The sequence below is a fragment of the Pongo pygmaeus genome, chromosome 1 (genome assembly GCF_028885625.2).
Source record: "Pongo pygmaeus isolate AG05252 chromosome 1, NHGRI_mPonPyg2-v2.0_pri, whole genome shotgun sequence".
NCBI lineage: Eukaryota > Metazoa > Chordata > Mammalia > Primates > Hominidae > Pongo > Pongo pygmaeus.
Window position 1 is genome coordinate 93,295,053 of NC_072373.2, and position 249,817 is coordinate 93,544,869.

The 249,817-nt window shown below is 48.4% G+C and overlaps 6 protein-coding genes and 1 pseudogene across 41 annotated transcripts; 3 read left to right on the forward strand and 4 right to left on the reverse strand.

Annotated features, from left to right (window-relative positions):
• Positions 1-2,638: 2,638 nt before the first annotated feature.
• Positions 2,639-4,234, reverse strand: LOC129040086 (keratin, type II cytoskeletal 8-like). The gene is given in 2 exon segments (XM_054494011.2): positions 2,639-3,324; positions 3,326-4,234. Coding segments are annotated over 2 exon segments (1,554 nt in total). The 5' UTR covers positions 4,196-4,234; the 3' UTR covers positions 2,639-2,640.
• A 12,428-nt stretch (positions 4,235-16,662) lies between these two features.
• LOC129042024 (WD40 repeat-containing protein SMU1-like) lies at positions 16,663-18,204 on the forward strand (annotated as a pseudogene).
• Positions 18,205-31,700: 13,496 nt separating this feature from the next.
• ARHGEF11 (Rho guanine nucleotide exchange factor 11) lies at positions 31,701-141,780 on the forward strand. 11 transcript variants are annotated; one of them, XM_054484037.2, is made up of 42 exons: positions 31,702-33,218; positions 88,856-88,888; positions 90,424-90,515; positions 92,182-92,280; positions 96,124-96,173; positions 97,323-97,380; positions 98,224-98,402; positions 99,557-99,628; positions 104,793-104,912; positions 106,578-106,623; positions 107,262-107,338; positions 108,497-108,634; positions 113,030-113,104; positions 113,319-113,420; positions 114,845-114,943; positions 116,161-116,203; positions 117,475-117,571; positions 117,753-117,875; positions 118,800-118,823; positions 120,056-120,200; positions 120,818-120,917; positions 121,698-121,727; positions 124,894-125,020; positions 128,098-128,277; positions 128,368-128,415; positions 128,639-128,826; positions 129,143-129,289; positions 129,578-129,657; positions 129,816-129,941; positions 130,440-130,557; positions 131,403-131,581; positions 132,175-132,250; positions 132,506-132,673; positions 133,836-133,926; positions 134,640-134,765; positions 135,196-135,257; positions 136,202-136,420; positions 136,717-137,079; positions 138,114-138,209; positions 139,131-139,378; positions 139,633-139,822; positions 140,566-141,780. In XM_054484037.2, the coding sequence occupies exons 1-42, from the start codon at positions 33,187-33,189 to the stop codon at positions 140,622-140,624; spliced, it is 4,725 nt and encodes a 1,574-aa protein (XP_054340012.1). In that variant the 5' UTR covers positions 31,702-33,186; the 3' UTR covers positions 140,625-141,780. The 11 variants fall into 11 exon arrangements, with proteins under 11 accessions (XP_063506260.1, XP_054340012.1, XP_063506259.1 ...); XM_063650189.1 differs by having other exon boundaries at positions 120,821-120,917; XM_063650190.1 differs by lacking the exon at positions 121,698-121,727 and having other exon boundaries at positions 31,701-33,218.
• Positions 141,781-143,486: 1,706 nt separating this feature from the next.
• Positions 143,487-155,909, reverse strand: LRRC71 (leucine rich repeat containing 71). Of its 9 annotated transcripts, XM_054484048.1 has the most exons (16): positions 155,569-155,909; positions 152,434-152,583; positions 151,978-152,106; positions 151,812-151,887; positions 151,515-151,592; positions 149,240-149,308; positions 148,855-149,014; positions 148,695-148,778; positions 148,507-148,596; positions 147,173-147,322; positions 146,874-146,967; positions 145,984-146,072; positions 144,770-144,811; positions 144,580-144,691; positions 144,069-144,190; positions 143,540-143,775 (listed from the first exon to the last, which is right to left on the reverse strand). In XM_054484048.1, exons 1-16 carry the CDS (start codon positions 155,726-155,728, stop codon positions 143,659-143,661), a joined length of 1,722 nt encoding a protein of 573 aa, XP_054340023.1. In that variant the 5' UTR covers positions 155,729-155,909; the 3' UTR covers positions 143,540-143,658. The 9 variants fall into 9 exon arrangements, with proteins under 9 accessions (XP_054340031.1, XP_054340033.1, XP_054340038.1 ...); XM_054484056.2 differs by lacking the exon at positions 144,770-144,811 and having other exon boundaries at positions 143,487-143,775; XM_054484054.1 differs by lacking the exon at positions 144,770-144,811 and having other exon boundaries at positions 144,580-144,694; positions 155,569-155,890.
• A 4,202-nt stretch (positions 155,910-160,111) lies between these two features.
• Positions 160,112-182,707, reverse strand: PEAR1 (platelet endothelial aggregation receptor 1). Of its 7 annotated transcripts, XM_054450366.2 has the most exons (24): positions 182,572-182,707; positions 174,133-174,237; positions 172,397-172,506; positions 171,572-171,676; positions 171,001-171,101; positions 170,056-170,148; positions 169,559-169,802; positions 168,686-168,806; positions 168,359-168,495; positions 168,070-168,282; positions 167,580-167,754; positions 167,373-167,493; positions 166,477-166,640; positions 166,283-166,385; positions 166,011-166,157; positions 165,661-165,786; positions 164,164-164,292; positions 163,919-164,047; positions 163,559-163,771; positions 163,259-163,347; positions 163,018-163,150; positions 162,781-162,849; positions 162,441-162,689; positions 160,112-161,894 (listed from the first exon to the last, which is right to left on the reverse strand). In XM_054450366.2, the coding sequence occupies exons 3-24, from the start codon at positions 172,495-172,497 to the stop codon at positions 161,743-161,745; spliced, it is 3,114 nt and encodes a 1,037-aa protein (XP_054306341.1). In that variant the 5' UTR covers positions 172,498-172,506; positions 174,133-174,237; positions 182,572-182,707; the 3' UTR covers positions 160,112-161,742. The 7 variants fall into 7 exon arrangements, with proteins under 7 accessions (XP_054306341.1, XP_054306331.1, XP_063506322.1 ...); XM_054450356.2 differs by lacking the exon at positions 174,133-174,237; XM_063650252.1 differs by lacking the exons at positions 171,572-171,676; positions 174,133-174,237.
• An 11,710-nt stretch (positions 182,708-194,417) lies between these two features.
• On the reverse strand, positions 194,418-215,651 carry NTRK1 (neurotrophic receptor tyrosine kinase 1). 9 transcript variants are annotated; one of them, XM_054435682.1, is made up of 18 exons: positions 215,038-215,651; positions 211,720-211,794; positions 211,349-211,420; positions 209,176-209,244; positions 207,929-208,074; positions 207,531-207,673; positions 204,483-204,615; positions 202,290-202,616; positions 201,871-201,888; positions 201,646-201,701; positions 201,264-201,366; positions 200,595-200,741; positions 200,039-200,169; positions 199,679-199,851; positions 196,913-197,153; positions 196,107-196,265; positions 195,725-195,815; positions 194,418-194,811 (listed from the first exon to the last, which is right to left on the reverse strand). In XM_054435682.1, exons 1-18 carry the CDS (start codon positions 215,325-215,327, stop codon positions 194,783-194,785), a joined length of 2,403 nt encoding a protein of 800 aa, XP_054291657.1. In that variant the 5' UTR covers positions 215,328-215,651; the 3' UTR covers positions 194,418-194,782. The 9 variants fall into 9 exon arrangements, 7 of the variants coding, with proteins under 7 accessions (XP_054291657.1, XP_054291618.1, XP_054291638.1 ...); XM_054435643.1 differs by lacking the exon at positions 201,871-201,888 and having other exon boundaries at positions 196,915-197,153; XM_054435663.1 differs by lacking the exon at positions 195,725-195,815.
• A 1,416-nt stretch (positions 215,652-217,067) lies between these two features.
• INSRR (insulin receptor related receptor) lies at positions 217,068-238,369 on the forward strand. 4 transcript variants are annotated; one of them, XM_054435631.1, is made up of 22 exons: positions 217,068-217,639; positions 221,869-222,420; positions 223,980-224,283; positions 224,382-224,524; positions 224,736-224,880; positions 226,680-226,894; positions 227,093-227,219; positions 229,365-229,603; positions 230,004-230,171; positions 230,308-230,503; positions 230,727-230,768; positions 230,844-231,064; positions 231,297-231,433; positions 231,516-231,678; positions 231,860-231,965; positions 232,650-232,702; positions 232,896-233,125; positions 233,621-233,731; positions 233,858-234,017; positions 234,335-234,464; positions 234,600-234,734; positions 235,023-238,369. In XM_054435631.1, the coding sequence occupies exons 1-22, from the start codon at positions 217,555-217,557 to the stop codon at positions 235,252-235,254; spliced, it is 3,894 nt and encodes a 1,297-aa protein (XP_054291606.1). In that variant the 5' UTR covers positions 217,068-217,554; the 3' UTR covers positions 235,255-238,369. The 4 variants fall into 4 exon arrangements, 3 of the variants coding, with proteins under 3 accessions (XP_054291606.1, XP_054291584.1, XP_054291595.1); XM_054435609.1 differs by having other exon boundaries at positions 217,087-217,639; positions 234,914-238,369; XM_054435620.1 differs by having other exon boundaries at positions 217,160-217,639; positions 233,648-233,731; positions 234,914-238,369.
• The last annotated feature ends 11,448 nt before the right edge of the window (positions 238,370-249,817 follow it).

A 249,817-nucleotide genomic window follows, 5' to 3' on the forward strand; every position in this document is an offset into this window, starting at 1 on the left:
TCCACCGCTTACTATGTATGTGATTATGGGAAAGTCCTTTAACTTCTTCAAGACTCAGTTTTCCTCATGGGTGAAATAGGCTTAATACCTGAAATCTATTCTCACTGTGTTATCATAACTAATACATGAGATGTGTATATAATGCCTGCCCAATACTGGAGCTATTATTATTACTAACCCACAATACATAATGCCCATTCATGTGAGAAAGAGAGAACTAGGGGTAAATGTCTGAAAGCCCTGGAAAATTTGCTCCATATGAGGTTGCTCTAGGGTCTCAAACTCAAAGGCCTACAGGGTCAGGCATATCATACCCAATGGAACATGAAAGAGACTAAGGCAAACAGAGAACATGCTATGTTCCAAAGGGAGCAGTTATTACAAAATCTAACAGGTTGTAGTCATCTGTAACATGAACCCCATGTTGACCAGTCTTCCAATTATTGGGATTTTTATATGAAATCTCCCCATTTGCAAATGTTGACTCTAATTCCAATTTAAAACACTGTGTAGACCAAACCAAACAAGCCTACAGACCACTCATTTGTGACCCCTGCTTTATACCTTTCAATGGGCTCTTTCTCTAACCCAAGAGGAATTGGACTAGCCAAGGAATGCCTTTGGCTGGCTCTGACTGGGGACACACAAGTGAAGTTAGGCTGTAAGAGTGACCTTCAGGATGAAAGTGCAACTCAACTTCCAAGGCGTGGCCAAGCAAAAGAAATGATTCCGTATATCCTACAACTCCTAGATGCTCATAAGCTCGGAAATCACTTTCTGATAATATATTAGTTTCAATCCACCATCTTGTTTTTTTATGTTTCTTTTTTCTTCTTTTGAATTTTTAACAAATTGTTTCATTTCTTTTTTTGTCCTCTACTAATTTAGAAATTATATACACAGTTTCTGTCTTATAATGGGTTGACCTCAAATTTACAACTTGCGTTCTTAACTTGTCCAATGTTGTTGTCTAATGTTAAGTACCTTTACTGCTCCCTCCCAGACAGTATAAGAATCCTAAATATTTTCAGGTTTTAATTTTATTTTTATTTTTATTTTTTATAGAGATGGGGGTCTCGCTTTGTTGCCCAGGCTGGTCTTGAACTCCTGGGCTCAAGTGATCTTCCCACCTCAGCCTCCCAAAGTGCTGGGATTACAGGTGTGAGCCAACCTGCCTGGTTGGGAACCCTAAATATTTTAATTACACATCCCCTGCTCTCCACTGCCAAACCTCACTTTTGTGGCTTTTCCATTTTTGTCTGGCTGGAAAGATGACTCTTAGGGCCACCTTGGAAGCAATGTGCTGAAAATGGAGAGTCTTTGCCTGCCCTGGTACCTGAATAAATAAGCAGGGAAGGGCTGCATGCCTGCTATGTGTTTACCCACTCTGTACTGTTAGGTGATTAAGGAATACGTTTATGATGGTTAAGGCACTGATATTTGGGGATTTGCTTGTTACAACACATAACATTATCCTATTTAATACAGATATTTTCAGACGGGCACGGTGGCTCACGCCTGTAATCCCAGCACTTTGGGAGGCAGAGGTGGGTGGATCACAAGGTCAGGAGATCAAGACCAGCCTGGCCAATATGGTGAAACTCCGTCTCTACTAAAAATACAAAAATTAGCTGGGCGTGGTGGTGAGCACCTGTAGTCCCAGCTACTCAGGAAGCTGAGGCAGGAGAATCACTTGAACTCGGGAGGCGGAGGTTGCAGTGAGCCAAGATCAAGCCACTGCACTCCAGCCTGGGCAACAGGGCAAGACTCCGTCTCGAGAAAGAAAAAAAAAAGAAAGTAATTTGTCCTTTTTCTCTAATCGTTTTTTTAAAAAATTTCTGTGGTTCTTTCAATATGTGTCTTTACAGATAAGGAAGAATTCTTTATTTGTAACATAACCACAATATTGTTATCATACAAAATATTAACTGTAATTCCTTAAATCACCAAATATCCCATGTACAAAATTCTGATTGTCTCACAAATGTCATTTGTTTTTTAAAAACAATGTGTTTGTTTAAACCAGTATTTACAAGGTGCACACATTATGATCAGATTATATCTTTTTAATCCTTTTATCTATAGGTTCACCCTCCATATTGCTCACTCTCCCTCTCTCTTTCTCTGTGTGTGTGATTTTTACTTACATATGTATATGTATATACACACACACAAGTATATAAAAATATAAATATAATTTTTTTCTGGCAGTTCATTTGTTAAAGAAACCTGATTGTCTTCCAGAGGCCCCATAGTCTGCATTTTGATGATTACAGTTTAATGATATCCTTTTAGTAAGATAACTTCATAGTGTTGTGTAGAGTGTACACTAGTCTCTCTATGCTAATATGGTCAATGTCTATATCCATTAGTTCACTAAAAGTTATATAATATTGATATCCCAATTACATCATATATTGATTTATTAGATGGAATACACCTATAAGGATAAATTCCCCTTCATCTGTTTTTTGTTTTTTGTTTGTTTGTTTGTTTTTTGGCAGAGCTAGCTGAGGTTTTATTTTGGACCAAAACAAAAACAAAAAAACAATTGAATTGTTTTGTAGCTGGAGGCATGGGCAAGGGGGGTCCCCAGGTAGTAAACTCCCCGGCAGGTGGGCTGAGGGCTAGAGCTGAGCCTCAGGTGGGTCTCCTGTTCCCAGTGCTACCCTGCATAGCGGCCTCCCTCCCAGGCTCTGGGGCAGCGCAGGAGGGGCAGGCTGGGAGGGGCTGCCGCAGCTGTTCACTTGGGCAGGAGTCGGAGGACTCGGACACCAGCTTCCTATCACGTGTCTCGATCTTCTTCACAACCACGGCCCTCGAGGAGCTGGTGCGGCTGAAGGAGCTGGAGCCCGCGCCACAGCCAAAGCTGTAGCCCAGGCCATAGCTGAGGCCGGGGCTTGTGAGGCCCCCATAGGCCGAGCTCAGACCACCTGCATAGCCGCTGGTGGTCTTCGTGTGAATACTCATGTTCTGCATCCCAGACTCCAGCCGGCTCTCCTCGCCCTCCAGCAGCTTCCTGTAGGTGGCGATCTCGATGTCCAGGGCCGGCTTGACGTTCATCAGCTCCTGGTACTCACGCAGCTGCCCCAACACGTCCTGCTTGGCCCGCTGCAGGGCGGCCTCCAGCTCGGACAACTTGGCGTTGGCATACTTAATAGCCAGCTCTCCGCACTGCTGGGCATCTGCAATGGTGGCCTCCAGGGAAGCCCTCTGGCCTTTGGGGCCCTCAATCTCAGCCTGGAGCCAGCTGATGTTCCGGTTTATCTTGGAGATCTCAGCCTTTGTGCGCCACAGGTCATCCCCGTGCTTCCCAGCCAGGCTCTTGCAGCTCCTCATTCTTGATCTGGTACATGCTCTCAGCCTCAGCCTGGCTGCGGTTGGCGATCTCCTCGTACTGTGCCTTGACCTCAGCAATGATTCTGTCCATGTCCAGGGAGCGGCTGTTGTCCATGGACAGCACCACAGATGTGTCCGAGATCTGGGACTGCAGCTCCCGGATCTCTTCTTCATACAGCTGCCTGAAGAAGTTGATCTCTTCAGTCAGCCCTTCCAGGCGAGACTCCAGCTCTACCTTGTTCATGTAAGCTTCATCCACATCCTTCTTGGTAAGGACAAATTCATTCTCCATCTCTGTACGCTTATTGATCTCATCCTCATACTTGTCCTTGAAGTCCTCCACCAGCCCCTGCATGTTGCCAAGCTCCACCTCCAGCTTCAGCTTCTCCTGGCCCAGAGTCTCCAGCTGCCACCTAAGATTGTTGATGTAGCTCTCGAACTTGTTGTCCGTGTTGCTCCGAGCTGTCTTCTGCTGCTGCAGGAGGCTCCACTTGGTCTCCAGCATCTTGTTCTGCTGCTCCAGGAACCATACCTTGTCTATGAAGGAGGCAAACTTGCTGTTGAGGGTCTTGATCTGCTCCTTCTCCTGGATGCGCACGGCCTGGATGTTGGGGTCCACCTCCAGGACAAGGGGACTCAGCAGGCTCTGGTTGACCATGACTGCGGTGATGCCTCCCATGCCGCTGGCCGCACCATAGCCGCCGCCCAGGCCACCCCGAAAGCTGCTGCTGCCCACTCGGGAGAAGCTCAAGGAGCTGATGCGGGCACCGGGCCCACTCAAGTAGGAGTGGTTGCTGAAGGCCCGGGGACCAGAGGCGGACACCTTGTAGGACTTCTGGGTCACCCTGATGGACATAGTGGAGGCAGCAGTGGAAGCAGGAAGGCCAAACCAGGCGAAAATCCTAGAAGGAGCAGAGAAGCTGCTTCTTGGTCCCCTTCATCTTTTATCAGTTACCCAGTAGTGCAGTTTATATAGGAAAGACAGAATACATATATGATTATTTCCTTTATTTACCAGTTTTCAAAAAAAAAATTAATAAACTGGTTCCCTAGCATCCTCCAAGTAACCAATTTACTTTGCTTTATTGCCGTTGTTTCTGTCATTAGGAATTCATAGATTTGAACACATTTGTTGTTTTGATCTACACCTAAGGGGGTAGCCCTTTGAGATTCTGGTTTAAAATGGACGTGTCTTATCAGAGCCTCACCTTTGGCAGGTCTTGGGTTTTTATTTTTGTCACCTTAGCCCCACGTCATCACCAAAAATACAGCTTAGTTTGGAAGATTGGAAATGGCTCTCAGGGCAAATACAACTTTGAGTTAAGGGCATGTTTCACTAGATTTTCATCTTCTCCTAGATGTTGGCCTATTAATTCCTATCTTAATTGCTTTTTTATATTTCCTAAATATTTAATTCAGTTTTATGACTATTCTCAGTAGGAAGATTGTTCTGAATTCTTTAGTCTCCATTACTATAAGAATTTACTTCCTTATGTGGTATATATACACCATGGAGTACTACTCAGCCATAAAAAGAACAAAATAATGCCTTTTACAGTAACTTGGATGGAACTGAATGCCACTGTTCAAAATGAAGTTACTCAGAAATGGGAAATCAAATACTGCATGTTCTCACTTACAAATGGGAGCTAAGCTATGGGTACACAAGGGCATTCAGAGTGGTATCATAGACATTGGAGACTCAGAAGTGGGGGACAAGCAAAGGGTACAATGGGTACAATGTACAATACTCAGCTGACTGGTGCACTGAAATCTCAAACTTCATCACTATACAATTCACTCATGTAACCAAAACCTCTTATACCCCAAAAGCTATTGAAATAAAAAAAAAAACTTCAAAGAATTCACTGTCTTGAAGATGCCTTTCCTGACCCAATCCTAACTCCTCAAAATCATTTGTGAGACTCTCAATAATCTAACCTCAGTAGACCTCCTCTTCCACTGCCTTCCCATTAAACTATATGTTTGAATTCTACAAATATTTTTCTTCCCTAACACTCTTTTTATCCCAGACTTCCTAGCCTTTGCTAAATTCCTCTGCCAAGAATGCCTTAAATTCCCCAAAATAATGATTAAACCCTAACTATTTTTTAAAGACTCAACCTAATTATCACTTTTCCCATGCTCCCCAAATATTATATTCATTCCTCCATTTTATCAATATAAAAGGTTATGTCACAAAAGCCATGGCAGGGTTTAAGGGCTGTGATCAATGGTGTCAAGTGTCTCAAAAGAGTCCAATTGTCACCAAAATGTATCCACTGGACCTGACAGAATGGCGGCCCCTGGAGACTGCTGCCCGGGCAGTTCAGAAATACAGTGGGGAAGAAATCCAGACTGAAACATGCTGAAGAAAAACGAGCAGTGGAGGTAAAAATGTAGATTATTCTTTCAAGGAGCTTGGTTGTGAAGAGGCGCCAGAGGTTAGGTAGGTTTCATGTTTTGTAAATGGAAAAGATGCATAAATATGTCAGAGGAAAGAGACAGTAGAAAGGGAGAAGATAAAGATACAGGAGACAAAATGACAATTTATAGCACAAGTTCTCACTGAGACTTGAGGACAAAAGTAAGGTGGAGAGGTTTACAGGAGAACCTTAGGGGTGGGGGTGAGCTTTAAATACAAGTTATAACTTCATGTTTTTTATTTTCATAAAACAAATAAGAAGAGTTGTGGAGGGGAACACTTGAAGCAAGGGGTGAAAGTTTATAGTAGCTGCTATGGGGGAAAGGGAAGGAGTTGATACCTCTCAGAAACACACAGGATCACAGAAAATCAAGCAGAGGGAAGAGATCATGAATTTGTACTGGTATAAAATTCCATGGCTGGGTAACTGACTGTCCAGCAGTCTTCACCAACACAGATGCAGGGTCGGAAAAGGAGGACAGATGTACTGCTCTGGGGTTGAAGTTTATAAAGGAACAATGGGTTTGGGGGTATTAATAAGAGAAGTGATGGATCAAAGATATAGACCGATAGACTGGAGAAACTGGAGGAGTGAAGGGAATGTTGATTTTAGTGAGAGAGAACAGATGCAGAGAGGGGTAAGTGTTGATAGGGAAGGAAGTCATAGCCAGGGATATTGGGCTTGAAGAATCAGTTGATAACAAACTCCATGATACGGCATAAGAGTAAGTGAATGACATAGAGTAAAAGTAAGAGAAATTGAACACTAGACAAAGGACAAAAAAGCTTGAACATTGAACAGCCATTAACACTGATCCTGAAAGCCATCCAAGATGATGGCAGGATCCACAAGATATAGGAGAACTGAGTGAGGTGCCAGAATTTTAGATGTGACCAAATCCCTGTATGTCAATTTTCTATATAACAAATAGGAGCAGAGGGTCATGTTGCTAGACTAAAAGAGTCTCAAAGAGGATGGAAGAATTATGGTCATGGCTTTGGGCTTCCATTTTCTTGTCTGGAAAAAAAGGCGAGATTAAATTAGGTCATCTCTGAGCAATCTTAGAGCTCTAAAATCTACGAGCTCCTATCTAGACCATGACAGACTTGAGGGTGCTCCCCACTTTCTAGCAGGGCACTCCCTGCATCTGCTGCTCACACTCTGCTGGGGTTCCCACGTGTCAATGCTCAGCTTTTCAGTCACTCCTCAGCCATGCCCCTGTGTTTCCTGGGCTCATGGGCTGGCCTTCACCCTCTAAACTCCATGGACTCTGATTTATGTGCTTCTTGTCGTCTGTGCTAGCCTGACCTACCTAGCTTGGTGTATCTACTTAGCAATAAGAAGCTCTCTTTATTCACTGTCCGTCTTTTACCCAAGCCTCAATATCCACCATTTACTCAGCTCAGCTCAGATACCTAGTTCTTGGCAGACCTCTTTCTGTTTCCTACCACTAACACCATGATGTAGGCCTGTAGTTAACATGAATTAGGAAAGCCTTGGGCTGCCAAGGACCTCTTCCTCTCCTATCCATAAAAGCCAAGACTGACTCAGATTGATTAGAGCTTCCCCTTCATCCCATGTCGTTTTTACATGAGTCCACTCCATTTAATCTTTCTTCCTCAATCTTCATTATTCCACCACACGTACTCATTTTAGGACTTCCAATTTCAACCTCACCCTTCACCCTATCCAGCAGCACAGCTTCTCGCCTCCCACTTCTATCCCTAATGCTAATCCACTTCTCAAAAAGGCAGTCTCTCCCACTTTTGGAACCATTGTGATCTTGGTTGAGAATCTCTAATCTCTCCAGTCTGACTGCTGTGTGTTCTCCAGCTGTGAGGATTAGTGAGGCATCAGAATAGGTTGGCACACATACTGGGCTATCCCTGCAGCTGTTGTGCTTTTTCAGAAACCACCAAGCAGGGAGCCCAGCCTGCCAGCAAAGAGCTACAGGCTACAGTGGCTCCTTGCAAATTTCCTCTGAAAACACAGTGGGAAAGGTCAGTATGTGTGCAAGTCCTTGGACAGGACTCTGTAAAAGCCTCCTGTGAAACTCATCCAAGTGCATGAAGAAGTGGTAATCAAACTATCTGGGACCTTATCCATCCCACTTTATGTATTGCTGCTGGAATGAAGTAGTCTTTACCTTTTCCCATCTCCACCAGATAATCCTACTGGCTCCCCGCTGTCCTCTCTTAAAATTAAAATAATTTAGGGCCAGGCGCGGTGGCTCACGCCTGTAATCCCAGCACTTTGGGAGGCCAAGGCAGGCGGATCATGAGGTCAGGAGCTCGAGACCAGCCTGGCCAACATAGTGAAACCCCATCTCTACTAAAACTACAAAAATTAGCCGGGCATGGTGGTGCCCTCCTGTAGTCCCAGCTACTCGGGAGGCTGATGCAGGAAAATCGCTTGAACCTGGGAGGCAGAAGTTGCAGTGAGCCAAGATTGCGCCACTATGCTCCAGCCTAGGCGACAGAGCGAGACTCCGTCACAAAAAATAAAAATAAAAAATAAAAAATAAAATAAAATAATTTAAAAACTGGATGTTTTTATTATTGGGCTAATACAGGTTATTGCAGAAAACCTGGAGGAAAACAAATGGAGAAGTGTAAAGAAGACTATATAAATCTCTCGTCATTCCATCCCCCAGAAATAATATTGTTATTATGTTGGCATGTTGCCTAACAATCTTTTTTTTTTTTTTTTTGAGACAGTCTTGCTTGGTTGCCCAGGCTGGCATGCAGTGGTGCGATCTCGGTTCACTGCAAGCTCTGCCTCCGAGGTTCACCCCATTCTCCTTCCTCAGCCTCCCAAGTAGCTGGGACTACAGGCGTGAGCCACTGTGCCCGGCCACAGTCTTATGTGTATGTGTGTGGGGTGTGTGCGGGGGTGTAAGAATACGTTTGTGTTCCTTGTTTTGTTTTACAAAATTGGCATACCTGATAATATTCCAGAATACAGTTAGGCTGTAATTCAATTATTTTATATTATCAAAAATTTTTCCAATTTTGTATTAGTATAAGTAATGATGCTGCAATAAACATCCTTGAGGAATTATTGAAGCAAAAGATATATCCACTGTAAGCCTCTTTATTCATGCTGCCAAATTGTCCCCCAAACAGTAAAAATCAGTTTCTACTTTATTCAATGAGAGTTTCTATTTCACGGAACACTTCTTGCCCACATTAGATAGTTTTACTTTTCTAATGTTTTGCAAATTTGATACTGATTGGTAAACAACATCTTATTTGAATATGTACCCCTTTTGAAAGAAGTTGCTCATTTTTTGTTTGTTTGTTTAGTGGGTTGGTTTGTTTTTTTAGAGACAGAATTTCTGTGCCAGTCTGGAGTGCAATGGTATGAACATGGCTATGGAGTAGCTGGACTACAGGTGTGTGCCATCACACCTGGGTAATTTTTTCATTTCTTTTGTAGAGATGGGGTCTCATTATGTTCTCAGGCTGGTCTTGAACCCCTGGGCTCAAGCGATCCTCCAGCCTTGGCCTCCCAAAGTGCTGGGATTACAAGTGTGAGCCACCACCCCCGGCCCTTTGTACATTTTTTCCCATGCTGATTGGTCCATTCGATCTCAACAAAAACTAGCCCAGTCTCCAAACTTTATTCCACTGTGCTCATCCTCCTTTACCAACCTCATTTCTCATGACCTCCCACCAATCTGTATCCCACAATAGCCAAGCTTGTCTCATTACACAATGCTTGCACTCTTCATTTATATAAATAGCCAACTTTAATTATCACCTGCTATGTGTCAGGCATTGTACAAGCACTTTGCAAGTATTAACTCATTTAGTCTTCACACCAGCTCTATAGGCAAGGTATTATTGTTATTATTAACTACTTTTAAAATGTGGATACAGGCATAGATAAATTAAGTTAACGTTTCCAAGATCACACAGCTTGAATCTTGAACCCTGGAGGATCTAAGAATCAAATCCAGACAGAGGGCTCAAGAGCTGATCATTAGACTAAAAAGCCTCCCTCCTAAAAGGGTAACATGAACAACCTTCCTTTAAAAATTTTACCAACGTGAAAATTTTTCAGATTTTAAGTATAGGAGTGGGGTTAAAGTTTGAAAATAAAGGGCAAGCAGAATTTTTCTTTTTAGCCGAGATAGAGTAGTAGGAACTGGATTCGGTTGTTTCAGTTGAAAACAACTGAAACAACTAAAAAAATAGACAAAATACATGAAACAATAGTTCTCAAGACATTGGATACCAGGAAATGAAGGACAGTGACTCCTGAGAAGTGGAAAACAAATACAGGGAGCCCTACATTGCTCCAGCTTACTTCCTGGACAAAGTTTCCAGGCCAAGGCACAGGAAGGGGGAACTCAGGTGGAGTCTTGTGGTATTCCCCGAGTTGAGGAGTCAAAATTAGGAGTCCAGGAGGGCAAGGTGGCTGGAGTTCACAGGCCAGAGTATCAAAAAGGAAACTGCTGCATAGAGAGGACTCCAGAGATCTGCACAGGGCCGGTCTCTTTTGAGTACTCAGCTGAATTTAGATCAATGAATGTATGTGAGGAAATTTCCTCAGAGTGAGGAAAAAACTTCCTGAAAGGATTAGAAAGAATAACTCTTGGCCAGGCACAGTGGCTCACACCTGCAATCCCTGTACTTTGGGAGGCCAAGGCAGGTGGATCACTTGAGGTTAGGAGTTCAAGACCAGTCTGGCCAACATGGTGAAAACTCGTCTCTACTAAAAATACAAAAATTAGCCCAGCTTGGTGGTGCATGTCTGTAATCCCAGCTACTCAGGAGGCTGAGGCATGAGAATTCCTTGAACCTGGGAGGTGGAGGTTGTAGTGAGCTGAGATCATGCCATTGCACTTCAGCCTGGGCCATAAAGCAAGACTCCAACTCAAAAAAAAAGAAAAAAAAGAAAAAGAAAGAATAACCCTTGACACTCACACAGGGCCAGCAATAATGTCTGTTCCCACCAGCCAGAGTGAAAGATCTGTTAATTCACAAGGTAAGGCAGAGTACACAGAAAGGTCTAGCCTCAATAATGAGGGGGAAAAAAATCAACCTTAGAATAAATATAGTCCTGGTTTTACCACACAAAGTTTAAAAGAACAATCTGAAGGGTTCAGACTGTTTCTAAGAAACTTTACTGCATTCTACAGCAAAATTCAAGAATATATATAAGAAATCAAAAATATCTAGCACCCAACAAAGTAAAACTCACAATGGCTAGTATCCAACAAAAAATTGCCAGGCATGGACAAGACAGGGATGCCCTCTCTCACCACTCCTATTCAACATAGTGTTGGAAGTTCTGGCCAGGGCAATCAGGCAAGAGAAAGAAATAAAGGGTATTCAATTAGGAAAGGAAGAAGTAAAATTCTCCCGTTTGCAGATGATATGATTGTGTATTTAGAAAACCCCATCATCTGAGCCCAAAATCTCCTTAAGCTGATAAGCAACTTCAGCAAAGTCTCAGGATACAAAATCAGTATGCAAAAATCACAAGCATTCCTATACACCATTAACAGACAAACAGAGAGCCAAATCATGAGTGAACTCCCATTCACAATTGCTTCAAAGAGAATAAAATACATAGGAATCCAACTTACAAGGGATATAAAGGACCTCTTCAAGGAGAATTACAAACCACTGCTCAAGGAAATAAAAGAGGACACAAACAAATGGAATAACATTCCATGCTCACAGATAGGAAGAATCAGTATCATAAAAATGGCCACACTGCCCAAAGTAATTTATAGATTCAATGCCATCCCCATCAAGCTACAAATAACTTTCTTCACAGAATTGGAAAAAAAAACTACTTTAACGTTCATATGGAACAAAAAAAGAGCCTGCATTGCCAAGACAATCCTAAGCAAAAAGAACAAAGCTGGAGGCATCACACTACCTGACTTCAAACTATACTACAAAGCTACAGTAACCAAAACAGCATGGTACTGGTAGCAAAACAGATATATAGACCAATGGAAAAGCAAGAGGTCTCAGAAATAACACCACACATCTACAACCATCTGATCTTTGACAAACCTGACAAAAACAAGAAATAGGGAAAGGATTCCCTATTTAATAAATGGTGCTGGGAAAACTGGCTAGCCATATGTAGAAAGCTGAAACTGGATCCCTTCCTTACACTTTATACAAAAATTAATTCAAGATGGATTAAAGACTTAAATGTTAGATCTAAAACCATAAAAACCCTAGAAGAAAACCTAGGCAATACCATTCAGGACATAGGCACAGGCAAGGACTTCATGACTAAAACACCAAAAGCAATGGCAACAAAAGCCAAAATAGACAAATGGGATCTAATTAAACTAAAGAGCTTCTGTACAGCAAAAGAAACTACTATCAGAGTGAACAGGCAACCTACAGAATGGGAGAAAATTTTTGCAATCTACTCATCTGACAAAGGGCTAATATCCAGAATCTACAAAGAACTCAAACAAATTTACAAGAAAAAAAACAACCACATCAAAAAGTGAGCAAAGGATATGAACAGACACTTCTCAAAAGAAGACATCTATGCAGCCAACAGACACATGAAAAAATGCTTATCATCACTGGTCATCAGAGAAATGCAAATCAAAACCACAATGAGATACCATCTCACGCCAGCTAGAATGGCAATCATTAAAAAGTCAGGAAATAACTTTGTTGGAGAGGATGTGGAGAAATAGGAATGCTTTTACACTGTTGGTGGGAGTGTAAATTAATTCAACCATTGTGGAAGACAGTGTGGCAATTCCTCAAGGATCTAGAACTAGAATTACCATTTGACCCCATAATCCCATTACTGGGTATATACCCAAAGGATTATAAATCATACTACTATAAAGACACATGCACACGTATGTTTATTGTGGCACTATTCACAATAGCAAAGACTTGGAACCAACCCAATGCCCATCAGTGATAGACTGGATAAATAAAATGTGGCACATATACACCATGGAATACTATGCAGCCATAAAAAAGGATGAGTTCATGTCCTTTGCAGGGACATGGATGAAGCTGGAAACCATCATTCTCAGCACACTATCATAAGGACAGAAAACCAAACACCACATGTTCTCACTCATAGGTGGGAATTGAACGATGAGATCACTTGGACACAGGGCAGGGAACATCACACACCAGGGCCTGTCGGGGGGTGGGGGGCTGGGGGAGGGATAGCATTAAGAGAAATGCCTAATGTAAATGATGAATTATGGGTGCAGCAAACTAACATGGCACATGTATGCCTATGGATCAAACCTGCACATTGTGCACATGCACCCTAGAACTTAAAGTATAAAAAAAAATTCCAAAATTAAATAACATAATCTATCACATCAGCTGGCTAACAAAGAAAAATTACATGATCATATTAATAGATGCAGGAAAAGCATTTGACAAAATCCAACATCTATTAAGGATAAAAACTCTCAGCTAGGAATAGAGAGAAATTCCCTCAATTTGAGAAAGAATATCCATGAAAAAAAATGCCAGGCATGCAAAGGAAATTATTGCCCACAATAGGGAAAAATATCAATCAATTGAAACTGATCCAGAAATGATACATGAGATAGAATTAGTACCCACAAAGAATTATTATAACTGTATTACACACATTCAAGAAACTAAAGGAAAGACTGAGCATATTAAGCATAGACATACAAAAAAATGTAAAAAGAACCTAATTGAAGTTCTTGGTATGAAAACTCTAATGTTTTAAATGAAAAATACACTGGATATGATTAATAACAAATTAGACATAGCAGAAGAAAAGATTAATGGATTTATAGAATAGCAATAGTAACTATCCAAAATGAAGCATAAAGAGAAATAAAGACTGAAAAAAACAGATTCAGTGAGCTGTGAGACACTTCAAGTGTCCTATTATACAGAAATTAGTTTCCAAAGGAGAGGAATGAGATGAGGGAAACAGACAAAAATATCTGAAGAAATAACAAAAATTTACCAAATTTCATGAAAACTATAACCCACAGATCCAAGAAGCTCAATGAACCTGCAAGCAAAGAAACTACATTAAGAACATCATAATCCAATTGTTTAAAACAAGAGATAAAAAGAAGATTTTGAAGGAAGCCAGAGGAAGAAATACACATTACATACAGAAGAATAAAGATAGGGTATAAAGATGATTTCTCATTATTTTTAAAAAAATGCATGTTAGAAGATGGTGGAGCAACATCTTTAAACTATTAGAAGAAAATAAACTGTCAACTTAGAAACCTTTAACTCTACAAACATGTCCTTCAAAAATAAAGACAGGACCAGCCTGACCAACGTGGTGAAACCCTGTCTCTACTAAAAAAACACAAAAAAAATTAGCTGGGCATGTCGGTGTGCACCTGTAGTCCCAGCTACACAGCAGGCTGAGGCAGGAGAATCCTGAACCCAGGAGGCAGAGGCTGCAGTGAGCCGCGATTGCACCACTGCACTCCAGCCTGGGTGACAGGCCAAGACTCCGTCTCAATAATACATAAATAAATAAATACATAAACAAAAAAGACAGCCCAGGCACGATGGCTCATGCCTGTAATCCCAGCATCTTGGGAGGCTGAAGCGGGAGGATCAGTTGAGCCCAGGAGTTCAAGATCAGCCTGGGCAATATGGCAAGGCTCCATCTCTACAAGAAATAAAGACAATTAGCCAGGTGTGGTGCATGCCTCTAGTCTCAGCTGCTCAGGAAGCTGAGGTGGGAGGATTGTTTGAGCTTAGGAGGTTGAGGCTACAGTGAGCCATGATTGTACCACTGCAGTCAGCCTGGGTAATAGAGTAAGACCCTGTCTAGAAAATAAATAAATAAAATAAAACATTTTCAGGCATACAAAAGTTGAAAGAATTTATCACCAGCAGACACTACATAATAAGAGATGTTAAAGGAAGTATTTCAGACAGAAAGAATGATACCAGATGAAAATCTGGATTTATACAAAAAAATGAAGAGCATCAGAAATAGTCAGTATGTGGGTAAATACAAAGATTTCTATATTAATTATTTAAATCTTTTAAAAGGCAATTGACTGTTTAAAACAAAAATAATAACAATGTAATGTAGAATTTGCAACAAATGTAGAAGTAAAATATATGTTAACAATAGCACAAAAGCTGGGAGGAGAGAAATAGAAGGGTACTGTTACTGGGTTATTATATTATATGCAAAGTAGAATAATACCACTTGATAGTAGTAGAGAAAAATTAATGCATACTATAATAGCACAACAAAAAGTTACAGCTAATAAGTCAATAAGAGAGATTAAAATAAATCATTAAAAATATAACCATATATCTAAAGGAACTAGAAAAAAAAAGAGCAAACTAAGCCCAATGTTCGCAGAAGGTAAGAAATAATAAGAGTAGAGTGAACATAAATAAAAAAGAAAATAACAGAAAATGGAGAGAGTCAATGAAACCAAAACTTGGTTCTTTGAAAAGATCAACAAATTGACAAACCTTTAGCTAGGTTGACAGAAAAAAAGAAGACTCAAAATACTAAAATCAGAAATAAAAGTGAGGACATTACTACCAATTTTACAGAAGTAAAAAGGATTATAAAAGAATACTATGAACAATTGTATGTCAACCAATTGGAGAGCCATGCTGAAATGAACAGACTTCTAGAAACACAAAAATTACCCTAACTCAAAAAGAAATAGAAAATCTAAATAGACCTGTATGTCATATGGATATCAAACCAGCCATAAAAAACCTCCTGCTATGGACTAAATTATGTCCCACCAAATTCATATGTTGAAGCTCTAACCTCAGTGTGATGATATTTGGACATGGGGACCTTTGGGAGGTTCAGATGAGGTCATGAGGATGGGGCCCTCATGATGGGATTAGTGTCCCTATTGGAAGAGATTTCAGAGAGCTTTCTCTAGTTTTTTTCTCCACCAGGTAAGAATACAGTGAGAAAGCGGCTATCTGCAATCCAGGAAGAAAGTCCTCACCAGAACCCAGCAATGCTGGTACCCTGATCTTGGACTTCCCAACCTCCAGAACTGTGAGAAATAAATGTCTGTTGTTTCTGTCACCCTGTCTGTAGTATTTTGTTATGGCAGCCCAAGCAGACTAATACACTTTCCAACAAAGAAAAGCCCCAGGACCAGATAACTTCACTAATAAATTCTACCAAATATTTAAGGAGGAATTAGTATAAATTTTTCTCTAACTCTTCCCCAAAATTGAAGAGGCAGGAATACTTCCTAATTCATTCAATGAGGCCAGCATTACCCTGACACCAAAGCCAGATAGAGAAACCACAAGAAAATTACAGACCAATATCCCTTATACAGACTCAAAAATTCTCAACAAAATACTAGCAAAATGAATTCAGCAGCATATTAAAAGGATTATACACCATGACCAAGTGGGATTTATCCTCAGAATGCCAGGATGGTTCAACATACAAAGATCAATCAATGTAATACACCTCATTAATAAAATTAATTTAAAAAACCATGATCATCTCAATTGATGCAGAAAAAGAATTTGACAAAATCTCACATCTTTTCATGATAAAAACACTCAATAAACCAAAAATAGAAGGAAATTTTCTCAACATGATCAAGACCATACATGAAAGATCCATACTCACTGGTGAAAGACTGGAAGCTTTCCCCTAAGGTCAGGAATGAGACAGGTTCTTCCACTTTCATCACTTCTATTCAAAATAGTCCTGTAAGTTCTAACCTGAGCAATTACGCAAAAAAAAAAAAAAAAAGCCATCCAAATTGGAAAGGAAGGAGTAAAATTATCTCTATTAGCAGATGATATGACATTATATGTAGAAAACCTTAAAGAATACATACACAGAAATAGTTAGAATGAATAAACAAATTCAGGGGGGAACTGGGGCCTGCTCCTGGAGAGATACAGCTATGTTGATCAAAATCGAATCTTTGGATGTGATCCGCCTTATTATGCAGTACTTGAAGGAGAACAGTTTACATCGGGCATTAGCCACCTTGCAGGAGGAGACTACTGTGTCTCTCAATACTATGGACAGCATTAAGAGTTTTGTGGCTGACATTAACAGTGGCCATTGGGATACTGTGTTGCAGGCTATGCAGTCTCTGAAATTGCCAGACAAAACCCTCATTGACCTCTATGAACAGGTTGTTCTGGAATTGATAGAGCTCCGTGAATTGGGTGCTGCCAGGTCACCATTGAGACAGACTAATCCCATGATCATGTCAAAACAAACACAGCCAGGGTGATATATTCATCTGCAGAACCTTTTGGCCAGGTCTTACTTTGATCCTCGTGAGGCATACCCAGATGGAAGTAGCAAAGAAAAGAGAAGAGCAGCAATTGCCCAGGCCTTAGCTGGTGAAGTCAGTGTGGTGCCTCCATCTTGTCTCATGGCATTGCTGGGACAGGCACTGAAGTGGCAGCAGCATCAGGGATTGCTTCCTCCTGGTATGACCATAGATTTGTTTCGAGGCAAAGCAGCTGTCAAAGATGTGGAAGAAGAAAAGTTTCCTACACAACTGAGCAGGCATATTAAGTTTGGTCAGAAATCACATGTGGAGTGTGCTCAATTTTCTCCAGATGGTCAGTATTTGGTCACTGGGTCTGTTGATGGATTCATTGAAGTATGGAACTTTACTACTGGAAAAATAAGAAAGGATCTTTAGTATCAGGCCCAGGATAACTTTATGATGATGGATGATGCTGTCCTCTGCATGTGTTTCAGCAGAGATACAGAAATGTTAGCAACTGGTGCCCAAGATGGAAAAATCAAGGTATGGAAGATTCAGGGTAGACAATGTTTAAGAAGATATGAGAGGGCACACAGTAAGGGTATCACCTGTCTAAGCTTTTCTAAGGATAGCAGTCAGATCCTTAGTGCTTCTTTTGACCAGACAATTAGAATTCACGGTTTAAAATCTGGGAAAACCCTGAAGGAATTTGGTGGCCATTCCTCCTTTGTTAACAAAGCAACATTTACACAAGATGGACATTATATTATTAGTGCATCCACTGATGGCACTGTAAAGATCTGGAATATGAAGACCACAGAATGTTCAAATACCTTTAAATCCCTGGGCAGCACTGCGGGGACAGATATTACCGTCAACAGTGTGATTCCACTTCCTAAAAATCCTGAACACTTTGTGGTGTGCAACAGATCAAACACGGTGGTCATCATGAACATGCAGGGGCAGATTGTCAGAAACTTCAGTTCTGGTAAAAGAGAAGGTAGGGACTTTGTTTGCTGTGCCCTCTCTCCCCGTGGTGAATGGATCTACTGTGTAGGGGAGGACTTTGTGCTCTACTGTTTCAGTATAGTCACTGGCAAACTGGAGAGAACTTTGACAGTGCAAGAGAAGGATGTGATTGGTATTGCACGTCACGCTCATCAGAACCTGATTGCTACCTACAGTGAAGATGGATTCCTCAAGCTCTAGAAACCATAATTCAACTTTTCTTTTTAAATCAGCTTGAAAGCACGTACTTAAGGCATATTCATGTAATGTGCTTTTTTTTTTTGCCAGCTTTTCTAAGCAAATAGACTGTCTGAATTAGTCACAAGGATAATTTTGTGAAAATTCATGTTTAAGTAGCAAGTACCCTTCCTTTTCTTATATTTTTTTAAGGTATTACTTTATCTTCTTCTAACTGGTGCAGTCACTTAATGTTTTCATTAATCTTCTACCTGGAGAGTGAAATACTGATATTTCTAGAAAAAAATTTTACTCCTTTGATTATTTGAAATGCTGATTAAAATGTCCCTCCCATAGTAAAACTTGTAAATAAGGAACTATATCATATTCAGTAGCTGTGTTCTGTTCCATCTTTTTTTTTTTTTTTTTTTGAGATGGAGTTTTGCTTGTTGCCCAGGCTGGAGTGCAGTGGCACGCAATCTTGGTTCACTGCAACCTCTGGCCTCCCGGGTTCAAGTGATTCTCCTGCCTCAGCCTCCCGAGTAGCTGGGACTACAGGTGTGCAACACCACACCTGGCTAATTTTTTTGTATTTTTAGTAGAGATGGGGTTTCACCATGTTGGCCAGGCTGGTCTCAAACTCCTGACCTCAAATGATCCACCCGCCTTGGCCTCCCAAAGTGCTGGGATCACAGGTGCAAGCCACCGTACCCGGCCCATCTTTTTTTTTTTTTTTTTTTTTTTTTTTTTTTAAGATGTTAATAAACTTCATACCTTTCTGGAAAAAAAAATTCAGCAAAGTTACAGGACATAAACACACAAAAATCAGTTGTGTTTATACACACTAGTAGTGAAGAATTTCAAAATAAAATTAAGAAAACTATTCTATTTTTCAGAGAATCAGAAAGAATAAAATACTTAGGAGTGAATTTAATCTAGGAGGTAAAAGACTTATACACTAAAAACTACAAAACATTGCTTAGGGAAATTAAGGATGACCTAGACAAATGGAACGACATCCCATGTCTATGGGTTAGAAGACAATATTGTTAAGGTGCCAATACTATCCAAAGCAATCTACAGAATCAATGCAGTCCCTACCAAAATCTCAAGGGAGTTTGTTTGTTTCAGGGTTTTTGGTGGACATAGAAAAACTTATCATAAAATTATTTGGAATTTCAAGGGATCCCAAATAGCCAAAACAATCTCAAAAAAGAACAAGATGACTCAAACTTCTCAATTTCAAAACTTACTACAAAGCAACAGTAGTACTGGCATATAGACATATAGACCAATAGAATAGAATAGAGACCCAAGAAATAAACCCTCATATATATGCTCAATTGATGTTTGACAAGCATGTCAAGACCATTCACTGAGGAAAGGCAATCTTTTAAACAAATGGGGCTGGGAAAAATAGATATTCACATGCAAAAGAAAGAAGTTAGACAAAATCTCACAACTTTTCATGATAAAACCCTTACCTTACACCATATATAAAAATTAGATAAAATGAATCAAAAAACTAAGTTTAAGAGGCAAAACTATAAAACTTATAGAAGAAAACAGACAGGAATATCTTCATGACTTTGGATTTGGCAATGGTTTCTTACATATGATAATAAAAGCACAGGCAATGAAAGAAAAAATAGATAAATTGAGCTTAATCAAAATTAAACACCTCAATGCATCAAATGACACTCACAAGTGAAAAGCCAACACACAGAATGGGAGGCAACATTTGAAAATCATATATCTGATGGAATTATATCCGGAATAAATAAAGAACAACTCGTCGACAACAAAACAATCCAATTCGAAAATGGGCAAAGTTTCTCCAGAGAAGATATACAAATGGCCAGTGAGCACATGAAAAGATATTCAACATCATTTGTCATAAGGGAAATGCAAATCAAAACCACAATGAGATACCACTTCACACTCAAAACAAGGGAAAACAAGTGTCCTTGGCAAGGATGTGGAAAAATTTGCACCTTTGTGTGTGGATAATGGGACTGTACAATGGTGCAGCCACTGTGGAAAGCAGTTTGGTAGCGTCTCAAAAAGTTAAACATAACTGGGCACGGTGGCTCCCACTTGTAATCCCAGCACATTGGGAAGCTGAGGTGAGAAGGTCACTTGAGCCTAGGAATTCGAGACCAGCCTGGGCAACATAGTGAGACCCCATCTCTACAAAAAATTTAAAAATTAGCCGAACATGGTGGCACACACCTGTAGTCCCAGCTACTTGGGAGGCTGATGTGGGAGGATTGCTTCAGCCCAGGTCAAGGCTGCAGTAGCCTAGGTAATGTCACTGCACTCCAGCCTGGGTGACAAAGTGAGACCCTGTCTCAAAAAAAAAAAAAAGTTAAACATAGAACTACCATATAATCCACCACATAATCCAGCAATTCTCTTCCTAGGTATGCATCCAAGAAAATTGAAAAAAGAGACAACCATGTACTTGCACAATAGCCAAAATGTGGAAACAACCCAAGTGCCCATCAACAGATGAATGGATAAACAAAATGTGGAATAATTAATATACACACGGTGAAATACTATTCAGTTATACAAAGTAATGAAATTCTGATGTATGCTACAACATGGATAAAACTTATTTTATCCACCTGAGGTCAGGAAAATATTATGCTAAGTGAAATAAGCCAGATACAAAAGGACAAATATTATATGATTCCACTTATATGAGATGTTTAGAATTGGCAATTCATAGCAACAGAAAGTAGATTAGAGGTACCGGGGGCTACAAGAAAGGGGAAATGGGGAATTATTGCTTAATGAGTACAGACTTTCTGTTTGGGAAAATGAAAAAAGTTCTGGAAAAAGATAGCATAATGATTACACAATATTGTGAATATGCTTAATGCCACTGAATTGCACATTTAAAAATGGTTAAAATTATAAATCTGTTTTATATATAGATACACATATATGTTATATATATAAATATATGTTTTATATATATATAACACATATAACATATATTTTACTACAGTAAAATACACTCAATCCAAAAGAAGGAAGAAAAAACGGAAGAAAGAACAGATGGACAAAGAGAAATATAATAGCAAAATGGTAGATTGAAACCGAAACCAAAACAATAATCACATTGATTGTAAATATACTAAACAACTCAATTAGAAGGCAGAGATTGTCAGACTGGGGGCATGGGGAAAGCAAGACATAACTATGTGCTGCCTACTAAAAACCCACTATATTAGTCCATTTTCACACTGCTATAAAGAACCACCTGAGACTAGGTCATTTATAAAGAAAAGTTTAATTGAGTCGCAGTTCCTCAGGCTTAACAAAAAGCATGACTAGGAGGCCTTAGGAAACTTACAGTCATGGCAGAAGGCAAAGGGGAAGCAAGCATGTCTAACCATGGTGGAGCAGAAGAGAGAGAGACAGCGAGGCAGGAACTGCCACACACTTTTAAACCATCAGATCTCATGAGAACTCACTCACTATCATGAGAACAGCAAGGGGGAAATCATCCCCCAAGATTCAGTCACCTGTCACCAGGCCCCTCACCCGACATGTGGGGATTACAATTCAAGATGAGATTTGGGTTTGGGTGGCGACACAGAGCCAAACCATATCGTCCACTTTATCAATAGTTCCCTTGCATCAGAAGAGAAAAAAGAAATAAATAAACCCACTTTAAATGTAAAGACACAAATTAGTTACAAGTAAGAGTGGAAAAAGATATACTATGCTAACTCTAATTTTAAGAAAGTTGGAGTGGGGCCGGATGTGGTGGCTCACGCCTGTAATCCCAGCACTTTGGGAGGCTGAGGTAGGCAGATCACTTGAGGTCAGGAGTTTGAGACCAGCCTGGGCAACATGGTGAAACCCCATCTCTACTAAAAAATACAAATATTAGCCAGGTGTGGTGGTGCATGCCTGTAATCCCAGTTAGTTGAGAGGCTGAGGCAGGAGAATTGCTTGAACCTAGGAGGCAGCAGTTGCAGGGAGCCAAGATCATGCCACTGCATTCCAGCCTGGGCAACAGAGGGAGACTCCGTCTCAAAAAAATAAATGGCCAGGAGTGGTTGCTCGTATCTGTAACCCCAGCACTTTGGGAGGCGAGGCAGGCGGATCACCTGAAGTCAGGAGTTTGACACCAGCCTGGCCAACATGGTGGAACCCGGTCTCTACTAAAAATACAAAAATTAGCCAGGTGTGGTGACACATGCCTGTAATCCCAGCTACTCAGGAGGCTGAGGCAGGAGAATTGCTTGAACCCGGGAGGCAGAGGTTGCAGTGAGCCGGTATCACACCACTGTACTCCAGCCTGGGCGACAGAGCGAGACTCCATCCCAAAAATAAATAAATAAATAAATAAATAGATAAATAAAGTTGGAGTGGCTTTATTAATATCAGAGAGTACATTTCAGAGCAAAGAATATTATCAGGGCTAAGGAGAGTCATTTCATAATGATATAGGAGTCAATTCATGAAGAAGATGTAATAATCCTAACCATGTAGGCACCTATTAACATAGCTTCAAAATACATGCAACAAAAATGGATAGAACTGAAAGAAGAATAGACAAATCCATAATTATAGTTAAATAGCTCATTCTCTCTCTTTCTCTCTCTGTCTCTCTCTCTCTGTCTCTGTCTCTCTCTCTCTCTCTCACCCTCTAATTCATCAAACAGAGAGAAAAATCAGTAAGGCCATAAAGGCTTGAACACCACTACTAACCAAACTGTCCTGACATTTATTAGAGCACTCCACCCAACAGTAGAAGAATGCATGGAATATTTACCAAGATAGACCAGATTCGGTGCCATAAAACAAGTCTCAATAAATTTAAAAGGATTCAAGTCATACAAAGTATGTTCTCTAACCACAATATAATTAACTTAGCAATTAATAACAGAAAAATACCTGGAAAAGTCCCCAAATGTTTAAAAACTAAGTAATTCACTTCTAAATAATCCATGAGGTCTTTTTTATCTTTCTTTCTTTTTTCTTTTCTTAAAATAGAGACAGTCTTGTTATGTTGGCCAGGTTGTTCTTCTCCTAGCCTCAAGCAATCCTCCTGCCTTGGCCTCCCAAAGTGCTAGGATTACAGATGTAAGCCACTGCACCTGGCCCATGAGTTTAAACTGAATGAAAATGAACACAGAACATAGCAAAACTTGTGGGATGTAGGTAAGACAGTACTTAGAGAGACAGTTTTAATGTAAAAGTGTCTATATTAGAAAAAAACTCAAATCAATAACCTCAGCTTTAACCTTAAGAAACTAGGGGAAAAAAAGCAAAATGAAACCCAAAGTAAGCAGAAGAAGGGAAAAAATAAAGACCAGTGCAGAAATTAATGAAACAGAGAAAATTAGGAAAAAAATCAATGAAACCAAAAGTTACTTGAGAAGATCAATACAATTTATAAACCTGTAGTCAGACTAGGGAAAAAATTACAAATATCAGGAATAAAGGAAGAGATCAGATTTTATACATATTAACAACATAGTAAAGGAATATTATAAACAGCTGTATACTGAGATATTCAACAACTTAGATGAAATGGACAAATTCTTTGCAAGACTGAATCTATCAAAGCTCTCTCAAGACAAAATAGATAACACAAACAGACTTATTTCTTATATCTATTATATTCTTATATCTATTAAGAAGATCGAAATTTTAGTTAAAACTTTCCTATGCAAAGGAAACTCCAGATCCAAATGGTTTCACTGGGGTATTCTACGAAACATTTAAAGAAGTAATAATGCCAATTCCACACAAAGTCTTCTAGAACATTGAAGAAGAGATAATTCTTCCCAACTCATTCTATGAGGCCAGCATTATTCTGAAACTAGACAAAAACATTATAAGAAAAGAAAAGCGGCTGGGTGTGGTGGCTCACGCCTGTAATTCCAACACTTTGGGAGGTCGAGGTTGGTGGATCACCTGAGGTCAGGAGTTCGAGACCAGACTAGCCAATATGGTGAAACCCCATCTTTACTAAAAACACAAAAATTAGCCAGGCATGGTTGCACGCGCCTGTAATCCCAGCTACTTGAGAGGCTGGGGCAGGAGAATTGCTTGAACCCAGGAGGTGGAGGTTGTGGTGAACTGAGATCACACCCCTGCACTCCAGCCTGGGCTACAGACTAGTATCTATCATGAGTATCATGAGCACATATGCAAAATCCTTACCAAATTTTTAGCAAATCAAATCCAACAATGTATAATAAGATTAATACATTATGACCAGGTAGAATTTATCCCAGAAATTCAGCCTGGTTCAACACTGAAAATTCACCATATCAACCGGCTAAAGAAGAAAAACCATATAATCGTGTCAACTAATGCAGAACAAAGAATTTGATAAAATACACCTATTCTTTTTTTAGAAAAAACAAATGTTGTTGTGTATATTTGAGTTTTATAACATGATGTTATGGGATACATATTGAGAGTAAAATGATTACTATAGTGAAAGAAGTTACCATATTAATCATCTCACATACTTTTTTTGTATGACAAGAGTAGCTAAAATCTACTTATTTAACAAAATTTCCTATGTAGTCCTCATGTTGTACATTAAAACACAACTATTCTTTGAAAGCTCCCAGCACACTAGGAACAAGAGAAAACTTCCACAACCTGATATAAAGAATCTAAGAAAAACCTACAGATAATATCATATTTAATTGTGAAAAAACAATTGCTTTCCCCCTAAGATGAGAAACAAGGCAGGGATGTCTTATCTTAGTAGTTCTATTAACATTGCATTAGATGTTCTAGCTAGTGCAATAAGACAAAAAAAAGAAATAAAGTGAGTGCAGATTAGAAAGAAAGGAATAAAACTGTTATTATTCTCAGATAACATAACCATCTACTCAGAAAATTTGATGGAATTTACAAAATATCCACTAGAACTAATAAATAGGTTTACAAGATTGCAAGATACAAGATCAATATACAAAAATAACTGTGTTTCTATGTACCAGTAGTAAGTAATCAGAAATTGAAATGTGAAAAATGCCATTCAGCAATAAATAAAAGCAACAACACAGATGAATCTGAAAATAATTATGCTGAGTACAAGTCATTAAAAAAGATACACACTATACGATTTAATTTATATAAAATTCTAGAAGATGGAAGCTAATCTATAGAAACAACAACTATATCTGTGATTGCCTGGGGACCAGAATAGGGAAGGGTGTCCAGTGGGAAGGGTTGGGAAGAAATAATCAGAAAGAAGCAACAGTAAAACTCTTCAGCATAATGTTCATTATCTTGATTGTGCTGACAGTTTCATGTGTGTGTGTCAAAACTTATCAAACTATACATTCTAAATATGTATAATTTATTGCATGTCAATAAATTTCTTTTAATTTTTAAAAGGATATTTTTCAGTTTTGTTTGTTCGTTTTGTTTTTGAGACAGGGTCTCACTGTGTCGCTCAGGTAGGAGTGCAGTGCCATGATCACAGCCCACTGCAGTCTTGATCCCCTGAGCTCAAGCGATCCTCCTGGCCTCAGCCTCTAGAGTAGCTGGAACTACAGGTATGCACCACCACGCCCAGCTAATCTTTTTGATTTTTAGTTGAGATGAGGTCTTGCTATATAGCCCAGGCTGGTCTCAAACTCCGGAACTCAAGCAATCCTCCTGTCTTGACCTCACAATAGTTTTCAGTTTTAAAAGCAGGATTTGGGCAGTTTTTTATTATCTTCCCCTTGGCATCTCACCTTTTTTGTTTCTCACATTTGATCCTAGGAACTTTGTCTTATCTGGAAGAAAACACACACACACACACACACACACACACACACACAACACATCCAACTTCCCAAAATATTAGCCTTCGGTCTAAAATTGGTTCTCATTCACACATTTTTTTCTTTACAATTTATCTTGGCACCTTCTCTGTTATTCAATTTGTCTCAGCTACTTGGAGTGTGATGGGAGAGCCTGGTTTCTAAGGTAACCACAGACAGGAAGGTAGTAAGCTGGGGAGGCTGAAGGGCACACCTGGAAGGTGACCCTGCAAACAATGCAGACCTCTCACTTCGAGTAAAGGTGAGAAGCTCCTTCTCCAATAAATTCCCTGAGATCCTCAAGAGAGATGAGGGCCAAATCTCTGGGGGAAAAAACTCAAGGGACATTGAGAGGGAAGACAAAGAACTAAGAGAAAAATTGCTGGTCCACTGCCCCATGGGAAAAAGAACTCTCTGGGGGGTTGAGGAGTTAAACCAATGGACTCTGCTTCTAGCTCCACCCTCCCCAGTTTCTCCTCAAAAAGCTCTGCACCTCTCCCATCTTTCTGAGAAGGTTCTGCCAAATTCATCATTCTTTGGCTTTATCACTTTCCCCCCAGGGCCTGGCATGGTGCCTGTGACAAGGAGGCAGCACAGGTAATAAAAGGAAAGCCAGCCACAGACCCTGGAGCCAGACTGCCTGGGTTCCAGCTATGTGACTCTGGGCAAGTTATTCTCCCTCTCCGGGCCTCTGCTTCCCCATCTGAAAACAAGGTTGATATTATAAAAGTACCTACTTCAAGAGGTTGCTGAGAAAATCGAGTAGTTAATTCTTGTAGTTTGCTTGGAACAGTATTTACATAGCAAGCACTATATATGTTTTGGGTATGATTATAACTTGCCCAGAGTCACATAGCTGGAACCCAGGCAGTCTGGCTCCAGGGTCTGTGGTTGGCTTTCCTTTTATTACCTGTGCTGCCTCCTTGTCACAGGCACCATGCCAGGCCCTGGGGGGAAAGTGATAAAGCCAAAGAATGATGAATTTGGCAGAACCTTCTCAGAAAGATGGGAGAGGTGCAGAGCTTTTTGAGGATACCTGATATTAAAATTTTATTGGGAATTCAACAGGTTAAATGAACATAATATTCTGAGTGACAATGAAATGACATCTGTAACAGAGATTTTAGGACTGGTTGTTCTGGCTACCCAGAAGTATTCTAGAGAAATCAAAATCAGCTAATGAAAAAACCACAGAATTTTCTCACCCTTAGGAGTAAGCAATATCTTAATTAAGCCTCTCACATCATCTTCCCAATTGATAAAGGTTTAAGAGGAATGAAAGATCGTCAATGAAACAATGGCACTACGTCTCCAGTGGTGATTTTATTTTGCCAGGTCTGTCCCTTAACAGCACCTCAGAAGGAGAATGACAGCAACCCGGAGTTCATCTCTTTAAAAAAAAAAACCAGTCTGGGATGGTGATGACTGCTCATGGATGAGAAGTTGCTTCTCTAGAATTCACATCGTGAACCATTCAAGGTTTTTCACCACTGCTCTCTGTCAGCTATTCAATCAAGCATTGAGTTTCTAGAATCTCTCCCACAAATAAAAGCTGACCATACCCACCTACTCACCTTTTTCTTTGCTTCTCACTACTTAAAGATAATCAGGTATGAATTCTAGCCTCAATCTATCAATTAATGGGATTTCATGCAAATCACCTAAAACTTCTCTGTGCCATAGTTTCCTTAACTTTAATGTAAATAGACATAACAACTAGTGCCCTACCTATTCCCCAGGATGTTGGGCAGAGAAAAGGATTCATCTATTGATAGAGTTCTGTGGAAAAAAAGTTCAAAGGACTACATTCATTTAAGGCAGAGGTGTCTAATCTTTTGGCTTCCCTGGGCCACACTGGAAGAAGAATTGTCTTGGGTCACGTGTAAAATACACTAACACTAACAATAGCTAATGAGCTTTAAAAAAATCTCGTAATGTTTTAAAAAAGTTTATGAATTTGTGTTGGGCTGCATTCAAAGTTGTCCTCGGCCACATGTGGCCTGCGGGCCCCAGGCTGGACAAGGTTGTTTTAAGGTATTGCTCCCTAAGATTTATCCTGATTTTCCTGCCCAGCACTCTATAGCTTACAGAGCCCAGGCTTGTTCATATTAAATCCTTACAAACTGCAGATGGCAGTTCACAAAGTTATCTAGTTCTCTGGACTCCTAGTCTAGTGCTCTTTCCATTGATCACCAGCTGCCTCCAGATGCCTACAACCCAGTCTGTCTAGGACACAATCTAATCTATTTTGTTTTTTAACCTGAGACTTGCAGTTTACTTAAATGGCCAACTAACTTCAGGGAACTCTGTCTTATTAAGCCACCCTCATAATCTTCAAAGTGGAGTGTTCAAGGAGATGCATGAGGAAAATGTTTAAGAATGCACTCATGGCTGAGGCGGGTGGATCACGAGGTCAGGAGATCGAGACCATCATGGCTAAAACAGTGAAACTCCATCTCTACTAAAAATACAAAAAATTAGCCGGGCGTGGTGGCGGGCGCCTGTAGTCCCAGCTACTTGGGAGGCTGAGGCAGGAGAACGGTGTGAACCCGGGAGGTGGAGCTTGCAGTGAGCTGAGATTGTGCCACTGCACTACAGTCTCGGCAACAGAGCGAGACTCCGTCTCAAAAAAAAAAAAAGCATTCCTAATAGTATTTAATTATAGCAAAAATAATTAGGTTTTACTAATACTAATGACCTGGCATTCTCACTCAGTCACTATGTCAGAAGTCATCTGTCACACACAGTATATGAGGAGGTTCCAAGAACCAGAGGTAACATCACCATTGACATTCATTTTCTTCATAATGTATGCCATCCACCAGGCAAAAACAAGCCTGTTAACTGCTACAAACTTTACAATTCTTTGTAATGACAGAGAATGACCATGAAAATCTTTGCTGTGCAGATTGACAATCTCCTGGGGAAAGCCTAAAATGAAATACTGAACATGGAGGAGATGCACATTTTTATTTCAGTGTTCTATGATGAGAAATGGCTGTCAAGAGTATGCTACCTAGCACTTACTTGCAAAAACAAAAACAAACAACAACAAAAACGCCGCTTAATCTGTCCCTTCAAGCTGTCCCTTCAAGGTTAAGATGACAGTCTATCTATGAGCAAGGAAGTCACTGCTTTTCTAAAGAAACATATACTTTAGGAAAAAGTATTTTGAAGATGGATGACTGGAAATGGTTCCAACATTGTGATTTTTTTAATTACCAAAAACAATGGTTTCACCTGTCAAAACCTTTGCACTCTTTGAAAAATTAGGAAACAGAATTTGAAAACCTATTTTTTAAAGTTAAATGAAATTTCTTAATGGCTGGAACCCATTTGTTAAGAATATAAAAATGTAACACCTTCCAATAATTCAAGAAGTATTGACTTAAGATATAAATTTACTCGTTGAATTTCAATTAGAAGCCTTTGCATTGTTGATGAACGGGATTGGAAAATAAGTATCATGATTTAATAAATGCAATCAAGGGCATACTTATTCTGTTTGAATCTACCTATCTTTGGCAAGCATCTTTTCCAGTTATGACAGCAATTAACTTTCACCAAAAAGCATGACTTAAAAAATGTTCATTTTTAAATTTCAACCTTTTAATATTTCTACACTAGGCAATGTTGTATAAGATATGTAATAAAATATACGTAAATACTTGCTTTAAAAATATTACATATATTAAGAAAACATTATCATTATTATTATTATTTTGAGACGGAGTTTTGCTCGTCACCCAGGCTGGCGTGCTGTGGCGCAATCTCGGCTCATTGCAACCTCTGCCTCCCTTCAAGCGATTCTCCTGCCTCAACCTCCAGAGTAGCTGGGATTACAGGCGCTCCCCACCATACCCAGCTAATCTTTTGTATATTTAGTAGAGACGGGGTTTCACCATGTTGGCCAGGCTGGTCTCGAACTTCTGACTTGAGGTGATCCACTCGCCTCGGTCTCCCAAAGTGCTGGGATTACAGGCGTGAGCCACCGCGCCTGGCCAAGAAAACATTATTTTAAAATGTTTGGCAACCAGTGGTCTGTCACCACAGAGCAGTGTCCACATTTGAGAGCAACATTTTTGCGGATAGTATGGGAAAGAAAGACATAATTAAGTCAGCAACAATCTAGACTGTGCTTCAAACGCTGGGCAGATCACCTGTTTTCGGGAGTTCTGGCCTAGGGGTTGGTGAAGACAGGGTGAAGGAAGCAGGTTCTTTTATTTGCCAATCTAGACCTGATATACATTAGAGGGAAAGTTCCTGGTTCATAGTAGGTCTTCAATTGATGCTTATTCGTTTCTTTTTCCTCTTGCAATTTGCATATCTACCACTTCTAACACTGGTGAGGTTACTCCAGAGCTCACGAATGTGTACAGATAATTTACATATACATATCCACCCCCTCCCAGAACAATCCAGGTAGTGTGAAAGGAAGAGAACTTATGCAAACACCCCACTGCCTGCAGAGTATTTTACAATGGCATTTACCTAGGCAAGAAGGCAAAGTCCACTCCCCAATCCTAGTGAGAGTTTCCTTTTTATTTTAATAATTTTTTTTAAATTTTTTATTATTATTAGTTTTTTGAGACGGAGTCTCGCTCTGTTGCCCAGACTGGAGTGCAGTGGCGCAATCTCGGCTTACTGCAAGCTCCGCCTCCCGGGTTCAAGCGATTCTCGTGCCCCAGCCTACCGAGTAGCTGGGATTACAGGCACGCGCCACCACATACGGCTAGTTTTGTATTTTTAGTAGAGACGGGGTTTCACCATGTTGGCCCAGGATGGTCTCGAACTCCTGACCTCAGGCCCCGCCTCGGCCTTAATGATTTTTAATCATAACGCTCGGGACATTCTGACTAATGTCATGTTACTTGTAAAGATTTAGAAACTGTGATTCTATGAGAGGGGGTTATGAAAATAGAATTGCTCTGGAAAGGCTCTTCCATAGAGTTCAAAGACACTTTACACAGCCTGGTATTAAGATGCCCAAGCCAAGCCGAGGGGAAACAGCGAAGGGTCTTCCCCCTAAGTCGGTGGTATTAGAAGTGGGAAGGACCACAGAAACGGGAGGAAACAGTTAACAGAACTGACACCACGAAGGAGGCCGCAACAAATGTTTGAAAAATAAGATCAGAAGAGAGGTGGAGAGACGGTGAGCCGTAGCTGCGGGCGCCGGGGTAATGCCGGTGGACGCAAAGAGGTAAACCTGCACCCGTGGGCAGGGGCACGGGGCGCGGGCACGGTGGCTGGGCGGGCAGGGGGTAGGAAACAAAGGTCGGCTCCCGAGCAGAAGTCAATAAGAGGGGGAAAAGCAGCCGAAGAAAAGCGGCGAAAACGCGGCAGGGGTGGCGGCGGCGGCTGGGACGGCGCGCGGTGCCTGGCGGGGTCAGGGCCGGGGTCGCCCGCGGGCCGGGCCGCGGCTGAGACGGGGACCCGCTAGGCCGCGCCGAGGGGCAGGGCCGGCGACTGAGGGGCCGCAGAGGGGACCGGCCAAGGAGCGACGGCAAAGGGTTGTGGGGGGCCGGGCGCGCAGGGAGGCCGGGACAGGAGCGGACCGGTCGGCAGGCGTCGCGGCCGCGGGAACCGAGGCAGGGAAAGGCGGTCAGCTTCCCGCCCCCGCCCCCGGCCGCCGCGGCGTGAGGGGAAAGGCCGGCGGGCGGCGGGCAGCGCAGCGAGAAGGAGGAGCCTGCGGCCCCGCCCCGCGGGAGCGAGGGAAGGAGAAAGGCTCGCAGGGAAGAAGGAGGGAGGGAAGGGGGGCGGCCGGCCGGGCCTGCGCCCGAGCGAGCGGCGAGCCGAGGGGGAAGGGGCCCGGAAGGAGGCGAGCGCGGCCGCGACGCCGGCAGTCGGACGCCCGCTCGTGCCGGCCTGCCGCAGCCGCCGCCGCCTTCCCTGTGCGCCGAGCCTGGCGTCCCGAGCGGCCGCGAAGGCCGGAACACTGCGGTCGGGCGCGGGGCGAGCGGCGCCGGGAGCCGGAGGCCCGGCCGGGCGTCCTGCGCGAGGCACTGCGGGCTCCTGCCTTAGAGATTAGGTGAGGGGCGGAAAGGGAGGCAAGGAGAGGCCGAGAGGAGAAAGGCGATCGGATTTTCCAGGAGGCTGGTGTGGAAGAAAAACCCACCTCGAACTCAAATCCACAATAATAATCCTAACGAATAATAAGGGAGCCGTCTTTCTGGCCGGGCGAGAGAGAGGGAGAGAGAAGGGGGAAAGGGAGGAAGCGAAATCTCCGTTTCATGGAGGCTGAGGCAAGAGAAAATTTCGGAGCCTGGATGTGGAGGAGCCCAACAGCAGAACTAACTCAGGAAATTGTCTTTCAGAAAAAGGCCGAACGTAGGCTGGGTCTGAGAATCAGGCTGGGGTAGGTGGAGGAGCCTGCAAGTTTAAAGGAAAAAGAAAAGGAGAGAATATTTTCAGAGATTATCTCTGGTTTGTTATCATTACTACCATCTTTTTTTTTTTTTTTTTTTTTTTGGTGCAATTGGCTCATTTAAGAATTTCAAAACATTTAATGTAAAAGCTTTTTTTTTTTAAGGAAGTCCATAAATTTTGGTTCCCAGGGTTGCACTGGACTTGGAAGGAGTGCTGTTGTGTACATACTATTGTATGGTTTTATTTATTTTTTTACTGTGCAAATCAGCTGGAAGATTTTTTCCAAGTGCCATTTCGGATTTATTAATCCTTTTTTTTTCCTTTCCTCAAAGATATTTGCTGTTGTCATATTAAGCATTGGAGACCTGAAAATTATTTTCCCCCTTTGAGCTAGAGGGTCTCTTGCCAACAGAAGGACAGCTGAGAAAACTGGATTTAAAGGATGGTTTTATCTGTACTTTGCAGTTAACAGTGATATTTTGAAGGCACATTTTTCTGTGATTCATTTTTTTAGCCCATAGTGCTAACCTTGAAGAGATTCGTGGCTGGGTTTTTGGTTTCTGAGAAGGTCGTAGTTTTTCCTCTTTTCCTTTTTTTTTTCTTTTTTCTTTTCTTTTTTTTTTTTTAAAGCAGGGGAGGGGAAGAGGGGCTGAGAAAGGAAATCATGTTCACTGGTAGAAGTAGAGTGGAGCATCAGTTACCAGGGTCCTGAGAGCTGGAGGAGAAAGGATTCTATCTTTAAGTTGGGAGGCCCTCCTCTCACCTTGCTCAAAAATTGCAAGCGATTCAATCCTGATCAAGACATCAAAGCTACAGGATTCTGGAACCGTGGAGACACCGAGAAACCATGAGTGTAAGGTTACCCCAGAGCATAGACAGGTAGGTTTGCTAATAATTTGATTTTTCAACATTGACTAAAGGAAAGACTGGGAGGGGTGGTGTTGCATTTTAATAAATGGTTGAGAATAGGGGTCTGGGTGGGCTATGGGAATTGGTGGGCGAGGAGCATTAGTCTCTGGGGACTGTCAGCCTCTGTGGTTATGTGCTCTCTGTGTGTCTATGTTAAAAACATAGCTCTTGATTCAGCGTCTTTTGAATATAAGCAATAAACAGTGAAGCCAGGAGAGGGGAAGGAGGAGGATGTGTTTCCAGTGGCTTTTGACTTTTGCCAGGGTAGAGGCTGAATTTGAGTCCCCCCAACTTGCCAGCCTCAGGTGGGGGCAAGCCAGTCTTGTGAGCTCCTAGGGGTGCACTAGGGGGACTGGCTTTAGGTGTTGGAGCTGCTGGGAGAAGGGCCCTGGCAGGGGCGTGGGCCTCCACCAGGCTGGTTGGTATGGAATGGTGGGGCTTGGTGACGGGGTGGATCCCATTTCTAGAAATGAAGAGGATGTTCTTGGCCTGAATGATGGGACAGAAACATCCTTTGCACCCATGCAGGTCTGGATTTTTACCAGTAGCTGACATGGTCCCAAAATGCATAGATCACATTAGAGTTTCCTCTCCTCCAAGCTTAGAGTTTAAATTGAGACCTGCCAACCGGCTGATGCTCTAGGTTTAATCTTCCAAGCTGTTCTTAATAAGCTTGACTCTGCAAAATGGGCCTTCCCTCTGCCTGGAGCCAGAAGAAATTGTTTTGGGCTCGTAGGCCTGCGGGGCTGCAGCACTGGCCCTCAGAGTCTGAACACATGACACCCCTTCCCCCAAAAGTCTGCCCAGCCACCTCTATCACTGGTAATGTTACTGTGTGGTTGCAATTCTTACCTCCAAATGATTGGTACAACTTCGTAAGGTGTCTGCCTTTTCCTTCCCTCCCCTACCCCTCCTCAACCCTTCTCTCCATGAGAACCTTGCTTGGGGGGTGTGTTTTGTGGGCACTGTACACATCCTAACTGGATAGATGGGTGGTTGAAGGACTGAACAAGCAAATGAAAGGACTGGGCTTGGAAAAAAATATTACTGGAGAGATAGGGAAGAATATTTGCAAGGGAGCAATTGCTCCCTCCATGCCCAGTCCACCTTCGGTTATCCATGCTAATAATAATTTCCTTTTGGCTGTGGAATGTGGCCTAAAATGCATATAATCTCTCTCTCCCAAGCACTAATCTCTGTGTTGCCTCAGAGTCCCATTTAGATTAGTTCAGCAATCCCTAGATGGGAACTGACTTGGCAGTGGAGAAGAGAAGGCAGACAGCCACGAAAGATATATGGCCAGTTCAGACTTCCCTCCTCCTTTCTGTTGGCCTCTCTGCAGTTTGACCCTTGGAAAGGGAGAACTGAGGTGTGTCAAGGTGAGGAATTGGAATGGTTTACATGGCTGCCCTTCTTCCCTTTTCATCCTCTTGGAGTTTGCGAATTAGTGCACTTGCCTTTTTAAGATTTGGATGGTGAACTCTTTCTGGTAAATGCAGGGATTTGAGAAGATGGGAACCCAAGTTTTGGGGGCATGCAAGAAGGAGGAGGCGGTGAGGGTTCCTGGATTGATGTGAGACACTTTTGGGGGTTTGGATATCCTCATAGATAAAAATCTCAGGATTTGCCCAGCACATTACAGTTTCCTAAGTGCTTTCGTAGAACATATCTCATTTGAATCTCACAGTGGTTCTGTGTGAGGTAGACAAAAGCATCAGAGGTTATTATTCATGTTTCACAGAAGGGGAAACTGAGGCTCAGAGAGGCTACCTGGCTTGCCCAGTGCCATCTTGCCTGGCTAGTGGCAGAATCTGGACTCAAAGACTCAAACACAGGTCTTCTGAGTCTGAATCTGTGGCTCTTTCATTGCCCCATCACGTCTAACTAGGCTTCTATACTGGTCCTGTAGAATGTGTGGGGCACCGTTTTCTTCTTTCTCTTTGGTAGTAGGGTAAAGTGCCCATCAGCAGTCAAGGTCTTCCCTTCTACTTTTCTGTCTTGGGGCTCCTACCTTGGGGGTTCAATCTTGGGGCTCATACCTGTAAGTCCTATAGTTAAAGCACTATTTTCTCTTATAAGATAGTGCAGCTTTGCAGGGTAAGGGTATTCCTCACCTCCACCCTGCCTGATTCTCTTCCCCATTAAGAGTGATAGGACTCAGATCCCCTTCAGACATCCCCAGCTAGCTGCATTGAATCTTACTCCCTTAACTGTAGGCTTATTCAGTTGGAACTTTGGGCAACATCAGCCTCAAGACTCTATGGATTTTAAATAATTTACAGTCTTAAATCACACTGAAAGGAATAAAATGCTGCAGATTATGGAGTCTAGTATTGTTTCAGTTTATCAGTTTGCTGTGTAGAGAGCCTAGTGTAAGGTGCTGTAAGAGAGTTTTAGAAAATTAAGGTGTACAGTTCTTGCTCACAGAGAGAGCATGCAACTAGGGGACTGGGAAACATGTAAGACTCTTGAAGACCACATAAAGCAACACCAGACTGTAAGCCCCTCACAAGCAGGGACAGTTTGGTTTGCCTGTATGAAATCCTGTGTGCCTAGCTTAGTGTCTTGCATGAGGTGAGTACTCAAGAAATGTTTGACAAATGAATGTTAGAGTGAATGAACAGATCAGCAAGTATAAATTCTTTCATTGCAGGTTGTTTCAACATTCACGTGTTAATTTCAAATGTAGTCAAATGAGGTCAATTAGAGAAGATTTCCTAGGTAATGTGTATTTTCTAGAAAATACATGACATAATAAAGGACCGTGTATTTGGAAAGAGATTGTAGCTGAGAGTAAGAAAACTTTGGAATATTTACTTGGCAGTTTTTAATCTCCTGTAGCACCCTGTTCAAGAGTGACTCCTGGGTCCATAGAAAGCATAAAGTATTTGCAACTATTCTTTATCTTTCAGTGTTAATCAGTTATTACTGAAAGATGGGCTGAAGTGTAAGCTGTTCATGTCCCTTTCAGTTTTTGTCCATGAGCAACTTACTGCCCATTAATATATATTCCTTCCAAGAGTTTCTAAAAATGTGTTTGCTATTGCAAACAGAGATAATGATACTGAATTATTTTTACAGGAGTGGTCATGAGTTTTGCTAAGCCATCTATATCCGTTAGCCTGGTTCCCCCATGGCAAATGTTTTTGAGATGGACAGGTGGGTTAGAGGTTTGCATCCATGAAACATCTTTCCTCTTCCCAAAGTTAGTTCATGTGAGGATCAAACCAAAGTACTTTAAGCCGAGAGTTTGTGATGTGAGTCCTGGCTTTCCCTTTAACTATGTGACCTTGGGAAAGTCACATTCCTCCTCTGGCTTCCACATGTAAAGCAGTAGTAGTTCATTTCTATAAAGTACAATCCAGTTCTCAAACATTTTTATATGGTGTGTCATTTGAGGATTGTAATGTTTGTTTCATCTCTCTCACAGGCCTATTGAAAGGAGCAAATCAAATGAGATAATGTTTTCAAATTGTTTTCTAAACTGTAAACTCTATATAAATTATAGATGGTAAATTAACAGATTTGATTTAGCTTCGTGCACAACTTTCTGAGCTAAGTAGCCCAAAACAAAATAAGGTGACTGAAATCTTTATATCATTTTGAAGAATTTAAGCAGAGTGAACTGGCTTTATTGTTGTAGAAGTGCATGGGGTCAGGAGGAAGGAGTATTTTTCCAATAGATAGGGTACTAGAAGAATGTGAGAAGAGAAGTGTTGCTGAATCTCCTTCCCAGAAACTCTGATGAATGAGAGAGACTTCATCTACCTTGGCTCACCTTAAATGTCTGTTAGTGATGGGGATAGAAAGGATTTGTTCTGTGATCTCCAGCCATTCCTTGTCTTAAAAGCATATGACTTTCCTAATTCAAAATAAATCCAGACCCAGCAACTGTTCTCTGTCAGGGGTCTCTTCGCACCTTGGCTTCTGGTCTTTACTGACCCCTGGGACCAAGAAGTCCCCAGACATTTAGCTGAGTTTCTACCTAGATTAGAAGGTTGGCCTCCCAGAATGGAGACAGGGATCCAGAGCTACGTATGGTAAGTCCCTGAAATGCTGAGTCTTTTCCAAAATGTACCCTTGTTCCCATCTAGGGGTGTGAGATGAGAGACACAATGGATTTGCAGCTGAAACATTTGGCAATTAATCACCATTATGAGAAGGAGCAGACTAAGCTTAACTTCAGATACTCAAAAACATTTCTGAAAGAGCGCCCTTTTATTAATGTATTTGTTTAGATTTTTTAATAGACAAGAAATAAGAAAAATTAAATGACAATACGAGTTCATCAAAAATAAAAAGATTTTGTGAACGGCACATAGCTAATCCCCTAGTTAGTATAAAGGTAAAGGAGTTCTGGAAGCTCACAGCCTCTGTGGAATGGAGTTTAGAAACTCTAGTTTGTATAGTGTTTCTTGCTGCTTTAAAGTTCTGATAATCTGTTGTTTGTGAAAAGGCTTTGTTAACTGTTGAGTTCTATAAACATAAGAGGAGTTATTTTAATCTATATTGACTGAATCAATTTCACCTCTTCATAGTGGCATTGCCTTTAAAAATTCATTTTATTGGTTTATTATTTTTTAAGCTTAACTCAAAGATATATCACGTGGCTTGGAAACTCTTTTTGCTGTGGGTTGTGGTGTTCCTTCTTTTGTCAATCACTATATTGATAAAAGACCCAAGCATACACCTGCTAGTGGCATGAAAGATCACTCCTTTGCCCCATGGGGTAAACCATACTGAAGAAGTTGCTGATCCTGGTCTCGAAAAAAGTATAACTTCATAAAAAGTCATGTTAGATCTTTTGTGAAAGGAGGTTTGGAGTTCTGAGGAAAGAACACAGCATCTGAGTTAGTAGACATGGATGATGGAGCCAGCTTTGTTAGCAGCTGGGTGAATGACCTTGCAAAGGTGCCTACCTGCCCTCGACCTCAATTTGCTTATCGGGAAAAATGAGGGAATTAGGCTAGCCAGCCTCTAAGATTTGATTCCTTTTAGCTATTACGTTCTTTGAGCCTCTGAAACCAGAATGCTTTGTGTCCTTTCAGTGGGCCAAATGGTTTTTCAGAAATCATTATCTGGCTTTCCTGAAAATCAGTGAAAATGAAAGCTTGAAAAGAACAGAGAACAAAGCTGCCTGATCAAATGGGAGAGAAGATGGAAGTACAGGGACATGGAAACATGAGGAGGAACTGAGAAATCCATGGCCCCTAATAGAATTGGAATAGGATTTGGAAGGTGGTTTTGTTTTTTGTTTTTTGGGACAGGGTCTCACTCTGTCGCCCAGGCTGGAGTGCAGTGGCATGATCACGGCTCACTGCAGCCTTGACCTCCCCAGGCTCAGGTGGTCCTCCCACTTCAGCCTCCTGAGTAGCTGGCATTACAGGCATGTGCCACCACACCTGGCTAATTTTTGTAGATAGGAGGTTCACCATGTTGCCCAGACTGGTCTCAAACTCCTGAACTCAAGCAATCTGCCCACCTCGGCCTCCCAAAGTCCCAGGATTATGGGTGCAAGCCACCATGCCAGGCCTGGAAGGTGTTCTTAAGGTCTGGAAGAATACCCCAATTTATTGTACTAAAACAATTGGACAGATTTCAGGGAAAAATCACAAAAATCTGGCAGGACTTCAAGGGATCCTCTTGCCCTTTACTCTTGACTCCAAATAGGTTATCTCTTAAGCTAATAAAGACAGGTTGAAGGCCTCTCCCATTTTCAGTGATCTCTGGAGGATGGTTCCATGAGTTCAACAATTAGAAATCCTTTTGGATACGAAACTTCCTCTGCCACAATTTAAAACCATTTTATTGTCTTTCTATTGTGATTTCAGCATAGGCCTTAAAGTCACTAGTATCCCTCTATTACCTTTGTTGACTTCCTTAAGATTTTCCTCCTCATTTTAAAGAATAGCAAACTAAGACATGAATATGTGAGAAAGGGGCTTTGAAAAGTTAGAGTGAAGTAATCTCAGAGTCTTGCTTTCCAGACCCTGCTCCTTTGTCTCCAGTATTTGGGAGCAGCCACTACAAAATGGTGTGATGGGATCTGTAGTCATCAGTCACAGCCTGGCCTCAAATCATGTAGGGAACCAATCTAGCAGCCCTCCTGGTGATGACCTGTGATCTGTGGCGCTTGACAGTCGGTTGGTTGGACTTGAAATATTTATCAGATGGCTCAGTGCAGTTCTCAGTGTTCTGAGAGGTAGTACAGGAGAACATAGAGCTTACATTCTTTTTTTTTTTTTTTTTTTTTTTTTTTTTGAGACAGAGTCTTGCTCTGTCACCCAGGCTGGAGTGCAGTGACGTGATCTCGGCTCACTGCAACCTCCACCTCCTGGGTTCAAGCGATTCTCTGCCTCAGCCTCCCAAATAGTTGGGATTACAGACACCTGCCACCACACCCGGTATACTTTTTGTATTTTTAGTAGAGACGGGGTTTCACCATGTTGGCCAGGTTGGTCTCAAACTCCTGACCTCAAGTAAACCGCCCACTTCAGCCTCCCAAAGTGCTGGGATTACAGGCATGAGCCACCGTGCCTGGCCTCAAGCCTGAATTCTTGTTGGGAAATGTTATTAACAAAACAACACAAAATAAAAAGATGGTACATAATTGCTGAATCGTTATGTACACCAAAAGGTACATTTAGAGAAGGGCGGAAGGTTGGTGCTAATAAGAATAGTCAAAGGCAGAGTAGTTAGGAATTATTCAGGTCGAAGAAAGAGAAGAGGCCATTTCAGACTAGAGGAGCGACATGAGCAAGGTTCTGTCTGGGGTGGCACCAACATGGTGTGGTCTCCAAGTGTTAAGATTATTGTAGAGCAGAGAGAAGTTAGACTGATAAGGTGGGTAGGGTAGGGGGAATGAAGGGATTCAGACTTTATGTGGTAGTAGAAAGGGAGCCGGGGAAGGTTTATGTATTATACGGTGATAAAAATAGTGTTTAAAGAGAGAATTCTGATATTAATATATAGAACAGAAGAGATCTTGGGGTTAGGAAACCTAGGAGTTTTTGTAGCAATCTTAGGAAAAGATAATGAGCTTCTGAATCAGAATGGTTATGGTAGGGACAAAGAGGAGTGGCAGGATTCCCAAGACGTTTTGGTGGCAGAATTAACCAGTATTTTAAGACTGAATCAAATTTATTTATTTATTTATTTATTTATTTATTTTGAGACAGAGTTTCGCTCTTGTTGCCCAGGCTAGAGTGCAATGGCACGATCTTGGCTCACTGCAACCCCTGCCTCCCAGGTTCAAGCAATTCTCATGCCTCAGCCTCCTGAGTAGCTGAGATTACAGGTGGCCGACCCCATGCCTGGCTAATTTTTAGTATTTTTCAGTAGAGACGGGGTTTCACCATGGTGGCCTGGCTAGTCTCAAACTCCTGATCTCAGGTGATCCGCCCACCTCCACCTCCCACAGTGCTGGGATTACAGGTGTGAGCCCCCGTGCCCTGCCTTGAGTCAAATTTTATTCCCAAATTTATGAGACTGGTGGACTAGGAGAAGGGTAGTGCTATTGATAGACTAGGATCTTCAATAGAAGTCATTTTGTCTGCCATTGATACCTAGCAATTTACTGAATACAGTGGATACTTAACCTTCCTTAGACCCTTAGGTTAGGCCATTTCTACCAAATAGTTTTAGAGTTCTTCCATACAGCTTTTTAAGAGAAGCAGGAGGCTGGGCGTGGTGGCTCACGCCTGTAATCCCAGCACTTTGGGAGGCCGAGGTGGGTGGATTACCTGAGGTGAGGCATTTGAGACCAGCCTGGCCAACATGGTGAAACCCCATCTCTACTAAAGATACAAAAATTAGCCTGATGTGTTGGTGCACGCCTGTAGTCCCAGCTACTTGGGAGGCTGAAGCAGGAGAATCACTTGAACCCGGGAGACAGAGATTGCAGGGAGCTGAGATCACACTGCTGCACTCCAGCCTGGGCGACAGAGCAAGTCTCCGCCTCAAAAAAACAAACAAAAAAAAGTGAGTAGTCAGTTCTGGGAGATCCCTTAGGAAGTTGGATCATGGTTTGAGGAGATTAGCCTGTATTTGATGAATCCTGATTAATCAGCCATATATATATATATATACACATATTCCTATATATATATATACATATTCCTATATATATATATATATATATATATATATATACATATTCCTATATATATATATTCCCACATAGCCACCCAAACTCTGGGGCTGGAGGGCCATCTATGTGGAAATCATTCTAGTTGACTAATGTAGAGAATATAGGACTTTAAGTGAGCCCCAGCTGAGTGACTAACTAGCTGTGTGATCAGGATAATTTGTACCAGCCTGACCAACATGGAGAAACCCCGTCTCTACTAAAAATACAAAATTAGCCGGGCGTGGTGGTGCATGCCTGTAATCCCAGCTACTCAGGAGGCTGAGGCAGGAGAATGGCTTGAACCCGGGAGGCAGAGGTTGCAGTGAGCTGAGATTGCGCCATTGCTCTCCAGCCTGGGCAACAGGAGCAAAACTCCATCTCAAAAAAGAAAAAAAAAAAAAAAGCATTTTGTGAATTCCATGGTGCCAAACATATGGTGAGTGTTGTTAGGGCATTTGGTTTGGCAGGGACCCCAGATTGTCCTAAACTCTCCTCAGCTGCCACTAGAATACCCATGCTTGAATTACCCTCAGTCCTGTGCTGATTCTCAACTAAGGACGGACAGGCATGGCTGTGGGACCATAGTGAACAAATACAGGACAGTAGTTAAAAATCAGGGGCCTAAGCGCTCATCCCAAAGCAGATCCTTTGCTGGAAACCCACAATGTCTTTCCTTTCTAGCCCAAGCTCTCCAGCTTGGGATTCATGACTTCTTTCTTCAGTTTAGCCCACATCTCAATAATCGTAAGTCTCATTACTATACCCTGTCACCCTGCTTCGGGTAGACCAGCCTCATTCCTGGGCCCACATCCCTCTTTGCACACCTTTATATCAGTGTTCTCTGTCTTCTCCCAACTCCATTACTCTTATTTCCTTCAAGGAAGCCTTTGCTGGTTAATATCACCAACCCGACACCTTTATATTATTCAGCATTCCTTTTGCACATACATACAGCAATTCAACTCTATCTTATTTGCTTGTATAAAATAATTTGTGTAAAAGTTCTGGCAGAATATCTAGCACGTGGTAGACTGTTATGTTGGTTCTTTTATATGGTTCTTGTGTTTTATCCTGTTCCTAAGGGTTCAAGAGCAGTGTCTCCTCATTGTTTTGGGTTGTCTTCTTCGGCCCAGCTTAGTTCTCTTTAGACAAGGTATACTCCCTATGTGCTCTTTCCTGACTCGAACATAGCTCATTCTTGACATTGCTGATTCCTTCCATGCCTAGCCAAGGGATTTTAAGAAAGCAAGCTCTAAACACTCCTGCCAGGAACTAAGACCAAAATTCCTCTCGTTCTCATCGGGTGCTAGGTCTTTGGTACTTGGTATTTCTTGCAGGGACAGAGCAGCCTTGTTGGGGTTGCCTGCCTTCAGCCTCTCAGAGTTCTGGGGATTTCCCCATTGGCGGCTTGATTTCCGGACTGCCTTTCCCTGCAGGGGTCTGATGGGCACAAGGCCTACCCTGCCATTGTCCCGCCTGCCCCAGGCTGGCCCCATTCATTTCCCAGAGCAGGGCCTTCAGAAGCTTCCCCCCAAGAGACTGCTGCTGCAGAGAAAGGCCACTGTTGTTCTGGGGGGAGGTGGCTGGAGAGAGTGTAGTAAATAGCTATGTGAATGGGACCTTGTGTGCAGCTAGAACCACAGACCCTCTTCCCTTCAGAGCCCCAGGGAGAGGGGAAAAATACCACTAGGATTTCAGTGTCTTCACAGGAACAGGGTTTCAGGTTTGGAAACATTCATGCCATCCCTCAAATAAGAAGCTTGGTCTGTTTAACAAATCTTCACTTATCGTAGTGCTAGGCATCAAGGATTCAACCAGAATACGCTGCATACCTTGCCCTTAAGGAGCCTATGGTTTTGTGGAGGGAGACAGAAGTAAGTATGATAGCACCCAAACTTACTCCTGTGATAACAGTTGAAGCACTGGGAGAGACACCTAAAGAAGGTTTCCTGGAGGAAAGGACCTTTACATTGAGGCCAAAAAATAAAAGCTAGGCTGGAGAAAGGGAAAGTCTAGGCAGAGGGAACAGCAGGTACAGAAGCCTCAAGCAAGAAAGAGCATGGTGTTGTGAGAATTGCAAGTGGCTGTGATCTGTAGTGAGACTATAGAACCATTAATTAAATGAAACTGGAGAAAAGGAAAATGAGTAGGAGCCAAGGCCTGAGGACCATGTAATGCTCTTAGAGGTTTTGGACTTGATCCTGAGGGCAGTGGAAGACCATTGTGAGATTTTAAATAGAGGGTGACATGATCAGATATGCTTTTACAAAAGCAAGATCACCATGGCTACAGTGCAGACATGGGATTAAACGAGTGAAAGAGTGGAGAGAGGGAAGATGGGTTAGGAGACCTTTGTAGTAACCTGGACAAGAGGTGAATGTGGTCTCTGCTACGGAAGTGACTTCAGAGAGGGAGAAAAATGAGAGATCAGAGGTTACGAAGTTGATTATATGGGGGTATGCGGAGGCATGAAGGAGAGTGTGGGGCAAGGATGACACCCTTACCCTTGTCTTGGGCTACTGCGTAGTACTATTCAATAAAAAAAGGAACTCTGGAGGAAGAACATCAGATGGTTGAGGGAGAGAGGAGGAGAGGGGTCAGCATCCCTTTGGACATGTTGTGTTTGAAGTGCCTGTGGGAGATCCAAGGAAAGATGTTCAGCAGACAACTGGAGCTCGGGCTGGAGGTCAGGAGGGGATAGAGAATCACATTAGCAGGTCATCAACACCTAGACGGAGCAGCAGAAGCATAAGACTGTCCAGGGGCAGGGTGTGGAGAGAGCAAAGGGCTGTGCACAGAACCCTGAGAGGCATACATTTAAAAGGGAGGTGAAGGAAGATGAGAGGCATACATTTAAAAGGGAGGTGCAGAAGAGACTGGCAGGGAGTGACAGAAGCAACCAGGGCAGTGAGGAACCTCCAAAGTGAAGGGAGGGAGTGATTAACAATGTCAAGTTCTCCTAAGAGGTCATGGACGAAAAGGACAGAGAAATGCCTGGACTTAGTAACTGGGAGGATGTTCATGGCCTCCGTGAGTGGTTTCTGGGCAGTAGCAAGGGAAGGAGCCAGTTCCTTGCGGGTCCAAGTGAGAATAGGAGGTAGGAAATGGTGATGGACATAGTCTAGTCGATTCTTTCATGAAGTTTCGTCAGAAAGGAAAAAAAAAATGTCGCTCCTGGTCCTGTCAGGTAGGACTTTAATTTTTTCAAGGTAGGGATGTGTTGCCCTAGGTCAAAGGTTCTCAATCTTTAGAATCCTTTAGAATCAGCTGGAGAGCTTGTTAAAATACAGGTCTGTGGGCCCCACCCCAAACGTTCTGACTTAGTGTGTTTGAGCTGAGTTTGGGGCCTGAGGATCTGCATTGTTACAACTTCCCAGATGATGCCAGTGCTGGCATTCTGTGCTTCCAGAGCCACTGCCTTATGACATCTGTGCTCTTAACGAACTCTTTTTATGTTCTCAGAACAGAACTTTTGTTCACTGTCTATTTCAAAACTTGTCAGTGGCTCTACTCTGCTGGGAATTGCTTCAGTGGCTGGTGAATACCTTGGAGCAGACTGGTCACTTTGTAAGCTTAACGTAAGCTCCCCATCTGGGAAACCTTGCTTAGCCCATTTCTGTCTACCTCTGACATAGGTGCAAATAAATCCTATCTACTAGAGATCTTTAAGGATGGTGGGCTTACAGGATTTTTTGTAATTTCGAAATTAAAGCCCAGAAGAGTCATACATAAGAGAAATGTCAAAGCTTATAGTAAATGTCAAAATCAAATATATGTAATTTCAATAATTCAGTTTTGGATTAAGTGAGAGAATAAATTTCCTAAAATGGTTTCTCAAACTGATCCCAGGTTCTGAATTTTCCAGTGGTAAGGATCCTTGGAATGTCATTGTTGCCTCTTAGAATGTTATTAGAGCTCTTAACACCTGGTTGCTGCACTCAAAGAGCTTAGGGCTCCCCAACAAGCTTCCACAGAGTGATCGGTTGTTCTGCCCTTGCAGGAGTCCACACCACCACTATGGCTTCTCTGCTCAAGGGGTGGGAGTAGGGATCCCATGCAGTTCTGGGGTTCTGTTCTAGGGCCTTTGCCACTCCCCTTGAAATTGGGTTCAGGGAGCACACTACTGTGGTTTCTGAGAGCCCCCTGACCTTCAAGCCTCTTCCTCCTCTCCTGCTTTTCTTTTTTCCCTGTGCATTAGTGGGCCGTTTCTCATCATCTCCAGGTTCTCCAGACCAATGGCTCTGAGTCTGAGATGCAGGTGTGGGTCAGAGGATAGTGGTAGGCACATGACATGGCCTGGCAATTCTTGTGCCAAGGGGTTTCCTGAATAACACTTCAGGCCTTAGGATCATTTAATTAAGCAATGGGAAACCCAGAAGAAATCCTAGTTCTCTTAGCTCAGCCTAGTTCAGGGCTAATAGCTACACTTCTGCTGGAACTCATGCCTGGAGACACATCCTTTTACTAATCCTGAACTTGAGGCCTGGCAGGTTGAGAAAGAACTGGGCAAGATATGGGGGGAGAGACCACTCCCTTGTTAAGATCCTCCTTCCCATTTGTTGGTCTGGCCTATGGGAATTTTAAAATTCATTCAGCACATTTACTGAATACATATTAAATGTTAGGCAGCATTCCAGGCACTGGGGATACACTGGAACTTTCACTCTGTTGGAGCAAGACAGACAACAAGCAAGTGTTTAAAATTTTTATTATTGTGATCCATCATATAAATGAATTTTATAAGACCTGGGTTCATAACTGCTGTGGGAGAGGCAGGAGGAAAGATGTGACAGGATTAAAGGAGGGATTAGAGTCGAGAAGAGAAGTCAGTTTTTAAAGTGGGCCAGGGCGGGGGCGGGGGGCATAATTCATGGGAAGAGAAGGATGGAAGCTTGAGGACCAAGATAAGAGTGCAGTGATGATGAGGCTTCTTGGTATTTCTGCACTACAAGATGTATTTGGCAAAGTATCTTGTCCATTATCTGATTGAGGTAGTCCAGGGCAAGGATTTTTATTCCCGTTTTATAGATAGGGAAGCATGCTCAGGGAGGCTTTAGTAACTTGCTTAAGGTCCAGAAACTAGGAAGTAATGGAATTGGGATTTTTTTTTTAAAAAATTCTGTGCCTACTGAGCCCTAACCTAGTGCTGTTCCTCTTTTCCTGTACCGCTGTCAAGGCTTGGTGGTAAAAATATGTAATTCTTCAGGGAGCCAGACATCAGATTTGCCTGACAGTAGTGAAAGACAGTGAAATTTGCCTGACTAGGAAAGAGATAGGTAAATCAGGAGTCAAGTCCCCCAAGTTTTTCTGTCTCTTCCCAATACAATTTCCTTGTCCATGGCCCCTTTAGGACCTGAGGTTTGCATTCACTGTCTAAGAAGAGGATAAGTCCCTCTTCTTTGCCTCCTCATTGGTTAATGGTGGGGAGAGTGGCACGCTGGGGCTGGTAATGTTTCAGTGAGGCTGAGAAAGATGCAATCTCCTCAAAAGTGGCTCAGCACTCTGCCACTTAGCAGCGCAGCATCTTTTAAGCTACTCAGGGGCCCTCTCTTTGTGTACACTATGGTGCCTGGGACTGTGTAGTAAATGGATGCTCGGTAAAGTTTTATTGAAAAATAGGTACAATTTTTTTGGTTAACAGCTTTATTGAGATATACAATACCATAAAATCTACTGCTTTAGAGTGTACAGTTCAGTGATTTTTAGTGTATTCACAGAGTTGTACAACCATCATCACTGTCTAATTTTAGGACATTTTAATCACCCCCAAAGAAACCTTGGCCCATTAGCAGTCACTCCCCATTGCCACCTTCCCCTAACCCCTGAAAACCACTAATCTACTTTTTTCTCTATGGTTTTGCCTATTCTGGACATTTCATGTAGATGTAATAATATAATATGTGGTTTGTTGTGTCTGGCTTCCTTCACTTAGCATGATATTTTAAAGATTTAACCTTGTTTTAGTGTGTATAAGTACTTCATGCTTTTTATGGTTGAATAATATTCCACTGTATGGATAGACTACTTTTTGTTTATCCATTTATCAGTTCATGGACATTTGTGTTGTTTCCACTTTTTGGCTATTGTGGATAATACTGCTATGAACATTTGTGTGCAGGTTTTTGTGTGGACATACGTGTTCATTTCTCTTGGGTGTATACCTAGAAGGGGAATTGCTGATCATAGGGAACTCTGGGGAACTGCCAAACTGCCTTCCAAAGTGGTTGCACAGCTGGGCGCGGTGGCTCATGCCTGTAATCCCAGTGCTTTGGGAGGCCAAGGCAGGTAAATCGCCTGAGGTCAGGAGTTCAAGACCAGCCTGACCAACATGGTGAAACCCCATCTCTACTAAAAATACAAAAATTAGCTGGGCATGGTGGCAGGTGCCTGTAGTGCCAGCTACTCAGGAGGCTGAGAGGCAGGAGAATTGCTTGAACTCGGGAGCTGGAGGTTGTAGTGAGCTGAGATTGCACCATTGCACTCTAGCCTGGGCAACAGAGCAAGACTCTGTCTCAAAAACAACAACAACAACAACAAAAACCACCAAAGTGGTTGCACCATTTTACATTCCCACCAGCAATCTGTGAGGGCCCAATTTTTTCATGACTTTCTGTTTTTTTTTTTTTGAGACAGGGTTTCACTTCAGTTGCCTAGGCTGGAGTGCAGTGGCACAATCTTGACTTACTGCTGCCTTGACCTCCCCAGCTCAGGTGACCATCCCACCTTAGCCACCTGAGTAGCCGGGACTACAGGTGCATGCCACCATGCCTGGCTAGTTTTTTGTATTTTTAGTAGAGATGGGGTTTCACCATGTTAACCAGCTGGTCTTGAACTCCTGGACTCAAGCGCTCCACCTACTGCAGCCTGCCAAAGTGCTGGGATTACAGGCATGAGCCACTGCACCCAGCCAGTTTCTCTGTATCTTTACCAACACTTTTTTTTTTATTATAGCTAGGATTGTGGGTATGAAGTGGTATCTCACGGTGGTTTGATTTGCATTTCCTTAATGCTTAAAGATGCCAAGCGTCTTTTTATGTTGATTATTTGCATATTTTCTTTGGAGAAATGTTTACTCAAATCCTTTGCCCATTTAAAAATTGGGGTTATTTGTGCCTTTATTGTTGAGGAATGATTAGAGTTTTAAGCTAAGTCATTTAACCTCTCTTGGCCTCAGTTTTATCAGTTGTAAAGTGAGAAAGTTGGATTTGATCTCTGAGATCCATTCAAATATAATATTATTTGATCTTTGGTAATTTGGTCACTCTTTTAGGGTTCTACTCGCCACCATGTTGCAGTCCAGTCTGGTTATTAGGGGTATGACTTTTATGTTTAATCAACCTAGGTTTCCTGTTTCTTAACCTTTCTACGCCTGTTTTTCCCTTTGGAACATGAGAAAAAAAGTATTTCTTTCATGAGGTTCCTCTGAAGATTAAATAAAAATAATGCATGTGAAGTGCTTAGCAAAATACCTGATGTAGTTAAGAATTCAATAAACGTCAGCTATTATTATTATATCATTACTTCATGTCTTATAGTCTCCAATTAACAAGCCAGCTCCCCATCCCCTGGATGTGACTTGCTTGTCCTGATCTTGGAGCCTTTGCACAGATCAGTATTGTTTAGTTTATCCGTTGCTCCCAAACAGGGGCTTAACATAATTCTAATCATTTATTTTGCTCAGAATTCTGGCGGTTGATTGGGCTGAGCCAAGCAGTTGTTTTCATGTGAGGTCTCTCATGCAGCTGTAGTCATATAGGGACAGGGCTGGGCTTCCAGAGACTTCTTCACTCTGGCACCTTTGTTGGAGGGGCTCAAACAGCTGGGGCTTGAAACAGCTAGAGCTCTTCAGGGATCTCTCTTTCTCTTTCCCACCACTCTTTCTCTGGAATCTCTAGATTATCTTTCTACATGGTGACCTCAGAGTAGCTGACTTCTTAAAAGGAAGATGAAGGCTCTCAGAGCAAGCATCGCAAGACATTTGCAGAGGTGATGTCTTGATGAGCTAGCCTTGGGGGTCTGTTAGTTGAGGCAGTCACAAAGGCCAACCCAGGATCAGGGGAGAAGACATAGACTCTACCTCCTGATGGGCGGTGGCAAGGCTGTGGAAGAACATCAGGGATGGAAACTACTGTTGCAGTTACTTTTTGAAAATTCATTTGCCACAATTATTTAACTCCTTTATTGTTAATTTTTGTCCCTCCTCTCCTTCAAATACCAGTTCAAAACTAACTTACTAGTGAGGTCTTACCTTATTAACTCTCCTTGATGTGGGTTTCTTCTTTCTCCTATAGCTCTCACCATCTAGGTCCCTTTTGATTTTTATATGACATCCAATTATCTTTTCTTGTGCCTCTGTATCTGTAAATACTCCCACAGTACCCACAACCAGACAGCACCCTTTTTTTTTTTTTTTTTTGTGAGACAGGGTCTCACTCTGTCACCCAGACTGGAGTGCAGTGGCGTGATCTTGATCTTGGCTCACTGCAGCCTGGATTTCCTGGGCTCAAGTTATCCTCCCACATCCCGAGTAGCTGGGACTACAGGCACGTGCCACCGCACTTGGCTAATTTTTGTATGTTTTGTAGAGACAGGGTTTTGCCAAGTTGCCCAGGCTGGTCTCAAGTGATCCTAGGCTCAAGTGATCCTCCTACCTCTGCCTCCTAAAGTGCTGGGATTACAAGTGTGAGCCGCTGCACCCAGCCTAGACAGTACTCTTTAAGTAATGTTGACCAGCTACATGAAAGAGTTTACTAAAAATCTCCAATTAGGGTTTTTCCAGTAACTTTAATCAGCTAGTGATCAAATGTTGACTGGTTCTCTCGGCGTTAAAAATTCTCACACTTTTTCAGACTGACCCCCAACCCTGGTCCATCCTGCACTTTAGGGAAGCCCAAGTTCTCCACCCCTTTGTTTTCTCACATGTTATCACATCTAGGCATAAAGACTGATAGACACTGATAGACAGTGGGTCAGGAGAGATCCATAATAACAATTAGCATTTGTTCAGCACTTTACTGATTTTGGAAAGTGCTTTAACAACAGGCATTCTGAAACATAGCTGTTACAGTTATTATTCTCCTTAATAGTGAGAAAGCTGAGGCTCACGGGAGTTGGTACTTGAAATCACATAGCATTGAACCTATGCTCTGACCCTAAATCCTGGACTTCCTCTCCTTGCTTGAGGAAGGCCTCTGGCTTGGCCCCACTGGATCTCGGAAATTGCCTTCTACCTTCTAGTCTTTGTTGAGGGTACTGAACTTTGATGAAATCTCTTCTACAGTTCTAGCCCTACCTTCTCTATTATAATCATCTGGGTGATCTGGGACTCAGAGCTTTGTTTTCCTCACATGGTCTTGCCTCTGCTGCTTTGATTATTTACCCTGGAGATTGTGTTGCTTGGGTGCCCTATGAGCTTGGTTACTTTGAAAAAATGCACTCCCATTAGGGGAAATTGTGTGTGTGTGTGTGTGCGCACGCGTGCGTGTGTGTGTGTGAGTGTGTTCTAGGAGGATGGTCTGAGAAATAGTGCTTAATAAAATAGGAAGCACAGAATGGGCAAAAGGACAGGAAGGTAGCTAGAGAAGGTAGAGAAAAGAATCTCCCAAAGTGGTAACTTTGAAGTTCTCTTTTCTTCAGTTGAGGAGAGAACAGGCAGATGCAAAACTGATGCTGTCTCTGCCTCTGACTCTGCTGGTATCTGCCCCTGACTGCAGAATGATACTTATGTCATCAGGGACTCTTCACTGAGAATTGGCTTCATTTTATTTCCTGTCTTGATGATCAAATATTTGGTGAATGTAGTTAGGGTGCTGTTGCAAGAACCAGGATATAAACCAGGCAAAGGATAAGAATCCACTTAATACAATAATCGTTGCAGTACCAAGCATTATACAGCATTTTTATTCTTCAAAGCACTTTCCATCTATTGTTATACCTGCCCTCATCACAGACTTGTAAGGAAGAGCCTGGGCATGAAGAAGGAGCCATCTCCCTCCAAGTGACTTAGTTTCCCTTTACTCCTCTCCTTCCTTCTGCCTGGGTTCCCCTAGGACACACTTTTTTGACAGATCTTTCCAGCTTTTGAAATTGCCCCCTTCTGATATAACTTAGCTCCTTGATCTGTCCTCCCATGAATAGAGTGCCTTCCCTCCCTGGTAGTAATTAACAGGGGAGCCCGCTCATCTGTGTGGCTGCCCAGACTGTCATCATCAATCTCACGGGGAGCCCTTTATATGAAAGCTACAAGATTAGAAAATAAATTGGCTAGGGCAGAAAGATTACCCACTCAGGCTAGGAACCCGCATGTTCGGGAAGATGTGGGGGAGGGGTGCTGAGGAGGGAGGAATGAGATAAGTAGCTGGCAGCACAGATCCTCCTGGAATCCAAGGTCCTTTTTCCCTCTCTAGCAGATTTATGCCCTGTCTCATTTCAGCTACCATTGTCTCAGTCGGCATCTACACCTGCTTTGTATTGTGTGCTTATTTATCTTCGACATGCATCGGGGAAGATAATGGAGACAAGTAGTACTTGCCTTTAGGGAACCTCAGGCTTGTTGGAAAGGCACCTGCAAAAGACCTAAGAACCTGGAAGCAGCAGAGTACGTCACTTGAAAGGCAGAGTAAAGGCACCACAGCCCACAGCAGGAGTGCTTACTGTCTGTATCATCAGTTTGGTAGAGATAGCAAATCTCCCCTCCTCTGATTTTACTTGCAAGTCTTATTTGGCAATTAATTGACTTCAGCAAGAGATGTTCATTGATCCTAAGTTGATGTGCCTGCACTGTGCTAGACAGAGGTTGTGGGGATTTAATTTATAAGAATATACTTAACGTGAGGTATGTGTTCAAAAAATAGGAAAGGAATAGTCATTCCAGATGCCAGAGGAGTGACATATCTAACACACATTTTAAAAGGTTTTCCCTGGTATTGTGAATAGACAAGGGGTTCAAGAGAAAACATGAGAGAACTATTAAGCTATTACAGTAATCTAGTCAAGAGATGATGGGCATAATTATGGAGTTAAAAATCTGTTGTTTTGACTATGGCATAGATACAAACTTCTTTAACTGGAAAAAGATAGGTTTCCATTTTTTTTTTCCTTTCCCCCGTTCATTTTATCTTTAATACGGCTTTTGGTCAGAGATGAAAAGGAGATTATTATAATTGGACCCTCAAGTCAAGAGATAAATACATTAAAAGATATTTACATAGTATAGCAGGCTGGGCACCACCTATACCTGCAGACAAGTTTTTTGAGGTTAGCGAGTTGGCTGATTTAATTGCTACTTCATCTAACCTTCATGACTTCACAATCCATAGCCATTTATTTTGTATCATAATAATCCCTTGTGTATGTGCAGCACTTGCAGTTTTATAGTTTGAGAATTTTCATATATATTCTTCTTTTATAACAGCTTTTTGAAATATAATTTTTATGCCATGAGATTCACCTAAGGTCGTGCAGCCGCTATCTCTGTCTGTAATTCCAGAAATTTTCATCACCCCAAAAATAAACCTCAAGCCCATTAGCAGTCACTTCTCATTCCCCCTCCCTACAGTCCCACCAGGCAACCACTAGTCTACCTTATCTCTACGGATTTGCCTATTTGGGACATTTCATATAAACGGAATTATACAAAATGTGGTCATTTGTATCTGGCTTCTTTCACTTAGCATGATACTTTAAAGGTTCATTGTGGTGTAGCATGTATCAATACTTCATTTTTTTTAATGCCAATTAATAAATATCCTGTTATGTGGTTATACCACCTTCTATTTATCTGTTCATCAGTTGATGGACACTTGTTTCTACTTTTTGGCTATTATGAATAATGCTGCTATGAACATTTTTGTATGTTTTATGTGGGCATATGTTTTTATTTCTCTTGGTTGTATATGTAGGAGGGGAGTTGCTGGATCATATGGTAGCTCTGTGTTTAGCATGTTAAGGAACTACCAAACTTTTCCAAAGTGGTTGTACCATTTTACATTCCCACCAGCAATCTGTAAGGGTTCTAGTTTCTCCACATCCTCTCCAGCAGTTGTTATTATCTTTTTTTTTTGAGACGGAGTCTCGCTCTGTCGCCCAGGCTGGAGTGCAATGGTACGATCTTGGCTCACTTCAACCTCCCCCTCCCTGTTTCAAACGATTCTCCAGCCTCAGCCTCCCGAGTAGCTGGTACTACAGGCACATGCCACTGCATCTGGCTAATTTTTGTATTTTTAGTAGAGATGGGGTTTCACCATGTTGGCCAGGCTGATCTCAAACTCCTGACCTCAGGTGATCTGCCTGCCTTGGCCTCCCAAAATGTTGAGATTACAGGCGTGAGCCACCGTGCCTGGCCTATTATCTGTCATTTTATTATAGCTGGACAGTAGGCATAATGTAGTATCTCATGGTTTTGATTTGCATTTCCTTAATGACTAATGATGTTGAGCATCTTTTTATGTGCTTATTGGTCGTTTGTATATCTTGGTTAGAGAAATATCTGTTCACGTCCTTTGCCCATTTTTTATTTAAGTTATTCGTCCCTTTATTGTTGAGTTTTAAGAGTTCTTTATAGATTCTGTATACTAGACCCTTGTCAGAGACATATGATTGGCAAATAATTTCTCCCATCTCATGGGTTGTCTTTCCACTTTTATTGATGGTGTCTTTTGACACACAAGACTTTTTAATTTTAATTATGTCTAATTTCTTTTGTTGCTATGCTTTTGGTGTCATGTCTGATAAACCATTGCCTACCTCAAAAGTCACGAAGATTTACTCTCATGTTTCTTCTAAGAGTTTCATAGTTTAACTCGTATAGTCTATGGTCCATTTTGAGTTAATTTTTATGTATGGTATGAGGTAGGGGTCCAACTTCATACTTTTGCTTATGGATTTCTGATTGTCCCAGCCCCATTTGTTGAAAAAACTATTCTTTCTCCATTTAATTGTCTTGGCACCTTTGTTGAAAATCAGTGGACCCGTAAATGTGATGGCTTATTTCTGGTTTCTCAGTTCCATTCCATTGATCTCTGTCATTATGCCAGTACTACACTGAAGCTTGGTAATAGGTTTTGAAATCAGAAAGTGTGAGTTCTCCAACTTTGAGTTTTTTTCAAGACTATTATGGCCATTCTGGGTCACTTATATTTCCATATGAATTTTAGGATCAGCTTGTCAATTTCTATTAAAAAATCAACAGAGATTTTGATAGGGATTGCATCAAATCTGTAGATAACTTTGTGGAGTAGTATCATCTTAACAATTTTAAACCTTCCAACCCATAAACATGGATGTCTTTCTATTTATTTAGGTCTTTACTTTTTTCAATGATGGTTTTTAGTTTTCAGTGTACAAGTCTTGCACTTCTTTTCCCAAATTTATTCCTAGGTATTGTATTCTCTTTAATGCTATTGTGAATGGAATTGTTTTTTTTAATTTCGTTCAGTTTTTTATTGCTAATGTATAGAAATACAATTGAATTCTGTTTCTTGATCTTGCATCCTGCAACCTTGCTGACTTTGTTTTTATTGTAATAGGTTTTGTTGTGGATTCCCTAGATTTTCTCTGTGCAAGATCATTCCATGTATAGAGATAAGTTTTTCTTCTTCCTTTCCCACATGGATGGCTATTTCTTTTTCTTGTCTAATTTCCCTGGCTAGACTCAGCACATTGTTGAACAGAAGCAGTGAAAGTGGCCATCCTCAGTTTATTCCTGATCTTAGGGAGAAAGCATTCAGTTTTTCACCATTAAGTATGATAGCTTTGGCTTTTTTATAGATGATGTTCATCAGGTAGAGGATTTCTATTTCTAGTTTGCTGAATTTTTTTATTGTAAAAGGGTGTTGGATTTTGTCAGATGCTCTTTTTACATCTATTGAGATGATCATGGTTTTGTTCTTTAATCTCTTAATATAGTGTGTTACACAAATTGAGATTCATATGTTAAACCAACCTTGCATTCCTGGGATAAATCTCACTTGGTCATGGTAAAGAATCCTTTATCCATATTGCTGGATTCAATTTGCTGATATTTTGATGAGAATTTTTGCAAATAGAGTCTTATTTGATCTGAAACAACCCTATGTGATTAGGGTCCATGTGAAGAAACTGAGGCATAAGTTGTTTGCCTGTGACCACATAGTGTCAAACTGGAACAGGAATGCAAGATTTTTGAATTTAGTCTAACTTTTTTTCCACTGCTTTACTTGGCCTCTTGTTTAGCATCTATAACCCACAGTTGATTCCATTTATTTAAACTGTTTCCTTTTATGAAACACCATCATTACTGTCTTGGATTGAAAACTTCCAGAGGGTGGTCTTGTTAATGCTCTCATCACATGACCACCTAATCAGGACTTAATATTGGATCCATTTGAGGTGATAATGAAATTTACATCCTTGATGGGTATTATTTTGATTTTAAATATATCCTTGTCATTGTCTCTTTTTTGATTCAGGAGCATTACAGGGCAAGGACATGCCCGTGATTCTGCTTTCTTTTTTGGTGTTCAGCATTTGCCATCCTCAAATACTTGATACATACTTGATAAAGGCTTTAGGATTGGAAGGATGCATATCTATAGTGCCCACCTGAAAGCATCTAAGGACAGGTTCTGTTGGCCAAGGATCCACCTTGCCTGAAATCTCTGTGTTCTTCTCTTCAGCCTGTACTGTGTACCCCTTCACATCACTCTCTTTCCCATCTTCCTACAGAGCAACTGGCATGTCAGAGACTGTAATTGCTGAGAATTTACTGACAGAATATCAACATTAAATCTTTTGCTTTCTCCACCTTTTCTGATGTGCACACAGGCTATTACACATTTCACATTTAGATATCCAGAAAAGCTCTTTGGGGCAGCTTGGAAGAGTGGGTGGGGAGCACATGGACAGACATTTACCTGGAAGTATATAACATTTTGCTGGCTTTTGAATCCAAATGAATGCTTTTAAATTCTCAATGCCTACATTTAATGCAATTGCTTTATCGATATCAGCATTGTAATTTATCCTTGCTGTGAACTCCTTAGCTCTTGCTCTAGTATAAAATAGGAAAAAAATGACCGTTCATTTTAATGTTAGTCAAAGCCCAACATCCCTAAGAATATATCTGCTGCAAAACAAAACCCCGTATTATATTACAAAGGCAAATGAAAGTGTGCTTTGTAAAAATTATCTGTCTTTGCTGATTATTTATGTTGCTTCTCCATTAATATGTGTGTTTGGAACTTGCGTATGCATTAATTGATTAAATAATCATATGTATGTACAAACAGATAAAATGCAAGACTGTATGTATATATTGTGATTTTCTTCCATTTTAAATTCAAAGACCATAGCCTCATTTTAGGATCTAGCAGCACTATGACCTGGACAATAAACAGAATGTCTTGGGACAGCCTTATATTACCACTAAAAAGAGCGAGTACCTGCATCTCTATAATTGAGTAAGGGAATGTTTAGTTTCTAATGTGGACCCAGAATAATTTTTTTTCTTAATGCTGTTTTTTTCTTTTAATCACTTTTTTAAGGTATATTTGATGTACAATAAATGTGCATACTTACAGTATATAATTTGATGTGTTTTGACATACATGTACATCTGTGACACTATCCCCACAATCAAGATAAAGAACATACTCATCACCTCCAAAAGTTTCCTCCTCATGTTCCTTTGTAATCCATCTCTCTCTTTTTTTTTTTGAGACAGAGTCTCGCACTGTCGCCCAGGCTGGAGTGCAGTGGCATGATCTTGGCTCACTGCAAGCTCCATCTCCCTGGTTCACGCTATTCTGCCTCAGCCTCCCGAGTAGCTGGGACTACAGGCGTCCGCCACCACACCTGGCTAACTTTTTTGTATTTTTAGTAGAGACAGGGTTTCACTGTGTTAGCCAGGATGGTCTCGATCTCCTGACCTTGTGATCTGCCCACCTCGGCCTCCCAAAGTGCATCTCTCTTCTTTTCTCCCGTCTCCCTTCCCTAGGCAACTACTTGCCTCCTTTCTCTCACAGTAGATCAGTTCACATTTTCTATAATTCTATGTAAATGTAATCATACACTATATGCTCATTTCTTGTCTTTTTTCAACCAACACAATTATTTTGCAGTGGATCTATATTGTTGTGTCTATCAATAGTGTGTTCCTTTTCATTGCTGAGTAGTATTCCATTTTATGAGTAATTTGTATATCTGTTCACCTGTTCATGGACATCTGGGCTGCTACAAATAAAGCTGCTGTGAACATTCATGTACAGGTCTTTGTGCAGACATGTTTACATTTTTCTTCTCTAAATCCTAGAAGAATGGCTGGGTCATATGATAGATGTGTGTTTAATGTCATAAGAAATTTCCAAATTGTTTCTCAAAGTGGTTTTATAATTTCACATTCTCACTGGCAGTGTATCCTATTCCCAGTTGTTCTATATCCTGGTCAACACTTGGTAAGTTCAGTCTTTTTAATTTTAACCATGTTAGTACATGCATAGTAACATCTTATTGTGGTTCTAATTGGCATTTCCCTGATGACTAATAATAATTTTATGTGTCAGTTTGTCGTGTATATGCTTTCTTTTGTTGAAGTATTTGTTTGGGTCTTTTATCCATTTTCAGTGTCTTTTAAAACTTGTTTAAATTTGCATACAGTAAAATGCTTTGTCTTTTGAGGAACAAAAGTTCTTAATTTTGATGAAATCCAATATATAAGGTTTTTCTTTTATAGTTTGTACTCTTTGTATTTAATGAATAAATCTTTGCCAATTTCATAGCCACTAAGATTTTCCTCCTCTGTTTTCTTCTAGACATTTTATGGTTTTAGCTCTTACATTTAGATCTATGATTTATTCATCATTACTTTTTGTGTAGTGTGTGAGAGAAGAGTTGAGGTTAATTTATTACTATTTTTTGCATATAAGGTCCAGTTGTTCTGGCACCATTACTTGAAAATCATATTCTTTCCTCATTGAATTGTGTTGGCATCTTTGCTGAAAATCCATTGATCATATATGTGTGGTCCAGACTCTACTGTGTTCCACTGATCTATAGCAGAAACACACTGATTTGATTATTGTAGCTTTACAATATGTTTTAAAATCAGCTAATCAAGTCTTCCAATGTTATTCTTCTGTTTCCAGAATTGTTTTAGTATTCTAGGTCTTTTTCATTTCTTTTTTTTTTTTTTTTTTTTTTGAGACAGAGTCTCACTCTGTTGGCAGGCTGGAGTGCGGTGGCACGATCTCGGCTCACTGCAACCTCCGCCTCCCAGGTTCACGCCATTCTCCTGCCTCAGCCTCCCAAGTAACTGGGACTACATACAGGTGCCCAACACCACGCCTGGCTAATTTTTTGTGTGTTTTTAGTAGAGATGGGGTTTCACCATGTTAGCCAGGATGGTCTCGATCTCCTGACCTCATGATCCGCCTGCCTTGACCTCCCAAAGTGCTGGGATTACAGGCATGAGCCACTGCGCCCAGCTGGTCTTTTTCATTTCTATATAGATTTTGGAATCAATTTGTCAGTTTCTGTAAAAGTGCCTTCTGAGATTATGATTGGGATTGTGCAGAAACCATAGATCAGTTCAGAGAGAATTGGCATTTTAACAACATTCAGTTTGTTAGTCTATAAATACCATGTATTTCTTCTTTTATTTAGGTCATTAAGTTCTCTCAGCAATGTTTTGTAGTTTTTAGTGTCAAGTCTTATACATTTCTTATCAAATTTATCCCTATTTCATATTTTTGAGGCTATTTTAACTGGTAGTATTTAAATATCAATTTTCATTTATTTTTGTTGGTATGTATAAACATAGTTGATTTTTATATATAGATTTTATATCCTGAAACCTTGCTAAATTTACCTATTATAGCTTTTTTGTTAATTCTCTAGGATTTTAGAATCAGCTTGCTTGATTCTAAGTCATGTTGTCTGGAAATATGACAGTTTTACCTCTTCATTCCAATCTGTATGTTTTATGAATTTTGGAGAAAATCAGGATTTTAGAACTTCTTGGTAGACCTTTGGAGCAGATGTTAGATTCTCTCTTACCAGAAATTCTTTAAAAATCAAAACAAAAGAGATTATTAAATCCTCTTCTCCATTTCTTTTTTTTTGAGACGGAGTCTCGCTCTGTTGCCCAGGCTGGAGTGCAGTGGCGCGGTCTTGGCTCACTGCAACCGCTGCCTCCTGGATTCAAGCGATTCTCCTGCCCGAGCCTCCCAAGTAGCTGGGATTATAGGCGCATGCCACCACGTCCAGCTAATTTTTTGTATTTTTAGTAGAGACAGGGTTTCACCATGTTAGCCAGGATGATCTCAATCTCCTGACCTCGTAATCCACCCGCCTCGGCCTCCCAAAGGGCTGGGATTACAGGCATGAGCCACTGCGCCCAGCCTTCTCCATTTCTTTATTAATTCAGTGAACATTTAGTACCCACTGTATCAGACACTAGTGATTCATGGAAGAGACAGACATACAAACAAATAATTATAATTTAACAAGTAAGTGTAATAAGTGCCATGGTAGTTATGATACAGAGTGTGCTGGGAATTTAGAGGCAGGACCGTTCAGAATCTGGGCAGTGAGATGATTTCTGCAGACCCTGCTGCCCTGGAAGGGTATGACTGCCTGAGGAATACTTGGAGGTCATTGATAAGAAATTATTTAAACTGAGCTATCTGGGGAAGTTCCACCTCTTCGCCATCCTGATTGTCCATATTTGCTTTATTATTATGGGGAGTCTGAAAGGAATACATCTTTATCAATAGTTCTTCTTCTCCTTCCTATTTTCTTTTTTAAATATTAATGGTATGGCAGCAGCCTTAGCTTCTAGCCTTAAATCTCACTAGTCTGGATGTGGTGGGGTGTGCCTGTAGTCCCAGCTACTTGGGGGCTGAGGTGGGAGGATCGCTTGAGCCCAGGAGGTGGAGACTCCAGTGAGCTGAGATTGTGCTACTGCACTCCAGCCTGGATGACAAAGCAAGATTCTCTCTCAAAAAAAAAATAAAAAATAAAAAATAAATAAATAAATAACAACAACTCTATTATGGAAAATTTCAAACAAGAGTAGGATGAGATAAGGAACAACAGTTATCAACTCATGCCAATTTCATTTTGTCTACACTCCTACATACCCTTCATCAGATTATGAAGCAAATCACAGACGTTTTATCTGTAAATTTTTCAATGTGTATCTCTAAAAGATGAAAACGCTTAAAAATACAGTCACAGTACTGTTACCACACACACAGAATGAACAGACGCCAAACAACCTAACAACAGAGAAAAATAATTTTAAAAACAGGAATATTAGGCTGGGCACCGTGGCTCACGCCTGTAATCCCAGCACTTCAGGAGGCCCAGGCAGGTGGATCACTTGAGGCCAGGAGTTCGACACCAGCCTAGCCAACATGGTGAAACCCTGTCTCTACTAAAAATACAAAAATTAGCTGGGTGTGGTGGCAGGTGCCTATAATCCCAGCTACTCGGGAGGCTGAGGCAGGAGAATTGCTTAAATCTGGGAGGCGGAGGTTGCAGTAAGCCAAGATCATGCCACTGCAGACAGAGCAATACTCTGTCTCAAAATAAATAAATAAATAAATAAATAAATAAATACAGTAATATTAGAAGTAGCTCCCTTTTGTTGCTTGCTGACCATGTGCCAGGCCTGTAATGGGTGCTATGGATGCATGGCCTCATTCAGTCCTCACAATAGACACCTGGGGGTTTAGGTCTTATTTGTGATTGGCTGGGTAGTCTGACTCCTGGCAAACGTTTTTCCTACTGTTCTTCTTTCGTTGTTTCATTACGGATTAAAATCTTAGAGATATCCACACTCCTGATTTATTTTTAAGACTGCAGTAGTCATCACATCACTCTTCCAATCCCCTTATTGTGAAAAGGTGTCTCTCCCCTTCCTCAGTTGAGAATTCCCAGAGGGCAGGGACCATAATAGCAAAGTGACTGGCACCTGGTGGAAATTCAGTAAATGTTTTTGATTGGGTGAATGAGTGTATCTGGCTTCCCCTGGGAGACACGCTCTTTGGGCCAGGTCACCCAGAGTCCCATGGCTGACCTTCCATCCCAGTGCTTCCTCCTCCTTCAGTGGAAAGAGGCACCGATCCACACGTGCCTGTGCTGCATGTGGTAAGGCCCTTCAGGATACTGTGACCATTAGCAGACACACACTGCGCATTACTGAGGACCTAGAGTGTAATTATGGCAGTAGACCTTCAGGCTGCAAAGATGGATAAGACAATCCCTGCCTCAAATAGCTCAAAGACCATTAAATAGATGACCACAGTGCAAGATGAATGCAGTGATGGGGATGTGCCCTGTGAGTTAGGAGCAGAGTAAAGATAACCCAGCCAGGGGAGGAGAGTGGGGTTGCTTGTTTGTTTGATAAATACTCATATAGTACTTATGTACCAGGCACTGTTCTAAGAACTTTGCACATAATAATTCCTTTAATCCTCATAACAGTCTGTGAGAGTCCCCATTTCATAGCTGCGTATAATGAGACAGAGAGCATTAAGTACCTTACCCAAGTCACACAGCTGGTAAGTAGTAGAACTAGGATTCAGATCTAGGCAATGTGGCCCTAGGTTCTGTCCTCTTAACCACTATATCAAGCAGTCTCTGAAATTCCTGAAGTAGAGGGGAAAATGAGAAGCATAGACATTTGTATCAAATTGTCCAGGATGTATTGTTTAACTGGCTATGTGGTCAGAGAAAAGGAAGAGTCAAGATTGATTGCCAGAGTTCCTACCTGGGGGTTGAGAGAATACTAGAGGAGGACAGAGGTGTGGTGCATGGAGATGAGTTTGTCAGTGTGTTGAGTTTGAGCATCTATTGGCTGTGTTGTCCCCTAGAGAGTTCCATATGAAGCCTGAAATCTAAGAGAGACTGAAGACTGAAAACAAGAATGAGAGTCCGCATTGTTATAAAAGTTGGTTAAAAGAAGAGTAGGCACTGTCTCCTAAGAAGGAAGGGTAGGATAAAGTAGCAAGTCTGAAAGCAAGAGGAATCAACATTGTTGCATGCAGAGAGAGGTCCAGTGAGATGAGATCTGGAAAAGAAAATGCTCTGAACTTCTCAGTTGAGGGGCTGTTGGTAATCTTACTGAAAACAATCTCATCAGAGTTCTGGAGGCAGAAGCCAGATTGCAGTGGATTGAGGGGTAAGTGGGAGGTGAGAAACTGGAGACAGTCGATGTAGATGACTCTTTCCAGGAGTCTGGATGAGAAGTGGAGAAAAGAGATTGGTTGATTGGTAATAGCTAGAGGGGATTGTTGGGTCAAGGAAATATTTTTTCCTTTAAGAGAGAATTGGATCACTTTAGCCCAGGAGTTTGAGGCTGCGGTAAGCTACGATGGCACCACTACACTCCAGCCTGGACAACAGAGCAAGACCCTGTCTCAAAAAGAGGAGAAAAAAAAAGAGAGAGAGAGAGAGAGAGAGAATTGGATAAATTTATGGGCTGAGGAGGAAGAGCCAATACAATTAGATCTTGAAGATTTAGGAGGGGCATGAGTGAGATTTGAGCTTGAACTAGAGGGACAAGGCTAAGACGAGTGTGAGGAGCTTGTAGGTAGAGGTAGGAAATTGAAGAAGAACAGTGCTTAAAGGCTCCAGTTATTTTTATGTGGTAAGAGGCAATACAATCTAATGATAGGGAGAGGGCGGGCTTTAAATATGGAGGCTGAGGAGAGCTGTAAAGTTTTAGTGTTGTGATGAAAAAGGTCATGGAAACACTAATAAAACCGTGATTGGAGGCACCAAAGGCCTGAGCAAGGCTGGAGACCTTGAATATGCATGTTAGATCACACAGCAATGTGATTTTTCCCTAGCTGAGTGCAGCTAACAGAGTCGAAGTAAAGCCTGAAAATGGGAGCTTTGCTCCAGTGCTAGTTTGTTGGACAAATTTGATGGGAGGACTGGGATACAAAGGAATCAGGACTGCTGCCTTAGGTGATCAGCTGTGGAATTCAGGCGAAAAGGAAGAGAAGCTGAGAGGACGTTGATACCTGGGAGGAAAATACAGGGGTCTGGTGATGTCACCAGGAAGAGCAAATGTGGTGAGACTGAATGTATGAGGGGAAACTGGAGCCTGTGTTTTTGAAGGTGGAAGTATTGTGAGCAATGTCAAGATGCAAAATGTAGTTCTGGGTGTGAGTAGTGGAGGTGGGGATGGGAGTGAAAGTCATGAAAATTAAGGGAAGAAAAGGAACTCAAAGTGGGTTGAAGGAGAGACACCCATAAATGGAGATTTGCTATACAGAATGAAAGGTGTTGTAATAGAGGGACAGAGAATACCAAGTAAAGTAGGGGCCAAAAGGAAGGTGTGAGCAGCCATGCTGGGGGAGAAGCAGGGAAATGCTTCACCAAGAAGCATTAACGTTTGAGGAATTCATAGGGGCTTGAGGAATAAGCAGGAGTTTTTGCCAGGCATCCAAGGAGTAGGCATGGTGAGACATGGCTGTGGTACATACAGTGGCACAGGGAAAACCAAAACTGCCTTTGAAAGAAACCCACCCACCAGAGAAGGTTCTTGGTGTGTGTGTGTGTGTGTGAGATAGTGGGGAGTTATGAGGAGTTGGGGACAGACCCAAGTACATGATGGAAGGGAAATGGAATTCAGCCCTGCAAGTAAACCAGATTTCTATACAATAGTGCAATCGTGGCTAGAGGTCTGGCAGAGGTAGTCAGTTGTAGGCATCCAGGACTAGATAGCAGAGTAAAAGATGAGGAGTCCGCCTGAATATTAGCCTGTCAACTTCATATACCTCCCCTTCCACATCACTGCCCTGTCAACGTCCCCCAAAAAGTACCCTTATCTAAAGGCCTGCAGCGACTTTGCACCAGACAAGGAAGGGAAATCTGGCTTGTGCCCTATTTTATTTTTCTCCCTGAGACCTAGCTATAATGTTTCTTCATGTACATTAGACAGTAAATTTTGTGGAATGAATGGCCAAGAAATGATGAGGATAGTGGTGATGATGATTGCAACTAAAACTTATCTAGCATCTACTACACACCAAGCATTGTTCTAAATGTTTTTCAGTACTCAACAGCAATGCTGTGAAGTAGGTTCTCTTTTTATCCAGAGTCAACATAGATGATTTAGCAAAAATACTGAACTAATACCTAGACAGAGAAACTACTTACTTTGGATATATGGGCAACAGTTACCCATTCAGAGTAGACAGTAAGGAAAGTAGTGTCTTCTGAGAATCTCTTATGAGAGTACTAGGAAGGACGTTTTCTTCATTTCTGTAAAACCAGAAAAGCATGGAAGTGGAGGGCTGGTTCTTTGTTCATTTTGTTTGTGTGTTATCGTTTTTTTGAAATACATTGCACATATCATAAAATTCATCCATTTAAATTATATGGTCAAGTGATTTTTAGTATAGCCACAGTTATGCCATTATCACATCCTAGTTTTAGAATTTTTCAGTATCCAAATGGAAACCCTATGCTCTTCCCTTTCCTGCTCCCCACTCCTTCATCCCTGCCCCAGTTAGCCATTAATCTACTCTCTGTCTCTATGAATTTGCCTATTCTGAATATTTCACATACATGGATTCATACAACATGAAGTCTTTGTAACTAGCATCTTTCACTTAGCATAATGCTTTCACGGTTCATCCATGTTGTAGCATGTATCAGGATTTCGTTCTTTTTTTAATTGCCAGTTAATATGTTATTGTGTGGATATGCCATCTTTTGTTTATCTGTTAACCAGTTGATGGACATTTGGGTAGTTTTCTACTTTTTGGCTTTTGTAAATACTGCTGCTATGAACCTTCATGTACAAGTTTTTGTGTGAACACTTTTCACTTCTCTTGGGTATATACCTAGGAGTGGAATTTCTGGGTCATATAGCATATGCGTGTTTAACATTTTGAAGAACTGCGAAACTATTTTCCAAAGTGGCTGCCCTATTTTACATTCCCACCAGCAATGTATTAAGCTTCTCATTTCTCCACATCCTCGCCAACACTTGTTATTTTCCATTACTTTTGTTCTAGTCATCCTAGTAGATGTAAAATGGTATCTCATTGTTGCTTTGATTTGCATTTCCTTAATAACTAATGATATTGAGCCTCTTCCATATGCATATAGGCCATTTGTATGTCTTCTTTGAAGAAGTATCTTTTCAGATCTTTGCCCATTTTTTAATTGTGTTGTCTTTTTATTGTTGATTTATAAGAGTTCTTTATATATTCTGGTTACAAGTCCCTTATCAGATATGTGATTTGCAAATATTTTCTCCCATTCTGTGGGCTGTCTTTTCACTTTCTTGATGGCATCCTTTGAAGCACAAAGGTTTTTTATTTTGATAAAGTCGAGTTTTTATATTTTTTTCTTTTGTTGCTTATGCTTTTGGTGTCATATCTAGAAAACCACTGCCTAACTCAAGGTCACAAAGATTTATTCCTATGTTTTCTTCTAAGAGTTTTACAGTTAGGTCAATGATCCATTTTGAGTTAATTCTTGTATATGATGTGAGGCAGGGGTCTAGCTTCATTCTTTTGCATGTGGATATCCAGTTGTCATAGCACCATTTATTGAAAAGTCTATTACCTCTCCATTGAATTGTCCTGGCATTGTTGTCAAAATGAATTGACCATAAATGTGAGAGTTTATTTCTGGATGTTCTGTTTTATTGATCTCTGTCTATCCTTATGCCAGTCCTATACTGACTTGCTTACTGTAGCTTTCTGGTAGATTTTGAAATCAGGAAATATGAGTCCACCAACTTGATTCTTTCTCAAGATTGTTTTAGCTATTCATTTTCATATGAATTTTATGGTCAGCTTCTCAATTTCAAAAAAATTAAGATTTTAATAGGGATTTCATTTAATCTGTGGATCAATTTGTGGAATGTTGCCATCTTAACTATCTTAAATCTTCCACTCTGTAAACATGGATGTCTTTTCATTTAATTGTTTTCCGTGATATTTTATAGTTTTTAGTATACAGGTCTTGCACTTATTTTGTTAAATTTATTCCTAGATATTTTATTCTTTTTGCTGCTATTAATATGGGATTGTTTTCTTAATTTCATTTTTGTATTGTTCACTGCTAATGTATAGAAATATAATTTTTCAGTCCAAGTATGGTGGCTCATGCCTGTAATCTCAGCACTTTGGGAGGCTGAGATGGGAGGATCGCTTGAGGCCAGGAGTTTGAGACTGGCCTGGGCAATGTGGCAAGACCCCATCTCTACAAAAAATTTAAAAATAAAAATTAGCCAGGCTAGTTATCTACTTGGGAGGCTGAGGTGGGAAGATCCCTTGAGCCCAGGAGTTTGAAGCTGTAGTGAGCTACAATCACACAACTGCACTACAGCCTGGGTGACAGAGCAAGACCCTGTCTCTTAAAGAAAAAAAGAAATGCAATTTTTCATATGCTGATCTTATATCTTGCAACTTAGTTCTAATTTTTTTGTGTGGGCTCCTAGGATTTTCTGTATGCAAGATCACATCATCTGTGAAAGGAGAGAGTTTTACTTTTTCCTTTTCCATCTGGATACCTTTTATTTCTTTTTCTTGCCTATTGCCCTGGCCAGAACCCCCTAGTTCAACATCAAATGGAAGTGGCTAGAGCAGACATTCTTGTCTTTTTAAAATTTATTTTATTTTTTATAGAGATGGGATCTTGCTGTGTTGCTCAGGCTGGTCTCAAACTTCTGGGCTCAAGCACTCCTCCCTCCTTGGCCTCCCTAAGTTTTGAGGTTACAGGCATGAGCCATCACGCCCAGCCCAGATATTCTTGTCTTGTTGCTGACCTTAGGGGCAAGTCTTTCCCTGTTGAGTATGATGTTAGCTGTGGGGTTTTCATCTGTTTTTGAGAGAAGGGTGAGATTGAATTTGATAGGTGCTCCAGGCAGCAGGTTCATGTTGAGAAGAAAGCAAGAGAGGTTCAGATTGAGATTCAGCTGATGCATATTGAATCGAGTGTGTGAGGAGAATGAGAGGCTTTTTATATTGTAATGAAGTGGCAAATAATAAGATTACAGGTCCTGGACATCTTAGTGTCTTTCAGCATTTCCAGTCAGGTAGTCTGGCTTTACCCTCCATAGAAGTTTTCCAGCTAGCTTAGACTAGCTCATGAATCTGTGTTAGTAAGGAGTGCTGTGTTTAGATCAAATTATGGTTCAGAGTCAGGTTTAGAATCCAGGAGAAATAAAAGATAAGTATTTATCCCTTGTGGGTACCCTTTAAGAGCCTAGCTCAGTACCACCAACCTTAGGATAGCTCTCCTTGATGAGTTCCATTTTCTGATGACTATGTTTATTACTCAGTACATTCTGTGTACAGTTGGCACTTTGTGGATTTGGACTTAACTTCTCTTATTTGTGCATTGCACAAACTTAAGTCTGTTTTTGCCTGTGTCTCCTAACTTCTCAAGATTGTATGCTTCCCAAGGACAAGAACCATGCCTGCACCTTAATATATGCCTCAAATGTCAAAGCATTTCTCTGTACCAGTAAATAGTTGTTAACTGTTGATAAGGGTAAGTGTGGTCATAAATACAAAGATCTCTGAGTCATTTGGGAAGCATATTAAGTATAAGTCCATTTTATACTGGGTAAGCAGACTTTTCATAGAGGTGAAGATCCCCTAAAAGTCATGATTTTAAGATGTGACACAGACACACTTGGGTTTTTAAAAATGTGCAGAGACATTCATACTAAACTGCCCCCTAGGATTTATTTAGTTTCATTCTTAATTATCTACAGGTGATATACTGGGCAGTCTGACTTTTTACTTCCCGTGGACCTGATCAGCATCTCTGCTAAGCCCTACTCCTGAGTGCAATCTTGTAGTTCAACAATAGCTAGGAGGAAAAGCCTTTGAAAACAAATCCATGCCTTGCCTTTTGTTCCTTTCCCCACCTTGTGAAGGAATGAAGTAGGACTTAGGAGAACAGCTCCCTTTGGATCCCTCTCAAAGGTGATACCATTGGCTCCCAGCTTAGAGTAAGAAGCTCTGAGAAGTTGAATGAAGGGTGAGATAGAGACGCTGAACCCATTCTTCCAGCTTCTAGTGTTATTTCCAGAATGGCCAACACCCCTACATTGATACATAAACACATTCCAAGGCCTTGTGTAATAGAAAGTTCACCGTCCTCCTGGAATAGGAGCCCTGGGTTCTAGTTCTCACTCTGCCACTGGGAGAAAATCCAATTAAAGGCTGATTTAGTCAGCTTGGGTCACCATAGACTGGGTGGCTTAAACAGCAGACATTTATTTCTGGTGGTTCTGGAGGCTAGAAATCTAAGAGCAAGGTGCCACCATGGTCACATTCTGGTGAGGGCCCTCTTCCTGGCTTGTAGATGGCTGCCTTCTCAGCTGTGTGCTCACATAGCCTTTCGTGTGTGTCTGTGTGTGTGTGCGTGTGTGTGTGCAAACTTCCTGATGTCTCTTAGAAGGACACCAATCCCATTATGAGAGCCCTACTCTCATGACTTAGCCTAACCCTAATTACCCTCCAAAGGCCCCATCTCCAAATGCCATCACATTGGAGGGTAGAGCTTCAACATAGGGATTTTGGGGGACACAAACATTCAGTCCATAACAAAGGCTGTAGTCCCCAGTTTCCTTGTCTGTGAAATGAGAGTGTTGAGATTCTTTCTAGCCTTTATCGTTTATAATTCTGTGAGATGTAGATTTGCATTATTTTCGAGTTTGAGTTATATGAAATGTTTCCCCCTACATTTTCTTGGGCAACTGAGAACTGAATAGGGCTAGGTTTAAATAGAGTTAGGCTTATTCTTTTATTTAATAAGCATTTTTGGAGCGTCTACGGTGTTCCAGGAACTGAACTGTTGTAAGCATTGGAGCTGTAACAGAGAACAAAAGAGACAAAAAAAAACAAACAAACAAACAAAAAAACAAACCTTTGCTTTCTTGGAGCTTACATTCTAAACAAATTAAATAAGAAAATTATTTGTTAGATATTACTGTGTATTAGATAATAGTGGTTACAGAGACAGAACAGGAAGTATCAGGAATGTGGGACTGCAATTTTAGATAAGGCGGTCAGAGAGAAGATCACCTTAGGTGGTATTTGTGTCAAGAAGGGAGAGAGAATGTTTAATTCTGTGTGGCCAGATTGGAAACTGAGACCCTGCTAGGGAAAGCGCCTTAACCAAAAATCCTACGGTAACCTTGTTCTTGCTCCCAGATGCTGACAACTCACTTCTGTGTGCACATACTCCTCCCCCCGCCGCACAACCCCATCATTCTGTTTTGTGCCAGACACTCTACACTAATTAATGATTTCACAGCCCTTTTATAAATCTCAACCCAAGGACTGTAATAAGAAGTTCCATTGAACACCCCTGCTGCCAGTACTGCCTGAGTCTGGGAAGTCTGGCTGGCTTAGAATCTGTACCAACCCCTGAGACAATCTGATGTTTAAATACTGTGATGCCCTTTTCTCCCCTTTTCAATGCTTCTTACTCTTTTGCTGGTTTCTCTTTCCTTTTTCCACATCTTTCCATATAACCGTCTATCCCCAGCCATTTTATTCTATCATTCTCTTGCTCTTCCCTTTCTTTTGTAACTTCCACATTTCCTCCTACTTCTTTGTTTTTGTTTTTTCGTCTCATGTCTATATTTATTCCATCTCTAACTCTCCTGTTTTTTCTCCTCCTTTCCATCCTGTCATTCCCTTGTACCCTGAAATGTATGTGGAGAACAGGTGTGACACAGGTGAGGAGTTCTCTTCATTTCCCCAGTCAGTCATATCCTGGTACCTCTGCCACCTCCCCCTAACTCTGTGCTGCCTGAGCATGCAGAACCCTTGAGGGGAGAGATTCTGACACAAGTCAGTTAGAAAGGGCTACCGACCTTAGCCAGCCTGGCCCTGCAGGAGCCGCCCTTCACTAGGCCTGTGGCACAGAGCTCATGCTGCTGTTCTCAGGGTGCTTCACTGGGGCCCTTCATCCTCTGGCTCAGGCTCCTGGCACATTACGCTTAGTGTATTATGGGGGTGGCATCACATACCAGTCAAATCGTTAAAGGTGCAGTGTGATCCAGGGAAGGAGGTGCCAGCAGATGGTGAAACTTTTCTCAGTCTCTGCCTTTCTGACCTGAGCCCTATCCAAGTGTCTGGAAAGCCATATCTGCCTGACTTCCCATGCTGTTACCAAGAACCAGAGCATTGAGTCCCAGGCCAGAGCTGTCTTCTGCACCAGAGGGCAGACAGGATCAGACAGCAATTCTCTTCTTATCCTCAGAACCCTTTTTTTCTAAGCCCAGGAAAGAGAGAAACTAGATTCTACCCATTTCTACCCTTTGATTACGGTGCTTTTGGTGGAATACATCCTAGGTCTCTCACTCCCTCTCACAGTCCCACTGTGTCTTCAAATCAGAGTCAGCTTTAGGATTGGAAGAAATCTTGGCAGTCATCTAATTAAATTGGCCGTCTGATTCTTAGCCCATATGATTGTGTGATTCCATCTTGGATAGCTCCAGTTTCTCTTTGGCTATCTGGTCTTTTAGATTTGTGTTGTGTGGGCCAGGTGCAGTAGCTCATGTCTATAATCCTAGTGCTTTGGGAGTCCAAGGCAGGAGGATCCCTTGAAGGGCCAGGAAGTTCAAGACCAGGCTGGGCAGCATAGCAAGACCCTATCTCTACCAAAAAAAAAAAAAATAGATTTGTGATGTCCTGGCTGCCATCAATTGTCAACTGATTTGCCACACAAGTGGATTGAACAGTGCTGTGTGTAGAAACCTATATTTTATAGTGAATGTTTTATGTGTATGTACATATACACACATGCCCATGCAAAAACATGTTTTTCATCCAACTGGCCAGCAGAAGAGAATGCAAAATTTCAAAAATGGGAGACATAATCTTTTCTTTCAAGGAGTTTACAGCTTAGTTGGGGAAACCAGAGATGTAGACATATATTGATCTAAGAATACCTAGAAAAGAGTGTCAAAACAAGTGCCCTTTAATATAGAAATCAGGTCTCTTTAAGGTGAACTCCAGGGAAAGTTCATATTTTTGGTCGTGCTGAATGTGTGAAATATAACTTCAAATAAATGGTTTGAATGGGTTTGTGTTGACTTTTTCACTTTGATTTTGTTGTAAGAGACTAAGTAGCAGTACAAGAATAAATTTGTGAGGACTGAAGTTAGGAGAGGCTAAATCAAGGAAAGCTTCATGGGATTAATGCGTTTTAAGTTAGGTTTTGATGGAATTGGGTGAGTACCAGACTGTTTGGGGGCATTTCTCAGTCTGCTCTGTCAACCAGAATTCTGGGGGTTCTGAATGGCCTTGAGAAACTGCCCTGACAACCTTCAGTTCTGACCTCTGAGCCGTCGCTGTTCAAAAGACCTTTAGGATGTTGAAGTCCACTTCCTATTTGAGGTGCCCCTCCATCCATCTTTTGCACTATCCAACATTAGCTTCACCTCCCGAAAGTCCCTAGAGGTGATTCCAGGGAACCCAGACCCTCTGAAGGCAGTCAACATTATGGGGGTTGGGGGGATGCAGCCAGCCCTGAGACCACTGGGAGCTATAAGGGACAGCATTCTCTTTTTAATGGTGGGTATAAGGCAGTCATCAAACCAAGCTGAGCAAATCCACTGCCCAAGCAACGGGCAGTAACACAGGAAGGAAGAAGGGAAGTACTATACAAAGTGTGAGTGTGCTGGAGTTTGAAATAATGGGAACATCAGCCCTACATTTCAGAATAGAAGAGCAGCATATTTAGAAATGAAGGCAAGGCCTGGCATTCCTTCCTGTTAGCCAAGATTAGAAGGAGCTGTGAGAGGGGTAGATTTTCTGCAGGACCCCTCTGTGATCTTGGGAGTAAGAGTTAGAGTCCTAGATTCCTTTGGCCTTCTGGAAGTCATCGTTTCCACATCCTGTCTCCAGCCAAGGCTCTCCCTTTCTGGAGAGATTGAAGTTGTTGTTTCCTACTAGATTCCTTTTATTTTTACATTTGGGGGGTGTCACCCAGGGAATTCCTTCCTGATGTCATCTTTGTGGGATGTAAAGGAAGGAATGAGGGGAGGGGCCCCAAGAATGTTTCTCTTTGTGTGAAAGTTTTTTTCAGCTCTTACTGCCATTCAACATTACTTGTATCCATGAGATGGCTTCTTTCTTCCCTCACCCCACCCGTCTTCAGTTTCCTGGAAATGGAATGGGGGCTGGAAGAGAGAAAGGATGGAAATTCCCATTGCATCTCTCTCGGCTATGCAGTGGTTCAGATGGGGTTTTGGTGAGGGGGGTTGGGAGAAGTAGAGAGATGGATTCAGCCCTGGAGGGAGAGGCCAGGAGACTGCTGAGCTGATGGTATGGGCCTAATTACTCCCTGCCTTGAGCTTGCCTGTAATTGTGGTTTCTGGGAGCCAGCACGTCCTGGAAATCTGCTGGCACAGCAGAGATTTGGGGTTTCCGCCTGGGATGGAGTTGAATTTTCCAGTTGGAGCAACTTGCCCAGCCCCCATTTTTGGTTGGGGAGCAGAGTGAATCCTTAAAGCTCAAAAGGAGCGATTAGGATAGTGGTAGGAATATAAGGCCTTCCTTTGGAACTGAACGAGAGGTTGTATGCTCCGAAATGCTAGACATTTTTGAAAAGTTCAGAGAGGCGGCAGATAGCAGGACCTGGTAAAGAGTTGTATGGTTAAAGTTAGAATGTCAACTGTGTCCCTAACCTAGGACAAGTGATTTAATCATTTTAGACATTAGTTTCTCCATCAGTGATTTGATTTGAATATCTGTCTTTTCTAACAAGGATGTCCCTTAAGTCATAGGTGGAGAAATGCTAGATGAATACAAGGGAGCAACTTAAGCCCCCCTTTTCCCATGGTGGTGATAATAATAATAGCTGACATATTTTAAGCACTTAATGTGTGCCCTGTGCTAAACGCTTTAATGAATTCTACCATTTAATCTCTTAACAATCCCGTGTAATAGTTACTTCTGCTATAGCTAAGGGAACGTGGAGTTAAGAGGTTAAATATGTTACCTGAGGTCATGGCCCCAGTGAGTGTCAGCATCAGGATTCTAAAGCCTGTGCATTTGGCCAGCAGACATATAAATAGTTGTCTGCACTGCATTTTACTCGCTTGTGTCAGGAAACACTCAGAGCCAGGCTGGCTTAGTGAGACTGGCTGTTGGATTTGGCGTCAGAGAATCTGAGTTCAAGTCCTAGCTCTGGGTCTCACCAACCCTGGGACCTCAGGCAAGTCCTTTATCTTCTCTGAGCCTGTTTTCCATTCATGAAACATATTTTCATAGTTGTTCTGAGGGTTAAGTAAGATACTGTCTGGCACAACACCTGCTACTCAGTAGATGCTTAGTGTATGTTAGCAGAATCTGAATTTGAATGAGGGGAATTTGAATAAGTGGCATAGTATAGACTCAAAATAAGCAGCCCCAGTCCCTACCCTCCTGAATTTGTGATCTGAGGTTTTAGAACACTGGCATAAGTTAAGGATGGATCTATGGCAAAGTCAAATGGATGGTGAGGACTCTCTAGACAGAGTGCAAAGCATTAGCAGAGTAAAGGCTCTGAAGTTAAAATGCTTGGGTTCATATCCCAGCTTCATCTCACTTGCTGGATGCATGAAATCAAGCAAGTGGCTCAGCCTTTCTGTAGCCTATTTTCTTATCTGTAAAATGGCAACATTAATAGTGCCAACTCATGAGGTTGTTGTGAGGATTAAATGTAATACATAAGAATGGCTAATATGAATAATCAACAATCAATCAATAAGGAATTCTTACTGAGTGCCAGGCCCTGGCCTGAGTGTTTTTTGCATGTTTTAAATAATTTAGTCCTAACACTCTCATGAAATAGAATCCTAACATTCTCATGAATTCTCTATTATTATCTCCATTTTATGGATGAGTAGTCTGAGGCAAGAGATTAAGTAACTTGCCTAAAGTCACACAGCTAATAAATGTCAAGGCCAGCATTTACATCTGGAAGAGGAACTCAGGAACCTACATTCTTGTCTCAGTAAGTGGTTTAAGAATTTGCTAGCTCTTATTATTATTATCATCTTGAGTTCCCATTTATCAATCAGTCACAAGAATTTACTAAGAGTATATGCTTAGCACTGTGTTAGTTATTGCGGGCTCTATCAACAAAGTATATATGACAGGATTTCTGCTCGTGAGGAATTTATCATCTAGTTGGAGTGAGATATGAACAATATGGATGAAATGATTTGATAACAAGTGCTAAATAGCATAGTATGGACTCAAAATGCAGTAGAAATGGACTTAGTTACTGAAAGAATCATTGGGTAAGTTGGACTAGTTAGGGAAGTTTACTAGAGACAGTACTACTTGAATTCAGCCTTAGAAAAGTGGGCTGAAGGGCAAGGTTGGACTGTTTGGAGCACTAGAGTTTGGGAGGATTTAGAATTTCAAGGTTGGTCATTCAGCATTCAACAAATTTCCGTTGAGTGTATCTTATGTGCCTCACTCGATGGAGAATAAGATCCAAACTGATTGCTCAGTCGCCATTGTTTCTCTCCTGGCCAATCCAGGTTCATTTCCTGGAGATTGTGTTTTGTGGACTAGCAGTTTCCCAGTTGAAATGCTATTATTGCCCTGTTCGAGGTGGTCCATCGTTGATGTAATAAAGCCTCATTGTCATGTGATTTGTGCCTGGATAGAATCATCATATGTGTCCAGGTCCTGGAAAGGAACTGCAGGGACCACTTGGTTCATTCTTCTCTTCCTCTCTCCCATCATTTCACCGCCCCGCTTCCCAATCCCACACATGCACATGCAACCACACTTTTTGTTTAGGAGAAATACAAGGCCTAGAACTAAGACTATAATCCAAATATTCAAACCTTTAGGATACTTTATTTAAACTGTGCTGCGTGAATTGTGAGTCAAATTAAGTGCTGTAGGACAAATACCGACCATTTTTGTAAACCTACAGAGGGAATTATAAGCCCATATCCCAGTGCCAATAATTTTTGTCTTCCTAACACCCCTTTCACTGTTGTGCAAGCCCCTCAGTATCAAAGATGTAATTCAGTAGGAAAGAGTGTAAGAGACAGCAACACTTTCTGGAAGTGGTAGGAGCCACTGCTCTAAAAACCACTTTTCCTCCCACAGAATGGTCTGGGATCTCCCCCAGTGGAGAGGGCACCCTTCGTTTGTGTGATCTAGATCTGCAAAGTGCCTGCATAGCCAGAGCCAATGGAACATTCTTTTGGTTTGTGGCCTGCCTATTGCACCTCCTATCAGGCAGCTACATGTTGAGTTTGTTGCTTGGGGTTGTCTTTGTCATAAACAACTAATGTTTATGACATGGCTAATGTTCTAGTGGTCCAAGGCCCATCAGTCAATGTGAGGGGATGGAGTAAACAACAGAGAGATCCAGAGTGGATCCTGGGTGATGAAACTGTGGCGAGAGCTGCAGGGATCTGGCTACTGGAAAACTTGACTCTGATTTTCTCTTGGCTGGCCTTCTGTCAGCATCCTAGCCAACTATGTATATCAAGTATACTTTGTAGAGCTCAGTCTATGGGTTGAGAGACCCATTTTAGGTTGTTGGAGACTTGGTGCTAAAGAAACAAAAAAATAGAAGACGTAAGTCTCCTTCAGAACAGGTATTTTATTAAACAGATCACACGGTAGAATATGTGAGTTTCTTTTAAAAGCAGTACACAGGCAGGGATCTGTGATGATAGCATAAGTCAGATGCTTAAGGGCCAGGAGATGCAAAGAATAGAAGTGTCATCATTTGAGAGTTCATTGAGGAAGGCTTCCTCAAGGAGGGGAGCTTCCGGACAGGTTTTAGAAGGGTAGAACAGGAATTTCCAGGGGGACCTGGAATAACCTCCCCTGTCTGTACACCCTTCTTTCTTCTACTTCTGGCAGGGCTTCCTGAAGTCACCAGCCAAGAATGTGGAGGGTATGGACTCAGCCTGTGAAGCTCTGGCCCCCCTCCCACTTCTGCCCCCCATTACAGTTGGGAGCTTAGGTTGCCATGACTCAATTTGCATCTACCTGCAGTTACCTCAGCTGAAGAACAGGTTGCATACAGCCTGCCCAAGGAAGGGGATTGCAAAGACAAGCAGATCTCATACCGTCAACTCCCATTACTTCCACAAGTTACCCATTTGATAGTTTAACCTCAGTGGTTTTAAAGTAGAACACTAACTTTCCTCTGCCACCCAGTACTTTCCTGTCGATGTTGGCATGAACTCAGGGAAAGGGAGCTAATTTAAAATCCACCTTAAGAAAGTAAATTAGAAAGGTGAATCTTCTGGGCCAAATGACACACTTTTAAAAAGCAAAATGAAGACTTCTTGGATTGGCCATTATCCTGGGTACCTGTTTTATGGTTGGTCCTTTATTTCTGCCAATAATCAAAAATCGACTCAAGTAACAACTCCGTTTATAGAAGGTATAAAGTGAAGTATGCCTTCTTTGAAGAAAGTCCAGTCTTTTGAGAATTTATATTTAAGGTATTATCACTTTCAGGATGATTTACTTCAGAACATATTTACTTATCTTTTCAGGAAAACATTAGGTAAAACAAGATATGCCTGTAGGGCAGGGAACGGTGGATCATACCTATAATCCCAGCACTTTGGGAGGTGGAGGCAGGTGGCTCACTTGAGGTCAGGAGTTTGAGACCAGCCTGGCCAACATGGCAAAACCTCATCTTTACTAAAACTACAAAAATTAGCCTGGCGTGTTGACACACGCTGTAATTCCAGCTGCTCAGGAGACTGAGGCACAAGAATCACTTGAACCTGGGAGGCAGAGGTTGCAGTGAGCTGAGATCGCACCACTGCACTCCAGCCTGTGTGACAGAGTGTGACTCTGTCTCAAAAAAATTTAAAGAAGATACTCTTGTAGAGTGGTTTTAGGATGACAAGTAATTTAATTATCACAGTGCCCTGCAAAAAGTACAAGGCTTGGTCTTCCCATCTTACTGTTAGGAAAGCTGAGACTGAGAAGTGGTGTGGCTTGCCCAGTGCCACACAGTGGCTACGATGTGGCGAGGAGGAAACCTCATTCCACAGATGGAGGCCTTTCCTTCGGCCCTGGCAAGTACCTGTGACAGATGCTTGTTCTTTATCTTGTAGGTTCTAGGTTCTGCTCGTCTGCTTTGCCCTTTGCTGAAAACCAGGAAACTCAAATGAAAATATACTTATTCATCTTGTAGATATCACCAATGCAGACGCAGAATTGCTTCTAGATCATGGTTGGTGATGGTGTCTGTTGTTTCTTTTCCAGTTGAAATGAATTTGGCTGTGGCCTGCCCTCCCTGTATTCTTTAGAGAGAATCTTTCCTTTCCAGGCTAGGGATGTAGTTCTGCCTGGGTGCAAAGACCTGATACGCTGAAGAAGAATTATAAGGGACAAAGAATCAAGCAGAATTAAGAAAGGACATGAGATGACCTATCTCAGCTCCCTCGTCATGGGGATGATAGGGCCAAGGCACAGGGAGAGGAAGCTGGGACTTTGGTATCAGGCAAACTTGAACTTGTGTCCTGGCTCTACTATTTAATAGCTGCATGGCCTGGGGCGACTTATGTAACTTATCTGAACCTCATTTTCCTTATCCGTAAAGGAAAATAACACTGTTATCTCACCAGGTTGTCAGGATTAAATGAATGCCTGTAACACATGCTTATTATATGTAATTTTCTTCTCCCTTTTCAAGGATATATAAAAAGATAAGGGCAGAGTGGGTCTAGAACCCAGATGTCTAGGCTGCCAGCTGTCAGTCCTGCCCTCTTGTCAGAAGGGCCCGCCCCCTCCCTCCTGCTGGGGCAGCCTCCATGATTTCCCTTCCTGTGGCTTTGCTCTCCACCCCTGACTTCTACTCCTAATAACCAGATCTTGGATCTTCCTGAAAGTTGCTTAATGCTGTCTGGAGTTGCACAGCTAGTAAATGGCAGAATTAGCACCAATATCTAGGTCTCCTGGCTTCCTCTTGATGTCTTGAGATGCTGTTCTTTTCATTGAACATAAGTTTGATGGAGGACTCCGTGACAAAAGCAAATAAATATAGGCTAAACATAATATTCGGCAGTAGATCATCTAGGAGATCTTAGGAGATCTGTAAGATGGTTGCGTCTATATTAGATAACTCAAGACTTGATTTTGTGTTTCAAGGCAGGATGTGCTTGCTTTGGCAGTAGCTTACTAATTATGTCTGACTTAGGGTCTTACAGCAAAGAATAGCACCCATTTTTAAAGTACTGCAGAGCGCCAGCCATTGTACTAGATACTGTACTTACATTACACCAATTCTTAAAACAGCCTGATAGGATAGGTGGCTAGTATTCCCGTTTTGTAGATGAGAAAACTGAGGTTCACAGAAAATAGTTTGCTGTCAGTCCCACAGATGGCCAGAGGCAGAGCCAGGCCTGTTCTAACTCCACACTTCACCACACTGCTCCTCAATATCAATGTAAATTCCTGGGCATAGCTTGGGCATTGAGCTTTTTCTAAGAAATATGTGACAAATTAGATAAATCAGATGTGAGCTTGTGCCAATACCTATGCTGATAGAGCCTGCAAGGCTGATGGGGTATTGGGTTCTGAGTGGAGAAAAGGGTGCACAGCCTAGGGCAGTGCTGGATTGTTCTCTACTAAGGGATGAAGATGGTGCCCTCAGAGCCGGGCTCTGCTTCCTTTCTGGGAGACAGTTGTGCCTCTTTACTCTAGGACTCACAGTCCAGCGAACAAGGAGAGAGGTCGACAATGTGGGAGGTGCTTTGGCAGAAATATATACCAGGTGCTGTGGGAGACAGAAGTTCCTGGAGGGATGACTCTGGGCAGGCTTCTGGTTTTCTTTGACTGTTCTGAAGGGCAAGGAGGTCTCACCACTGGAGAGAAGGTGGAAGTGTGGTGCAGCTGTGGCCAAAGGAGGCCAGACCAGTGCTGTCCAATAGAAAGATAGTGGAAACCACATGTAATTTAACATTTTCTAGTAGCCATAGTAAAAAAAAAAAAAATACAGGTGAAATTATTTTAATGATATATTTCATTTAACCCAATATATTCAAAATACTCTAATATAAAAAGTTATTGAGATATTTTACATTCTTTTTTTTTTCACTAAAACTTTAAATCTGATGTGCATTTTATACAGTGTATTTCAATTTGAACCAGCCACATTTCTGGTGCTCTTAGCCACATGTGACCTGGGGTTCCTGTTAGACAGTGCAGGGCTAGAGGGTACTCCCAGTGTCAGCTCCTAGTAACCCACTCTCAGCAGTCTGTCCCCCACCTGTGCTTTCTAGTGCATTCCATGCATTGCTGTCTTTCAGATGCACATCTGCTCTGCCGCAGCTGGTCTCTGGGCCTCCAGCCTTTCCTCCTCCAGGCCGCTCTAGTCACTGCAGTCAGACTTATCTTTTTAAAGGCTAAACCTGATCCTATTACTCCTTCGAGAAAGCCTTCAACAGCTCCCCCATCTGTAAATAATCAAATCTATAATCCTTAGATACCATTTAAGGCCCTCCATAACCTGTCTTTTTCCCTCCATCATACTCCCTAGCAATGATATGTTACTTTAGTATTTGCAGAACCTTTTGACATACTTTATCCCACTTGATTCTCACAGCAGCTGTGTGAGATAGGTAGGACAGGGCAGGTGAATTATAAGGCTCAGAGAGTTTAAGAGAGGTTCCTGGCTGGGCATGGTGTCTCACACTTGTAATCCCAGCACTTTGAGAGGCTGAGGCGGGAGGATTGCTTGAGCCTAGGAGTTCAAGACCAGCCTTGGCAACAAAGGGAGACCCCATCTCTACAAAAAAAAAAAATTTTAACTAGCCATATATAGTGGTGCAGACCTGTAATCCCAGCTACTTGAGAGGCTGAGGCGGAAGGATCACATAAGACCAGGAATTGGAGGTTTCAGTGAACTATTATTATACCACTGCACTCCAGCCTGAGTGACAGAGCAAGACTTTGTCTCAAAAAAAAAAAAAAAAAAAAAAAAAAGAGAGAGAGAGAGAGGTTCCTAAGCTCAGCCAGCTAGTAAGTGGCAGAATCAGGACGGAGACCCTTGTCTTTTTAATTTTATCTCTTGTTACACTCCCTGTTGTGAGATCCATCCCCTTTTCTCCCATGTTGCATTGACAGCCTCCCCAGAGTCCCTGTGTCCTCCCTCTGCCTTCTGCTGCTGCTTCCTCCCCTAGAATGTCCTTCCACAGCATAGCTACCTGTCAGAATCCTCCCTTCCTCCAAGGCTCTGGTTAAAGTCCACTCTCTAATTTCTTCTTTGTCCATCCCCTCCCCAAATCTACTTTGTAACTACCAACACACTTTAACATGCAGTTTCTTATTTAGTTGATGCTTCACTGTCTTATGTGCAGAATTCAATTGTAGCAATCTGGGGCATTGAAGAATTTAGGAGCTTAAATAGTTCTTACAGGGTTGTCAGTGGTACTCCCCGCCTAAGTCCATAGAGAGGCTAACACCCTTCTAGTTTATTAGTCTTTGTTAAAACTATGAAATTATGAATTTAATCCTAATTTATATGCATTGTGGAGGTCACTCAAAAATGTTTCTCTCAACAGCTGTGATAAGTATAGGCTTATTTTGATGTCTAAAGATCTGTTACCTATATCTGATTTCATCTTCCAACACATATTTATTGAATATCTACTATGTCCTGTGTTCTGCACAAGTATACATGAGAACAAGATATATGAAGTTTATCATTAAATGGGAAAAGAGCAGACATTTTAAAAAGCACCCAAACTGGCCGGGCACAGTGGCACATGCCTGTAATCCCAGCACGTTGGGAGGCTGAGGCTGAGGATCCCTTGTGCCCAGGAGTTTGAGACCAGCCTGGGCAAGATAGTCAGAGCTCATCTCTATTTAAAAAAAAAAAAAAAAAAAAACTGGGCAGCTACTCAGGGAGCTTAGGTGGGAGGATTGCTTGAGCTTGAACCCAGGAAGTCGAGGCTGCAGTGAGCCGTGATTGCACCACTGCACTCCAGCCTGGGCAACAGAGTGAGACCGTGTCTCAAAAAAAAAAAAAAAAAAAAAAGAAGAAGAAGAAGAAGAAAAGGCACCCAAACAATAGTGTAGTTACTATTGAGTTAGGCACATTACAAAGGTAAATTTCAGGGAGACTCAACACATTAACTGTCAGAGAAGGCCTCTCTGAGAAAGAGACGCTTAAGCTGAAAGCTGAGGAATGAGTGTGAGTTCCCCAGGCCGAGGTGGGAGAGAAAGCCCCTGAGATTGAAATACAGTGAGTGAGAGGGAGGGTGACCAGATACACGGCTTGAGAATAGGCATGAGACCTCACCCAAGGACCTGCTAGCCATGTGCAGGATTTGGAACTTCATGCAAGGACAGTGGGAAACCACGGAAGGGTGTATATCCTCTTAATTTCTCTCTTTAAAAGATCACTCTGTGTGTAAGAATGGGTAGGGGCTAGAGTAGACATGGGGAGGCCAGTTCTTCTAGGTGAGAGATGATGGTGTCTTAAATGAGCATGGTGGCAGAGAGGGGGAGAAGAGAAGTAGGTGGATTTCAGAAATGTTAGGAGGTCATATCAGTAGGACTTGTCAATTGATTGGATTTGCAGAGAGATGTCAAAGATAATCTCAGATTTCTGGCATGAGCAAGTGCACGGCAGTGTTTTACTGAGGAGGAAACGCTTGATCAGGAGCAGGGCTGGGGAGATTGATTGCAGTTTAACTGTTGTAGCTTTGAGGTGTCAGTGAAGGTGATTTGGTCCTCCCAATTACCCTTTGAGAAAGGTAGTATTATCCACATTTGTTATTGGGAAACTAAGGTTCGGAGAGGTTGGATGACTTGCCTAAGACTACATAGCCAAGAAAGGGCTGAGCCTGAGCTTGTGCCCGTATTTTGACTCCTAAAGCTGTGCTTTTAAAACCATACCACATGGCCGGTGTGCTGAGTATTCAATGTTGAACCAAGCTAACCAACCTTCTCAACACACCAGTTCTCTGCCTCCCTTCTCCACACACACCTGTCTGCCAAGTTGTCTGTTCTGATAGTCAAACAAATCCTAAAATCTCTTCTTGTCTAAGACCTTCATGAAAGTAGAAAGGTGAGGTTTACTGGCCCTGCCCTACCTAGAATTTGAACACCCTGGGGGTATTTTTCACTCACTCATTCTAGTTCTGTTCCCCTCACACCTGACATTTTTCAAGCATAGGTCACCTACTGTACACCTGGAAAAAAAAAACACACACACACAATAAAACCATTTGCAGAGGGCTTTACACTTTCAAAGCACTTAATAAATATTATCTTTTTTGCCCTCATATCAGCCCTGGAAGAAAGAAAGGACGTGTATGGTCCTTCAGCTAACATTTTTGGAGCAACCCTCACTATGCACCAGGCACTGTGCTGGAACTCAGCTGGTGATACAAGGATGAATAAGACATGGTCCCTGTTCTCAGGGGCTTAAAGTCTGAAAGAGACGACAGACTAACAGATGATATCAATATGTGTTCATTTTGCAGATAAGAAAGATGATAGACTGATGATAGACTCAGAAATTAAGGGACTTGTTTCAAGAGTTTCTCCAGGTTACGGTCCTCTGAATAAGAATGGCTTGGGCTGCCTGTTGAAATAGATTCCACACCACAGACCTGCTGAATTGGATCCCTAAGGGTGGGGCCTCAAGTGATTCATATGCTGCTGGATAGCTAGGAAGTGATCCAACTGAGGAGTGAACCTTCTCTGGTGCACTGCCAGAGAACATTTGTCTATTCTCTAGTTTAAGAGATGAGGGAACTGATGCTTATAGATCAGCAGTGGTTGTCTGCAAACAGCCCTCTTTCCTCATATCCCTTACTGTAGGGATGTGCAGGCCTAGGAGGGTGTGTTTGCCAGCCTCAGACCAGAGGGAAAATTCTACCCGGAGGCAGAATCCATAGAAAGTTAGGGTGCCAGGAGCCTCCTGAAAACTCCACCCTGGGAGATAAGGGAAACCAACCAGTAAGACCAGGTCAGAGTTCAGTAAGTATGGACTTTATCTGGAGCTAAGGTCCCGGTAGGGTATCTGTTTCCTGGTTTACTGCTCTTGTCTTTAGGGAAGGGCCCAGGAATATTATTTTGCCCCAGACTCAGGAAAACCTAGCTCAGCCTGTGTATAGTGTGTTTTTTTAATCTTTCTCTATCCGTCTATCTTATGTATGTATATTATGTATTTATATACATATACAGCATATGTGTATTATATATCTTTAATCATGTCATATATGTATAATATGTGTGTGGGCACATGTGATGTATATATGTGTATATGTCTGGAATGTGTGTGTATGTATGTAAAAGAGAAAATAAAGACCAAACAAATCTACATGTGGCATATACGGGTCATATAATTTTTTATTTAGGAGCACAGACCTTGAAGTCACACCAACTTTATGCACATCTTAACTTCATTTATTTAACCTCTCTGTTCACGCACTGGAAAATGGGGATGTACTACCTGTTTCACCAGACTTTTGTGAGTATTGAATTAGATAAAGTTACATCAAGTGCTTAGCACAGCACGTGGTAGGTAGTAAGAACTTTATCATTATTACCACAGAACGTGGATGTTCTAGGCCTTGTCCTCATTTACACATTTGTGATGGGGTAGGCATAAGGGTGAGGAGATCAGGAACCTCCCATTGACAGATGGAAAGGACATGATGTTATTTGCTTATCTTTGTTTCTTTAAACTCCAGAAGCCAGTCCTGTTTGGCCACCTTAAATTCAAACTCGTATACTTTGTAGGGGTCTGAGTGAAGCAGTGGGCGGTGTAAGCTGTGGGCAGTGGTGACTGGGAAAGGTAAGACATGCCCATCTGGAGAGGGCTGCCACCACTCATTTTCAGCTGATTGTCTCTATGTGAGACCGTAAGCTCGAGGATGCCAGAACTTCTGACTGATCTTTCAAGAGAAGTCAGAAATCTGTATTTTATTGCTTAGCAACTAATTTTTAAAATATATATATATATATACACACATTCACACACAGACACACCGCAGACCAACAAAAAGGATATGTGGGCTCTCTGGAAGGTCACCAAGCATCTCCTTGCTTTGTCGCCCACCCTGTGGGCTGGGGTGATTAGCGTGTGGATGCATAGTTAGAAGGCACCTGCTCTGTGCCTTGTGCTGCACTCAGGCATACCGGGAAGTCCACACTGCAACTTCTGCCCTCCAGCAGATAGGCAAGACTGACGCACCAGGCCACAGGGAGCCTTGGAGGAGGGGAGAATGTGTGCGCCAATGCGGGCTGCATTGTAAAGAAGAAGAGTTCTGTGAGTTACTCTACAGATATTATAAGTGAAAAAAGCAAAGTGCAAAAAGGGGAGGATACTACCTGTTGTGTAAGGAAGAAAGGAAAATAAGAATATGTATAGGTATTTATTTAGTTTTACAAGAAGAAACACAGCAAGGAAACCAAAAACAAATGAAAATGGTTACTTGGGGAATGGGGAGAAAGAATAGGTGCACTTCTGAATATACTTTTAAAATTTCATTTTGATTTTTCAACCATGTAAATGTTTGATGTATTCAAAAAATGAAATAAGCTTGAAAAAAAACAAACCCTAAGATTCAGTAAAAATATAAAAAGAAACATAAATATATCTCAAATTGATAACATAAAAACAAAATAAGACTGAGCACAGTGGCTCACGCCTGTAATCCCAGTGCTTTGGGAGGCCGAGGCAGGTGGATCACTTGAGCCCAGGAGTTCAAGACCAGCCTGGGCAACATGGCAAAACCCCATCTCTATAAAAAATATGAAAATTAGCCAGGCATGGTGGTGTGTGCCTGTAATCCCAGCTATTTGGGAGGCTAAGGCGTGAGGATCACTTGAACCCAGGAGGCAGAGGTTGCAGTGAGCTGTAATTTTGCCACTGCACTCTAGTCTGGGCGACGGAGTGAAACCCTGTCTCAAAAAACTAAACAAAACAAACAAAAAACCCAACGGATTAACCCAGAAATTTTCACACACATTACTGATGATACTGGGATATAGTCTGAGGACAAAAAGAACTGCAAGAAAACCTTGAACTTCATAGGTTTGTTGTTACTAGTGATACTGATGTAGTAACTCCAGGAACTATCTTTTCTGCATATTGAATAGAGCAGTGAGTAAATATATTGGTATTGTTTAGGAACGGGGTTCTCAATATGAGAAAAGGAAGATAAAATGTGGAATGGGGAAGATGAAGAACCCTGTTGTGTTGAGTTCAAATTGGAGATACCAGTGTGAACTCAAAAATTTATAATAAATTTTTCTAGCTGTGTCCCTTAAAAGGGCCTGGAATGAGGGACAGCTTAGCAACAATGAGTACCTAGTAGTCAGATCTTGTTTCTAAATGCATTTCCTGCTAAAAGGAACAGGGCTCCTTGGAGAAATGTTTGATTCCAGGTCTGGCATAGGGGAAGTACAAGGTGAGCATGGAGTATCTTTTTGTGACAGAAAGCAAGAACATGATCAAAGACAGATGGTGACATGTTAAAAGGACACAGGAGCTGGCTTTCAGAAGCTCCCACTGGTCAAATTGGAACATTTCAAACTTTTTTTTTTAAAGGGTAATAGACTATAATATATTATTACTTCATGGGGGAAACAAGATCTGTGAGTTCATAGCACTACTCCAGAAAAGGGATGATGACATTCTTTATAAAAGCTTACTGGCTAATATATGTTGAAGGAATGATAGAATTAGCAAGTTGCCATTTTGCAGGCACCAGTGCAATAAGCGCTTTAGGCAAGAATCATCTATGGAGAGTAAAACTATTGGAGGAGAGATTGTTGGAAAACAGAGTATCTATGCAGTCTTAAAATATCGTCCCACAGATTTCTCATTAATTAAAACGAGAAAATAGATTTTTACCATTGAAAAAATCTCAGGAATACCACTTTACCTAAGTAATCAAACCTACCATCACCAAAATGGGGCAAGCTATCCAACATCACTTATATAATAGTCTCTTAAAAATGTTTAACATGAATCTAACCGTGAGGAGGCATCAGATGAATCCAGATTGTAGGCCATTCAACAAGATTACTGGCCTAGACTCTGCAAAATGTCAGTGTTATGAGAGACAAGACCAAGAAAAGTAGGGTTCTAGATTAAATTAATCTGAAAGAGACAGGATGTAAGTATAATTCGAGATCTTTGATTGGCTCCTGAACTGAGGCAATTGGGGAATAGCTATAAAGAACTTAATAAGACAGTTAGGAAAATTTGAATGTGTACTGTATATTAGATAATATTGTATTAGAGTCATTGGGTGTGCTGATGGCATTGTGGTTATATAGAAGAATTTCAATGCTCTTAGGGGATACAGGCTAAAATAGGGGTAAAGTGTCATGATGTCTGCAATTTTCAAGTGAGAAAAAATGTATAAACATAGATAAAGCAACTGTTACAAATGTTAGTTGCTGAATCTAAATGAAGGGCATATAGATATTCACCATGCTACTTCTTCAGTGTTAATGTAGTTTGACATTTTTCAAAATAAAATGTTGGGGTAAATGAAATGTGTGCTGCAGTGGTCAGGGACTGCTTTGTGGAGTCAATGCCATTTGATCAGGACCTTGAAAAAGTAGTAGGAGATGGATAGAGATGACAAGGGATGGCAACCATCAAGTCAGAGGTGGGAATGAGTATAGCATCGCTTAGGATCCAATAGAGGTAGGTAGTAGGCAAGTAATCAGAGACGAATTTGAAAAGACGTTTGGGTCCACAGGATGAAAGTTCTTTAATACCAGGTTATTGGAGGCACATCTGATTGTGTAGATAATAAGGAAAGAAATGATAAGTTCTTGATGAGAGGGCCTGAGGGAGTAGTATTTGAGTAAGTTAGTCTGTGGTGGTGGAGTGCTGGATGGACTGGAGAGTGGAAAAGAGGTTTTTTTCAGTAATCCAGGCATGAGGCACTAGACATGTGGCTTCAAGGGATGAGTGTCAGTGATTATGTAAAGAAAGGAGCGAGTCTGGGAAACGATTATAAAGAACCTACAGGTTTCTTTGACTGGCAGTAGGGGATAACTGAGAAGTTGGGTCAGAAAATCTGTCTCAGTGGTGCCATTTAGAGTACAAATTTGGGGGAAATTCTCCACTCTACAGGGCCGCCTCCATACCCCCAGGTTTAGGCTGAGCAGAATCTGAGCTCTGCTGCCAAATTTTGATGAGAATGTCATCAGGAAAAGGGAGGGGCCACTATTAAAGTCTTTTCTATCTATGACAGCCTCCATTTCAGGCCAAACTACCCACCTCTCTCCTTTCCTTGTTTCTCAGATTTTTAACCTTCCAAGGTCTTCCTCCCAAATATGTGCTCAGACTCACAACCCAGCTGACACAATAGTCTGTCCATTGATTCTGTCCACCAGGCCTGCCTTCCATAGGCATTTCTTCCTCCTTCAGTTCAACGGTAGCTTTCTCTCCTTTAAGCTCTCAGAAAAAAATTTTTTTTTTCATCTGTTGCAAGTATACTTACATTGCCATCTACGTGTCCCCCACATACCTGCCCTAGCCTCTGATTTTATTTTAGAGAAACTTTTGGTGACTGCTGAAATGGTCTTTGTCCATGCCCGTAATAGTTGTTGACAGCAGGGACATGGACCTTTTGGTTCATTTGCCTTTGATTATGTGGAACTGTTCATGCCTCAGCTCAAATGCAAACCAAATCAGGTTCTCAGGTTCAAATGCACCTTCTAGGCTTTAATATGGGCATAGGAAACCAGCTTCCTGGTGGGGTCAAAAACAAGGCAAGAAGGCCCGAGGTGTCCCAAGATAAGATGGGCTTTCTCTTTAGGTAGGAAGGAGGAGGAGTTCAAGCCCAGCGTGGATAGTCCTGTGCAGTCATAGAGAATAAAGTAGGCAGAACATGTAGGAGGAAGGAACAGTGTAGGCAGAGACAGAAGCCAGAAACCATGGTAAGTGAAAGGAGGACAGTAAAGAGCAGGGACCAAGAATAGGACTGAGCCCCTCCCTACTGTGTCAGGCACTGGGGACACAGCAGCAAGACCCTCTCTGCTTTCATGGACCTTCCAACCTTGCCTGTCTGTACAGATTTACAGACAAGTGAACAGCAGCATTTTCAGTGGGTATTTGAGCTGCCGGAAGGACAGATACTGGGAGCTGTGGAAAACATTAAAGGGCACTTCCCCGGGCATCAGGCATTATACTTCCTGTTAGATGCTGTGGCGAATGGCCTAGCTGAGGCCAGATGACTGTTCTCCCAAGTACAGTGGGGAGGTTCTAAAAGGTTTTAAGCAGCAAAATGACATGGGTAAATTTGGATGTTAGAAAGCTCATGGCTGTTAGTAAGCTCACCTTGTGACCAGATGCCTCCCCTGGGTCACTCTTGGCTCTGTTGTGGTTTTTCTTTGAACCAACCATCCCTAGTGTCTTGTCTGGTTTATGTCGTGTTTTGTTTTTCTTTCTCTTTCTTCCTCCTGTCCTGCGTCGCTCTCTCCTGGGCCCACGCTCTCTTCTTCCTTGATGTCCTTCTCTCTCTGATCCAAAGATCAGCCAGTAAAAAGCAGTCTCACCTGTCCAGGTAAGAGGGGTGCCATTGTGAGGGGGAATGAAGACCCCCTCCTTTATATTTATAAGTTACTCGTACCCTCACATGGTTTCAAACTTTAAAAGTACCAAAGAATATAATAAAAGCCTGCAGTTCCATTCCTGTGCCCCAGCCACCCAGTTTCCCTCCTCAGAGACAACAGTGTTATATGTTTCTTTTGTATTCTTCCAGAGATATTTTAGATATTTTTGGATATGTAAATATTTAAACATATATAAACACATAATTTTATTCTCTCTTTTACTCACTTTTTTAAACTGTCCAAATAATTCTATATTTTGTTTATTTCACTCAGTAACATATCATGGAGATCATTCTGTATCGTGTATAAAGAGCCTCTTCATTATTTTTTATGACTGAATTCTGTGTCATTATATTACTGTAATTTATTTAACCAGTCACTCATTGTGAACATTTAGATTATTTCCACTGTTTTGCCATCACACACAGTGCTTCCATGAGTAGCCTTCTACTTGGTCATTTGCTATAGGTAGGATAGGAATTGCCCCTTTCTGAGGGGCAGCGACTATTGATTCAGGAACTTGCAACTTGTACACTTTTCCAAAAAGGAGTGCCACAGCAGTTACTGAAATTTCTTCTATTCCTGTGAGGATCCTAGTTGAAGAGAAGATGAAGCAGTGAATCCTTTGGTTTGGTGATGTGTACCACTTGGAGGTTTGGGGTCTTTAGTAGTTTCTAATTAGGCAAGGTACCTCAGGCTGGCTGAGGAAGTGGAGCTGAATATGGGGTTGGAATACTACCACCAAACAGACCGGATTCCTGTCCTCCCATGGTACCCAAAGGATAAATGGAATTTTCAAAGGCTTGGGCTGTTCCTCTACTGTCTCTTCTAGAAAGTGTGCAAGTTGCCAGTTACCCAGCGGGCTTGTACTCATGCCCATTTACTCTCCTGGAGATCACTGTTATGGAGAGGTGGAACTTTGAGGGACAAAGAGATGAAGCTAAATGGGGAGCTTGTCTCTGCTGCCTCCACTACAGCCGCATGTTGTGCTCATGCAGACCTCTGTATGTGTTTGACCCACCTCGTCTTTCCCTCCAGTCTCCCCTTCCCTTTACAAATCATCGCCTAAAACTAACTGGCTGTTTGTTTTTTTCCTGTCTTTTTCTTGCATTCATTTTCTCTGCTGCTCCGTTCTGTTCCATCAGCCCCATTGCAGCCTGGTAAGACCCAACAAGCATGTACACGTGTGCACATCCCCTTCTTGCTATTGTCTCTTTGTCGCCTAACTCCAGGAAGGGTTATTTCCCTTCACACCTTGCTGGGTATTAAAGAGATCATGCTTGCCCTGCCAGCCCAGGATTCCAGATAGGTGGTGTTACCAGTGGTGTACACATGGCTAATGTCCTACCAGATTGGGTTACAGGGTGGGTAGGTTGGTCTCTCATTATCCAAGACTCAGGGCCCCTTTTGACAGAGCCTCCATCTACTACAAGGCTGATCCCCTCCCGCTGAGCTCATTGAAGTGCTTTCCTTACTCCTTCTCCAGGTTAAGTAGCCTGTCTTCTCTGGGAGATTCTACACCTGAGCGCAAGTCCCCTTCCCACCATCGCCAGCCTTCGGACGCCTCTGAGACAACAGGTAACCTCTTGGGCATTAACACACAAACACAGCCAGGCATGGTGGCACATGCCTGTATTCCCAGCTACTTGGGAGGCCAATGGGAGGATCGCTTGAGCCCAAGAGCTCTGGTCTGTAGTGTGCTATGCCAGTCAGGTGTCTGTACTAAGTTCAGCGTCAATATGATGACCTCCCAGGAGCAGGGAACTACCAGGTTGCCCAAGGAGAGGTAAACTGACCCAGTTCAGAAATGGAGCAGGTCAGAACACCAATGCTTAGCAGTAGTGGGATCACACCTATGAATAACCACTGTACTCCAGCCCGGGCAACATAGTGATACTCCATCTCTTTTTTTTTTTTTTTTTTTAAAAAAAGGCACATGGCCGGGCGTGGTGGCTTATGCCTGTAATCCCAGCATTTTGGGAGGCCAAGGCAGGCAGATCACTTGAGGTCAGGAATTTGAGACCAGCCTGGCCAACATGGTGAAACCCCGTCTCTACTAAAAACACAAAAATTAGCCAGGTGTGGTGGTGCGTGCCTGTAGTCCCAACTACTCAGGAGGCTGAGGCAAGAGAATTGCTTGAACCCAGAAGGCAGAGGTTGCAGTGAGTCGAGATCGCGCGATTGCACTCCAGCCTGGGTGACAGAGCAAGACTCTGTCTCAAAAGAAAACCCACATGGACACAGAGATATATACTCATACAGACAGATCTGTATACTCCAAATGTAAAGCAACTTAGTGTTTATGTTAAGCACATGATGTATACTAGGCATGGTGTTAATGGGTTTTATATAAATTGCCTCCATACATCAACATAGAAACTAGGTTTTATTATCTTTATTTTGCAAATGAGGGAGCTGAGGCACAGCGAGGTTAAGAAATACGTCCAAGTTCGCAAGCTTATTGGGGACTTGAAACCAGTTTTGTTTTAACTCTAGAACCCACGCTTTAATCGTTGCAGGATGCAATTACACATACTCATACACATGTACAATGTCTAGTATACACTCACAGGGATGGAGACATTTGGTAGTCATAACCTCTGTTTCTTTTTGTTTTTTAATTCTGTATTTTTTTAAAGGATACATGACAAGAAGAAAACCCTTTTATTTCAGAAATAAAATAAAATATTTCAGAAATAAAAGGGTTTTCTTCTTGTCATGTGTCCTTCCCTGGATTTGGCAAGAGACCACTCCTAAGTCACCCTGCATGAGTTATCCAGCTCTATAAAAAGGATCAACAAGCACTGGTATACCACTTGCTGCATTCATTGGATGTCACTTAACATGTAACTTCTAGGCTCACTTGGGCTTCAATCCTGGGAGGCTCCTTATCGGTAATATTAGTCTTCAGGAGGATGGCTAGACCTGGTCCTGCCCCTTCTTTGACCAGTCTCACCTGGACACACCAAAAGGGACAGATACGTATGTGAGAGACAAGCATTTTAGCACCTCAGAGAAGGGTAGTTTCTTATTTGGAATACAAAGTAAGTTATAGGTTTTGCCGACCACCAAGGGAGGCGTGTCATTGCGATAGTGTTTAGACAGGAATAGTCTAGGGAATTTGTTTAGTGTGAAAAGGCTTCTTGAAGAAGAAAGGCACTGGGGCTTCCCTGGGTTGGTCTTGGCATATGTACACTAACCTCCCACTGACACTGCGTACTCAACCTTTCTCTCCGCCTTCCAGGTCTCGTTCAACGCTGTGTCATTATCCAAAAGGACCAGCATGGCTTCGGCTTCACAGTCAGTGGGGATCGCATTGTTCTGGTGCAGTCTGTGCGGCCTGGTGAGTGCTGCATCCCTCCTGCCCACGGTGGACAGTTCTTGCAAAGCCACCATGTATGTGACAGTGCCATTCTACCTGTGCTTTCCTGTGGGGCATGAATGAATTACTCTAGAACTGGTTCTCCATGGGTGCCTGGGGAAGCCTCTTCAATGCTAAGCCCCCAGGCAGAATTTCTAGAGATTGCACCTCATGCTTGCTTCCCTAGCTGGAAAGTGAAAAACCAGCAAAATAGCTGTCAGGTCATCATCAGGCAGATGTCTGATTGCCATCGAAGGGAGCCCCTCATACTGGGTCACAAGATTCCATGGAGGAATCAAAGGCCCCCTTTCTTCATATTTACCTCCACATTACCTGGCTAAGTGCACAGATGGTCACTTTCTACAGAGGTATATAACCTGAGACAGGCACAGTGGTCCAAATGATTACAGAGCACATTTACTGATACAATTAACATTAAATAATAAATTACCAACAGATGAATGATATATGTTGGATGTGATGTCAGGGGAAATGGTGTTTGGAAGTTTGAGTAGTTTGTGATTTGAGGCATAGTCATTTTCCTTGTGATCATTTGGGAAGCCCTCTTAAAAGAAACAGGATTTTAGAAGTAGTTTGAAAGATGGAAATGAAAAGCAAATCAGCAGGATAGGAATTTGGTGGAAAGGAAGTGAAGAGTGGGTGGGCATCATAGCCAAATCCATCAAGTTACCAATTGTGTATAGAAGGGGTGTGAACAGTCAAAACTCTAGCATATGCCAGGTAGTGGAACCATTGTTGGTGGTCCAGGCTGAGGAAGACAATCAGAAAGGCGATGGGTGGCCAGGTGTGGTGGCTCATGCCTGTAATCTCAGCACTATGGGAGGCCGAGGCGCACGGATCATGAGGTCAGGAGATCGAGACCATCCTGGCTAACATGGTGAAACCCTGTCTCTACTAAAAATACAAAGAAATTAGCCAGGCGTGGTGGCAGGCGCCTGTAGTCCCAACTACTCGGGAGGCTGAGGCAGGAGAATGGCGTGAACCCGGGAGCCGGAGCTTTCAGTGAGCCGAGATCGTGCCACTGCACTTCAGCCTGGGTGACTGAGCGAGACTCCGTATCAAAAAAAAAAAAAAGAAAGGCGATGGGTGTGGGAGAGTCCTTAAAGGGTGAAGAAGTGTCCCTAAAAGGAGTGAACTTCAGTGCAGTAAGTAGCATTGGGCCGGTGACATGGAGCATCCTAGGCTTGGCTTAGACAAGAGCACAAGGAAAGGATTGGGAGCAGGTTTCCTGATAGTGCAGAGCAGGAGGGAAAATATACTTGCATTGATTTTGGAGGAAGATATGAGATATGTTCACAGGAAAGGTGAAAAGAGAATTTCAAATTTACGACCAAAATGAGTATGTGGATCATATAAGGATATAAATAAGTATGGCTTCTTATATTTGGGAGTAAACTTATATCAGTGGGAGGTTTGTTTTGCATATCCTGGGGTGAAGCTCTAAAAAGATAGTTTTATTCTTTGCTTCTCTTATTTCTCAGGGTTCCTGGACTAGGGTGAGACAGTTAGTGGAACTGCCAGTAACTTGTACTTTTCCTCTGCTGGTCTATCTGGTACAGAAAATGTGTATGGGATCCCCTCCAGTGAAGTCTAAGTTCAGCTCTCCTTTACCTTCTTCCTTCTCTTAGGCTGAGCAGAGTCAGACCCAGAGAAGAAAGAAGGAAAAGATGGCTTACAAGGAGAATATGAGTTGTAGAGTCTGTGTGTGTGTGAGTTGTGTGTGTGTGCATGCATGCATGCGTGTGTGCATGTGTGTGTTGGGGAGGAGAGTAAAAGAGACTTCATTTGGATTGGCATTGAAGTCACAAGAGTAACAAAGCAGCAGTTATCTTTTCCAGATACATATTAGGTTTCTTTAATTCACTGTTTCTCAAAGTATAGTCTATGTTCTGCCTGTATTAGAATCACCTAAGCCCAAGATGATTGAAATCCTTTTTCTTGGGCTGACCTCAGAAGCACTGAATTGCTTTCTGGCAAGAGGTCCAAGAAATACACTTTTTAAAAATTCCCACAGTGATTCTCATGCTTGCTGAAGTCTGAGAACTTCTGCTCAAGTTCCTTAACTCTGAAGAGTTTAGTTTAAAAAAAAAAAACACTAAGTTATTAGAAGTCACCTCACGTGTTTCATACATTCGGGCAAGATAGTTCTGTTCTCTTTAACGTTAGTTTCTAAATGAATGTATAAGAGGGAATTTCAAGCTATTTGCAAGTACTCTTCCATAAATAGCACACTTTAGATGAGGGTAGTCTTGAGTCCCAGTATTGAAAAGCCAAATTGGAATGTAGTCATCACTGTATTTTTCTTTTTAGAGTAGAAACATTTAGATGGGCTTTGTGGGAGTTTTGTTTTGATCAGAGGAATGCAACTTAAAGATTTAATGATCACGTTGGGGCAAATGTACAATATGTAATTTTTATGCTTCTCATTAACTTGTTTTGGCTTTAGTGTTTTTTGTGCTTCCTGAATGTAAATTAAACTAGGAATATAAGTCATTTAAAACTATCTTGTGAGGCTGGGCGAGGTGACACATGCCTGTAATCCCAGCACTTTGGGAGGCCAAGCCAGGAGGATTGCCTGAGCTCAGGAGTTGCAAGACCAGCCTGGGCAATACGGTGAAACCGTGTCTCTACAAAAAAATACAAAAATTAGCCGGATGTGTTGGCACATGCCTGTAAGTCCCAGCTACTTCGGAGGCCGAGATGGGAGGATCGCTTGAGCCCGAGAGGTCGAGGCTGCGGTGAGCCAAAATCGCACCGCTGCATTCCAGCCTGGGTGACAGAGTGAGACACTGTCTCAAAACAAACAAACAAACCATATTGTGGTCAAAACCACTGTAGCCTGCAGTTGAATGACAAGTTGAAAAAGTCAAGAGCATGTTCTTTTGAGCACCTCACAGTCAGTTACCATCAGAAGCTCTTAATTTGGTCCATTTTAAAGGGAGAAACTGGGCTGAGTATGGAGGCTCACGCCTATAATCCCAGCATTTTGGGAAGCCAGGGCAGGAGGATCACTTGAGCCCAGGAGTTCAAGACCAGCCTGGGCAACATAGTGAGACCTCATCTCTACAAAAAAAAAAAATTTTTTTTTAATTAGCCAGGCATGGTGGCATGCACCTGTAGTCCCATAGCTACTTGGGAGGGTTGAGTTGGGAGGATCACTTGAGCCCAGAAGATCCAGTCTGTAGTGAGCTGAGATCATGCCTCTGCACTCCAGCTTGGGCTACAGGGCAAGACTGTCTATAAAAAAAAAGGAGGGGAGAAACTGTAAATGGCTTAAAACAGTTTTTTTAAAAGAAATAATACAGTTGTCTTCAATGATGTGAGTACCGAGAATATCTTTATGAACCTCTCAAGACTTAGGAAACTCTTGTTTTAATCCTTTTCTCCGAATTTCTCTTAATTATTATTTTAACAATTATGTTTCATACAGTAAACTCATTTTCCCCCCCGGATAATAAAAAATAACTCTGATTTGACCTTGGAACATATCCAGACACATTCGAATGAAGCACACGTCCTCTTCACAGAGCCTGGCCCTGCCTCTCTCCTGCCTTGGCCTGGCTGTCAGAAGTCTGGCATCTTATCTAGGTGAAAGGAAGAGCAGGAGATGGGACCTTATATAGTTCACTCTAGCTTAAAGTAGTTGTGTCCCTGGAGTAGAATAGGAAGTACACCCAGAATTTGAGATACTTAACACAGAGAAATAAGAGGAAATTTCAGAGGAGAGGTGATCTGACAGGGACCTTGGTGTAGCTTCAGTGGAAGTGGTTGTTGGGCTCTGCTGACCAGGCCTTCTCCTTACAGGAGGTGCAGCCATGAAGGCCGGTGTGAAAGAGGGCGACCGGATCATCAAAGTGAGTGACCCCAACACGCACTGCCACTCCCAGCAGTGGAAATAGATGTGCAGGGCACTCCTGGCCTTGGCCCATCCTGCACACTTTCATCTTGATACCAACTGCCAGGCAGCCACTGAGTTAGGAGTGGTACCATGCGAGGGAGCACAGTGGTATAGCGTGAGAGAGAGTGAGGAGGAGGATAGCTGTGTTCTGCATTTTAGGCCTTTCTTGACTCTAAAGCAACCAAGCTTCTAGAACAAGTTTTATTATTCTCATTTCACAAATGACCAAAATAAGATTAAGAGAGAGGGTTAGTAACTAGTGAAGGATCCAAGGCTTCGATTCTCAGGTTGATATTCTTTCCTCCATATAATGCCAACCTGGGGTCCTTGCCCATTCTGAACTACTATAACCTGCCCTGGTCGTTCAGACCTTTCTTTGACAGAATGGTGTTCAAAACCAGCCTCGGCAACATAGTGGGGTGCATTAAGGAAATCCTAGATGCAGAGACTTCTTAGTCCTCTGTAACAAGGAAGCACACTGGGTCAGTGGACATTCACATGTGTGTGAGGCAAATGGTTAGAAAAGTGTATACCAAAAATAAGTGAATGAATGAACAAATTAAGGAATGAAGACCCAGGTCTTGTCCTTGAAAACTCATAGGCTAGCTGGAGAGACAGAACAAATAGCAGATACAAACAGAACAAATTCATAGTGTGACTTAAGTAAACAAGTGACCAGAGGAGGCTAAAGAGCATTGGAAAATGGCTTCCTAAAAACATGGCATTTTGGGCCGGGCGCAGTGACTCATGCCTGTAATCCCAGCCCTTTGGGAGGCCGAGGTGGGCGGATCACAAGGTCAGGAGATCGAGACCATCCTGGCTAACACAGTGAAACCCCGTCTCTCCTAAAAATACAAAAAATTAGCCGGGCGTGGTGGCGGGTGCCTGTAGTCCCAGCTACTCAGGAGGCTGAGGCAGGAGAATGGCATGAACCCAGGAGGTGGAGCTTGCAGTGAGCTGAGATGGGCCACTGCACTCCAGCCTGGGCGACAGAGGAAAACTCCATCTCAAAAAAAAAAAAAAAAAAAAGGTGGCATTTTGAACTTACAGAAGGATCCCCTAGCTGTTCATTACCATTACTCAATATTGTTTGTCCCTCCAACAGGTCAACGGCACCATGGTGACCAATAGCTCACACCTGGAAGTGGTAAAGCTGATCAAATGTGAGTTGGAGAGAGGTGACAACTAAAGTAGGGAAGCAGATGATCCGAGAGGGAGGAAAGGAGGGAGGAAGGGGCAGGCCTGGCATTCCAGGAGGTTTCCTTTGTAGATATGTGAGGCAGCTAAAGTCACATATTTAATCTTAACATGGAGTGATCCACTTAAATGGCCACAATTCCCTATTATTTCAAGTGGAGACAGTACTAGGCTCTCATGAGACATCTTCATTTTTACCCACACTCATCTTTGCCACACCTCTTTAGACCATATCCTACTGAGACCAGGTCTCCCTCAAATACCTTTCAATTCCCTCTGCCATTCATGGACATTCTTCCTCATTTGTTTTCTCTTTGGCAGGGAAAAGCAACAATAATCTGTTTGTAGCCAGGAAGGCCCAACAATTGAGTCTGCACAAATATTCAAATAGAAACAACAAATGTTGAAGAAAGAATTGAAGAATGTGGGAATTTTGGGGAGAGCAGAGGGCTAGAATCTGAGTGCCTGGTCTGTGCCATGTGGGCAGTATGCTCGGAGTGTGACGCTGGCTACTTACTTTAGTGAGATAAAGGGGGAAACAGGCTGCTGAGGCGGCCTGTGGGACGTGTTCCCAGATATTTATGAGTGGAATTCTAGTTGAGGTCTCTGCATGAAGGAAGGGCAGGAAGTAGTACTTGGGCATGAAGGCAGGGATTAGAGAATGGGTGGGGCATTAAAAGTGAGGAGAATTTAATCTACAGAATAATGAGTTTAATGACAGGACAAGGGAGAACAGCCCCCTCCTGTATAGCTGGACTGTCTCTCCAGAACAGCACTCCTGGAGCAAGTCTCTCTCTATTTCCCTCTAGCTGGCGCCTATGTCGCACTCACCCTCCTGGGCTCTTCACCTTCATCCGTGGGCATCTCTGGGCTCCAGCAGGACCCATTCCCAGCAGGAGCTCCCCGAATCACGTCAGTGATCCCCTCACCACCACCTCCTCCACCTCTGCCACCTCCACAACGCATCACAGGACCCAAACCTCTGCAGGTAATAATCCTTCTGGCTTTCTTTCCTCACCCTAACGTCCTGTAGAAAAGCTCCGCATTGGGGAGGAAAGCAAGTTAAATCCAGTGGGGCTGTGGTAAACGGAGACAAGCCAAAAGACATATGAAAGACCATTGAAAGAGTTGAACAAAAATGAAGGCTGCACAATAACAGTTGTTCCATGCCTTAGTGTCTTCCTTCCATGCAAATGCATATGAGGTTTTATCACACAGCAACACTGTGTGTTTCCTAAATGTGTAGAAGACTCTAAGGATGCTCTCTAAAAGTGCTCCTCATCGGAGAGAGAGTGTACACTTCAGGCAGGGACAGAATGCATCTGTTCAAGACCATTGCCAGTCAGTGTTAACCAGGGTTTGGTATAAAGTCAAGGAGTCAGGGAAAGGTTTCCTAAGAGAAAAAAGCCTGCTTTGAGGTGCAAAATATAGAGCCCACTCAGTAGAGGGAGGGACCAGAAAAGGACAAAAACAAGTAGAGGCTAGGCACAGTGGCTCATGCCTGTAATTCCAGGACTTTGTGGGGCTAAGGTGGGAGGATCACTTGAGCTCAGGAGTTCGAGACCAGTCTGGGCAACATGGCAAAACCCTGTCTCTACCAAAAATACAAAAAATTAGCCAGACATGGTGGCATGCACCTGTGGTCCCAGGTACTCAGGAGGCTGAGGCAGGAGGGTTGTTTGAGCCCAGGAGGCAGAGGTTGCAGTGAGCCATGATCGTGCCAATGCACTCCAGCTTGGGTGACAGAGTGAGACCCCATCTCAAAGAAAAAACAAAACAAACAAAAAAACAGGTAGAAAGAGAACTCTGGAAGCAAGAAACACCTATGTGAAGAGTTAAAAGAGGACAAGATGCAGACAAGTATAGGGAATAGGATTTTTCAGTTGGAATGAAGACTGAGCCCACAAGTCCTGGGAGACTTTAGAGAGCAACTTGATACCAAAGGTCATTACAGCCAAATTGAGGCATAAACTCAAAATCAGATTTTGTGTTTACTGCATTCCAGCAAGGTACTGAATAAAACATACTTATGATCCAGGCTCTGCTCTCATAGCTTTCCTTGCCCAAGAACCAGCAGATAGAAGAGAGCTAAGCTATTGAGTTAGTCCCTAACTCTTATATTGCCATATTTTCCATCTCTAGGATCCCGAAGTTCAAAAACATGCCACCCAGATCCTCAGGAATATGCTGAGGCAGGAAGAAAAAGAATTACAGGTAAGGTCACTGCCAAGGATAGACTGGCCACTGCCTAAGTGAAATAATACTTTATCAGAGCAGCCTGCCAATGTACACAACTTAATTTACAGGCAATATCCTATCACAGTAAAACCTCAAAAAATAAAACTTCCAGACCACTAAAGAATTGTCATTGGCCAGTAGAATTTGTTAAAGCAGAATTTCACCAGTAAAGTGAATAGGATTCTCCATGTGTAATAGATTAGGATAGTGAATATGTACACAAAAAAAAGTCAACAGAGTTTATCTGGGACATTTCCAAGGAAGGGAAGGAAAAGAGGAAAGAAAGGGATGGATAGGTGAGTGCTGGGCCAGACTGAAAGAGGTGGGGAGCACTTGGGTGAAGGATGAAGAGAGTTTACAGGCCTAGGAAGTGATGTGCACAGAGAACAGTAAGAAGATTAATTTACTGGAGTGGACTAACCAGATTCCTACTGTAGCCATCCATATAAGTGCCACCATATATAAAACATTGTTTTAGTTTCTAGGCTATATAGAAATAAAAAAGATTAGATGGTTCTTGCCCTCAACATGTTTAAAATCTAGTGGAGGAAATTCAAATTACAGTAGGAGGGAGAGTGGGAGGAACAAAGATCTTACAATAAGAGAACAAAGAAGAGAAAAATTAATTAATAATGGAAAATATGGGGAAGCGCTTCACAGAGAGGATAGTATTTCAGCTGGGCCTTGAAGAGTGGTACTTTAGTAGGCAAAAGAGATGAGGCAGGGAATGCCAGTGAAAAGACAGCATAGGTCAAAGGCACAAAGATATGAAAATACAAGTATTTATTTCACAAGCACTGAGTCCTTGTTATATGCTAGATACCGTGTGTGTGTTGGAGCAGTAGATGGGGGTAATGTTAGGGGTGGGTGTTGGAATGGTTACAAAGATAAACCTCTCCTTTAATGAGTTAGTGATTCCATAGGATATGGATGAATGAATGAAGATATACTATATTATGATAAGTGCTAACATTTATATATTGGCAAATGTCAGAGTAATCAAGACAGTATGATACTGGTTCAAGGATAGACCTGTAGATCAATGGAATAGAATTCAGGTGCCAGAAATTAACCCATACATCTATGGTCAATTGATTTTCAACAAAGGTACCAAGACAATTCAATGGAGAAAGAATAGTATTTTCAACAAATGGTGCTGGGACAACTGGATATCTACATACAGATACTTAATTTGGACCCTTACCTCACACAATAAACAAAATTTAACTCAAAGTGGACAAAGACTTAAATCTAAGAGCCAAAACTATTTTTAAAAACTGTAAAACTCCTAGAAAAAATTTTAGGTAGGAGTAAATCTTCATGACCTTGGATTGGGCAGTGGTTTCTTAGATATGACACCAAAAGCATAACCCCAAAAAAAAAGAAATTGTTGGATTTCATCAAAATTTAAAGCTTGTGTATGTCAAAGGATTCTATCAAGAAAATAAAGACAATGCATAGAAGAAATGGGGAAAAATATTTACAATTCAAGTATCTGATAAGGGTCTAATAGCAGAATATATAAAGGACTCTTAAAAGCTCAACAATAAAAAGACAACCCAATTAAAAAACTTGCAAAGGATTTGAATAGACAGTCTCTAAAGAAGACAGACATACAAATGGCCAGTAAGCATGGGGAGATGCCCAGCATTGTTATTCACAGGAAGATGCTAATCAAAATGACAATGACCTACCACTTCTCACCTATTAGGATGGCTATAACCAAAATAATGGAAAATAACAAGCGTTGTGAGATGTGAAGAAATCTAAACAATACTTGTTTATGTTTTGTCTGCATATTCACTATGCTAATCTATTCCGCCATTGATGGTGGGAGTGTAAAATAGTGCAAGCACTCTGGAAAACAGTTTGACAGTTCTTCAGAACATGAAACACAGCAATACTATATGACCCAGCAGTTCCACTCCCGGGTATATATCCAAGAGAATTGAGAACATAGGTTCACACAAAAACTTGTACATGAACATTGATACCAGCATTATTAATAATAGGCAGAAAGTAGAAACAACCCATATGTTCACCTGCTGATGAATAGATAAGCAAAATATAGTCTGTTCATACAATGGGATTTTACTCAGCCATAAAAAAGAAAGAAGTACTAATAAATGCTTCAACATGGAAGAACCCTGAAAACACTATGCCAGGTGAAAGAAGCCAGACACAAAAATCTACAGGTCGTGTTAGTCCACTTACATGGAATGTCCAAAATATGCAGATTCATGAACAGAAAGTAGATCAGTGGTTGCCAGAGGGTGAAGGAAGGGGAAATTGGGAGTGACTGCTTACAGGTACCAGCTTTCTTTTTGGAGTTATGGAAATGTTCTGGAATTAGATAGTGGGGGTGGCTGCACAACTCCGTGAATATACTAGAGACCACTGAGTTGTACACTTTAAAATGGTGACGTTTATGTCATACGAATTATAGCTCAGTAGCAATTAAAAAAATTTTTAATGCTCTTGGAGCCCAAAACAAAGCATAATTATTTATGGAATAATCAGAAGGCTTCATGAGGTGATGCTTGAGTTGGGTTCAGTCTGCTGTTAATAGAACATTGAAAATGGCAGTGGGACCAGGAGTGGTAGCTCATGCCTGTAATCCCAGCACTTTGGGAAGCCAAAGCGGGAAGATTACTTGAGCCTACGAGTTCAACACCAGCCTGGGCAGCATAGTGAGACCATGTCTCTAAAAAAATTTTAAAAATTAGCCAGGCATAGTGGTGCATGCCTGCAGTCCTAGCTACTTAGGAGGCTGAGGTAGGAGGACCGCTTAAGCCCGGGGGTTTGAGGCTGCAAAGCTATAATCGCACCACTGCACTCCAGCCTGAGTGACAGAGCAAGACCGTGTCTCAAAAAAAAAAAAAAAAAAGAAAATGCAGTGAGTCTTGTGACTGGAAGGTGTTATTGGCCATGAATACCATGAGGAGCTTGGAATTTGTTTTGAAGTCTGTGGGAATTGATCAAAGAACTGTGAGTGGGGAACTGATGACATTTTCAAACCAGTGTTCTTTGGAGAAGTGTGTTAAATGTAAGGAAATCATCGAGGAGGCTATTGCAGTAGATAAGCAATAATGACAGATTTAACAAGAACAGCAGGAGTAAGAACAAAAAGGAGAGGATAGCAATGGGAGACTTGTTAGAGGGCCAATCAGTAGAACTTATCCATTGGTGAAGGAGAAGAAAGAATAAAAGATGGCTCCAAGTTTGTGTGTCTGGGTAGATCAGGTGATACCAGTGACAGAGTGAGATAGAGGAGAGGAGCAGAGCTTAGGGGAAGGAAATGAAGGTCAGCTTTGGGTATACTAGTGTAAGGTGCCCATGAGACATTCAGATAAAAACCAGCCACCAGGCATATGGAGATAACAGGGCTGAACTTAGGAGAAAAGCCTGGGTTGAAACAGAGATTCGGATATCCTCAGTATGAAGGTGATAGTTGAAACTGGGGACTGGATGACTGAAAGAGGTCACCCAGAACACCAGTACAGAGAGGAGACAGCTGAGGATGGAATTGAGGGACATAGGTGCTTCTACAGCACATGGCACTAACCTCTAATATCACACCACTTGCTATTACATTTGATTTTTGAAAGAGTAGCCTGTGCAGTAATGGGAGGAAACTAGATTGTATATGTTGATGAGCGACTAGAAACAAAGAAGTGCAGGGCCCTAGTTGTAGACTAATGTTTTGAAACATTTGGCTGTGGGCTGGGCATGGTGGCTCATGCCTATAATCCCAGCACTTGGGGAGGCCAAAGTAGAGGATCACTTGAGGCCAAGAGTTCAACACCCCCGGGCAACATAGTAAGCCCCTGTGGCTATTTAAATAAATAAATAAAATAAAATCAGAAAACCACAGGCTCATATCCCTTTACAAAAAAAGAAGAAAAAATGGCTGTGAAAAGAAGGAGAAACAAATGGGGCAGTGGCTTGAAGAATCATCAGAAATGATTGAAAGAGTTTTGTTGTCGTGGTGGTTTGTTTTTGTTTGAAATCAGGAAACTTGAACATTTTGTAGGATGGAGAGAAGGAGCCATTGGAAAAAGAATACTTTGAAGATATGTGAACAGTGCCCAAGAAGAGCCCAAAGCAGTCAGAGGGGTTAACTTTTTGAAAGATTTAGACATAGTTTCTCTTCTGAGCCAGGAGAAAAAGATGGCTGAAGAAGTTTCGAAATGGAGTACAGTTGGGAAGGTTTTTACCAGATGGTATTACCTGCCAAGGCTAGGGAAGGGTTGGGGTTTGATGGGCCTGGAGAAGATGAAATATTAAGTATGGGGAATTTGTAAAATGGTTGTCAGGTAGTAGTGAAGCCCCAGATGAGCCTAGATAATATGTGAACCCAATGTCTTTATTTACCAACAAGCTTTATGGAGCCTCTCCTTTTGTAATGAAATGTTAATAGCTGCCATGTATTCGGGTATGTGACTTTGTGCTAGACATTCTGCTAAGCACTTCATATACATAATCTCACTCCACTATTACACCCGTCCCATGAGGCGGGTATTGTCATCTCCATTTTATCAATGAGGATGTATTCAAGCTTGCCCAAGTCTATACAGCTAGTAAGTGGAGGTGCCAGAAGTCAAAGCCAGGTGTCCCTAACTGTGAAGCCCTGAGGAGTGCTAGATAAGTGGCTAGGATGGTACCTGCTCTCTAGGAGCTTCCTGAGGATGGGACTGGCAGAGGCATTGGCTGTTGTAGTTGACACTGCTTCCTCTCATTTCTTGTGGTTCCATTTTGTGTAAGTTCCCTCTTTAGCACTTTTTTATGTTCTGGTCTGGACAGTCACTTAAATATTTCATACTTGAGTGGTAGCTGAAGAAGGCCTCATTTGGGATGTGGGACTTAAGGCAGACCTTGAAGAATGACTCAGATTAGGACAGGCCTTTGTGTTTGTCTTCTTTCTGTGGTTGTCTCCTGTGTTCTTTTTCTCATCACTTACATCTTTTTCTGATCCTGAATGATGTTGAAATACCGTGCATCTACTTGGAGGCAGAGACCTCTTCTCTCTCCTCTTTGTTTTGGGATAACTGCCTATTCTCCCCACTGGTGAGTCATCCATTCTCTACTAACCACCCCTCTGCCTTTTCCCCTCCCCCTTCTCCTCCTTACCCATCCCTAGCGTATCTGTGAGGTCTATAGCCGGAACCCCGCCAGCCTACTGGAAGAGCAGATCGAAGGTGCCCGGCGGCGAGTCACTCAGTTACAGCTGAAGATCCAGCAGGAGACTGGTGGCTCAGTGGTGAGTGATGTAGGCACAGCTCTAGTAAGGGCACATGCAGTGGAACTGGGGATAGAGTGAGGGAAAAAGCAAGGACAGAAGGCTTCTTGGGTTATGCCAGGACCTCAAAGCTGAACTAGTAAGTGTTTAGTATTTTACAAAGAAACCAAGGTCAGCACCAAAGAGGCTGAGCATTGTAGTGACACTTGGTATACCATAAAAAGGAAAAGCCTATTTCTTGCCCTCCAACAACATAGGCAATGGAAAGAAAGAAATATTAAATAAACAGATTGTCAGTGTTAGTCTCCGAATTGTCCTTCCCTTCTGGGTAGTTCCTCTGGGTAGTTCCTCATAGTGGATGTATGTATATTTCTATACTGGTTTTACCCAATATTTCGTCTGGTACCCTTTCCTACCACCTATCCTCAAGTAATGAGTCTTCTCAAAGAAATACGAGTATTTTTTAAAGTCAGACTACATAAAAGCCCCCAGTCTGTTGAGATGGATCTGTATCAGCAGATAACCACACTTTATGGAAAACTCCAGAGAGTAGATGATTCTTTATCTATTCTCTTCAGGGACTTTGCTATTAGTGTCTTACTGCTCTCCATCAGGCCTTAATTCTTGGGGTGAATAAGAAGTAACTCTCCAGAAACTTTAAGGTCTCCAAGAATAACATTTGCCAAAGCCAATAGGAATTATTTAAAGATGATCTACTTTTGCTTTTAGGATATCCAGATCAAAAAAGTTAGGGAAACACAGGCAAATACATTTAAACTGCTTCATTTTCTGAAGGACTTCTCATATTACATGGTTGATAGGTAGGAGCTCAGGTTGTGGACTTAGACCATCTGGATTCAAATCCAGCATCACTTCTCATCAGCTTAAATACTCTTGGGCAAGTTAATTAATCCATAGGAGCCTTAGCTTCCTCATTTATAAAATGGAGATCACAGTGTTGTCAGAGTTAAAGCATGCCTTTGACACAGGGGCTGTACATGTTTGCTGCTGCCACCGCATTGTTGGTTGTGCTATGAGGTGATGAGTCTGAGAAACTAAGCTTGGAATCTGAAGGTCTGAGCTCCAACCCCGGCCTTAGGGTTGACCTGCTGTGTATCTTGGGCAAGTTACTTAAGATCTCTGAGCTTCTGTTCCCTCATTTATAACATGAGAGTAACATGCCTAAGCCAGAGCCATTGAAAGATTAAATGTGACCTAGAAAAGTGCTTTGTAAACAGCAAAGCACTATCAACATCACTTCCTTCACATCCCACTAGCTCAGTCAGTCTCAGGCCAATGCCTGTCCATCCTCCTCAGAGATCTCCAAAGGTAAACCTTTTATATCTTCCCTCAGTCACCTGTTTGAGTCTTTTTTTATACTTCTTGATGGTTAAGAAGTTCTTTCTTGTATCCAAATAAGGCAATAGATGCTTTGAGGTCCAGGGTGATTGGATAAAGCTAGCTTTTAGAATTTCAGTAATGGTAAAGCTCCCTTTCCACCATTAGGGGTCATTGTCATCCTCAAACTGTACAAATGAAGCAATATCTCTTCTAGCTGGGCATTTTTGAGGCAATGAAGCGGAAGAGGCCACTAATTGTAAGCAAATAAGGCACTGATTGGTGGAAGGAAACCGTAGCGGGAGAGGCTGACAGAATTTGCCCACCCTGTGGGCCTTTCTGTTTCAGGACATACTTCCGCTGTATGGTGACACCAGCCAGAGGCCATCAGAAGGTAAGTCCCCCATCACCCCTTTTTTCTCTGGCGTATCTCTAGTCCAGGTTTCTTATCTGTTTACCCTCCCCATGGGGCAGATTCCAGGAAAGAACATATGTAGTGACTCCCCTCTGAGAAATGAAATAATGGGAGAAAGCAGTACAAATACACAGGGAAGCTGGATACAACTTAGGCAGTAGAATTGAGTGTATAGCCAATAGCCGGGATAGGTAAGGGCTAGTAAGATACCAGAATGAGTATGGTCCAGACAGCAGCTTGCCTGACAGCTCCTGGCACTAAGGAATTCAGCAAATATTTGTTGTAAGAAGAAATGGGTGGTGACTAGAGGAGGGTTGGGAAGGAGTTGAGGGGCAAAACTAGTTGTGAGAGAGAGTTATGGAGACTTATTTCAGGAGGTGACATGGCCTGTGCCCAGGTGCAGAGACAGGTGAAAGCTAGATGTGATGAGAGAAGAGGGGAGGTGTGCCGGGAAGTGTCCTAGTCTAGGGTCGTGGGATGAGAGAGCTGAAGGGAAACTGGTGAAAGAAAAGGTGGCAGCTTCCCCTTCCTGCCCTGCGCACAGGTGCCCAGAATAAAGGCTCTCTTTCCCCTAGGCCACAGCTCCTTCTGTATTATAGAAACTATTTTCTTCTCAGGCCGGCTGTCTCTGGATTCCCAGGAGGGGGACAGTGGCTTGGACTCTGGGACAGAGCGCTTTCCTTCCCTCAGTGAGGTGAGTCCCAGCAGGGCAAGGCCCATTCAGAACGTGCATTCGGGGTCCCTTCCCTTGACCCAAGGTTCTGCTGCCTACCAGCTGCACTGAGGCCTCTGTGTGCCTCTTCCATCGTTCTAGTTCTAAGGATGTAATCACTGTGCTCTGGGTTCCAAAGCAGAAATTTCAGATGCATCCAACATGCAAGATTATCAAATCTGGCTTTCATTTTATCATTGTCAACTCTGTTATATAAAGAGTACGGTGGAGAGGGTGGCCATGGCATTAACTGTGGCAAGTCTTTGAGAGTGAGGGAGCAGAGATGAAGTAATCTAAAACAGTGACTTGACCAAAAACACATTTCCACCTGTCCAGGAATAACATCATCTTAGATTAATACAGTGAACCCAACCTATTCAGAAGTGGTAGTCTTTTTTTGCTGTGGATCTTTTTCTTCTCAAATAGCTTGTCTTTTCTGGAATGACTAAAAGAATTTCAGGTTTTGGCCTCAAAGGTTATCTCTTCCAGGTGTTCTCAGTTTGCACATGTAAACTATGAACTGCAATACAAAAGTAAGAATGAGTGGAAGAAGTAGTAATGAAGTTAGCAAAATATTTGCTTAGCCAGAGTAATTAAATATGTGAATATGTGGTTGAAAACATGTTAAAAACCTAATTTTAGATAACAATTGGAATTTTATTTTCTTACTGCCCTGTCCATGGGAAAATGGTGAAATATATGTGAAAGGATCGGTATGTGGAAAAGTCACCAAGAAAGTGGAGTGGGACAGGGATCCTAAAGAATCTACAGTTGACATTATCTGGAAGGCCACAGAGTTGGTGATGAAGAGTGTGTGCTGTGAGTTGAGGCTGCCTGGGTTAAGTCCAGGATACACCTCATGACTAGCTCTCTGACTTAGCAAGTCTCATAACCTCTTGGAGTCTCAGTTTCTTTGTGTGAAAATGGGACGAATAATAGTATCTACCTCAAAGGGCTACTGTGTGAATCGAATGAGATAATATGTAATGAAGGGCTTAGTATAATGCCAGGCACAGAGCAAGTACTGCACTTCTCTTAGCTGATGTTGTAAGTATGGTTGTCACCACCAACACCAAATGAGCTGAGCCTTGAGGGTCTTCCGGACAAGGTGCCTTCTCACAGAATTCTTCGTTTCTCTAGTCATTGATGAATCGGAACTCGGTACTGTCAGACCCTGGGCTAGACAGTCCTCGAACCTCCCCTGTGATCATGGCCAGGGTGGCCCAGCACCACAGGCGGCAGGGCTCGGATGCAGCAGTCCCCTCAACCGGTGACCAGGTGAGTGATCTGGAGCCACCCTGCAGTTTTCCTTTTCTCAGAAGTGAGATTTGGAGGCATGGGTGTTACCAATACATGGTCTTGGATCATCAGACTAAACCCCTGCTTCAGCAACCCAAACTTTGAGACAGTCACTTACATAGAGAGCAAATAGTAAAGAAAGAGAACATGGCATAAATAGAGATATGAAAGTAAGGCTGGCTCCGTTTCTATGTGGAGAGTGGGTGAATGCATCTGTAGGGAGTAACAGCTAAGGAGCAGATAGCTGGTCTTTCTGTCTGTACAGAATAGGAAATAGGTTTAGGCAGTGTTTCTCCAGGATACTAATTTTCAGTTTCCCCGTTCCTTAGCAAAATCCTTTGCTCAAACAAAATCTTATTACTTGGAACCCTAACATAGAAAAGAAAAAAAAAAAAACTCAGCTCCCCTAGGACCTTTACTGATCAACCTCCCCCTGCCCTCAAGGGCACTTCCATGGAGCCCTAAGGTTCTGCAAAACCTGATTTGAAACGCCCTGCTCTCAGGGGTGGAGCTAGATCCAGGAGAGACTTCAGGAAGACGGGTTTGACTTAATGCAAACAGCTTGCAAAGAAGCTGGGCTGTCTGGCAATGGAATGGACTTGAGAGCCAGAGAATTGCCTGTTGTTTTTCAGACACTGTTAACTGTGTCTAACAACGTTCAGACGTTGTTAGACATCTAAATATTCAACGTTCTGCCTGTATAATGTTACTTAATATTTTTCTTTAAGCCAAGTTTAAGTTCTTTAAACTTAAATTCATCTTAAGGAAATCTGTCATTACCTTAAATTAAAACCAGCATCACGATACACAGTAAATGTAGAGTAAATGTAACACTAAATGTAAATTTAGAACCAAGTTTGTTAAATTCTACCTAGAAAGATATAGGACAGTGTAGAAGAAAGCTGCCATTTATATTAAAAAGAGGAAAAGGGGCCTCTTTCTTAAGACATCTCTGGATGAATGTTTAAGAAACTGATGGTTATTGCCTCCGAGGAGAGGAATTAGGTGCCTTGAGGACGAAGTGGATGGAAGACTTTTTATTATCTTTACCCCTTTGTGTCCTTTTAATTTTAAACTACGTGATGTAACTTACTCAAAAAGTAGAGACAAAATTTAAAACAACCTGAAAAATAAACTCTAGATCAATTCTATTGCTTGTCAAAGGCTTTAATTAAGCTTGAGGCCAATTCTGCCTTGGTTAAAGGTATTAAAGCTATGCAGGCACCAGGCTGAAATTTTTCCTGGGTTAATCAAAAGGATGGAATGAGAACTGAAAAGAAACTAACTTTCTTACAATATGAGCCAGTATTATTTAATGCCATGTCCAGATATCACCTAAAATCATTTTGACCCTCAACAAAAATCATCTCACTTAAAATAATTTTGAGTTCCACTTCCCATGCTGGAAAACACTGGTGTCAGGAGTTAAACAGGTGGTATTTTCAAACTGTGGGTTGTTATCTTTTGGTGAGTCATGGTATCAGTATTGAAGGTCATGAGCAGCATCTGTTTTAACGAAGTAGAATCTAATAGCCTGGAAAAGAAAATACCAGAATTCATCAGATGTAATAAAAGCATTTTGTGAAATTTCTGTTTTAATTACATATGTGTGTGCTGAGTTGCAGTGAAAACATATTTATTAGAAGTCATGGTCAACAGAAAGTTTGAAAGCTACTTTCTGGAGTTCTTTTGACTCTGGGAGCCTATTAATCACTGAGTCCAGGAGGAGGTCTTCAGAAGATGGGGTCTCTAAAGTAATTTGGATAAAGAGGGAGAAATGGTACAAGGAAGAAAACAGAGCAAATGATAATCCTACTCACTGAGCTCTCTTTGGTGGTGTTGTGATTTTAGTAAACTTGTCCTCTCACCTTGGAGTTCAGGATTCCAAGCAGCATCTTTTTTCTCTTAGAGCATTTATCCCTCTGCTGTTACTTCCCTATGTGGCTTACCTCAACTTTATATGCTTTATCTCTGTAGGCACCTGGCACATAGTAGCCACCTTCATAATGTGTGGTGAATGAATGACTGAATGGGAGTAATCAAAATTGTCTTCTGAGTGGCATCTTAGGGGAGGACTTATCCAGGACACAGAGCTCTTAAGTTTCTTGAAGCTGAAGTTTCACAGTGTGATCTGTAGAAAAAAGGATCGTGGCCTAAGTGAACATACTTTTTTATAAATCTAGAGTTATGCAGGCATCAAAAGAAAATTCTAATCAAGAGCTACTGTGCAAAAGAAGAATACATGTGACCAAGCCTCTCTGAACCTATTCTGGTTGGGCTGCCAAATTCACAAAAAATAGAATTTAAAAAAGATTACAACATGTGATACTCTAGTGTTACCCATTGTATAAAGTTTGGTTATTCTTACGATGTGGAGGGGAAAGGTGGGGAAAAGGATCTGACAGGTATTAAAATGCTAGTGTACCAGCTGCTGTGCCAGATCTTTACCAAAAAATCTCAAGTAATTCTCACAATCAGGAAAAAAGTTGGCCATTAGAATCTTCGTGTGGTCTAAGGGAATGTCCAAGGGCTAACCTTGTTACTGGCCGGGTCAGAACTAGAATTTAGTTCTCCTGGGCCCCAACACAGAGCTCTTTCCTATCCTAGCCACTCTTTCATTGCCCTCTCTATACCCCTGTCTTTGTAGAACTAAAGGACCAAGTTCAGGTTGCTAAGGGGTTCAGGCATCTATCCTGTTCTAGGAAAGGCTTTCCTTCAGGTGGCTCATAGAAGCAGGTGTGGGGTCAATAGTGTTGGAGCCCTTGTTTTCCTTCTGAAATTTTTTCATCTTCTGAAAACTAAGTTGCTATTTTCAAGTGTTAAGAGCAAATAGAGTATAATTCCAGTTTCTTAGTAGTAATAAATGTTAATAACAGCATAGGAAGAAAACCTATACTTTCCATAAAACTGTCAGCAGCAGGGAAATGGATGCATAAGGAACTCTCACTTTCTGTTATGTCATTCTATAACATTTGATCTTTTTAATAATAAGCATATTCTACTTTTGTAATCAGAAAGAATATGTATTTCTAAAGACTTTTTTAAAAAAATCCTCCCCATAAACAAGCAAAAACTTAGTGCTTTTCAGGTTTCACCAGAGAGCTCAGTAGAGTCAGAAGTGCTCACCCACCACCTCCTGGGGCTCTCAGACCACAAGAGGGTCAGAGAGTAGGGTGTTTCAGAGAGGAGGATACTCAGGATGTGTCTGGGAAATACAAATACAGCACATCAGGCCTGATTCTGCAGCTTTGAGCATGCCAGTCAATCTGTCTGGGCCTCACTTTTTTCAAGTATAAATGAGTGTTAGACTCTAGTTTCTGAGATGCCTTCTGGGCCGCTCGTGTTCTGTGACTCAGTCATTCTGGGCATAGAGACCATAAATATCCAGGAAAACAAAAAAGGGGTGAGGAGCATCAGAGAGAAACTGTCAGGAAAAGCCCCTTAAGAAAGTGGGTTAGAGGGGTATCATAGGTCTGGGTTAAAGTAGGCACATGTAAGCTGAGTGGGTTCCAGAAGCAGAGAACTTGTTGGGGAATCACTGGAAATGAAAAATATCAAATTGAGTGAGAAATAGAGTTAGTAGAAAAGCTTTGAAAGCTCAAGGAACCTTTAGGAGAAAAATTTGTTCAGTGAAGCATCTGAAAAGTTTATGCAATATGAAGTCTCATCATACCTAATCCATGGCATGTCCATTAGGATTAGGTTTTTATTTAAATTAGCATAAGGGGGGAAAGAAAGGAAAGCCAGACTAAGAAATTTGGATTTTAGACAGGTAATGGGGATCTACCACAGATTCTTGAGCGGGCAAGCGAAATAATGCAAATGGTGTTAGAGAAAGATCAGCCACATCTCCATTTGTTCAGAGAGACAGAGATCTACTAGTAGGCTCTCCGATCATTATTTAGCCACCAGTACTTACTAGGCACAGAATAACTGTTCAGTAGCACTGTGGTAGACACTAGGTTTGGAGGATGTGTGTTTGGGGTAGGGGTGGCTGTTTAGTCTGTTAAGGAAAACAGAGCCCCCAACCCAGCAGTCCAGCAGGAGCTGTAGGCTCTTATTTTGTTGACTGACAGTCCCACCCCAGATCTTTTGCAAACAGGAAGAGAGCATTTTCTCCTACTTCCCATCTTCATATGTCATGTGACCAGGCTGTTCTGAATCTGCCCTGCCCCACCCAGAAGCAGTTGACTTCCTGCAAGTGGAAATCATTTCATCTCTGCTCTGATTTGGGGGCGGGAGTGAGATGCCAACGTTCACCAGACCCGGGTGGCTTTGTGAGTGCTGTGCTGCAACTAAACAAACTTCACTGAGGTGGTTGAATCCTCTGTCCTCTATAACTTCTCATCCCTGCAACTTGACTCTCTCCCCCAGGGTGTAGATCAAAGCCCAAAGCCTTTAATTATTGGCCCAGAGGAAGACTATGACCCGGGTTATTTCAACAACGAGGTAACGGTTTCCTAGTTTTCTCCTTTCATCATTTTTTTTGTCATACAAGCTGCTCTTGACTAGAAGCAGTTTGACTAGCCTCAGCTGTGAAGGGAACTTGAGGCGGGGAGCCTCCTGTTATGAACCCAGGACGGGGAATCACGTGGGAGCTAAGCTGGAACCCGCTGTGCTGCTGTGCCCGGCCTCCCACCATGCTCATCCTTCTGCCTTCCAGAGTGACATCATATTCCAGGATCTGGAGAAACTGAAGTCTCGGCCAGCTCACCTGGGGGTTTTTCTACGTTACATCTTCTCTCAGGCGGACCCCAGTCCACTGGTAAGTCAGAAGCATCCGTCTTGATTGAGTGCCTGCTGGTACTGGGCAGAGAGGACCTCTAGCCTCTGTTTCTGCTCCCTGGCTGTTACAAGTCAGATCCATGGGCACAGTCAGGCACTTCAAGGACAGACAAAATAGCCAAGAAGATGAAACCTATGGAGAGGGGATTTTTCACTGTATGATGCAGCTAACTACATCAGCTGCCTAGGGAGGAGTAAGAGAGCAAGGCCAGGAAAACTCATTCTTGATCAGTTCAGGAAATCGTCTTGGAGAAGTTGCTCTTCCTAGAGTTTTTTTTTTTTTTTTTTTTTTGAGACGGAGTCTCGCACTGTCGCCCAGGCCGTAGTGCAGTGGCTCATTCTCAGCTCACTGCAAGCTCCGCCTCCCAGGTTCACGCTGTTCTCCTGCCTCAGCCTCCCGAGTAGCTGGGACTACAGGCACCCATCACCATGCCCGGCTAATTTTTTTATATTTTTAGTAGAGACGGGGTTTCACCATATTAGCCAGGATGGTCTCGATCTCCTGACCTCATGATCCACCCGCCTCGGCCTCCCAAAGTGCTGGGATTGCAGGCATGAGCCACCGCGCCCGGCCTCTTCCTAGAGTTTTTTAAACGCAGGTAGATACAGACCGACTAGGGAGTTGAGAGAGTGGCCCTGCGAGAAAACTTGCAGATGGCAAGGCTTAAAGGGTCTTTCGTGTGAAGGTGATGACAAGAAGGAATGTGAGGGGATGGAGACCAAAGTGCCGGGAACAGTGCTCAGAGCCAGCAGCCTTCCCAGTTTCCTCATTCTGTTCAGCTGCTTAGAAAGGAAGGGCAGATGGAGGAGAGGGGTTGCAGTTGTATTCTTCAGAATAAACTTCTTACCTGGGGCATGGGCTGCTGTTTTGTCTTTCTGGGGATACCATCAGAAGCCAGAATGAACAGCCATCCACAGGTATTCATTGAACACCTGTGTGCAAGTCCAAGTGCCAGAAGCATTCCTGAATAAAGACAGGGCACACCACAAAGAGAAATAAAACATGAACCCTCAGGAAACAAGACGTAAACCAGCACAAGACACAAATGAAATAGCACGTGTGGAGAGGATACAGAGTTGAGGAGTGATCAGTGTTGAAGACGTGCCCGTGGGAAAGGGGTTGGGGATTATTTTACCACAGGTTTCTGAAATAGTCAGACCCCAGCTTTCTCAGCCTCAGCACTGTTTTGAACTGGAGAATTCTTTGTTGGGGTAGACTGTTCTGTTCCTTTGGGGAAATATGGCTGCATCACTGGGCTGTACCCACTAGATGCCAGTAGCACCGCACTTGCTCAGTAGTTGTGACAACTAAAAATGTCTCCAGACATGGCCAAATGTCCCCTAGGGGGCAAAATCACTGCTAGGGGAGAACCACTGCTCTAACCCAGTTCTCTCTCCTGCTAGCTTTTTTACCTGTGTGCAGAAGTTTATCAGCAGACAAGCCCCAAGGATTCCCGAAGCTTGGGGAAAGACATCTGGAATATTTTCCTGGAGAAAAATGCGGTAAGGCAGTCATCGATTGGATTATAATTTTATTATATTCTTTGAACTACTCAGAGGCAGGGAAAATTAAGCAAAACATTCTGGCCAAACGGAGACAGGTTCTTAAAGAGAAATCTAGGCTGAGAGATTAATATTCCTGGATTCTGTTCCTAGCGCCACTCTCAAAAAATCTCGCAGTACCTCTGTTGTTCCCACATATAGAATACACATTGCCTCTCTCTGGAATGTTTGGAGGAAGAGATTGTACCAAATTCTCCCTATTCTCCCCTGATTCAGTGCCCTGGTTCCCCCCAACCCTCCCTGCCTTGCCCATCCCTAGGCCGAAGAAACAGAGGTCTCGAGACATCAGATGATCTAGATCCGTGAGGCAAGAGGAAAACCCCGGTTTCCGAAGCTCAGTCTGAGTTGCTATTACTGCCCAAAGGCAGGAGTCAGAGGTGGGAGGCCCCAGAGTGTCTGGGGTAGACAGCACCCTGTGCATTGGGACAGAGTTCCCCGGGTATGTCAGGGATCCCGCTGGCAAGAGCATTTCTGCCTGCAAAGGGCAATTGCCATCCCAGACTTTCTAATCTGATCAACTAGACTAATTCCAAGGTGACTTTATTCTTTTGGCAGTAAGCTAGTAGGGTTAATGAGGTTGGAGAAAATTGGTTTTTCTTAAGAGTTTTATATTTGCCCTCTTAAATGGGTCTTGAGTAGGGAGGTTAGAGCTGCCAGTTGTTCTCTCTTGGTTGTTATGGAACCTCTCCAGTATCCAGGTGTCAGGGACTTGTGTAGCAAAAGCCAGAATACCATGCTAACTGCAAGGCTGGGTGACACAAGGCTAGCTTTCCCATGGGAGTGAGCGGGCAGGAAAGTCCACCAAATAGCCTAATGAAGGCTTTTCCTTTTCCCTTGCTGCTAAGTCAGCACAGGTCCACTTTTTGGACAACATGCCATTCCATGCGCTCTAATGGCCTGGAAATAAGAGTGAAAAAAACTGCCTGTGCCGTCCTTAGAATATAGTACCAGCTTGCTCTGTAGCCTCAGACTCCATTTCCCAAAAACCCTAGCCTAGAATTCAGGTATGCAGTTGGAGAGTGATAAGAAGGATGGTAGGCAGATGTAGGCAAAAAGGCAAGAAGTTCATGTGGCCAAGCCCTCTTCGCCCCGCACACTGTTCATCTCCCTGGAGTGTGCAGACCTGACCTCTTCTGCTCCACACTTCTGTTTTTTAGCCTCTGAGAGTGAAGATCCCTGAGATGCTACAGGCTGAAATTGGTAAGTTGGCTCATTGGTCGGTTAGTCTCTTCTTGGTGGCTTTCTTGTCCTGAGCTCTCAGGAGGCTCCAGAGGACAGAAGGGACATAGTCCCTGTCCTTGGGCAACCGTCTTCTAATAGAGGAAAAGACCCATGGGACAATTGCTCCAGAACACTCCACAGTAGATTACGGACAGGTGCAAATGGGACAGACCCCTGCTTAGGCGCTCACTCTGCCGGGGGGAGCTTGTCATGGGAAGACATTGGACTTGGAGTTAGGAGACCTGGGTTCATGTCTGCCAGCCTTCTACATGACCTCTCTGGGCTTCCGTTGGCTTATCTGAACAAAGAGGAAATAGACTTGATCAGGGATTCCTCAGCCAGGTTGATTATCAAGAATCCCTTGGGGAACTCAAAAAATACAGAAACTAGGGCCTCACTCCATCCTCCCTGCAGAGTTGGAATCTCCAGAGTGGTTTTTCTTATTGTTTTTTTTTGGGGGGGAGTGTTTTATTTTTGTTTTTATAAGTTCCCTAACTAATACTGACAGCAACGAGTCCAGAGTGAGGACCAGGCAGGCTAGATGGTGCCTGTCTCCCTTCTCCTTCTAATCATGAGTAGAAGAATTAAGGGGAGGCAGTCTAAGGTGATGTCAGGCTGAGAAGCTAATCACTGGCAGCTTTTTAGAGGACAGGAATTGGAAGCTGCATTTAGAAAGAGATGATTTGTGGGCACATGTGACAGGGAGGAAAGCCCAGGCATAGGGTGAACAGAGCTTGCTCAAAAGCAGAGTGAGAGTGAAATGCAGCTCCCAAGGACTTAGCCTAGCCTGGGTGGAGCTAGATGCAGGGACTAGAGGAGAGACATCTTTCAGTTTCTACTGGGGAGCTCAGGTTTCATGGAATGTGAAGTGCTTGCCTTTTTTAGCCTTGTGAGCTGCTTCTGGAGCAGTAGAGGGGAACAAGCCTCTCAGAGGTCTGCACTTGGATGTCAGAGGATGGTACTTAGACATATCCAATGAGAGGGGCTTTAATACTTCTCTTAATGGAGCACAGAACATCCAGAAAATATTTTTGTCCTTGCCTTGGACTTTGGATATCAGCATCTAGTCCTGAATTCAGGAATGACCTGAGAGGTCCAGGCCTCCTCTCCCTTTAGGCTAACAGGGCAGAAAGCCAGCCCTTCCTCCCAGTGTCATAGGGAGCTGAAATGCCTTGAGATGCTCAGCAGAAGGGATCTCCCCCCACCCCCAGTACCCCATCCACTCTGCTTTCTCTGGTCTCCCACTACAGACTCGCGCCTGCGGAACAGCGAGGATGCCCGTGGTGTTCTCTGTGAAGCTCAAGAGGCAGCCATGCCTGAGATCCAAGAGCAGATCCACGACTACAGGTTGGCCCAGGAGCTGCCCTCCCACCGCTCTCCTCGTTCACCTCCGCCTCTTGGCCCTGGCTGCTTCTCTCTGGGACGTGCACTAATCTCTTGTTATATGTGTTTGCCTTGTTCTTTCTGGGTGTCCATCTGTTGAGTATATGTGTATATTTCTTTCTTTCCCTGTGTTTATCTGGCTTAGAACGAAGCGCACTCTGGGGCTGGGCAGCCTGTATGGTGAAAATGACCTGCTGGACCTGGATGGGGACCCTCTCCGAGAGCACCAAGTGGCTGAGAAGCAGCTGGCTGCCCTTGGAGATATTTTGTGAGTCTTTCAGCTTCCTCCCACCCCACTGAACGTCCTAAGCAGGTTGACATATTTTGTGGGTCTGTTCTTTCAACCTCTCCCCCTCTTCCACTTCTTGCCTGATTCTCCTGCCCCTGAAAGATGGGGAGTCATGCCCTCCTGCTGCATTGGTCAGGCTGAGGGCTGCAGGTGTTCAAGGGTGTGGCAGAGCCTGGAGCTCCTGATAGTCATTTGGTGGTTATGACAGACCACGGGCCCCAGGAATGTGGTAAGCTTTCTGCTTTCCCCTGCTGGCCCTCTTCCTGACCTTTCTCCCTTCCTGCCTCTAAGATCTTACCTGTCACAGAGTGAGGCCAGTGCTGTGTGTGCCCAGTGGATAAAGTTCCTTCGGGAGGCAGCTAGAACTGGCTTAGGGGAAATTGAACCATCTTTTACTAATCCACATCAGAAAACTGAACTAGTGCAACATATTAAGGCGCTTCTGGCACAGCTGCTTTTGTTATGTTTTTCTAGCGCCATTTTCGAAAGTGTCATAGGCACCTGTGATGCAAGCCCCAGTATCACAGACTTTGTGGGGACACTTCAGGCTTAGAAGCAATTTTTTGCCCTAATACTGCTCCTCACTAAGTAGTTATGTGACCTTGGTTAAGCCATTCCATACAAGTCAGATCCATAGGCACAGCCAGGCACTTCAAGAACAGGGTAAAAATAGCAAAGAAGATGAAACCTATGCAGTCTCTGCTAAGGCTGATATTTCAACTCGGCAAATATTTATGGAGTTCCTGCTATGTACCAAATGCTTGTGCATCAAACGTACTTCTCTCCTTTTCCCCCACTAACTCTCCTTTCATCTAGGAAGAACTTACCCTCCTCCTAGCCTCTAACCAGGTGACCAGCCTCTGTCTTTGCAGTCTGAGTCATCTGTTCTTTCTTCCATTCCAGGTCCAAGTATGAGGAAGACAGGAGGTAAGCAAGTCTATGATGTGGATTTGCAGCTTTCAAGGTGGAAGGAGTGGGGTTGAGCTACTATGCTTTCCATTTCTGACAATCACAGGGGAGTCCCTCGTGTTGTACAGCCACGAAGGACTGTGGTTCCTGCAAGTCTAGCACTCAGGTGTCTGTGTGACCATAACATAGGGGTGATGAGGCCCATGCCCCTGATGCTCAGGGATCACTGCCTGGGGTTGTGGGTCTGCTCCTCAGTGGGAAGACACCAAGCTGCCATCGCCTCTCACAGTCCCTTACCTGGCGGCAGCTTCTCTACCCAGATGAGTCCTTTGTCTCCCTTCTCACGTCTTTCCCTTAAACCACCTCAAGTAGTAACAGTAATCATGGAATCAGCCTGTTAGTGACATCTGCAGAGGGGAGCTGGGGTGCAGCATAGTTCCTTTCTTGGCACATATAAGAATTTTTTTTTTTTTTTTTGCAGCCTATATCTTTATCTCATTGTTTTTCATTAGCCAAGGTTAAAATGAGTCTGCATTCCCTGAGCATACACACTAATAAGGGAGAGAAAATGGGGTTAGGAGTCTGTTTAAGAGGGAAATACAGACAGAGCTGAAGCCTTGCTGCATTGAATGCACAGAGTGGGTCATCATCCATCCAGCGAATTGTGGGTACAAGGACATTTTTAAACGGAGCTCTGGACATTTTCATTTGTGGCAGTTGGAAGCCACTTGACAGCTCTTTTTCCATCTCTTTTTCTCTGTACTGGGGTGGGAGGATGGTGAAGGCAGTGTACCTTGGCAGAGGCTGCTTGGCATTTCTCCTTTCCCCTGGCCTCCCCACCCCTGCACATATGCCTGAGCGTATCAGCTGCAGGCCTCAGCCAGCCTTCCACACCTGCCTATGGCTTGACCAGGCGCGAAATTATTTACTTACATTTTAGGGAATTGGCATGTTCTTCCACTGACCATCATCTGCTCATGGGGAAGAGTTCTGCTTAGGGAAAGAATAAGACTTCTCCTGGGAGAAGTCTTATCTTGGTTACCTGTGGGCTCACTGCATAGATAAGGTCACAGCCCAGACTTTTAGCCAGCTTCTGCCTGCTGTCCCATTTAATTATTCTAGACTTTTCTTTGAATACTTTTGCCTGTAACTACCCCTTCCCCACTCCACTGGGTGGTGGTGAAGAGATTGTTTGGCACAGGGAAGATAACTTGAGCTCTCTGATTCAGGACACTGTTCCTCTTTTAAAGCGCCCCCATGGACTTCGCCCTCAATACCTACATGAGCCATGCTGGGATCCGTCTTCGAGAGGCACGACCTTCCAACACAACTGAAAAGGCCCAGTCTGCTCCTGACAAGGACAAGTGGCTACCGTTCTTCCCTAAGACCAAGAAGGTGAGGGCCGGGCATGGTGGCTCATGCCTGTAATCCTAGTACTTTGGAATGCCAAGGCGGGTGATTGCCTGAGCTCAGGAGTTCGAGACCAGCCTGGGCAACATGGTGAAACCCCATCTCTACTAAAATACAAAAATTAGTCCGGCATAGTGGTGCATGCCTGTAACCCCAGCTGCTTGGGAGGCTGAGGCACGAGTATTGCTTGAACCCGGGAATTGGAGGTTGCAGTGAGCCAAGATCATACCACTGCACTCCAGCCTGGGCAACAGAGTGAGACTCTCTCTGAAAAAAAATTAAAAGAAGGTAACAGAGCTGTCCTGGAAAATATCTCCTCTTGGTGCAGTTCTCTGTGCTGAGGTAGGTCAGGAAAGCCGTTTTGCAGGTCTCTGGCTACATCTCTCCACCTGGATGTGGAGTCAGTGAGAACCCCCAGACTAAAGCAGCTCTCAGGCCCTTCCAAACCCAGGCCAGAGGCGAACATGCTTGTTAGGGTACCAACAAGAGTCAGCTCTCCAGTTACTTGCTGAGGGCCAGCCTTGGGGGACAATGGCAGAATTGATTAGCAGCCACGCCTGGGTATCAGGACCTCCTGCAAACAGCAGTGTCTCCTGTCTCAGCAGAGCAGCAATTCCAAGAAAGAAAAGGATGCCTTGGAGGACAAGAAGCGAAACCCTATCCTCAAATACATTGGGAAGCCCAAAAGCTCTTCTCAAAGCAGTGAGTATTTGGGGAGCAACAGCCTTGGGCATTCCTTGGGCAGGGACCTCAGCCCTTTCATGTACCAGTGTGTTGGCAGAGGGCCTTCCTGTGTTTCTGGGAGCCACAGGCCCAAACTCAGACCACAGCCACTTTCTCCCCTTGCCAAATCCAGTGCAGGATCTCTGAGGTTCAGGTGAATGTTTCCAAGCCAAGGAAGCCGTGCCAGTCCCTGGGTCTTAGTCTAGGAACCCAGAGCAGTTCTAGCTACCAAATGACCATGTGAGAAACATTTCCCCTCAGCAAGGATCGCCCTGTGGACAGTAAATGCCCCCTTCACCTTCATCCAAGGGTCTATAATTGGTCCTAGCACACAGGACTACAGTAGTACAGATGTGGGTGGGGGATGGTTGAGTCACTATTAAGTAGAACTAGTCAGGTTGGGGGCAAGTTTGAGACCCAAAGGTTCCCTTAATGCCATCAGTAACCCAAAACTCAACTGGTCCTATCATTGATCTCTTCCCAGCGTGTGTCATTTGTCTGGAAATTGTTGCTGGCCCCTCCCAGTCAGTACCTTAAGCCCCCCAATATCAATGGGAATCTGTGAAGGACAGTGGGGTGGGCTGGCCTCCCTTTCTGAAATTGCTACATTGCAGGAAATGGAAAGGGATTCTTCTAGATCAGCCTTGATTTTTGCCACTACCTTTTAATTTTTTGGCTTGATGTAATTTTTATTTTGATTCTTAAAACATTGATTGACTTTTCATGGTTTACTTTTGTTTTTGTTTGTTTTTCTTTTAGCATTTCATATTCCCTTGTCCCCTGTGGAAGGTAAAAGGACCATTTTATTTGGGTTTGTCTTTGCATTAGCATTGAGTTTCCATCTCCCAAATCTTGTCTTTTCTGTTTCTTTCTCATCGTCTCCCATCCTGTTCCTCCTCCCTCCCTTTCTTTCTTCTCTCCATTTCTCTTATGCGTTGCTCATTGTTGCTAAAGCTGCTGTGTGCTGCAAACCCTGTGGGGGATTGGGGAGGGCACAACCCTTATGCCAGGTACGAGACCTTGTCTCCTAACCCAGAGTTCCAGGGGGCAGGGCCCCTTCTCCTCCAGGGACAGCTCCTTCTGGTAGTTCTGGCCAAGACTAGACTTCTGGTTCCTCTGGCAGTTTTTCCATAGCCTGAGGCCTTTTTTTTATAATTTGGTCACATCTCCAAGTATGAGGGTCCAAAAATCCAGAGTTCTATATAAGTGAGGGGAACCCTCACACATTGAAGGGTCTTGCAGTGAAGCAGAAGTGCCTCAGATTTTTTTTTTTTTTTTTGGAGACACAGTTTCACTCTAGCCCAGGCTGGAGTGCAGTGGCGTGATCTTGCCTCACTGCAACCTCGCCTCCCAGGTTCAAGGGATTCTCGTGCCTCGGCCTCCCGAGTAGCTGCGACTACAGGCATGTGCCACTACACCCAGCTAATTTTTGTGTTTTTAGTAGAGATGGGGTTTCACCATATTGGCCAGGCTGGTCTCGAACTCCTGACCTCAGGCAATCCACCCGCCTTGGCCTCCGAGAGTACTGGGATTATAGGCATGAGCCACCGCGCCCGGTCAGTGCCTCAGATTTTTGTTTTCAGTTAAAATAATTAAAATGTCAGTTTTGAAGGTGATTTTTTTTTTATGTAAAGTATGGGTCTCTAACAGTTTTTCTCTTGGGTATTTTAGTTCGTATCATCTACTTAAGCCCTTCAGTATAGCACCTCCATCTCTTTTGACGTTTGACTACCAGCACTGTATAACCACAGCAGTGAAAAAAAGAATGACCCTAAATGTATTTTAGAGGACCTAGTATCTTCCAGAATCCATGTATTTATTAAAACATTAATGTGATACACATTAACCCACAAGAAGCTGAGAGCCTACAGTGAATTGTCAAAGAATTGAGCAAGTTCATTTCCTGTTAATAAGGTCCATATGCATGCAACTGATTAACACTTTCTAGGTTCTACAATAAATATAGAGAGAGAGACAGCAATGGGATGCAACCTGGAAACTATTCTGTTACTGCAATTTATTTTATGTAAAAGTGACAGTTAAAAATATTATCTTCCAAATTAGTTTAAAAGTTACTAAACTCCTAGACTCTATGCCATTTTAAGCAGTAAAAATAAGGAATTAACGTAAAAAGGTTTATAAAACAAGGGGAAAAAAAGAATGGCCTTGAAATCCAGTCCTCAGTTTTTTTTGTTTTTGTTTTTGTTTTTTGAGACAGGGTTTCGCCCTGTCACCCAGGCTGGAGTGCAGTGGTCTAGTCATAGCTTACTACAGCCTTGAACTCCTGACTCAAACAGTCCTCCCACCTCAGCCTTCCAAGTAGCTGGGGCCACAGACGTACATCACCACACCTGGCTAATTTATTTTTTGTAGAGAGAGGGTCTCACTATATTGCCCAGCCTGGTCTCAAACTCCTGGGCTCAAGCGATCCTCCTGCCTTGGCCTCCAAAAATGCTGAGATTGTAAGCATGAGGCACTGTGTGCCTCGCCACTTTGCTCTTTTTAAAAATGCATTTCCTTCTACCTGTTTTTCCCCTGTTACTCTGGGTCATTTGGTTATACCAGATCTCAGGGCTATGCCTATATTTTGCCACAGCTAAGGTATAACTCTATCTAGAACATTAATTGTGCATTTTCCAAGTGGCCCATGGGAAAGAGAAGAGTGGACTCAGCCTGCCGGCTTTCAGTTATAGGATGTTCCCAGGCTCCCACATCATCACCCAGCCAGGGCGGCTCAGGGCTGCGGCTGCCCAGCTGGCCCTGGCATCTGCATGGCTTCAAGGCCCAGATGCACATTCAGGCTGAGACAGGCAGATCTGCTCTTAATCTCCAAAGTGAGAGTGATGGTAATAGCCCCTACTCCTGTAATGTGCACCCACAGCCACTTACACAGTTTTAGAAAAATATTCCCTAGCCACTTGCCTAAAGCCTGTCGAGTTGTAAACTTTGAAGACAGCAGCTAAATTTTTTTCTGTTCTCTCTGACTTAGAAGTTTTCTTACGAAAGTCAGATTTTGAGACAGATTTGTAAGTTTGTATATGTAGATGTCAGAATCTCTGAAGTAGGATCAGCGCCCAGACCCTGGGCTGTTGATATTGCCTCCCCATTTCCCCTTGTCCTTTCCGCTGGTCTCAGGCAGCCAGCATTTCTAGCCCACCCCTGTTGTAATATCGCTGGGCTCAGAACTGAGCTAGTTGACTTGAAGGTGAACTCCTTATCTCTCTTCCCTCCTGCTGAGAGCCACAGAACTCTGGGTCTGAGTTCTCCAGGGGCTGTAGTTGGCATTACCTGTGCCTTTTCACTCTCCCGTCTGCCCTCTCTGTCTGAACAAGAAGAACAACTCTCTTCTGTCTTAGCTTTGAAAGGGGGCTGGAATTTGAATGCCAGTGAAGTCTCTCCTCTGTTCCTCCTAGGTCACCTCTTACGGTACTAAAGAGTCTGATTCTGTAATGATGAAGGCCAGAGAAGGGCAGAAAGGACAGGAAGGAGAGGCAGAGAAAAACAAATAAAGAACTCTAAAATTCATTTAAATTTGAGAAATGCCTGATACATTTTGGCAACATGGCCAAATTACATGTAGATGTGCTTTGGTCTTCCTGGCTATTTTTTTAACCTGTATGTGGCTTTTAGGAAAAACCTAATCATGACTTTCAAGCAGAAGCGTTATTGTAATAATGTGAGAGCCAAAAGAATGCTTATGGAAAATATACTTCCAAACCCTCTCATTTTGCGCACGAGGAAAGAATAAACCCAGAAAGGTAGTGTGACTGCCCAGGGCCACACAGCATATTCATAGAAGAGCCAGGACCAGAACACATCTCCTGACTCTTGGTCCAGTGCTGCTCTCATCCACGCTTGCTCATTGCTCTGTCTTCTGGGATCTGGGGAAGTCCAAGCCTGAGAAGCCATCCCTGAACAGCAAGCCTAGTGTCCTTCATTTTCTTTTTGCTTCTAGTCAAACCAGGCAATGTGAGGAACATCATTCAGCACTTTGAGAACAACCAGCAGTATGATGCCCCAGAACCTGGGACACAACGACTCTCAACCGGAAGCTTTCCCGAGGACCTGCTGGAGAGTGACAGGTAGCACTGGCTGGATGGGACTCGCCAGCTGCTCAAAGAGTGGGGCATGGGCAGGGCTGATGCTAGGGTTTAATTCCAGCTACTTTACCCCTCTCCACTAGCTTCTAAGCCTCCCTTTACAGAACTTCCTCCCCACCCCCAGTATCTTCAGAAGACACATTGTGTGCTGGTGAACAGGCCAGTGGAAGAGCAAGCAGATCCCCGACTTCCAGCCCAAGAACTACACACTTTTCAAATTTCCTTTGGATTTATCACCTGACTACTCAGTAGCCTTCATCCAAGATCGAGCTAGGTGATAAAAAGCAGCTAATCAGGAAACCCTAAGTGACAAGGATAAGGAAGACTATAGTGGGGGCAAGAGGGAGTCCTGGGGAAAAAAGACCCAGGCAGGCAAAAGAAAGTTGTTTCCTGTCTGTATGTGAAGAAGAGAGCCAGAGATGAGGTTCTGCTGGGTACTTTAAAGACAAGTGATGTAACTATAGGCATCAGATGTCCACCTCAGCAAAGAGAGGAAAAGTGGATTGATTACAAATGGACTGTTTTGCCCTTTTCAAGAAGAAAAAAGGGAATTGAGACTGGCATCTCTCATATTCTTCTTTGGTCAGGTTCTAACTAGAGTCCCCGTCTGGTATGAAAACATGTTCTTGGACTTACTTGCTCTTGATTGTGGCATGACAGCAGTCAAGTCATGTCTAAAATTCTATAGCCAACACTTAAAAGCCAACACCACCCTTAAAGGTGACTTAAACAGGTAGAGTAATATGGTCTTGTGTGGGGGGAAATAATGCTCGTATACAGTCAAGCCTCAGAGCCATTGAGCTGGAGTACAGGCAGGCATGAAAGCAAGTCAGTATGTAGCAGTGTGGATATTCAAGCCATTTTGCCTTTGTTGTTTGTTTGTTTGTTTTGGGGATTTTTTTTTTTAAGAGACAAGATCTTTCTCTGTCACCCAGGCTGGAGTACAGTGGTGCAATCATAGCTCACTGCAGCCTCAAACTCCTGGGTTCAAGAGATCATCCCACCTCAGCCTCCTGAGTAACTAGGGATACAGGCATGCACCACTGCACCTGGCTAATTGATTTTTATTTTTATTTTTTTGAGACGGTCTCACTGTGTTGCCCAGCTTGGTCTCGAACTCCCAACCACAGCAGTCTTCCTGCCTCAGCCTCCCAAAGTGCTAGGATTATAGGCATGAACCACTGCACCTGGCCTGTTTTGCCTTTGAAATAACTAATTATCAAACCATAAGCCAAGCTTTCCTGCTTGAATGCAGGTTACTCCTTTCTGTTTATATGAAGCCTTTTTTCAGTTTAACACGTGTTAAAAGATTTTGCTGCCATGAGAATTGACAGATTTACAGGAGATAAAGGTTAAATTTGTACTGGGGGAAGGTTGAGTTCTAACATTAATGGGTAAGTTAAATACGCAAATTATGTGATTCCTGTGGTAGCACATGCTGTCGTAGATATATCAAATATTTTAAGATTATAAGACATCAACGTTTTGAGAAAATATTTGAGACCATTTACAAACTTGCATTCTTGGCATTGCTAGGTAAATTTGCCCTAAGACACTCACTAGGATCCTAAAGCTACTCTAAGCAGAAGCCTTTGGATTTGATGATTATCAACTCATTGGCAATCTCAGAAGAAATAGTATTAGCAGTATGGTGGGTCAGAGATTGTTGTAGATACTCAACAGGTATAAGATGCCCCAGTTCTAGAAAGCAGCACCCTAGGAATCTGGGGGCAAAGATAGATGATATGCCTCACTTCTTGGTGAGGGGCGTTACTTACTTCTCGGTGCTTGAAGGAAGGTGCTTAGCTCTGCAGCCCCAGTAACTCCACTGGGTGTTTGTTGTGGTGGTACAGTGACCCATTAGGACACTGAAAAGTGTTCCAAGTTAGTCTGGGTTGGGATTGTTCTAACAATTCTGGAGAGTGAATTCAATAAGGGGTCAGTGGGCAGTATGTTTTCTAACCCTGTAGACAAAACCCTCAGGACCCTAGGAGATGAGCTCCATTTTGGATCATCCGGCAGTTTGGGCACGATGAATGGAGACCGAGACATTTAGCTCCTCATTGCAGCAACCTGCTGTGCTATTAAGAGCTCTGCAGAAATTTCCAGGCCTCCTGTGGTCCTAGAAGCAGAGCAGGATGTGGATTACTAATAATATCAGAAAACCAGCCCAACAGGGCCACAGCATGGAGGTGGGGGGACCATCCTGGGGCGGCTAGGGGTCAGAGGTGCCAGCTGTCTTGGGCTGATGCACTGCAGGACTCGACACCGCAACACCCAGTCATCAGCATCTCATCAAACCCCAGAGACACTCAGTAGCCAAGCACGGCAGGTCAAGGAGCGGGTTCCTGCCTATCAGTAAAAAAGGCCCCTGTAAGCGCAAGCCTGTCTGCTCTTGAGAGGAAATGGAATCTTAGGAACAGTACTGTTAAGATAAGAATGGAACTCATCCACATCACAACTGGAGGGCTAAGAATCCAGCAGCAGATAGAACTTTCTGACAGGCAGTGTGGAAAATCCTAAAATGAGCTGTGAATATAGTGACTCCACTTTCCTCTTAAGACCTCTTAAAAGAGGTTCGCCTCAAGCAGAGTTAAAGGTGGGAGCTGACCCGTTCCAAAGCAGAGGCAACGTGAACTGGCCACTAGACGGCCCCAGGGGCAGGGAGCTGGGACCTTGTGGTCCCTGATGAGGGACGATGATGTCTACCACCTTCTTGACAGAAGCATGGTGTCTCAGGCCTCTGGACACACTACAACTCTGAGTCTATTAGCCCCAGATTTCATCTTCCTGTTAGGATCCCTTCCTAATAGCTCCAGAGGAAGATGACTCTGTCCATCCATCAGGCTAGGCTGGGGAGAGAGGAGGAGTTTGTAGAGCAGCAAAAATAGTCTGTCATTGAGAAGCTTCCACTGCCATCCAGCTGCTTTGGCCATGTTCAGGAGGAGAACCTGTGGCACGGAGGCATCTTTGAGATGGAGCCACAGGTAAGAGTTGGCCAGGATGTAAGCATGGCCCACTGACTTCCCAAGTCTCAGTCTTTTGTCCCTTCCCCCCAGTTCACGCTCAGAGATTCGCCTAGGCCGCTCTGAAAGCCTCAAGGGCCGGGAAGAGATGAAACGGTCTCGAAAGGCAGAGAATGTGCCCCGCTCTCGCAGTGATGTTGACATGGATGCTGCTGCGGAGGCTACTCGCCTGCACCAGTCAGCCTCGTCCTCTGCCTCCAGCCTCTCCACCAGGTGGGCAGGGCTACAACAGCTGCCCCCATGGACATCTCAGGGGTGGGGGCAAGGATAGAGGGTTGCTGAGAGTTGACATTCCCTCCACAGGTCTCTTGAGAACCCAACCCCTCCCTTCACTCCCAAAATGGGCCGCAGGTAAGTGATGGGCACGGTGGTGCCACTGTTTGGTGTCTCTGTGTCCCATCCACACCCAGCTGCTCCTCTCACCCGCAAGGGGCTGGTCGGGTGGGTATCTCCTCTTCTGGGCCCACTGGTTTCCCGTGTGCATGGGGCAAGCAGGTTGGGCAGGAGAGGGAGGGCCAAACCCTCTGTGTGAGCTCTTCCTCCTAAGTGAAGCTGAGCTGCCTGTTTCCCCCAGGAGCATTGAGTCCCCCAGTTTGGGGTTCTGCACAGATGCCCTCCTTCCCCACCTCCTAGAGGATGATCTGGGCCAGCTGTCTGACCTGGAGCCAGAGCCAGATGCCCAAAATTGGCAGCATACAGTGGGCAAGGATGTGGTGGCTGGGCTAACCCAGCGGGAGATTGACCGGCAAGAGGTCATCAATGGTGAGAACGTGCTCCACTGCCCCCAGCTCCGCTCATACATGTGGGAATAGGTCCAGAATGCCTAAGACACAAGGGTGGGAAAGAGGTAAATAGGGTGGGGGGCCCCTGTGTGCTGGAGCAGGTCTACGTTGCCTGTTGCTATAAGGTTCCCCTCAGTTCTGGCCCTTGGGGTAAGAGAAAAGTTGCTATATGATCTGAAACCGGCACTTCAGTTCCCCCAAAAATAGAGTGGTGTGGGAACCAGGGCAGGGACTCTAGATACTTGTTGATCCATTTTCTCCCTGGTTCTACCCTCCTTGTCACAACCACCGCTCAGAGCTGTTTGTGACTGAAGCTTCCCACCTGCGCACACTCCGGGTCCTGGACCTGATCTTCTACCAGCGAATGAAGAAGGAGAACCTGATGCCCCGGGAGGAGCTGGCCCGGCTCTTCCCAAACCTGCCTGAACTCATAGAGATTCACAGTAAGGAGCCTGTGCCCCTCCAGACTCCTCTTCTGCTGCCCTTCAGCTTCCTGTTCCACTTTGGCCCCACTGCCAGGACCTCCCTGAGTAGATAACCTACCACCAATCCCTGGTGAGAAAAAGATCTGTGGACAGCCTGAAACCAGCACTGGAGTTCACCCCGAAAGTACAATGGTTTCCAGACCCTTCCCTTGGCACTGCTGTCAGAGATTCGCTTCTCTCTGTCAGAAAGGTTCTGGCAGTTGAGCTCAACCCCAGGCATTTCTAGTTGTTCTCTTCTTGCCCCAGATTCCTGGTGTGAAGCCATGAAGAAGCTCCGGGAGGAAGGCCCCATCATCAAAGAGATCAGTGACCTCATGCTGGCCCGGGTATGGCTCCAAACTTCTCCCTCTTGGCAAGGAGGAGACTGGGGGAGGCAGGGTCTCATTACCCAAGGCCAGGGAATTTGGCAAAGGAAGGGATAGGCAGGGGTCTGGTCCCAGGCAGGGGTTTGATGCCTGGCCCCGTGTCCATTCTGCCTCTTCAGTTTGATGGCCCTGCCCGAGAGGAACTCCAGCAAGTGGCTGCACAGTTCTGTTCCTATCAGTCAATAGCCCTAGAGCTAATTAAGACCAAGCAACGCAAGGAGAGTCGATTCCAGCTCTTCATGCAGGTGCGTCCTTGGCCATGCCTGGCCTTCCTTCATCTCCATCAAGGTCACCAAGGATCTCCGGAACTTCTCTCCTTCTGGCCACATTCTCCCTGTCTACAGCAACTCCCTCTACCCTTCGGCACACGCTCCTCAAAAGCACTGACTCACTCTAGACAAAGAGACTTCTGTTTGTTGAAAAGAATTCTGGATTAGCAGTCAGAGGCCTGGCTCACCCACCAGCACCTGTGTGCCCTGAGATGGATCTCAGTTTCCTTGTCTATAGAACAGCAGCAATATGCCTGCCCTTCTGTTCTGACCATATCCCTTTGAATTGGTGTCTCCCTGCCACGACACACCCTTCTCTACATCTTTAAGGAAGAAGCTTCCACTGCCATTTCTGAGTGATCCATCTGGCGTTAGGACCTGTTTGTCATGTTCACACCCATCTTGGCCCTGAGCCCATAAGCCAGCTCCCAGCCACGCTGACATCTCCTCCCTTCTGTGTCTCCTGCTGTCTAGGAGGCTGAGAGCCACCCTCAGTGTCGGCGGCTGCAGCTGAGAGACCTCATCATCTCTGAGATGCAGCGGCTCACCAAGTACCCGCTGCTGCTGGAGAGCATCATCAAGCACACAGAGGGTAGCACCTGGGGAGGGGCTGGCATCACAGGCAGTGGGCCTCGTGCCAGACCCTCATTCTGGCACTGCTTTGTGACCTTAGCAAGTCACTGTGCCTTGTGGTCTTTGGTGTCTTCGTTCTTGTTCTGTTGTGGGGTGTTTCCGAGAAGAAAATGATTGTAAATGTCCTTTGGAAAATATAAGGTGTTTAACAGTGGGAGGAGTAGGGGCCACCATTGAAGTCCACCTGTGTGGGCCTTTGTGCAAATCCAAGGAAAGCATCTGGTGCCCAACACAGGCTGGCACTCAAGGGCACCTGGGTCCCTCTGGTTGCATGGGGCTGGATTTTATCCCCATTCATGCCCCCTGCAGTGCACAAAAGACACAGCCTATGTGGTAACACTAGAGGAGCAGGGGATCAGACTGAACAAGAGGGTCTAGCCTCAAGTTGTCACTCTCCCTGGGATCCTGGGCATCTTTCACTACCCCCAAATTTCAGACATTGGAGTCAGGACAGAGAGGTGTTAGGAACCCCAATCTGATTTGAACAGGCTTTCTAGAGGCATAATTGTGGCCATTTACCAGTCTCTGTCCCTTGCATCTGTAGAGCTGGTTGTAGTAGAGGCAGGGATTCCCAAGAGCTATCAGCATCTTCAAAGCAGTGGTCTGTCTGAGACCTGAAGATGCTCAGTAAAAGTTACCCTTACCACTTGGGGTCCTCAAGTGAGGCAAGGGTGGCTCCCCTCCACCCACACCTGCTGGTTTTAAGCAAGCCAGCTGCCATGGATGAATAGGCAGATAACAGCTGGCGCCATGTTAAACTTCTCAGGCAGGAGCCCCAACCATCTCCTCTGTCCATTTTGGTAGGTGGCACCTCTGAGCATGAGAAGCTCTGCCGGGCCCGGGACCAGTGCCGGGAGATTCTCAAGTATGTGAATGAAGCGGTAAAACAAACAGAGAATCGCCACCGTTTAGAGGGCTACCAGAAACGCCTGGATGCCACCGCTCTGGAGAGGGCCAGCAACCCCCTGGCAGCAGAGTTCAAGGTAGGAGGCAGAGGCTGCAGCAGTCAACCCCTCACACTTTGTGGGTACCCTTAGGAGCAGAACACTGGTCAGGGCTTGGAGAGTCTTAGAGGTAGGAGACAGAGACCAGATAGGGTGGCACAATGGAGCCCCAGAAGACACACACCCTGCTATTGTCACCCTGTCCCTAGATGGACAAGGCAGGCAGCCCCACCTAAGAAAGACTAGATGTTGGAACTCAGCCTGAGAGAGCAGGGGATGGGGTAGAACTGGAGGTAAGGTGGAGATCTTCTGGGAGGGAATAGAGCTGGAGGCATGGGCAGGAAAAGCAGTGTGTGGTCTTCTTGGGACTGTAGCTGGCACATGGTAGGGGCAGGTGGGAGACCCAAGTCAGAGCCATCGGTATATCCCCCTGCTGGCACATGGCACATGACTTCACAGTTACCTTTTTGCTTGTCTTCATCCCCCACAAGAGAGTAAGGGCAAGGACTTTTTCTTATTTACCAATTCCCAGCACCTTAACACAATGTCTGGCACACAGTAGGCTCTCAAACACTTGAATGAATGAATGAATGAATGAATGAATGAATGAATGAATGGTGTCTCCTTAACAGAGTCTGGATCTTACAACCAGAAAAATGATCCATGAGGGACCCCTGACCTGGAGAATCAGCAAGGATAAGACCTTGGGTATGTGCCAGGGGACTGGGACTGAGCAGGAACCTGCAGTGGGTGGGCCTCCCTGGGCTCTTCTGTCTTTCCCAAGCATTGAAACATGACTGGAGGTGATAGCTCAGGACATGGGAAGGGAATAACCAGAGAGAGAAATGGGGTCACCAGACTCCCAGGGCTTCCTAGAGCCTCCAAGAGCCTGTGGCCCTGCATTGTGCTCATGAGGGATGAGTAGGCACCAGGGAACGCCTTCCCACGACCATACCCCTCCAGACCTCCACGTGCTGCTGCTGGAGGACCTCCTGGTGCTGCTGCAGAAACAGGATGAGAAGCTATTGCTGAAGTGCCACAGCAAGACCACTGTGGGCTCCTCAGACAGCAAGCAGACCTTCAGCCCCGTGCTCAAGCTCAATGCTGTGCTCATCCGTTCTGTGGCCACAGGTACCTGGGGAGATGGTCCAGGCTGACCTGGGGCTCAGGGACCATGTCCGGCAAGTGCTGGGTGAGGCAGGGCCAGTCTGGAGCCTTTACAGGACCTACTTGTCCACCTGTGTTCCTTGCCTCCTGTCCTGACCCAGCCTAAGCGGGATGACTGGCCCAAAGTGGGGTAGGATGAGGGTTAGGGTGGGGACCAAGAGGAAGATAGACAACCTGGCACAGGGCTGGTCAGCAGTCCTCAAGCACAGTGCTGGATGGGATGTGCACACCCAGGATGGGGTAAGAGTGTCTGAGCAGGATTGGGAAGAATGGGATTAGGCAGAATGAGTAGGACAAGCCTTTCTGCTACAAGAGTGACTTGGGCAGAGCTTGGTTACAGAAGATGCTAGTACCCACGGTACAGAGCTGGGTCCAGTGGACAGGGACATTTCAATGAGAAGTGCACTGTGTATGAGAAAGCGCTCTGGAGCAAAATTCTCTGGATTCACTTTCTTCATCTGTAAGATAAGAGTGATACCTACCCTACCTCTTGGGGACATCAAAAGGGATGACAGGTATGAAAAAGTTTTATAAACCCTTGGCCAGGCACTGTGGCTCACACCTGTAATCCCAGCCCTTTGGGAGGCCGAGGCACGCAGATCACTTGAGGTCAGGAGTTCAAGACCAGCCTGGCCAACATGGTGAAACCCTATCTCTACTAAAAATACAAAAATTAGCCAGGCATGTTGGCAGGCACCTGTAATTCCAGTTACTCAGGAGGCTGAGGCAGGAGAATCGCTTGAACCCGGAGGGCGCAGGTTGCAGTGAGCCAAGATGGCGCCACTACATTCTAGCCTGGGTGACAGAGCAAGACTCCATTTCTAAAAAAAAAAAAAAAAAGTTTTATAACTCCTAAGCACCATACACATATCAGCCATCACTGTTTAATTAGAGCAGGAGAGGAATGGGGGTGGCTGTGAAAGATGACATTAGGGGTCCTGGAATTTCCTTTGTCCCTTATGTAAGTGGGTTCCCAGTGGTCCTGAAGATCCACATCTGTCTCGTGCTGCACTCTCCATCCGCATTGAGGGTCAGGGCTTTGAGTCCCACTCTGTCCCCTGGCCCAGGCTGCAGTCACACCTGCCATCCCTAGTACAGACCCTTCTACCTTCCTTTCCTCACGCAGATAAACGGGCCTTCTTCATCATCTGCACCTCCAAGCTGGGCCCACCCCAGATCTATGAGCTGGTTGCATTGACGTCATCAGACAAGAACACGTGAGAATTGATTGAGGGGTTACCCGTAACCACGGTCCCTTTGGCACCAGGGTGGTGTGTATGAGGACAGTGGATCGCAAGGCCAGGTTTGGGCCCCAGAGCAGTCCCTGGACAGGGCGTTGGGAAGGGAAGTGAGAGGTAGGACAGAAGTAGAGAAGCTGGGAGGGGTCATCATCCCCGACCTGGTCACCAGGCCCGTTTCTGGGAGAATGAGCTTCTGGCGGTCTTCCAGCCGCTGCTGCTGCTGCTTTCCTTCCTGCCCTACTCCCTTCACCATCAGGCAAATTAGATTCATGCATCCTTCTCAGGCATTTGCCTCCCACCCAGCCCATGTTCTTTGACAGCAGCTGCCAGAGGTGGCGTGGTACAGCGGAAGGAGACAGGTCGAGTCAGACAGTTTCCCAACTCCAGGGTTTTCTTCTGTAAAATGTGGCTAATGCTACCTGTTAGAGAATTACTTTAGAGAGAAAACATAGAATGCTTTGCACAGAGTGTAACAGAGGGTTGGTGTCCAGGATTTGGTAGCTGCAAGTAATATAACCCCAAGGGAGCAGTCAGGGAGGACTGTACAGGGAGGTGGGCACCTGCCAGGCAGAGGGTTCTTAGGGCCTGGAGAAGGGCCTGGAAGCCCTGCTCCAGTGGGCTCAGTATGGGGTGGTGTGTGCTGCTATCTTGCTCTCACTACAGTCCTCTCTGTTCCTGCCGAGCAACAGATGGATGGAGCTCTTAGAAGAGGCCGTGCGGAATGCCACCAGGCACCCTGGAGCTGCCCCGATGCCTGTCCATCCTCCACCCCCAGGTCCCCAGGAGCCAGTCCACCAGGGCCCCATACCCAGCAGGTGCAGTGCTTAGCCCTCCAGACCCTGCACTCTCTCCACTCCAAATCTCCTGTTTCCTGCTGCTTCTAAGCCCTTCGCCCCCGTGGGTAGACAGCCACAACAGGGAAATGCTAGCAGGGAGCAGACAGCTCCAAGTGCTGGCAGATGGAGGAACATGCCCCCTGTCCCTGCTTCCTGTCCCTGTCCACTCCCCCACAGCCTGCCACCTGGCTGTAATAGAGCTGAGCCTGAAGAAGGGTGAGGGGGGTGTAGAGCAAGGGACCAGAGAAGCTCAGCCAGCAGCCCCCCTCCTCTCTGGGTTGCCAAGCAGGCCAGCCAGGTGAGGAGGCCCACACCATCCTTCTCGGATCCTACTCCATTGCCCATTCTAACGCACGAGTCTAGAGTGGAATCTCATAACGTCTCACCCTGTGTTGGTTTCCTTCCTCAGGGTAGAACTGGATGACTCAGACGTGTTCCATGGTGAACCCGAACCTGAGGAGCTGCCTGGCGGTAAGGGCCCTGAACTGTCCTGTGGGAGCCAGCCCAGGCCTTTTTCTGTAGGCACAGGTTGGGTGTGAGTATGGGGGCGATGGGAGAGTCCATCAGGGCCCGGGGTGTGAGGTTTTGATAAAGAGTAGAGAAGAAACAGGGCGGGAGGAAGAGTCTGGAAGAGGAAGGAGAGCAGACTGAACAGACTTAAGAAAGGGTGAACTCGCTCACCTGACCAGAAATTCCCACCCAGCCTCTCTGGGTGACGGCATCAGCCGTGGAAGAAGATGAGCAGTCTGGCGGGATCCATGGGCCCTGCATCCTCCAGCCAGGGGTTACTGTTGGGGAGAGAGATACGTGCTGCAACTATGGGAATGGAAAACATGGGGGTGCTGGGGAGCTCAAAGGGCTTAAGATGCAGTTACTGTGATGGGATTGGTAGAGGGGACAGCATTCTCATTGAGAGCTTGCATGTGAAGTAACCTGGAGTCTTGGGTTTCAGGAGAAATCTCAGGTTTCCTGGCTGGGTCTCTGTTGTTTCCTTCTGCTTAGAATGCCTTTCCTCCTAACACCACACCTCCTTCGCGTCTTCGTTCCAGTGTCCTCTTGGCCCAATCTGTTTAATACTGTAGCCAGCACTGTCCAGCCCCCAGCCCCATGCCCTGCTGTTGTTTTCTTCTTTCCCGTGGAAGTTACCGCCTTCTAACAAACTACATAATTGACTGAAGTGTCTTATTTTTGTGTCCTTCCACTAGATTGCAAGCTCAACATGGGCAGGGATCTTTTTGTTTTGCTTACTGTTGTATGCCAAAAGCCTGGGACAGTGCCGGCCACAGGAAGTTCTCAGTAAACAACTGTAGCATGAGTCAGTGTTCCCAGCCCCTTGGCTCCAAAGCTGCCCATAGGCTCTCCCATACATGCCCTCTCCGTTTCCCTGCCTTACAATCTTCTCTCATCCGAAACAGGCACTGGGTCCCAGCAGAGGATCCAAGGGAAGCACCCGGTCCTGCTAGAGGACCCTGAGCAGGAGGGCAGTGCAGAGAAAGTGGAACTGGGTGTCCTGCCTTGCCCTTCCACATCCCTGGATGGAGAGAACAGGGGCATCAGGACAAGGAACCCCATCCACTTGGCCTTCCCAGGCCCTCTGTTCATGGAAGGGCTTGCTGACTCCGCTCTGGAAGATGGTGAGTGCTTCAAGGCCCTGCCGTCAGCCCCTGGTCCCCAGTCGCACACGCAATGTGAACTGGCAGGCACCTGCACCCTCCACCTTCCCGAAGGCTCTTCCTGGTGTGCTTGAGGAGAGATGGATGCAGAGACAGATGTCATTCCCCACCCAACCCCCACCAGCTAGTTGGCCAGAGCCCTCCAGCTTCACCTGTGCCTGAGGTCACCACCTTGGGGTCAGTGGGGCAGTACAGCGATCCTTCTGGCGTGGTGTGCAGTCCCATGCTGGGAAGACATCACCCTGTTTCCCCTCCAGTGGAGAACCTGCGACACCTGATCCTGTGGAGCCTGCTGCCAGGTCACACCATGGAAACTCAGGCTGCTCAGGAACCCGAGGACGACCTGACACCCACACCTTCTGTCATCAGCGTCACCTCTCACCCCTGGGACCCAGGCTCCCCAGGGCAAGCACCCCCTAGGGGTGAAGGGGACAACATCCAGCTTGCAGGGCTGGAGGGGGAACGGCCAGAGCAGGAAGACATGGGTCTCTGTTCTCTGGAACACCTACCCCCAAGGACCAGAAATTCTGGGATATGGGAGTCTCCAGAACTGGACAGGAATCTGGCTGAAGATGCTTCAAGCACAGAGGCAGCAGGAGGTTATAAAGTTGTGAGAAAAGGTAAAATAAATGGGAGTGTCCAGTGGGGAGACAAGCACCCTTGCTAGGTGAGATAAGTCTTCCGAACAGCTGCTTCCTTCCCTATACTCCCCCTGGGTACCGTGTGAGCAGAGACCTACGCTGGGTCCCGGAAGAAGGAGACAACGCCGATATCAGGCAGGCTTTGGAGTTGGACATCCGAGATTCAGAGCTTAGCTCTGCCACTTAATATCTGTGTGGCTTTAGACAAAATTCTGAATCATCTCTGAGCTTCATTTTGTAGCACATAAGGACATTTCTTTCTGCCTGGCACAAACCAACTACCAGTACCAGTCTCTGTTAGCACTCCTCACTGATCTCCTGGTCCCAGGGAAAAGAGCCACTCTTCTCAGGAGCCTCAGGCCAGGAAAGACAGGGCAGGTGCTTGCAGCCCCTCATGCCAGGCAACAGCTCCAAGGGCAGTAGAGGTGGCAGCTGGGACTGGAAGGGATGGAGGACAAAGCTGGGAAGACATTTGGCGAGTGAGGGGTGTGGGGAGTGAACAAGGTGGCAGGGAGGGCACCCCGGGTTGGGGAACACCATGGGCGGCCTTGAGACAAGAAAAGCCAAGACAAGCTCACAGGGAGGCCGATAGGTGAGCCCAGGGAGGAAGGTCCCCACCCCGGGAAGAGTGGGCTGGTCTGAGAGGGTGGCAAGAAAGGTAGAACAAAGCCTGGGGCACGCATGGGATGGGGTTCCACGCTAGTGGGCCTGCCCTCCCCTGGGATTCCACTCTGCCTCCCTTCCAGCAGCATTTTTCATTCCATCTGCCCGAGGGCCACCTGTCTCCTGGGTTTCTGGGAACTGACCTTCCTTCTCTGTCTCTCGGTGAATTGGTGGAAAGTTCTCTGCACTGCCTGGGATGTCATCGTGTATGATCTTGTGTTCACCTTGTTCTTCCCGTTTTCTCCTCCCCCTGTCCCCACCTCCTGCTCTCTCTCCTTCCTGTTCTCTCTCCCTTCCCTTTCCTTGTCTTTTGGTCTCTCCTCTTCCTGGTGGTGGTGGTGTCGGTGCAGCTGAGGTGGCAGGCAGCAAGGTTGTCCCTGCACTACCAGAGAGTGGCCAGTCAGAGCCTGGGCCACCTGAAGTGGAAGGCGGAACAAAGGCTACGGGTAATAACTTTCTCCTTGGAGCTAAAGACAGGCCAAGACTGGAGTGTGGAACCTGTGAGGGCAGAGTCGGACCCCTGCCCGTGATCACACACACACCCACAAGCTCCCTCAGCTGCCTGGAATGGGGAGGAGGAAGATCTGGCTCTAAAGACAGGGAGATCTGGTTCTAAAGGCTGGCTGTCCATCCAGCCTTAAGAAGCTACCTGTCCAGGCTCCTGTTCAGAATGGCAGGGATAAATGCCTGTGTGCAATTGTGGGAGGGGCAGGGAAGCCTGGCCTGGGGGTGGGGACCCAGTGTCCTTCACCTGATACGCAAGCAGCCACTTCCCCACCTCAGCCCCCACTCCAGTGTCACTGTGGAAATCGGCTGAAAGAGCCTCCCAGGTTCCGCGGTGGTTCTCTGTGCTTCCTGCCTGTCAGGAACCCTCCACGTCCTTCCTCCAGCTCTCTCTGACACCCCTTGGTTGGGTCAAGGGACCTCCAGAGGATCATGGCATGGATGGAAGAGGGGCCGGGCAGGGCTGTAGTTCATCCAGAGCTGGAGTCAGACAGGGCAGGAGGGCTGCTGCCTGCTCCTTTCAAAAGAGCCTGAAACCAGCCCACAATCTGTTTACTCAAGGAGGGGGAGCCACTCCAATTTCCCCAAATGAAATACTGCAGCTCTGCCACTTCTCCCTTGAGTTCACTGCTCAGCATCTCCCCCGGGTTGGGGCCAGACTGAGCAAGTGCCATCTAGAAGGTCTCGGGAGCAGGGCTTTTAGGGGGCTGGCAGACAGTGAGCAAGGCCCACATGCTCTGAGTTCGTCTGGAGAGGATTGCCTGGCCTGCTCTGTCAGGTGGCTGGGGAATCCCACAGGAACGGGAAGATAGCTTCGACTTCTCTGTTTGCCTCCTGATCTCATTCTCTTACTGTGGGGACAGGGAACTGCTTTTATGTCAGCATGCCATCAGGACCCCTGGACTCAAGCACCGACCACTCAGGGGCACCCACGAGCCCCCCTCAGCCTGACAGCCTCCCTGCAGGGCAGACAGAGCCTCAGCCTCAGCTGCAGGGAGGCAACGGTGATCCAAGACGCCCCAGCCACTCTCCCCCAAGCCTGGCCCTCAGGGACGTGGGCATGATCTTCCGTACCATTGAGCAGCTCACCCTCAAGCTCAACAGGCTCAAGGTGAGGGAAACAGGGCTTGGGTCCCTGCAGGCCTTCAGTCCATCACCCCAAAACCATTCCCCATGAGTGAGATGTGTGTCTTCGCGGGAGCCCTAGATCCTGTCCTGGCCCAGGGACCTTCCCCCAGCCCACCCAGCCACCCTTAAATCACACCCTCATCCCCAAGGCCCAGCACAGATCAGAGTGTGACCCCTTCCCCAGGGGCCTTAGGAATAGAAGGACTAGAGCAGACATTCCCCCGCCGACTCTTCCAGGATATGGAGCTGGCCCACAGAGAGCTGCTCAAGTCCCTTGGGGGAGAGTCATCTGGTGGCACCACGCCTGTGGGCAGTTTCCACACAGAAGCAGCTAGATGGACAGACGGCTCTCTCTCACCCCCCGCTAAGGAGCCCCTGGCTTCTGACTCCAGGAACAGCCATGAACTGGGGCCCTGCCCTGAGGATGGTGAGTGAAGCCAGGTCCCTCTCAGTACCTACCATGGGGGAGAAGTCTGCCAACTCGTGAGGACACATCACTAAGCAGTGAGAGATGGTGGTTCTGAGAGTCTGGTTTCCCCTTGAGTGAAACGAATTCATTCTCTCAGCTTCAGAGAGGGATCTTTTTAGGGAAGTCCCACAGAAACTCCCTGGCAAAATGGGGAGCTTAGAATTGAGCCCTCTTTTTCCTTGTGCTATGGAGGTGACAAACCAGGAGGAGCCTGTTCTCACATCTAAGACCTGTTCTTTTTTTAATTTTTTATATATATATATATATATTTATTTCTATTTATTTGAGACAAGGGCTGGCCTGGCTATGTTGCCCAGGCTGGTCTCAAACTCCTGGGCCAAAGTGATCCACCCACCACAGCCTCCGAAGCAGCTGGGATTGCAGGTGCACACCATGGTGCCGGCCTAAGACTCGTGCTGATTAAATGGTTCAGAACCACACTGGGTGGGCCAGGGACACAGACAGCTATGTCATAATTCAGGAAGACAAGGCACATACCTACCTGACCTAAGGGCTTTAGGGGCTGATGAAAGTGGAGTTCAGTAGACAGCCCTTTTCAAGCCCTACAAGAAACTAGGGTTTCTGGAGGAGAAGGAAGGTGATGAAGGATCTGTTCTCGTGAGCCTGAACTTTCTAGACAAAACATGTGGAAGCGGTCACCTCAGGCTGGCCAGTTCCTCACCTTCATCCTCCTCCCACAGGCTCTGACGCCCCCCTGGAAGACAGCGCAGCAGACGCAGCCGCGTCACCAGGACCATAACCGTGCAAAACACCAAATCCTCTGCATCCCCACTCCTCCTTCAGGGACTGGCCTGAGACCGGGGCACAGGTTAGGGGGGATCCCAACGCTCCTCCCTGTGGAGGAGGCAGTTGGGGAAACTAGGATCCAGCCAAGGCCTGGGGGGAGACCCGCATGTTGCTTGGTCTGCTTAAGTCGGAGTCAAGTTTCAGTGTCTTTTCCCTCCCTCAGCCCAACCCTCCAAGGCCTCATGTCTCCTAAGCATGCTGACTGCATCCGAAAGGCCCCTACTCACCATGGTCTGCCCTCACCCCACATGTGCGTGTACCCGCGCACTCCTGTATGTGCGCTGCCCTCAGATGTGCAAGTGAAAGGAGGAGGCTTCTGTGTAAATGCACTTTCTTCCTCCCCTCTTTCTCCATAAGACCCCAGGTGGAGGTGGGTGCCTCCCCTCCCCTCTTTGTCACTTTGGTTTCCTATAAATATGTATGTATCGTATGTGCATCTTTGCTATTGTAAATAACTTTGACCTTTTTTGTTCCTGTTCCTGAAGTGCTGGAGGCAGTTATGGAAGGAGCTGCTTAGGGAAAAGGGGGTTCACTTGTATCTCCTTAGTTAACAACCCAGCTCCAGGATCGAGCCTAAAGCGGGAGCCAGGCCTGAGTATCCCTGTCCCTGTGAGTGGGAAGGTCTTTTGGCTTCCCATCCCACCTGGCTCCAGAGCCTGCCCTCCACAGCTTGCTGCCGAGCTACTCCCTCCCTCCCTGGACTTCTCATCTTCACAAGATGGGGACCATGGGGGTTTCTTACCCCACCTATGTCCCCCTTCCCCACCCTGTCCCTATAGAAAACCAGTGAAGCAGGTACGGAGCTGAAGACTGGGCCCCAGGAGGTGGGGACGGGTCTGAATGCTGAGTCCCTGAATTCACCCAGGACCATCCAAGGGGCCACTGCAGCATTGGCCCCATCACCACGTCCTCACCCAACTCTCCCTGATGAATAGAATATACACACTGTGCTAGGTGTATATATACATATATATATAAATATATATATAATATATAAAATATAGATATGGAAATGACTGTTTTGCTGTTAAGATAATGTATACTCTTTTATTTTCTTCCTTTCATGGTTAAGATTTTTTTTTTAAGAAAAGTTAAATATTCTTCAATGATGGTGTGTGTGTTTCTTGGAATCGCTGTGATAAAAGGTACGGTGTTTGTTCCCTGTAAGACTGGTTAGGATTGGATAGTGGGAACCAGAGGGAGCCCTCTCACCCCCAGACCCAGATCTTGCCTGTTCCCTCCCAGAGCTTCAGATGTGCACTCACTGAACTAGGGACTGGGCAAACAAGTTATACAACCCCCATGGAGAAAACATGACAAGACACTGAACTCAGTTACACACACACAGATATATATATATAGATACATATGTATACACATATATAGATACACACACACACATATATATACACACACAAACATACGTATATATACATATATGTGTATACAAAGGAGCAGTGGACCCAGAGTCAAGAGGTCTCATGAGCTGCCCTCAATGAGCTTGAAGACTTTAAAAGCCAAATCTAAGTGGGAGGGTTGCCTCAGGCCTGGCCAGTTCATCACTGTCATCATCCATCCACATCCTCCCACAGACGCAGCCACATCACCAAGACTGTAACCATTCACCTCTGTCTCCTGGCATTCAGTGTTGGATTAAAGTGACAAATTCTCTCTCTTCCAGCCCAACTCTGACTCCTCTACCTCTCACAATCCTCAGCTGTGTCCTCATTAGGGTACAGTCTATTTGGGCATCAGAATTGATAGAGGAGTCATTAGTGATGAAGGGTGGAATAAGGATATGGGCTGAAGGGGTCACCGAAGCTCTGGAGGACATGGCAAGTTTCCCTGCAGAAGCTGGGGTGACCATCATCCAGCACCTCAATGTGTTCAGTGTTGGGAATTCAAAGAAATGATGGGTTTTCCCTGGAGAAGCTGGCTCCACAGCCAGCTGCAGAGACAGAGCTGGGGCAGTCAGACTAGGAGGGCTCCAGGCACTCAAGAGGCAGGAGACAGGTCTAGGTGCCACTGAGCCACACAAAGTAAGATGGCAGGACAAGGGAATTCTAGGTAGGTAGAGGCAGTGGAATGAGGGAGGTAGGACTAGAGAATGTGGAACAGGTTGAATCTGCTCAGAAGTGAGGAAGGAAGGCTGGTCTTTGCTGATCTGCGCCTTCTCGGACACTGCTGTATAGGTTACAGATAGGCTCCCCGAAACCAGTCCTGTGCTCTCTGGGCACTGGCAGGTGACCTCAGTGGAGGCAGCACTGAAGGGTAAAGGTTTGGGGACCCTGACTCAGCTCAGGAACCTCTGGTTTCAGATTGCTGACTTCTGCAGGCAGGTTATTAGGGTTCATGTTCAATGCTTAGCCTTTGCTATGTAGATGTTGAGCGTTTAGCACCCTTTCCAAAGTGGCCTGCCAAGCCTTTGTTCATTTTCTTAAGCTGAACCCTTACCTCTCCTCCAAAGCAGTCAAACACCTGGGCCAGATGGGGAAGCAGAAGGGAGCGGGCATGGAGCCTGTGCTTAATTCCTCTGCTTTACCTACTCCTGCTCCCACTCCCTCCCAAGCCTATGTGTGTCAGTTACTAATCCCTATCCCAAATCTTTCTGAATGCAAACCCTGGCATAATGCATGTCCCCTAGGGAACACGGTGGGGGAATGGCTATTGCCTGAGCAAGGAAGAACTAGCCCCCAGGAGGCAGAAGGGCAATGCCCCTGGCTAACTGAGGCCAGAGGAGCTGAGATCATCCCCAGCGGAACTGTAATTCAGACCACTTTTCTGCCATTCCTGGCATGTAACATGGACAGACGCAAAATCTAAATGTTCCAAGTAGTTCTGGAAGAAAGTTTTCCGACAACCTCAAGGAAAAGTATAGCAACAGACTTTGTTATTGGTCTGAGATCTCCCCCAGGGAGGTCACCCCACACAGGGACAGGAGGTGCTTCTGTAGCCCCGAGTCTTAGAGGCAAGCAGGTGGGACAGGGCTAGGGGAAGAATGCCATGGCCTCATCCTCCCTGAGTTTGGCCTTGATGGGATCCCTTGGCAGCATCAGCTCCTGGATTATGGCATACGCAGGACATTGTGGGGCGAAGCAATTTTTCTGAAAAGAAAAGGAAGGCTGACATCTGACAAGAGGAATGAAGATTAGTCCTCTGGGAGAAAAAAATGGTCCTGGGGCAGGGTGGGTTAGGGGCTGGGGGACATGCAGAAAAAGCAGAGTGATTAATACTGCTGATTTTCCAGCAAGAGGAATGGAGGTTATGTTGTGATTATTAAAAAGAAGCAGAGAAACTACAGACCTTCCTTGGAAATGGGGAGACAGAAGCAGCTGTCTAGTATGACAACTGATAGGGGCAACATCTGCTTCAGCAGGAGAGAATGAAAAGGACTCACAGCCAGGGACAGCCACAGCAGCCCCACTGGACCCTTGGATGCACTCTTGGCTTTGGAGAACTGCATCTGATACTGCACTGTGGCGAGGAAGCCCTCCAGCCCCACCTCTGTGATGCGGTTCCCTGGTGGAAGGTGCAGACAGTGGCCTCTTAGCACCACAGGCCTCACTGGCACCTGACACACCAGACATCCCCAGCAGCCCAGTTCCTCCAGCTCCCCACTCCAGACTTACTGGCCCAGGCACACCTTTCCCTGACCTAGCCCTTCACTCAGCTCTTACACACTCCCCATCTCTCTAACTCCCCTCATTACTCCAATCGCCTGTCCTCAGCCTCCTCCCAGACTCAGCACTTCCTCTGGCCCCTCCAGCTCTGTGCCAGAGAGCCTTGGGGGACATGTAGCCCAAAGATGGGAGGACCAGCTCTGCTCCATGGAGTCAGGGTAGACACCCTCAGGCAGGATAGGGCCCAGGTAGCCTCATGGCAGGAGGACGGGAGGTTGGCAGACATACGGATGAGGTTGAGGTGCAAAAGGACCTTGTTCCCAGGCATGAAAACTTTCCCATCTCGGTGCTCCACAGGCTCCAGGAGAGGGTTGACCACCTCAGTAGCCTCAACAACCAGCTGCTAAAGCAGAATACTAATTGCAGCAGACAGCAGGGGAGCTGGTCAACAGGCCATTCATTCATTCATTCAACATACATGTTTTGAGTGCCGGCTATAGTCCAGGCTTTGTCCCAGGTGCTGGGGATACAAAAATAAATAAGCCCATACCCTCAAGAAGCTCCTTTGTGTGGGGGAGCCAGAAAGTGAAAGTAACGTGGTCTAGAGTGAGCACTGAGAGAGGCAAGCTCAGAGCCCTGTGGGAGCACAGAAGAGGCCAGGCCAGGAAGGGTCTCCTGTGAATGCACATGATATTGTCAGACGAAGACGGGAAAGGTGTTCTAGGCAAAGAAAGCAGGTGCAAAGGCTCTGGAGCATGAAACAGTATGTCACATTGAGGTTTTACTAAGTGTTTCCCAACACCTAGAGCAATGAGGAGAATGGATTGGAGGGAAGTAACAATGACGGCATGATGAAAAGAAATTGCAGTAGTCCTAGTGACAATCAGCAGCCTGATCAAGACAGAGGCAGAGATGAAAAATGGAAACTGAAAGGCAACCCCAATCTCTTCCTCCCTCTGAACGTCCTCTTTTGCTTTTGTAAGATTTTGTCTTGGGTGCCAGAGAAGACTTCTAAAAGGAGAGGGGCCCTTCCCTGCCTAGGGTGTGCAGGGAGTCTTCCAATGGAAGAGAAAAATACAGAGAGGCAGATGCTCAGGCAGCTGACAGAATGGAGGGATGAGGGACCGTAGGAGCACTGAAGGCAGCCCAGGAAGATTTCCAATGCAAGCAGCAAGTTGGTCCAAGTTGAAAGGGGGCAGAGAAGATCCAGGGGCAAAAGAGAGAGGGTCTAAAGAAGGACCCATGCACAGGGTAGTGTGGGGCAGTGCCATGACCATAAAAATGCCCTGCCTTCCTCAGGGAGCTGCTGAGAGGGGCAAAAAAGAAGATGCATTGTTCCTATGCAACAGTCCAAGCAAGTGATGGAGGTGGTGATGAGGAACTGAGGGCCTCTGGGCCTCTGGGGAAGCAGCCTGGCTGAGTTGAGACAGCAGATCCAAAGTGTGGGCTACTAACAGACAAGCAAAAATAGAAGGGGCCTGCTCCCATTATTCCCACAGAAGCCCAGGGTGAGATGGGAGGGGGTTTCAGGTGAGGTTGGGACAGGAGTGGAGGACAAATTTGAAAGCAAATGGCTGCCGCCACAGCATGGGGCTGGAGACCACATTCCAGGAGGGGCTGGGGTGAGACGTCTCAGGCAAGCCTGGAATCCCAGGGGTGCGCCCCCTGCCTCCACTCCTCCTGGCAACTTACCTCAGACTCCAGGAGGATGCTGCGCTTCTCTCTGCTCCCGATCTTGATCCCTTTTGCCCTGCTTGGCTTCTGCTCAGGGATGGTTACCTCTGGGGCCAGAAGAGGAGCCAGAATGCACAGTGCACACTTCTGATACCACCCAGGCTCCCTCCCCAGAGAAAACAGGCTGTGAGGCAAAGAGACCCCCCAACTTTGGGTTTGGGTGCAATAGAAATGGCTGGAGGGAGCTGGGCATGGTAGCTCACACCTGTAATCCCAGCACTTTGGGAGGACGAAGCAGGAGGATCACCTGAGGTCAGGAGTTTGCAACCAGCCTGGCCAACATGGTGAAGCCCCATCTCTACTAAAAATACAAAAACTAGCTGGGTGTGGTGGCGCGCACCTGTAATCCCAGCTACTGGGTAAGCTGTGGCAGGAGAATTGCTTGAACCCAGGAGACGGAGGTTGCAGTGAGCCAAGATCGCACCTCTGCACTCCAGCCTGGGCAACAGAGTGAGAATCCATCAAAAAGGAAGGAAGGAAGGAAGGAAGGAAGGAAGAAGAAAGAAAGAAGAAAGAAAAAAAGAAAGAGAAAGGAAAGAAAGAGAAAGAAAAGAAAAGAAAACAGAAATGGCTGGAGGGGGCCCCAGCTAGGTGGATGGGTTCTTTGAAGACAGGCCCACAGAGCTCCAGCTTCAACAAAGGGGATGAGGAGAGCGGTGGGTCAGGATGTCTGGGCTGGATGCGGCTCTCCACATCATCCTGCTGTGAGAAGGAAATCAAGCCCAGAGGGACATGGCGAGATGAGCTCCAGGCAGGTGCACCCAGGCCCAGAACAGCCTCCTGCACCCAGCCCGGCACTCTTCCCTCCTCCACACAGGAAGATGCCACCCAGGGGCACCCGCACTTACTCCCCTTGCCTGCCTTTGTGGCGTCTTCTTTCTTAGGGGTTCCTTGTGTGGGTGACTGCCCAGACCCCGACTTCTCCTCTTTCTTGGCCAATTCCTGTGGAGAATGTGAGAAGAGAGGTGCAAGTCCCACCTCCGGAGCGGATGGGCAGTGGTGAGGGAAGGAGCCCAGGTTAGGACCCGGGGCCTTAGGGGGAACTTCAACGGCCCATGTGGACTTCTTCCCTCCATCACCTCTGCACATGATGGAAGCCCCTCCCCTGTCCATCCAGCACCCAGGCTCTGTCCCATTGCACACCTACCCATGATTTCTCCTTTTTCTTGCCCAGGCCCTTAGGGGTTTTCATTGTCTGCGTCTTGTCTGTCTTGTCCACCAATGTACTATTGCTGATCCCTACCATCTGACTCTTCTCACGGTCCGTTTTGGAGTCCCCATGTCGAGAGGAGGAGGGCTGTGCTCACAAATGGGAGGGAAGGGATGAAGAAGCCAGAGTCCCTTCCTCAATGGGGGCATGAAAGGTAGCTATACCCATACTTGGGGAGCAGTCGAGCTGACAGCACCCTCCCACCCACCTCCCTGCCTAAATGCTAAAATAATTTGTATAGGACTCCTCTGGGGTGAGATGCTTTAGGGAAGAAATAGCAGAGGGACCTGGGTAGGGGTGAGAGGAAGGGTGAGGCAGGGTCTCAGACTGTCATATTGAGGGGGAAAAATAGCAGCTTCTATTGAGCTAAGTGCCAGGTGCTATTTTAACTGCATTGCAGGAATTAAGTCATTAAATCCTCTCGACAGTCATGAAATAGGTACAACTATCCCCACTTACAGATGAGGAAACTAAGGCAAGGAGAAGTTAAGTAACACAGGCCAGGTGCAGTGGCTCACTCCTGTAATCCCAATACTTTGGGAGGCCGAGGCGGGCGGATCATTTGAGACCAGGAGTTCGAGACCAGCCTGGTCAATATAGCGAAACCCCATCTCTACTAAAAAATACAAAAATTAGCTGGGCATGGTGGCACATGCCTGAAATCTCAGCTACTCGGGAGGCTGAGGCAGAAAAATCGCTTGAACCTGGGAGGCAGAGACTGCAGTGAACCGAGATCGCACCACTGCTCTCCAGCCTGGGTAACAGAACCAGACTCTGTCTCCAAAAAAAAAAAAAGAAGAAGAGAGGAGGAGGAGGAGGAGGAGGAGGAGGAGGAGGAGGGGGAGGGGGAGGAGGGGGAGGGGAGGAGGAGGGGGAGGGGGAGGGGGAGGAGGAGGAGGGGGGGAGGAGAAGGAGGAGGAGGAGAGGAAAGAGGAAAGAAGAAAGAAAAAAAGAAAGAAGAAGTTGTTTAGAAACATGCCCAAGGTTACAAGCTGGGATATGGATGAGCCGGATTTCAGGTCCAGATGGTCTCAATCTAGTGTCCTATCTCTGAACCAGTACACTCTACTGCCCATAGTGTGGTTCTGCAATTAGATCCCGCCCAGCAGGGGCTTGGCAAACGTCTGCGCAGAAATCGGAGGGAAAGAAAGTCACGACAGAGGGTGGAGATTAAACTGGATGGCCAGTTTTCTGAAAAGCAGCGGACTTGGGGAGTGGGCTCGAGGGTCAGAGGGGCTCTCGGCTGGTCCTGGGGCCTGGTAGCTCCTCACCGATCGCGAGCGCTCCTGCGTCCCTTTTTCCAGCAGGAGGCGTCGGCGCTCCACCACTTCGGTGTGTGTCAGCTCGAAGGCGCGCAGGACCTGAAGGAGGCGGGCGCTCAGCCGTCGGAGGCCGGGTTAGTCAGGGTCGGCTCCCTCGGCCCGCCCACGCCCCGGCCCCACCTGGTCGGCACACCCACCTCAGCCAGCTTCAGGGCGCCCTTGTCCTGGATGCGGTTGTGGGCCAGGGACAGCCAGAGCAGGGAACGGTTCAGCCGGAGGCCCTAAGAGCGGGCAGGGACGCGTGAGCCGCCCAAGCCGCCCCTGCTCCCAGCAGGTCCCTCCCCGCCGCGCACGCACGTCCGCTATATAGCCTGCGCCCTCGTCCCCGATGTGGTTGAAGCCCAGGTTGAGCGAGACGAGGGTCCGGTTGCAGCTGTGCAGCGTGGACAGCGCCTGGCCCAGGAGTTGCGCCCCGCGGTCGTCGATGTTATTGTTCCGCAGAGACAAGTGCGCAATCCTGAGGCAGCCGGAGGGAGAACGTGGGTCGCTGGAAACGGTACAGGGCGTCCGCCGGAATATGGGAGACTTGAGGGCTTGAGGGGGCAGTCTGGTCTGAGGATGTAGGGGCAGAAATCGAGGACCCTTGCCGAGATGGTAGGGGGACAAGGAAGGGCGGGGACTAAAAATGGCTTGGAATTTCGAGACCGGCCCAGAGAAAGGGGGTGAGGGCAGGAAGTCTCACGTGCTGTCCAAGGCCATGAGCTTGTGATAGGACTGCTCCGGCAGTGGGTTCCCCTCCAGAGACACCTTCCTGAGGGCAGGGGAGACTGAGAACCAGAAAGTACCACTGAGGCCAGGTAAGGGAAGGGAACAGAGAGGACGTGTGCGTCTCTGGGAAGCAGCTAGGAAGTAGAGTAGTCGAAGGATTGCCCCCACCAATATAGGAAATATATGTGAGAATTCCCCAGACTAAAAATTCACAGGTGTGCCCATTGTGAAGGGACTGCTCCCCAAAGTTGGTGACCCATGGTAGGGTGGCCCCTAAGATGGCCTTCAGTGGTCCTCACCTCCTGGAACTCATGCCCCTGTGTCATTCCTTCCCCTTGAGAGTGGACTTCACATTAGAAGTGACTCACTTCTGGCCAGGCACAGTGGCTCACGCCTGTAATCCCAGCACTTTTTGAGGCCAAGGTGGGCAGATTGCCTGAGCTCAGGAGTTTGAGACCAGCCTGGGCAACAGAGTGAAACCCTGTCTCTACTAAAAACACAAAAAATTAGCGGGACGTGGTGGCGGGCACCTGTAATCCCAGCTACGTGGGAGGCTGAGGCAGAAGAATCACTTGAACCCAGGAGGTGGAGGTTGCAGTGAGCCAAGATTGTGCCACTGCACTCCAGTCTGGGCGACAGAGCAAGACTGTCTCCAAAAAAAAAAAAAAAAAAAAAAAAAAAAGAAGGGGTGGGGGGTGGGGTGGAGGGAAATAAGTGACTCACTTCTAATGAACAGAACATGGCAGAAGAGATGGGACAGCACTTCCAGGTTTAGGCTACAAAGGCGGTGGCTTCCGTCTTGAGTGCTCTCTGGCACTCTCTCAGCTGGCCAGCTGCCATGTGGTAAGGACACTCAGACAGCCTGTGGAGAGGCCCAGGCAGCCACACAAGCGAGCCTGGAGGCAGATTCTCCACCACAGTTGATCCTTGAGGTAAGTGCAGCCACACAGTCAACAGCTGTACCGCAACCTCAAACCCTGAGCCAGAGCACTCAGCTAGCCCATCCCCAGGTCATCTCACAGCAGCTATGAGATCATAAATATATGTCCTTTTAAGCCACTGAATCTTGGGGTTAATTTGTCACACAGCAAGAGATAACTAGAGCATGAGCCTCCACACGGCAGTGGCTTCTCTAACAGTGCTGTGAGAATGGAGGTCTTTTTCTAAGTCACAGCAAAAACTGAACTAATGGCTAGAAATGACTCTATGTAAAAATTTGCTTCCGTGATTTCTTATTTTGTTCAACCTTTCAGCCTGCCTCATCTGTCACATAAACTTGATTATTCAGTTTAAATTTGTTTATGTTGCTATGACTTACTTTTACACATTATTTACAGATGAATTCATATAGTTGTTTTCTGCTAGCTAATTCCCATGATGGAAGGAAATATATTTCATGGTGTTTTACACAGAGTGCTGGGGACCCCCAGCTGAAGAAGACACAGTCCCTGCCCTCAAGGAGCATCCATGCCATCTACAGGAGGAAGACAGGCAAGCCACTGCGTGGAGGGTTACCCCTCCCACCATGAAGCAAGAGGAGGCAGGGTGCTGTGGGAGCCTAGAGAAGGGGCGGGGCCAAATCAGCCTTGCCCCTTACACTCCCAACCACACCTGTAGTTACCCTGCCCCATGCCTTGCTCCTGCTCCTTCCAGTACAAGTACGCCCTTTCCCATTTCCCTCTCTGGCCAGCTCCTAGGCCTCCTTCAGCTCAGTACCACCTCCTCCAGGCAGTCTTCCAGGTCTTCCTGCCTCACATCCATAAAGTGGGGTGGCACTTCTCTCTGCCCACTCCCTCCTCCAATGAACCAGTCCTCCATCACCAGTCTCCACGTTGCCCTGCAGTATTTATTCTTGTGTCCTTTTCTCTCCCTCCCTGGACTGCGAGTGCCTGGAGGATAAGAACTGTGTCTTACCAGCCCCCAGTACAGGGCCAGTGCCCCAGGCAGCCAGGAAGGAGAACGAGAACCTCTGGGGAGGGAGTGGAGGGTAATGAGACTAATGCAGGGGAGACAGGTTGAGCCCCTGAAGATCAGGCTCTTTGGGTGCTGGTGTGGGCAGAAAAGCGGACCTGGCTTCTTGTCTAATGGAGGTATCATGGTCCAACAGACATTGCCTGCTTCAGATTCCACAGGGATGCCAGCCAGGCCCACAGGAGCTGGGACCTGCCACTTCCGTCCCCACACTGCTCCCCTCTGACCACCCGCCCAGCCAGGCTTCCCAGGCACGGGGGGCCTCCCAGTCTGCTGACCTGAGCGTGGATGAACAGAGAGGCAGTAGCTCGACGAAGGTGGTCAGGGTCTTATCCGTCAGCCCCACCTTCCACAAGCTGTCGTGGGCGGGAAGTGCGGAAACGCAGGGCTAGAGCGCCCCCTCCTACTAGAAAACCCTCCCCACACCGTCCTCCCAGCGGCGCCCTTCCTCATCCCCCACCCCCGACCTCCCCACCGTCGCCAGGGTCTCCCATGCCCCTTGGTTCTCTCTCCCAAGCCACCAGGAGCCTCAACTCCCACTCTGGTCTCCCGCCCATCCCCTCAGTGCCTCTCACTTGATGGCCTGTAGCTGGGTGAGCGGGGGCAGACATTTAGAGAAGATACCCAGAATCCGTTCCTCAACCTTCCAACCTGCGGGCCAAGAGGAGGCAGGCGCCTCAGACCTGGGAGGCGCCAGGGGATCGGGAGGGAGCTGGGGCGGGTAGGGGAAGCGGGGCTCACCGCGGATGTAGATTTCCTTCACTGACTTGCTGTCCTCCTGCTCCAGCTCCACCTGGATGGTGGGCCGGAAGAACACGTATTTGCTCTCCAGGCTGTTGAGGCTGCAGGACCCCGACAGCCGCGGATCGTCTGGAAGGCAGAGGTGAGGAGGGAGGGGAACAGCCACCTCCCGGGGCCCCACGCCGGACCGGCCCACGGGTGCCCGGGCGGGATTGGAGGACACCGCCAGCGCGGGAGGCGCCGGCCTGCGGGCGCTGCCTCTCCGGCCACTCGCGCCTCTGCTGGGTTGGAAAGGAAGACGGGAGACTCCCCCACCTCCCCACCGGCCTCGTCGAATCCCCCCGACTCATACACACACACCGCCCCGCGTCCCTCCATTTGGCCCGGCGTGGGAAGGGAGGCTGAGGATGGACGAGGCGGCCCTGGCAGGCACCGGGGAGCTCCACTGTCACTCACCTAAGGTGGCCTTTTCCGACATAGAGGCGGAGGGGACGAATGGCGGGTGTGGGCGGGGCCGGTTGACAACTTTGGGGAAGTCCGTGTAGCTCCACCGCGTGCAGAGCTCGGCGAAGTCGGTCTCGAGGACCCCGGAGCACTGGTACTCCTCTGCGGGGGCGGGCGAGGGCGTGAGAGAAGGGGCCGCGCCCACTCCCGCATCCCCAGGCTCGCCCGCACGGGCGGAGGGGCCCTCCTCAGATGGATATTTTTGCAGCCATTCAACTTGCAAATGCTTGGAAGTACGGACGCTGAAAACACTTGATAGGAAACGGGGAAAGCAAGAGCTCGGAGAAAGGGGACTAAAGGGCGTGCGTCACGGTAGACAACGGGGTCCCCTCTTCTGTATGCTGGCTTCCCCACCCCCAGGTCAAAGCCACTGCCACCCCTGCTCTCCACTCCCAGCCGCGGCTTCCGCCTTTCCCAGGTGTCCCCAGCCCAGCTTCCTCCTCTCAAGTCCTCCTTCCCTGCTGGAACTGCTCAGGGTCCCTGGGAGAAAGCGCAGGCCCGATGTGAGTTCCTTTCCACTCCCACTCCTTCCCTACACATACGCCCAAGAGCAGCAGAACGATAATTTTATTTAACATTTCCCCTGTCCAATGTGTTTATATAGCACTTCGTAGTGTCCAGTGCTGTTTGAAATGCTTTAGAAATATTAACTCATTTCTGAGTTATGTTAATTCACACATGCCTACCACATCCCAACCTGAGGGCTGTGCTATGCAAACTTGAGACTCTGTGTCTTCAAGGGACACTTGCTCTTTCCGGCTCCCCACCATAGGCATCCCAGGAAGAAGTGGCTCCTAGAGATAGGACGGGGGTCCCTGTCAAGTGCCGGACAGCCTGGAGCTCCACAGAACAGCACGCTGGCCACAGAGGCAGGTGCTGCAGGAACTGTGCTGGGAGGGACACTGGCAGCTCAGCAGTAGGTAGCCTGCCTGAGGGAGTGGAGGGGCTGGCAGGATGCAGAGAGGCTCGAGGGTTCATGGGGAAAGGCATGAGAGGCATTTTCCTCTTGTGTCCAGCAATCAGTGGGAACCCAGGCACACAGCCAAATGGAGGAAGCAGGTAAGAGAAGGCATAGGGAGGTTGCAGTGACCCCCTGGTCTGGCTGGCTCCTGCACACCTCCCTGCCCTCCCAAACTTCCCTCTGCTGGGAGAGCTCCTCTTGCTTCCTTGCTTCACTCATACCTCCCTTCTCAAGAACAGAGATTCTCAAGCTTTAACATCTTAAAAATCACGTGGAGAGCCTGTTAAAACAATTTCCTGGGCCGTATCCTACAGAAATTCTGATTCTGTAGCCTGGGTGAGAGCCATGATTTTGCATTTTTAGCAACTTCCCAGATGATGCTGAAGTTGCTGGTCCAAGGACAGCACCTTGAGAAGCCCTGCTCTAAAACAGCGCTGCCCTGTAGTACTTCATGCCGGGATGGAAATGGGCTCTCTGCACTTTAGCAGGTAGTTACCTGTCAGACAGCACTGCTCTTTTCCCCTCCCACACCCTTTCTCATGCTCACTAAAGATCTCACCTCATAGCTTCTTGAGAAATAAAAGCCATTAGATAGGATTTCCTCTAAATCCCTACACCTTCCTATATCAGCCATCACTCTCTACCCGACGAGAGCCCACATCTGCCCCTGCCACAGCACACAGTGGTGTCTGCTAAGGCCACCATGACCTCCAAGTTGTCCTATCCAGGTGCCTGTGCAGGCATCACTCCCATTCTGTCCTACCTCTCTGCTGGCTGCTCAGGCTCCGCTGCCAGCTCCTCATCCTCTACAACCTGTAAGGCTGGATCCTGAGCCCTCTCCTCTTCTCTAATTATACTCCCTGCGTCCTTGAGGGGTCTTTTTCATTGCCAGGACTTAATTATGCCAGAACATCAGCAGCTCCCAAAGTCACAACTCCACCCAAAGTCACAACTCCACCCCTAACCTCTCTTGGGCACTGCTGACCCATGTGTCCAGCTGTCCAGCTGGCATCACCCCTTGGAGCTCCTCCCTTACATGCACCTCCTTTGGCCTTTCCCATCTCCATGAATGGCACCTCCTCCCACCCAGTGCCCAGTCCAGAAGCCTGAGAATCTTTCTTGCTCTGTCGCTCACTCCCTACCCTGTCCAGTCCTTCACCAACTCTTATTCTGCCTCAAAAGTGTTTCTCTGAGGAGCCTAACCCAACCACCCCTCACCATTCTCACTGCCCTATCCCAACTCCCACTGTCCCCGGACTAGGCTGTTGAAATAGTCTGGTAACTCATCTCTCTGCCTCCTTCCACCCTGTATTCTATACAGCAGCCATGTCGTGTGTGTGTGTGTTTGTGTGTGTGTGTGTGTGTGTGTGTGTGTGTTTTGAATGTCACTGGCTTCGTACCTGTAGGGGATTGTATACTGTCTTGTCTTCCCTTCCAGAAGATGTTGTTTCTCCAGCTCTTATAATTCCTTCCCCCCATCCACCAGCACTAACAAGGAGATAGCACCTGGCTAATGCTGGACGATCAGAGCTTTTTCCCAAGTTGTTTTACTTCAATTCCAGAGACAGCAAGTTCTTGTCCCCCTGATGATGAAGCTGGCAGATTTGTATCAAGAAGTCTTCTGATACATTTCCCCTTCATGCTTAGATTGATTGGGGTTCTATCACTTGCAACAAAAAGGGCCATACCTCTACTTATACTATTCTACTCATTTTCTTTTCCCAGAGGATGTAAACCCCATGCGGGCAGGACCGTGTCCACCTCGTTCTCCTCCATGACATATCTGGCCTCATGGCTGGCATTTGGAAAGTAATTGTTGAACCAATGAATGAACATCTGTAAACTCTGTTCAAAGGCACCTCCTGGCAACCCCCCTGGTGCCCTCACCCCCTGGGCCTTCCTCTCTTCTATATCTTATCACATCTTATTGGTATTTGTCACCATCCCAAACCAGAGTATGGGTTCTTTAAGATCAAGTTCAATTGAAACATCTATCAAGCCGAGATTCAGGAACTCAACCTGGGTGTGTATGAGCTCAGCCATAGCCGTGGAGCAGTGAGTAGCTAGTGGGACCCCGGGAAGACGCAGCCTGGAAGCCCGATCCCCAAACCCCGGCTCCAGCGTACCAGGGCTTTTGGGCTCCTCCTCTCCCACGGGAGGCAGAACGGTCGCCGGCTTCTCTTTGGCCGCTCGCTCTCCCTTTTTGGTCACCGCGCCAGAAGACTTCTGGGTCCCCGGACGCGGGGCCCTGGGTGAGGCCCCCGGCGCGCTCTGCTCGCTCGACATGCTGGTGTTGTCCGCAGCGTCTCTGGGACCTTCGTCGGGGCAGGAAGGTAGGATCGCACTCTACGGGGCTCACTCTGGGGGTGGCTGAATCAGGGGATCTCTGTTCCGCGTCCAGGGACCGGATCCGACCCGCCCGCGGTGGCGTAGCCTACGCGTCCCTCTCCAAGACAACCGCGCGAGGCGGGCGGGCCCGAGGGAAAGGGGCAACCGCAGAGAGCACGCGGGGCCGACAGGGGGCGCCGCAGGGCAGAGCAAGGCGAGGGGAGAGCCCGCGAGGGCGGCTGGCGGCGGAGCCAGAGCCAGAGGGGCGGGCCAGGCCCGGCGGAGCAGGCAGGGCGAGGCCGGCCAGAGATCGCAGGAGCTGATGGGTCCCGGAGGGCCAGTGCTGGCCGAGCCTGTGCTAAGGGAGAAGGGCTAGGGTGACCTAGGACCTGAGCGGAGCCATGGCGAAGGAAACGAGTGGATCTTAGGACGGGAACGGGGACAGGGATAGGGCGAGGGCGGGCAATCCAAAGTCATCCTGGAATTGGGCCTGGGGGAGGCGGGGCGGAGCCTGGGGGAGCGGGGTAGTGGGTGGTCGGAGGACACTAGGGAGAATCCAGGTGGGGGCAGGTCCACTCTCCAGAGTCCACCCACCTGTCCAGTAAGGAGAGAGCACCTGGTGGAAGGAGTCTAGAGAAACCCATCTAGTTGGTGTGGTGCTAGGTTTCTATTCTCCACCCCCATCTGTTTAGCCTCCTGGAGGTCTCTGGGGACTCAGTTAATCTGCTAACGAGTTAATAAGGTGAGTCACACTCCTTACAAACCTGAGATTCAAAGTCATCACCTGACTGCTACTCTAGACCCTGATGGTTCTGCCCTGGTGGGCCCCATTTGAGTAAAAGCATATCCCCAAAATACTAAGGGTTGGGTTCCAGACCACTGCAATAAAGCTAATATGGCAATAAAGTGAGTCACACCGCTTTTGTTTTTCTCAGTGCCTGTAAAACTACCTTTACGCTATACTGTAGTCTGTTAAGTGTGCAATAGCATTATGTCTAGAAATGCATATACTTTTTTTTTTTTTTTTTTTGAGACGGAGTCTCACTCTGTCGCCCAGGCTGGAGTGCAGTGGTGTGATCTCAGCTTACTGCAACCTCTGCTTCCCAGGTTTGAGCAATTCTCCTGCCTCAGCCTCCTTAGTGGCTGGGATTACAGACGCGCACCACCATGTCTGGCTAATTTTTGTATTTTTAGTAGAGACGAGGTTTCACCATGTTTGCCAGGCTAGTCTTGAACTCCTGACCTCAAGTGATCCTCCCTCCTCGGCCTCCCAAAGTGCTGGGATTACACGCATGAGCCACAGCGCCCAGCCCAATGCACATACCTTAATTTTAAAAATACTTTATTGCTAAAAATGTTACTATCATCTGAGTAGTGAGTCATTATCTTTTCACTGATGCAGCGCCTTGCTTTGAGGTTGATGGCTGCTGACTGATCAGGGTGGTGGTTGCTGAAGGTTGGGGTGCCTGTAGCAATATCTTAAAATAAGACAACAGTGAAGTTTGCCACATCGATTGACTTCCTTTCACAAAAGATTTCTCAATAGCATGCAATGCTGTTTGATAGCATTTAACCCATTGTAGAACTTTTTTCAAAATTGGAGTCAATTCTCTCAAATCCTGCCACTGCTTTATGAACCAAGTTTATGGAATATTCTAAATCGTTTCTTGTCATTTCAACAATGCTTACAGCGTCTTCACCAAGAGTAGATTCCATCTCATGAAACTGCTTTCTTTGCTCATCCATAAGCAACTCCTCATCCATTCAACTTTTATCATGAATTGCAGCAATTCAGTTTCATCTTCAGGCTCCACTTCTAATTCTAGTTCTCATGCTATTTCTACCACATCTGCAGTTACTTACCTCCTCCACTGAAGTCTTGAACCCCTCCAAGTCATCCATGAGGGGTGGAGTCAACTTCTTCCAAACTCCTGTTAGCATGGAAATTTTGACCTCCTCCCATCATGAATCACAAATGTTCTTAATGGCATTTAGAATGGTGAATCTTATCTAGGGTTTCAGTCTTACCCAGATCCATCAGAGGAATCACTATGTATGGCAACTCATGCTTTACAAAATGTATGTCTTAAATAATCAGACTTGAAAGTCGAAATTACTCCTCAATCCACAGGCTGCAGAATGGATACTGTATTAGCAACCATGCAAACAACATTAAATCTCCTTGTACATCTCCAGGTGCATTGTCAAGGAGCAATAATATTTTGAAAGGAATACTTTTTTTCTGAGCAGTAGATCTCAATAGTGGGCTTAAAATATTCAGTAAACCATGCTGTAAACAGATGTGCTATCATCCAGACTTTGTTCCTTTTCCAGAGCACAGGGACACAGGCAGGGTAAAATTAGCATTCTTTTCTATTTATTTATTTATTTTGAGACAGATTCGTGCTCTGTCACCCAGGCTGGAGTGCAGTGGCATGATCTTGGCTCACTGTAACCTCCACCTCCCAGGTTCAAGCAGTTATCCTGCCTCAGCCTCTCAAGTAGCTGGGAGTACAGGCGTGCGCCACCACACCTGGCTAATTTTTTTTGTATTTTTAGTGGAGATGGGGTTTCACCATGTTGGCCAGGCTGGTTTCGAACTCCTGACCTCAAGTGATCCTCCCCACTCGGCCTCCCAAAGTGCTGGGATTATAAGCGTAAGCCACCATGGCCGGCCTTTTTTTTTTTTTTCTTTGTAGAGACAGGATCTTGCTCTGTCACCAAAGCTGGAGTCCAATGATCATGATCATAGCTCACTACAGCCTTCTTTTTTTTTTTTTTTTTTTTTTTTTGATTCAGAGTCTCGCACTTTCTCCCAGGCTGGAGTGCAGTGGCGCAATCTCGGCTCACTGCAAGCTCCTCCTCCCGGGTTCAAGCGATTCTCCTGCCTCAGCCTCCCGGGTAGCTGGGACTACAGGCACCCGCCACCACACCCGGCTAATTTTTTGTATTTTTAGTAGAGACAGGGTTTCACTGTGTTAGCCAGGATGGTCTCAATCTCCTGACCTTGTGATCTGCCTGCCTCGGCCTCCCAAAGTGCTGGGATTACAGGTGTGAGCCACCGCACCCAGCCTCACTACAGCCTTCTAACTGCTGGCCTTAAGTGAAACTCCCACCTCAGCCTCTCAAGTTGCTATAACTACCGGCATGTGCCACCATACCACACTAAATAATCAACGTAATTCTTAAGGGCCTGAGGATTTTTGGAATGGTAAATAAGCACTGGCTTCAACTTAAAGTTACCAACTGTATTAGCCCCTAACACCTGTCCTTTGAAGCTCTGAAGCCAGACATTGACTTCTCTCTAGCTGTGAAAGTCCTAGATTGGCGTCTTCCTCTAATATAGGCTGTTTTGTCTACATTGAAAATCTGTTGTTTAGAGGAGCCACCTTCATCAATTGTCTTAGCTAGATCTTCTGGATAACTTACTGCAGCTTCTACATCAGCACTGGCTGTTTCACCTTGCACTTTTACGTTATGGAGATGGCTTCTTAAACTTCTTTCATTAAACTTCACGAACCAACCTCTGCTGGCTTCTAACTTTTCTGTAGCTTCATCACCTCTCTCAGCCTTCATAAAACTGAAGAGTTACGGTCCTGCTGTAGATTAGGCTTTGGCTTTTAAGGAAATATTGTGGCTGATTTGATCTATCCAGACCACTAAAAGTTTCTTCATATCAGCAATAAGGCTGTTTCACTTTTTTTTTTTTTTTTAACGGAGTCTTGCTCTATCACCCAGGCTGGAGTGCAATGGCATGATCTCGGCTCATGGCCAACTCCGCCTCCGGGGTTCAAATGTTTCTCCTGCCTCAGCCTCCTGAGTAGCTGAGATTACAGGTGTGTGCCACCACACCTGGCTAATTTTTTGTATTTTTAGTAAGGACAGGGTTTCACCATGTTGGCCAGGCTGGTCTCAAACTCCTGACCTCATGATCCACCTGCCTTGGCCTCCCAAAGTGCTGGGATTACAGGCATGACCCACCGCGCCCGGCCGGCTGTTTCACTTTCTTATTATTCATGTTTTCACTGGAGTAACGCTTATAATTTCCTTCAAGAACTTTTCCTTTGCATCCACAACTTGGCTATTTAGTGCAAAAGGCCTAGCTTTCAGCCTGTCTTGGCTTTCAACATGCCTTCCCCACTGAGCTTAATCATTTCTAGCTTCTGATTTTAAGTGAGGGATGTGTGACTATTCCTTTCACTTCAACACTTAGAGGCCCCTGTAGGGTTATTAATTGGCCTCATTTCAATATTGTTGTGTCTCAGGGAATAGGGAGGCCCTAAGAGAGGGAAAGACTTGGGGGAACGGCTGGTCGGTGGAGCAGTCAGAACACACACAACCTTTGCTGATTAAGTTTACCGTGTTATATGGGTGCGGTTCATGGCGCCCCAAAACAATTACAATAATATATCAAAGATCACTGATCACAGATCACTATAACACATATAATAACAATGAAAATGCTTGAAATATTGCAAGCAATTACCAAAATGTGATGTAGAGACCCAAAATGAGCACATGCTACTGGAAAAATGGTGCCAACGGATTTGCTTAAAGCTGTGTTGACACAAATCTTCAATTTCTTGCTTTGCTTTCCTTAACCTATTGCTGTCACCTATATGTCCCAAAACCTTCAATTTCTTTAAAAATTCTGCTACCTGTGAAGTGCAATAAATCAAGGCATGCCTGTATACTCTCTCCTGTTATCCTGTCTCCAGCCTCTGCACCCCCCTCAGCCTCAACCCCTCTGCACCCCTGCCCCTGGCACCTTCCCACACCTGAGCTCTGCGTTGTTACCCTGTGGAAATGCCACCCTTTAGGGAAGTCTCCAACTTATTCAGTCTGTAACTGTCAGAGCACACAGGTGGCTCATCTATCTTAGCAGTTACTGCATGTCACTGGTACTTTAATTCAGTCAGCCACTCAGCCTTTTGGGGAGCATTTGTTGAGTGCCTACTCTGTGCCAAGGGAGAGCTAATATTGAGCATAAGCACAGGATTCTTGCCTTCAGGGAGCTTACAGTCTAGTGGGAGAGGCAGAGATTAATCAAATAATCACATAAAGAAAGAACACATTAAAGAAGTGCCTGGCACCCTGTAGGCCTTCTGCAGGTACCTGGTGAGTGAACACAGCTGCAATCAGGGCTGTGAAAGACGTACAGAGGGTGGACGCTTCCCTGAGGAGGAGGTGTAAAGGAAAAGCAGGGGTGAACAGGTGAGTGGGGGAGGAAGGGCACTCCAGGTGTGCAAGTCCCTGTGCCAGAAAGAAGAGTGGCCTACAGGAGGACCTAGAGGCCGGTGTGACTGTTGTGCAGTGACAGGAACACAGTTCAAGGTGAGGCTGGAGAGACAGATGGGCCAGGCAAAGCAGGGCCTTTAAGGCCTTCAAAAGTTTTGATGCTGGCAGAAGAGCAAAGGGGCACCTATGAAGGCTCTCAGGTAGGGAGTTACTAACCAGCCTGTATTTTGAAATTATGAGCCGTGCATTGGAAGGTTCACTGAATCAATGGAGGAGGCCAGTTAGGAGGCTACTGCTAGAGTTAATTGGGTTGGGTCCATCTCCCTACTAAATGGTAAGTGCCCTAGGACAGAACCTGTGCCTGGTACCCTTCTAAAATCACAGAAACACACACACGCACAGAGCCCAGCCCAAGCGTGCACAGAAAAGGTACCCCACACACACGTCTGAAATCAGAGTTACCCAGCAACTTCCAACCCACCAGTTTATGTACACAGGGCCCTGGGGGCCTTGGGAGCAGTGGGTTGGGAAAGGGAGCCATGCATCTTGCTGATCAGCGTCTCCCATGGTAGAACCCGGGAACGAGGCTCCCATCACTTGCTCCGTTAAGTGTTGTTCATGTTCACGGCCTGCCGGTCCACTCCCTGCTCCTGGCAGGGGTACACTAGGCTCTGTCCCCAGCCTTGAGCAGCAACAGCCAGGTGTGCTGGCCTCTGCCACACCATCCTGGCTCCTCAACGGTCCTGGCGTCGAAGTGGAGGTGATGGGGGATGCCGTACTGGAGGCAAGTCATAATGTCCAGGGATGTGGCTGTTCTTGGGTGAGTCATAGTGGCCGGGGGGTAGGCCCGGAGGCAGAGGGGGCTGGGAGCCCACAGAGTCTCGGTCTGGAAACATGAGGACAGGATAAGAGGGAGTAGCTCCTCCCACCACTCTCCCCACTCCCACCACTCCCACTGTGCTCCTCTCCTCTTCAGCCTCTTTAAGGCAAAGAGAAGGAGACGGGGCCTGGATACATACACCAGTTTACTATCAGCTGGCCGTGCGGCTCCAAGCAAAACGCTCTTAGCTCCTCAGCTGCCAGTGGAGAAAGCCACCTCAGCCCGCCCACCTCCCAGGATATGAGGAGACTTTATCACCTGCCTGGCTCCCTACTTTTCTGGGTACCAACTCCACCACTCTGGTGCTGTACAACCCCACTTCAATCCTGAGCCCTGCGAAGTAGGTACACCATACTGTTCTCCAGATGAGGACACAGGCTCTGAGAGGCCACGTCACCTCCCCATCGTGCCTGATTTGAGCCTGAAGCTGACCCCAAAGGCCTCACTCTTGGTGCCACATCATGCCTTCTCCTCTCCCTCTGTTCCTTCTGTTTTTCTGCCTCCCTTGTCCCAGTTCTCTGCTGCTCCTGCCAGTGGAGAGGGAGGGCTCACCATGGATCAGGGGACTGGGCTGCTCATAGGTGCCACTGTCTCTCTGTGACTGGGGTTGCCGCCGCCTCTGGCTGTCCCAGAACTGAGGAGGCTGCCTGGGGGAAGATCCTGAGGGAGGGCCTTTCATCTCCATGTAGCTGCTCTCCCGGGGGCCCCCTGGCAAGCTGGGCAGGTCCCGGATGGTGGCATAGGGGTTCTCACTGCTCAGGGAAGCCACACTGGACCCGAGCTCCTCTTCAGAGATGAGCCCTAAGGATAGAGGAAAGAAGTCAGGCTCCATGGAGGCACTGGTTCCTTAGCCCCAGCTCAGCCGCCTCCCTTGTTGGCCCTGTGCCCATACCTTTATTATAGAATGGACCTGGGCCATTGCTGTAGCTATAGCTGTAGCTTCGGTCCAGGCGGCTGCTCCCTGAGGAGGAGGAGGCAACTGGTAATCAGCCCTCTGTCCCCTCCCCAGGCTCACACTTCCTCTAGAACTGGGGCCCAGAGCCCCCGTCTCCAGACACACACACTCAGACGTGGCATCTGGGCTGCACACATCCACCCGCACCAGAGACCCTGGCCTCCCGGCACCTACCCCTGTCCAGAGGCCCTGGAGGGGGCTCCCGGCGGTGCTTCCAGTCAGCAGGCAGGGTGGTGTGGTTATCATGCCCTTGGGCCCCACCTGGCCGCTCAGTGGCCTGCAGGCTGGCAAAGAGCGGGCCTGGAACCTAAGAGGGGACAGTGCAGGAGGGAGAGCAAGAGGCAAGGACAGGGTTTTCCAGAGAAGCAGGTCTGTGCGCTTCCCTCCATAGTGCACCCCCTCCCCCGGCACTGACCTTGTTAGGGGGTGGGGGGTTTGGGGAGCACTGCGACAGGGTGTGGTAGCTGGGGTTGGAGTAGTAGTGACTGTAGCTCGGAGGGACATCTGCATGACAGACACAAGCACAGGGTGAGCTCAGCGATGGGCAGGAGTCCAAGAGAGCTGTTTTGTCCCCGGAGATCAGTACTTTGGCCTCCCTGATCTCCCTTCCTCCCTCCTCCCCACTCCTCATCTTCCCTTCGGGTCACGCCCAGCATCCACTCTTGTGCCTACGAGCCAGCCACTCATCTGTGCCCCAGGCCCTGTGCCAGCTCACCTGGCATGACATACTCGGAGCCGTCCAGTCGCCCGCTGCTGTAAGCCACAGCCAAGTGGTGGTGTTCCTTGCCTTTTTGCCAGTGCCGATAGCCAATGAACAGTGCCACCAGGGCTACCACAAGGGACCCCAGCACTGCAATGCCAATCACTGCACCCAGCGAGTTATACGCTACTGGAGTGGTCGGCATCACTGTAAAGGGCTCCTGGATTCCTGTGTGGGATGGGGTGCTCACTCAGAATGGCATCTTGGCTCTGCTGCATGGGAGAGGTGCTCAGAAGGGAAGTAGGGACTGTATGAGGGGCCTAGGTCCCAGTTCCCTGGGGACAATGGGTGGGAAGGAGAGAGCAAAGAACTCACCAATCCTGCAAGGTGCACCACTGTGCCCTGGGGGACATACACAGGCCCCAGTCTCTGGGTGGCACTTTTCTCCAGGACCACACTGGCATGGCTGGGAGCAGTTAGCACCAAATGTCCCCAGAGGGCAGCCTGGGGAGACAGCCAAGAAGGCAGGCCGGCATCAGAGCAGCCAGGAAACTCTAGTCTCCTTTTTGGGTAAGGGTTAAGTTGGAGGCAGGGGCCTGGAGTTCCCCTTCTGTTGGTACCTTCTAAGCAGTGGTGTCCAGTCCAGCCTGGGGGGCAGATACAGCTCCCATCCTGGGGATGGCAGGTCCCACCATGGTGACATTGGCAGGTCTGGGCACAGTTTTCTCCCCAGTGTCCTGGAGGGCATGCTACGGGAGACAAGGGGCCTGTCTGGGGGGGCGGGTACAGCTTTTCCTGGATGAACTCTCAGCCCCCAGCATCACTGAAGCCTTTAGCTCAGCTTTGGTCTCCCTGGGGACACCAAAGCTTTGAACAGTATCTGCAACCAATGACTCACAAATGATTATTTCCAGCCCCATCTCTCCCCCAAACTCCAGACCCACATGTCCAACTACCTACTCAACATCTGCACTTGACTATCTAATAGCCACTTCAAAATAACGTATTCAGTGCCACACAACCGAAGGCTTCCAAGCTACCCCAGATGGATTTTTGTTTTGTTTTTAACATAAGACAGAAGTAAACGTCTATCCTGTTTAAGGCATTATTTTTGTGTGTCTAACGCTAGCAATAATCTAATAGTAGTTGTAACCAGATTCTATGGAAAAACTCTTCACCAAGATGACTTCCTTCTTTACCCCGCCTGCTGGTAAGCTGAAATTCGGCCTTCTTCATAACAGCCTGTTTCCTCTTTCCAAACTCGTTTTACTTGGCTTTTTTGGACTAATCTTTTCAATGATCTTAATACATTTTTGTGGGGGAAAGGCTCACAAAATAAAGAAATACATGTATTTATTAATATATAAATAAAAATAAACTGAAAATTGCAAAAGAAAAAAAGGGCTGGGCGCAGTGGCTCACACCTGTAATCCCAGCACTTTGGGAAGCCAAGATCACCTGAGGCGGGTGGATCACCTGAGGTCAGGAGTTCGAGACCAGCCTGGCCAATATGATGAAACCCCAGGGGTCTCTACTAAACATACAAAAATTAGCCTGCTGTGGTGGCGTGTGCCTGTAATCCCAGCTACTGGGCAGGCTGAGGCAAAAGAATTAACTGAACCAGAGGCAGAGGTTGCAGGGAGCTGAGATCGTGCCACTGCACTCTAGCCTGGGCAACAGAATGAGACTCTGTCTCAAAAAAAAAAAAAAAAAGAAAGAGAGGGAGAGAAAAGAAGAAAGAAAGAAGAAACAAAAGAAAGAAAGAAGAAAAGAAAGAGAGAAAGAAAGAAAGAAAGAAAGGAAAGAAAGAAAGAAATCAATCAATCAATCAAGAGAAAATGTCCCAAGCTAAGCCTATGATGTCCCCCGCTCCCATAAAAATACTGTTCTTCCCAGGCTTCCCATGCAGAAGGGCAGGAATTTTTTCCCCCTGACCTGTTCACTGCTTCATCCTTAGCACCTAGAACAGTACCCAGCATGTAGGTGGTGCCCAGTAAATATTTGCTCAAGGTGGGCCCAGAGGCTTTTATACCCGGGAGCTGGGGGACAGAGACCTCCCGTCCTCAGCACCCCCTCTCAGCATGCACATGTGCTCAGACACACAAGCTACCACATACGCTGGGAGCAGTCGGGGCCTGTCCAGCCAGCCAGGCAGTAGCAGGTCCCGTTCGAGGGGTGGCAGAAGGAGTGGTTAGTGCACTTGCAGGGCACACAGCGTTTGCCATAGCGGCCAGGCTGACAGGCTGGGGGAAAGGGGTACATAGTGATTGCGGGCAGAGGCCAATCCTCAATCAGCCCTTACCCCACCGTCTCCCTCCCTCCTTCCCACTGCAGTAACTAGTCTGAAGACAGGTCAGAGGAAGAGACCGGGGGTAAGGTCGGGGGCGGTGGGGGGGTGTGCTCTGGCATCTGACACTACACTGCCCCCCTGCTGGTGGCAGGTGGAAGGGGCAGTAGGGAGCCTCACATCTCTGGCAGGAGGGGCCTCGGAATCCGGGTGCACACACACAGTTGCCATTCTCAGGGAGACAGGTGCCCCCATTCTTGCAGGTGCAGGTGTTGCTACAGTTGACTCCCCATAAGCCCTCAGGGCAGGACAGGTGGCAGCGGGCGCCTGTGGGAGACAGCAGTCGGGTGTGCCTGGCTGGGCCCCCTTCAGTTCCAGGGGGCTCTTCTGGACACATTTCCTATAGATGCATCCCCCAATCCACAGTAGGCCTGGGGCCCCAGAATGCTCACCCATCCAGCCAGCCTGGCACTGACAGCGTCCATGAACAGGGTCACAGCCATCAGAGTGGTCACAGTCACAGTGACTGGCACAACCTTCTCCAAACTGCCCCTTCTTGGAGAAGGAGTGGGGAGCAGGTAGGCCTGTCAGCTGGGGGACGCCATGCCCTCCCCTCCCCCAGGCAGACAGGCTGTCCAGCACTCACCGGACAGGGAAGCTGGCAGTGGGCCCCATGCCACCCAGGGGTGCAGGTACAGGCTCCAGTTTGGGGGCTGCAGACTGCCTCATGGGCACACTGGCAGCTGGCATTGCAACCGAAGCCCCAGGTTCCAGGTGGGCAGGGCACAGAGCAGTTACCACGCTGCCAACCTGGAGGAGGGGCCTGGTAGGTAGGTATGGGGACCCAGCTCCCCTCCTGAGCAAGCACACAGTGGGAGCTGGCTGGGCCAGATTCTATGCTATGAGCTGGGGTGGGGTGGTGGGTGTTCACGACACCATAGAGGAGAAAAGCTTATGAACTATTTGATGTGGAGCAGAAGGCTAACTGCCTTCCAGTGAGGTACCACCCCATTGTGGGTCTGGGGTGCCTTCTGCAAAATAAAGGGGATGGCACTAAACCCAAATATTTACAGGGGCCCCATCAGGTAACTAAATGACTTATACAGAGGATGTGCCAGACAATAGGGAGTAGTGGGGACTGAAGATGGGAGACTTGTTAAACTTAATAGAGAGGTAGCCAAACAAAACACAACTGTATCAGAATCCAGCCTAAAGCTTGCCAACGTGTCACTCTGGCAGATGTGAGGCCCTTCCCAGCATGGTAATTGTGTTTCTGTATGACTGAGGGTGAGGGATGTTCACCGGTGAGGTGGCTTTTGGCCTCGGCCTTTAAGGACAGGTAGGATCTTTGTGGTTGAAGAAAAGCAAAGTGGATATTCCAGGAAGAAAGTAGCCTGGATACTTTCCCTGTGTCCAGCTGCAGCCCCTCCACCCTTACCCAGCAGCCGCTCCCCTGCCCTTGGCCTACCCATACTCTTGGACTCTCCCTTCTTCCCTTGGCCATCCCCCAAGTCTTGTCTCTGGGAAACTCCATCCTATTACCTTCCTTGCAGATGCACTCGCCGTCGATGGGTGAGCAGGCGATGGCATTTTCACATGAGCAGCGTGCAGAACAGTTGACACCGTAGGTGTCAGGAGGACAAAGACTAGCACAGTGAGGGCCCTGAAAGAGGATGAGCGGGTGAGAGGGGCGGCCCATTCCTTGGCCTCTCCACCTGACTCGCTTCCTTGCAGCGGGGCGCGCCTCACCGTGTAACCCGGCGCGCACTGACAGAGGCCGCTGGTAGCCTGGCAGACGCCGCCGTGCAGGCAGAGACAGTGCTCCTGGCACCCTGGCCCGTGCGTGTCCTGCGGGCAGCTCTCATTGCAGTGGAGGCCCGCCCAGCCCGGCAGGCAGGAGCACTCCCCGTTCATCGGGTGGCAGCTGGGGGCAGAGGCGGGGGCGTGGCGCGGTCTGAGCCGGGCAGGGGCAGGGCAGCTTCCCCGACCCCTCCGCGTGGTCAGTGGGATTCGCACATCCCTGAGGTAAGGGGGCCACTAGGGAGGCTCCGCGCTGTTCTGAAAACGGGGTTGGGGCAAGTAGCGGTACCCCAGGCCCCTCCCGGCCCCTGAGGTCCCTCCCTTTCCCCTTCTGTGACACCTGTCCCCCTTGGATATGGCCCTGGCTCTGTGGCGACTTCGGCCAGGAAGACCTCCCCATTGGCCTCCTGATCCTTTGACCACATGTCCCGCGGCCCACCTGAGGCTGTGCTCCGGGTCGCAGGTGCAGGGGGCCTGGCAGCTGAGACCGTAGAAGCCGTCGGGGCAGAGGCGATCCGTGCAGCGGTCCCCAGTGAAGCCGTGTTCGCACAGACATGCGCCGTTGGCCGGGAAGCAACGGGCGTCCGGGGCGCAGTCGCACGTCTCAGCACAGTCCTGCCCAAAGCGGCCCACCGGGCACTCCTCCCGGCACCTGGGCACCTAGCTGAGTGAGCCTGGCGGCGCCCCACCTCCTCCGTCCCGTCTCCCGCCCGCCCCACGCCACTCACCGATCCCCAGTGTAACCCGGAGCGCAGCGGCACTGCCCAGTGAATCGGTCACAGAGGCCGCCGTTGTGGCAGCGACATTCCTGGGAGCAGTTGGGTCCATGAAAGCCCTCTGGGCAGGGCAGGGAGCAAATGGTGCCCTGTGGGGATGAGGGGTCAACAGGGCCCCAGGCACCCAGCCTCCTCCCCAAGGCCACAGGACCCCTTAACACCCCCATAACCACAGAGCTCACACCCCTCACTCACACCCTCCTTGGAGCCCTGCTTAGCACCACCCACAGAATTCTCCCCAGACCCACACCCCATGCCCACAGGCCCCATCCTCCATACCATCCAGCCAGGGGGGCAGCTGCAGGAGCCCTGTGGGGTTTGGAAGACACCTCCATTTTGGCAAGGATGGGTGCTGGGGCAGAAGAAGCCAGAAGTGCCCTGGGAACAGGACACGTCACAGCTGCAGGACAGAGTGGGTGGAGTCAATGTGCAAACAAGAAATAACTGCTTCCCCTCTTGCCTCCAAGGACTGCCCCCACAACCCCCACCTCAGGACTTAGTGATTCACACTTGCTCTTTCCTGCTGGGGACTGTCGAGTCAGAAAGCAAAGGTTTCCAGGACTGGAAATGGCAGGGACACCCTGGCACCGGCAGGTGGGGGTGAGCAAAGAGCCACGGGTGGCATGTCTGCCTCTCGGGTGCCCCCACCTCCTCACCTTGGCTTAGCCTGTTCACTCTCGGGGAACATCTGTGTTCACTCTCGGGGAACATCTGTGCTACTGTAGTAGGCTCAACTCCACGAGCCCCTCCACAAAGTGTGATCCTGATTTCCACCTAGGTCTACCTTCTCCCTCCTGGGACTCCCCAGCTCCCCCTGCACCCTGCCTTGCAACAGGGTTCTCTGGGTCCTTGTCCCAGCCTCACTTTGCAGCATGCCTTCACACACGTGCTACCTCATGTTATCTTCACAGCCACCCTTCCATGTAGACAATACTATTCTCGTTTTACAGACAGGAAACAAGCCCACGAAGAGTCAATGATTTGCTCAAGGTCACTCCACTAGTGAGGAATAGGATCCACTGGGAACAGGATCTTGGCCTCCACACCATCCCCACACTTGGGGCCCTGTCTGAGTCGCCTCATTTCCCCACATAGGTCTGTGTTGCCTTGTGTCTGCGACCTTGTTAAAGTGTCATTCCCCCCATTACATACCTGGGCCCAGTTCTCTCTGCGGGGCAGAAGCAGGCTCCAGTCTGGGGATCACAGGGTGCCCCGTGGCACTGGCAGCGGAACTGGCAGGCAGGGCCATAGTAGCCAGGGGTACAGGACTGAAGGCAGTTCGGGGGCTGCAGACCAGAAGAGCAAGAACATACCCCACTCTTGGGATCACACGAGCTGTTGTTGCCGCAGCTGCAGGGCTTGTCACACTGTGGCCCCCACATTCCTGGGGCACACTCTGTGGGATAAGGAGGCGGGAAGGGGGTCACCAGGGGTCTAGCCCATCCTCAGCCTCCCCGTCTCTGTCTCCCAGCCCCCACAGGCCCACCCTGTCTTCCACATCTCCAGAAAAGGCAGGTAGCAGCAATGGGACTCTGGCGGGTAATCGCCCCGGGGTCCTAAGCACCGTGCCCTGGTAGGGAGGGTGTACCTGAGGGTCCTGTGACCCTGAAGTCACAAGAGGCCACTCCCTGGGGTCAGTAGCAACTCACCACTGGAACAGTCATCGCCCCGCCAGCCTGGCACACATTGGCACTGATTGGGTGCCACACAACGGCCATGGACACACTCCTGGGCACAGAGCGCTGGGACAGAGATGGGTGTGGTGAGATGTGTCCACCCCTGCCCCTACCCAGCTTTTATCCTGCAAAGCCTAACCCCACCTTCTTCCAAAACCAGGGACCTGAAGTTCTCCAAGCCCCAATTCTGCCTCTAAGATAAAGATGAGGGGCAGCAACTCAGGGGGAGAACTTAGCAAGATGCCAGTGTTCTGGGTTCCCCTGTTCCTTTTTGTGAAATTGTCCGAGCACCTTGTTGGGAAAATGCTTTGGGGGAGATCCTCAGAAGGGGACAGGACATGGACACTGTCCAGAGAGACGGCAGGTGGGGGCTGGGGTTCTCTGGAGAGCAGTGTTTGCAGAGGCTCGTGATGGGCAGTGGCTGAGGGAAGTGGGAGGAAGAGGAAGACAGGCTCCAGTCATCACAGGGTACTGGGAGGGGGGTGCAGTGGGGGCAGGAGAGACTGGATAGTGACAAGTCAGAGACCAATAGCGACAGAGAGTGAGAGAGAGGAAGAGACAGAGGCAGACCCAGACACCAAGTCCTGAGACACACAGTGACAGAGAGACAGAGACAGCGCAAAGACAGAACAAGAGCTCTAGGGCAGACAGCAATTCAGAGACACTGTTGAGGGACATGGAGAGATGGGGTGGGAGACACATGGGGCCGGCTGGAGAGAGGGGTGTGAAGTGGCAATGGAGAGGGAGGTGCTGATCCGCATCCTGGGGACAAGGCCAGGGAGAGGAGAGGAGGGGGGAGCCCAAAAGGGCAGAGGAGTAACCCCATTCTAGTGGGGGCCGGGAGGGACTCAGAAGGGTAGGCTAAGCTCCCCCCATTCCATTGCCCCACCCCGCTCCCTAACCCAACCCTGGACTCACGGACACAGAACCCCCTGCTCTCATAGAAGCCATGGCAGCACTGCAGGCGCTGGCGGTGGTCCGTCTTCACCACCTGACGGTACACGGTCCGGTATACAACCCTGCGGAGGCCAGGAAGGTGGCCCTCAGCCCTCCCTGCTGTCCGCACTCACCACAGTGTGGCCAGGGGGAGGCCAGGGCAGGGGCACCGCTTAACACTCTGGGCTGAGGGCGCATAGAAAGCACATTCCCCGTTTGAGGTTGCAGTGCACTACGATCTCGCACCGCACTCCAGCCTGGGTGACAGAGCGAGATCTTGTCTATTAAAAAAAGAAAGAGCATTCCCTTCTTGCCTCCCCCCGACCCCACAGGCACATACTGTCACATGCATGCGTACCCTAAACACACATACACACATTCACATATACATCCCATACACACGTACCCGACACAGACCATGCAGAATGAATCCCTAGAAGCCAGGAGTTTCCTCTGAGTTTCTGAGAAGCGAACAGGCACAGAGGGCCAGGGGCCAGCCTGAGGCAGCGACTCAGGTAGCCCCATCCACCCATGGAGGACGAGGAGCACTCACTTGGGCTGGGGGCAAGTATGGGGGCCCTCCCAGGGCCGCTCGCAGGGCTCTGAGGGGAGCAGGCTGAAGGGGCGGAAGTGGGACTCCTTGGTGGTGGTAGTGAAGCTGCAAGACAGGGAACAGGGTCAGGGCCGAGGGCGGGAGGAGGCCTGAGCGGCCACGACGGGAAAACGGCCATGAGGGCTTGGCCACAGTGGGGAATCCACAGCCCAACGCTGGGGCTGCTCCCCTAACCTAGGATGGGACCCCCATCCTGTCCCACCTCTCAAGTCTGGAGGGCTTCTCCCAGAACTGGAAGGTTCCTGGGATACCCTCCGTCAGAGCCCCCTTCCCACTCTATTGGACTGGAGCCTTCCATTTTTCTCTCTCTGCCCTCCCTCCGTGTATGGAAAGGGTGAGCGAGAACTGACTCCTGGGCCCAGCTGGCGGAGATGGGCTGAAGTATTTCCGGCTATATTCTGCCCTGGGTCTTTTCTCCCCGCCCTGTTTCCTTTGCTCCCCCTGGGCCAGCCCCTCTGCTTGCTCCACAATGAATGGCTCCCACTCTGCGCTCTGTTCCAAAGTTGGCCTCCCACAGGAACTAAGGGACAGGGACAGAGAAAGGATGGTTCAGAGACTGAGACAAGGTCAGAAATGGGGCTGGAGTCAAAGGCAACCCACAGAGAGGAGTAGAGAGAGCAGAAACAGAGAAATAGGCGGGAGGGGAGAGACTGGAGAGAAGGAAGGAGGTTAAAGAAGGACCAAGAAGAGGACCCCAGTAGGGACAATAGGGACAATCGGGAGCTAGGGCTTGGTGCCCTCAAGGTGCAACAGGGGCCCTCTCACCTTTCCCAGAAGCTGCAGGTGTTGGGATCACTGGGGTTGAGAGTTCCAGCCAGCCGCAGGCCCACAGCCAGGAGAAGGAGGGGACACAGAGGCGGTGACATTGCAGAGACCTGCAGCAAGACCGGCGCAGAGTGGGCAGTGGCGCTGCAACCAGCAGCCTGGAGGACCTGTCTGCAGAGATCTGAGCCGTGGGCATGCAGAAGAGACCAGACTGCGGCCCCGTGTCCTCTGGCCCCTTGCTCTGAGCTCCAGCTCCCCTACACCTCACTCCTGAACTGCAGTCACTTCCACGCCTCCGGTCTTTGCTCATAGTTTGCTTAGACACCCTCACGTCTCATTCTTCACCTGGAGTTCCCGTCTTTCAAGGTCTAGTTCAGGTGCCACCCCTTCCCTCCTCCACTTCCTGATCCTCATTGGCAGAAGACCCCACTCATTCCTTCTGGGAGTCCCAGTACCATTCACCCCCACCCCACTGTTCCAGTGCCTGCTCCCTGACCATGACTTCCAGAGGCCAGGACCCAGTGCGTTTCATCTCTGAATCCCCAGCCCCCAGCCCAGGCCCTACCCAGGGCACTTTGATATTTGTACCAATGTGTGAGACTGGAACCAGTGAGAGGAAGTGATGAGGGACTCAGCTTTGGGCTCAGTCAGAGGAAGAACTTTCCAACAGTCAGAGCGGCTCAGGAATAGAATCGGCTACCTCAGGTGGTGAGTTCCCTGTCACTGGATATATGCAGGCAGAAGCCAAAACCAGCCCGACGAAACGCTGTCAGGGGTTTCCTGCTCTATGTGGTGGGAGTGGGGCTGGGTCCAGGTGACCTCCCAACCAGTGGTGTGCTGGAACCAGCTTATACGGGCCCAGAGAGCCAATTGTACACGTCTCTTCCTAGCAATATGTTCAGTGATGTCACGTGAGTAGCTTGAAATCAGGCATGGGGGGTTATTGACACCAGAGAAACTAGCAAACACTAAAACCCAAGGCCAGTCTCCCTCCCAGAGTCAGTTGTGACACCTTAGCCAGCACACCACAACACCCAACTCTAGGTGCCTGAAGAGGTCACCAACCTGGCCTTGCATTTAAGGAAAAGCTCCCGCCTCCCTCAGACTGTCCTGTCAGCCATTTGGAAATGGGGTCCTCTCCATCCCCACCACCCCTGGCTCCCAGGACTTCAGACGACTCTGCTGCCTCAGCTCCTGAGCTCAGGAGAGGCTGAGTTACCGCAGTGCCCATCCCCACAGCCGGCTTCAGGTTCTGCATTCCGTGTTCCCAAAACTTGCTCTGGCTCCCTGCTCTACGCCTCCCTGAGGCGCCTACATCTGCTTATAATTTTTCTGAGATGACAGAAAGGTCACGGTTGCTGGCCCCTTACCCCCCTGAGTATCTCTGGAATGTTGCTGCGTGGCCCCACCCCACACCCCACACCCACACACTCCCAGGGTCCCCACAGCCACTCTCAGCCCCAAGAAGGGCGGCCCCTCCGTCCCTCCAGGTCTAGGCTCCTAACTTAACCCCATCTCATCCGCCCATGTTCCTCCTTCACCTTTAACCCTCCAGCAGCCAAATCTCCAGCTTTTCATCCAGGATGCTGGCCCACCTCTCCTCCCAGTGCCAGGGTCTACCAACCCATCCAGTGCAGCCCAGCCGCATGCCCCATCACACTTCCCGCAGGGCGAATCTCAGCCTCTAGCCTCCTCTGTGCTTCCTCCTATCCATCCTCAGTCCCCAAGTAACTCACCAGGTAAGGCCTGCCCACAACTCAGCCCCGGGGCCTGGGGCCTGGGGCCTGGGGCCTGGGGGCCAGGGAATGTCCTGGGGGATCCCAGCATTCAGGATATGAAGCCTGAAAACAGGAAACAGAGCCTGGCTGGGAAGAGGGACAGCAGGGAGCGTGACGGGGGTGGCTGCATCCCCCCACCATCCTGAATGCAGTGGGTAGCATACGGGAGGGCCATGACCAGAAGCCTCTTTCTGGCGGCTTGTCTCCAGAGCTCACACTGTGGCCCCCTCTGAAGGGGAGAGGCTACGATCAGGAGTGCCCTAGAGACACTCCCCAGAGTCTGTCCCAGAGCTCCACCCCCACATCACCCAGACACATCCCCACTCCCAAACAGAGTCATCCCTTCTCCCAATGTCCCCAAACCATCCCCTCCCACCCTGCCCTGCTCCAGCTATCTTCCCAGGCCCAGTGCCCACTCCAGGGCTCGCTCTGCCTAGCCCCAGCTAACCTTCTCTCTACCTCTCCCTCAGTGTGGTTGGCAGCCAAGGCCCTGGGCAGGACCCCGAGCCCTCCATACGCCTCTGCCTGGTCTCTCGGTCTCCACACTCCCCTCTTCCCGGACCCTCAGCTCTGGCCCTGGCGTGGGGCCCCTGTGCTCCAACTGCAGCTCAGTCTGTCTGAAGCCAGGCTCATCACCCTTGTCCCTGGGTAAGCCTCATCTCCTGAGACACACAAGGACTCCCCAGCCATCCCCCTGCCCTGGATCTGTTCACAGAGCCTATGGCATGGTGGCATGGACAAAACTTGTCGCAGGAAGGACTCGAGTTAAGGCCCAGGGAGGAAGTGCCATATAGGTTGAGCTGTTGTTGGGCCGAGAAAAGGTCCTTCCTCCCATTCCTGTCAGCCCCTACCCACCCAAGTCCTGTCCCTGTCACCTCCTCCCAGCCAACTTCTGGAGGACACGGTTCACCTGGGGGGCTTTGAGATGGACTGAAGGACTGAGGAGCATGAGGAGGGGCTGACTCTCATCCCCACCCACTTCTGGCTGGCTGGGAGCTTAGCTGGCTGGAGGGGTGGGTAGGTTCTGTTTTCCCAAAGGTCCTCAGGGTAGGGCCGGAGTGCGGAGGAGGCATCGGCTGGTCAGCCCAGGGGCTGGAAGCCAGGGTAGGGTCAGGGGATATTAGTGGGTGGCCCAGGGAGGGGACGGAGGGGATGGGGCTCCTGGCAGGAAGAGGAAGGTTTTGGCTTGACCATCCTCTGCCTCTGAGAAGGGAACACAGGCCAGACCATGAGCCCAGAGCCCCAGCCTGGCCTCCAGGCTAGTTCCCATCTAAGCCTTTGTCCCTGAGGGGCAGGGCACCTGAGCCCGGCCCATGCTCCCCCAACCCCTTCCAGCCACAGCAGCAATGGGCCCCAAGAGATTGCACATACCCCTCAAGGGGGTGAAATGAGACCACTCCTGGGCCCCTGTTCTGCCCTGGGGGCCCACAGTGCACTCACTGAGGGGGACCCTGGAGCACCCCCACTGCAGGCTTGCTTCTTCTCATGCAGAGGTCCCCTCCTGTTCCCCTACTCAACCTTCACCCTCCAAGCCTCCGGTTTGAGGGACTCAAACACCTTCCTTCCCAAGAATCATAAGGTGACCCCACGTATCGTTCACTGAGCTGCGACAGGCAGGGTGTTGAGAGATTTACATGGATCATCACATTTAAAGTTTACATGAACCCCTTGTAGTAGGTGTTATGGCCCACTTCAGAGAGGAGGAAGCAGGCACAGACACAGCCAGGAGTGTCAGAGCTGGGATCCAAATCCAGGCTGCTGGCAGAGGACTCCCCATGATTCTATTCTTTCCCAAGCCCAGATGGGAAGCCCAGGGGCTCTGTATCTTCTTTTTAAAAGTGTCTCTTATGGGGGTGGGGGAGCTAGCAGGGGGTTGGACAGGAGAAGGGGATGGGGGTGGGGGCTGCCACAAGAACATGATCAGAAACGTGGGAACTGAGATGTGTTTACAGTCAAGAATGAGCTGACACTTCTCTCTCCTCCACCTCGAGATGCAAATCGGCTGGGCTCCTGGCCAGGCCCTGAGATCCCAGTCCCGCCTGCGCAGCCCAGCATCCCTGTCCTCTCAGCCTCCGAGCCCACACAGAAGACCAGATCACCCTCCCTGGGCTTCCCCAAACTCCAGCTCAGCTGTTTCCCTCTGGTGGGGAGCCCCCCTACCCTCACTGTGCCCCAGCCCCTCCTAGGAGGAAGGAATTGAGTGTGGGCTCTGGGGGAGCAGGGGTGGAGGAGATTAGAATTCCTGGTGGACAAGAGGATCCATTTCTATAGAAAGCAGAGAGTAAGGGTGATGGAAGTGAGACAGCCGAAGGGACTTCCCCACGGGCTCCCTTCCAGCTTCTCTGGGAAGTCATGTAGCATAGGATAACCCCTCAGCTCTGCACCCCCAACCCCTGCCCAAGTTCAAGCCTGGGTGTGAATCCCAGCCTGCAGTTCCCTCACCTAGAAAATGGGGGTGAGATTAGTGCTTCCTTTGTAGGGTCGCTGTGCAGACTAAATGAGTTGATCTAGATAAAGCGGTTAGACCCAGTACCTAATATGCTCAGTTAACATTAGCTGTCTCCATGATAGCGTCCTCAGTCCCACTCCTCCTCCTGCACCCAATGTGGCCCCCATCCGCCCTCCCCTTGGTGCCTTTGGGTATTAATTCCAGGAAAAACCTTCTTGTTTTTTTCTGAAGAACCCCCAGGATGATCCGGGAATGGGAATGGGGCCGCAAATGCTGACAGAGAGAAAGGAAGTGGGGGCGGGAGGGGGCCAGGCTCCCCCGAGAACCTGATCCCCCAAAACGATGGGCTGCCCGCCAGGTGCATCTTCAAGCCAGATGCGGTTGGCAAGGCAGAATGCCTAAATTCTGCTTCCCCAAGCCCTGGGCCTAAGCACCAACCCCACTTCCTTGCTCGGTCTGACTGCCCCCTCCTCTCTTCTCCATCTCCCTCTTTCTCTCATCACTTCCCACCCTGGAGTACAAAGCTTCTAGTCCTATCCCTGTTACTTACAAACTGTGTAACCTGAGTTATAATACATAACTTGAGTCCTCTGATCCTCCATCTCCTCATCTGTAAAATGGGAGACTAGCACTCCCCGCCATCTCTCAGCGCCCTGCAAAGGTTGGAACTGTTGGTTCCAGTGACCATTCTGGAACAGAACCTCAGACCTCAGACTAGAGCCTGCTCCGCGGATGTGTGTTGATGCAAAAACAGAATCCTCCAAGCTCCAGGGTTTCTGCCTCTTCTTTTTTGACTTTTTTTTGTTCTTCATCAGAAACTCTCCTATCTGCCTTTCCCCATCCCCTTCCTTCATCAGCTTCTTGGTCTCTGTCTGCCTGCCTCTCTTCTTCCGTTTGTATACTGCCATGTACAGTTGTACGGTGTATTTACTGCATAACAGCATCCACTTTCAAGGGCAGAGTGGAAGCTGAACTCCAGCTACAATCCACTCACTAAAGCCATGCGTCTTAGCTTGGTGCTAAGGTTGTCTTGCCCTGTATCTCTCTTGTCTTTCTGTCTGTCTCCCTGTCTCTGTGTCTGTTTCTCTGTGGCCTTTTCTAACCTATCTTTGTCGTGGAGACAGGATCACTTAGTCCTTCCCACCCAGCAGTGAGATCCCAGTCCAAAGACTTCTCCCCTTCCTCCCCACACAGGGAGCTCCCCCAGCAGCCTGCTGCTCTCCACAGGCTACCCAGTACACCCATGTACACACTCGCACACTGAAGCACAGAGCACTGCCTATATCCCGCCTGGCCAGGCCCTCGGCACGCCGGGCATGTCTGCCGGATGGAGAAACAGGAAGCCTGCGTGTGCAGCCAGAGTGCGCCAGAGGCTGGGCGGGAAAGGGGCAGGGGTGAGGGGCTGGACTTGTGTTCTCTGTGGCTCAGGAAACAGAAGCTAGAGGGTCCTAGGTCCGACCTGTTTACTCATCAGGAAATGGGGCAGCTGCAGGGATCCTGATTCACACATCTATCGCACCCCTCCCAGAGGGTGTCGCCAGTGCCAGTCCCAACCCTCGCCGCCACCCTGGAAGGTGCTGGTGATTGTCATCCCCATTTCGTAGGCAGCACAGTGGAGGGTCTCAGGTAAAATGCCTTGCCAAGGGCTGTCTGGCTGCCAGGGGCAAGAGCAGGATTCAAATCTGCTTCAAAGGACAAAGCAGTGTGGGGAGGTAAACCCTGGGTGACATAGACTAGGGAGCAGTGCCCCCTCAGGCCCACCCTGCTCATCGCCACCCCGACAGTGCTTTCAGAAAGTGCCGTGGCCACTGCCCCTCTCTCCCACTCTCTGTGGCTCCCTACACACCAAGAAAGAACACCCAGGGGGCCAGCCCCTACAAGGGGGTCCAGCTTCATTGCCTCTACCCCTGCGCTCCCATCACACTGGACAGCCGCTGACCCCACATGCCTCTCACCACACCGCCACCGTGGCTCAGGCCACCCCTACCCCTGAAATGCCCAGGTTCTACCCAGCCTCAAGGCCAGCCGCTTCCAAGAAGCCCCTCAGTGGCTCCAGGCTCACACCCTCCTCCCTGCTCTCCAGGCCTTCCTGCAGGCTCTCGGCACAGTTACCACAGACTTGCATGGCCTCAAGGAGGCCGGGGTTGCTCTTCCCCCTGAATGCCCTGAGGCTGGCTCCCAGCTGGACATGCACCTGTCCCTGGAGGCTCCACACCTCCCCGAACCCCAGCCAAAGTCCTGGCACCAGTGTACCTCCTCTGGAAGCAAGTGGAACTCACCCAGGCCAACCCAGGAGTTCACAGCCCCTGACATACTCCAAGTCTGCTGGGCTGATTAGGCTGATGGATACCCTATCTGTGATTGCTGGTTTGTGAGTCTGGTTTCCCCACCAGGTTGGACTCCCTCAAATCTTATTCCTCTCCAAGGCTCTGTGAGCAGGCCTGGGTGCCCCCTGGGTGTTTCCTCGCGGCTCCCATCCTATGAGTCATTATGCTTTTATTAAAGTCAGTCTGCCTCACTGGACTGGAGCTCCCCGGGGACAGGGCACTTCTCTGCCTTCCTCACCACTGTAACCCCAGGACTGGCCAGCACCTACACCCAGGATGGCCGGCACCCAACAGGCAATAACTAAACATTTGTGTGGAGTGGATGGACTGATACACCCTGAAATCTTTCTGACTCCAGTGCGCCTTGACTTTCCCAGGAATGGGAGAGAGGAAGAGATGCTCAGAAGCTGTGGCTTCTCCCCGTACTCCAGACAGTAGAGCTGGGCCCTTGTCTCGGGGGCCCTCAAGACACAATGAGGTGAGCGTTTGATGAGATGTTGGAAAGTGGAAGGCAGAAAGAACTTTTCAACGTTACAAAGCAAAAGGCGGCTCCAGACTTGCCCTCCTGACCTCCAGCAGGAATTCCTCAGGGCCGGCCTCCAAGTTCCTATGGGATGAGTGCACAACAGCACCAGGCCCTGAGTCACCTGGAGGTGGAGGGGCATGCCCACACCGCCTGAGCCCTCATCCTGTGCCTCCCCATCCAGGGCCAACACCCCCTCACTGTCCACTGCACACATCTCCCGCTACACAGAGGGACTGGGCCCCAGGTGCCACTTCATGGGGGTAGGACGGAGGGCAAAAGCGGGAGGGCATGAGCACCCACCAGCAGTGAGCGCGCTACGCCCCAGGGCCCACCCACCTGCAGGGATCCTGATTCACACATCTATCGCACCCCTCCCGCAGGCTGTCACCAGTGCCAGTCCCAACCCTCGCCGCCACCCTGGAAGGTGCTGGTGATTGTCATCCCCATTTCGTAGGCAGCACAGTGGAGGGTCTCAGGTAAAATGCCTTGCCAAGGGCTGTCTGGCTGCCAGGGGCAAGAGCAGGATTCAAATCCGCTTCAAAGCACAAAGCAGTGTGGGGAGGTAACTCCTGGGTTACCTCCCAGGTACTGGGATATTAATTACTGTGCCTCGTTAAACGTGTACTGTGGCTAGATCCTGTCTTTCAGTTCTCCCAGCAGCCTATAAAGTAAGCGCTATTATGCCTCCCATTTTATGAAGAAATATTCCAGAAAGGTCCAGTGATTTGTCTTGGGCCACACAGGCAACTGAAGCCAGAGCAGGGATTTGGGCCAGGTCTATGTCATTCCAAAGCCTGTGCTGCTTTCTTTTTGTTTTATTTTGAGACAGGGCTTCACTGTGTGCCCAGGTTGGAATGCAGTGGCGTGATCATGGCTCATTGCAGCCTCAACCTCCTGGGCTCAAGTGATCCTCCCACCTCAGCATCCTGAGTAGATAGGCCCACAGGCAGGCACCACCACGCCCAGCTAATTAAAAAAAAAATTGTAGGGATGCAATCTCATTATGTTGACCAGGCCAGTCTTGAACTCCTGGCCTCCAGAGATCCTCACGCCTTGGCCTCCCAAAGTGCTGGGATTACCGGCATGAGCCACCTCGCCTGGTGTTTCCAGTGTGCTGCTTTCTAACCTCGTAGTTTCTCTTTGGTCTTCTGACTTTCTCCTCTCCCTCTGTCTCCACCTCCTTTTTGTTCTATCCCTAGGTCTCTGCTCTATTTTTCTAGGCTCTATTTTTCTAGGCTTTTCTCCCTCCGGGCATTTTGTTGTAATGAGTCTGTGCCTCTGCTGTGTCTCTGCATCTGTCAGCCTCTGTTTGCTTATTTATGTCTGTCTCTATCTCTGTCTTTGTGTTTCTCTCTCTCCTTCCCTGTCTTCTCTGTCCCTTCCTTCTGGCTTCTCCCCCGCAGGTTAGATGACAGGAGCCAACATCCTCCCCAAAGCTAGGATGGCACCCCAGGGTCCCCCATGAGTCCTGGGAGGCCTCTTTCTCAAGGCTCCCAAGGCTCCTCAGAGGAGAGGCTTGGGGAACACCGTGGTGGAGGCTCCACCTGGCCTCAGCCTCCTCCCCAGCAGTATGTGTCGGGTGCGGGGAGGCACACAGCAGCCCCATGACCTTCTATCTCTCTCCAGGTTTCCGACTGGTGGATGAGGCTGCCTGGAGCGTGAGTTTCCTCTTCTGGGAGAGTCTGATAGGAGATGTTGAGGGGGGACAGAGGGTGGAGGAACAGATGCCAACTCTCAGCTTCATCCTCCAGTGGAGAGAGAGGAAGGCAGAGAAGTGAGTCTGGCCAACTCAGCTCCTAGAGATGGCAGCCCCACCTGCAGTGGGGAACATGGTGGGTGGGCCTTCGGAGGCCTCAAGAGTGGGAGAGGCCACACAGCAGGGAGGAGACACAGGAGACAGGAGGGCTGCGCCCACACCCTGGCTTATGACTGGCTCACAAGCACACACAACAGGCCCTATACCATGAGCTGGTTTTGAGTGGGGTTCAGATATGAGCTCCCCCGTCTCCAACCATCCCCCTAGCACAGGCCAGCTTAGGCCAGGGTTGAGAGCTGACACCCAGCCCAATCCTGCCGGAGCTGAGGCCTGGCTGAGCCTGGGAACCTCAGGCCAGCACAAGCTGTTCCTGTCCCCGGGGACTAGGGTCACAGCCAGCCCCAGGAGAGGCCACTCATAACAGGCCAGAACAGGGGAGTGGAGAGCAGCTACTGGAGGCTGGAGATGGGGGTGGGGGTGAAGGGTGGCCTTGCTGGGGCCTGGGCTCCTGGACCCCCCACACACCCACCTGGCCCTTAGCACAACTTCAGATCATCAGCCTGCCAAGTTTTCTGAGGATCCAGATGCCCGGGACCTCAAGCTGAACCCCCAGTCCTCATAACTGGCAAAGATGTGAGAGCCGGGGACCTGCAAACCTGGGTCCTTCCCCTACATCCTCCCTCAAACATTTTTCCCCGCTGGGCAGAGAGGTGACACTGATAATCTGTTTATCTAGTGTCATTCAAAGCAGGAGACACGTTTTTGCTCACTTATGCCTCACAACCCATGAGGTAGGCCCTATATTATTCTCCTTTAGAAATGAGAAACTGAGGCACAGAGGTCAGGTCTCTTGACCAAGACCCCACAGACAGTAAGCTGCAGAGTGGAGGGTGGCACTTAGGCAGTCTTGGCTCCAGTGTCGATGCTCTTGTGGCTACACTTCCCTTGAAAGCCAAGGACAGCACCCGGTGCCGGCCAAGGACAGCACCCAGTCTTCTCTTCCCAGCCCTGGGAGGGGGCAGGGAGCCAGGCTGCCCCTGACTCACAAAGTCCGGGGACCAGGGGCTCAGGGAACAACCTCGCTAGCATTTCATCTCATTTACATGTTCATTACGGAAGGGAACCCACAACCCATCCTCTCTGGCCCCCTCCACTCTCCCCTTCCCCTCCTTCACGTCTCTCTCCATCCGTCCCTCTTTTCTACACTCCTGGGTCTGGGGCCTCAGACTCCAGTCGAGGAGGGGGACCTCAGGGACCGCACGCCCTTTCCCCGGGGCAGGGTGGTCTCCGGGGCCGCACCACCTGGGCCTCCCCTGCCAGGGGGCGCGCAGTCACTCACCTGCCTTGGGGCCCCGTCTCTCCTGCGGCCTGGGGTAGGAACCGCCGGGGTCTGCGAGGAGGACGACTGGACAGCCGAGGACGGGGCGAGGGTCCCCGCTTCGAGCCCCAGCCTGACTGCGGGAGCGGCGGGGAGGCGGGACGCTGCTGATCGCAGGGCCGGGAGGGGCGCCGAGGGGCGGGGGGCAGGAAGGGGGTGGGAACTCGGGCCCTCGCCAAGGCAGGAAGTTTTGACAAGGAAACAGGAGCCGGGGGAGGGGAGATCCAGGCGCCCGGGAGGGAAAACTGTATTCTGGGTGGGATCACAGAGGCCGACTCTGCGCGGCCTGGGCCAGAAGCAGAGGGGGATGATAAGGGGATGAAAAGGGGAGGTCAGCGCAGGGGCCTAGGGCCCCAGTCCCTCGCTAGCGTCCCCTCGTTGTGCGGCCTGGGTTACTTAACCTCTCGTGCCTCAGCTTTCCTATCTGCAAAGTGGGATTGTGGGAAGGAATCAATGAGATCGCCTACGTCGGGCACTGTCCAGTGCTGCCCAGCAACCGTGATCTTAAGACCCCGCCCGGGCACCGCATCCCGCTAGTCTCAGAGAGGCTGACAGGGCGAGGCCTCTCCTCTCCTCCTGCCGCCCCTAATCGCACTGCGGAAGGCCAGGCGCGGTGGCTCATGCCTGTAATCCCAGCACTTTGGAAGACCGAGGCTGGCCGATCGTGGAGCCCAGAGTTTGGAGACTAGCCTGGCCAACATGGCAAAATCCTGTCTCTACTAAAAATACAAAAATTAGGGCCGGTCGCCGTGGCTCAGGCCTGTAATCCCAGCACTTTGGGAGGCCGAGGAGGGCGGATCATTTGAGATCAGGAGTTCGAGACCAGCCTGGCCAACACGGTGAAACCCCGTCTCTACGAAGAGTACAAAAAAAATTGCCGGGCGTGGTGGTGGGCGCCTGTAATCCCAGCTACTAGGGGAGGCTGAGGCAGGAGAATCGCTTGAACCCAGGAGACGAAGGTGGCAGTGAGCCGAGATAGCGCCACTGCACTCCAACTTGGGCGACAGAGTACAACTCCGTCAAAAAAAAAAAAAAAAGTGCCCGGTGTGGTGGCGCGCACCTGTGGTCTCAGTTTATTGGGGAGGCTGAAGAGGGAGGATCGCTTGAGCCTAGGAGGTCGAGACAGCAGTGAGCCAAGATCCTGCCACTCCACTCCAGCCTGGGCGACAGAGAGAGACACTATCTTAAAAAAAAGAAAGAAAAAAAAGTCACACCGCGCGAGGGTGTGACCCTGGGAAGCAGTCTCCGCCTCTGCCCGCCCCGCCTCCGGCCCACACCCCGCAGCGCGTAAGCAACTCCTGAGTCCACCGAGTCCGGTGCGAGCGCCACCTCGCGGCCAGCATCCATTTCCCAGAGCCCCCACAGTCGGGGGACCGGACCTGGCAGCCCTTCCCCGCCTGATATCAATGAACATTAGCTTTCGCCGTGGTTAGCCCTTCAGGCGTATTGCCTCATTGAATCCTTCACTCGAGATTGGTTTCATCATTATGTCCTTTTACATATGGCGAAACCGAAGTCCTGAGCGGCTTAGGACACTGATTAGTGGCAGAAGCACTATTTGGTTTGTTTTTGAGACGGAGTCTTGCTCTGTCTCCCACGCACGATCTCGGTTCACTGCAACCTCCGCCTCCCGGGTTCAAGCGATTCTCCCGCCTCAGCCTCCGGGGACCGAGTAGCTGGGATTACAGGCGCGCGCCAACACGTCAGGCTAATTTTTGTATTTTTAGTAGAGATGGGGTTTCACCATGTTGCCCAGGCTGGTCTCGACTTCCTGGGCTCAGGCGATCCTCCTGCCTCGGCCTCCCAAAATGTTGGAATTACAGACCTGAGCGACGGCGCCCCGCCTACAAGCAAGATTTGAACCGAGGTCTGTGGTGCGTCCAATTCCAGGGCTCACGCTCCACCTCCTCACACAAACAGCCACAGAGTAAGCTTAGGTGAGGAGAGCAAAGCAGAATCATCCCTCCTGGGAGACTTTTAAAACTCAACTGTATTGAGGTATAATTGACATACAATAAAAAATGTACCTACTTAGAGCATACAATTTGGTAAGTTTTGTTTTTTAGACTTTTTTAAATTGGGGTAAAATATACATACTATGAAATGTATCATTCGAACATTTTCAAGTGTACAGTTCAGTGGCATTAAGTACATCACATGTGTGGAACCATCGGTGTTATTCGTCTCCTTTTCTGATGAAAAGGTCAGATCTTTTTCATCATCCCAAACTCCTGCCCCCAGCCCCCGGTAACCACTATTCCACTTTCTGTCTCTATAAATTTGTCTGTTCTAGGTACCTCAAATAAGTGAAATCATGAATACTTGTACTTTTGTATCTGGCTTATTTCACTTAGCAAAACATCAGCTCGATGAGTTTTTTGTATGTGTGTGCATCTGTTTAACCACCATCCCAATTAAAAAAAAGTTTTTAAATTTCCATCTCCTCCAAAGTTTGCCTGCTCCCCTTTGCAGATAATGTCCCCAAATTCCATTCTCACTCCCCAACCCAAACCCTGTGAAATCTCTGATCTGTTAGGCCGGGCGCAGTGGCTCATGCCAGTAATCCTAGCGCTTTGGGAGGCTGAGGTAGGCGGAGGTCGGGAGTTCAAGACCAGCCTGGCCAATGTGGTGAAACCCTGTCTCTACCGAAAATACAAAAATTAGCCGGGCATGGTGGCGGGTGCCTGTAATCTCAGCTACTCAGGAGGCTGAGGCAGGAGAATCGCTTGAACCTGGGAGGTGAAGGTTGCAGTGAGCCGAGATCACACCATTGTACTCCAGCCTGGGCGACAAGAGTGAGACTCTGTCTCAAAAAAAAAAAAAAGAAAGAAAGAAAGAAAAAGAAATCCCCCATGTGCTTTCTGTCACTGTAGGTTTATTTGTTCTAGAATTTCCATATAAATGGAACTGCACAATATGTGCTTGCTTTCCTTTAGCTTCTTTCACTTACCACAGAGCTTTTCAAAAGTCTACTCCTTCTCACCATGAGTAGAATTCCACTGTATGGACCAACCTTGTCTTCTCCCCACCCCAGTTGATGGGCACTTGGTCTTTTCTGGTTTGGGACTACTATGAGTGAAACTATTATGGATATTCTTGCACAAGTCTCATGTGGATATACATGTTTTCATTTCTCTTGATTGCTACTTAGGAATGGGATTGCTGGGTCATAACAGTTACAAATTATTTACTAGTTTCAGATTGTCTAAAATGTATAACTGAGAATACTTTTTTGTCTGGGAAACTTCGATGTCAGAGACAAGCAAGAGATGTTTAATTGGTGTTTTAAGGGATGAGAGGTGTGTGTGGGTGGGCGACTGGATGGTGCTGTTGGCTTTGGGGAAGAAAAGGAAGAATGAAAGTTTCAAGGCGGCTTTTTAGGACTTCAGTGTCACCAAGAGGCTCCAGCAGAGGGCAGCAGAAACCATAGGACAGCTCAAGTGCTGGCGGCCAAAGACCATGGAGTTTCAGACTATCAGAGGCCAGAGGGACCATTCTTGAAAGTCACCTGATACAGCACCTTCAAGGAGCAGAGTGGGAGACTGAGGCCTGAAAAGGAAGAGGTGCAGGCGCTCTTCCCTTCCTTTGCCTGGCCCACTTGTTCTCATCCTTCCACACTCAGGCATGAAATGTTTAACACACACATGTCTCTCCCTAGGACTCTGAGTTCTTCAAGGATTGGAGCCAAGTCAAAATCATCTTTATGCTCCCAGGGCCTGGCACAAAGTAAGTGCTCAATAAAGTACCACCTTGTGCAATGCTCTTCCAGCTCCCTGCCCCCCAGCTCTGCCTGCTGGGCCCAGCCCTACATATAGCTAAAAGGATGGACGTCCCCTGAGGCCTGCCAGGAAGGCAGATGCAGGCTCAAGGTTCTCATTCATTCAGCTGTTCAATAAGCACTATTTTGTGTCTGCCTAGTACCCAGGACACAGAGGAAATGACATTGATGATGACCATGATGATGATAATAGCAACTACTAACTTTGGGGTGGGGGATGCTGGTGCGCCAGCCTCCTACTGATTTAACTTACCTCCTCCTCCTAACTCACTCCTACGGATTACCAGGTACTATTTTAAACCTTTATTTAATAACTTATTTTAGCAGTAAATAAGAGTTTCCTGCCCTCAAAGAGCTCACATGTGAATTGGGGAAAGAGTCAATTATTCATTGAATAAAGATTTATTGAGCACCTACTATATGCAGACATTGGGGCTACAGCTATGAACAAAATAGATAAGATTTTCTGCCTAAATATAGAAAGTGGAAAAAAAATGAAGGTAACATTCTGTTAGTGGTAGTGGGGAAGGGGTGGTAAAGACGCTAAATCTGGAAAATCATGACACATTAGGTGATTAAAAGAACTATCATTTTAAAATAGAGAAATAAAACAGGGAAGAGAATAGGGAGTGCTGGAGGTGCAATTCTTGGAAAGGTGGTTACGGAAGATGTCACTGAAAAGGTAACCTCCAGGTAAAGGAGATGAAGGCAGGAGCCATGGAGATTTCTGGGGGAAGAGCAAGAAACAGCAAGTACAAATGCCCCGAGGCCAGAGTGTGTGCTGTATTCAGAGAATAGCAATAGTAGCCCTGTTTGGAGCGTGGAGCCAAGTGAGTGACGGGGAGCATGGTGGCAGACATTGAAGACAGAAGTGTAATGGGGGTCGAATCCTTCAGGCCCTCCTAGGCTGCGGTAAGGCGATTTGATTTTGCTTTGAGTGAGACGGAAGCCATTAGAGGATTTCAAGCAGAAGAGAGACATGATCCAACTCAGATTTTAAGAGAATGATTGCTGTTTTGAGAATAGGCTGTGGGGAGCAACAGTGGAAATGGGTAGACCAGTGAAGGGGCTGCAGCACTAATCTGGGTGAGCAGCCTGGTGGCTAGGCCAGTGGAGGTGCTGAGGAGTGGGCGCAGCACATCGCAAGGGCTCACAGAGGGCAGCTGGGATCAGAGTGGGGGTGCCTCTTTCCTCCGGAGTGGGAAGGAGGTTGTGAGGAGTCCTAGGCTCCCGGAAGAGGCTGGAGAAGGCTCCCCGAGGCTGCGGCTGAGGGTGAGCAGGAGGCTGGTCTCAACTCCTGCACACACTCACCCCAGCAGGCCGAATGTTGGCGCACACCATGCATGCCACTCCATGTCTCACCCACAGTCCTGCAGGGATGCTCTAGCCAGAACACACACAGGGGGAGGGAGCGGCCTCTGTGCCCACACATGGCACCGGTGGGTGGCTGGCCTGGGTAGGGGCTGCAGGGAGCAGTGAGGTTGTCTCAGGGGAGTCCCACAGGGATAGTACATTCTTGCCGCTCTCTTTTTCTCTCCACCAAGCTTGTCATAAATGCCTGGCAATGGTGCTGATGACAGCAGTGGACCTGGCCCACTCACAGGGGCCATGCCCATCTGACCCCCTCCCTTATCCTCCTGGGTCTTAATGTGTATGTGTGTGTGTGTGTGTGTGTGTGTGTGTGTGTGGAGGGGGTGGTCCCTAAAATACAAGCCAGGACCCCCTAGCTGCCCATCTTCCAGCCTGGCCTCCCCCTCCATCTCAGGCTCTCAGGTCCCTGCCCCTGTGTGGTCCCTGGTCTGAATCTGCCCACAGGGTCCCAATCCGCACTCTCCTCTCCCCCTCCCAGCTCTGCCTTTGGCCTGCCCACCAGCCTGCCTGGCACTCAAACTCCCATCCCTCACTACCACCCCCCACTCTAGCTGTAATCACAGCTCAGCTCAGACCTCCCCCTCCTGTGAATAATTGGGGCTGATTTAGGGACTATCAGGGGAGAGAGGGGGGGCTAATGGAGTTCGTGGGGGGCCGCCCTGGTGATGAGGGGAAGGTTGAGAGGCAATTAGCAGGGCTGACAGCCTCAGGAATCACCTAATGTGCCTGCCCGCAGGAAGGGCTGGTGAGGGGTTTGTGGGGAGGGGGCGGCTTGGACTTGGATTTGAGGAGGGATCTGTCCCTCCCTCAGCAGGAGGTTGAAGGACACAGCAGGAGGGACCTCCAGAAAGAAAAAAATGAGGGCAAGGGGCAGGAGCAAGAGGGCTGGATGTGGTGGGGGCATTGGGGAGGGAGGGAGGCTGATGGGATGAGGCAGAAGAAGCTCCTGGTCCCCCATCGCCCCCAACACACACACAGCGCCCCAGCTGAATCCTATCCCTCGCTGGGGACCAGCTCCTGATTAATACCAACATTAGCCCTGAGCACTCACCCCTCCCGGCCTCCTTGTCATTAATTACCTCCTCTCCCAGCCCAGCAGAGGGGACGCCAGCTCCTCCAGGGGAAAGAGCCAGAGCTTCTGACCCCCCTTGGCCAGAGAAGCCTCCTCTACTCCTTCCTCCCTGCTTCCAAAGAAAAACGGAGGAAGAGAGGAAGAACAGAAGTGGAAGGAAGGAAGGAAGGAAGCAGGCAAGCAAGGGAGGGAGGGAGGAAAGAAGGGAGTTCCCAGACCCTGCTGCTCTCCCCTCAGGGTCTTTCTACAGTCTAAGCTCCGTCCCCAACCCTGGAGATGGTCAGCCAGGAGCTGAAAACTTCTGGCTGGAAACACCCATAGGGGGACCTCCCTGGAGGGGTTGGACAGCCAGATCCCTGAGCCCTGTCCCCAGCCTACATCCCTTCTGATTTCAGATTAGGAGCACGAATTTGCACAGACCCATGCAGACAGCTGAGTTTACACAGACCTTCTCACAAGGACTGTCACACACAAACACAAACCCAGATACACTGGGACCAGAATCACCCTGGGTGGGAAGGGGTGACATGCTCCACTGTGAGGTGCCCTTCACCATCACACATGAAATCACATCAAGAACATCCCATTCAAAGGAGCACCAGACAGCTGCCTGGAGAGGGCAGGGAAGGTGTTTCAGAGCATCCAAGTGCTGGAGGAGCAGGCAGGAGGGTGGGGTTGGTGGGCCAGCCTGTGTACATGAGCCTAGGGGGATGGAGTCCTTCCTCGCTCTTGGGCAGCCCTCATGGACCTCTCTAACTCAATTGCGAAAGCTCTCCCTGTCTTTCTCTCTCTCTCCCTCTCTCTCACTTTCTCTCTCTTTCTTTCTGTCTTTCTGTGTGTGACACACACACACACACACACACACACACACACTCAACCTTAAAGTAAAGTGTAGTAAACTGAAATCAAGCCCATTCCAGTCTGCTCCTTGCCCAGGGCGCCAAGCCCTGACCCCTCTCAGCCCTGCCTCACTCCTGCCTCCTTGGCCCCTCGCCTCCCAAACTGTGTCTCTGCCTATCTTCCTTTCAGAAGACATAGGTAGCCCAGTGCCCACTCCAGGATATGGGTAGAGGACTTTGTCAGAGTTTTCCGAGCCCCTCCCAACACCCCCGTGAGCCCCGTTATAAGACCAAGTGAGCCTGGAGACCTGTCGATCGATATTCCTCAAAGATGAAAACGCTAATAACTTTATCCCCTCTTGTCCTCCAACTCTCGCCTACATTAGCTCTGACCACAGGCCCCAGGCAGCTGGGACCTGCCGTGGGCGGGCCTGGAGCTGAGTAACCCCTTCAGATCCAGGTGGGAAGCACGAGGGTAGACTGTAGGAAGGACTTCCTGGCACTTAGGAACGGAAGGCCACAGGGATAAGGGATACAAAGCCTTTAAGGCACGTTTCCCACTCCAGGTCCATACTCATGGAGACCTGTCTCAGGGTCTACGAGGATTTGTGCCCTCGGAAGCACCCTTCAAGGGTACAAAGGTCCCTGTCCAATCCCTGAGGGCTGCCCAGAGGTGGTGAGCTGAGAGAGAAATTCTCACTAGGGAAACTCAGGGAGTGGGCGAAGAGTAAATGAGGGACGTGGGGCAGGGGAGGCTGGAGGCTCTTCCTGCATCAGGGCCTTCTGGATCAGCGCAGGGACCTGGAGCCCACGGGGTGTCAGAGGGAGGGAGAAGGCCCTTCCTCACCTCACACTCTCTGCAGCCTGGTAAGTCCCCTGCAGCTAGAGGGAGTGGTTGGGATCAGGGAATAAGAGCTTCTCTTCTGCAAGCACTATCCCTTCAAAACATACAACCTGCCTCACCCCCACATACCAGGGCTAGTGTCTGGGCTGGCAGGATAGAGAGGAGGAGGAAGAATAGGGAGGGAAAGAAGGAGGGGGAGAGAGTGTTTTTACATAGCAGCTACTAAGGCCAGGCTCTACAGGGAGAGCTTTCCACATGGGACTTGTTTAAACCTCATAACAATCCTGTGAGGTTATTGCTATTATTATCCTCATTTTGCAAGGGAGGAGACTAAAGTACAGAAAGGTTGAGTAACTTGCCCAATGTCACACAGCCGGTAAGTGGCACAACCAGATTCCAGAATCTAGAGGCTTAAGCACCAGGAAACACAGCCCTTGAAGGAGAGGAAGGGGTCCCAGTTCAGTGGGTGGTGGGCTCAAGAGCCTCTCGTCCCCAGGGCTGGACTAGAAGCGGGGCTCATGGAAAGCGCATGGCCTCTGAGGCTCTGCTTCTGTGACTCTTGGGTTCTGTCCTGTATCTCAGGCTCTCTGCCTTCTTCTCTGTTCCCTGCACATGCAGGGCTGAGTCTCTGCATGGATCTGGGTTGCCTCTCCTCTCTGCCCCTCCTCGCCCCTCCGTGTGGGCTCCTCCTGCAGCTCTGGCCTGTCTTGTCTGTCTTTCCTGCCTCCAGATCCCCCTCCTGCCCACCACTCCAGAGCCACTGCGGCTCAAACTTTCCATCTTAGCACGGGAGTCCATCAGCACTGGGGTGGGAGACAGAGGGAGACAGTCTGGGAGGGTACTGTTGCTTAGAGCAATGGGGCCACCTCACTCCCCAGCATCCCAGGGGTGCCTGAGTCGCCTGGCAGTTCAGTAAGCAGCGGGCTGAAAGTATGGATTCCTGGGTCCTGGCTCCTACCAGAAGAATCCCCCTCCCCTACCCCTGCTGGGCAGCTTGTCCAAGGCTGCTTCAGGAATTTGGCAAGACAGGCTCTCTCCAGCTCGTACTTAGAAAGGCCAGGGCCTCTGTCGTCTGGAATTCTCTCTAGGTTCTATCTTTGGCCTGGGGATGCAAGGGGCCACAGGCTAGGTCACTCTCCACCAAGGCTGTCCTAGCACTCTGCCTGTCCTTTTCCTGGAAACCTGGACAGATGCTCTGCTCTCCTGTCAGGAAGCCAGCCCCTGTGGGAGCAGGACAGGAAGGAGACAGAGGCTCCTTAGGAAGGCTGAGAGGGTTGAGGGTGGCTTGCACCCCTTCGTTCTTTACAGACCCCATCCCAGTGCTGGAGGCCCCTGGGGAGCCCCACTGGTCTCTGCACCACTGAGTCTTTCCTTCTAGAGTAAATGCGGAGGAGCTGACAGAGGCTTGCTTAGACGGGAGAGTTCCAGCTTCTTTCTTCAGTGCTGGGTGTTCCTGAGGTGCCCACGACCCTTTCTGAGCCTCTGTCTTTCAACCAAGACAGCCCTCTCTGAAAAGGAAGGGGCCTGGGCCAGGTTGGGGGGAACCCAAATGTCCGATCTTTACAGCTTCAGGTTGTTGTCCTGGTCCTTGGGGCCCCATTCTATCGATCCCCCAGCAGCTATCCATCTCAGCTGGTGCTCAGCCCCTGGGGTATGTCGGGGCGGGGGCAGCTAATGGACTTGGCACAGCCAGGAGGTAATTAACAGGGAGGGGGCACGGGCCACAGCGGGGTGGAGGGGGCGCTGTTAATGACAGTGGAATCCAGTGATTGGGGAGGGGGCTCTGTGTCTGTGTATGTGTGTGCATGTGTGTGCATATGTCTGTGTTTGCACATGTGTGTCTAGGCTGTGTGGGGGTAGGCCAGGTTCCCTGTTGATGTGCACATCTATGTGTCCATCAGTGAAGGGGAGGGAACGGGGTGCTTTCAGAGGAGGGAAATATGGGTGCAAGCCCCCTCCTCACCAATCAAGACAAAGTCCAGCTCCAGATCACCTGAAGGGATTGGAGTGCCAGGCTCCAGCTCTCGCTCCCACATCAATGAAAGATATTCAGTTCCTTCTCCCATGCTCTCCCGGAATCCCCCTTCCCTATCCAAACCTTATTCCCAGAATCCCTCACCTCACCTGCCCAGCTTTTCCAGCAATACTTCTGGTTATGGTTTAAGAGCCTCTGATGTCCCCACGTCTGAGGCCTGATAACCTTGAAAATGGTTCACATGCCCTGGCAGCTCCCTCATGCTACCTGACCTCCAAACCGGCTCTTTAGTGATGCCCCTATCCTGCTCTTTATGGGCCAGACCTCGGGTCCCCTCCTGTCTCTACCCACAGAGCCTCCAAGTCTGGGTGTCCCATCCTCTCCTAGCCTGCAGAGAGGTTCAAAGGGCACAGGTGAGGGGGCGAGTGAGGTAGAAAGCCCCCTGGGGAGTCCATGATGTCCTCCCAGACTTCCTCTGATTGAGCCACTGCCCTACCTGTGTCTGTTTGCAGCGCTGGTCTCACCCTCTCTCTCCATGTGTGTCTGGCTATGTCTGTGTGTCTGTCTCCATCTTTCTCTCTATCTGTGTGTCTCAGTCTTTATATCTCCCTCTGCAGTCTCTATGTCACTATGTCTGTACATCCTGTCCCTGTCTCTCTCTCTGCACTGTCTCTCCCTTTGCATCCGTCCCTGGGTTCACCTGTTGGATCTGATCCCCCAACTCTGCATCCCTCACCATGTTCCCAAGCCCTTTCCTTCTGATGGCTCCATCTGCTTTAAGTGCCCTCCCTCATAGGGGTGATGTGGCACCAGCCCCACCCATACCCGGCAGGAGAGGGAGGCCTGTGAACTTGGCCCTTAGGGACCAACCACACACACACACACCCCAATCCCCCCATCGATCAGCCTGCAGCCCTGGGTCAGTCCTCCATTAGCACTAACCAGCCTAGACAAGAGGCAGACACACCACCGGGCTAGGCCTAGGGGTGATAAGACACAGATTGAATCATGGGGGTGGGGGTGGGGTGGGACTGGCACCCAGGGACATGAGCCAGCCATGTGATTAGCCCTGAGGAGCCAGGGGAAGCTTGCATTATTGCAGGAACTGGACAGGTGATTGGAAGTGATAGGGCTGAGGGTGGCGGGGAAGATGCTTCTCCCTGGCTCTGGGTGGCCTTTGGGTTAGGGAAGGTGGAGACAGGGCCCAGGTGCCCTGACATGATGGGGCCCAGTCTCAGTGCTGCTGACAGAGCCTCAGACCACTCAGTTAAGGCCAGTGGTGTTCCAAGGGACAGAGGACAGGGGAGACCTCACCTACTCCCTTGGACAGAATGGGACAGGGAGATGGCTTTGTCCTTAGGAAATAGCCTCTTTACACAATACCTGGCCTCCAGATGCTAATCAAAGCACCTAGAGCTAAGAAGAGTAACAGAGGGGCAGGAACAAGAGTTCCTGCCTCCGTCAATCCTTAGTCCAGCTCCCTCCCTTTCCTGCCACACACACACACACACACACACACACACACACACACGTTTCTCTCTCATCCACTGCTGCGTGCTTGCTCTGTCCTGGACACATCAATACAAGGAAGACACCCCATCAATGCTCCCATCCTACCAGTACATCTAACTTCCACCCCTTCCACTGTAGCACCAGCCTTCCTGAACGTGAACGACAAAGATGGACAGTTAGGCTCTCAAGGTCTAGGAAGTTTGACCAGAGGCTGCCTCACCAGCAGGTGAGCCAGGCGACCATAGGAATGGGATCCAAACTATAGTCAAAGGTGAGAGTGACAGGTCCATGGAGCAGGGGTAGGCAGCTGAGGGGAACCTGAGTGGGGGAAGATCCCAGAGAGCTGTCCCCCTACCGGAATCCCAATGCCTCCCTCCTGGAACGACGTCATCCCAATAATTGGCAAGAGACACAGCCAAGGGATAATAAATATAATTGCTATGACGGGACCTTGCCTAGAGAAGCAGGAACATCCTCTACTCCCAGCCCCCACCAGTCCCCTCCCACATGCTGAGGGTGAGTTAGATACTTTGAGATCACCCTGGGGCTGCTGGGAGCTATGGGGGATGCTGAGGGCAGGCCCCAGTATTCCGGCTAACCACTCCCAGACCCTGGGCCGGCCCCCTAGCCCAGGACATCCAGGTAGACAGGAGGTGCCTGGGCCAGGGCTTGCAGCCGGGCGTGCACATCCTTGATGCTGTGGCGTTGCTGGGGCTCCCGCTGCCAGCAGCCCCGCATGATGGCGTAGACCTCTGGTGGGCAGGCACGTGGCCGCTCCAACTCACGTCCCTGCGTGATGCAGTCGATTGCCTGGGGCCACCGGACAGACAGAGGAGAAAGCACACTAGGCTGGGGGCAAGAGAGTGAGGCCAGTCCCAGTGCCCTCACTGAGGCTCCCAAGGCAGCTCACACTACTCGTCTGGGCTTCTTAGCTGCTAATAACCCGAATGGACACAGTCAATCCCAAGATTCATTTCTGCTCTGACACTGAGAAGTGAGAAGGATTAAGGCTCGACTCTGGGAAGCTTGGGCTGGGGTAGGATTGCTTCCAGAAAACTGGGATCAGATCCTAAGAAGACTTGCCAGGTGGATTGAAGAAGGGGAGGGGCTGAAGTATTTATCAGTCCATCAGCTTAGTGTTGGAGGCTGAAAGGAGGAGGAGAAGGGCCCTCTGACTCTCAGCTCCAGAGAGAGAAAAGAAAATAGAGCAGAATTGCAGTAAAAGGCCTTGAAAAATAGCTGGCTTTCATTTTAAAGAAGAGGGCAATCCTTACTTCTCCCTTCTGTGGATACCACTCTGTAAGACTAGCTCTCCCAAAAAGAAACTGCAGCAAGAAAGATCAAAGTTAGACTCTAGGAAGAACTGCTAAAGCAGCCAAGGAATCCAAAGGAGAAAGAGTGGCAGGGAGTGATTGGACAAGGGGCCTGGAGCCTCTTTTCCCCTTCTTCCCCCCTCCCTATTAGAGGACTTGGGTTATGGGTGGCACTAATTCCATTTCTTCTCTCAGTGCTTGAGAAAATTAAAATCTATAACCCTCTCCCCCACCCCACCAGCCTCCGGGGAGCAGACTGCATTAGGAGGAGAAATGGAAACTGACAGCTGCGAGCCAAGCAGGCGGTGGGGGCAGCTGCTCTGGGAGACAGAACACCTGGGGCCTGCTCTGGCTGTGGCCAGCTAGGAGGGCAGGGGGAGGGGGTAGGACTGTCCTTCTGACAGTCTAACCTCCAGCCGTCCTGCTGCAGTGTTGGGCCTTCTTGTGCTGGGTTCCTCTTCCCGTGCTGGTCCCTTGCACTCTGATAATTCCTGCTGAGGTCTATAAAATGCAGCTATGGATGGGGGTCTGGGCTCCTTGGACAAAGTACTTTGAGGTTCCCCCAGGGGCCAACTGGGCCTGGGCTTAGGATAGTAGGTGAAGGCAAGAATAAGGGAGGAAGAGAAGAACAGGGCCGGGGTGGAGGGGACACAGTGTGGGCACGGCGCTGGAAAGGGCCCCCCAACAGGCTGTGGCAGAGGGGCAGAAGGGGAACCGAGTTCCCTGAAAAAGGGACCTAAAGGGGCATGGGAGGGGGAGGCCAGCAAGGGGTGACCACGGGCCAGGGCTGACCTCCGTGTTGGAGAGCTGGTACCAGGGCTGCTTGCCGTAGGTGAAGATCTCCCAGAGGACCACGCCGAAGCTCCACACGTCGCTCTCGGTGGTGAACTTGCGGTACAGGATGCTCTCGGGCGGCATCCAGCGAATGGGCAGCATGGTGCGGCCTCCCACCTGCCGCGGGCGGGCACTGCGTCAATTCCAGGGGCGCCTGGGACAGCCCGTCAAGGCACAGCCTGCCCCAGCCCCATCATTAAAAATAAATACACAAGCTCGGTGGTTCACACCTGTAATCCCAGCACTTTGGGAGGCCGAGGCGGGCAATCATGAGGTCAGGAGATCAAGACCATCCTGGCCAACATGGTGAAACCCCATCTCTACTAAAAATACAAAAATTAGTTGGGCGTGATGGCGCGTGCCTGTAATCCCAGCTACTCGGGAGGCTGAAGCAGGAGAATGGCTTGAACCAGGGAGTCGGAGGTTGCAGTGAGCCGAGATCGTGCCACTGCACTCCAGCCTGGCAACAGAGTGAGACTCCGTCTCAAAAAAATAAATTAAATTAATTAATTAATTAATTAACAAACAAACAGTAGTGGCTCTCAGGTCTAAGAGGTAAAAACCGAAGGTGCTGTTTCCATCTGGGATAGCGAAGGAGACAGAGCCCCCTCCACTGGGAGCCGAGGAGGTAGGTTGAAAACCAGAGCCGGTGAATCTCAGACCTGTGCAGCCATCCTAGCGAGGGCAGGCTCTCAGTGGTCTTGGGATCCAGGGTGTCTACAGTTTGGATGCAGGGGAAGGCATTAGGGACAAAGGACCCTTACACGGTAATAGTCGGTGCTGTAGATATCCCTGCTCATGCCAAAATCACCAATCTTGACCACCAGTCCCTGGCCCACCAGACAGTTGCGTGTGGCCAGGTCCCGGTGCACAAAATGCAGACCCGCCAGGTACACCATCCCCGCAGCGACCTGGCTAGCCACGGCCAGCAGCTGCCCCAGACCCAGGGGGCCTGGAGCCACATCCTCCCCACCAGCCAGCAGCTTGGCATCAGGCCCATGGGATCTGTGAACAAGAAAAGGAGAGGGGATAGGCTGGGAGGATAGAACTCCCAGGAGCCTGAGGAAGGCGATCCCCAGCAGCCGCATGTGATGGGAGAGGAGACTGAGGGCCTGGAAGTGGAGGATTGAGAGAACAGTAGAGGCAGCCGTCCAGAGGGGTGGGATGGAGGGGCAGAACAGGTGTGCCCACCTCCAGGGCTCCCACCAGAGACAGCCCATGGTTCCCACATCCATGCCTTCCTCTCTGGCAGCTCCTTGAACTCCAGATGCCCACTGGCCCCTACATCCCTTGCCATAGGCATGTCAGACTCAGCCTTTGCCAATTGGAGCTCGGTGTCTTTCCCCAAGCCTGCGGCTGCCTCAGGGAAGGGACCCTTCCCACCCAGGCAGACCCTGAAAGAAGGGAGTCCTTGATTGTCCTGTCTCTCTCCCCTCTGCCCTCAGTGTCCAGCCATTCCCACGGGGTCTTCCTTCCTTTCGAAGGTGTCCAGGATGCCCGCCTTCTCCCCAGAGCGAGCACTCGGGTCAGTCCTAGTCACTCATCCGTATTCCCCAATGTTCTTTCTGAACCTTTACCTAAACTGATCACTTTGCCAAAAATGCCCTTTCCTACTAGCCAATCTCCTCCTCATTTGTTTAGTTGAGGCATTTGTTAAACATTTCCAATGTGCCAAGCACCGGGGCTACAGTGCAGAGTATGATGCAGATAAGCAGGTCATGGCAGTGCAGTGTGAGGGGCACCTGGCCGGCACCACTGGTGGGAATGGAAAAAGCCAGGGAAGGCTTCCTAGAGGAAGGGACACCTAAACTGAGACTCAAGTCCTGAAGCCATTCGAAGAGAGCCGAGGCAGGGAGGGGTAGAGTTTGTGTGTCTGTCTCCATCTTTCTATGGAGGGAGGGAGGCCCAATGCCCCAGGCAGAGGGAACTGGAAGTACAAAGGCCTGGAGGGGAGAAGGAACAGATGGTCCCTCCTAGGGGAAGTCTTCCAGACTCATCTCTGAGCATTAATGATTCCCTCCATTGATTCCCCCAGTGTTCCATCCAGCAGTTAGAACCTCGTCTCCCACAGCCTGGGCCCCAGATGCTGGGGCCTGTGTCCTCAAGACCAGTCTGAGCCTATGCCATGTCTGGGAGCAAAGAGATAGGCTCCTCCCTGGCCTTCTCGGGCTCCTCTATGCCGATCCTCCTCCACAGTCAACCTTGGGTCTGGCCTCGCCTTCTGCTCCACACCCTGCATGGGCTCCCTCCTGGTCCACAGGATAAGCCCAAGACTGAGGGGTCTCTCCTAGCTGAGTCCTGCAGCCTGACTGCATGAATGACCCATCACTCCCAAAGGAATGTTTGGGGACCGGATCATGACCATCAACTGGACAACCACACAGCGCTTGCTCATCCAGAACCACAGCCCCACACTGTCCCCCTTACTGGTGAGGAAAGTGAGGTCAGAGAGGAAAGCTACTTGGCAAAGAAGGCTCAGCTCATAAGTGGCAGCTGATTCCAAACCCTGGTCTTCTACCTGCCTTGCAAACACTGCCCCATCCTCCCAGGGGTGATCTCATCAGAGAAGGACTAGACCAAGGGAACATATGACCATCACATCAGGGGCTGAGTGCCTGGGGTCACATCACCCCTGGGCCATTCACTACCTGTGTGCCCTTGGGCAAGTCACTGAACCTCTCTAAGCCTTATCTGTGAAACAGGCACATTTCTCGAAGTTATTAAAATTATCAGCACAAATAGATAAATATATCAGAGTTGTTCTGTCTGAAGCCAAAGAAATGAATTGTCTGTAACTTGCTTCAAGTGTAAATTGCAATATATGCTTGGAGGCCATAAAAAATAAATACATATTTATATTATTGTACAAGATATATATGTACCAGCACATAGAATCATAATAAGAACGAATTGTAGAGCCAGGTGCAGTGGTGTGCACCTGTAGTCCCAGCTACTGGGGAGGCTAAGGCGGGAGAATTGCTTGAGCCCAGGAATTTGAGGCTGCAGTGAGCTATTATTACAACACCGTTGCACTCCAGCCTAGGCAACAGAGCAAGACCCCATCTCTAAAACAATAACAACAATAAATACATTTTAAAAAATAAAAAAGAATAAGTTATAAAGTATATAACATAGCACCTAGGACATAGAAGGTGCCTGATAAATGTTCGTTACTGTTGTTGTTATTGTCGTTATCTAAACTGCTACCCTTACAGGCCTGGACTTTGTGTGCCACACACAAATGCACATACACACTCTGCAAAGCCCACCCACCCCAAAGTTTTAGCTCATGGCCTTTGCCATCGCAACCTCCCTGACTACTGACATTTGTCCTTTGCAAGAGTCACCCCTACATTCACACATCTGCCTCCTCTACCATCTCAGAGCTCCTTGGGGATGGGAGTGTGCCTTCCTGATCTTTCTTGGTGTCTCCCCTTGGTTTGAAAGACAAGCAGGGATGTCTATAGGGAAGAGATGATGGGGCCCAGAGCCAGGGGCCAGGGGCCAGTGCTGAGGCCAGGTGCTGGTACCGGAGGAAGCGGTTGAGGTCCCCATGCCGCATATACTCAAAGACCATGAGCAGGGGGCGGCCCTCGGTGCAGACGCCGAAGAAGCGCACAATGTGCTGGTGCTGCAGCATGGTGAGCAGCTCAGCCTCACGCTGGAAGTCCTGCCGAGCACTCTCGGACACCTCCTTCAATGCCTGGATGGAAGGGGCACGGACAGGACTGAGTGGGGGCCCAGCCCTCACCGCTGTTCATCCAGGGCAGCCCGCCCACCCCAGTATCCAGCCATGTCAGCCCTCTGCATCTTCCCCCGCTCTGTCCTGATGTGATGGAGCTCCTGGGGGTGCGACCCAGGCCAGCAGTATCCCCTGGGCAGGGTCTCACCTTGACAGCCACCAGCATCTTGTCCTGCTCAGGCAGGAGGTTGTGGCACTCAGCAAGGAAGACCTTCCCAAAGGCGCCCTCCCCCAGCTCCCACTTGAGCACGATGTCCCGGCGCTTGATGTGGTGAACACCTGAGGGGGCTTGCAGGGTCAGACGGTAGCCCCAATCTTGGGAGGGCTGGGGTTGTAGCAGGGAGTGTCTTGGCAGGGCTGTGTGCTGCACAAGGCTGCTCAGACAAGGGACTGCATGGGGGCTAAAATTAAACCTGCACCCCTTCACCAAGCCCCATGTCATAGTGTGGGGCTGCATCTGCCCAGAGAGGACATGGTGTGGGCTAGCTGTGACTCTGGACAGGGGCTGCAGCTAAGAGCCAGGCTGGACTCAGCCTGAGCAGAATATGACAGGGCCTATGGCTGGAATAGGGCTGGGGAGGGGTGGGAGAAAGGGAGGGATCGTTCAGGCCTAGGGGCTTCTACACACACACACACACACACACACACACACACACACACACACACACACTCGCCCCTGCCCTTGACCCAGCATAGCCCCTCACAGGCATCACTGAAGTATTGTGGGTTCTCGATGATGTGGCCTTGGAGCCCAGAGCCTTTGCCCTCGGTGGGGGACAGGGAGCTGCCACCCAATGTCATGAAATGCAGGGACATGGCCAGCCCATCCTCTGGAGCCAGCACAGCCGGGCCTAGAGAGGAGACACAGCCGCATGGAGGGGTTTGCCCACACCTTGGCCCTGCCCACCCTTGCCTGCAGGATGCCTGGTCACCCCCACCTTGTAACTTGCAGGGGAAAGACTGAGGAGCTAGGGAGCGAGACAGCAGGCAGCGGGAAGGGGGCACCACCACCTCTCCCTGTGCTGGCTCCTGTCCCACCCCTGGCCCCATGGGCACCAAAGAACTCCCCCTCCACCCCCACAGAGCCCAGACCTCCCAGACCCACTTAGTGCTTGACTACAATCCAGCCACCAATTAGCAGCTGCCGCCTCTGAAACTACCCCAGCACCAGCCCGACACACACTCCCACACACTCACACTCACAAGCCTCACAAGCCTCACAGCCAGGCCTTCATTTATATCCCAAACACACTCACACGCCCTAGAACTCCCATGTGCACAACCCCCCAGACAGAGACAGACTCAGGAAGAGCCAGTAGGAAACAAAGCCAGGAGAACAGACAGACAGACAGCCCTCTGCAGCCCCGACTCACGGTTGATCCCAAACTTGTTTCTCCGTCCACATTTGTTGAGCACAAGGAGCAGCGTAGAAAGGAAGAGGCAGGCAAAGATGGCCAGGCCCACAGCCACCGAGACCTGGTGCGGGGCAGGGATAGTTAGATCCAGGGGCTTCTCCTGTACTCTCAGAGCCTCCTGTAGCAAGCCATTTTTTCATCCTGCATGGGAGCCCAGAGCCAGGCCTCCAGATCTGCCTCATCCTCCCCTGGGGACCCCTGCAGTGGCTGTGCGGGTGGCCGTCAGACCTCAGGCCAGATGGTAGTGATCTCCCTGCTCTGACCAGAAATGACATGCAGATGAGCCTCTACCCAGCCTCCCGGTCCCAAAGTCTGCACAAGCTTCTACTTCCTATCTCACCCCAAAAGGTGTTTCGTCCTTCTTCTCCACCGGGTCTCCAGATGTGCTGTTAGTGTCTGTGGGGACACAGGGCAGGAAGGATGAGCCTTGGCGCACACTGTAGCCTCCAGTAACCCCCCAACCCTGGCCCCAGTGGTCTCTCAGGGATCAGTTCAGCTGTACCCTCTGCCCCAGCCTCAGCTCCAGAGACCAGGCAGAACCTCCCCTCCACCTTGGGCTACTCACCCACTGGCGAGAAGGAGACTGCAGCAGGAGGGAGGAGAGAAAGCAGTCAGAGGGAGGAGGAAAGCAGTGAGTCCCCTGCCTACTCTGGGACTCATTCCTTCATGGGGCGAGGGGGGATGGAGGTGGGCTGCTGGGCCTCAAGGGAGAAGATTCATGTGACCGTTTTCCAGCTGGGCCATGATGCCCTGGTGCATGGCTGTCTCCTCAGCCAGCCTACAAGGATGGAATAGCTCAGGAGTTCAGGAGTCCTGGCTTGGGGAGAGGGTAAGGAGGCCAGAACAGCTGGACACCAGGACTCCAGACTCCTTTCTGTCCCAAACCAGGCACTCCAATTTCTGGGGTCAGGGCTATAGCAGGAAGTTGGCTCTAACCCAGGAGGAGCCCAGGAGTGGGGGCAGGGTTCAGGATGGCGCTCGCACCAGGGATGGGGTCCTCGGGGTTGAACTCGAAAGGGTTGTCCATGAAGGCAGCCATGATGGAGGCGGAGGCCTGGCCGAAGGGGTTGGCAGCCAGCAGCGTGTAGTTGCCGTTGTTGACGTGGGTGGGCTGGTTGAGGCGCAGACACCCGTGCCGCACGGTCTCATTGGCCGCCGGCTCCAGGAACTCGGTGAAGATGAAGCTGGTCTCATTGAGCACGGAGCCATTGAAGAGCCAGCGCAGAGATGGTGCCGGCTGCCCATCCACAGAGAAGGGGATGCACCAGTGGTGCATCTCCACCGCTGTGTGCAGCTGCACACTGGCCGGGACTGTGGGCCAGAAAGAGCAACAGCAGGAGGTCAGGGTGCAGCTGGAGGGAGCCTGGCACACACCCGACAAGTCCAGGGGCAAAGCAGGTAGAACCCAAAATCAAAGGGCAGGCCTGGGAGAAACAGGTCAGCAGGCCCTAGGAAATTCACCAAGGAGAGACGTTTTGAAGAAAGTTGGCAATACATTTTAAATAAATCAGGCAGCAGACATATAAAATTTAGAGGCTTAAAGAACATAAGTGGTGGGCCATAAATAAGTCACAGCCCCACAGAAGTGGGGTATCAGCTTATGACAATTAAACATGGAGTCTTTGGGGTAAAGAATCTAGAAGAAGTCAGTGTAACCAAGCTGAAGAAGATGGGTCGGGGGCCCTAACAATCAAACCAGCCAAAAATATATACAGTTAAATTTTTGGGGAAAAGCCAGGCACAGTGACTTGCTCCTGTAATCCCAGCTAATCAGGGGGCTGAGGTGGGAGGATCGCTTGAGGCCAGGAGTTCAAGGCTGCAGTGAGTTATAATCCCGAAGCATTCCAGCCTGGGCAACAGGCTGAGACCCCATCTCTTCAAACACACACACACACACACACACACACACACTTTTTGAAAAAAGATATGGGTTTGAAATAGACCCAATCTGGGCCAGGCGCTGTGGCTCACGCCTGTAATCCCAACACTTTGGGAGGCCAAGGCAGGTGGATCACGAGGTCAGGAGATTGAGACCATCCTGGCTAACATGGTGAAACCCCGTCTCCACCAAAAAAATACAAAAAATTAGCTGGGCGTGGTGGCGGGCGCCTGTAGTCCCAGATACTCAGGAGGCTGAAGCAGGAGAATGGCGTGAACCTGGGAGGCGGAGCTTGCAGTGAGCAGAGATCGCGCCACTGCACTCCAGCCTGGGTGACAGAGCAAGACTCCATCTTAAAAAAAAAAAAAAAAGAAAAAAGAAATAGACCCAATCTGGTAAAAGTAAAAGCCCCTCAATGATAGAAAAAAAGTGTATGTATGCATAAATATATATATATATATAATATAGCATTCATACATAGGAATACTATTTAGCAATGAATTGCATGAGCTACATACAGCAACTCCCATTAACATGAATGAATCTTATAAATATAATGTTGAATGAAAGAAATCAGATACAAAATAATATACGCAGTATGATTCCATTTATATAATGTACAAGAACAGGCAAAATTAAATGATAGCGATAGGAAAGCATATTTGAGAAAAATTATTTTTAAAAGCAAGGAAATGGTTATCCTGACAAAAGGCAACATGAGATGGGAGAGTGGGATGGGATTGCGAATAGGGAGAGGTGTTGGGTGGTGGGGGGTCTTGCGTGGTGCTGGTAAGAGTAATTATTGTTTAAAGTATATATATTTTTTGCACATTTCTATGTATATTTCACAATAAAAGAAGAAAACTGAAGTAAAGTAGAAGATTTAAGATAATTTGTTGGCCGATCTAGAGAAATTAGGCAGCGAGCGAAAAGAGGAACTCAGGAGGAGAATTTCCTCTTTTGTAAATAGGATGCGAGGAGAAGGACCCGATGAGGGACGGGCATGAAATAATACTTCAGAGCAGTGGGAACAGCCGGGCATCTGGCGTTGAGGGCTTCAGGTAGCAAGGCTCGGTCAGGGGGCCAGAAAGAAATCCATCTCCATCCCTCTGGCCTTGACGAGACCCCAGGACTTCCCCCGAAGGATCAAGTTTTCATGGGAATCTGGAAACAGCTGGGAGGGAGCAGCTGTGGAGACACATATCCCACCCTTTCCTCCAGCCCCCCACACTACATCCTCTTTTGAGGGAAGAAGAGATGAGTAGGGGGTGGGTGCAGGAGCTGCCACTGAGACTCACAGGAGACGTTGACCTGAACAGAGACCTCTGCCCGGCCCACATCGTTCTCTGCCCAGCACGTCACATTCTTCCTGTTGAGGTCACTGGTGACATTGGCCAGGGTCAGCCCCAGGGATGGCAGACCCCCAGATTTCTAGATCAGGAAAGAGAGGGGGGAATCAGAAGGAGCTTTAGCCAGCTTGGGGCTGGGGCTGATGTCTTTGGAGAGCCCCTCTGGCTCCAGATGGAAAGGAGAGGAGGGCTGGGAGGGAAGAGAAGGGAGAGAGGGGTGGGAGAGAATGTAGCAGAGAGTGGCCTTTCTCCTTTAGGTTTGTTCGTTGACTATCTCCTGGATCACATTTTTTTTTATGTTTTATTTTTGTAGCAACAGGGTCTTACTGTTCTGCCCAGGCTGGTCTTGAACAGGGCCTCAAGCAGTCCTCCCACCTCAGCCTCCCAAAGTGCTGGGATTATAGGCACCCAGCCTGGATCACGTATTTAATTATCTGAAAAATCTAAAATATAACCAGTAGCCTCAAAATAGGCACAAAATATCCCAAACTGAAACTAAAAGCAGCCATCTGAGCAGCTAAACAGATGTCACACATCCCAAGTACCAAATTTGTATACAGCTCGTTGGAGACCCCACTAGGACCTCACTGCCTATTCATTCCTGTTTTATACACAGTTCTAACAAACTGAGTCTCAGCCCAAGGAAGATCAGAAACAAAGAGATGGTGCGAATAGCACAGCAGCAGTTAGAAACAACAGCAGCAGCATCGCCTCCTGCAGCAGATGAGGACCATGGGTGAGGTTAGACAGGCAAAGTGACTTGATTCTGAATCATCGTCAGGATTGAATCAGATCGAGTTTCTCTTCCTAGGAAACCGTGGATTTGTCATGTGTAAGTTACATGATCTTATGACAATTCTTCATCTTGCTGAACTATGGGTTTTTTGTTTGTTTTCTAAGCTGAAGAGGTGGACAAATTATCTTCTGACATTTTAAAAAGTGATTTTCACAAAATGAAAATAATGAAGTGGTGGACAAATCTCATTTATCTCAAAACTTCATAAATATGGAATCCTCTGACCACATGCCAGAGGAGGTATGGTTTCCCCAGGCTTCCATTGGAATATGTGAGTTCAAAGGTTCCAGTAGAGTTTCCAGCCTTTTGTGCAAGCTCTGGGTTCCAGCCACTTCAAGGGGAAGCCCTGCCCTGCCCTCTGCTTCCCTTGGCTGTCCCATCCCCTCCAATTACTGTGGGGCCAATAACTCTTCCCCTTGAGCTGCTCTGCCACCCCTTGTCCTCCTACCCGAGGGAGAGCAGCCTCTCTTCTCCTCCATTTAACCCATTTAGGGTGCAATTTTTTTTTTTAAGAGATAGCGTCTCGCTTTGTTGCCCAGGCTGGTCTCAAACTGCTGGTCTCAAGTGATTCTCCCTCCTTGGCCTCCCAAAGTGCTGGAATTACAGATATGGGCCACTGTGCCCAGCAGGGAGTGACTTTTGTATAGGTAGTTTCTAGAAAACACAGATGGTAGCAAACATATAACTCTCCCAAAGAGAAAGCAAATCCTGGAATCGCCCCAGAGTTGATCTAAGGTCTCTCCATGCAGGGGTATGGCCTCTGCCTGGTCCCCTTTCTTTTACTCACTCTAGGCAGCTTTGCTCTCTGGAAGGGGGAGGAACTGCTCAATGGCTAGTGGTCCCTCCACCATGTCTGAAGCCCCCTGCTCAGTGCCCCAATGGCTCCTCCGTCAACATGGTTCCAGGGGCCTCCAGCAATTCTGGGGTGGACTCTCCCACCAAAGCGAAGACTCCCCAACTAAACACCATGCTCCCAGCCCCCTAGGCACACATTCCTGGTCCCTGCATATCCACTCCTCCTGCCCAGGTGGAGCCAGCTTTTTGGGTGGGCACAGCCCATTGTCAGCTGCTGTTGACCTCGTCAACAAGGCTGACTGAGCTACCTGTGGCTACTCTCAGCTGCTCATCACCAGCCTAAGGACAAAGGGTAAGGCCTGGGAAGGTGTCCAAAGGCATGTCTGAATAACAGAGATAGAGGCCAGAGAACACCCAGGGGCAGGCAGGACATCAGAAGGCCATCATGTCAACCTTCTCAGCTTACAGATAAGAAAACCAAAGCGCAGGCAGATTAAGGGATTTTTCTGAAAGTCACTCTCAGAATTAATTAGTGAAAGAGCCGGAGCCAGACCTATGCCTCCCTTACTAATACGTTCATCATATGCCCAAGAGGATTCTGCTTCCAGAATCTCCAGAAAAAAGACCACAATATCCCCAAGAACTCATCCCGGATGCAGTACAACTGATATTATGCCTCCTCCCTGGGTCCCAGTTTCCTTATATAGAAAAGTGATCTGCCGGGCACAGTGGCTCACGCCTGTAATCCCAGCAGTTTGGGAGGCCGAGGTGGGTGGATCACGAGGTCAGGGGTTTGAGACCAGTGTGGCCAACATAGTGAAACCCCATCTCTACTAAAAATACAAAAATTAGCTGGGCATGGTGATGCGTGCCTGTACTCCCAGCTACTCGGGAGGCTGAGGCAGGACAATCACAGAATCGCTTGAACCCGAGAGGCGGAGGTTGCGGTGAGTCAAGATCGTGCCACTGCACTCCAGCCTGGGCAACAGAGCAAAACTCCATAAAAGAAAGAAAGGAAGGAAGGAAGGAAGGAAGGAGAGAGAAAAGGGATGTACAGGAGGGATGGTCTGTTGGGTTCCTCTCAGCTCCAACATGTAAGGTTTCTGTGACCCTCTCCCTTGAAGCCAACACCATGTTCCTAGAAAGCGGTTCTAAGTCCTGGAGCTTCAAGTGTAGCCTGCGGTCCCTGCTGGGTTAGCGCCCACCCTGAGGGTGTGTGCGTGCCCTGGGCTGCCCCAGAGCATAGGCCTGAGCCCTGCGGGTCTAAACCATCTCTGTCTGTCCCTCAGCCTCAGTGTGCTCCTTATTCGTTGTCTCTTTCCTCCACAGTGTGTCTCTCTTTCCCCGTCTTTGTCACCTGTGCTCTGCCTGGACCTCTTGGGGGCTGCCGGCGAAGGGCTTCTCACCATCACTGTGGCTGACTGCTCCAGCTCCGTGAGGATCCAGCCGGCCTGCTCCAGGCCCCGCCCCTCCACCTGGCACCGCAGCAGCACGTCGTCCCCCACATCCACCGAGGCATTGGGCACCTGGACCTTCAGCGTGGGCACACCTGGCCACCCAGGATGCCCGAGGGCCAAGGGGTGTTAGAGCTAGGAGTGGCCCCAGAACTCTACTGCGGGGCTGCTCCTTCCCCCACCCTCCTCAATGACCCGGAGCCCAGGCAGTGTCACCCCAGGCAGTTTCCCCCAGGCTTTGCCAATGCCGGTTCCCCAGGCCGTTTCAGTGCTTGCTCAGTGCCCTCTCCCCCAGGCAGGTAGGTCTTTTTCCCAGCCCCCTTACACCACCTCCCTCACCCGGCACCTACCACAGCTGGCATTGGGCATATGGGCCAGGGGCCCTTGCCCGTGACACTGCAGCTTCTGTTCAGGCACTCCGCCCAGTCCCTCCTCCTCCCAGCGCTGTAGCCAGCGCAGGGCACAGGAACAGTGCAGAGGGTTCCCCGACAGGACCCTGGCGGGCATGGGGGACACCAACAGAGTCAAGGAAGGGGCCTGAGGGATCACAGGGGATAAGAGGGAGCAGTTAGGCAGCAGGGAGGGTGGTCTACAGGTGAAAGGGAGGACACAGAGGTCTTTCTCTCTGACTGCAGTAACAGGATGTTATTCAAAGAAATAGGCCATTGGGAGGCCGAGGCGGGCGGATCACGAGGTCAGGAGATCGAGACCATCCTGGCTAACACGGTGAAACCCCGTCTCTACTAAAAATACAAAAAATTAACCAGGCATGGTGGAAGGTGCCTGTAGTCCCAGCTACTCAGGAGGCTGAGGCAGGAGAATGGCGTGAACCCGGGAGGTGGAGCTTGCAGTGAGCCGAGATGAGATTGCGCCACTGCACTCCAGCCTGGGTGACAGAGCGAGACTGTCTCAAAAAAAGAAAGAAAGAAAAGAAAAGAAATAAGCCTGGCGCAGTGACTCACACCTGTTATCCCGGCACTTTGGGAGGCCGAGGCAGAGGATGGCTTGAGCCCAGGAGTTCAAGATCAGCCTGGGCAACATGGCAAAACCCCAACTCTACAAAAAGAAAAAATAATGTAAAAATGAAAGAAATAGAATGCAGAAAGTGGAAGACAAGACAGCTGATGTCTGAGGGATGCATGGGGCTCCCTCACCCCAGGCTCCCCAGGATGAGAAACCAGGCAAGGGGCTCTCAGCATGGTGACAAGGAGGGAAGGGCACCGCTTCCCAGAGTGACCCAGAGGCCTTAAGTGCCCACCAGGTACACATGGACCCCTGCTGCCCCACTCATCCCTGTGCAGGGTGCCCTGGGAATGTGGGCAGATGTGCCGTGGACACACAGTGGGCCTGTGATCTGCTCAGCCAGGCCCAGCACACACACAGTCATCCAGGCCAGCTCCCCAGGGCAGTAGCCCTCTTAACGGGTGGTCCTGCAGCCCCTGCTTTGATGGGGGTTTCACTGGCATGCACATAGTCCCCAAAGAGACCCCCCAGCAGTGTCACACAGACACAGTGACCCAATGCCATCCCACAGACCCAAGTGCACACAGGCACACACACACTAGGTGCTCTTGCCCCTGGAAGTGCCCCCACTCACAGTTCCTGTAAGGAGAGGCCCTGCACAGTTTTCCAGGAGAGAGACTCCAGAGCGTTGAAGGAGAGATTCCTGCGGGTGTGGAGACACAGCAAGACAGACCCCTTGAGTGACCCGACCTCACTCTGACCCAGAGTGAGGGAGGGGAGGAGCCAAGAAAGAAGTTGACATCTGGCTCCCCCACCCCAGCCTAGGCAACCAGAACCGGCCCTGGAAGGCAGTGTGTGTAGATGGTGTGGGGGCGGGCGGGGGGACTTTCTGAGTCCCACTCCTTTTCCTGGGACAACAAGGGTTAACCCCACTTAACCCCCTCTCCAGACCCCAGGGAGGGGGATCTGAGAGAACAGCCGCTCCTCCCTCCCCCCACTGCTTTGGCCCCAGCTGGCAAAGTGCTGAGGCCACAGCTGGGGGAAGGGCTCCATCTGTGCTCCCCTCCCTACAGAGCCCAGGACGGGGCCAGAGGAAGAGGGGAAGGGTTGAGGCTGCCACTCCCTTGCCCCTACCTGACCACAAGGAACTCAACGCACTTCCTCAGGTCCCCTCCTCCTCCTCCTTCCGGGCCCTCCTCAGGGACTAAAAGGTCAGGTAGGAAAGGACCCACACCCCCAGCCCCCTTGTTGTACGGATGGAAAAAGTGAGCCCAGCAGGGGCCCGGCTCCAGGCCACACAGGAAAATGATGTAGGAGCCCCAGTGCCCTGTGCCCTGTGCCAGGCTGCCACTGCTGGGACCCTCTGCCTCTGAGGGGCCTATCCTGACCCCTCTCTTTTCCTAGCCAACCTAGAATTTGTGGTGGCTAGGTGGGAGAGGTACCACCACATAGGGACCAAAGACACAACCCACTCTAGAGCCAGATAGAGCAGGTGTAAGTTCTATCCTGCCACTTACAGCTGTGTGACCTCAGTCCAGAAACTCAACCTCTCTGATTCTCAGAATTCTCATCTATGAAATGGGGACAAGAACACTCTCTCTCTCACCAGGTTGATTGTGAAGATTCATTGACATAAGTATCGTGAAGTGTCATTGAGCACGTTTTTAACTGAAGCCCTGGTGCATAGACGGTGATATGACATCACTTTATTTTGCTTTGTTAAATTGCTGGACACAGCAGAGTTTACAGGACCCTGCATAACTCCATGAATGTCAGCCCCACCATCCTTCCCATCTCTCTGCCTGCTCATGTTGGGGGACAGGGGAGCTGAATTCCTGCCCTCAGAAAGCCGGGGGGGGGCTGCCAGGGACTCTGATGGTCTCTTCTGCCCATCCCATGACCCTCTCTGTCCTACAGCAGGGGTCCCCAATTCCCAGGCCACAGATGGGTGATAGTGCCACTGTTCTCCAGCCTGAGCAACAGAGGGAGACCCTGACTCTTAAGAAATAAATTAAAGAAAAAGAGAAGGACAGCAAGGAAGAGGGGCTATAAACAGGGCAAATATGTGGTCTATTAGGAACTGGGCCGCACAGCGGGAGGTGAGCAGCGGTGAGTGAGCATTACCGCCTGAGCTGCGCCTCCTGTCACATCAATGGCAGCATTAGATTCTGTGAACTACTGCGCATGCGAGGGATCTAGGCTGTGCGCTCCTTTTGAGAATCTGACTAATGCCTCATAATCTGAGGTGGAACAGTTTCATCCTGAAATCATCCTCTCCTCCCGCACCACCCGTGGTAAAATTGTCTTCCATGAAACCAGTCTCTGGTGCCAAAAAAGTTGGGGTCCGTTGCTGTACAGGAGCGATAGCTATGACTCCCAGGAATGAGGAGGGTGACAAGTGGCAGACCTAACACCCCAGCTCCCAGGATGTCCTAGGGGCCAAGTCAATGAGTCCCTGGGAAATGGAGTCCCAGCCAGAACCCAGGAGTCCTACTCCTGCCGCTTGCTCCCTTTGCACTGGTGTGTATCTGAGCCCTGGGAAGAAAGATAGGGCAGGCACCTATGAGAAGTATCCCTGCAGCACGGACCATGGAAGTGAGATGGCAAGGAGGACCTCTAGCTGGCAGGGGCGAGGGCATGTCATCCCTGAGGGAGATGGGAGGAAGCCCCAGGAGAATGGTGAGGTGACTTCCCTGGCCAGGCTTGGGCCCTCCTCGTAATCATTCCCTGGGGACAGCCAAGCCCATTAGCAGCCCAAGTCTGGGTGTCCTCCCCAACTCCCTCTGCCCAGCACTGGCCACACTCACAGGCGACTGAGCCGAGGAGTGAAATGGAAGGCGTCTGGCGCCACGAAACGGAGACCACTCTTCACGATGGTGCTGGGGAGGGGTGCAGGAGGATCAGTCCCCAGGTCTCAGCTACTCTGGGCCCCTGGCCCTCCCTGCCCATCCCAGCCTCCCAGTCCCCTGTGCTGAACCCCTACCCCTCCTCAGGCCCCTCATTGTTTCCTCAACTACTCTAGACCCCTCAAAGCCCTGAGCTTCCTGACTTCTCCTAGTCCCTCAGTGCTCAGCCTCTCAGGTCCTCCCAGGCCCTTGGACACTTGAGCCCTCCCTGACCTTCTGGTCTCCCCTAGGCCCATGCTGAGCTCCACACCCACAGTCCCCATTTCCCTCACAGGTTTCTCAGCTCCCCCAGGCCCCTCAGGTCACGGAGCTCCAGATGCTGCAGATGCTGCTGGTTCTCGATGTAGCTGTGGGGAGAGGGGATGGGAGTTACAGGGCTCAGGCCCACACTTGAGTTCCCGTGCCCACCCACCTACTCCCTCACAATACACATGCACATGCCACATGCACACGCATATGCACCTGTTCAGACCTGCATACACACTTACATGGGCATGCACACACAAATGCATACATGTGCACAGAGACACACCTTCTCAAGTCACACATGCACATGTGTGTGCATGAACACACAAGCGCACACACGTATGGATCCCCACACCCTCACACATATGCACACTCTCACATACCTCTTGCACACATGCACACACCCAGGTATGCACATGCACACACACAGAGGCATAAGCATCTGCACAGATGATGCCATGCACATGCACATGTGCCTGCAGGAACATGCTCACACATGGACACACAGAAACAAAGCTCACGTCCATCTCTCACATGCACACACACAAGTCCATTCTCAGATTGGTGTTCTGCTTTTATATCAGGCATCCCTGGCACACACTCGTCAGTGGGAGGTTGTACTGAAACACTTGCTACCACAAAAGGCCAAGGCTCATCCCTGCCACTGCCCCACCCAGCACAGACGAAGCCTGTGCTCATGCAAATGTGTGTTCCCAAACGTGCCCGCTCAAGGGCCACTGCCCAGCCTCACCCGTACTACTCACACACACACACACACACACACACACACACACACACACACACAAACATCTCTGCACCCCCATAGCCTCTGGCCCTTCTTCACACCCAAGCAGCAATCCCTACTCCACTGAAACCTCCTCTACCATCTTTTCAGCAGATCAAGCAAGAGGCTTAGAAGCTATCAGTTAGGGATCCCAAGGAGGGACCCAGGAAAGAGGAGAGGAGCAATGAGAGGAGGTAGTCAGAGTGTCGGGGAGGGGAGAAGAGACAGAGACTGGCTGACTTACACAGCGAGAGAGAGAGAGAGAGAGAGAGAGACAGAAAGATGGAAAGGCTCAACGAGGAGGGTGGGGGCAGAAGGGCAGAAAAACAAAGAGAGAGTGAAACAGAGACACTGAAAGAGAAACTGACAGGAAGAGACTGTCAGAGAGATAGTGACAGGCAAGAAGGAAGACAGATAAGGGAAGGGAGACAGACAGATAAGGACAGAGAGCTACAGAAAGCAAGATAGACAAGAAAGAAAGAAGAATGAGTAGGCATTCGGGGCTAGGGGACAGCTGACGCCCTGGGCCCTGCCTAGCTGCTGGATCTGATGTACCAGGGAGTTCCTGAGAACTTGGCTGCCCCGCAGTGACATGTTAGTGTGCCCCCCCCCACCCCAACAATACACATGCCAGGGGCTCCTGACTCACTGCCGGTTCTCAGAACTCTCCCCCTCTACCCTGTAACTTTCCCTAACTTACAGGAACCAGGACCAGCCTAAGTGACCCCTCCTTTCCTCCTTTCCTCCCTTCCCCCTTTCCTCCCTTCCCAGCCTTGGCCCCACCAGGACAGCCAGGGTCAGGTCCTAAGTTTCCCTGTGGACTTAGTAGAGGCCTAGAAAGTCATCTCCACTGACTCCGAGGGAGGCCAGGTCCCTATTTTACCCACCCCCCAGCCCCTGCCTAGAGGGTTTCAAGCTGTAGGGACCCAGGGAGGGGGTGAGAATGCAGTGGGCTGGCAGGGTGTGTGCGAGCTGTCAGGCCGGCATGCTCAAAGCTGCCTCAAAGCTGCCTCATTCGTTTGGATTCATAATCAATCTGTCTATTCGAGTCCATTATCTCCTCGTTAGCTCTGCGGGTGAGGGAGGAGGGAGGGGGCTGTGCAGGCAGTGGGGAGGGGGGTGTCAGGCTGCAGCCCCACCCAGGGGGACATCTCAGCTCACCACCCTGCATGCTTCCTAGTCCCCAGCTCTGGCCTGTCCACTCCCCCTATCACTCCCATCCCTACCCTGCTGGACCCACTTGGGGCTTGGAAAGAGCTGGGAAATGTGAGCCCTGATGGGGAGCACTCAGGAGTCTGGACCCCAATCTGAAAGCCCAGGGTGATGAGAGAACTGGACTAGGACTGGCAACCTGTCTCTCATGCCCCCTCCCATCATGCAGAGACCTAGGCCCAGACCAAGACAAGGCCATCTCCTCTACTCCTGGTCTCCCTAGAGCTATTAGAGAGAGATATTGAGTGCCTTCCCGTTAATTACCATGAGATACCCAAGGAACTCAGTGCCAATTATTGCAAGCTGCTCAAGTAACTTCCAGACAGTGATGATCCTCACCTCGGATACCTTCCAGCCCATCACAGCACAAGGCCAAGCTTCCTTGTCCACCCTCGAAACCCCAGGCCACAGGAGGAGGATTTTCTAGCAATTCCTCCCCTCTTCTAGATGTCTTGCTGGCCATGATAGCCATATGCAATATTCAAGTATTTTCCAGCCATCACCATGTGATGCCTGAGTACCTCCAGGCCAGTCATTACTGCATACTCCCATAGGTTTCACCAGCTGCTAAAAAGTACTTGACTATTTTGTAACCAATTCCTGCAGAATGTCAGAGTCCTGCAGAATGCTGAAGATTCCTCCCAACTTTGTGTACCAAAGGGAGGAGGGTCTCTCAGCAAGGGCCCTGACTCCCCACCCCAGGTAGAGAGAAGAGGTTGGAGAGGGAGATGGGAGTGGGGAGAGAAAATCCAGGAGGGGGTCCCATTTCCCAGATCCAAATCAACGGGTTCCGGGGAAAGGAATGGTAAAAATGGAAAGAGGAGCGCTCAACCACTCAGCTCCTCACCACCTCCCACCAATGCCAGCCAGCTCAATCCCCAATTCCAGAAGAAAAGCTAGGGTTGCCTTCTCATAACAAGAAAGTGGGTGGGGGCTGGCTTGCCCCTAGAAAAGGGAAAAGGCAGTAAGGGTGTCAAACTAGGGACTTCTCTGCAGGTAACCATCCTTCTCTGTGAGACAGAGCAGGGGCTTCTCTGGCTGAGCTCCAGAAAGCGCCTTCTAGACGGCTAGGCTCTCTCAGACCTGGTCCACGGAGATTCCCCCCTCGATCTCCCTGAAGCCGGCGGCCCAGCTGCCCTGAACACTAGGGGACATCTAGGCACTGACCATAAAGCTTGCTAGGGCAGCGGCGGCTGCTGAGGAACGCCCGGGCAGCGCCGAAGACTGCGTGGTGCCAGCCTTCCGCCGTGCTCGCCCTGCCTGACCAGCAAACAAGCGGCGAGTCCGCGCCCTCGGGGCACGGCAATGCCTGCCTGTCCCCGCGCCCCCTCGCCCGTCGGACACTTACAGCTCAGTCAGGTTCTCTGCGCTGGGCAGGTGGTGGAGGCTATCCAGGGCCCCATCCCGGGTGCATCGCAGTCCCGAGGAGCCGTGGGGGCAGCAGGCATCGGGGCAGGGTGCGGCGCCCGCAGATGCCAGTATCAGCCAAGCCAGCAGGCTGCCCGGCCCCGCAGCCCAGCTGTGCCAGCCAAGCTGCCCGCGCCGTCCTCCTCGCAGCATCGCGGCGGCGCCCGCCTCGCTCAGGCGGGGCAGCCGTCTGTGCGCTCCCAGCTGCAGCTGCCAGGCCTCCCCCGACATGTGCGCTGGGCGGTGTTAAAGACCCAGCCGCCAGGAAAGGGCGGAGCCAGCGGCCCCCGCCCGGCCCCGCCTCACCCCTCTTCTCCACCCCCTTCTCTACCCTCTGACACCCCCAGCTCTGCCCCCTCCCCTGTTAGGGGCCCCTAGCGTCAGCCTTCTCCCCGAGGATCCCCCCCCAGCTCCGGGAGACGCTGAGGGGCCGCAGCAGAACGCCTCCGAGGTGTCTGCTGAGGCCGGAGGTGGGAAGTTGATACGTTATTTCTCTCAGCTTAAAGCAGCTGCATTTTTACATTTGGGGAGGAGGGAAGATGACTGAGTTGAGGAAAGGTTGCTGTCCAGGTCATCCTAGCCAGCCTCAGCCTCAGCGCTCCATCCTCGCGGCGCGCGTGCCTAGAGGAATGCGCATGTCACTTGGAGTAAGTTAGGTAGAACATTCTCCGAACTCTAGGAAGAAAAGGAAAAGGACTACCAAAGGATCAATCGCAGAACCTGGGGAGGAAGACACAGACGAGGCAGAGAAAGGGAAGGGGGTCGCCTAATCCGGCCGAAGGAGTCCGGAGAGCCAAGACCGCGCCTCCAAGAGAAGCCACAGGGTGGCGCGAGAAGCCCGTGCGCAAAGGCGCGAGCTCCCTGCCCGGGCTGGGTGCCTGGGGGTGCGATCTGCAGCCCCCAGTGAGCAACGCCTCGGGTCTCAGCTTCAGTCCCTGACCCCGGCCAGCCAGCGCCGGCCCCGGGGCAGGATAGGGCAAGGCAGGGCAGGGCTGACATCGATCGCCTCCCTGACAAGAGCATCGATTTATTCGTGAAGAAATTAATAGATCTTCTCTTAGCTCCCTGGACGCGGGAGCCGCCCGCGGGTGGAGCTGAGGACCGCGCACCTTGGAGGCCGAGCACCTGGAAAGCCCCGGGATCCCCAGCACCCAGGGCAGCAGAAGGCTGGTCCCAACCCCTCCCACCGCGCGAGCCTCTGTGGCTGCACTAACCCATCCGTCTCAAGCTGGGGAGAGCGAAGGGAGGAGGGGTCTCTCTTGGCGGGGAGACAGGCAAGGCCCCAGGGAGCAGGGGAAGGACGGCCTCCTAGAGGCTCACGGTGCTCTTCTCCGCCAAGGCCCCAGCACGGATGGCCCCCCAAGTCCCCGAGACAGGGACACACAGACCGACCGAGCAGCCTGAGCTCAAGAAGGTGACCAGACGGAGGCAGAGCCCCACAGTGATCGCCTTCTTCATCGGGATCTTGGTCAGAACCAAGGGACTAGGCGGTGACGGAGCCTGGCGCTAAGGGGTCTCCAAAGAGGACAAGGAGGCCTCCTAGGAGGCTGAGAGGGGCTCCCAGAGGCCAAGGGCTGTCCACGTTCTCCCGGGTCGAGGCTGCCAGAAGTTATCCCGCAGGTGTCAAGGCACCGGGAAGCAGAATCTAGACACAGCGCTCCCCAGAAGCCCGGGCGCTGGCTGCCCCTCCGGCGGTGCAGCCCCACTTGGAAGAAGCCTGTGGTGGGGACAAAGGGTTGGCGGGACCCGCTGCAGCCGCAGCGGGATTTGAGGAAGCTCAGTTCTTGGCCCACCCTCCCCCCGTATTTTGGCCTTATTTCCCCAACAGGCCTGTCCTCCCCTCAGTTGTCAGGCTAAATATTTTGGCTTGGCGGGAGGGGTGGAGAGAACGGAAAGGTCCCTGCGAACCAATCTGTTTAGGCGGGGGGCGGGGAGGGCGGGAGCTGGGCGCGGCCCCTGCGTGCCCGCCCTGGGAAAGACCGCGGCCAGCACAGTCAGCTGGCGCTGGGGGGCCGCGCGCCCTGAGGAGACTCTCCCTGTGGAGTCCCACGCGCCCCGGGACCCCCGCTGCCCTCCTTGGGAGCAGTCCCCAGCCTGCTGCTCCGCCCTCAGGGTTGGCTGGCCTCTCCGCCTGCCTTTTGCTCAGAACCCTGTGTCATTTTCTCCCTCTGGAGGCCCGAGACTCTCCCTGTCACTGTCTGCATCTCTGTCCCCATCTCTCAATCTCATGCTGAGTCTCTCTGTCTCCAGCTGCCTGTCACTGTGTTTGTGTCTCTGTGACTCTCATTTCTTTTTTTCTGTCTCCTGCTGTCTCTGTGTGGGATTCCTTGTCTCTCTGTCCCTGCCCTCCCTCTCCTATCTGAACCCTGGTCTCTGTGTCCCTTAGGGCTTATCAAACCCTTCTCCCCAGAGTCACCGGGAGGAGAGCCGGGACTGGACACAAGCCAGGGCTGGGACAATGGCAGTGCCTAGTCTGTGGCCCTGGGGAGCATGCCTGCCTGTGATCTTCCTCTCCTTGGGATCTGGCCTGGATACAGTAGAGGGTGAGTTCCCAGAACTGGCTCCCAGACCCCTACCTCCCTCCCAGCCAGATGGGAGGCCAAACAACTGAGCTTGCAGCCACAGCACATCCACTTACTCTGCACTGGAACATGGAGGCTGGGGTTAGCACTCAGGAGAACTGCCCAGCAGGAAAAGCAGTTAGTTCCCCACATAGAGGTGTTTTTCCCTCAGCTCCCTCAGAGGTGAGAAGAGCTTCAAAACGGGAGCGAGTAGATATCTTCCGTCCCTACTAGGGAAACTGTGATCCCAGCGAAGCTTGCCTAAAAACCCAAATGAGGCTGTGAGAGTGTTAGAAGTCATCTCTAGGGCCACTGAATGGGAAGAGGCAGGAGGGGGGATAGGTAGCTGAGAACCAGGCACCATTAAGTAATGGAGGCAATGTTGCCGACAGGAAACTGCAGCTCTGAGAACTAAGGGTAAAGCTAGACTGGGTCCTGAGCTCCTGCCTCCAGGGCCCTGTCCTGTGTCTCCCCTCTTGGGGCCCAATCCCTACAGGGAGGAAGGCTGGTTTTGGGGGAAGACTGCTTTTCCTCAACACCCCAGGGCCTGTCCCCCAGGCTAGATACTGCCCATCAATATGTTTTAGAGAGGAGGGGTGGGGGGACTATATAGACTAAATGACCCTCATGGAGGTGCTGGGGGCTTGGTGGAACGAGGAAAAAGAGCTGAGGGTGGAAGCTTCAATAAGGGAAGGATTAAGAGGTATCCCCTTCCCCAGTCCCACCATTCCCCTCCAAACTGAAGCAGCTCAGGAATCCAGACTCTGTGCTTGCCCGAGGGGTCCTATGATGCCCCTCAGACTGGGGGCTCCCAGGGGCAGGAGAGTCTCCTCTTCCCATGGAGACGGGAGAGTGATGCAATGGGCTGGGTAGGAGGTCCCCTGAAGGGTGCTAGTCACAGATCCTCTGTCTGTAAGGCATAGCACCATTCCCCCAACAACCGAACCCCCTCCTCTTCTGCACAGCAGATGCCAGCTGGGAGTGTGGTTGTCAGGACAGGGGCACGTCCTTGGAGGGGCTAGTATTTGCTCAGGGGACCCAGATGTTCTGTTCCCAGTGCAGCTCTGCACAGAGCCAGCTCCTGAGGGAAGGCAGGGGTTAAACTGTGAAGGTTTTAGATTTGTTTTTCCAAATGACTCCCATCAGGGGAGCCCTGGAGAGGCAGGGGCATGATGGGAAGTGGGCGCCTGAGAGAACCCCCATCTGCCTCGCAGAGCCTGATTGGCTTTTGCCTGGAAGGGATAGAAGTGTTTTCTCATTCTCTCTCCCTCTTTTTTGTGTGTGTACCTGCATGGGCTCAGACACACACACACACACACACACACACACACACACACACACACACACACACACACACACACACACACACACACACACACACACACACAGCTGCTGGGCAGAGCCAAGCTCAGGACCATTAATGACAACAGGGAGAAGATGTGAAGCAACCCGCAGGAAGCCAGCCTTGCCTGCCCACCTCTCTTAACAAACTATCAGGAATGGGGCCTGGATAGCGTGGCATGTGGCATGTGGTGTTTGTGATAACACCGGAGGGCTCGGTGGGAAGGGAAGTAGAGGCTGGAGATGTTAGCAGGAGCTGAATGTCAGGCTGAAACATTCAGACTTGAATCTTCTGCAGTGGGGAGCCACTGAAGGTCCTCTTGGGAGCAAGAGAGTCCAGGGAGAGAAAGGGAAGTGGGGCTTGGGCCCTAGTGAAGAAGCCAGACACACCCAGGTCCCCAAGGAAGGAGTGAACTTGGGATCCAGACATCCATTGTCCATGGTTCCTGAGTGCCCAGTGGTTCCAGCCCTGGACTGGGCACAACTGGGGGAAAGCAGAGCTGACTAACAAGGGTCCCACCCTCCTTGGAGGGGGTGACAGAGATGTATACAACAATTTTGGAGCCATGCCCCCAGGTAATCTGATGTGGGCACTGGACTAAGTGTAGCTGAGCCTAAAGGGGAAGTGATTAACTCCGGGCCAGAGGGTCAGGGAAGAAAGGTCTGACCCGAGAGGCTGAAGGACCCTTCTGAGGCTGGATGCCTTAGTAACGAATGGTTTATCTACACCCTACAGTGTCAGGCTGAGGAACTGAAACTTGAATCTTTAGCAATGGAATGTCCCTTCAAGAGTAATCAAATTAATTCAGGGAACAGGCATCTAACTCCCTTAAGGCTGGGAGAGACATGGGACCTATGAAGCTCAGATCACTTCTTCGCAGTCACAGAATTCAGTCATTCATTCATTCATCAAATATTTATTGAGTGCCAACTTTGTGCCAGGAGCTATTGGTATAGCCACTAGGGTACAACATGAACTATACAAATATCCCTGCCCTTATGGAGCTTACAATAAACAAAATATATCTATTTCTATAAATAAATATATATATTAATATATAAATATTTTAGCCAGTGTTAAAAATAAATATATGGCCACGCATGATAGCTGATACCTGTAATCCCATCACTTTGGGAGGCCGAGGCAGAGGGATTACTTGAAGAGGCCAGGAGTTCAAGGATGCAGCGAACTATGATCCTGCCACTACACTCTAGCCTGGGCAACAGAGTGAGACCCTGTCTCAAAATATTATACACATACAAACACACACATATACACACACGCACGCACACGCACATTAGTCAGTGTTAAGAATTATAGAGAAAAATAAAGCAGAAGGGGGGAGTAGAGAGTGTCACAATTTTATTTTATTTATTTTAATTACTTTTAGACAGGGTCTCACTCTGTCACCCAGGCTGGAGTGCAGGGGCGTGATCACGGCTCACTGCAGCCTTGACCTTCTGGGCTCAAGCGATCCTCCCACCTCAACTTCCTGAGTAGCTGAGACTATAGGTGTGCACCACCACGCCCGGCTAATTTTTGTATATTTTTTTAGAGGTGGGGTTTCGCCATGTTGCCCAGGCTGGTCTCGAACTCCTAGGCTCAAGCAATCTTCCCACCTCGGCCTCCCAAAGTGCTGGAATTACAGATGTGAGCCACTGCACCCAGCCAGTGAAAATAGAAGTCAATTTTAAATACAATGTTCAGGCCGGGCATGGTGGTTCATGCCTGTAATCCCAGCACTTTGGGAGGCCAAGGTGGGTGGATCAATTGAGGTCAGGAGTTGGAGACTAGCCTGGCCAACATGATAAAACCTTGCCTCTACTAAAAATGCAAAAAATTAGCTGTGTGTGGCGGCGGGCACCTGTAATCCCAGCTACTCGGGAGGCTGAGGCAGCAGAATCGCTTGAACCTGGGAGATGGAGGCTGCAGTGAGCTGACATTGTGCCACTGCACTCTACCCTGGGTGACAGAGTGAGACTCCATATCAAATAAATAAATAAATAGATAGATAGATAAATAAATAAAATTGGATGGTCAGAGAAGGCCTCATTGAGAAGGGGACATTTGGCCAGACTTAAGGAGGTGAGCAAGCCATGTAGAAGGAAGAGGATTCTGGCCAGAAGGAACAGAAGGACAAAGACCCCAAGGCAGAAGCTTTGCTGGCTTGTTATAGTAGTAAAGCTCCTGTTATATATAAGGAAAAGCAAAGAAGTCAATGTGGCTGAAGATGATAAAAAGGATGAAATCAGAGAGGCTACAAGGGCTCAAATTGTACAGGGCCCTGTAGGCTGTAGTAAGATCAAGAGAGATGGAAGTCATGGGGGGTTATAAGCAGAGGAGAAACATGATCCATCTGTGTTTTGAGATCACTCTGGCTGCAGAGTGGAGAATGGCCCATAGAGGGACAAGGGTGGAACTGGAGAGACAGTTTGGGAGGCTATGACTGTCAATCCAGGGGAAGATGATGGTGGAAGCTGTGAAGGTGTCGACAAGCAGTTCAGATTCTGGACATATTTTAAAGATAAACCCACAGGATGTACAAGGTGAGAAAGAAAGGTGTTAAGGGTGACTTTAGGTTGGGAGCCTGACTGCAAGAATGAAGTTGCTATTAACTAAGAAGGGGAGATGGGCTTGGGAGAGAGAGTCAGGAGTTCATTTTTGCCTGTGTAGCTCATCTGGTAGAGACCCTGCAGGCTGCAGGTGAGCCCTCCGGGGCCCAGGGAGGAGGCCACCCCACACCCAGAGCAGAGCCCGGCTCCTCACTCATTGTCCTACTGCCAGTGCGGCTCCCCTCCAAAGCCGCCAGGGCTGGATGGGGAATTTGGTCTGGGCTGTACTCAATGCTGCATGCCATGTATGCCCACAGTGTGCCCCAGCCTGGACATTCGCTCAGAGGTGGCAGAGCTTCGTCAGCTGGAGAACTGCAGCGTGGTGGAGGGCCACCTGCAGATCCTGCTCATGTTCACAGCCACCGGGGAGGACTTCCGCGGCCTCAGCTTCCCTCGCCTCACCCAGGTCACCGACTACCTGCTGCTCTTCCGTGTCTACGGACTGGAGAGCCTGCGCGACCTCTTCCCCAACCTAGCAGTCATCCGCGGGATGCGCCTCTTCCTAGGCTATGCACTGGTCATCTTTGAGATGCCACATCTGCGTGACGTGGCACTGCCTGCGCTTGGGGCCGTGTTGCGTGGGGCTGTGCGTGTGGAGAAGAACCAGGAGCTCTGCCACCTCTCCACCATTGACTGGGGACTGCTGCAGCCAGCACCTGGAGCCAACCACATCGTGGGCAACAAGCTGGGCGAGGAGTGTGCTGACGTGTGCCCTGGTGTGCTGGGTGCTGCTGGTGAGCCCTGTGCCAAGACCACCTTCAGCGGGCACACTGACTACAGATGCTGGACCTCCAGCCACTGCCAGAGAGGTGGGCACTGGCACAGAACATGAGTGTAGGAAAGGGAAAGAGCAGGGTCACATGGGGCTGGGTGGCCACAGGACGGTGTGGGTCAGTACTTTCAGCTGCCACTGTTTTTTAATCCTCACTCATCCTATGAGGCAGGTAAGGAAACTAAGGCTCAGAAAAGTTACATAACCAATGTGGTATAAGACAGCTAAGGGGTAGGCCCAAGCCGGCATCATGGAATAGGTGAAGGACAGGTTCAACGTGGGCATGGGGGGAAAAGAATAGGCACGAACAGAGAGTAGGCAGCGCAAGAAGCAGTGTGGGGCAGTGGCTAAGTCCAAAGCCAGAGGACCTGGGTTCAAGTCTCAGCTCTACCACTTACTGGCTATGTTCACTTAGCCTCTCTGTGCCACGGTTTCCTCAGCTGTAAAATGATCATTGGATGTCATGAGAAATGAGTTACTCTACAAAGTATCAGAGCAGGGCCTGGGTCATGGTAGCAGTTCTATGTTCCTAATCAGAGTGGCCACAGCACAGTGATCCAGGGTCAGCTGGCAATACTGTAATGGGAGGTTGAGGTTGGGGGTGAGCAGGAGAAGAAAGGAGATGATCAATGAAGAACTGAACAGGTGAGAGCAAAGATGTAAGGTGGGACCTTTAGGATGATGCAAGGAGAGGAAAAAGGCAGTAGAGAAAGGGGAAAGGAGAAAAAAGAGGGATGGCTGGTGCAGGAGGAAGCAAAACATTATAGGAAAGGAAAGGAAAACCTTTCAGAGGTGGGGAGCAGATCTGGGGTCCCCCAACCTGGGAGTCTTTTCCACTCAGCTCCTGGAGGTCAGCTCCTCTCACCCCCAGTGTCTCAGCAGCAGGGCGGGCAGGAGAGTAACAAGATCCCTGCTGTATCGGCTGCACCCCACCTCCCTGATGCCTCCCTGTTGGCTGTAAACACAGCTGCTGCGCATCCTCTCATGTACAGTGTCAACACGACCTGGCTGACCCCTACCCCACAGATCGCTCCCATAGCCAGCCAGCTACCACTGTGCAGTTTCTAGGCGACTGGGCCTCCAGCCCCAAACCCTCCCACTGCTGCTTGGAGCCACCTCCTGCCCAGGGCAGGGAGCTGAGGTGGGGGCGGTATGGGCAGGAGCATGGGTAAAACGACAGATGTCGACCCCTCCCTGCACACACTCCCAGGCCCCTGGGCCTAGCTGCTCAGGAGAGGCTGGCCCGCTCACCCTGGCACCATGCCCAGCCATGATCTGGGCACCAGGCCTAGATAGGATAGACAGGACAGCAGGCTGGAGAGCAACAACCCTGATGGACAAGGTCACTGCTCTGTCCTGAGCTCTGACACCCCCGACTAGGCACTGTGGGAGGTGGGGAGCCACAGACGGCCACAGTCCTTGTCCTCAAGAATCCCATCGGAGGGGAACAGAGTCGGTAACCAGTGTCATCTGAATGGGAGGGACCTGGGTGCAGATTGAGTGTCATCCCAAGAGAAACAGGGTGGGGCCAGCATTGGAAGGACAGCCAGGACTGAGGGGTCATGGCCAATGTCTAACACACCACTCTCCCCACAGTGTGCCCCTGCCCCCATGGGATGGCTTGCACAGCAAGGGGCGAGTGCTGCCACACCGAATGCCTGGGGGGCTGCAGCCAGCCAGAAGACCCTCGTGCCTGTGTAGCTTGCCGCCACCTCTACTTCCAGGGTGCCTGCCTGTGGGCCTGCCCGCCAGGCACCTACCAGTATGAGTCCTGGCGCTGTGTCACAGCTGAGCGCTGTGCCAGCCTGCACTCTGTGCCCGGCCACGCCTCCACCTTCGGCATACACCAGGGCAGTTGCCTGGCCCAGTGCCCTTCTGGCTTCACCCGTAACGGCAGCAGGTGAGTGTAGGGAGGGTGGGGGCACCCTGGGAGCAGTGAGGAGGCCTGAGGAGGCCCAAACTGGTCCAAGGCTCAGGACATCTGCTTGCTCCTGCTAGCATATTCTGCCACAAGTGCGAGGGGCTGTGCCCTAAAGAGTGCAAGGTAGGCATCAAGACCATCGACTCCATCCAGGCGGCACAGGATCTTGTGGGCTGCACGCATGTGGAGGGAAGCCTCATCCTCAACCTTCGCCAGGGCTGTCAGTACCTACTTTGGGGCCACACCCCTCCTCCTGGTCATACCCTTCCTCCCAGACACACCCCTTACAATGACCCAACTCAGCACGATTTTCCATCATCCTGGGTCCCAGTCCTGAGGGCCCACCTTCCTGGGGCCCCCATTCAGCCCCCTTGCCCCACAGACCCATCACCTTCCTTGCTCCTGCTCCAGCCCTGTCTTCCTATCCCTAGACAACCTGGAGCCACAGCTGCAGCACAGCCTGGGGCTGGTAGAAACCATTACTGGCTTCCTCAAAATCAAGCACTCCTTTGCCCTCGTGTCCCTGGGCTTTTTCAAGAACCTCAAACTAATCCGGGGAGACGCCATGGTGGATGGGTAAGGGTTAGGCCTCTGACCAGCTCCTTCTATTACACTCCTTCCTCCAACACTCCCAGAACAGTGGTGAAGAGAATGGGCTCTGGAACCAATTTTGCTACTCACTAGCCGTGTGACTCTGAGTAGGTTAACTTTTCTGGTCTTCAGTTTTCTCATCTGTAAAATAGGGCTAATATAACATTACTTACTTCTTAGGACTGTTTTGAATATTACTCAAGTTGTTATGTGTAAAGCACATAAAACAATGCCTGGAACACAGTATATACAATATATATTACAGTCACATATAACTCTATAACGGTTGGCTATAATTGTCATCATCTGGTCCTGTCAGCTGCAGAGCAAGACTGCCTGGGTTTGAAACCCATTCCTATCATCTGCCAGTCAAGGCCTACCTATAATGTAGCCAGGATTTTTTAAAATGAAAAGAATGAGCTGGGCACGGTGGCTCACACCTGTAATCCCTGCACTTTGGGAGGCTGAGGCAGGTGGATCACTTGAGGTCAGGAATTCAAGACCAGCCTGGCCAACGTGGTGAAACCCCATCTCCACTAAAAATACAAAAAAAGTAGATGAGCATGGTGGCGCGTGCCTTTAATCCCAGCTATTTGGGAGGCTGAGGCAGGAGAATTGCTTGAACTCAGAAGGTGGAGATTACAGTGAGCCGAAATCGTGCCACTGCACTCCAGCCTAGGGCCTGAGTTACAGAGAGAGACTCCATCTCAAAAAAAAAAAAGAAAGTTTTAAATTACCATCCAGGCTGGGCGCGGTGGCTCCTGCCTGTAATCTCTGCACTTTGGGAGGGCGAGGCAGGGGGATCACCATGCAGTCAGGAGTTCAAGACCAGCCTGGCCAAAATGGAGAAACCCCATCTCCACTAAAAACACAAAAATTAGCCAGGTGTGGTGGTGGGCACCTGTAGTCCCAGCTACTCAGGAGGCTGAGGCAGGAGAATCGCTTGAACCTGGGAGAGAGGGGTTACACTGAGCTGAGATCGTGTCACCACACTTCAGCCTGGGTGACAGAGGGAGACTCCAGCTCAAAACATACATAAATAAATGACCATCCAGGCCGGATGCGGTGGCTTACGCCTGTAATCCTGGCACTTTGGCAGGCCGAGGTGGGAGGATCACTTGAACCTAGGAGTTAGAGACCAGCCTGGGCAACATGGTGAAAATCTGTCTCTATAAAAAATACAAAATTAGCCAACCATGGTGGTGCATGCCTGTAGTCTCAGCTACTCAAGCGGCTGAGGTGGGAGGATCACTTGAGCCCTGGAGGTCAAGGCGACAGTGGGCCACAATTGTGCCACTGCACTCTGGCCTGGGTGACAGAGTGAGGAAAAAAAAAAGTTACCATCTAGTCTAGTGGCTCTCTGTGGCTTCTCACGTCTCCAGACACATTGCATGTACGCCGAGGGTGTCCACACCTCAGCTGGAGAGGAATAGCCCAGGCTGAGTACTACTCCTCCTGGTGTCTCCAAAGCCTCCACAGTCTGGCACATAGCACATGCTCAGTTCAGAGAGAGTCGAGGGAAGGATGGGGGCAGGGAAGCTGCGGACCCCATTTCACTGATGAGGAAAACCAAAAGATGGGGTGACTTGGCAGACATCATACTCCTGGTCAGTGGCACGGAGTGGGTATGCACGAATGCCCCCGGTGTGCTGGTGTGAGCCGGCCACTGAGTGCCCCTCTCCCCGGGCCCAGCAAAACCCTTCCAGGAGGAACCCATAAGCCATCCCCTTTCCCACCTCCTGCCCCCACCTCCCCGCAGAGCAAGGTCCCCTGGCCTCCCCCAGGAACTACACTCTCTACGTGCTGGACAACCAGAACCTACAACAGCTAGGGTCCTGGGTGGCCGCGGGGCTCACCATTCCCGTGGGCAAGATCTACTTCGCCTTCAACCCCCGCCTCTGCTTGGAGCACATCTACCGACTGGAGGAGGTGACAGGCACGCGAGGTCGGCAGAACAAGGCTGAGATCAACCCCCGCACCAACGGAGACCGCGCCGCCTGTGAGACCCCAACCCCAGTACCGGTGGACACGCGGCCACACACTAGACACGCACACCCGGGGGAGGGAGAAAGCTCGAGGGGGACAGTCTGAGAAGTTCTCTTCAGAGGTCTCACTGGGAATGGGATGCCGCGGGGTCAGGGTGGGCGCTCAGGCAGCTGGCAGGCGCGGTTGAGAGCAGGCCCCTCGCCCCAGCCAGGCCAGACTCGCACCCTGCGCTTCGTGTCCAACGTGACGGAGGCAGACCGCATCCTGCTACGCTGGGAGCGCTATGAGCCACTGGAGGCCCGCGACCTGCTCAGCTTCATCGTGTACTACAAGGAGTCGTGAGTGCCGGGGGCGGGGCCGGAGCGGGGGCGGGACCAGACGAGGCCAATTTCTTCGGGACGACAGGCAGGTGAGGGCGGAGCTCAGCGAGGCTATGAAGACCCAGGAAGCCAGGACCCGCAAGTTGTACTCGCTGGTAGGGCCCAGGTCTGGCTCTCTTCCCTCACCTTCTTCATGCCTCCATGCCTCGGTTTCCCCTCACCAAGTGAAATGGAGAAGACAGGGCTTCTGAGAGCCCAGGAGAGCCATCCTGCTGGGAAGGCTTGGATCATTAAACTTCGCTTCATTATGCTAATGTTCTACACTGACCACACGCTCCTGCTCCAGCAGCGGTTTGGGGAGCTCCCACTAATTTGGCCGGTTTTATGAGCAGCTCTGCCAGCATTTCATTTAAGCCTTAGGAAGGGAGGGAGCAGGGGCCGCCAGGGACCACAGCTGCTCTTTTCTTTGGAGAGAGTCAACTGACCCTAACAGTAAGGATAGTGGTTAGACCACAGGAAAGACTTCTCCAAAAACACGGTTAGAAATCAAAAGGAGATATCCTTAGAGGAGGGAAGTGGATTTCAGATGCAGGCTGGGAAGGCGGGAGTAAGGAGTTCATGCTCTCTCTCTCTGGTAGATATTATAGAAGATAGAGGCCACCTGGCTTAGAAGCATTTCCTGTGAATTAAAATGGAGAGGACTTAGCTGACCACTGGCTCAGGGTCTGGCTTGGGAGGATACAGGAAGGAAGTCAGTTGTAGGAGACCCACTCAAATGGCCAAGACTCTCCTAGGTCTCAGTGGTAGGTGAAGGTCTCTAGCATGGGCAGCTGGAGAGTTTGTTAAATACAGATTCCTGGGCATCGCCCCCCACTGATTCTGATTCAGATTCAGTTAATCCTGAGCAGGGCCCAAGAAGCCACATGTCTAATAAGCTCCTAGGAGATGCTGAAGCTGCTGGTTTGTGGACCTCACTCTAAGGAGCCCTGGCATGACTACAATGTGAATCTCCCCCAGCTCCCCGGCTTGTGCACTTCACAATCTACACAACTATACACAGCTGTCTCTGGGCTCAAAGAGCAGAGAACCTTGGGAGCCCTTCAACAAGCTTCCCTAACATCACTGTCTTGCAGCGTGGCTGCAGCTATGCTCCCTCAGAGACACACACTGCAGATCCTGCCCAGTCCTGACTCCAAACAGACCCAGACCTGCTCAGTGTGTCATGCCTCACAGGACACCTGCTCCCATGACACCCACTATGAGCCCCCACCCCCCCAATCTGCTCCTGGACTATCCTACTTATAGGTCCCAACAAAGGCAGGCACTTCCAGCTGGGCTACAAGTTCCCCCACCACCACCCAATTTGACCTCCCTCAAGTTTTGTCCCTGGCTCAACATGAATTCCATCACCCCCTTCCCAGTCCAAAGAAACAAATCATCATGAACATCAATGTGATGTTCCATTGTCTCCCATGGTCTATTCTGCTATCTCCCATGTGGGGCCCACTGTCATCTCCCCCAGGGAGCCCTCTTCTACCCCTAAAGCCAGTGATGCTTCCCCAAGCCCTGCCCCGAAACTGGCCTTCAGGCAGCGAGCACTAGTTGCCTCTGGCCCCTTAATTTCCCTGTGGCAGTGGGTCTTGGCCTTTTAGGGTCATGGACATGTTTGAGAAGCTGTTGAAACTAGGAACCCTCTCTCTAGAAAACACACATGCACAAAATTTTGCCTATAGTTTGGGAGGCTCATAAACCTCCAAAAAACACTGGGAAGGGAGCAGTCTCCTGTTCCTGGTTCCAGGCAATTACACTTAGGGGGATTAGGATAACCTTATTGCTTGCTGTTTCTAGGAGAGGGGACTCTTTCACACACACTTTCTTGTTTTATTTATACAGTGCAAGATTTTTTCAATATTCATTGAAACTAGAACTTGATATTCCCTGCTAAGGATGAGGAGATATAGCATTACAAATTTCACCGACACAGATATCACTGTCCCTCCTCCCCCACCGCCCCTTGCCAGGGTCTAACAGGTGGCTGGAGTCATGGCTTTGCCCTCATGCATACTGGAAGGACAATGACAGTCCTGGGGTGATTCAGAGGGGGGGTGCCAGAACTTGAGGGTGGGGTTGAATGACCCCTCAGCTCTGGGGATGGGTGTTCAGCCCATTCCAGAATGCCACAGAGCACGTGGGTCCAGATGCTTGTGGAACCCAGAGCTGGAACCTGCTGGATGTGGAGCTGCCCCTAAGCCGCACCCAGGAGCCAGGGGTGACCCTAGCCTCCCTCAAGCCTTGGACACAGTACGCAGTGTTTGTGCGGGCCATCACACTAACCACTGAGGAGGACAGCCCCCATCAAGGAGCCCAGAGTCCCATCATCTACCTCCGAACGCTGCCTGCAGGTAGGCATTTGGAGGGTGCAAGAGTCAGTCAGACGCCTGCATCCATGAGAACAGGGGAGCACAGGCCCCAGAAATAGAGAAGCCGGGGCACTGAACACCTGGCCCACAGAGGCTGGAAGGCCAGATGCTTGAGTCCTAGAAAGAAGTGGGAGCATTTGCCTAGGTCCTTGCAGGACTGGGTTTGGGACAGTCCAGGGTCAATAGCTGAGGGAACTGAAGGGCCTATGGCAGAGAAGGGGAGGACAAAAACAAAACATTGAGTTCTAGGAAGCCAGGGATGAGGATCACCTATTCTTCAGGAGAACAAGGCTGTTGGACCCCAGAAAGGGGGGCTCATTACTAGATAGTATTCAGAAGGAAGACCCACAACCCCTGAGTTGCATCCTTCTCGCACTCCTAGCTCCCACGGTGCCCCAAGACGTCATCTCCACGTCCAACTCCTCTTCCCACCTCCTGGTGCGCTGGAAGCCACCGACCCAGCGCAATGGGAACCTCACCTACTACCTGGTGCTCTGGCAGCGGCTGGCAGAGGACGGCGACCTCTACCTCAATGACTACTGCCACCGCGGTGCGCAGGGACGACGCGCAGGCCGGCTGCGGGGCGGGTGGGGAAGGGGAGACGGAGGCGCAGGGCCGGGGCAGGTTGGGGAATCAGGGGCGGGTAGACCGCCTGTCTTACTAGTGTCTTCCCGCTGCGGCTCCAGGCTTGCGGCTGCCCACCAGCAACAACGATCCGCGCTTCGACCGCGAAGACGGGGATCCTGAGGCCGAGATGGAGTCTAACTGCTGCCCTTGCCAGCACCCACCTCCTGGTCAGGTTCTGCCCCCGCTGGAGGCGCAAGAGGCCTCGTTCCAGAAGAAGTTTGAAAACTTTCTACACAACGCAATCACCATCCCCATGTGCGAAGAGCGCGCGCGGCCTGGGCGGGTCTGATGAGTGGGGCCTGTGAGGGGCAGGTCTTGCGGGAGGGGTGGGGTTTGTGGGTGGGGCCTTGCTTGTGTGGGCGGGTCCCGGGTTGTGGGTGGGTCCCGGGTTGTGGGTGCTTTTGGAGGCGGTACGCGCTGCAGAGGGCACAGGGGTGCATCCGGACAGGCCTGATAGGGCTACTCCTGGCCTCCCCAGATCCCCTTGGAAGGTGACGTCCATCAACAAGAGCCCCCAAAGGTGAGCAGGACTAGGGCAGGTGCTGAGGGGCGTGGCTTTAGGGGCTGGGCCTTGGCGCTGACTCGCTCTCCCCAGGGACTCAGGGCGGCACCGCCGGGCAGCTGGGCCCCTCCGGCTGGGGGGCAACAGCTCGGATTTCGAGATCCAGGAGGACAAGGTGCCCCGTGAGCGAGCGGTGCTGAGCGGCCTGCGCCACTTCACGGAATACCGGATCGACATCCATGCCTGCAACCACGCGGCGCACACCGTGGGCTGCAGCGCCGCCACCTTCGTCTTTGCGCGCACCATGCCCCACAGTAGGTGACCCACACACACACCTTCTACCCCCATCACCGACCCCAAGGACCCTGTGCAAAGGTTTGGGATTTGATTTCTCGCTAACCCCAGAGCCTCGCTTTGCTTGCCGCTTTCAGTTCCCATAATCCCAAAGCTTTCCCCACCTCCCAGCTCAGCCCAGTTTAGCTTGGGTTTGAACATAAGGTGAGATGAACCACTTTTGGCCCGGCTGCTGGATGCCCCTTCCCGCAGGAGAGGCTGATGGTATTCCAGGAAAGGTGGCCTGGGAAGCCTCCAGCAAAAACAGTGTCCTCCTGCGCTGGCTAGAGCCACCAGACCCCAATGGACTCATCCTCAAGTACGAAATCAAGTACCGCCGCTTGGGAGAGGTAGGTGCCCGTGGGATCCCCATCCCAGCCCCATTTTGTGCCTACATCGCCTTCCCAGCCAGCTGTTCTGCGTTACTCTCAGGAGGCCACAGTGCTGTGTGTGTCCCGTCTTCGATATGCGAAGTTTGGGGGAGTCCACCTGGCCCTGCTGCCCCCTGGAAACTACTCTGCCAGGGTTAGGGCAACCTCGCTGGCTGGCAATGGCTCTTGGACAGACAGTGTTGCCTTCTACATCCTTGGCCCAGGTATACACAGCCTGTGTCACAGACCTGTATCACCGAATAGCCCTACCTGGTCCCCAGCCCACCACAGGCCCCTCCCCCGCATCCCTCCCTATCCTCACCTCCCAACATGGAAGGAGAAGCATGGCCTTCCCTCTGACTTCTACATCTTTCACTCTACCCTCTGCTGCCCTCTGACTGCCAGAGGAGGAGGATGCTGGGGGGCTGCATGTCCTCCTCACTGCCACCCCTGTGGGGCTCACGCTGCTCATCGTTCTTGCTGCCCTTGGTTTCTTCTACGGCAAGAAGAGGTGATGATAAGTCCCACCGGTCCCCACCCCCTTTTCTCCCTGAGCCCTCATCATAAAGTCTGTCAAAGGGAGGTAGATGAGACAGCAGAAAGACAGGTCTTCCATACAGGCAGTAACTCTTCCCCTGCAGTGGCATGGAGGAAACATACCTCTCAGCTAGGGTGACCAACTCATCCTGGTTAGCCTAGGACTTTCCTGGTTTTATCAGTAAAAGTTCCACATCCTAGGAAACACCTCAGTCCAGCCACACTGGGATTGTGGGTCACCACACTCTCACACCACATGTCAGGTGTGAGAGTTTGTGCACCCAAGCTGAGAAATAATAAAGCTGGAGGAGAAGCAGGAGGCCTGGGGATGTGTTCCAGAATGTCTGATGTCAGATCCTTCCAGGGCTGACTGCAAGAGGAAAATGGGGCTGGACCTTGATCAGCTTGGCTATAGGGACTAGCTGACAGGGCAGAAGCCCCTTTACTCCTCTGTGCTCCCTATTCCCTGTCAGATCTCAGGAATAGGGCCAAGGCCAGCTTGGAGGGTACTTAGGGATCCCCAGGAGTCACCCTGACCAAGGCTGGGGGTGTGGTCAGTAACTTCCCTCCTCCTTGAAATATCCTTCTTCCTTCTTCTGATGTTGCTCATTCCTTCCTGAGAACCCTTCCAGCCTGACCCCCTCACCTCCCGTTGCAGAAATAGAACCCTGTATGCTTCTGTGAATCCGGAGTACTTCAGCGCCTCTGATAGTAGGTCTGGGAGTGGGTGGACAGGTGGTGTGGGAAAGGGAGACAGGAGAGGAGCAGAGACAGATTTCCAGGAGACCTTCTTGCAGAAGATAGCCTTGGGACCAGAGCCCTTCAGAAGAGGAGAAGAGAAGTTGGGGGGCGAGGTGTGGCAGAGAGCAGCATCCTTGTTTTGTGACCCTCCACCTCCTTGCAGTGTACATCCCTGATGAATGGGAGGTGCCTCGGGAGCAGATCTCGATAATCCGGGAACTGGGCCAGGGCTCTTTTGGGATGGTATATGAGGGGCTGGCACGAGGACTTGAGGCTGGAGAGGAGTCCACACCCGTGGCCCTGAAGACAGTGAATGAGCTGGCCAGCCCACGGGAATGCATTGAGTTCCTCAAGGAAGCTTCTGTCATGAAAGCCTTCAAGTGTCACCATGTGGTAAGGGAGAGCCAAGGGCATTGTCAGGGTCATAATTAGTGTAAAGGTCATGTGGTAAGAAAGAAAGGGTCAGAGATGAGGTTAGGGCACCATTAAGGTCAAGATTGGGACCATGGTTAGGATCCTAATTGGGGTGAAGGTCATGGTTAGGGTTAGAGTCAAACAGGGTCATAGTAGGGCCACTGTAGAGTCATGGCTAGGGCTGAGATCAGTCATGATTGGGGCTCAATATTGGGCGTCCAGCTCATTATTAGAGTGCTGATTGGGCTCAAGGCCAAAGTTGGACCAAGTTCATGACTGTGATGATCATCAGATATGATGAAGGTCATGGGTTAGGGTCAGGGTCATTGTTAGGTCAGGAGTCAGGTTATAGTCACGGTTGGGGTTAGGGTCAGGTTTGGTGTCTGAGTCAGACTGTGGTCATAGCAGATCAGACTTTTAGCCAAATGGGTCAAGGGGAACTAGGGGGTCTGCTAGGCCCTTTGTCTGTCCCAGGTGCGTCTCCTGGGTGTGGTGTCTCAGGGCCAGCCAACTCTGGTCATCATGGAGTTAATGACCCGTGGGGACCTCAAGAGCCATCTTCGATCTTTGCGGCCTGAGGCAGAGGTAGGGACCAGGAAGACCCTGGGGAGTGAGAGAAGGGTTGGGCACAGTGTGGGAGGTGGGGGCCAGTTCTGGACAGGAGACCAGCCTCTGGGTTCCTTCCTCATCAGCCCCCAATCTTGGCTCTAGAACAACCCTGGGCTCCCACAGCCAGCATTGGGGGAAATGATCCAAATGGCTGGTGAGATTGCGGACGGCATGGCCTACCTTGCTGCCAACAAGTTTGTGCACCGAGATCTAGCAGCCCGCAACTGCATGGTGTCCCAGGACTTCACCGTCAAGATCGGGGGTACAGACGGTGCCAGGCAGATGAGGGCGGCCTGAAAAGTAGAGAGACTCCCTTAAGCTAGGCATCAGGAGACCCACAGCCCTGGTCCTGACAGCCTGTGAGACCCTTGGCAAGTCACCCCCACCCTGGATCTTAGTCTCTTGTCCAAGGGCAGAGGGGTTTGAATGGGATGAGCTCTGAGGTCCATTGAGCCCCTACTTTCCAGGGTTCTTGGTGACTCTGGAGGATGAGAAGATTGGAAGAGGTATCCCAGGGGCAGGAGCTAGTGTGTGGCTCTTATGCCCCACATCTCCTCCACCCTCACCCTCACTTTCCAGACTTCGGGATGACTCGGGACGTGTATGAGACAGACTATTACCGCAAGGGTGGGAAGGGACTGCTGCCCGTGCGCTGGATGGCCCCCGAGTCCCTCAAAGATGGGATCTTCACCACCCACTCGGATGTCTGGTGGGGCCGAGCTGGAGCACAGGGCTCCAGGGATGTGGAGGCGGGATCTGGGGAGGGGCCTGGAACCCCCTTCCCTTGGAGTGCACTGAGCAGCACGAAGGGTGCTGGGCTCAGGAGCTCCTGCATGCCCTCCAGGTCCTTCGGCGTGGTACTCTGGGAGATTGTGACCCTGGCTGAACAACCCTACCAGGGCCTGTCCAATGAGCAGGTGCTGAAGTTTGTCATGGATGGCGGGGTCCTGGAGGAGCTGGATGGCTGTCCCCTTCAGCTGTGAGTCACCTCCCCTGCCCCTTCCTCGTTGCTGATCTACCTACAACCCTCCCCCACCCGGCCCCATGATTCTGGCTCACCTCCTCTGATGCTTTGACATCCACTGACCCTCAGCTATGAGTGCCACCCCCCATCCCAAACCCCCAAGACTCCCATTTAATCCGTTCTCACTCTCCCAGGCATAATGGCCCACGATCCCCACTCCCACCAACTGACCCTCAGTGCAGGAGGCTGAGAGTGCGGCAGGGGCTCCCGGATGCCTCTGACCCTGCTCCCCACACCCACCAGGCAGGAGCTGATGAGCCGCTGCTGGCAGCCGAACCCACGCCTGCGCCCATCTTTCACACACATCCTGGACAGCATACAGGAGGAGCTGCGGCCCTCCTTTCGCCTCCTCTCCTTCTACTACAGCCCGGAGTGCCGGGGGACCCGGGGCTGCCTGCCTCCCACCGATGCAGAGCCTGACTCCTCACCCACCCCAAGAGACTGCAGCCCTCAAAATGGGGGTCCGGGGCACTGAGGGGCACCTCATTCCCTGGCTGGCTGGCCTCCCATGGGGAGAGAGGAAGAGACCCGACCTCTGTGGCTGAGATGCCTGAATGTTCACCCCCACCCCCGCTCAGGGCAAGGGGTGGCCGAGGGTGGGGCAGAGAACAGGACCAGGGAAGGCTGTGGGGGTGGGCAGAGGAGTCTCACCATAGGAGTTTCTCAGATTCTGAGTCCCTTGGGGGAAAGAAAGCAGGGTCAAAACCGGAGGAGTAGAGATCAGGTCAGGGACAGACGTCCTGCCCTCAGAGCAAGGGACCCCACTCAGACTAGGAAGAGGGGGCCCGCCCACCCTAGAGGCCCTGCCCCTCAGTTTGGGGTCTCCTCTGGACAGGTAGGGCCACTGACATGTTTGAAATCAGATGAGCAATCAGAAGCAGGCCTGGGGCACTCTCCATGCATGTGTGGGAAGGGGGCGGGGGGTCCACATGACTGCCTTGCTTGCCACTGCTTTTCACCTCCTCCCCTCAGCTCCACTGACCAGGTGGCATGGGGAGAACCCAGGGGCCTGGGGAGTGGTTCCCAGCCTCCCCACCCTCACCTCCTCCTCTCCTCTTGCCCCGCCCAGGGCTCCCCAAGCTTGGTGCTCCTTCCTCCTTTCCTCCAGGGGCATCCCTTGGAGTACAGTCACCCTTTCTCTAGTTCCTCCCCTCAATGATTAGCCCTGCATGCTTAAGGCTTTCAGAGCCTCATCTTCCTCCCTCCCCTCACCCTCACCCAGCCCCACCCCCACCCCTGCCTCTCATGGGAAGACTGGAGAAGGCACAATAAATGCTGAGGCCCGTTTGTACCCTGGTCCCAGGCAGCCCATTATCTCTCCATCTACATGGTGTTAACACTGGATGAACTTCCTTTCTCCGTCCTCTGGGACTCGAGGTGGTGACCCTAAGGCAGAGACACAGGATAAATACACTGCTGTCAAACACCACCTCCATGAGGACCCGAGCAGCCAAGGTTGCCATGGCAGTGAGGCAGGGCAATCTTGCTATTATCTCCTGCTCAGGACCAGAAGTGGTTGAGCCCGGCAGGGAACCTTTGTGTCTGGCCTCCAAGCAGAACCAACCAGTCCCCAACACCTCATCTTAATTTCTTCCCTTGTTGTGTTTGTTATATCGGTCCACTGGGTAGGTATTTTCTGGAGTGTCATAGGACAGACTTTAAGTGGGCAGACATGGGGCAGGGGAGAGGCCCTGATGACATCACCTCTTCATGCCAGATGCCCCCACCCAAGCCAGGGAACACACAGCAGGGCAGGGTCTGTGCGTCTGGCACCCTGTGGTTATCCTGGGAGGCCAGAATCTCAGTGTTCATCGCACGTGTAGAGACACCATTGAGGCATGTGGATGTTGCACAGGAGAGCCAGCTCCCAGGCTTTTCTGCCAGTGCCATGAGGGCATTTGAAAGGGAAGGGTTGCAAAAGAATGACTTCAAACCTTGACGAAGGGGGTGGCAGCGGGAGGGGCTGCCCATGGCTCAGAACTCTTTAGTTTCCTGCACCCAGGGGCTTGGGGCATAGCTGCCATGCCACACACATGCCACACGCTCTGGGTCTGGCGAGATGAGCCTTTCTGTGCACCCTTGCTCACGCCCGCCAGCAGCTGTCCTGCAAACCACAGCTCCCTCACACCAGAGTGGAGTGGGCACGAGTCTGCGTGAGGCCGTCTCTATGACAACAACTACCCTGTTACCCCCACAGTGTCAGGGTGGGCAGCAAGGACCGCCTGTGTGGAGCCCCACCCCTCCCCTGCCCTGCATTGGTGACTGAAGCAACAGTGACCCCTAATGGTTACCAGCAGAACCGCAGCTAAGGGAAAAGTTGGGGAGTTTGGGCTACCCTGCCTTCTGTTGCTGGGTCTCTGAGAGGCCTCCAGGAGGGTGGAAGGGTAGACAGACTCCACGCAAGCCCTGGCTCTAAGACCTGCACACTCACACAGAGCACACAGGCATGCCTGCATTTTTACACGCCTGCAGGGCAGCAGTGGGGTCAACCCCTCTCCCCACTACCTATGCCCCCTAACCCTCACAGTGCCGATCGTCTGGATGTGGAAGAGCTTAAGGAAGGGATTGGAAGTCTAAGAAAAGAGGGCTTCAGAAATATGCCGTCGGGGCTGCACCTGCAAAGATGGGCAGGTGGTGGCTGGCCCAGAAGTACTTCTGGGGGAAGGATGTAGGGATGCTAGGAAATAAGCTCTATTGCTGTCCGAGTCCTAGAAAAGAAGCGGATTTAACTAGGTAGCAAGATAGATGGAGGTTGGACTTCAGGAGGGACTTCCCAACGTTACAGGGAAGCTTTGGGGAGGGAAGATATGTCTCCTATCTGAGAGACAGTTGCAGACAGACAACAGGTTGACCTGGAGAAGGAAGGATGAACACCTACCACAGAGGCAGAACAGTAAATGCAGCGACTAAAATACAGAAACACCCGTCTTGGTCCCCCTCCTCTTCCCCAGATTCAGACAGAACTCCAGAAAAAAAAACCTGTAGCTGGCTGGGAGAAGACAGGTGAGCATAAAAGAAGGGAATGTTTACCATCCATCCCTCATGTGGGCAGCAAGCCATCCAGGTGCCGAGGCAAGAGACCGAGGGCACAAGCTGTTCCAGTATAATAAGATATATAAAACAACAAGAGTTATACTAGATCTAGATCATAGACATGATTATATATGAATATCATTAATCATTAATTATCCGGAGGCCTAACCGTCTCCCTGTGATGCTGTGCTTCAGTGGTCACGCTCCTAGTCTGCCTTCATGTTCCATCCTGTACACCTGGCTCTGCCTTCCAGATAACAGTAGCAAAATTAGTGAAAGTACTAAAAGCCTCTGATATGCAGAAATAATGGCATAAGCTGTCTTTCTCTCTGTCTCCTCTCTCTCTCTGCCTCAGCTGCCAGGCAGGGAAGGGCCCCCTGTCCAGTGGACACATGACCAACATGACCTTACCTATCATTGGAGGTGACTCACACTCTTTACCCTGCCCCTTTTGCTTTGTATCCAATAAATAACAGTGCAGCCAGACATTCGGGGCCACTACCAGTCTCCGCGCATCGGTGGTAGTGGTCCCCCGGGCCCAGCTGCCTTTTCTCTTATCTCTTTGTCTTGTGTCTTTATTTCCACACTCTCCCATCGCCGCACACAGGGAGAGACCCACCGACCCTGTGGGGCTGGTCCCTACACCCTCAAAACTCTCCCTGTGGCCTTGTGGCAGGTCCTCCACCCGAGAATGGGTGCTGGGGACTATGGATCTCATACCCTACCCCCTCTAAGCTCAGGAACAACTGATGCATCTTTGTGGGGGCTTGGAGAACAGGTTGGAGTTCTCTGGGGAGAGAGGCCCAGAGGCCTGGGGGAGGAGGTGGAAATGGTCCGAAGTCAAGTGAGCTGTGCCACTGAGCCAGGCCTTGGTGGCAGCAGGATGAGGTTCCTCTTCCTCTAGGCTCACAGTTATTCTTCCTCTAGGCTCTGGCTATGGAGCAGAGGGTGGTTCCTGGCTGTCACCAAGTAGGAAGAAGAATGGGGTACAAGGACGTGAGAGCTCAGCTTCCAACACCTGCTCATACCAACGTGTTTTATCCCGCCCCATAATACCATGCTCCAAGTCCCAGGGAGCTTGGATGGCAGAGTACCAGGTCTTAGATGTCCAGCCAAGGGGCAGTCCTGGAGTAGACACTTTGGACCTTGCCCTTGGCCCAGTGTCGACACACTGTGGAAGCTCCTCCCCTGGTCCATGAGCTGTTTGGCATCTTCTCACACTTTCTGTTGGGGGCTAAGAACAAGGGGGATGTTAGTATGTGACCACCAACCCACAGCGAAGGTCTTCCTGCTTCCAGACAGAGGCTTCCATGCACAACTCCTCAGGCCAACACCACCTGCTCCCAGGGGTAGGACTGAAGTTCTGGTCTCCTCCAAGCCCTGTGAGGTCGATTGACAAAGTACTGACACTCCCTGTCCACCCCCTTTCTTTGCACAGGAGGCAGAGAGCTTGAACCACCTGGCTCATCTCCTGGTCATCCATCATGAAATTGAGCCCCTCTGGGTTACTCGGCCAAGGGCCCACTAGTAAGTGATCACTAGGGTGGCACCATCCGCTGCTGGAGAGGGTGGGGAATGTAGCATCCTCTTGAATGTGTGCCAAATAAGGAATCCAGGTGGGCGGAGCTGGGGATGGGTTTAGAGCAGATGATACTTGGTGAGCCCCTGGACCCTGGATGCAAAGCTGAAGTGAAGGGTGCTTGGGGAGCCCTGGGCACATAGTGCAGAAGGTACCTGGTGAGTCCCTGGTACACAGTTGGAGCACAAGGTGCTTGGCGAGCCCCAGATGCACGGTCAGATGGGAAGGGTACTTGGTGAGATAGGAGCTGGAGATCAAGTCCTCAGCTGCAGCTGATGCCTGGCTGAGGCAAGGCTCTTTAAAGGGGCCACATGGCTCAGAGTTCTGATGTCCTTGCTGTTGAAAAGTGGCCTGATGGGCCATGGGTTAAGTGTTCAGAGTGGGTGTGGTGAGGGGTGGGGTGACCACTGGGCGTGGATATCTGGATTTCCCTAACTCTGAAATATTTGCCCTTCTCCAAAGCCAGGAGATCTAGACCCCTGCCCAGGATCTTGGCTAATTGCATAGCTTGTCCAGCTCCAGCTTAGATATGCTCCTCATTCAGCCCTGTGAAATATGCTCCTCATTCAGTCCTGTGAAGGCAGCACATCTGAATGGTTTGGCCTCCCCCGACTTAGCAGGCCCTGAGTTGCAGGCAGAGTCCAGCCTTTCCCCACCTTCAGCACTCCCACCACGAAAGAGGAGGGAGGACGGAGGGGCATAAGGGAGGCACTCACAGGGTGAAGATAGGACTGAAGTTCCAGGACCAAAAAGTGAGGCTAGTTCAGGGACAGAGGGCATTCCTTCTTGCCTCTCTCCCTACCCTGTCCTTCCACACAGAGGGAGGTAGCTATCAAGCACCAAGGCCTCTAGATGTCAGAGGGAGGACAAGAAAGAATGGGGGTGCCAGGTAGGTCATGAGGAGAGAAAGAAATAGAGCAAGATATGGAAGAGAGAGGCAGCGGTAGGGAGACGGGAACTCAGAAACGTCCCTATGCACAGCTGTGGAAGCTCTGAGGACACCCCGGGACTTTTTACCCAGCCCTGTCCCTTTGATGTCTGTGGGTCTGGCCCCCAACCCTCCCCACTTGTGAACAACAGGGGAACTTTCTGCTCAGTCATTTCTGGAGATGAGATGGGTCCCATCCTGAGGGCCCGCTCTGGCTCCCAGCCTCCCAGGTGTGTCACCCTGTGTCTTAAGCAGAACTGGACAGGAGGAGGGGGGCGGACAGACACGCAGGAGGAGACAGGGGAGGACAGATGAAGCAGAGAAGACAAGGGTGGCAGCCAGGAGGAAATTCTGAGACTATGAAGAGGGATTCTCAAGAAAATGAGACAAAAAGGACAGAAGTTGACAGCAGGGTCAGACAAGAAGCGGAGAGGGAGAAGGGGCCTGGCCAGCAACCTTCCCTAGATGGCGGCAACTTCTGGGGCATGGGAGGCACAGGTGTGAAGGAGGCAGGGGTACCTCTTTTGGAAGCAGAATTTCCTAGGGGAGAGACCTTAATGCTGGAAGGCCAAGAGCTGAAATAAGATAATGGACGCCCAGTGCTTTGTAAGCAATAAAGCACTATACAAATTACTGTCGTTGTTATCTGGTTGTGATATCATTTACAAAGATACTGCAGAAGTACATTTAGTGACACGGAAAGATGGCCACGATGAACTGTGGAGTGAAAAGAGCAGGTTACAGATAATATAAATGATGCCATTTTTTACATTTCCATGTACAAATTCAGAAAAAATATCTGGAAGCATAAATATGCAGCTGGGTGATGAGTTGTGGATGATTTATGTCTTCTTTTTGCTTATCAGTATTTTCTCTTTGTGTTTTTTAAAGAACATACATTATTCATGCAGGGAAAAACAAGCAGTTTGCTTTTAAAAGAACGAGGCTTCCTGCCCAGAGGTCTGGGCTCAGGATGAGTGAACAGAGTCTTACAGGCCCCCCGCTCTGCCCTCTCGCTACCTGGGTGTGTATCGCGGGCTCTGTCACATACATACTCTCCAAGGACATTTTTTTCCTCCGTGTTTTAGGCTGGGACAAAGTCCATTTTCTTGAATTCAGGATTGGCAGCATGTTTTTGTAGCTCTACCATGTCTTCCATCCCAGGAGACATAAAACAGGTGGGAAGTAGAGAAAAGCAGACACTTCTCAGAGATTCCTAGCAACCCTAGGCTTACCCCAAGGGAGGCCAATAGCTCTCTGTTTACAGGATCTTTGGGGCCGTAAAAAGTGAGGGCACCTTCCCCTCCCAACCCCGTGGGGTCGGCCTCTGCCTATAGTGGTTCAAACTCCCAAGTCTGGGTTCCCACACCCTTCCATTTCTCACACGTTCCATGCCCATCACCTAGACGTGTCTCTTTTTCCATTCCTTCCCTCATTCTCTACCCACCCTTTCCTCCCAGTCTAAGTGTGGACCATCACGCCCCTTGAGGCCTTCCCCAAATTCTTCCTCACTGGGCTCCCACTCTCCTTTCTTTCCCAGCCTGAAAATACAACCCTCGCCTCCACCCACTCCTGAATCTCCTCCCCCAGAGCCACTCCTCCCCACCACCCAGAATAGTTTTTGTTCTGTTTCGTTTTTTTTTTTTTTTTGAAACAGGGTCTCTATCACCCAGGCTGGAATGCAGTCAGAATAACATTTAACATAAGTAACTCCTTATACTGGCAAAGAGTTTTCTATTTCCAAACTAGATTTTTTAGAATCTACTTTAGAGAGGGCAGCATCAATGATCTGAGAAGCAAAATGACTCGCCTAAGATCACATAGCCAGTTACTGGAGGTCCAGCCCACATCCACCACCCCACTCTGCCTCAAGGACTGAGAATACAGCTGCATTTTCCTCTCTTGGCCTTCAGTCTCTGTCTATAGTTCTAAATTGCATCTTCCCTGTCCCCAGGCTGTGGCATTTAAGCCTTCTACTTCTAGCTGCAACCTGCCTTTCCAGCATCATGATATGCCCCAGCCTAATACAAAGCCCATGTTTCAATCAGTCTGGACTCTTCCCTACCTGCCAGCTTGTACTGTGTCACCCACCACCAAGCCTGGGACTTGCATCTTCTGAGACTGGCCTTCACATCTGTCCCCATTCCCTCCTCTGCATCCTTGGTCTCTGTGCCTTCCCCGTGATGCCCTTTCGGATCTCTATACCACCCACAGGGCATTTAATACCTACTACCATACACAGCTATGGTGTGAGTGTTAGGCGTCCCCTTAGGAAAACAGAAACCACTCTAGGTATTTCCACAGAGAGATAATTGAATATAAGAGATTGACTTTACTGGTGTGAAAGGGTTGAAAAGCAGAAAGAGAACACTAAGTAACACAGAGATAACTGCAAGAAGAAGCTAACTCCCCTAGGCTGGGGGAACAAAGAGTCGAGTTGAGGTTGTGAGAATCTAAAAATGCAAGAAAGGGACCCTATAGAGGTGGGGTCCCTCAGAGGAGGAGGTGGTGCTGCCTAGCTGGTACCCCAGCAATACTGAAAGGAAACAGAAAGAAGTGAGTCCTCCCCTGTCTCCCTGCAGCACCCGCTACTGGCAGAACCTAACAGAGCGGGCAAAGGAGTCTGGGAAGGGTGGCTGGCAGAGTTTCAGCCCCAGCCTCACAGAGCAGAGTATAGAAGGGAGGGTTTAGAGACAAGAAACAATAAGCAAATGACCAGCCTCATGGTAGTTATTATTTTTCTTATACCTAAAATATATTGAGCACCTACCACATGTCTACACTTGACATACACTTTTTTTTTTTTTTTTTTGAGACGGAATCTCGCTCTTATCACCCAGGCTGGAGTGCAGTGGTGCGATTTCGGCTCACTGCAATCTCCGCCTCCCAGGGTCAAGCAATTCTCCTGCCTCAGCCTCCCGAGTAGCTGGGATTACAGGGGTATGCCACCATGCCCAGCTAATTTTGGTATTTTTAGTAGAAATGGGGTTTCACCATGTTGGCCAGACTGGTCTCGAACTCCTGACCTCAGGTGATCCGCCCACCTCCGCCTCCCAAAGTGCTGGGATTACAGGCGTCAGCCACCACGCCCAGCCTTGACATACACTTTAACACAAAAAACAATCTGGTAAGATCACACTATTGCTGACATCTTACAGATGAGGAAAGTGAGCCTTACAGAAGTCAAATAACTTGCTCAAAGTCCCACAACTAATAAATGGCAGAGCTGGGATTCAAAGTCAAATCTGTACACCTATTTTCCACTATAGCACGCTGCCTACATGGTGTACCACTCTGGGCCAAGAAGGCTTTGGAGATGGGTGGGCATAAGTCCTTATGAGTAGGATGGTGTCTGTATGGCCCCAGCACCAAAATGTGTTCAGCAAGAAGCGATGTGCTGAATACCCACTCATAGTAGGTCCTGCAGTGGGTGAAGAAGTCACAAAGATGGGCAATAACAAGCCCCTGCCCTGAGGGGCATGCTCTCTGCTGGGAGAGAAGACATGTAGACAAACAATTGCAGTACACCATGGCAAACCCTCATGCAGCTGTGTAAGAACCAAATGCTACGAGAGTACCATAAATGAAGGAATGAGGATGATGAAACTCGGATCTCGATGCTTCCCTGCTGAAAATCCTTCAATGGCTCCCCAGTGCCAATGAGGTAAGCACAAAGCTCGCAGGCAGGCCTACCTCTAGGCTTCATCTCTCGAGCCTCCTGCCCCTTCACACCCATACCATCCTCCAGAGGGCTTTGCAGCTCTAAGCCTGCATGCCCTCATTCACTTTGTTCCTGCGACTCAGCATCCTCCACTCTCCTCCACCTCTCCCTTCCCATATATCTTGAGGATCACCTACTCCCCCTTTAAATGAGCTCTTTCAACTGCTGCCTCCTCTCTGAAGCCCTTACTGATTTCTCTTCCCCTTGCAATCTCATCCGAGGCAGAATAGACCACTCCTTCTTATACCCCTTCTCCCAAATCCTTGCTTCAAAGTTAAACTCTGAATGACCTGGATTGTTTGCCTATATATCTTTCTTGCCCTCATGTCTCATTTATCTTTGTATCCCTTGAAACCATAACAAACTCCAGCACATTCCAGGCTTCAAATAGATGCTTGATGAATTAATGACAACAAACCAACTAGGGGCAGAGAGTACAGAAAGGAAAAAAAATACTACCTTGAGAGCCAGACCTGAACTGAATCTTGGTTCAACATACTTAACTAAAACTAGTTAAGTTTAATTTGCTCCAGCAAAGTTATTGGTAATTTACTTCTCCAATCCTCAGGTTAAGTCACCTGTCAAATGGAAAATCCACCACGTACCTCAGGACACATGATCCCCGAGCCAAAGCATCAGCTGGACCAGCTGCCTCTTCCCTCAGGTGGTCGGGGATGATGCTGGGACAACATGTGAGGACCTCAGTCCCTGGGGCTACACTAGGAAGTCTGGAGGCCTGACTGCCATGACTCCTCCTCAGCCACCAAGTCTATACTCAGCCACGATGGAGGAGGGAAGAGGGAAACCCTTCAATCTCTCATCGTTTCTAGCCCTCTAGTTCTAGCACTCAGAGTCTGTGAGATCCTCAATTCCCTCTAACATCTTTCTGCCCTAACCCTCACATCCTCTAGTTCCTGTGATACCTTCAGCTTCATGGGTCCCTCAGAACATCTGGAGCCTCCTTGGGTTCTCTAGGGTATCTCTTGGTATCCTTGAGACCACCAGGATACCAAGCAGTTTCCCTCCCTGATGACTTCCAAGCAGTCCTGGAACTTGGCTGTCAAGTCTACAAGCACTCTCTCTGCCAGTCTCTCCAGATTCCCAGGCTCTCTCTTTCCCTTCACCATCCCTCTCCACCCCCTCCAGGCACTGCCAGCTCTGACCCAGCACCATCTGGACACACGGTCACCTGACACGGAACTACAGCTGCTGCGGGGCTCCACCCCCTGCCCTCCTGTCACCACTGCCCCAGCCGGTTCATTGCAATTCAGTCTAACATCAAATTCAGCTTCAGGAAACTTCTGGCAGCAAAGTACACACAGCAGGAGAGAGAAGTAGAGAAGTGGGAAGGGCAAGCTGATCTGACCCAGTGTGCTCCTGCACAGCTCCAAATGACCACCCCGCCTCCACATCCTTGCCCAAGCCCTTCCCTGTGCTCAGGACACTCTCTCCACCCATGACTTCTTATCGGGATTCTACTTAGCTCTCAAGGCCCAGCCCAGATGCCCCCAGACTGCACTCTCTTGAGTGTCCTCCCCTCCTCTCTAGGACGTAAGCCCCTTGAGGACAGAGGATGACATTCGGGAGCCCTTTCAGGGCCCAGCAGCATGCAGGGTTGAAGGGAGAGATAAAGCCAGAGGGGAGACCTGAGGTCTGACCCTTAGCCCTAGTCAGCAAGAACAAGAAGGTTGCTAAATGCTCCCTTCAGGATTCTGGGGGCTGGTAGAAAAGAAAGGAAGAAAACACCTAAGCCTCTGACGGCTGGCACATCCATTTGCTGATAGAATCCCAGAACCTTGCCGGGTGCGGTGGCCCACGCCTATAATCCCAGCAGTTTGGGAGGCCAAGGTGGCTGGATCACCTGAGGTCAGGAGTTCGAGACCAGCCTGGCCAACATGGCAAAACCCCATCTCTACTAAAAGTACAAAAATTGGCCAGACCTGGTGGTTCATGCCTGTAATCCCAGCTACTCAGGAGGTTGAGGCAGGAGAATCACTTGAACCAGGAGGCGGAGGTTGCAGTGAGCAGAGATCATGCCACTGCACTCCAGCCTGGGTAACAGAGCGAGACTCTGCCTCAAAAAAAAAAAAAAGAGTCCCACAACCTCTCTTCTAGAAAGGTGTTCTCCCCCCGCTTACCAGACAGCAACTGAAGCTTGGAGAGATCAAGAAACTTGCCCAGGTTCACCTGGGCACAAGGGTGGAGGAGGGGTGAAGATATAATAAGAGAGGCTATTTCCCAGCTAACTCTATCCCAGTGAAATGTGGAGGCACACCAGAGATTCCTGGCAGTCTCATAACCTGGGCTGCATGTAGACAACGCTGTCATGGAGGGCTCAGCTGTTTCAAAGTCCAAGACAGCCCCCTCTGTTTGACAGAGCTGCTGGCCTGGGCCCAGGCTTCCACACACAGAGTAACTGATTCCATTTTAAAGGTGAAAACACTTCTATTGCAGTGATCACAATGTGTATCAAAGTGGTAAGCACGGTTTCCAGAAGTGGGCTGTGCAAAGCAGCGTTCAGGCCATGCAGAGCGGAGCCACAGACGGGCTGTGCTGAGACTGCCCCGCTGCATGGAGAGCAATGCTTAGACAGCGGGCTTGGGAGAGAATGGCAATCAGGTGTTTGAATGCTAACAATCAGACTCACTGCTCTCCTTGTTTGGCCCTTTTCAAATAGACAAAGACAACTGGGCCAAGTGCAGTGGCTCATGCCTGTAATCCCAGCACTTTGGGAGGCCAAGGCTGGAGGATCACCTGAGGTCAGGAGTTCAAGACCAGCCTGGCCAACATGGTGAAACCCCCATCTCTACTAAAAATACAAAATTCGCCGGATGTGGTGGCAGGCACCTGTAATCCCAGCTACTCAGGAGGCTGAGGTAGGAGAATCCCTTAGAACCCGGGAGGCAGAGGTTGCGTGAGCCGAGATCGTGCCACTGCACTCCAGCCTGGGTGACAGAGCAAGACTCTGTCTCAAAAAAAAGAAAAAAGAAAAAGACAACTGGTTTGAGTCTGGGGGGTTGGATACTTGAGCGCGAGCAGTCCTCCTCCTTACAGTGTCATCCTACCCAGAGCTGGGCCCAACAAGAGACAGTCTATCCCCAAGGGCCTCCTTGTTCAAAAGGCAGGATCCTGAGGGTGGCCAGGATTCTGGAACTCTCTGCAGAACCTGGGCTGGGGAGGCAGACTTCTGGGCTGCAGGGACCTGTGCAGCCACTCCACAGCCCTCCCCACTGCCTTTTTAGTTCCTCCCCATCTTTGGTCCTGCTCTGCCCCACCCCAGAACTGAAAAGGGGGGATGAGGGATGCGGGGAGCCTTGTTCTGTGGCTGTGCTGTGTGCTATAGGTGGTGGCACCCACTGTCCCCTGTTGGGACACTCTCCCTAGACCTTGAATGGCTGGCTCCTTCTCACCTGTCACCTCATGGAGAGGCCTTCCAAAAGCATCACCTACTCTACATCTAACACCCTACACTGTCATCCTCATACCTCCTATTCACTCCTATAGTGAGCTGAAATCACTTTTCCTATTTGTTCATAAGTTTATTTCTCTCTCCGCCACCAGAATAAAGGCTCCCAGAGAGCAAGGCTGTGCACATCTTGTTTGCTGCTGTATCCCCAGGGCCAGGCACTGCCAGCTACATCAAAGGAGGGCTCCACTCTGTTGAATGAGCTGACTGGATGGACTTCCACTTCTTATTACTCCTCTAAGGATATAATAAATAGAACAATGATAATAATTCCGGCCTGACAGCAGCAGCCTTTTACAGTTGACAAAGCAATGCACTGAGTCACTGGTCATTTCCTACGTACAATGACTTTGTCTGGGTTATTCCCATTTTACATATGGGGAAAATGAGGCTCAGAGGGCTTCCGGGATTTGCCACAAGCCACACAGCCTTTCTGGTGGTGGAGCAGAGACTCAAAAAGACCCTGACCCCCACCACTCTCCTTCCATAGCCTCACAGTCACCCATATATGGAAGGGTAAACCACAGCTCCTTCTTCCTCATCATCCTCATCCACACGGGTGCCCGTGGCAAACACAGGCGTGTGAGTGAAGAATCATCTGCCACACACAGAAGCTGACCCACGACTGTGCGTGAGGAGAAGCATGGAGACAGCCTGTGAGGCAGCCCAGCAGGGAGCATGGAAGAGGAGTCAGCACGAGCCGCCTCTCCCTGGGAGGGCTGTTATTCTCTAAACCTTCCTTTTCTTCCTTTCTTTGCTTTTTTTTCCTCAAAATGTCAATACATAGTTATTCAGCATCTCCTGCATGCCAGCATTTTACCAGGCACTGAGAATTCAACATAAATAAGACAAGGTTACCACCTCAGAGTGGAAACAAATGAAGAAAATAAACTCGAAACCTATCACTTCTGCCATTGATTTATTGTCTATTCAAGTAAATCAGCTGATCTTTGAGCCCTCTATAATATATTAAAAACCAAGCAAATGATCTAATTTATCAATATCAATAATAATATTACAATTGCAAGTGGCCTTATAATTTTCAAACATTGGATATATTATAGGCTGGATGTGGTGGCTCATGCCTGGAATCCCAACACTTTGGGAGCCTGAGGCAAGAGGATCGCTTGAGCCCAGGAGTCTGAGACCAGCCTGGGCAACATAGTGAGACCCCCATTTCTCAAAATAAAAAAAAAAAGGATATATTAATATACTATATAACATTTTGTGAAATAAGTTTTTTTCATGCCTTCATAAGAACAAGGAACGATTTTACTAGGCCTGGCTCTTTATAAATTCATGCACTAATTCTATAATAAAGCCTGATTTAGAAACAGCCAGACACATGGCAGACCCACTGAGAAAAAGTAGCTGTTGAAGTCAGGGCCAGAAGCTGACCATTTCGGGTTCATAGTCTCTCACTTCTATTTCACTTCTTTTGTTACCTAATTTTTCAATTAGAAGTAAGAGGCACTAATATGCAGCCAGGCAGAGTGGCTCGTGCCTTTAATCCTAGCACTTTGGAAGACTGAGGCAGGAGGATCAATTGAGCCCAGGAGTTCAAGACCAGCCTGGGCAACATAGGGAGACTCATCTCTACAAAAAAATTTTAAAATAGGCCAGGTGCAGTGGCTCACACGTGTAATCTCAGCACTTGGGGAGGCCAAGGCGTGTGGATCACCTGAGGCCAAGAGTTCGAGACTAGGCTTGCCAACATGGTGAAACCCCGTCTCTACTAAAAATACAAAATTAGCCAGGCATGGTGGTGCACGCCTATAATCCCAGCTACTTGGGAGGCTGAGGCAAGAGAATCCCTTAGAACCTGGGAGGTGGAGGTTACAGTGAGCCAAGATAGCACCACTGCACTCCAGCCTGGGTGACAGAGTGAGACTCTGTCTCAAAAAAAAAAATTAAAATCAAAAAATAAAAATTAATTGGGTGTGGTGGTGTGCACCTGTGGTCCCAGCTATTTGGGAAGCTGAAGTGGATGGACTGCTTGCACCTGGGGGTTCAAGGCTACAGTGAGATGTGATTGTGCCACTGTACTCCAGCCTGAGTGACAGAGAGAGATCCTGTCTCAAAAAAATAAAGAAATAAAGAAAAAGTTAATAAGCAATGATTATTTCTTTTCCCCCAGAAGTGAGCTCCAAAACAAGGAGCTGAGTTTTTATTTACTTTTGCATATTTGGTGAACTGTAGGCATAGAATCCGTGTTTACTAAATAGATACAGGAAGAGTAACTATAAAGTAATGCTTTGGCTCTACAAATGCCTAGAACTGTTCAGAGAAAAGGCATTATGTGAAATCTAAG

Excerpts from the sequence above, each read along its gene's own strand:
- ARHGEF11 (XM_054484037.2), top strand. The coding sequence starts at position 33,187 with ATGAGTGTAAGGTTACCCCAGAGCATAGACAG. Across the intron at positions 121,728-124,893 it reads TCCCTTGTCCCCTGTGGAAG|TCAAACCAGGCAATGTGAGG; the intron begins GTAAAAGGACCA and ends TTTTGCTTCTAG. Across the intron at positions 138,210-139,130 it reads AGGCGGAACAAAGGCTACGG|GGAACTGCTTTTATGTCAGC; the intron begins GTAATAACTTTC and ends CTGTGGGGACAG.
- LRRC71 (XM_054484048.1), bottom strand. The coding sequence starts at position 155,728 with ATGTCGAGCGAGCAGAGCGCGCCGGGGGCCTCACCCAGGGCCCCGCGT. Across the intron at positions 149,309-151,514 it reads CTCTGTTCATCCACGCTCAG|GAAGGTGTCTCTGGAGGGGA; the intron begins GTCAGCAGACTG and ends CCCTGCCCTCAG. Across the intron at positions 149,015-149,239 it reads CTCATGGCCTTGGACAGCAC|GATTGCGCACTTGTCTCTGC; the intron begins GTGAGACTTCCT and ends CGGCTGCCTCAG.
- PEAR1 (XM_054450356.2), bottom strand. The coding sequence starts at position 172,497 with ATGTCACCGCCTCTGTGTCCCCTCCTTCTCCTGGCTGTGGGCCTGCGG. Across the intron at positions 171,677-172,396 it reads ACCTGCAGCTTCTGGGAAAG|CTTCACTACCACCACCAAGG; the intron begins GTGAGAGGGCCC and ends CCTGTCTTGCAG. Across the intron at positions 171,102-171,571 it reads CATACTTGCCCCCAGCCCAA|GGTTGTATACCGGACCGTGT; the intron begins GTGAGTGCTCCT and ends TGGCCTCCGCAG.
- NTRK1 (XM_054435643.1), bottom strand. The coding sequence starts at position 215,327 with ATGTCGGGGGAGGCCTGGCAGCTGCAGCTGGGAGCGCACAGACGGCTG. Across the intron at positions 201,367-201,645 it reads AGGACGAAACACCTTTTGGG|GTCTCGGTGGCTGTGGGCCT; the intron begins GTGAGATAGGAA and ends GCCCCGCACCAG. Across the intron at positions 195,816-196,106 it reads ACCAGCTCTCCAACACGGAG|ACCTCAGCAGGAATTATCAG; the intron begins GTCAGCCCTGGC and ends TGCATTTTATAG.
- INSRR (XM_054435609.1), top strand. The coding sequence starts at position 217,555 with ATGGCAGTGCCTAGTCTGTGGCCCTGGGGAGCATGCCTGCCTGTGATC. Across the intron at positions 222,421-223,979 it reads CTCCAGCCACTGCCAGAGAG|TGTGCCCCTGCCCCCATGGG; the intron begins GTGGGCACTGGC and ends CTCTCCCCACAG. Across the intron at positions 231,679-231,859 it reads CTTCTACATCCTTGGCCCAG|AGGAGGAGGATGCTGGGGGG; the intron begins GTATACACAGCC and ends TCTGACTGCCAG.